The following is a 288,358-nucleotide window of genomic DNA, read 5'->3' as shown; positions in this document are numbered from 1 at the left end:
GAGGACTTCATGGCTGTGTCCGAGGCGGTTTGTCGCTCAATTCCAGACTCAGGTTGGAGATTATTTAGAAAAAGCTAGTTCTTGATAAATACTACCGCCAGTAATACCGTGATTAACTTAATTTAACAAACACAAAATTATATATTAAGACTTCATGATAGACATTTTTATAATATATAGTTTATCACAAACTTTCGTAGATTTTTCCTATGGGCCATCTATAATATTTAAATATAACAGCTTTATTTTCTATAACCTGATGTATGTAACTGCAAAACTAGAATTTATAGTTTAAATTTATGTTTTACTATATTGCAACATGTTATAAGTCATTTACTGTTTCAGCAATAAATAATTACAATTTATTATCTATTTTTATTAAATGTAAATTTTTATTCAATTTCTAATATACAAGGTTTTAATATAAATATTTAAAATACTTCTTGAGAAGAATACTTAATTTAAAACATTTTTTATTAAAATTATTTTTAATTTTATAACAATATACAATAATTTTTTCAATAATACATAAAGTAATACTTGCATCTCTGTTTATTGTATATCTTTATGTTTTCTATCTTGTTTTTCTTATTTGTCACATTTAAAAATTATTTTTATTACTTACTTTTTACTATTACTTAAGAAATTAATTGATATTATTTTTTTAAACAATATACGTATGATTCTTATGAAAAATAAAACTAAAAAAATTTGCTTAAAAAATGCTTAAAATTATAATAAATATCCTATTATTGTTATTGCTTTAACTGTATTATTTTAACTTAATTAAAAAATATTGAGTTTTACTTATTTAAAAGATACGTTGAAACCTTCTTCGTTCTCATTATTTAATTTTCAATATTTTGAATCTCTTTTTTTCATGACATCTCTATTTTAATGCTTCATTTAACTAATATAATGAGCAACTTATTATTTCAAAATGTATTTTATTAAGAATTCAATAATAGAAATGCTGAAATCAATTTAAACACTTGTTAAATAAAGTTATTCCTTTTCAAGAAACGAATCAAATATATTACTTTTTATTTTAAACATATAAATTTTTACTGTTTCATACGATGGATGATGGTCTTACTCTATATAACATAATAAATCATGTATTGATTTATTTTACACCCATGTATATAAATATAAATATAAATAAATAAATAAATATATATATATATATATATATATATATATACATTTTTTATTGTTGATTCCATTTTACAAAAAATATCAATAATTATATATGACAAAACAAAAATATTATTTGTTTGTTTGGTATTCTCTATGTAGTGTGAATTTATCGAAATCTTAACAATACAGATTAATTGCGACTTATCTCGGGTCTGAGCGAAACTTGATCCTAAAGATTGTCTTGAGGTGAAATCGTATCTTAATAACTCTCTGCTTTAAGGATTAAACGTTGAGCTTGGATAATCCCGATTCAATTAATTTAGGTATTATCACAGTAGGTTTATTATAACTAACTTTTCGCGCAGATGGTTTTCTCAATAAATCTTTCATCTTTTCGCTTTCATACTTTTCAAAAAGGTATTATTTATTCCCCCTCTCTCTTTCTCTCTTGTTTGTTTGCTTCTCCCGCGTCTCAATTTTACATATTCTGTAATAAAATATAGCAAAGTAATTGTAACATTAGATTTCGACTGAGATAGCTGACATAATTCTGTGCAGTTACTTTTTCTCTATTCATGACGTTCTGCGGAAACATCTGTTAGATGAAATCGCAAATTATAAATTATTATGATTATAATTTTCATTATTATTATTATCATCATCTTTCTTTTTCTTTTTCTACATAGCGGACGAAAACTTTAGAAGTCGATGTCTGCACTGATTAGCATCCGCGGTAGAAATTTATCGAGTTCAGAGAACTGGAACACGTGAAATGAGTTTTTCTCCACTTACTTTATTTTTTTTTACAGCCTCGAATTTGTACTTTTGTGTAGGTAGTCACGAAACACTGTTTACACAGGCATTTGAAAAGTTAATTATACCTTTTGTAACTAACATACGGAGTACGGTCCATGTTTCTACTTCAAAATGTAAACTGCTTTTGCATATGTACATTAAAAATTACATTACTCATTTCACAGACCGATCTAGGGCAAAGCGATATACATTTTCTTGCACTTAATGTACAATATATAAAATACTGATATTATATGCACCATTACACGTTAAAGTAATTAAATCTAATTAATTAATGCCTTGATAGTCAAACTGTTAGACGCCCGTACGGAATGTAGGGAAATCCAGGTTCAAACCTTGGCTGAATTAATATTTTTCTCAGCGAATTCTTTATAGTATTTCAAGGTAAGATAATCTTGTTAGCATTAAATTGATTTTAATTTAATAATAGTAATTGTTGTGATTTTAGTATTGTGGTTTTATTAAAGCTATGTCATAAGGAAATGATAGAATTCAAAAGTACAGAACTAGCACAAACTAGAAAAAGTTTTAAAGATTTAAAATTTATATATAAAATTACATAATAGAAAATATTATTTCACTAAGATCCGTTTTGACGATTTCTTGATTTAAATGTGTTGTACACTTCACGACTTTATAGATACATTAATTATTGTTAAATAATTAAATTAAAATAATTATATAATTATTTAAATTTTGAATTAAATTGAGCAAGAAGAAATTATTTTAATCTATCGAGTAAAAGTTTAAACAAAGTACATGTTGCATTGAGGAAAATTTTTCTCTTTCGCTAGTCTCTGTTTGTTACAAGATTGGCAACGTTGTTGAGATAAACCTCAATAAAGCGAGCTCATTGAAGGCAGGTATCTAAATCTCCGCCATGTATCGAGTATCGATCGTCGTACAAAGGTACTAAAATCCACGAGGAATTTTCTTCTTTGCGCTATGTCGTTTCCTGCACGTCTTAGACTTCGCACCCTTCTCATAGAATGGCAATGAAAATGACGGTAGCTACGCGGCCGAAAGCGCAAAGGCTTCTTGATACGAGGGCGTCGCAAAAGCCACTCGATAAAAGGTCGTTCCGGGGGTTCTGGAGTGGGTACGTCCATTTTTATGAAGGCCAAGGACGAATAACAGATAAGAGCCGGCCCGGCTCTGTCGAAGAGCTTTCCAAAGGGAAATTTTGAAAAGTACGGTTTTTCTTACGTTTTAACATAAGGGAAAAAGCGAGAAAAATGCGTGGCCGATTAATGACATAAAGGAGGACGCTTAATTAATAAATTCACTGTTGGAAAGTAGGATGGAAGGTGGTATAAGGGGTGGCCTCGTTTTTCGCGAAAATGCCGCGCACAAGGCAGTCTCCTCCAGATGAATAGCCATCTCTCCGTTACGTTAGGAAAGTGGGGTAACTGAAGTAGCATGATTAATTAACGTATAATTAATGAATGGCTGAATCTAATAAGAAGCTTGCGGTGTAATCACCTGGAAATTTATCATGCACGAAAATAAGCGGCCCCGTCTCGCCGCACGGAAGGAAAAATTCCGCCAATTCTTCGTACTTTGCACTTTGCTACATTGTTTAATTCGCGCGAAGAATAAAGACTCTAGCTCCTGGCATCATGACCGTATAATCAAGATACGATGCTTTGTTCTCGTATCTTGTTTCACGAAAAATGGTTTTAATATTATTTCACAATATTTGTACGTAGTATCTTAATAGAAATATATTATTTTATCCGAGACTCTAATAATATTATAAATAATATTAACTCTGAATAATCTTCAAAAAAATATTATATTTTAATATTTTAACTTTATTTAAAACGTTTATAAAGAGTAATATACGTTTAAAAGGGTATGTTTATGTCTGCACACTGACATGTTTGTACGGTTGAACTACAAAATCCCGGCACGTAAACATGAGTATCTTCATAAGCGAGCGTTATTTTGGACGACGCTTCTGCACCAAGTGCGTTTCTTTTGCAGAAAATACTAAAAGCTTTATAAGGAATTAACTTGGTAGCCTTCCACGAAAATTTTCGAAACTCTCAACAGAAACTGCACTGTCAAGACACCCATTCATTTAAGTAAATGTTACATACATCCCGAAGTTACTAGTAAATGTTCTTTAAGATTTACCATGCCACGAGGTTACATGTATATCCTCATCTAGTTGAATGAGTCTCATTGAAATATCTCGGATTCTCTTGTACAAATAGTAATTTTCATTCTATCAAATTGCGGCAACAGTTATTAGATAATTAAAGCTAAAATACAATAATTAGCAAAAATATAAACATTAACCAGTTTCAAAAGTGTGAATTAAATGCTACTCATATGTCTAAAAGACGTTTTTTAGACATGTGTTGCTCTATGGAAAACGTAATGAAAAATACAACAAATATCATGATGTACATGCCATACAAAAAAAAAAAAAAAAAATTAAAAAAATTAAAATGTTTATGACTTACAAATGTTCCGTATAGATAATAAAAATAAAAAGTCTTTTATATCATTTTTGGTTCTTTTTTATTCCTGGAAATGTATACTATACAGCAGCACATAACTGTCTACCATATAGCAGTACCAAAATGTGTTAAATTTAGCGCACATACCATAAACATTGCGGCATTGTTTACATGGAACTTGTGTGTTTGATTGCGAATAGTTGCGATGCATTCGAGATTCCAGGTACACTTGGTCAAGGGTGTCTCTACATTTTGCATTTGTACCTGCAGATTAGTTTCAAACTTGTTGACCCGTGCTATTGAAATTTACAATTTTTTTTATTAAATAAGTACTATTTACAATTGAAAATTGTTTTTATATTAAATGTGACATAAAAATAACGTTTCTTGTTATTATGTACTAACATATTATTTTTTTTTATATAAATATTAATGTACTTTATGTGCAGTTTATGTATTAAATAATTAATGCTGCAGCATTAATCGATAAGTTTATCGAATTTATGTTTTATTATTTGTAGGTATTCTTCCATATAGGTATTATATTTTTGTTTCTCTGTCAATCTGCATACAAAATAAAATTTGCTTACTAGTTCTTAAATATTTTTTGTCAATATCTGATAACTAATGTACATTGAGAAAAATAATTGAAATAAATTAAACTTTATCGACTTCAATAGCATTTGCAATAAAGCACTAAATTATAAGATATATCACATTTATACATAAAACAAAGTGCAAAGTGTTTATTGAGTATTTATTTGTTACAAAAAGTAATAAAATAATAATAATAAAATAGCAATAATTGTTTATTATTTGAATTTATTTTTGGCAAGTCCATTTTAAATGTCTAGCTACCTATATCGTTAAACACAAGACTTTTTGCTTATTTCCTACAGATATCGCGTATGATTAAGCGATTTATCTCTCGCCATTCCGAGTTAAGTGATCCCTTTGATCTAACAAGAGCATTTCTTTATCCGTTTGCTCTCAATCGCCATTCTTCTCTTTTCTGATAGAAACTATTTAATTTACTGTTCAGTGACAAACACCAAAATGTTCAGTACCGACTGCACTTTATGCGATTAAGGCACGACAAATGGTGACCGTTTGTAACTGCGATAGCGACACTCTGACGAAATATCAGACGAAATGGAAAGAACGGGACAGCCTATCTAAGAATTCATGTCGCGCATTTCTTTCTTGCCTAATTTTCTTTCGGCTAGTTGTAACGTACGGAGCGTTTCACATGGAAGTGAGTGCTCTCACCCTCCACCTGGACCTTGAGAGGTGGCAGGAAAGGGAGAGGAAGTGGAAGCAACATGAGAATGGGGAGAGGATCGAAGAGGAGGAGAGGAAGGGAATACAAGGAGATCCGCCATGGTTATCATGAAAGCTTCAACGAAACTCGAAACCCCTTCGCTTCTTATTTCCTCTCGCTCTCATGTACGTGGACTGCATTCTCACGCCGAGGATATCCTTACCTTGGAGAACCAGAACTCTGTCATATTTACCTCGTTAGGAATGTCCTATGTGCAAGTGCGAGAACGAGGGATGATGATGGATTTCTGCAGAAATCCCGAATATCGATTCGAGCTGATCACCGTAATTCTTGATTTCTATATATTACGACCAGCAAATTTATCTACTTATTTCAGTTTAAATTTATCTCAACAAATTATTATATGTTTTATATGTAATATGTTATTATATATAAATATAAAGCTGAAGGAACTGAAAGAACAGCTAAAACGTGTAGAAAAGACAAAGAGAGGCTGATCAGTTTATTGGAAATTGCATATATAAATCAGATATTACTGCGCAAAAATCTCAATTGTATTTATTTATATATTACTACTTTTTGAGCAAGTGAATAAAATAATCATACATTTATCGCAAAAAGAGCAATATCCTCGTAAGTTATTGGCATTTTATAAAAGTGTCGTGTACAAAAAGAGTATAAAAATTCTAAAAGTTTGGAAAACGTACCGAATCGCACACATTTACAGATATATATGTATATGTATAATTTCGTGTTACTTCACCGCGCAAAAATATTACTTTACCATGTCTTCAATTATGTACGTACTTTTAATAGGTTTCCGCAACAGCAACGTGATTAAATATCAAACTCAATCGCACGAAATAAAATATTGCGGCGCGAAAAAGCTGGTCAGAAGTCGGTCTTCACATCGAATTTGCTTGCTGTCGAACGACGAAATGCCGGATGCCGCGGAAATATGCAAATGCTCCCGCATAAACCCTGGACGAAAAATAAATGCCTCGTGGATATACGAGTACGTTGAAATATCCGTTCCCGCCAACGCTGCCGTTCGCCTTCCGTACGAAGGATAATGCCTTCCACAGATTTCCTTACGATGTCGTATCTTGCGGAACCCCGTCTCCCGATATAGACGTCGTCCTACGCCGTGGGTGGGTGCACGATAACAATGCAAGCGGAGAAACCGATATCGACTCCTCGGCCGAGGCAGGTTCGGATTGATGAGCTCGCGGTCTACGTTGTAAACGTAGTCATCGAGAAGCTCGCCGCGGTATTGGAGATTTGATTGATCCCGATGTATATGGGAATAGGGAGGACAGTATTGTGCCACTGGTGCTAATTCCCATTAGTGGGTGTACCTCGTATGCGACCGGTTCGGCATGGCAACGACGCCTATCTATGACCGTACATGGGCACGGGAACCTTGTCCATACATTCGTTATCACTAGGCTCGCCTTACATGGTAATGTAATATAATCAAGATATGTTCTCCCTGACATGAATCTTCCTTACGTTATGGCCGTAAACCTCGTTAAAGCTTCGAACCCACCGGTCATTCTCGCATCGCGCTCGTACGACATACGTGCAGCACCTGTGATATTATATGATTTTCAGAATTTATTATATAAATATGAGATACTAAAGCTGGATAAACACAGCTGTATCGTTAGATTATTATATCGCTAATAAATGCTTGTGCACCTTTAACGTTTCTCTGCTGTACAATACAAGAAATGTATTGATTATTAAAGATATTGATTCTTTTGTACAATGTGAGAATGGAAACAATTAATTAGGATGCTTGTGATAAGCAGAATGTTCATCATTATAAAGTAATTTTTTAATATAAGTTGTAATAATTACTTAGTTAACACATAATTATGTTGGAAGAACGTATAGATAGATATACAATTTAATTGTAGTATAAATTAAAATAATTAAAATTTCACACATAATTATTTAATTATTATAAGCATTATGTTGATTAATTTCGTTTCTGCGTTTCCTCGTTCATCAATCTGTGTTAAAATCTTTTTTTCTGAAGACGTCCGTTGTCGTTTCCATATCAACCGCGCGCTTTCACAGGACGTATCATGTGATTTTTTATCGCTGTTTGTTTGCTGTACAAATATGAAATGCGAGAACATACTGACGGATATACCGTCATATTATTCTTATGTCCACGTTCAATATTTGCTCTGTGCGATTTCAATATTTTTGTTTAGTTACCAATGGACGAGATGCATTCCTGCAGATTTGCACGTTTCTCGCATCACATAATGCGAAAAGTATGACGGAAACGGCTTTGCATAATTCGGCTTGGTTCTATTATGTATCTTAATAAAACAGAGCTAACCGAGAGATCGTTATTCAGCTATTTCCGAACGTGTTATTAAGGCCGTCGACAAACGGCTCGTCACCTCATATTGAAAATTGCAACTTAAATATTACATTCAACCTGTATTCTACGTTCGCATTATTTATGATGATCGATTATTTTTCTAACAGACGCAGCAACGATCGACGGGCCAACGAACTCGTGTTAACATGTCATCCCCGTCATCGCTCGAATTAAACGCCGTAGGGACATTGATTGCAGCATGTGCTCGGATGCACGCATGATTAGGACTGCATCGGTGTAATTGAGTGGGCGGATTTCCGATTTGCATTACCGTCGAAGATGTTGCTGCGCTGTGGGTTACTAATGGCACGGACACACATAAATGGCCGAGACTGCCTACCGATCCGTACGGCTAGGCCGGTATGTGTTCCGCGTCGAGTTAGTATCTACTACTCACGTGCAGGTATGTACCTGGATGGCGTTTCTCGGCAGAAATCTACGGTGAGGATCGAGGGGGAAACCGGTGGGTCGCAACCGCAGCCCGTGAGTGATATACCCTCAATATCCACACTTTACCCTAAGATCTCACTAAATCTCCTTCTAGCTTGCCTACCCATCTCTCCAGCGCATCCATAAGCCTGCATACACAGTGTTCCAGTTTATGAGCCGGTATATTTTCGGGCGCAGTAACGCGGGCGCGAAAGCCGTATGCGTCGGGTCCGACGCCGCCGCCGCCGCCTCGTATGACGACGCATGCCGCATATTATCGTTTTGCCGTACTACTGACTGTCCCGCGGTCTTTACCTAATTGTCGCGTTAATACGAAAGATATTTTAGTGGCAAATTGTTAAAATAGAAATAAAGAGCATTTTGTAATCGTCTGCGTTATGTATTTCAAAACGATATAAAGTGAGCGCAAAAAAATTAATTAATTAATAAATCTTGAAATAAGGTTGATTGCTCAAATTACTAAATTTTAATAATTTAATTTATTCTTGTGATATTAAAGAATTACAATATATTAAAAATAAGGATGTAAATAATTATTATTTTTAATTAGATTATAACAAGTTAATAATATTGTACAATCGCTTTTATGTAATATTAAATTTAATTTATTTAAAAAAATGTCCATTGCATAATAATAGTAGGAGTGAGTCGTTCCAATTATGACTTTCGCTCTAGACAATTTATTTCCTACTAGAAAAAAAGACAGGAGAAAAGAGATGGGACAGCGATAGCAGAAAATTGATATGCCTTGTTTTTCTCAGACGTGCAAAAAGAAAAATAAACTCTCGGAACGGTCTCGTATTTCGTTGGAGAACTATGTCTTCGTTTTTGGGCAGCTTTTCACAACAGCTGTTGCCAACTGTCGAAGGACGTGAAAAAAGGTGTCGGAAGCACCGGCGTAAACGTGAACAGAATTTCATATCGGAAGAATCTCCACACGCTGGGTGTGTGATTTCTTTACAATGGAATTAAAGAATTATAAGCGATACCAGGCTCACCGTGCAACAGGCTATTTAAATAGTCCCAAATCGATAAGAAACATGTTAAGAACTATTGGATGTACAGATGTAAAATTAGTAGCAGCTTTATCAAATTTACATTATAATTTTGGTATAAGATATAATTTACAGTTGTATTCATTGTTTATAAGTAAAATTAATTTAAGTTTATTAATTTAATTTGTGAACTTTTTTAGAGGCAATTTTCATGATTTTATTTAACATAAATACTAATTTTTATTGATTTTGAAAGATGTAAAATTTCAGTATTATAATTTTTTTGAGAATTTAGAATTATATATGTATTAAATTGTATATTTTAAGAATAAAAATATTTAATAAATAAAAACATTAGCAAGTATTTAAAATCACAGGTACGATTTATAAATAAATATATCAGATTAGAAATGAACGAAAATTTATAATATGTACGAAAATCTAACAATAAAATTTAATTATAAATGTTTAAATAATAAAAAATAAATTTTTACATCAATTTATTATTAAATTCAATGTGACAAAATTGCCTAATCCAAAATGTATTTATGAATAACATTTGATTAACGAAAATCTTCATATCTATGATTAATCAAACCGTTGTGAATTAATTAAATCGTTCGCGATGAAAACATTTGAAAATTAGAATTCTCTATAACTTATATGTCATAATGCCGATGGGTACACATGCGATCCTTAAAGCAACAGGCGTTTTAACTGCCTATCAAGCGAGTGGATTCATTTACGAGTCGACAGAGGTGAATCAAGAGTGCTCGAGCTGCGGCTGCAGACTAGCTTTTCATATGCCAGCGACGTAAATGGCCATGATACCTCGACACGTTAAACCAGGTTGCCGCATCCGCCAACCCCTTGCGATACGTACCATGATTTCGCATATAGTTCGATCCGTTCGCTGATTTTACATCATTGATGGCTAAAACGTACCAAAGCACAGTCGTTAATGGATGTACATTTTACACTTTCATTTGCATTAATTATTGAAGTTTCAATTATTTTAAAGCACGCGCGATTGCACGTAACCGTATTGCGTTAAGCTTTTCATTTGGTGGCTGCATGTTTTAGCATAAACATTTTACGTGTACGTTCCGATTCAACGGCTTATGCTGTTGGAAACTGTTTTGCAATTGTATTTTATATTGTTTTGGTTAACAACAGTAACGTTATACAATTTGTGGATGTCATACGTTAGTTAAGTGATAATGCATTGTTAATCGTATTGTAAAGAATTACCTTTCAGATTTTTGTTGCTTTATTAACGTCATCTGTATAATTTATATGCATGAAAGATGTGCACTGTATTTGTATACAATCTTTTCTACTCTCAACAGTAAGGTTTATGTAACATTAACTTTAACGTACTTTCAAAATAACATTAATTAAAGAGAAAAAAAGTAAAAGATAGAAAAATACGTAATTTGTTGTATAATACATTTCATCTCAATTATATAACGCTACAATTTTGTCTCATTTTTTTGTATATTTTTTACATGTTGTATTTACAAATAAGCAAATTTTGAATTTCATAATAATATAAAAATTAATAATGTTACTTATAATATCAAATAAATTTTAACAATAATTACAACGTGATATTTGTATTTGTACGTTTGTTCCTTTATTAAGCAATTAAAATTTTCTTTGAGAAGTTCTGACTCTTTTGGTGCGAGTATTTAAATGTAGTGGTAGATAATTAAATTGTTTGTGTGCACCTCAAAACCACTATTGCTATACCATGCCTTTTAATTATATTTAATTAATAGAACAAAAAATCCCTTTCTTTTATTTTTGTTCTTTTGGAAATTTCTATATTTGAGGTAAATAGATCACGTGAATTTTATCATGGATGTAATTAATGAAATTATTAGTATTGAAAAATTATCAGAAATGTTTTCTGCTTTTCTGCATGTCTATTTAAGTTCATTTTTTCCATAAATGTTCTTTATTACCACGTGTACATAATTTCAAAGACTAATACTTCAGACTTATTGTTAATAAAATTCTGATATCTTCGTATTTAATACATAAATACGTTTTCATTAACTAAAAGATATTTTGAATTATCTCAAACTGTGACTGTTGTTGAATCGATTTTAGATTGTTTGAATTTTTGAAAGGTTGACACGATTCCAATTTGAAAACGGAAATGATAACCATCTCCAATTGTTGGCAGCGCAACTCGATCTGATACCAGATGTTTTAACGTAGAGATTGTTTTGACCGATTGACTGTTAGATAGATACCGAGGACAAATATACTCACACAGAGATATACACTTTCCGATTTTTGCAGAGACATAAAAAAAGCATAGAAGAATTTTTTTATATCTGAAATCATAGACTATAGGATTTCCGGCTTTATTTTAAACATTAATAAATATTTGAATTGTAGATTATTAATATTTTTAATTATTTCTCTGTTTTAAAATATACATACAAGCTCTTATTATAGTCCACTTTGATTGTTCTTATCATTCTAGAGAGAAAGAAGATTTCATGAAAACAATAACGTTTTCAAACACAATATGAACTCGTGAAATTCATACACAGTGGTACGTCTAATAGGAAAGTAGCGTGAAAGCAGAACGAATTATTACGGCACGGCACGTTTTCAGCAACAGCCTCAGGCGATTTGCGGCGGCTTCCTCACCCGCGCCTGGCCAACGTCCGATCCCCGGCGGAACTTTCAGAAACATTTCAGAATGACTCGGCGTAATCGCTAGGAGAAGCAATACGACACAAGGCGTGGCGCAGTTGTAGAAAGTTTTAACGCGCTCGGCGTGATCTTGCAAATAGCCGTCGTAAATCAATAGCAAAGGACGTCTGGCTTCGGTGGAGGGGGACGTAAGCCGAAGAAGGGAGCACGACGCTGGCACGACGGGGGTGTAGGGTGCACGGGTGGGCCCGCGGGTTGGGGTAACGAGAAATTGAAGGAGCCCGTCGTAAATGGATGTTCGCGATTACGAGAAAAATCGTATATAAATGGCATGGTATGGGTGACGGTGTGAGAAACGGAGCGGAGGATGAAGTTTTATCTGTCGGGCGGCTGGGACGCTCGCGGAGGGTTGAAAGGGATGGAAGCGCGAACGAACGCGGGAGAGAAAGACGGACGGTGAAGAAACGGGTGAGGAAGGAACCGAACGGAGGATGAAGAACGGAAGAATTTGTCCGTATGACGGTGCACGTTTTGCAACGCGAGGAAAGATTTTGAATCAAAGATCGATTACTACGAAGTTATGTGATTGAGGGAGCACCGACATCGTGCATTTTTAACTTAGTCCAATACCTATTTTGGTATCATGAATGTTTTAACATGTGGAGTTACAGCAATTTTGAGTGTATTTAACGTACACAGATGTTAGTGTGTCATTATTGATTTTCTGAGAAAATGGTAATATTGATAAATCTATTGCTCTGATAATTTGATAAAATTAAAAAATAAATAGTCGAAAAAACTCAATTAAAAAATTATCTCTTTTAAGATTGATTTTAATTTAACGTTCATCTAGTTCACCGCTATTTTTAGATTTGAATTAAGTTTAATGCTTATATTACGGAAATGGCATAAATTATAAAATTATATTAAATTAAATATATTAGAATAAAAGAGAAGAGAGAAGTGTTTAAAGATTCTATTTAAAGACTAAATCAGTTTTTGCTGAATGGATTCCAAAAAATTATTTGCAACTGTGGTAATTACATAACATATAGTTATGTTTTTAAAAATTAAAGTCAAGTTACTTTATATATGTACAAAAAATTAATTAGATTTTTTATATTTTAAATAATAGCGGATGTTTCAAATTTAGAAAAAAAATGCTACAAAATATTAGGGATATAAAAAATTCCCATATAACTTTCTTATTAAATTTTTTATAAGAATAGGAAAACGTAATATCTATGTATAACATATTTGTCCATATTTTTTAACAGGATACATTAAAAGATATAATCTATTTTGATATAATACTCAGTTTAAGTTAAATAAACTTTAAATTTAAAATTACTTTTTGTTAATTGCATTATTTACCGTTTAACTTTATCGATATAATAAAATGAAGCTGTCAATTTGAAAGATAGATTTTTTTTGTTTTATCACATTGAACTATCAATGCTTTTTCATTTTGTAACACATATACATTTCTTTTTTATAAAAAAATATAATACCCTCTCTTTTTTTAAGTTCCATTTATCATGTGACTTGATTGTGCGATATGTATGTATGCTCTCTATCCATCGAATAAAAATTTCATTGTGTCGCTAAAATTTTTCCGAGTCGAATTATATTTAAATTATAATGCAATAAAGAGTATGGGTAGCAGAAAATTGATAAAAATTGATAAGTCACATACATACGTTATATAATACAATTATGATATAAAAAATATGTTGTGTATAATATTTACACTATTTATTTACATACAAAGATATGATATTGTTTACATTGTCTAATGTTGCTATATAATCGCATTACGTACGAAACATTTCCTGCAACATCTGCAACCATGGCTTACCTGATCTCATCGAATGACGCTATTCAAGCGGGATACACGCCGGTAATCGCTGCGTGCGAGGCAACACGGCACACGCTTGTTTAACAGGATCAGAGTCAATTAGGTTTCGGCGTACATAACGATTCATTGAATTGAACTTGTTAGCCTGTACAGCGCGCAAAATGGCACAGAAATGTCACTTTGTTCTAATATCTAATATTGTGTCTTTTTCTATTTTCTATTGATTATTATTGTTTTGTGTTTAAGGTTTTTATATTATAGCACATGCCCACAGTCAATGTTTAAAGTAATGATTAATTTTAACAATGATTAGGGTAAGACCGTAATTTATGTATGATAATACGATTAAAATAGAAAAAGGCCGACGACGGCCATAGCAGGTTCTTACTGTGTTCAAATAATATTTCTTACGTGATTTTATGTACATTTTTTAATCCTGCGAATATTTTGGCCTTGAAAACATAGTTCTTAAATTGAACCAGAAAAGTTGTGTCACGAATATTAAAATGATAATCAATTAATTTAGTAATACTGATGTTTACATACATTTATAAAATCTTCCTTTCTTTAAAAAAATTAAAATTAATTTTTTGCGAAAACTATTATCTCAGTTAGGATTTGTATCTAAACTTTTCTACGTTACAGACATTTTAGCCAGTTTAATTACTGTGGTATATAGCAACATTTGTTGCAACAACCAACGATGTCAAGAGAACACAATTAATAAGTTAACGTATTAAAACAATGATTGGAATAAGACGATTTGTGTAACATAATTAAAATCTAAAATCCCCTACCTTCGTAGGGAGATTCTTAAGTTTAAATCCGGATTAATGGCTAAGGTAATATTTCTTGCAACAAATTATTTATAGTTTTTCGAAGAGATGGAAATTTTATAAATGTTTGTAAATGTTAGTATTATTAATTTGATTATCAATTCAATATTTATGATATTACTTTCTTTAGTTCTTAATTTAAGATGTATTTTTTTAAGATCAAAAATAACGGCGTGCTGTTCAAAGTATAATAAAATGTATAAAAAATTACATAAAAAAATATTATTTGAGCATTAAGATTCTGTTATAATCGCCTTTCTCAAAGATTAATTTTACTCAATATATAGTTGTTTAAGGTAGAAAAGTACATGATAAAAAAAGCATACCTTATGTATTATGTTATATAATATGTAATTTATAACATTGCACTTTTATTCAAACTTTAAAAAAAATTTTATGTAATTAAAAATCAAAATAATGGTAATGTCTAACATTTATATATGTATATATTACATATGTATTAGTATTTTTATTTTACAGAATTTATGTCCTACAACAATGTGAAAAATGTAATTAAAATATATTGGAAATAAATATATTGGATTACACAATATTGGGAATCTCGCTTTAATCCTCTCATAGTGCTCATATGAAGAGCCATAGCCTTTTAGGCTTTCGGACTGTGTTCCCTTTTATACTTTGAGAAATTATCTTAACATAATAGAGCTCATTTTATCAGGTATCTATCTTAATTATTTTTTGCAATATTAAAATTTTACGCTAATAAAAATTTTATGTAAAAAGTAATGTCTTTACTTTTACATTAAAAAAAATGATATACGCATAAGGTTAAAAAGAATTGTTTACATTGTTTTCTAATGACTTGCTTGAGATTTAAAATACGTGCGCCAAAGAGTTAATTAACATCTCTTCGATAAAAGTATCGAAGAAATGCAAGAAATACGCGATCGGCAAAATCATAAATAATCCGAGAATTCCCGATAGATTTAGCCTACCTTCTTCCTTTCCTTTGGTAGGTCCCAAGAAATGTGTTATAAAAAAAACTAGTGGTGTATCTCACAACTTTGCTGTTTACCACCAAAGAGATGAGCTGATTGGTTATACGTACGCGCAGCTCGTATCTTTATCAGTACGACGGCAATTCGATCACGATAATCAGGGATTACCTCGCGAGCGTTGGCGCAAAGCAGGAAGGTTGTGCATATCCTCGTTCCATAGACACGGAAATGTAAAAACACCCGTCACCCGTCCGGCCTCATGACGGATCAGGCCGGCAAATAACCTTTTTGCGATCCCCTGTGGTGGCCAAGCTTGCCTGTCTCAGTCGCCAATCGTAGTGAGAAGAGAAAGAGAGTGATGCAACCGTTATGGCGTTGATGATAAAAACCGATATACCGCTGACGTCGTCCGCGAATGTAAGGATTCCGAAGTAAGCCGAGCAAAGAGTGGAAAAAGCGATTTCAAGACTGGCCCGGAAAAAGCGTCTTCCCGCTGCGGAATTAGTAGCTTCGACGATTAAATCAATTCTATAAAAGAGAACTACAAATCGATTTTTTTTTGCTTGACGATGAAACTCAATCTCGGTTCAAAAAATTCGTTTTTTTTATATTTTTGTTAATAAAACAAGTAACATTAACAAGTTGTGAGCTAAATTATCTTATGCTTATAAAATGATAAATTAAGTTTCGCGATAGTCCTAGTGTTATGTAAAAAGAATATTGCAAAATTTTTGATATATATAATCGTATTCTAGCTACCGCATGTACATAACTTACTCGTATTTCTTACTATCATCCATATTCTGGAAAAACTGGCACCATATGGTGTCATTCATAAAAAGCGATATAGCCATGCCACCGACACGAAGATGAGTGTCCCCCCCCCCCCCCAAAGTAAGCTCTGTCGTTTCAAAAAAGAGTATTTCATAACCCAACTAAAAAAAGAAAGCGTTTTTCAAGTATCTGAAATTTGGATAATCAAATCAGTTTTTATCAAATTTTTATAAAGAAACACTTTATTGGTAAATAAAATACTTTTACAAATATTAATTTGTCATGCAACTTTTATTTATTCCATTTTGTCTTTTTAATAGTTGCAAATTTATACAAATAAATGCAAAAGTAATAATTCCTATTTAATATATTTATTTATATACATTTATAAATTAAAAAAAATTATATGCGTAAATATTACATAAATGGTTTTAGATATACATAAATATTTATTTTAAAAGATAATTTAATGTGTTACAATATAATTTTTATAAAAAAAAATTTATATAATTTAGTATAATTAGATTCCTAAATACAATATTTATTTTATTATAGCGAGTACAATTCTTTTAAATATTGTATATAAAGATTTAAATAATAGATTAACTTTCTCTAGTGAATACTACATGAGTTAACTAATTTACAATTTGACGTTTGCAATTTTATTTATGTTTTAAATCGGCAGTTTTATATGCCTACCTTTCTTGTATTTTTTAGTTTTTATTGAAATTTTTATCTTTATCGCAGAGCTTACTCATCGGTAGACAGAAACGTTAGCATGCAATAATATTAAATAATAAATAATTTGCAAATCTGACACAAGACAATGCAAATAATCTTCTCGATAAATGGCGCGTGCGCCTGCGGCGCGCTAAGCCTGGTTGGGACGATGGACGGAAAAGGCTGCTTCGCTTAATAGAAATTTAATTGATCCTTCGGCTATGCGCGGTCGAGCGTAATGCAAATTGAAGTGCTCCAGTGAACGACCCCGCATATCAGAGAAAGAGAACCAGACTAAGAGCTGCTAGGCCAGTAGCAATGGGGAAGGAAGAGATGAAAACAGAGGGTGGGCCAGTGTCAGAGGAAAGTGGAATGCCACTAGAATAAGCGAGAAAGACAGAGACAAAGAGAGAGAGAGAGAGAGGAAGGGGAGGAAGGAGAAGAAGGAAAACGTGCGAGACAAGGAGGGATAATCCGGGGTGAGAAGAGGAGGAGATAGCATAGAGGATCCAATGTAGAGTCTATGATGGCTAGAGTTTCAGTGTGCGAGAGTGGACAGGAGACCAACAGCGAACAGCACTCTTGTCCCACGCGGCTCAATTCTCCGCTACAACTGCATTCTCCCTATGCGGATGCCTCCGCTGATCTGTTCCTTTCTGGCTCACCCCGTATTCTCTTTCGTTCTCGGACACGGGAGTCAGCCGTATCTTTCAGTTTCAACGCGGTCGCAGTAACGGCAGCTCCATCAAACCCGGTTGCGTTATGTTTCCCATCTCCCTATCGCGCGCGTTCACCATCCGCCCATGCAACCCTTCTTAACCCCTTTCCGCGCATAGTGGTACAGCAGTTAATCCTCTCCGTGCTCATGGAACTACACGCCGCACGCCGATGACCAGAGGATACATCGCGTTCCCACCGTGACCGTCACCCTCCGCCGCCATCCGCAACGTCAACGACGCGAACGGTGATGAGGGCGAGCGAAGCTTTATAGGTGCATAAACCGGGAACATCCACGTTGATCTGCTAACGGGAAAGTGGATGCTTTACGCTTATTTGCCAGCTCGATGTTCGCGTTTACAAGTCGACACGATAGTGGCTAGCGGTAGTGTCTTACGCGATTTCTCTGATCCTCTCTTATAAAAAATTTTCAAAAGTGTCATGAAATCAAAACCTTTCAAAAGAGTCCATCGTGTCACGTGTATTATATATGTAAATGATAAATTCCTTCGCTATTTTATCACTCGATATTGATTATCGAATAAGTTGATTTATATATAAGTATGCGTATGTATATATAGCGATTAAATATCGGAGAAATTTATCACTTTGCCTTGCTGTTTCGGTCGACGTGGCGAGAGATAATTTCTCGAATTCTACAGGTATGCGGTGCTGTAGTTATATGGAGAGTGAAAATTACACGATATCTCGATGTATATGAACGTAGTATAAATGCCAGGGATTTTACTTCAATTTAGTTTTACAGCGCAAGAACAATAGGTTAGCGTCCCCGTAATGAATTGTGGACCATTCCATATTTATTTTTTGTCAAATAATGTTGGTTCAGACTGTGCGATTAAATATTCGATGCATTACTACGTCTGTATACGGTGTAGCTGATTAAACATTACATTCAATATCAATTACGTAAGAAAGTGTAGATTTAGTTAAAACAAAGAAATTATACAATTATATAAAGATCTATTCAAATAATATTAATTAAAAATAAAAACTTTTCTCTTAAAACTTTACAATAAAAAAAAAATACAAAAAACATAAGACACAATTCAAGCTAGGTAGTAGTTGCTGTTATATATAACCAACAAAAGAGATTTAAAAATTTTATATCATAATTTAATAAATGACCATTTTGTTTCAAACGTTTCAGTCATATATTAGGCCATCTTCAGTAATACAAATTGTGGAGTACGGTGACGATAATCAAAGTTTCAAAATAAAAAGAAGTATAATTACGTCTGTTTGTTACAAATACTTGTAGAGTCCATGCAACAATGCTCGAAAGTATAACTTAATAAGACTATAAGAAATAAATTTTCTTGAAATAATTAGATGAGATCAAAATATAGAGAAGCGTCACTAGACAAAAGAATAAACTTTTACATGTATAGTAAAAATGACAATCTATGACTTTATAATACATTTTCTCTTGACTCGATCAGTTGTATTCGAACAATTTAGCCAACTAACTTATGTGATCAATTCTCTCTCTCTCTCTCTCTCTCTCTCTCTCTCTCTCTCTCTCTCTCTCTCTCTCTCTAAGCTCTCAGACCAATTTCTAGTATTGTAGAGAGTTTAGACATATTGGCAATAGTTTAAATATATATGTGTGTGTGTGTGTGTGTGTGTATTTTATATGTACACATATATAAACTATTGCTTTCAGTATTTTCTTAGTGCATTTGTGCAAGCTTTTTTATAATTTACACAGATATATGTGATTTATAGTTTAAATGCCGATTTTAAATGGTCTAATTTAAAGAGATTTTCAGGGCAAGATACTTTTGGGTGATTTGCCATTGCTTTTTGTGAGGTAGCGATCGAATAACATCAGATGTTTCTAATCATTCGGATTTGAATCCGAGTCTTTGGCACGAAAAACAAAGGCACAACTCTCTGCGCCAAAATCATTAAAAACTAAACGGCTTTATAATTCATTTTTTCTTAATTTCATAAATATCCGTACTATAAACAATTTTTTTTATGTAATAAAAATTACAGATGTTTTTGACATATACACATGCACTTTTTGTCCAGCTGTAATGTCATACTATACATGCGCAAATTATTTATTACACAAGATTATATAAAAAATTGGAAATTTTTATTGTTAACATATACAGCAAAGGAAATTTAAAGCACGAAAGCCATAAATTATTAATAAAAGTTAAATGATAAATTTTGTATGGTGTTTGCTGCTCAGTGGCGTGGTGTTTGCAAAGGTTTATTTTCTATGCAAGAATGTGAAAAGTGTTTGCTAATTCACGCCCACTCATTTACGTTGAGCTTAACCGGGTGTAGCAAGCCAACCTTTCTTTTATTGTCTCACATACATGCATGATGAAAAACATATTTCATTCGTGAACATAAATTATGCGACAATGAAAGCTCGTGGCAAACAAGAAAGCAAAACATTTCATGTTCTTTTGAAAAGAGCACCATTTTGAAAAATTAATGGTAACGTAGAAAAACAAGATATTTTATTCCAAAATATGAAAAATGCTGTATAAGAATACATAGAATGCATTAGCCAAAATCAAATTAAAGTTGTAACTTTAAAACACGCTTGTTAAATATATTTTTAATTACGATTCAACCTTTGTGAATGTATCTAGAACATATCTGAAACATTTTAAAGTCATGTTAAATATTTTATTTATTTGTTTGTTAAAATTGTTTTTCGTGAAATATAAAAGTACTGTTATATCTGTTGCATCAGCAGCCTTGATTTGTATAAAGTAGAATTTTCGATAAAATCCAAAATTTTATTTTCAACTTTTTAAAAATTTAAATAATTATTTTATTATATCGAATTGCTTTAATGGAACATATGTACAGCTATCTAGTAATACGAAGTAAGTAAATTTCGACTTTGTAAATCTAATCGTGCAGTAAATCGCACACGGTACTTCCCTGAAACGTGTATCTCTTCAACGCAGTTGCTTTGACGCAAGAGAACACCTTGAGAAACAGTGAACCATTCTAATAACGAAACTAATTTTCATACTCCATTTTCATGTATCATATCAAAGACATATGCACAACTCCCTTGTGTGTTAGTGTTCGAAATGGAGTTTGCAAATCTGATATAAAACAGATAACTCAGTAAAAATATATTTTAATAACACAAATGGGACGGGGTTTTCCATCAATAAGTTATGTGACTACGGAAGTAATGTATTACAAGTAACGTTACAAAAAACTGTCCTTCGTGAACATTTTTGTAAAATTAACCTTGTTACAAATAAAAAAAAGAATAATATATTATAATATAATCCTCCACCATCAAAATAATAATATTCATCTTTCACGAGAATTTATTTACTTAAATAATAAAAAAGGCAGACTGTTGCTGTATGTGAAAGAATGATTTCCCAGATGGTTTAGATAAGTCGTTCTTTTACTTATCAGTTTAAATGTGTGTTTCTGTTGCCACGTATTCCGGCAAATTACTTGGGTGAATAATACATATTGCATTGTTTACATGGAGATTCACGCGAAAATTCATTTGTTATAATAATAATGAAACAAACGAGCTTCCAAATTTATCACGCCTTTGCGAAATATATTTTATTTTTGTTTTGTCGGCCAATAGAACGGGTATGCATTCGTAGATAAACGATCCTTCTCCACGCTACTTCGCGTGAAGGATTAGTGAGAAGTACGTCATATATCTCATCCTGGATCCGCCCTCCACAGGTAATGAAAATCCAGATACCAGCTACAGAAACGCAGAAGAGATAAAACGGAAAACATGGATAAGAGTACAACAAAGGAAACTGAAATGTATCTGTGGAAAAAGCGCGGAAAATGCGTACAGTACGCACTTGTACGCATTTATGTACGTTGTGCTTCATATAGCCTTCGCAAGAGGTAATCTAAAAACGAAACAATGCACATCACTACTTTATACGCACTTACAATGTATATGTACATATATATACATATATTATTTATATAAGTCTAAAAAAAAAGAAATGCATGAAGAATAAATCAATGTCATTTATTTGACATACATAAGTCAGCAGTAGCAAAGAGAGATGTAAATTTATAATATGTACGGTTATGAAATGTTGGATAATATGTGTGTTAAAAACTTTTCTCATTGGACTTTTCAGTTTTTATTCAATCACTAAGTTTAATGAAAATGAACGACATAACGTAAAATGTATGCTTTATCTTTAATTATGATAGAATGGACAGATATACTTTCATATCGATAAATAACGGGCAACTAAATGAATGACTTTTGCGCAGAAATTTAAATGCTTAACCCAGAAAAGCAATTAACGAATTTCACTGATATTGTTTAAATATTTAATATATAGCTAAAATTGAAAGCTATGATCTAAATATTAAAAAAAATGTACAATCACCAGAATACTTGTTAAGTTAAACGCTAGACTTACAAATTTTTATTATTGAATTCAGTTGAATATTATCTATATTTTTATTACAATTAAAATTTTTGTGTCAATTATTATTTATTTTATTAAATTTCAAAAAATTTGGACTATATTAATAATGTTGATTTTTGTAATTTAAAATTGCGTAATTCTTTCTTTAAAGGTCAATGTGTACAATTATTACAGAGTAAATGTATTCTGGTTGATGTACAACACAGATGGTAACGGGTTATACATTGCATGATGAAGCAATGTAAATATTGTGTAACATAGCAACTGAGATAAATTTATTGCTATCGAAATAATTTGTAAACCATTTGTTATGTGAACAGAATCGCGGCGTGCAGCCGCATAATTCGTCAAAATCATTGGTTATCTTGATCCAAATGCACGTGCAGTCGTTTTGGCCCCGCACAGCCACACGTATGGAAGCGTATCGTGCCACCTAACTCGTAAAATAACTCTGAACAAGTTTTGATAAATTGTAGACGTCACAGCACGTGCGAAGCGTTCCCCATTAGTTACGGGCGTTTCCCATCCACAGAATGTGCCACTGTCTTTTCTTGAAACACGTGCTGGCGTTACTATCAGCTGTCAAAATTTCTGACGTATGTGTTAAAACTTATTGCCCAGAAAATACGTTCAATACGAATATGTTATCGTACGTGCGCTAATCCTGTACGTAACGAGTACGATTAAAGTAAAAATTAAATGCACAATTTATTGCTTTTGCTTCTAAAATATATTTTATACATACATCTGCAATATGTACGCGTATTTTTAATTAATCTATAAAAATTTCTATTAACTTTGTAATAATTTAATTGTCATTCATACGATATTATATTATATTAATGAAATTTTTGCAAATACGTTCCTCCAAATACGTTTCATCCAGTTTACTACTGATATCGCTTAATTTTTTTTTTAATAGTCAATTGCATTTTATATATGTATTGATGGATATTAAATATCATAGTGCCAGTCATTTACGACTGATAAATATAATATTGAATGCGATAATGAATAACTTTCGATACTGAAATAATTGTTATGTCATAGAATAATAAATTATCTCTATTGTTATATGTATATTGTTGATTCTATCTCTCGTACGCGGCGAGTTTGCCTTGATACAATTTATTGTGATTTCCGTTGCTTTTGCAATATATCGTAATTTTAGTCGCTTGGCCCGAAAAGTTGGATGCATCGTATTTTCATCAATATAATCTGCTTAAAAATGATAACCGCCTTTGTACAGATTATACATATCCATTCCAATGCCGGATTGGATCGTAAATTTCGTTGGTCTTTGCTTAAAAGCCGAAAACTGAATCATGCCTCGCTACGCAATTACAGAAAATTTAATTCAAGCTTCGATATTTCGACGAACATTTTATTTAGTATACTTTTTACATCGATATTTCGCGCGTACGTGCAAGCAAATGTAAAAATAGTTTACCCTGGTTCACAAAACATTCACCAATCAAAAAAAAAATATATATATATAGTTTAGTTTTTTCGAGTAATTTTTTTCGTAGACCAAACATTTTGTGGAACATCGTAAACATTGTCATTTACGTTTTTGCGAATTAAAAGCTGCGCAAAGTTTATATAATTCTAACAATTTATAATTAATTAAAAGATCAATTAATTAAACGCAATTATCAACGAATTACCATCGTTAAATTTCACTAATAATTAATCAATATACATGAATAATAATAATAAATCTTATTGTGACGACTTAGGAGAGAGAAGCAGATAAAACTAATATTCTGATAGCTGATATTCTAGACTATATAGCACAGCTGTAGAATGCAAATGCATCTTTTATCACATCGAGCACAATGCGGAGACGTCACTTTTATCGAATCCGTAAGAAGAAAGAAAAATTATGCAAGAGTCACTGTCGGCGTACGCTTGAGCTGAGCGCCGAACGGTTCTTACCCCGAACACGAATCCGAACTGCGGAAAAGTCTGGGAGACAGCATGGATAAAGTGCATAAAGGATAAAGAGAAGAAGACGAGGACACGCGCCGATTCGAGGCTGTTTAACCTCTCGGCGAACGTGCGCCGGTTGCGACGGCAAGACTTTCAGGACGACTTGTTGGTATCACCTGGCCCAACGTCTTGGGGCACAATGTAGCGGCAATTTAACTTTGTACCTGACTTACGTGCGTGGTGCATACAAATGGGGTCGAGGGCTCAAGCGAAATGCATCAGTCAAAGGAGTCGAGCTTGGGTAGGCGGCGGCAGCGGCGGCGGCGGCGGCGCGAGGGAAGACAAGGCGAGCACGACCTTAAAACCGTTCGCGGAACAATACCGCACGTCAGGTCCGGAAACGGTACAACCGCAATGTTGCGCCTGCAGTGTGTTTCCCCCGTATCGCCGTCACACCATCGCCTCTCTCTCTCTCTCTTCCCCTCTCTCCGCCGCCCTCATACGTATACGTACGCTCCGGCAACCCTCCGTATGGCCTTTCCGCGTAACGCGCAAGTTCTCGCTCCCTCGCGCAATGCAATTTCAAATTAATTATGCATCGAGCTGCCCCTGGCGCGCAGTCGGACGTCGAATAATACTCCGGCAGTTCACGCCTCCGCGGCCGAAAGAGGCAGCTAATAAACCGGCATCAATTAGTCGACACGCAATACCCCTGCCGGCACACGGCACCCACGGTGTCCGGAATTAGGCACGTATTCCGCACATAGAATCGATATCATATGAAATCACGTCTCGATACCGACATATTCCCGGGGTTTGGCGCCAATTAAATGACAAGCTTTCCGCTGGGCAGCGTTAATAATGATCGCTGTAACGATTCCTGAAGAGTAAACTGGCAGAATGGCGTGCAAGGAGTGCTTCTTTCGACGAGATTTATTATCGCTACGTTTGATTAAGCTATACTACTTCAGGAACGTGCTATTTGCATTTAGAATTCAGACTGTCGCGCTTCTTTTCGACAAATATTTGTAAAGGCTTATTTCTTAGGTAGCGACATGCACACGCGCTACGTGCCCATTCATAAGAAATTTGTTTTCGGAGATACGGTAACACAAACAGATTTGAAAAAAAATGCTAAACATGCAGATGGAAATCTGCACGGTTCGTCGGATCCAAATTTAAAGGAACGAATGGTCAGCAGATCAGGGCAAATCGATCTCTCGCGCTTTTCGTGCCGTGCGGGAGGCGGGAGAGTACAAGCGAGCAGAATCGAGCCTCCCTCTATTCCGGCGCTACAATGCACGTCGGTCACGGTAACTGCATTTCGTAGATCGATTTCGTCGCGCGCGTTTGGTGTCGATCGCGCTGAATCGGGTCGCGTTGGTACAAATGGAAACGGGAGCATCGAAAAAGAGGGAGGCGGACACGCGCGAGGAGCGTTCCATCGCCAAACGCGCGCGAAGGAGGGTGGAAGGAACGAGAAAGAGAGAGAAAGAATTAGGGATGAAGTGAGCGCGGACGCGGGGTACGCGCAAGTGGGAACACGGTCAAGCGGATTCCCGGTCGGTTCGGGGGAAAGCTTAAATCAACTTGATTTAAATCGCCGAATCGAACGAGTGCGTTCCCGCGTGCCACCGCGTTCTCCCGTACGTGTGTGCGGTCTGACGCTGCGCGAATAGGGGGTGACGATGATGACGATGGCAGTGATAGTCTGATGGTGGTGGTCCCACGCCGTAGCCGACGGCTATTTGAACTGCCGGGAATTTTCTCCGCGTGCGGCGTTTTAAAAAGTCAGCCTATCTCCCCCTCCCCTCCCCCGCCCTCCCTCTCGATTGTACACGCCATCGGGACAAGGGCGGGCTCGTACCTGTCGCGGCGGGGGCGCAGTTTTGTCGTGCAACGACACCAAAAGCGTCGACCGAGTTTACCGCAACAAAACCGAGCGCCGCTCGTTGCGCTCACGTCCTGTTTTTAAAACGGCGACACGGTGGAAGCGATTATTCGTCGTATTGCGGGATAAAGTGGAGGATAAAAACGTTTCGCGTCTCGTCGATTATACACGACGACACGGCGAAACCGATTACTCGCCGTACGCGGAAATATCGAGCGGACGAAAAACTTCCGATCGCTGCGCATGGTTCGAAGAGCCTTTAATACACGAAAGAAGAACGATATTTGTAAATTTTACATAACAGGGGTTGTGACCCATTCCTCTGTATATTCTACGTTGGTGAGATAAACGTGTTTCAGAATTGATTTACAAATTTCTGATGTAAAAAGTAAGCTTCTGTTATAGAAGAAAAACACAATGACAATTTTACCATGTGATTTTAAGCTCTTTAAACCTCGCGTTGAACTGTTATGAGGAATTGATTACTAAAAATTGAATTACTGATGTTTGTCTAGCGAGCCTTGGTTCGTTCTACCAAGACTCGGGGATATATCTACAATGTTGATTTCGCATACGTAAGGAAGAATTTCATATACGTATCACTACTAAAACGAAGGTAAACTACGCGGAGCACTTTACTAAAACTTTGCTGGGTACATAGATTCTGACAGACCGACAATTGCCCCAGTTCTATAACGAGCTTTCCTAGTCGCGATGAGATAATTTGGGTGCTATGCTACCGTAGACCAAAATCCTTTGTTGTGATGCCGCAACCATCTTCCACAAATAGCATACTGTATATTAGCTGTATGTTAAAAATAAAATTTGGGCTGTATTTACTTTGAGTTAAAAAATAATTGATAAAAGAAAAAAATACGTTGCTGCAAATTTTTAAGCTGGAAAGCATTAATTAGTGTACAAGTAATTTGGAAAAATAAGTAGTATTAACGAGAAAAGATTAAAAGGAAGCTAAAATTGTAATTTAATGAGCTGCTGTACCGTGTAGCATACTTGGTGTACGAGTATATAAATAAAGCATTTCTACAATTCATTAAATTGCAATTAGATATCGTGCTTATATCCGCCAAGAATCGCTGCTCTTCTCTGCCACCCGAGATATTTACCGATACTTTCTCATTAATGATGCGGCTAATTATGAAACGTTAGTTTTTGCACGGTCGCCCGTTGCGTTTCGCTAGGTACAGAACGCTAGTCAGTACGTCGAAGCGGCTCCAACTGTGCTAAGAAGAAACTTGGGTGAGAAACTTGGGTCGCCGCGGCCGGAACTTTCCTGTTTTTCCACTCGTTGCTATTCATGACCGGACGGAAAAATCGTAGAGCCAGGGGGTAGTCGAGACCGAGAAAGAGTGCGCCGGGGATCGGAAGGGGCCGGGAACTTCTGGGAAAGTATTATCCCGGGGGTTTTTCCGTTCGATGCCCGGTCGCACTTTTAAGTCAAAGCGAGCTGTTTCCAACGACGACGGCTATCGTCGCCGACGCCGTCGTCGACGTCGTCGAAGCCGTCAGAGACGCCGTCGTAGTTGTCTTCGTGTCATCGAGGATCTCATTAAAAGCATAGCGAGCCACTCGATTACTTACTCTTTGCCCCCATCCACCCCTCCTCCGCCATTTCTATCATTCGTTTTCAACGTTTCCACCCTTCTCCAAGCATAAGTATGCCGTGCTGAATTAATGAGATGACTCTTTTAAGGAACCTCTCGTCAATGAGGTATCGTTAAAAAAAAATTACAGATACGCAAGAAAAGTAATAAATGAACCACAAGAAACTGAACACGTTAATGTAAAAGTATCTTGTTGTTTTAAGTACTTTAATTTGTTAAAAAGCGTAAATTACTGAAAACTTGTGTTAAATGTGGTTGACATTAAATCGTGATTAATATAAATAATTTTAATTTGGATTACCGTAATTATTTTCGTTAAACCAAATAAATTAAAGAATTTAAAATCATGTAAACTTATATTACTATAAATATCATGTCTAAATATTTATAATGTATTGCGTACATACGATCAATATTAGTATCAAATGTAAGTGAAGCTTTTACGCGACACACACATCGTCGAAAATAAATATTTCCTCAAATGGACTCACCAGCGCATTATTTCCTGTACTTCTCTTCTGCAGTGTTTACGCCCGATACCCTCGCAGAAAACCTTCGCACTACGCTTATCCGATAGGGCATTGAAAATAAATTTAGCGGGAAATCGGCGTGTCATGGCGTGACTCGCCGGAGGTGAGACGCGCTCCGAACAGTTTCCTGCGGGGCTAAGTTTGACGTTGAATTGATTGGGCTGCGCTCGTCGGTTTCTATGAGATGGCCAAAGGTTGTGTGGTGGTTGGCGGTGGTATTGGTGGTAGTGACGACGGTGACTGCGACGATGGTGTACCTAGGTCACGCAATAGACCTCCATGTTGGTCTCGCCACCTAGGTCGTCGTTGCCCCCGGCGAAAAGTGAAACGAAGTGCCGTCGGAATCGTGTCGAAAAGTTTTTCCGAAATCCAGCGTATATACGCTATAGAATTCGATGTATACGAATAACGGCGCTTACGTGTTCGATCGGTACCTGAAGGTTCCCGCTAGTTCGCGAAAGGGGAAACGTGGGGAAACGATGAAACAAGATCCTTCGTTCTCACTCACACCTCCGCCTCCTCGATATCCTCATCTCAGATAAGGAACAAACTTTTACGCGGTGTCGTTGGTTTGCGCCGATTCTTTCTCTCGCCTCTCGGCGCGAGGGAGCTTTTACCATCGGAGGGTGGCCGTCTTCGGCTATCCCCTTGCCTCCCAAAAACTAAGCGAGAGGCGGTCGCGTATTCTACGAAGGGTGCCGCTCGCTTTTTCCGCCAGAAGATTATCGCTGACAATAAAAGTCAGACCGCCGTGATTCCACGTCGATCGGCGGAAACGCCACGCGGAGGGGAGGGGGGTGGGTGGGTGGATTGCGCCGTCGGAAAAGATACAGAAGGGAAAGGAGAGAAACAATGGGAGTGACGGAAATGTAAGGGACGCGAGAGGAGGGGGTGGAAAAGAGGAGGTTGAAGCGTAAGGGAGAAGAGAAGGATCGCCTGCCTGCCAGGGTTGTTCGGTGACGACTTTACTCCTTCCATTAATCAACCCTCCCCGCTTTTGTCGCTTCTACCGTTGCTAGCGCTGTGGCAGAGGATGGTATGGGGTGACTCGCCTTAAGCCACGCTCTGTAGCCACGTTGTTCTATTGCTCTTAACGCTAATGCTACCCACCACCCGTCTACGAAGAAAAAAGAGGAAAGACCCTACTCCGATGGCATCTATACCTATGGGACCTTACCGGCGTAGATCGATTGGTAATTCGCATTGAACTACCCCTTCCAACGGATATTGCGTACTCTCTTGCTTTTCCTTTTCCTTCTTTTTTTGAATGCTTCCGTTGGATTAGTAGGAAGTAACAGATTGAGTGAAAGATTGTGCTTAACAAAATGTATCTCGTGTTGCTAAGTAGCGTTTGTATAACGTGTACAAAAATTCGTAGATTTGTACAAATAATAAGTAAAACGATAATATTACATTAAATTGTAATCAATTTAAATATAACAAAATACGTTACAAATATATATGATAATTGAACATTCATAAATACAGTTCGGTAAATGTTTTGGATGCCAAAAATAATAAACTTAATATATTAAACAAATGTGTGTATAAAACAAAATGTGATTTTCCCGCATAACTAGTTATGCAATCAAAATTACTTATTTGTCAAATTAGCATAAAATGTGCTAAAATTATATAATACTTATTTTTCTTATATATAAACAATAATAAATTTTTATGACTCAAATAATTGCTCTTATGCTTAAAACATCCGATGAACTAATTTTAGGTTTGATAATGTTAAGAGTATATAGGAAAAGACAACTGTTATATTATTTAAAAAAAAATTACTAAGCAAGTACAATGTTTCAAATAAAATGTACAAAAATGTCATGTTAATTAGAACCTGACCGAGTTTTCTCTGATGATGAAATGCAAGCAGTTTAATTTCCAAGGGGAGGAATATTTTTCGTGAAAGAAACCTATTTATAACAGCGTGGTTTGCGCCGTAATTCACCGACCTAGCGTGGCAGAGAGGGAAAATCAATCATTCCGTACTGCCTTCTTTCAATGTTAAATCTTTAATTATCTGAAATCTTTTGGAAATGAAAATTAGCCGAAGACTAAATGGACGGCATTATAATCGATATACTTACATCTAAAGCTGTATTATTACTAGGAGGAGAATTAAAGGTGGAATAAATGAAAGTTTGAGCGGTGCGACAACTAAGTCAGGCGGAAAGTTGCTAATAGCGTTCTAGAAAAAGAAATAATTAAGGAGAGAACATAATGAGATTGGAAGAGAGGGAGAAGCTGGTTGAAGTAAGAAGGCGTAAAGAGTGCAAAAAGAGAGAGAGAGAGAGAGAGAGAAAGAGAGTGGGGGAAGGTGGGAATGAGTGGAAATAAAGAATAAGAGAGTCGAAAGACGGAAAATGTAGAGGTAAATTTTCTCTGCATTTGTCGCTGCCGAGGTGAGAGAAAAATATTATACCCGAGATATGAATGTCAGGTAACCATTAAAGGCTAATTGCTGGAGTAACGATTTCTTTATACAGAAGCACACTTATACGCGCTCGTGAATAAAGTCACAACAACGCTTCATATTTTCTAAACATGGAAAAAGATTTATATATTTAAACAATTTTAATTTGATAACATATATTTCTCTACTAAATTATTTTCTTAATATAGTACGAATAATTTTATTATTATAAAATGATTATTTTATATACTTCTCTAAGATATGCATAAGAATTACGTAGTACAATATTACGCATGCAAATAATAGAAAAAATATAAATAGCCTGCAAAATATTCTATTAACGTGTCGCACAAAATATACCAGCGTTTTCCCGTTAATTCTGGCGATATTGTCATAGTCGAATTATCCTCTTCTCATCTATCTCAATCTCCAACATCTCATTCATTCGCATTACCAAACTTTCGTGAATAATATTTCTTCGTGAATAATATTTCTAGTGGTATTCTCTGTTTCTGCATCTAACGTAAGTTGTGTTTCTCATCTCGGGTCTCCCAACTCTCATCTCTACGAACCTTTACCCACCCCCTTCCCATTACCACTCAAGCTTCTTAGCGCTTTAGAAAATTTTCTTGTGCTTCTTAAACTTTCTACCTGAGCCAATTTGGTACACGTCTGCCCTGTCTTTTGTACATCTCCGCAACTTGTACCGTCTCGTTAGTTGGACATCGCCTGTACCATCGTAATTCTATTCTCAGATGTTCAATATTCTTTCGATTTGATGTGTGAACTATAGTTTTAGTTTTATCTAAAAAGTTAACTTGTCTAGTATAATACACGCCTATTTTTTCACAAAGAAAAGAGACCCTTGTGTCTGAAAGTGTGTATATATATATATATATATATATATATATATATATATATATATATATATATATATCTATATATATATATATATATATTTTTTTTTTTTATTGCTATCTTTTGGCAATTATTATATTATCTTGTTTGCAATACAATGTTCTCATAAGTTTCTGTGAAAATTCTTTGTTCACGGACAAGTGCATCTAAAACAAGTAACACAAAGAGTATAAACCTAAGCGACATTTTCACTAAAAATAATGAGAATGCGAACAATACTCCTAAGAACCTTAACGTCATTCCTCGAGAGAGTGACGTAAATATTTCTAATGGTACTCTCGGCGATCTTAAAAGCGTCTCTTTCCGCCGTACACGGCGAATCGCATAAAATAACAACGCTGTGAATTTCATAACTTATATTTACTCCTTTTAACTTGCTTAAAAGCAATTTAAAGAAGGATATACTATAACAACAAAACAAAAACTTGAAAGTTCTGTATTACGTTTTGCACAGTTTTGCATTTATATGAAATTGTTCATTACGTATTTATCTTTTTTATAAATTAAGGACATATAAATTGTTTGGTGAAATCTTAAATTGACAAGTAATTAAACCGAGTTTATTTTATGTAAACTCTTGTTAAGACTAATTAGATAGACATAAGACTAATTCCAATTAAATAGTTTTACACAGATTGTCTTGTGTAATATCGAGCGTTCATCATAACTTTGCAACTTTGCAATTTTTTTACGTGAACATCAAAGCTTAGATGTGTCACATTGATGGCTAATGTTTTGATCGTTCGATCGCGGTCGACTGAATTTGTGGTCTTTACTACCAATACAGAGCATCTTCAGAATTTAGCGGCGCAGCCCTTCGTTGGTGAACGCCCGGCCGTTCTGCAATTCAGGCAAAAATAACGCTGATATCCGATCACAATAGGAGCACAATGGACACTGGGGACGATGACTACCCGGCTCCGAGCACTCAAAGAAATTGGCTGGTGGTTTCCTGACCCCGAACGCCCGGACCTTAACGGATAGTTGGAAACTCCGGGAGCAGGTGGCTTTGGTGTCGTGCCCCGAACCAAACCGAACCGCTTCGGAAACCCCTTCCCGTTTCCTCTCACCTCTACCCTCACCATCTTTGGTAGGGAAGACCCCGGCCCGGCCCGGTCATTCTTTTCGCATCGCATCCGACAACGGAGTTACCGGGTGCTGAGAGTTCTTTTAAATCCCGAATGCTTTTCTCGTCCCTCCTCTCTCACGAGTGCACCACCCCTTGATCGTCCGTCGCCGATCACCCTCCCTCGTAACTCTGATCTCCCACACGGTCGCTAAGTTTTCTCCTGGTATACGTGATCTCGTGAAATCATCCCGCTATCGGAAAGACGATCGCTCCAGCTCTTTCGGACAGCGTTTCTCCGAGCGTTTCGTAAGACCAGGGGTTTTGTCACCAACGGGAATAATCGGCGGGATCGCGTAATCGATGCGCAAGATGTCAATGGATGATTATTGCAGCTGGGCAGCTGCATTTTACATGCAAACGAATATGATTGTAATCCTATATCCCGCTGCTCGCTCACGCAATTAAATAACCATTAATATGGCCCGCGCGCAGCGTGATTATACATTAAATCACGGTCTGATATTCAGGGCAAATAAATAGTCGCGAATTATGCGACGCGGGAAATCGTAACTGCCCACGCTGAACAAGCTGAGAGAGCATGTACGGCCGCTTTCCTGATGCATTCGAGCGTGGCATTGGATTTCACAAAAAATAGTAGGCAGAGCTGTGACGAGCCCGTTGTGCCTCGTGGAGCGCGATTTCACGAGTTCTGGAAAAGAATTATGCCACGTCATAAATGGCGATTGTACGCAGAAGAGAATAATTGCTCGACTCTCATAGTAGTGAGCATATAATTGTTCGCTGTACATTATAGTTGATTGAATCTTCTTCATTTTTGATCGATGCAAAATGCAAGCTTTTAACGAATAAATGTAAGGCAATAAAGAGTTTGCGTTTATATATATTTACGCTAATATATATTTACGTAAATTATAAACGCTTTTAATTCTTATAAATATATAGATTTATTTACTTTATATTAAACTAGTAAATATTTTACATTTAACTGCTAATTTTATATGTAATAATATAAAGAAGTATCTATACAGTATTCTATTTTAATTTAGCATCCTTTTTATCTTTGTAGGATAAGATAAAAAAATGTTCAGACAAGAGTTGTTCAGTACGATCGAGGCTAACTGACCATCGTTTAATCTTGAATCAACATTAGAAAAAGATTTTAAGATCTTTATTTTTTCAAATCTCTATCTTTTAATGTACTTTTTAACTTTTTAAATAAAACACTTTTTGTTATTAGCACATTTTCTTTAAAATTTCTTTCCAAGATATAATATTTTATTTTAAACTTTAAAACTGTTGAACCATGTGTTCACTTAAAAATTTGAAAGCTGATAAAATTACTTGTTAAGCTGTTATTTGTTTACTTATATTTTAAATAATAAAAAATCAATTGTATTTAAAATCAAAAAAATAGATCAATCAAATATTACGAGTATTGAAACTGACGCTAACGTATCTTGTAAATATAAAATTATTTCCTTACTTTACATTTCTCTATTTGTATATTTTACTTTGAAAACATTTTGAAGCTTGTTCTTGTTGATATTTTGTAAATACTACAACTAACTAATTAAAATTTATATGTCAATTATTGTGTCAAATAAATACGGATTTTGTCAAATATATTCTCGTCCCGTTTATTTCGGCTTCCATTAACGGTACATGTAATTCGCTAATTACAGTCGATTGCATGTTACATATATGTCAATTAGGTATGTCTGCCGCTATGTATATATATCTAGTGTAGCAATGGCAATCGATCGTCAAAGCATTTAACGTATTAAAATTGATTAATCGATTAGCTTAGACATACAAAACTTGGGTTTTTAAATTAAATTTATATTACTTTCTAAACATATCTTAATCATTGTAACAATTTATTTATGCTAATGTAAAACTGAATTATTAAACTACATCAAATATTTGTGTGTGTATACATATATGTAATATATGTACGAATATCAAAATAACGTGCACATTTCTTGACAATTTATAAAAATATAAATTTTTTAAAAATATGAAAGCTAAATTACATATTTTATTACTTATGTAGTTTCAATTGCATTGCAGTTTGAATGTCAATTGTATAATATTCTATTTCTGTTAGAATATGTTTACCCAATAGTCATATGAGAAAAGACATTGGTATATACTAAAACTATATATATCTAAAACGTCATAGAAACTAAAGTTTAAATCAATCGGGGTCGTGTCAAGGAGAGTGCAATCATGAGTTTATAGCTTCTCGATGAAAGTAAATGGCGGAACAAGTCCTGTCCGGCAATGCTGAACGATCAAAGACACGAACTTGACGAACTATTGAGTACGCTTCGACCTGATTAATTCTCTCGGCACGTGCACGAGCTCCAATTACCATAAAATGTCCTTTGTTCGCTATTATTTATAATTTACTTTAAAAATTGTGTGAATTGAAATATATGATTTGGAAATATGATAAAAAAGAAGATTTTAACTGTAATGTTAGCCCAAAAATAATTCTACTAATAATTTTCACAGTGATTTGTATATTAAATACTAATTATATTTACAAAATAATAGATTTATCAAGATAGATTAAAAAAGAGCAACAAATTAATGGATATTAGATGAAAATATTTAATTTATAGCTATTATGTAACTAGTAGTTATAACGAAACAAGCTTCAACTTTATTTAGTCTTCTTCAGTCGCAATAACATAATAAAATTCAACTATTAACGGATAATAAAAATTAAACGCAAGAAACGTAAATCAATAAAAAGAAACAGATACATATTAATATCCATGAAATCTACGCTTGGTAATAGTTAGACGTTCTCGCATCGGAGATTTCTTCTCTTTTTTTATGAATGTGAATGATGCGTTGTCAATTACCTCAATTTAAGACCAAACAAGTTTCGTGATGCTAACCATTATCCAATAATCAAATATTGACAAATTCGAACTGTTGCAAATGTTCGTGACGGTAAGTTACTATGTACAGATGTAAATTGATCGGAGGTTTAACGACACGAAAGAGGTTTATAACGAATTGCTTGTTTTTGGCCTACCTTGACAAATCGATTAGGTTTTTTGTTTATTTAAAATAACGATGTAGGAGATTCAACTTGATTAATCATACTATTCTTTCCCAATTCTTGACTAGTATAATTATAAATGCCACTTTCTTTTATTATAGTTATCGCATTGAATAATTAAACATATTATCTAATTATTTTAATGAATAAATTAACTAATTATTTTCATCTAATTATTTTAATGAATAAATTAACTTGTATGTTGCCAGAGTATGTTGTAAAGTCACTTTGTTCTATTCTCGATGCTTTAAATGTTCATATTGTATATCATATTAAACAAAATTTATTTTAAAAAAATTTATTAAAAAATTTATGTAAAAAAATTTAAGTCAAGCATTTTGTTAAAATTAATTAAATTAAAATTGAATTAAAAATTATAATACACTTCCATAATTCCGTACCTATTCTAGTCGTACGTGTAATTAACAATGTACAGTACACATCATCCATTCATCCGTCATTTTAGATTCAATGCACACCCAAGTTTTTCGCATTAAACGATAAAGGTTTACATTAATCTTTGTTAAAATGCACGTTCGTATTCTGCAGAAGATAAATAAGTCGTTAAATAGTCGCGATGGAGCAAATTTTCTTACTTTGTCGCGCTAAATGTGGGAGCTAAAGCGGGCTTAAAAATTAAGACTTAGCCGTTGAGCTCATAGCACCATGTTATCCGCGTAATGAATATATATATATATATATATATATATATATATATGCAAAAAATATACAGCATAGATAACAAGGTAACCTTGCGTAACAAAGTAAACGTATAACTAAAAAAAAGCTCGAAGCTTCCGCTAATAATAAGTCATAACTGCCGGCGCGTGCACTCGCGCGGCGTATTCGCGTGTTTCATCGAGAGCTCGACTCGCGATGCACAAGCGGATACACGTTAGACTTCAACCAGATTTCGGTAGTAAATCTGAGTTTACAAGGGGGAGATTCAACGGTGCCCAGGGCCAGCGCAAAATTTATGTTTAGCTGTTCCCCCCGGTTATGCAGGTAGATGCACGGTAGTAACGCTTTTCTCCCTGGCATCTCGCGCGTCGGCCTTTGTAAATGCATCACTAGCGATAGACGCATCGTATCTCGATTATATGGTATGCACGGAGTGGGAGTGCTTTCGTCGGGTGTTGCAGCTGATCGACACTTCGGGACGTTTCACGCGTTCACCGTGCGTGACATCGTTAAAACGAATTTACAGCGCGCTAAGCGCGATTTATGGAACTGCCAAACTTGGCGATACATTCTCTTGCAAGTTAGATGTAGGGAGAACGCGCAGAAATGAGACGTCAAAGTGGGAATACTCGGAGAGCGTCGCGTTGCGCCGCAGCGCCGGCCGCTTCGGTGGTGATGACTGCGCGACTTGCCGTACATGCTATTATTATTACCTAGTAACACAGTAATAAAGTAAGCTAATTACTAAGAAGAAATCTTAGAAATGTAGAGTCGCGTTCTCACTTCTCTTGTAATAGCACGAAATCACGGTACCATTCTCATCTAAGATAACAGGGCGTCGAGACCGTTTTGTCAGGATCCTCTTGACGTCGGGAACGTGAGATCGTTATTTCATTATGGTTAATTTGAGACTGAGTGCGCTCATGGGGAGGCCAACGAGATAACAGAGGGATTCCCGTCATTAGAGGGACGCATCTAGTGAAGATTAACGAGCTCTTTGCTGCACAATATCATGTGTGCACCACGTGCCAAATATAATATTTATTTATGTTTATTCCTTCATATAAAATGACGGAGAATGCTTTTTAGTATTCAGTCTTTATCAAAGGAGCGGTCAACGCGCTACAAACATTACTGTCAACACCGATAACGTATCACTCGTGAATATCTTTTCATTGGCACAAGTAAATGAGCATTGAGCAACAAATGAGTTAACTGATTTGTGTCTTCTTCTAATTTTACTGTGCACCTTTTAAAAATATGAAAATGACTTATTTTACTTTCTGATTTAAATACATCTTCATTTGTGTCTTTTAATATAAAAATTAGTAAACTAAAAAAAAATGTGTTTTGTAAAATATGAAATAAAGAAGAAGAAGAAGAAGAAGACCTTTAATTTTTACATATTAATCTTGCAAAAAGAAAAATGAGAGTAAAGGTAGCTAGTTGTCGGATTATCGATCCAGTAGTCATTCCGCTACTCTGCGCGCCTGTGAATAAATAGGTAAGTGGAGCTGCAGTATAACATGATTACGTTTATATCAAAAATTGCAATGTATTGTAAAGTTAAGTACAACAATAACTTACGATTATTTTTAGTAACTTGCGTATCGCAAAATAGAGAGCGGTACACAGACAAATACGAGAAAGTTTCCGTGTGTTTACATAATGTCGCACGACGTACATAAATAAAGGATAAATAAGAATTCATACGTTAGCATCAATATCGAATTCCATGATTGGACGAATTTAGCTGGAAAGGGATAGGGTTATCGACGCAACGCCAATATTGGCTTGGAGGATTGGCTGATCAAGTCGTGTTCCTGTACGGAATCTTGTTTGCTTCACGTAGCTTTTATATTGAATCGCTTGTATTTCGCGAAAATCCCACGTATTGCTTGCTAAATTAGATTAGACAGCATTCGATGGGACAGAATGCGTTTTGTTTCGCAAGTTACAAGCTTTCAATCTATTGTCTCGTGTCTTCCACGATTGCGTATAAATTTGAATTTGTATAGCTATTTGTTTGTAACTTCAGAAGCGTCTCGTTATGAAGTATTAAAAATCCATTTTGCTACATTAATGCTCAATAAAAGCGCTATTATAGTACATAATAATATTTTTCTATCAAAAACACTTTGTTTTACAAAGTATTATTTGAATATATCGCAGTCATCGAAACATAAAAACAATTATTTTCATAAAGCCGAGTTTTGTAAAATAATAAATAGATCGTTGAATTTTGAAATATTAATTGCCTTCACCGAAATATATCTCATGACAATCGCACAGTAATTCGCACAGTAATCGATGTAGATAGTCCTTAGATAGAGATAGTACCGACATGTCCGCACCAATAGTTACGTAGGTTATATGCACTTTCCTTCAAATGTTACCTACAATTGCTCTGTAGTTTACAGACTAAATATCAGAATTTCAATTCCTATCGAGGTCATATATATATATAACAGAATATATCTCAATTTGTTAATAAATTTAGAGAAATATCTCAAAAGTTTAAATAAACTTCTGCAATATATCGCAGTATTCCTACTGATATTATTATGATTCTTTAATTACAATGACAAAGGTCGGAGCCATGCGTCCTGCGAATCTTATTATTCCTAAATCCCTTTGTAAATCCTCTCCCATACTTCTCGGAAACAATATTTAGAGCATTCGCGCGGCGAAAAGAGCGGGAACGTGTAAAAAAAAGAAAGAAAAAAGAAAACAGTAGAAGAAAGGGAAATCGCGGAGGGGCTCGGCCTCGTAAGATTTATGAGAACCGACGAGGTCTTTGCTGTGGACTCCGTGTGTACTTACGACCCTAAGATATTGCGGTCGTTTCCCTTTGGTCAGGCAAGCCAAGAAAGTCAGTGGGCGCACCGTCAGTCCGACTCCTTTTTGCCCCATGAACGATCGGGCCTCCTGTCCCCCATCGTTTCCCCACCCCTCCCATCAATTCATTGGATTTTTAGCAGCGAATGGTTATAACCGCCACTATCGCGTGAAATGTGCCCCCACCGAGTTAAAAATTGGCTTCTAATATGATATATGCCGGTCACCATATGGCCGAGAGAGTGCCGCAAAACGGACGATATTTTCAGTTTCTTCGAATAGCGCTTATTTCCACCACCTCTCGCTCGCGAACCTACCCTCTTTCTCCCACGTTCGTCTACGCTCATTCCTACTTTTCTCTCCTTCATCGCTCTTCTCTCGCAACAGTCTCTCCGTTCTCCCTTGTGCAATCCTCCCCTTCCCCCCTTTTTCCGTCGTTCTCTAACGTATTATTGGAAAGCGATAGTATTTTCGTGCCGGCGGTTCTCTTATGGCGCGGTCATATTTCATGACCCTATTCTAGAGAGGCGAGAACACGAGCAACGGAGGTGAGGGTAGCAGACAGGGATAACGGGCAGGAATACGGGTGCATTTAATATGCAATTGCCGAGCGCGCTACTCGAGGATAAACCTCTTGAAAGATCGACGCGAATCAGGGTCACGTGTACCTTCAAGTCGCGCTTAAGACTAGAGCTGGTCCTCGCACGTGAGCAATGTTCAACTTTTAAGGTCTCAAAATCTTACAATGGGACACGCTTACATGCTTAAGATAACGTACTTAGCTGAGTTTAACCACGAGCTAGTTATCAGTAAAAAAAAGGTGTAAAATTCTTCTTCAGTGCCCAAATTATAAATTATGCAAGCACACCTAACAGGGATTTTATTATTTTATAATATGTACATAAACTCTCATTCAGGATCTTTTCCCCACGGATAATTTGTCACTAGTCTTATTATAAAAGTGAGCGAAAAAAAATACGTCTAATCATAAGAATCGATCGATTATAACTTTCAGCAACAGTTCGTTCGTAAAATTACAGTATTGAAAGTACGCAACTTTCTGCGAGTTCTTAGCAAATTAAGTACAAAATTATACAAAGAAGAAAGAATCTCAGATCTAGTACATATCCACGAATTGAGAGAAAGGGAGGAACGAGGGGGGATGGAGATCCCTTCTTCGTAGTTGCCGACGATTCAGATTAAACGAGCCCGATTAATCGCATCTAATTGCACTACTCGGGACGACTATTAATTCTCGTTTGAGAGAGTGGGATTACCAATCACTAACAATAAGTAGATCCAGTCGTCATCTTCCTAGTCAGATCTTCCTTTCTATTATACTCTTACATTTAATACGTAAAAGATATTATACTCTAATGCGATTATGATGAACATCACAAATTTGCAGTAATACAAAAATCAAGTTTTAATTTTATTTTAAATAATTATGCAAAAGAAATAAATAATTTTCAGAATTTATTTTGCATATTTATAACAGATATTATAATGGTAAAGCAAAGATATTACCTGAAAGAGAAATATTATTTATATTCAAATTCCTGCATAGGTATATATAACCCATGTTACTGCTAATTATAAAGCTTATCAAAGTTCTATTCATGTTATTCTTATCGTAATTTATATTTTGAATGTTACATTTTACATTTGGCATTTACATAATTCTCTATACAAAATTGTAGTTATTTTTCGCTCTTTTTCAAAAATAATCATGTCGGTGTGTTTATGTTATCTTATTATAATTAATTACTTTTTTGTACAACGTCAATATAGTTCCAACTTTTAAATTTTATATATTAAAACATCATACACTTGTTATATAAATAATATGTAGCATTTGCGCATTTATATTACATAAGGAAAGCAATAAATACAAGTAATTATGATATAAATATTACCAAATATGTGTTATATAATATTATTTCCAAATTATGTTGCAGTTATGAAGTGCATTGATTGAACATATAGTGCAATATTGTTTAGTTTCGAGAAATAAGACGATGCCGCTTTAAAAGATCTATATTGGTGTTGACGGCTTTTCTCATTATAGAATTATATGAATAGCTTTGAAATTGTAAAAGTTAATACGCATAAATATATTTTAGATTAATTAAGTCTAGCTACTTTATTAACAAAGGATTTATTGAATAACTAAATAGTATTTAAATTGCTGACATTAAATTTAATAAAATAATTGATGGCAAAATGGTTGACGATAAATGTGAGATATAGTCTACAGCGAGCGAAATAGGATTGCAATAAAAATGAAGGAACGATGGAGTGGAATATGTAGAGACATCAGAAAAATATAATTTATTTATGATAGTCGGTGCTGGTGATAAAAGTCTTAGCAAACGAGACTGAAATTGAGCCAGACATTGTTCTTTACTACGGCGCAGACTCATCGGTGTTCGAGTGGTTTGCATAATGCATTGAGGTTTGGCGACGGAATAATTAGAACCTTTATTTTACTCTTTCTTTATTTTATGAAATTATCGATTGCTGAAAGTAATTTATCTTTTTAAGTAACGTATAGAGTTTGTGTACAAGAAACTTTAGAATATTACATACATCACAAATAAATTATTATAATTTGAATAGTACAATTATTAGACATTTTTATATTATAATAATTAAAGATTTTATATTAGTTTCTAAACTGTATACAAGATAAAAAAAAAATATAAATTTGTTTCTTCATAAAAAGAAAATATGCAAGAGTAGAAATCGAAATATATCCAGCCGTAACAAAATTATTATTGCTAGTAAATATCAGATCATAATTTACAAATTCTATTTTCTGTCGTATTAATTTTTACTTTGAAAGAATAATTAGCGTAATATGTTTACTATGATGATTAATTCACTTGAATCTGTTTGCGAATAAGTTCGTATGAGTTCATCAATTACGCCAACTTATAATAATTCAAACAATGATAACACGGTAGAGAGATGTCATACCTAACATTTGTTTTATACATATTTATATACATACATTCAAATCTGTCATTGTTATGTATACATAAACACACAAGTATATTTGATATAGTAAGTATTTATAACTTTAATTGGGAGATATATCGATTAAGTCGCATTAGACATTTAAAAACAATATTAAATATATTATGTGGAACGAAAGCCAATTAAAGCCATTACCTCAAATTAAAATATTATGCGTTGATATGTACTCAACATCTGGCATATGTTGCATGCGAAAAAATATGACAAAGATTTAACTTCTTCAAGTTAAAGCCAGATTATAGCGCGATCGAACCTTGCGTAACCTAATTCATACGATAACGTTCGCAGCTATCTAAAACTTAGCACGGATTCAGAATATCGCGCGCGGAAATGATCTCATCGTAAAGATTGCACAAGGACGGCACGCCGAGTCCTCCGTGTGAAGTGACCTCGTCAGATCGATTCAATTCCAGGCAATGAGCGACGTCGAGGAGAAGAGCGAACAAAACTAGACGAGCTCGCCTGCCGATCTCTTCCATCTCGACGAGAGAGGATCAATGCCGGATAATAGGATTTTTTGACATGCGAGAGACTATTCTACTGGATGGGCCTAGGAAAAAAATCGTGCTTATTGCTGACTCCGCGGAAACGACTTACGCATCGCTGCGTGCAAGAATAATGTGATATGAACTCTGGTAACGTCAGCTGCTTCGCTTCACTTCATATTTCTGATTACCATTGGCTCATGTTGTTTCATATATTTAAATGTTGTATTCGACTACTTTATTTTTATTTTTTCTATGCATTGTTGCTTTTTTCATTTTAATAAATATATTAATAAGAAAACGTTATTTTTGTTTTTATTTGGAAAATAATTATTGTAGTAACATGTAATAAAAATATAAAATGCAAGTTATATATATTTAGGGTTAAAATACTTTTATGATTCATAATTCATGAGAAATTCTTAATGTAGAAAATGTTTATCTTCATTAAATTAAAAAAAATCTGATTTGCATATTATAGAAATATAAAGTTTGAAATAAACAGCGGAAAATGCTTATTCAATCTTTATAACTGTATATGCACATTATATGAGTATAACGAAACGGACACATCGATCAAGTTTAATTAAATAATATTTATTATACTAAACATGCATGTGTGCATCTACATATGTGCTTAAAGCGTAATACATATTTCCATTTTAATTCTTGTACGTTCAAATAGAAATAAATTTTACCTTGTGTATTTTAGCAATATAAATAACGTGACGATATCTAATTATCGTGATATGAAACCTTCTTTCATTATCATTTGATTAAATTATATTATTTTTTATTATATATAAAGAGAAATTTGTTATAACTGCTTAATTTATTTAATTAACGACTGGATTGTTGAATAATGAGAAATAGTCAAATCGTTAATATGCTGATTATCGCCGTTATTTATCAATACATAAGTATATTAGCATGAAGAATTATCAAGCTTATATTAATAACATTTAATTTTAATGTAATCGTTTAATCACAAAGAATTAAACATTAAATAAAGATTATTCTGATTGTAACAGCCGGATCGAATTTTGACATGACTGAAAGAGAGAAAAGTAAGTGGAAGGTGAGAGATAGAATGAGATGCCCTCATACTCACGTATAAGATCCGAATCGAAGTCTTTCCCACAGGGCTACAGGAGACACTTTCGAGATTACTTTCCTACCTGTCCGAAGCGAATTGATCCAAAAACCATACGGCACTTCCTGTCTGTTGCATTATTTTCGCCGAATATCCAATCGTAGTGAGAGCCGATGAAAAATTGCTTTATGCAATTTTAGAAATTGATTCCGTTAGTCTGTACATATCAATCTTCGACATTTGAGTGAATACCAGTCACGTTATTTTTAACGTGATATGATCAATAACTGAAAAAGACATATTTTGTTCTTTCAGTGAGATATAGCAAAAGTATTCATTTGATAGAAATATTTATGCTATTATAATTACATATAGGTATATCTAGTTATTTAAAAAATGTAGGAAAAAAATATGTTTTTATCTTTAAAATAGTTTTTATCTTATAAAATGTGTTTCTCTTCCAGCAATCTTATTAATTATAATTGCAATATTATCAGTCCTTTATTTTTAATTTAGAAAAATAATCTCCGATGTTCCTTTTATAACATATTTTATAAAATTTAATGATAAATTACTTCACTCAGATATAAGAAATACTATCGCAAAGGATACAGTATTTATACTATAAATAAAAAGTGTCAAGATAGTATTTCTTATACGAGTATTTATGTTTCAGATGATATATTTCTTACAAGCGGTTTTCCATACCTAAGTCAGGCTTTACAAGAATATACAATGCGACTTGTAGAACACTCGATCCACTAATTCAATTAAAGTCAGATAGAACATCAATTTTGATATTCGGGCTGTCAAGGAGTGTTCCGAACACGTTCGTACGACCGGTAATGGCCGCTTAGGGGTGGAGAATAGGAGACTGTACTAACTTCCGCGAGTCGATAATGTCCCATAATTAGTAACTACCAAAATGTCGAGGTAAGGGAAGGATATATATAGAGTTGGACATGGCCATCGAGGGATCGCCGTACATTGAGAAGGCAATCATCGTCATGGTCGCCGTTGAATTATTTATTATTATTGCCGTCACCGTTCGTTACGAACAGAACAACTGCAATAAGCATCAAAGTCTCTTAATGTTTCGCCAGTTTAGTTGGCACAATGTAAATCTATCGTACTGTATAAATACGGTTATACGTCATAATTGTTCAACAATGGATTAAATAGCGTTGTGAATTGCCTCTTGACTATTCCGATCCGTCGCTACTGCGCTCATCTAATCCCAAGGAAAGAGAGAGAGAGAGAGAGAGAAAGAGAGAGAGAGAGAGAGAGAAAGAAAAAAATTGGTACAGGAGCTGATTGATCGTTCACCATGCGTCCGCGTCTCGATTCGCTGATCCCGCTCTTTTTCCAACTCTCTTTTTTAATCGCTAGTCATTTTCTCGCCGACTGCATCGATATGTACGCGTATGTAACCATGCTTGCCCGCAGCGGCAATCCTCAGTTGAAATACACAGCGGGCCAAATGCCGGATTTGCAAAATCGCATGGGCGTAAATAACCGCGAAATGAAACGCAGAGAACCTGTTTGCCGGGATCCTCCGCTGGGATCGATGCACTTTGTTTTTTGCGGCGTGTCACTCGGCAAGAGCAGAACTTTAAATCACAAAACATACTTTTCTCGCGCTGCGAATTTCAAACTTGCTAAAATTCTGTTTTAATTGAAGCATAATTCAATTTTTCAATTCACTTTCTCACGATACAAAAAAACAAAAAAAAAACATTCGAGGTGCAATCTACCAGTAGAAATTTTATTGAGAAACAAACGATTCTAAATTGGTCACTCTAAATCGATTACTACAAAAATAATACGGCTAACTTTAGAACGTTCTGGATATGATTCTTTCATATATCTTATATGATCATTAGTATATCCCATATACTGATACGTGTATAGCACTCTTAGTTTTACTTGTTAGCACCTATGCATTAATACAACCATAGCACGGTATGCAACAGCTCGTGACCACTTCACATTCATTCGGTTTGCCTATCACGTGTGCCGAGCAGTGGGCGTGCCTTTGTTCAAAGCAAGGGTATCATTGTCCTTATCAACTAAGCATAACAGAACCCGAGTTGAATTCAGCGTAATTTCGTTACAATGTTTCATTATGCATCTAAAATTTTTCGATGGAGATAAATTTCGTCTTCGATTACAAGCGAAAACTGCTTTTAAATTGTTGCGACGTTCAACTTTTTATATTACTCTAAGTCAAATTTAAAGATGTACAATACGTTTTATTTTCTTAAGATAGATTGCATTTGAGCTCTTTCTAAATTATCTTTAAATGAATTATTAATTATTGATTCAATACATATTTAAATATTAGCTTCAGATTTTATATCAGTGCAAAATTAATCAAATTTGATTTTTTAATGAGCAGTTCTCGTTTTCATCAAACTTAAAATTCGTTAATCCTCTTTGTTAGAAACAAACGTAATTATATAACAAAAAACTATTAACAAGAAGACAAGCACAAGTGCAAGAAAAGGTTTCGAAAGAAATATTGGCCAGGTATAGATGTTGTACCTCTTTTTCATGTCACTATGGAAAAAAGTTTCCGAACAAGGAACCGTGTAGCATTTGTCTCTTAAGTTTGGCAAGAAGATCGATCGCTACTACTGTTACAGAACGAAAAAGAGGGTCAGAGTAGAAACTGTTATTAAGATATTTTACTTTTAACTATTTGTCTCAAATTATTTCAAAGGTAAATATGATTACGTTTATAATTTCCAATAGATAAAGTTAAATATTAACAGATCAATAAGCTTTAATCAGACTGTAATGTTATATAAGATATTTGTAGTCGATCTTTGCAGTATAGCATCAATTCATTACAGACCGAATATTGCAGTACATTTGTACAAGTAAATGTAATTTTAATTATAATTCTAGTGAATACATTCATATTTAATAACACACCGATTAAAGTACCGATTCTAATTACTACGGTAATATTTTACTCTTCAGACTTAAAACTAGCAAATTAAAAGTTATTGCTATATATTTAGGAAATACATGACATTAAATACGTAATTTTCGTGCATACACATATGCACTGCATGTATATATAGTGTTTGTGTATGTGTGTGTACGATATAATAGATATGTGCAATAGACATTTAATATATCCATATTAATTATAAAATATAAAACTTAATATGTCACAGACGGTATATGACTTCAAAGAGAAATGCTGAAATTATTTCCTCTTCAGTTTCATGCAACATGACGCATATTATCTGGTATCAGTGCACAGCAAAGTCCCTTTATACTTAACAATGGATGCACAAATAATTTTTTAATTCAGTACATTGTTTACAGCCATAAATCAATGCAAAGCATGAGTTTACACGTTCAATGATAATTTAATGATAATTTAATTTGCATATGTCATATGTTATGTACAATATATTCATGCAGTTAATTAATTATATTCTTTTTAATAAAGAATATAAATAATAAAACAATTGACATGTAAAATACAAAATTATTTTTAATATGTAACATAATCGTTAATATATAAAATAAAATTTTAAGCATTTAAACGTATATAACTGTCTACTTATAAATATATGTAAAAATTATTTTAAAGCTCTTTGACCCGACGTAAACATTGTTTAATATTTTATATGTAAAGAGATATTGATTGCGTAGCTTTTGAACTTGTACATTTAATCAATCGATGAAAATTGCAACATGACAAAAAAAAATATACACTACGTAATTGAAGATTTATATATTACAAAAATTGTGAAACATTAACTTCCATGCGTACTCATAAATTTATCTTATAAAGAGTGCAATATTATAACATGCACAGTGGGGTTTACAAATATTCTTTCGAAGAAAGTATGAAACGTATTTCATTTAATTTCACAAAATATGCTTCATGTAATATTACTCGCAGCTAAAATAAACAGATATTATTTGCTGCCGTAATATGTGAAACATATTTATTATAATATGTCCTTATGCCACGCTAATTTGTGATACATACATCGATAGGTAAAAATTGTTAAAAATGGAAATTGATAACTGCAATATATTTTCCGCAGAAATTTATTGTGACATTACTCATTCCCATATTAATTATGACTTAATTAAAATTAAATATTTAATTTATTACAAATATTATCTTTCGGTAAATAAATAAAATGCACGGCATAAGAGAACTCATTAATTATTCGTATTGACTATAACTTTAAAATAGATTTTAATTTCAACAGATACTGTTTATTTAAAAAACACTTTAAATATTAATAGCACTTATATTATTTTTTATAACATATTCAAATTTATTTCCTTCAAAATTACAATAAAATTATTTATGAATTGAATTATATATTATGTGTATTAGTTCACATACATGTTTAAATAATTGATAACACTTACCTCTTTTTCCTTTCTTGCAAAATATTCCTTTCAATCTTGCCTTCTCAAGAACATATAAGAATATTTAGGGAAAAAATCAAATCTGCAAAATAAATAAAACGTTAATAAAAATGTAAGCAAAGTTATTATAAATAAAGATATATTGTTCACGGAATAAATAAATATCTGGTTTATTGCAAGGATAATTACTAATAAACAATGCGCGCATAATGGCAGTCATGTACTCGATTTATTAAGATATACAGGCCGACAGTTCCACTATCTATATCTAATCATCGGTTCGCGGCTCATCTGGGATGATGCACCGGTACATAAAAATGGTTTGACATAGTGAAATCGTCGGACATGATACATTAATAACATTATCATAACTTAATTTGAGATATAGCTACGATCGCTGCAGCCTCATTGGTATTCTACTGAACGACGTTATCGTTACGAATACCGCCGTATCATCTCAAACAGTATATAATATTCACAACACTCGCCTTCTACACTCGGTTTAACAAGCGCAGCCTCGAGTCATCCTTTCAAAGACGACGATCCAGACTGATCACAGCACAACGTATCTACAATATTTACAGAATTAACAGGGAAAGGCGCATAACATGTCACATCCGTTTCGCCTGAGATCGAACGGCATGGTGGCAATTCATGATATGATCAGGTACAACGTAAGAGGAGATTCAAAGTGGTTGAAGCGTCGCAGAGCATTTCCCTACGTATGTATGCCCGTAATAGCCGTACATTCGCGTCACGCGATGGACAAAATAAGAAGTGAAAAATAGGAATTTGCGCGAATATGAGAATCCGCTTTTGGAGATGCCAATCAATTTTCTGAGAACAGCGATTCGAAAACGAGAAAGAGATATTTATACATGAATGCCCTACATTCAACATTAATCGTAAGAGTACGCGTCGAACCTTTCTGGATTCTTACCGTTTCTGATAAACCTTATTTGGTCGCGCAATCGCGATGGAAATACCGTACTTTGCTCTATCGAAATGTCATAATCGCGCAAAAAGAAGCCACGAAGCTCTCTGCGTCACCGTCGTCGATGATTCGAGGCTACTTGATGTCTAGCGTTAATTCTTTCCCCAGGACACACATACTCGGGCGCGAACTTACAGACTTTCGAATTCCGTTAGCAGTCGCACCACGCGAAACGCATGTAGGATCATGCACGCATCGAATTATACTTGCACTCCTTATCAGTCGAACAGCTAATTACGAGATTATCGAGCGATGTGTCTCGACACAACTACGATCCGTACGTATGTGTATATATATCTATATATATATTTATATTTGTTTTTTACCGTTTATGTATACGTATATGTATATTTACTGAATACAGTTCCCTCGTCTTTCTCGTGATATGGCGAAAACGCGTAACATAAAAGTGTCGATGAGAAAGTGTGTCAATTTCGCTCGATTTTTTTTTTTTTAAAGGAAACTATTAATCAGCGCCTAATGGTTACTGAACGATTCAGCAAATTACAGCAAATGTACATGACGTTTCACTTCACGTATCCGATGAATATGAGTTGCAAATATAACGGGAGCAATAGTTGGCGAATGGTCGTGCGGGGTTCGGAGAACGTTACACTAATATATGCGGTCAATCGTGAGATATTTTTGGGTGTTGCACGTAGAGGGAGACATAACGGGGGTCATGTACCAGAATGAATTTGAATAAATTTAGATTGTGTCCGAATTATCAAGTTTTATTAATCTAATATTCCGCTTCGAAAGGTAGAAAAGAAGAGGCGGACACGAGCGCGCCGGATGGGGGAATCATCAAGATGTCCCGAATTTCCATCGGTTTCCTCGCGGACTAAGTGTATTCCCAATCTCCAAAGCTATTCAAAGCGGGATCACCCGGTAAAAGGACATCGCGGATGACGGTTCTCTCTCAATGTACGCGCCGCAGCGCGTTCCTCCTTGACGTTTTCGTTCAAGAGCGAGATGCGTCCAATCGGTCGCAAAACACGAGAAGCTTGTCCGTACATAGAGGAACCGAGACGCGCTATTTTCACACAAGCGCCGATCAGTCGAGAAAGCCTATACGTAACTTCGTACTCACCGCATATATACTTACACGACATATTTTATATATATATTCATATATTTATATATATATATATATTATATATATCTTCTCTGCGCTTTTTTCTCTCTGTATAAGTTTACTTTTAGTACGAAAATAATTTTAAGCGCGGCCCGTTTCGTCGCACTCGTCCGTCACTTGTCCGGAGACGGCACACTGAAAACCAGTAACCGCGCGCGCACCGGCTGTCTCCGGCCTGGTTGCCCACCAATAAACACTAGAACTGGAAGCCCCGTTCCTGCGACGTAAGAATCACCTTCGGATAACCGGTATCAGCAATGACAGGAGGCTCGAAGAGAGTAGAAGGACGAGCGGCACATGATGGGACACGCCCGGGCTATGAACGTCCGGCAGCTCACCCGGTGGCCTCATCGACGCCGGGCCGTAATCTGGAAACAGATCCCTACTGTGGTCTGGAAACAGACAAAAGTACGCTGCGGTTGTTCCTGCAGAATGGGACAATTATGCAGATCTAACAAAGAGACCATTCTTTTTCGAATATAATTTCTAATTAGTTCGCAAAAAGAAAAGCTATGTAGAAAAAAAGAAAGTAGAGAACACTGGAATATGAGATACGAGACATTATACTTTTTTTTATCAGTCCTGTAATATATTGGTTGGTCTCGGTCATCGGGAAACGGTGGAGTATATTCGGTCATAGATGTCATTGTAAATTTAGTATTTATCATAACAAATAATTTTACAAGAGATGTAAATGCAAACACTATAAATTTCATGTATTCTAAGTTTATATATAAATGCATATAGCCGCTATCAAAAAAATATCTTACATATCTGAACGTCTCAATTCCACTTTTATCTCGTATTCCTATGTTTTCTTAAATCAGATTATAATTGATTTGACATAATTGATATTGCTGATGAGGCTAATAATTCAATATAGATGAATGATGTTTAAAAACACCTAAAATTTTCTTAAGATTATGCATTATTCTCTGCAAAATGCATTGCCGTAAAAGTTGTAAAATTGAAGAACAGACAAAAGGTTTTTAACGAATGCATAATAAATTTAGTCGACATAACAGCTTCTATTCTAATATGTCATAAAACTCATTTGCGTGTTGATTATAATATTATTTTTGACATTATTTTGTTATATGAATATATATTATACAACATATTATTCAACTTGTTTTATGACAAAATAAACAAACGCTCGAACAAGAGAGAAACACGAGAAAAAGTTGTTCGCAAGCATCTAGTTAAGATAGCTCATACACGGAAAGCATAGTTTTGCTAAAGTATTTAAAAATTTAACTAAATATAAATGTGAAAATAATTGTGTTCAACTATTAAAATAACTGTTCGTTCAAGCATGATAAACAATGCTGTAAAAAATTTTGACATTCTAGCACTTCAACGTGTTACATAATTGAAGGGTTTCCTACAAAAATTAAACAAGTTCATTAAAAACAAATCAGAGTTGGAGCCATAAATCTTTGTTCTTTATCTATAACGCGTTTGAAGAAAAATTACCATATTTATACAAACAAATAAAATAATGTTTTTATATTAAGAGCAACTCGTAAAATTTTGAAAAAATGAAAAAGTTATTATTTTATATCTCAAATTAATAATGTGCAATTTTTTGTAAAATACTATTTTAAATGGGTATTTTCAGAAATAGGTAAAATCTTGCATCTCTATTCTGAAAATGCATATATAATACGATATTTATAAAAATAAAATGTTTAACCTACGATTTGCAGCCCACGCTCGTGCAGCCTGCGGGTCGCAGGTTGTGCATCATTGCTTTAAATAATATTTTTCTCTCCATTTTTTATCGTTACCAGGTTATAAAAAAGATTAATATAAAATGTTATGGGATAGGTAATAAATATAAAATCCTTGAAACCACACGGCAAAAAAAAATTTATTTGAATACTTGCAATGACATAATTTATTAAATGTAAAGAAATATTTATTCAATAAAAAATAATAGTTAATTTACATTCTGTGATTCTTATAAACAAATCTTTATTTACATTTAATAAATTAAGTCATTGCAAGTAATGAAACAAATATTTATAAAAATTTAATAATTTTTTCTTTTAGTACACACAAAAAGATGTTTTTTTATCTTTTTCTTTTAAATAGATCTTTATTAAAACTTGTACTTTTGTTCTTGTACCTATTATATGTCCAGATAAAAATTATCGTATTTGTACAATAAACGTTTATATATAAAAAAAAGTTTTTTTGTTTTCTGAAAAAAAAAAAAATTATTTTTGGAACTAGCTTGGATTTTGTAGATTACATTTCAATTGTGTTGATAGCTTTTAAAATAAAATTATGATTGAATATTGAGTTAAATTTTTAAAAACTTTAGCAACATTTTGTTCTTTCCATGTGTAATACAAGCTGTAGATTATTTTTGCAAAGTCGATTAATAAGTTTTCAAAAATTTGATCGATTAATTTATTGTGCAGTCAATTACAGATTATTTTAAAATATTCGACATGAGAATTTCTTCGATATAATGCGTTTTGCTGTAGACTAACGAAATGGAAATGGACATTTAATTAATATGCAATAGGTAGAATGACTTTAAACCTGTCCATCAACTCCCTTCAAGTATAACATATAGACGACGTGCCAATTTTGTATTTATAGAAAGAAAATAATTATTAATAAAATTCATGTTATTAATAAAATTGTCTTAATATAAATTACTTATAATAAATATAGAATTTTTATATTTGAAAAATAAACTTATAATTTCTTTTTTATAAATGTGAATTTTGTGAAAATAATTTGCGCAATATGTTCTATATAGTATTAGACTTACGATATTGCATGTAACATAAATATAATAATAGAAGGTCGAGCGCTGTTGATAGCATAGGAGACAGTTTATTCATCGGCCGAGAAGTAATATTCTTTCGCTCCGGTCAATAGGGTTAGCCGCAGGGCAGACGGCCGTCGGAATACCGCCGACACTTTGTATCACCGACCGCGAACACCACCACCGTCGACACCGCGTTTTGGACAAACTTCTTGGCTGTATTTTCACGTAACGTGGCCCGCGCCACCACCGTCGCCGCGCGTTTGCCAGCTGCGCGGCGCCCGGAACAAATAGTTGGTAGTGCTTGAGAATACGCGAAAATCGTCAAGCACGGCGGCTCATTTCCTCGGTGGCCTCATTCTCGGCGCGACCGAATGCATGCACGTACGGTAACAAGCGGATACGGAAGATAAATACGAGGAGTTGTTGCGGATAATGCGAAACGAAGGGAGGGGGGAGAGGGAGACAAGGAGAGCAGGGAGAATCAGGGGAGAGCCATGAGCCCCCCTGCTCGCGCGCGTCCGGGAATTAAATTCGAGCGAACTCTCGGTTCTACTGGAATTTCTGCGATGTTCAACTCGCGCAAATCCCTTTTTAACGAGATAAAACCCTCGGTGATGAGGAGCGGCCGGGCCCCCGAGAACGCAGGAAGGGTAAATTCATTTGAGATTAAATACATCCGACGTCTGTTAAATCGGCTCTTATCAGCCGTTACCATCAAAGAAACGCCGGATGAAATGTTACTGGATTAATTGCGGCGCCGCAGTAATTCGCAGATGTGTCTTGCGAGCTTTTTCATTTGTTATGTGGCGAGAAGAGCGATGAGACACTAGTGAGATACGCAGCCAGGAGCTGCTACGCGAAGCGCGTCATGATATATTGTGCTTCCGCTGCTGAGCTACACTTAAAGTCCTTAAACTTTAATAAGGTTGTTTAAACAAATTTTTACGCCCCAGTGCGCAAAAGAAAGTAACTTTCAACGTGACTTAGCAAACAAAATAATTATGTCTGCTTTCAAACAATATTGCTTAATAAATCACACTGGATAAAAATGAAGAAAAGTGAAAAGTTCTGATAGATAGAATTACACCATAATTGCGAATCAACTCTTAAACGGACTCGATTATAAATTTTTAATAAAAAAAATAAGTTTATGTATTGTATTAGTCTAAAGAGTAGTTATCGGTAAATTTTATAAATATACATTGTACTATATGAAGTAGATTGAATAGTATGCAGGCGTCAGAAACTTCAGAAAAAGCTCCATTTTATCCGATTAAACTCACATCTCACCGACGGTAACTTTTATTGATTGTCCGAACTTTGATAAATGAATTGAAGTCGAATCAACATCGCCACCTGTGGCACTAATGTATAGTCAGTAATGTTATAGAAACGAATATATCAATGACGGTAGGCCATACGTCAGAATGTACGATTACTGCGGTGATAAAACTTTATGACCTCGATTTACCTTAATGACTTTCACCCACGGCATTATCGAGTAATCTAGGATCTATCCCTGGTAACAAGTTGCATTTATTAACAACAGTACTATCTGGATAAAACAAAACTTTTACTCGTTCCATTATTTTCACTTTCGAATCGTTCCATCAAAATTTTCAAACTAGGTCACACATATTGACAGTTATTATTACATCATAATATCATACTCAACAAATATTGAAAAATATAACGTTTCTAAAAAAATATATATATATTTGGCATAAATCACAACACAGTTAGAACTTTTTATTTTAAATACTAATTATTAATTAAAAAATAAATAATTTCTGAAGTTATGATTATTGTCATTATCTATGTCAAGTATTCTGATAGAGCTTGAAATTGTAAGTAAATTGTTTTCTGAAGGATTTTTTTTATTCTCTTAGAGCAGACATTTAGGACGTTTAGAGCGGTTAGAACGTTATTATCAAAATTTGTTTTCTGCAAAAAGCCAGAATGTAACGACTTGAGAAAAATGGTCTTTTTTGCTTTTATCCTAGCACTGGCAGATAGTCGTCCCAAATGCAGGGCGTTTCTCGAGAGTAGTTCATCGCGCCCCTTGGCTTGCCCGCCAGAAACGGACGTCGAAACCGCACGTCCGTTCGGAAAAAGTTATTCCCACCTACCAGTAAAATCCACTGTACGTGACTTTCCGCATGGTCGGCGACAGACGAGCCATTTTCCAACACTTTAACAACATCTTTACTGACGTTTTAATCCGTACATTCTTTTACCATTGATTACATTTCAGTGGCTTGGAAATTGTTTCGAGGTATTCGTACTTCTGATTACAGTTGCAATAAACGCTATAATTGTTTGGTCACTTATTCGAGACATCACATTAATAAATTTTACCGATTGATTTATCTGATTGTATTAATAGCGTAACAAAATGATTTTTTTGGTTTCCATTTTTTTAAATACAAATGTTTTTGTTTTAAACGGTATTTAAAACTTTAAAATTAAAATCTTTAACAGTTGTAAATATTTTAGTATTTTAAATATAAACACCGTTTAAAACTAAAATATCTTTAAGTATTTAAAAACGGAAACAGAAATAAAACACTTTAATATATTAATATTAAACATTTCCTTTCTGACAAAACCGTTTTTTAGTATATTCATTTGTCGATTATTTTTTGTAAAAGATCGTGTTACAATCAAATTTGCTTAATTAGCTATAATCAAATATGTGTGCTCTCAAAACTGAAAATAAATGGTGTAATAATAAATAAATCTAACTAATTTAAACATATAAATTACAATTATACGCACGCGAGGCGAGATTCTTAAAGTCAATCGATTTTTAGAGAAGAGAAGGAAAAGACATGGAGCGAGAAAAAAAATAACGGAGGAGTTTGCCTCTCTCCATTTCCTCCTTTCCACTTCCTGATACCGGAGGCAGCAGACGGCCGCGGGTCAACGCAGCTCGTTTTTCATTAATTGAAAGTAAACTTCAGGAAGGCAGAGCTGGCCCGACGCTCGGGGGAATCTTTGAACAAAGTCATTCCAAGTGAGTTTTGAACTTGCATTCTGCCGCCAATCTCCGTCAGCTGGCTTGTATAATATAAGGATCTGTGAAGTGCCTGAAGTCGTTAACGCGCGAAGTCTACCTTTCGCAATAGAAATCGGAATCGATGAAAACAGTGTGCGAAACGATCCGTGTAAACAATTTTAGACACTAAAACTTATATATGCTTAACCGTGGCTATCATTGTCTCAAAAATATATCAAACTTTCGCGAAGTAAAGCAACAATCCTCTTCTGCGTTTATCGATGCATGAAACACGATTGAATGCCTCGTGAAACATATCAACTGTTATTGTGGTTGAAATTCTAAATCTGGGGATCGTAAACTTGTATGAAGGATTTACACGAAAATGTTTCGTGGGACATCTTATAATCCCTCACCGCTTAACCCTGATCAATACAAGAGCATTTGTAGTGAAGCCCAACACAGTATATACGATAATTTTGTATATACAGAGTTATAACAATACGAACGTAATTCTTTTGAAGAATATTTTGTCAGTGGGAAAATAATAATTCCTGAAAACTTTTCAATAAAAGGATTAGTTAAACTCAATAAATTTAGAATAGAAAAATATTAGTTACCTTTGTCATATTTTTTTTCTAATTAACGTTGTATAAAAGTTTCGTCGAAACTTTTCAGTTATCTTATTCACAGTGCGCGTAGATTCATAAAAAAATATTTCACGTGATTATCGACATTCGCTCATTGAGTTTAAGCAAACAGCCCGTTAACGTATATTCTCACGTTTGATTTTACGACAGCGAAGAAATGACCGCAGAATCCTTCCCAGTCAATAAAAGGGGCCGAGTAACGCGACGAAGTAATTCGCTTGCGGATAAAGTGGATCACCGGGCATTGCCAATTTAGTGGATTTTCTCTCTTAGGCTGTTTCTCCTCCCACCCCGATCGTACAGCGTTGACGAGGTTTTAATTACGCTAATTACTCGAACGACATAGTTCGGATAGAACGTGTATCGTCGTGGGAAATGCCTGGGTTCTACGCGGAGCGTTAAAATAGATATTTACTGACCTGGATTTCGCCATTCCTCGACCTCGTAGTCGTTAGGATGTAGTGATTTCTTGTTACTGTTTCTACCTAAAATGCATTACACAAAGGCGGTTTTACATTGGTGCTCTACGGTAGGCTGCTGCGAACGAGGAGTGGAAACGGATGGTTTTACTTAGGAATCGAGAAATAAATAAATGCCGGATTTCTCTCTCAGAGGCTTCGCTCGATCCTAAGTTAAAACGTTATTCTACCTAATTCGAGATCCACATTAGACACACTTCCAGCGGTACAAGGTAACACTGCATTACCTTACCGCTCAATTTAGATCACGACGTATCTTTTCTACAGCTGCCCTACGTACTTAGCATTTATATATATATATATATATATGTATATTTAACAGATACAGACAAACTGAGGAACAGTATCAATATAAAAGTTTTTAATTACCATTCTTGTGCGCTGATGTTACGTCATACGGCTGCTGTGTCGTCGTTGTTGTCGACGGAGCTGGGATTTCTGCGTTAAAGTAAATAAGTGATATATTTTAATATTAAGCTCGCGCGCGAGAGAATGCATAAGATTGCACTCAGGCTGATAGATGTAAACAGTATTGAAGATAGACATAAATATGTTAAGTATCATTACAGCGTGGAAGTTTGTGAAATTTCACGATTACTCTTCACAAGTCCGCTGAGACATGCTGAAGAGGTCTACAATTGTTTTCGCGTGGGTCGTCGGTTAAACTAAACAAAACTTCTCTTTCTACTCTACTATTAGCGTTGTCAAGAAAACAACACATTTCAGAGTTTCACTACAAAACCTCACGAACTTCCGCGTCCTCTTATGTTTATCTACTCTTGCTTTTGTGCATTATTCAAAAGTTGGATTTTTTTGCAATTCGCAAATTACTGTATTAATTTCGTGTTTAATAGTAATGTAAAAAAACATTCTCAATAGTAATAATATAAAATCCTTAATAGGACTGTGCTTTTGATGACTGCAATATATCTGATAATTATATTGATACAAATTTAATGAGCAATTATAATTTATGCTCGTAAGAGAAGTGCTCTCAATCTCGTCTATTGCTCGTTAACGGCGAGGGCTCAAATCGCATCTTTAAGTAACTGACTATTGGAAACCAATTATTTCACCATTAGCGCACAGACGTCAACTTCGAATAATCGATTTTAAATAGACCACAACGTGATGTCACTTTGCTCGATACTTTTCAATGCACGACGCTAAACATTTTTATTCTGCGGAGATATATTCTTATCAAATTTTATTTTATTTTTACTCGTACCGCATCAGATATATATCGGTAACCTTGTTATAACGACTTACCGTCTAACTTGATGACACCATCTGTCCCGCCAAGTGAATTTTGTGCGATGCATTTATACGAACCAAAATCTCTCGGTCCGACGTTCCTTATCTTTAGTATCATGTACCTGTTGTAACCACTGTCGGTGGCTACCGCCTCGTACTTGTCGCCTGAAACAGAATTGCCTGTGCAAATAAAACCAGGTTCTCTGGCTTCTATTTAAAAATAAAATTGTGAAATTAAAATGGTGATAAAGAGAGAGAGATCTGAATGACTATCGAGTTTACAGCGTTTCTTTTATTTATCTTGGATATTTAGAAATAAATTGTATAAAATTTTTATTTATTTACATTTATACGTTGAGAACTTACATTACATTAATTACCTCTCATAACGGTTTATTTAAATTTGGTTATTTGAAATCTAATAGAAATTTTATTTTTGTTTATAAAAGAGACTGTTATGGTTTATAAAATTTTATATGTTAACAAGGACTAAAATATTCAAGAGTGTATATAATTATTGTCAATTTTAATATTCTTTTTTCACTGATTATTTTTATAACAGATATGCAGTTAAATATACGTAATATTTATAAAGTTTGAAATGCTATTTCTCTTCACAAACATGCAAACTAAAAAAAACGTGCATCTGGATTTTTAAAATTATGGGAAACTATAATATCACCGCGTTCAATAATATTTAAAAAAAGCTAAACGCTGTTTCGTGTCACATATTCATTATTTTTAGATATAACCGTATCAGACATGCATAAATTAAAGGAAATATGTGCATTCGGATTCTTAAAATTACCAGAGACTATCATGTCGCCGCGTTCGGTTGTCCAATAATTTATCGAGTTCGGATAAGCTTCCGTGTGACACTCAAGAACAACGTCTTGCCCAATATACGCTCCTTCCAACTGATTTGGAATAGACAGCATGGGTGGAACTGTGAAATAGAAATTACATTCACCATAAATTATGTATATATACTTTCTAGCTAGGAACGACGGGATGCAATGAATAAATTTACATTAATATATAAAACAAAAATAATTATAAGAAATGTGAGAATATTTCAAAGTTTAAATTTTTTATAAAAACTGAATCAATAATATTTGTAAAGTTTTGTCACGTGTACATTTTCCATATTTATTAATTTTATTAATATATAATTTTATTAATTTTATATAATTATATAATATGTATATTCGTAAATGCAGCATGATGTTACATGTAACTAACGGAAAGAATTATATTCGCCCAAGATAATTTTTGAGATCGAGTCAATCTGACTTCAGCAGTCTGAAGTTTGTTAAATGCTAATCGACGAACTCACTAAAACAACGTAGAAAGCTTGTACAAATATGTTTTTAGAATTCTCTTTTTCTCTTTAAGTTACCAGAGTTTTTGACCGAAAATTCAGTAGAACCTTGCAAAAAAGCATGCAGTATTGCATGCGGCTATATATGTAGTCTTTCATCTTTATTTTAGAGGTTGTCATGCTTTAAAAGCATTGTCCAAAAATAAACGGTTGCATACCGTTACGTTCAATGTAAAGTACACGTTGGGCTTCATCAAGAAATTTTCTACTGGGAGAACGAAAAATTTGCATAAAGATTTTTCCCTTTTGTGTATTTACTCTAATTTTATTCATCCTTTTGATGAGGTTTGTTTCGGGAAAATCTCTCTCTATCGATTTGTTTTAAATTGCGACTGTATAAGTATTATTACTACTTTTTGATTTGTTACTTTTAAAAAGATGCAAATTACTTTCTACAAACTTTTAAAAAAGAAATCTTTTTTATACAATTTGATTAAATTTTCTTACACGTAAAATTTTCTTATCGTTACATCCTCCTTGCATGAAATTCATATTTACTTATTGAACTATCAGCTTATCAATTTGCTAATCAAATTTCACGGTTATTAAAAGTGAGTATACTTTATTTTGAACAAGATGCAGTATTTTTTTTACAAAAAAAAAATTGTTTTGATATTGGTACTTCATAAATGCATGAGTGTTCTTTTTCAATCGATATTGATATCTCTGTGTATGAATAAAACCGTGTCATAGTTTCGTCTTTTACGGACGGATGTATATCGCGATTTACTAGTACAGAATGCACTTTCAACAAAGTTATAGAGGACAGCTTTCCACCTATTTCCTTTCTCAATTCATTTTACTGAGCTGTCAATAAATCTGTCGACAATAAACAAGTTTACAATTTTACTCCATAATATTTAATGTACGATTTAAAAATATAATTTATGTTTATCTAACTTTTTACTGATGCTGACAGGTTTGAAAATTTGATTTGCAAGAGTATACCGTTTAATATTTATAACTATTTATACTAAACAAAGAGCACTAATCCAACAAAAGATAAAAATATATTGTCTTTGTATCTTTTTGTCTGAACCGTTACCGGCAATTTACATTAGCTTCAGATTTTAATTCTTCTAAAAATAAAATATAAAAAAATTATTTTCCTTTATAATTAACTATCGCTGGAGTGAGCTCAATCTTTATATAAATTGCACTATAATTGCACACAATATACGATAATAAGGGCGTCTATGACGTTAAAGATAAAGTCAGTGAAAAAGTTGTTAGGCTATATATTTCTGTGATACACGACCGGTATTAATTCACGCCATGAGTTAGTAATACTCGTGTGTTTATCATGCACCACGCACCGTCAGCAAGTCAACATCCGGGAGAATATAGTACAATATGCCATATAATATCCCCGAGAAATCCGAAGAAAAAAATATTATGCCGCGTGGGGTCGCGTATAAGTGGCCAAATAGTTGACGCGATTCGTGACCCTCATACGAAATCGTCATTTGAGCCTTGAATTCCTTGGACGATTATTAACATTTGTGCCGCGCTATGGGAAGAGAGAGGCGCAGAAAAGCGAGAAACTAATGTGCCAGAAAAGACGGGACGGAGACGCGTTTCGCACCCCCAAACTAAGTAGAATTCAGGAATTGTCGTTAGATGGGCGACGAGGTTGAAATGGCTGCGCGGGGAAGAATGGACGTATATCGACCATATCTGGGTCAAGTAGCCGCCCATAAATCGGTGGCTAAATGAGACGTTGAAAACCGACTTAATGCATGGGACTTCGCGCAAAAATGTTTCTATAGATGAAGAACAACTACTACTCTTCATCGAGTTGTAACAGCATTCGTTAAATATAATCAGTCCTCTCATCCAGCTTCTACATAAATAAATGTATTTATTTTTTATGATTATCGATATTTCTTCTCACATTTTCATAATGCCATGTAAAACACTACAATTTAAATTATATCACAGTATATTAATACGTGACTAAAATTTGCGTTACAAATTTTTTGTCTGCTATGTATAATTATTTTGGACAAACAAAAACTTGTAATCAATATTTAAAAAATGTGTGTCTTTAGTCTAAGAGAAAATTAAAAAATATAATCTCAAAAATATAATTTTTAGTTGATAAATGGTACTTCATGAACTGTAATGCTTTGTCAAATCTGTGCAGGATAGAACATAAAATATTTTAAGGTATTTATAATTTTACAAGGGTTGTTGCAAATTATATACAACATGCAGTTGGCGTAACGTCAAGAGATTAATAAAAACTAGTTCACGAGCAACAATATTAGCGTAGTTCATATATCAAAGAAAAGTAGTGGCTTTATTTCATTTCTAACGTTTATGAACCACGTCGAGTTCATTAAAAGTATAATATATCCGACATCGTGTTTTACTGCTTCCAGCATTTACCAAGTTACGCGCGCCTCGCAATCGGGGAGGCATGATAAAAACGGGTTTCTCTCCATCATCCTTTCTTATCATCTTTTCTTGTACAGAAAAATACGCCGGTATCCTTACGCGACAATAGTCGCTCCTTCCCAAGTTTTATCCTGCTCTTATCATAATACCAAAGTGCATAGTATTACGATGACGTCGTAGTTTTCGCTAATGGCATATAGATACACGGAGGAATCAATAATGTCAGCGCCAAATCCAGTATTCAATAGTGTAATATTGATGCAAAATCAATATAATCCTCACCGAATAAATCTCTAAAAATATGTGTATCTGATATTGATATTTACATTGTAAATATAGTGAAATAAATAAACAACGAGTAAATTATATATGTGTGTGTGTGTGTGTGTGTGTGTGTGTGTGTGTGTGTGTGTGTGTGTGTCAGCGTTAGATAGAATTGTTTTTCACAAATTAATTAATTAACTTTAAAAAGTTAATGAGTTAAGAGAAAGTATTGCTCTAATTTTAATTTCAAATATTATTGCGCGTATATATAAAATAAAATTTATCCGTTTAACAAGTTTAATACATTACCAGATATTATAAAAATATAAAACATTTAAAGTACTCATTCACATACAGACATTTTAATTTATGTTCGATCCAGCGCGATCCTGCGAAGTTTCGATTGGCTCAGTTTCGAGATACTAACGCTGGAAAATAATTCCCACAAACTTTTTCAATCAGAGAAATCAATATTAAAATCGCTGCCTTTGCGAACTATCGGTTTTATCTGAATTCGTTAGGTTAATGGGCATCGACAGGTTTGGATCCATCGCTTTACGAATATTTTGAAACATTTCTCCAAACGGTATTTATAAATAAATACTAAATTGTATGGAAAATCTTCCGATATTATATCCATGTTTTTTTTTTTTTTTTTAATTAAAAAACTATATCGCTCGTGATTCCTGCTTTTTATTAAGAACTGCATCCATTATTTATATTGCGTTTATGTGTACTAAATTTCAAGGAATGTTTATGCGCGTAATGGAAATTCTTTGATAACGTGGGAAAATTAGTAACTTACATTGCACACGTAGCGAGACGCGCTTGCTCACCGATGGCGGAACGCCGTTTGAAGCTATGCATAAATAAGCCCCCATGTGAAGACGGCTTATCTTCACGATATGCAGCACTTCGCCATCCACGACATTCACTGGAACATAAAATGTTCACATATATTAGTATGTAAACTGCAAAAGCTTTAGGAAAATGCATTTAATATACCCTTTCAACATTTTCAATTTTTATTGCAGCATAAAATGTTTGCAAATGCATTTCCTATATGAAAATACAGGTTGTAAAGTCTGCTACGAAATCTATAAGCAATTAATTAGTAATTGAATTTTGAATTAAATAATACTTTTTAATTAAAACGTGTTTTGCGTTGTAGATATGAGATCGCTGAAAAATCCTCATATCGTATTTCGTACAAAGTAATTATTGTGTAACGTGTAATATAATTTGGCAGGCGTAGCTCGTAACCGCAGTTGTAATTCTTCTCACGAATTAATAAGCGTAGCGTGTCATGATAATATCAACATTATTCCGAAACGTATAGATATCGTTAATCGACAAAGAAGGCAGCATTCATCGGGGCGCGCAGGCTGTTGAAAGCGCGCGATGCGCATATGCGTCGAAACTTTTATTGCATGTTGTGTGACAAAGAGCACTTTGCGCCTTGCCGAAGAGCTATTTGCATCTACGCTGCATTCATTTCTGGTATGTTGGTTTGATATGACTGGCGCAGATGGCATAAAGCAGATAGAAGGTAGATTAAACTTTGCAAAGGCGAATTATGCCAGTACTTCGTCACGAAAGCTGCTTAGACATTAAAGACCATTGTGTACCGATAATCGCATTATTACCACTGATTCTTTCCGATGCAGATCTTAATGGCAATAATACCTGACGCGTGGAAGCGAAATACGTATGTAAAAATTCGATATTGCATACCTATTTGATAATATTAATAAATCAAATTGTTACAAGTCATAATTGTTTTGATCAGAAAACTTGAACACAAAAATATTTATTACGATTGTTTGACTTTTTATTATTTTATAAAAAATCTAATAAATTTTATTTTACTTTAGCACTTGAGAAAATGGCAAAATTCTGATTATCCTCATTATGCACGTTATAAACGATAATTTCAGTCACATTTCAGCCTAATGTATTATTTATCTTCATTTCGAGAGCGATTACACAAATAACGTATTGCATGTGTGCATATCGAACCGGGGCGGTGTAAAGCACAGATCATATTAGCAGAGAAACTGCTGTATTTGATGGAATGATCTATCATGCTATCGCGCTGTCGCTGTCGTCTTAATAGATTGCACATGGCACACATGTTTTACCTCGATATTACGTATTCAAAGAATGTTCCGCATATTTTGATATTGCAATCGTTTGAATTATTTGTCACTGTTATACAAATAATATAGCATCATATGTTACACAACAATTTAAAATACAGATTATTCAAATAATATATATTTACAATTAGTCAAAAAAATTGGAACAAATATACTAAATTTAATTGTGAATAAAATTAAGTTAACGATTCCACGAAGAAGTGTTTCCGAGCTGCTATCGTTCGCATTATGCATTCTCATTAGTATATCGCTCTTATTTAGAACAATTCACGAAAGAATGTTAGCGTGCTTTTTCTCGCCATTCAGTTTAACCTGACATTTGAAAAAAAAAATGCAAAAGAAACAATATACAAAAACATATACCGCGATGGAAAACACATTTAAACTTTTTCTTGCAATAAAGTTGAAAGCATCGTGAGACGCGAGAAACTTTACGTCCATTTGACCGAACTGCATAGGAGCAATAAGGTGTTATAAAAATACACAAGGTGCTACAAGTTCCGCGTGACGCTCTTAAACATATCTTGAACTTTCAATTCCTCTAAAAATATAAATTTGTTTTATTTTTACATAACTGCATCATAATTATATTATTATTTGTTTGACGTTTTAAAGTTTTTTTTACTTTTCTCTCTTTCCCCCTTTTCCCCTCAATGGTTTAAAAATTTCCCGAAATGAAAAATTTTCCGTGAAAACACTCGTAATAGAAGAATCAACGATGCTAAATCGATAGATACGATACCACTTGCAATATCAAATATATAAAAGACGAGCACTCATATTATCGCGTATATTTATCATCTTTACATACTCGTATTTATGCGTTTTCACGCGTTTCAATTACAAAACTCGCGTCAAGCGAAATAAAAATTTGCGGTTATTAAATTTCGTAGCACAGCACAGCTGAAGATTTCGCTGCTGAAAGCGAGCGCAACATATACATATATACACGTGTACAGCGATGAAAGCAGTGAAAGGGATAAAGTTGTTACCCCGGCCAGCAGTGGGATGCGAGAAGGGTGCTGAATCCTTGGTAGCCAACCCCGTGCTACAAGCTGCGCGGCAAACCTATCTATTGTTCCATAAACAATGCAGAGTGCCGGGAGATTCTGCCCGGTGGGTCGCACTTTCAGAGGATTTTAATCAAGTAGTCCCGCAGGCCTTGTGTCGGAACTACTCGTTTACCGGTTTAGCGGAAACCTTTAAAACTTTCGGCTTAATGGGAAACCGCAATATGGCCCGGTCGGGCGGAATTTCACGGCGGACGCGCCGCGGCAGGCGCGAACAAAGGAGAACGCGGACAATTATTATTTTCGGACACGCCCAAATTTTATCGTTTCTCTCCCCGCGCGATCGAGGTGACTCAATTTAACCGCGGCGATCTGATTATTTCATGGTAGGGCGGCGATCAATGCCAGTTAAGATTAGACTATGCGGTATTATCATATCGCGTGAGCTCACGCGTTGTCATGTCATATTACATTATGAATAAAGCCGTTAATAGAGTTATCATCGGCTTCTGAGTTTCTTCTAATTGTTTTTACATTTTCTGTTTTATTCGTAGATTTTTACATTTTCCATGTTCTGTACGCGTTATGTATACTTGTGTAGGTTTTTAATTTGCAATTCTATTTTATCTATTTGTTTATTATACAAAGAAAATGAGACGTTTAAAATGCGTAGATTGCCAGAAAGAAAACAAAAGAATTTACAATGAGCTTTTCATCAATGTGTAAAACAATAAAACATTTGTCTAGTATTCGTATATGAATACAAAGAGAGAGAAATATCAGATACGGATACATACTACGTGATATTACGTTCATATATTAAAGTTATAGACATGTACTTGATGTACGTGTCTATAATACTACGTAATATTGCCTGCGTCGACCTAGAAAGATCAACGCTCTAGCTGTAACGTTATTAAACTTCGGCAAAATTGGCTCCCAATCGTCGGACTTGATAAAGTTTCGCGTTGGGCGCGTAACAGCGAAAATGTTTCGAAATTTTCACGGGACATTACGCGTTTGCGAATAACGTGGAATCTTTCGGAGGCTCATCCGCCGTCGTTTTAAACGGCGAGCGAATGTGCGTAGAGAGGCGACGCGACGCGCGCACGGAAGTACGCCAAAATAAATTAGCGTCCATTCACGTCGATGCCGGGGCGTGCTTTGCATAACGTTTCCCGCGGCGTATTCTCGGTGGTGTAAAAATAAGCGAACAGCTTACTCGAAGACGAAGTGGAGGGTTGGCCACCTATTTGGGAATTAGTACGTGATGTATTCCGGCCCATAAGCGAAAGATGGGTCGCAGATATTTCATCCCATCCCCCTTTCTACGTAGCCTTAAGCGCCCTTTTTCGCGTTATAACCATGAGATAACCCAGGTACATTCATTCCCAAGCGAAATCCTTGGCCAACGATTATTGCTGCTAATGTATCCGCGAATGTTGGATGAACGTAAGTGATTCCTACGGATTTATTGCACCGGCCGTGAAAATATTTTTACAGACGCGTTAATAGCGACGACTGTGACAAATAGCGCAATTACATAAATTGTATATAGAGTTCGGCAAACAATGCACATTTCTGCCGATTTTCATTTAATGCTATTGCTCTTACCTCATCAACTTACATACACGCAGTCCAAATGTCAATCAGCGGGAAGTAATAAAGGAAAAGTTTTAAGCTGAAACTCGGGCGACATGTGCATTTTTTGTGCCGAGTCCTGAATAAAATATTAAAAATAAATAAATTATATGAATTATAATATAAAATATTGAAAAAACAAACATGACGCTCGATATTTTTGTCCTTCGAACCTATTTCTCGTATTCTGTAAAGCAATTAAAGTAAAATATAATTTTTGTCGTATTTAACTCGCATTTTTTTCATGTAAAAAATAAAAAAGAAAACTCACTCCACTTAAATACCTGGAATTTCCAATATACGAGCGCGAACACTTGAATGGCTCACATGTTAACAATTTACATACGTACACACAGACACACGCACACACACACAAGTTACGTAGTATGTGCAAGAGTTACAAATATTTGGTTGCATTTTCCCGTAACTATTTATACAAGCTTTATGCGTAAAAAGACATAAATGTTCACAGGTTCCAGACAAATTGCGTGAATAGTTGCGACAAATGTGCACGATGAGAAATGAAATGAAATGAAATGAAATCGTTCGTTACTGCAGCACTGACTCAGGGAACATCAACGATCGATTGTCATGGACGCTCGACGTCACGAGGTTTGAAAGACAAATTACGTTTGCAGTGCAGCATTGCGTAAAGCGGATGAAAGACGGGGCTATTATATTCCAGTTTCCAGCGAGAAATTTCTCAGATAATATTGACTCCGTGCTGAACGCTGACTTTACCAGCGGTTTGGAAGGCACAAAGGAACCTCAAACGGTAACGAGAAAACGTAACGTGCCTCTTCACCGCAACCATTGGCGCACCACAGACATCGGGGGCGGTTCGATACCGGTTCGAGCCGTCGCGTCGTGTGTACGTGTGTTCTCCCTGACGTAGAACTAGGTGAGCGATGGGCATGTGTGAGCGCAAAATGAGTGCGAGAGTGTAGTCGACTTTGCGCCGCGCTTTATACCCGGTGCACATCGACTCCTATTCTCCGGTACGTTCGTCTCCCTGGCACACCGGCGCGGCGGGAAACTCGGCTCGTTGTCGGTTTCGATTTTCCAGTCGCGTCGCGTTATGTCGGCCTCGCGTCGACAAGCCGTGGTCGCATTAACGTGGGAGATCTTGCCAGGACTCGTGAGAGTATCGGTGACGGAAATACTCGTGGTGTATGTGTCTCTCGCTTCCTATCTACCTATCTACCTTCGCTTCTTGGTTAGATATAAACAGACGGGCGGAGAAGGAGGTGTACGCGCGCGTCTATGACTTCACATGTATATACATTTAACGGTCGGTGAACAGTACATATGTGCAAGGATTCGTGTGTACACACATAATCACGGGCGTGCAGCTACATTGATCCGCGATAATCGTGTAGGTGTGTACGATCGAATGGATGGTTTGCGGGATACATACACGTCTGTTACACATACTCGCGCCCGAACGAGTTAGAATCGTTCTCGTATCAAAAGAGAGATAGAGGAAGAAGGACCAGGTCTGTCCGTCCGAATAGCGCTGATGGGAATGGAGAAGCGCGCACGGACGCGATGGACAGGTAGCATCGCGACCAGGCGGACTCGTAGATCTCGGAAAAGGTGAACGAAACCAATCGCGTTTCCCAGACACGAAGCCGTGCGAAACGGCATCAACGAGTGTCGACGTATACGCGCGTTTCCATAACTATGGAAGCAAGGTGAATTTCACCCGTCCGCGCAGATGAACCTCCGGTATCGGAAATGCCGCACGTGGAACATCCCCTACTCTACCGGCTCGGCCGTTGCATTTCGAGTATCAATTCACCCCCAGCTCTAGCGTCGCGGTGGACGTCGCTAAATTGCAGCGCGTTATCGCTCTTATGAACGATCGTATTAAAGGCACGAGCGGCGGCGCGACGATTCGTTTCCGCCGCCTTCGTCGTTTATTTGCCCCTCATGGCCTTCCCCCGGTTTTCCCCCGCCGCGCCGCTCTAATTTCCCGCCCGCGCCTTCCTTTTATCTTTTCCCTCGTGTTCTCGCCATCGCCCTTCCGCACGATCAGTTCCGGTACCTGTCCGCCAGAAGTAAATCTCCCTTGTACCTGCAGGTGCCTCGCACCACCACCTACCACCACCGTCACGTCCATGGCGGCGGCGCCACCTCGACGCGCGATAGTTTTGCTAAATTCGATTTGCTTTCTCATCTCTCTCAGCCATTCTTTTTCGGTTACTCGCCCCAAGGTGGGTGAAAAGGGCAGACTGCGCGCGGATGGGGTATACCTTCGGCCCGAGAAGAAGCAAGAAAAGCCCCGACAACCATCTATACTTTCTTGGAGGGTTGGTGGGTGTCTGGAGGCTATCAGGCGGGAAGTAATGGCGTTAGCCCGTCCCTCGTGCCCCAGAGGCCAACACATCAGTTAGTAACGCGGTCGTATGCGGCTCGAACGCGGACCATATTCACCACGATATTTCGTCCAATTACGCGAATAATCTCGACGCGTCTCTCGAATGACGAATTACCGGCTCTCCAGAAAGTGCTTCTGTACATCGATTGATATCGATCACGTATCGATGTACGGCTAGCTTTACAGATCCTCAATTATACACGGATCATTTAAAACTGCTCTTTAGAGAATATTAACGGAACTGGAAAATAATTAAATTTTAAATATTATGAAAACTTTTGCTCTTAATCAAGCGATGCGGTAGCGTCAAGTATATTTAATACAATAATAATTTTAAATACAGCATGAAAATTGATTAAAATACATTTTAGGTTTTATTAGTAAAAGAGTGCTTGAGTTTGCGATCTCAAAAATTTAAAAAATCGCAACATTTTCAAAGGTTTAACAAAAATATTAGCAGTTTGTAAAGCTTTCAATGAAAGCTTGGGAACAACACGATAATTGACTTCCATCCTCTGTACAATTAAATACTGAATTTTTTAAAGAGAAAATTAAAAAATTAGAAAAAAGATATAAGATATTTTTGAAGAAGGAACAGTTTATATGTAAATGGATAAAGTATGTGTAATAGCTTGATATAAATAAAATATTCATAGCTTCTAAAAGGTGTTAAACCCCTCAACGCTCATGTGCTATGCGTGAACATAAAAGTTTATTTCCTCTTTACACAGTAATGTTACGAAATGTCATCTTATAACTTTTCAGCTATCATTTTAAGTTCTTGCCAACGTGTATTCTCAAAGCAATAAATATTTGTTACGAGTGTATTATGCTAATTAAAAATAATATGTATAATTATCGCGATACTTGCGTTGTCAACAATATTTTTTTTCTCTGTATTATCAAATTTTCCTAGTACGTTCACATTTAATGTCTATCTTCCATTCACGATGAAATTACGTTGCATTTCCGAATACATTACATAATAATGCTTGAACAACGCGAAAAGAGATGGAATTTTTTGCGACGGTGATGTACGTAATTTACATTTGCGTGTTAATAAACGAGCAAAAAAAATTCGATTCGAGCAAACTTAAATACAGAAGTTTTTATCAAAACTAGTAGAATAACAATCATTGCTACTCACGAAATAAATTTGCCTGTAAACAAATTAATTTAAAAAAGTCTTAAAAACTGAAAAAAAGAAAACAATTACAATAATAATATTGAGAAATATAATACTACGTTTATATTATTATATATTCTCTATAATTAAAAATTCTAATATGTAATTTAAAAAATTGTTCATATTTTTTTAGTCTGATTTTATTTAAGAGCTGCGTTTCAAGGTCGAAAATAACGACATACAGTTTGAAGAACTTTAAAAAATGTATATAAAACCACATATGACATATTATTTGAGCACTAAGATCCATTATAATGTTGATCTTCCTTCGATTTTAATTGTGTTATACTCTAATAAGCAAGAAATATTAAAGCAATCTTTAGAAATGTTGACTTCTTGTGTACTTCTAAACATTTTGAAATAATATTGTATAAAGATCTTAAAAAGATTATTTGATATGCACAACTTTTTCGCAACATATACATATTGCTGAAAATGTTTGAAATTTTAAAAACGTTATCTCTAAATTATGGTCCAAGTTTGTTTCTATGGCGTTGTAAAATGTTAAATATGACATATTAGACAACGTTACATGTTCTCAATGTTGTAATAACATAGTAATAATGGTTTTATGCTTACTGTGATCATATTTTATATTTCACAGTCATATGTACATGATGATATATAAATTATTTTATATGCATATAAATATTATAAAACAATGTAAAGTATATTTGACTTTGTTATTTGAAAGTTCCCTGGTTGCAAATATATTATTAACTCCATCAAAATACATTTTATTAAAATGCGTCTACAAAGTAACGCATAAAATATATGTATATAAAATAATTTATATGTATATAAAACCGTTATGTATGTTTCTATTTTCTTTAGTTTTACTGTCTGTAAATATTAGATTAATTTGTAATTTTAACGTTACTTTGTAGACGCATTTTAATGGAATATATTTTAATAGAGTTAATAATAATATATCTGCAACCAGGGAACTTTCAAATAACAAAGTCAAATTTGATTCAATTAGTGCAATCATAGTATGTTCAAATAAAAAAAAAAAAATATTTAAAGAAAAAAATATTTTGTGATTTTCCATTGCAAGAGTTCTTTAATATTATTATTTTAATTATTATTAGATAATTAAAATAATAATATTAAGGAACTCTTGCAATAGAAAATCACAGACTTATTTACAAATTAATTGTGAGAGTAATGAAAAATAAAATGATAAGTGCGTATAAATAATTAGTGTGAAAAGAATAATGATAGATAAGATAACATGCAAATAGAAATAAAATAAATTATATATATTTATTTATTATGACAATTCCACTCTAATTCGATCTTAATGTAAGAACTTCCTAATTTATTTATTTTATTGATTCACAATAAATCACGCGTTACTTTAGCAGCGGATAATCAGTAGATCACGCTACGTAATCGACTATTTTTCCATATCAGAATGCGCGACATCCATATTTATCAGTATCAGTTTATACGGCCGGCTTAGTATAGAGTAGTGGTTTACGATCTGACGATCCTCTGAGCGTCGGCACTCGGCGTATGCCTCGAAGGCAATGAAAATTTAAATTAGCGCGCAGAAATTAAATCCGACCTTTATCCTTTATTGAGGAAACCCTCTAGAATCTACAGACGGTTTGACGTCTAGCTTTCCCGTACATTTCTACTCCGACCGACAGACTGGTTTGTACTTTTTGGTCTCCTCATAATTAGTAATTAAAAGGGTAATTAGCATCGATCGAGATAGGTTCAAGGAAGTAAACGTGTTCTTACGAATAGTTATTTTCATGTTGATTTTGAAGTGACAAGTATGACACAGCTGCGCTATTATCGATCCATTATTTATATCCAAGTTTGATAATTGTCAATCTTCCGTCGTATGAAATACTAATATAATTTAATAAATGCTTTACTTATTTTCACTAAGTAATTTTAGACTAAATTAAGAATAATTTTTCGTGATACGTATATGAACATCATTGGATTATTGCCACAAGTGCTTACATACAGAAAAAATTTCTGAATCCAATGCTATTACTCTTTTACGTAAAGAAATTGTATTCTATATGATACATCCTAGCATCCAATACAGTTTTGCTGCTTCTAAGTAGTTATATAATAAAATAATGCTGTACGACATAACATATGTTATACAGACTATCAACGTAACTTGTTTGCAATAGTTGACCGCTCGATTTATGTATTCTGTTGTTGATAATGAGATCAAAGATAGAATTTTCTTATGTTTTCATGGTCTAATTTCATGAGAAAATTACTGCATTTTATGATTATCATTTGATGATTATTAATCTCCGCAGTTCATTCTGATGTGGCTCTATATACAGATATCTATACTTTATAATGCTGCATTTAATTTACATTTGATCATAACGTCCTACTTATAACCAAAGAAAGAAAACTCTTTGTAAGATAGAATCAATATCGCTTAGATCAATAATGAGTCACACACTTCAATAGTAATGTTTTTTCAATACTTTTATTATTTCAGATCATAAATTTTAATCAATCTACTGAACTGCAATTTATAAGCCATTTTACGAGGAAAACATTAAGATAAGTCAATTGTTTATTTAATGGATTGTTGACAAAAATATTTCTTTGTATACTAATTTATATACTATTTTGGTAGAGAAGAATAAGAATTATTGATCTTATCTCAATATTGTTTTACTTTTATTTGCATAAGGCTGAAATAAGATTAAAATGTTAAAAATATTTTTATTCTTGTTATTAGAAATCCTCTCTGAGAAGATACGTTCTATTTGAAAAAAAACTCAATAAAAAGTAAAATGAAAATAAAACAATGTTCTGAGAAATTCAACGTGAAATAAAAGACTTTTGCATGGTAACTTGTCATTGAAGAAATTGTGCCAGGCAGCGTATCAATATCTTTATGTATCGACCCTAACTTTGAACTAGCTGTGAACTGTAACTGCACTTTTGGACACATTACAGTACAGTTTGGTGATATGCAGTGGTTATATCGCGCACCTGAATAATTGCGTTCTGGCCACGGCTTACTCGACCGAATTTTGATGTTGGACTACGAGAGGAATAATTAATCGTTAAAGCACAGCATCCGTTAGTGGAATGGATGATACCGGCTTAGAAATGTAGTTATGTGTATCTGTATTTTCCCATGTAAAGAGTATTATATACAAAGTGAGAAGAAAAGCATAAAGAGTGATTAAAGATGGATTAATTAATGAATTTAATAGTGATGATAACTGAGATAAACATGTAATACAGTTGCATTCGGTATCGGATAATTTACAAAATATTTTACATTACACGCTGGTGATACATTTAAATATCATGATGTTATCTGTAAGTTAATAGTTAAGAAACTGATTTTTTTAAAGAACTTTTACTGTGTTTATATATGTAGTATATATTTCAATTACTAGATAACATTATTAAATTTGAAGTGAACATTACATTTAACAAGTAGCCTCGATATCTAATCGGAGCATTTTAAGAAAGATAAAATTTTAATACTTGCTAAATGTGATGTAATGAAATATTCACTTGAAGTCTAATAGTGTTATTTAGTAATTTTAATATGATTACAATATTAATTTTATAGGTATATTAGAAAGCTAAATTAAATTATTAAATTTGAAGTCAATATCACATTCAGAAAGTATTAAAATTTCATCTTCTTTAAAATGTTCCGATTAGATATCAAGACATTCAGATATGGAGATTGTGCCACTTTTGAGTAAAATTAAAGATGTATCATCTTAAAGTTTTAACAATGTAATTAACAATGAAATTCAATATTTTATTGATCATAAATGTAACCTTATGATTAATTCGTAGTATAATGTTTAAATGGAAATATCAATCCGGAAATAACTAATTTTAGGAACTTATCATCACGATCATTTACGATTAGCACGAGATGTGTGTTATTGACAGGCATTTTTCTCGGTTGTATTATTAAAGTTGTATTATTAAAGTTGTAACTATCCTATCCGGTGTTAAACTTCAAATATCATCGTTCCTACTTGGTTATATATTTGTGAAAATCATGTTGAATTAATTGTGACTCACCACTCTCGCCATTATAATTTATGTTCTGGCCATCCTCCCGTCGCCACATGACGTAAGGCTCCGGATATCCGGTCGCTTTGCACGTCAACGTCACATTAGAAGCTTCGCGGACCACCATGTCGGTGCTAGTTTCTTTGGTAATAATTGATGGTGGTACTGTAATACAAAAGTTGGAAAATTTTTACTTTCATGATGGTTACATTTATGTAAATTTGAATTGTTTGCACTTTAAAACATACACACACATGCACATTTATTCAAGTTAAATATTAAAAAATTGGAAAGACCACAGCTCGTTGGTACAAGAGGCAAGTTGGCATTGCGTTGCGTTTATGTATTCATGAAGAAAGAAACAATGGAAAAATTATCGCAAAATATTTCTTTTATAAGTATTTTTCCCAAAGGTTTAAAGCAAAAAGCATTACAATATAGAAACAGAACAATCTGATTTAAAAGGAGGTAAATAAATTTGCGAATATTTCAAAATTTTGTATTATTGTTCTTCTGCTTGAGAAAATAAATCTAAATAAATAAATCACATATTATAAATTCAAAAGAAAGTCTTCATTACTATATAATGTGTTATTTTAAAAATTAATAAATAATTTGTTTTAATAAAATGAGTGAAATCAAATATGTAGGAATGGGGTGTGTCGACTCATATTTAAGGTAAGCGTAGCTTACGCGCGAATGAGACGCGTGTGAACATTTGATTACAACTTAAAAACCTTTATATTTAATATTCCTATAGTGAATTAATCTACGTTTAAAATAGTTTACATTAATTTTTTTCTCGCAGTATTTTGCAATTCAATCATCACCCATAATTTTAAAACATATTTTTACAAGAAATACGTATCTGTTTTTTTTATTTCTATTCCGTTTACATAAATATTTAATATAAAGTACTTTGTCGTACACACACAGGCAACTTGGGCCGCGATATGTGCCTATTACCCTGTTGGGGCAAGTTTCTTATAATGCAGCACGTTTGTATTTTACTTATTACAAAGAAAATGTATTATACAGAATTATTTTTGGTATAAAAATGTAAAAGAAAGATTCTCTCTGTCACTTCAGTACGATTTAATTATAATAATTAATTGTTTAAAACGTCGAATGACGAAATTGTGAAAACTGCCAATGAGTCTCTCCTATGTTGACAGAAACATAATTTTTTGAAATAGTATGATCTATAAATGATTCTAAATATATATAAATAAAAGATATGCATTTGAAGAGATTTCGTACATAAAACATCACTTACCTACAACTTGTACGTAACCCTGACGACTCTTCATTGGATCCGTATTCACCTGGCACATGTACCATCCGCGATCAACTTCTTGAACTTCTTTTATATGAAGATACCACGAGCGATGATCATTGTACGATAATGTGATTCGGGGATTCTGAGTAATTACATTCTGATGAATCGACAATATAGTTTGCGTGTCGACGCGCACCCATGCCACCTAAAATAAACAATAAAACATATTTTTTTTAAACTTTACAACTTTTAAGCTTTATACTTTCGTTTTGTCTGCTGAATTAGCGAGGCAATCAATATATGTGTAGTATGTATCTTTAACTTTTTTTAAATCTCAATTCTATTTAATTATAACAATAAAACATAAGATTATTTGAGATATATAACGTTGAAGAGTAAATAGACAAACGTTTATTTAATTGCAAATTAAATTAAGATAATTGTCCCTTCAAAAAAATATTTTAAATTTAAAAATGTATTTATTTTTAAACAATTCTTTTTTTTCAAAAAACGATGTACTTCACAGATTTAATATTAGATTCAACTATAAAATGTCTTCAGTATAGGATCTCGAGGCGCACGATGTATTTTTCTTGTTCGTGAATTTCGAAAATCTAGCGAGTTAATATATTTTGCAATCTCATTCATGAATTCATGATGATATCGCTAGCCGCCACATTTCCGTTAACAAATTACCTATATAATACTGTTAAGAATAACTTAGAAGAAAGCAAATATGGACATATTATTGAAATTTTATTATATGTATCCGTTACTTATTTATTTGTACTACGGTAGTTAATTAAATCGTTGCACATAAACTTTCACGCTACTCATATAACCCTTCTATTTTTTTTTTGCTTTGTTTTCTAATATTGGTAAGGCTTTATTCAATTTAACATTCTTATATATTTTACTAAAAGAATATTGTATTTGTTTTCTTCTTTTATTTAAGCCAATAATCGAGTAAAGTTGTACTTTCCTTTACATACATCTAAAGAAACTTACGGAGGCTTAGAACTACTCACTCTTCTTCCTACTACCGCCTGTCTCTCACACACTTTCGTCGTTGAATTTTCGATACGGGCAAGAGGGTTTCTTGAGCATGCAAAACATGCCCGAAGTCTCGCGAATTCTACAGTAGTATAATTTCCACCGCAAGCGCAACTCAAGTATGTTTCGTGTTTCCAGTAGTACGACTGGAGAGTATCGCTCGCGTAGAAAAGATCAGCTCACTCGCGAATATTTTAGCTCCCATCTGTATATGTACTTGACTCTTATGTATTTATACATGTAGACACGAGACTATGTTACGCGTTAGAGGTATGCGTAGACATGTGAACACATATTCATACGTTCATACCGAACCATGTTTCATAGTATTTGTTACAATATTGCTTTAATAACTCATCTTGACACAATTCCTGACGCATTCTCATCGACGTAACGGATGAAGGTTTACCCCAATCTTGACATTGTTGCGAAACAAAAGAACAATAGATAAACAGGAAATTGAACTGTACAAAGAAGAAATATAAAAAATAATTTAAGTTTGAAACTAAATCTAACAAATTTAAATTTATAATATTTAAAAAATTTCTATGTTCTGAAATAAAAACGCCTTTGTAAGTAAAATTAAATTAATTTTCATTTTTAAAGCACTATAAAGAAAGATCAAACACATAAGATTTTACATGAAAAATTTATAAGTATATACATATATATATTTACAAAAAAGTTAATATTTTCATATCAAGATATTATAATTTTGAAACTAGCACCTACTTTATTATGTAAATTAAGATTTACATTATCATGTTGTAAACTATTTTTAAGATAAATGTAATCAATACATAGTCTCGATATAAAAACTTACAAATTTGAAATTTCTCAGATGTAATATAAAAAAGCATTTGACGCTTTTCACATAAAAATTAAAAAGATAAATGAATAGTAGAATCGAAATGTTGGAAGAAAATTTTTGAATGCGAAATATGCTTTCTCCTCGGAATGCGGAGCGAATACCGAGTGTACGAAAGCTCGTCGAACGACGAGAACATAAATCTTTCATCTCTCATTAAATTTTCAAAAGACGGGTGGCGGATACCTTGCAGATTATATTACATATACCGAGGCACATTCCTGAAATGCGCTTAAAGGAAACGTATGAATTTAATTTACTCACTTAATAAGATGTACTAAAATCCGTAACGAGTAGAGTTAGCTCACGATACAGAATAATTTATTAAATTCTGCTTGATTCTGATCGTTATCACAAAAAAGAAAAAAAAACGTATTATTAGCTTACGCCAAGCTACATTATTTCTGGTAAGTGTTGTCGCTACTCGGCAAAATGAATTGTATCCTATTGTTACGTCATCTCAATTAACTGAAGGAAAATGAAGCAATTATGCGAGGTCTTTGATAACGGTACGTAAACTAGGACCGTCCAATTCGCAGTCTACGGACCATAAACGCCGTAGGGATTTCAGTAGATACTATCTTCATTTAATTTGTGCGAGCGCTTCTTGCACGGAGAGGCAAGAAAAGTTCGAATCTTGCTTAATAGCAATTTGCCATGTTGAAAACGTTTCCTTAAGCTCACTTTAGACAATCTATAATTCGCGTCATTACAGAACAGTATTCCATTTATAATTTTGTGCCTTAACACGAGAAATCAGTGAGAAAGCAGAATATAAACAAATATAAAATATTATATATTAAAATATACATGAACGTATGCACCAAAATACATAAACAAAAAAAAACAAATAAAAACGAATCAAATTTCTGTACTGAAATTTAAAGAGAGCTCTAGGCAAGTATTGGATTGTCATGTATTGTAACATACACGTATTAATTCTATACTAACATACTTTTCACAAACAAGAATATTACAGTTGCATTTTCAAACAATGTAGTTAAAAAAAACCATATAACTTTCAATCCTTGAAATATTTGCGACTACTTTTTATAATTTTGTTTTTCTTGTCGATCAAGTAACAAACCCCGTCTCAAAAAAGAAATAGTTTTGATGCAATAGTCATGAACCAATGCTTTTTTGCACCTCTTTTAATGTTGAAAAATGTATATTGATGAAACAATGTTGACACCGGAACAAGTGATAATGCAATGAAGCTAGATATACTGAATAAGCTATATAAGAGAGAAACTATCCAGCCCAATGAATAGATGATATCCTTCGTCCATTTTACAACATGTAACCAAGCGTTGTTGTTTTGTAAAATGACTTGCCTCGTTCTGTGTGCAGTAAGCGATCTTTTTCCTTCAAGTTCGTCATTTAAATGGATGAGCTGCTGCTGCTGGCTTAAAGCTAACGTTCTGAATTGATAGTCTGATTCTAGCAACTCGTGGTATACTACTATCTTCATGTGCCACCAAATACACAATAAGTTTTTTGGCAGGAGTATTTTATTTCGTAGTTGACGTCTTCGTTTATTATACAATAGTTTTTTTATTATATTTTGTACGAAAAATTCTTCTATGCGAATTTTGTCAGCAAGGACATAACCCTCTGACATCGTCGTTTGTCTGGATTGAGCTCTTGTGGAATTCATCGGTCTAGCTTTTGGATCTTTCCTAGTTTATTCAAACGATAGAAAATCGTTTTCTGGGTCACTCCAAGTTGTAAAGCGAGTTTCTTTTGAGTTCAAGCAGAATTTTCACATAGCAACTGCTCAAGTCCTGCCTCTTCCATATTTTTTTCTTTTTAAGCAGAATGCTCGCATAGATCGAAATCTTTGGTACTACTTCTTACATGTCTTATGCGTCATTGCACCTTCGTCTGAAGTAGAACAAAATACTATCCGTGGCTTTGGCATTTTTTATTAATTGAAATATAAAAAGAATAAAATGTCGAATATAACAAACAAGTTAACATTTTAATAACGTCTTATTGACGTTAATTATTAAAACGTCATTTGACGTCATCTTGTTTGCTGGGATGCTAGTCGGAGGTCACCGTATTTTGTAAAATTAGGTATGTTTTGCCAAGTTATACAATATTTTATCAATATTAAAATAGAGATAGTTCAAAATCTCAAAATGGCGAGAAAATGTTTACATTTAAAATGAATTTGTAATTGATTCAAAGACACCGAATTAATTTTCACACGTAACATCTGATTTTGTTACCAGTTACTCCTTCTGTTCTATATCCACTCCAGATCTGCTTTTTTTGTACAATGTGAGTTAAGCAGAAAATAGTAATGCAGAAGAAAATGCTTATAGACTTCTGACATTTTCGACTATAGTAGATATGGATACGCGACCTCAATTTTTCTGTTTCAATCGATGATTCAAATTTGCCCCGGAAAGAATATGAATAATTATATACGGTAACGGTATTCCATATGAAATCCAACACATGTGGAACAGAAATGGAGAAGAAATTTTATTTCAAACACATCACCTTATAATATCAAAGGTTGTCCCATTAATCTTTCCAAACGGCCGTAATCGATAGATTTAACGCAAATACAATTCTAGTAGCTAACCACGTTTTCTCCCTTTTACTATCTATATATGACATTTGACATATATACAATAGTAATAAAGGTAGTTTAATTTAAAATACCTTATAATGTCGTAGGTTATCCACCACGCACGCCAACAGGGCATCACGTCCCACGCTTACTGTCACGTTTTGGATTTCCTCGGCGAATCGGGGCAATTCGGAGTCTGCAATAATAATGTAGATATTTAAAAACGACAAAATTAAAAATTAAAATAATATAACAATTAGAACATAATATGTACTTATTTTTTATCAATACTGCATGTTACTACATTTAACGGAACAAAATTATAAGCTCAAATGTTTATGTACTTGCAAGAAATATGAACATTTCCCCGTAGAGGAAATTCAATTTAAGATCCCTAAGTTGCAACGACCGTCTAAACTTGTAAGCCTGATTAGTAATTTGTTGTCCTTTTCGAAATTGCACTCCGTGGGGTAAACAGAGATAGAAAATATTACAAACTAAAGAACTAGCCTAGCCCTGATTGCATTAGTATGCAACCGGCATCTATTTATCATAATCTGTTACATTACTGTTGTCCGGGCCATTATGAGCATTAATTTTTCTCTAAAAACAGGCCACAGCGTAAATTAATTAAAAAATAAGCTCCTACTATTTATTTGCATTTTTTATGCGTTACTTTGCGGCGAAACGATTAATACTCATTGCTGAATAATTAAGTAACTGTGGGATGAAATAGTAGTTATAAAAAATTCAACATAATATTATTAAAATAAATAAATAACAATTTTACCCTTTTTAAACTGTGGATCGTTTTTCGTAAAGTTGAAATTATATTATAGAATTAGATTACTGTTATTTTATGAATCAGTTCTTGATACCTTTCCAAAGCATATATAATTTAAAATGCTACTAAAGATACTCACATAAAAAAGATTTATATTAATCATGACATACTGTTTTATTCGTGTCACGATGTAATTTCATTGAAAAAAAATCATATGGGATAGAAAAATGTTTAAGTTCTCAAATGTAAAGGCTGAAATATATAACATCGGACGATTATTCGCTTTGGCATCGCTCATGTTAATAAATGTTCCTTACTGCCGCGTGCTATGCATCAGATCAAGATAAACCTGTCGCGAGCTAAGTACTTGATTAATCACTTCGACTATTATTCACTTACAAACGTTTGATGCTGGCACGCCTGCACGCATGTCTAGACAATGCATCGTCCGACCTGATTGCAGAGTTATTATCGTTAAAGCAGTGTAACGAGTTCAGGATTCAGGCCGGTCTCCCTTAAAAGCTTTTATCTTCGTTAATGTCTTTACGACATTCCGAGCATCTGAATTATTTATGGGCACAAAGAACTCGCGGAAAACGGGAAACAGAAAGATGGAGGAAAGGAAGCAGAATGGAGTGGAAAATATCGTTGAGGGAAGAGAGCGAAAGACAGTACGGAGAGACAAGCTTCGAGATAAGTTTGAGTTACTTTTAGGTCTTTTAAGCGTGACAGCTCGGATACAGGACAGTGTTAATTATGCCCCCAAGTGCTTTATTATAAAACACTTCGCAGTGTTAATTGTCGCGCCTACGACGGTGTGAAATGAAAAAAAAGGGGAATAACGCGCTTGAAGCAACTTGAAATTCATTGCGATGGTAAAATGTCAGAGTAAATGGTTTTGTAGGTCCAACTTTCTCCAAAGTGTTGAGACAAGAGTTTTTATATTGTGCATCGAGAAGATGAGACTAGAAACTTTTAATATGGCCTAAAATTCTCGAGTCTTGTATAATCATTAATGAAAAATGCGCCATTCCGTGTGTTGATTTTATAAATGTTTAAGCTCCTGAAGTTTGGTTTAAATCTTTAAGATTGTTTTAAAGAGACTCCAGTCTGGATAAACACGCTCGTTGTCTCAATTTGATCGGCGATACAGCGTGTGTAGTACGTTAAATTTTATGCGCGCATCAAGGAGACATGCCATTGTCATAATGGCCGTCATAGTATTAATGTACGTCAACGTGTTAATGATAATGGGAGTGAGAATCGAGTGAAACTGTTGGAATTCGCAAGCACGTCCTCGGAAAGTCGTTATCAAACTGATTAACAAGCTTTGATTAAGGTAAGCCCATGTGTCGGTATGGCACGGAGTGCTTAATAACATGACTCGGCTCCGCTCGAAAGACACAATGCATTACATACTAGATATACCGTGAATTTCGTGCATAACAGTCCGCAGTTAATGAATATGAATTTCTGCTGTCGCGCGTACCTGCGAATAGTTTTGGAATAGGTATTTAACGCGAGCTCTCGTAGTCGCGTATTATCTAAACGGAGATAACAATAACCGTAAAACGTGCTGGAGCGATTTACTATATTGTTTGATCTTAAAATACTTGTCACTATAATCTATAAACCTGAAGCACGAAACGTTTAGTGAGGCAAGTTGTCAGACATATTTAGTTCGCTACGAGAATTACGTGAGATTAAATTTAAATATCTTAAGCCTGTGCTTTTAAGAGGAGCGAAACGCTGGATTATTGATTAAGTTATGTAGAATTCGGAATCGGTGACAACTGCGGGCAAAGAAAACGTCAGTTTTAATCTGTGACGTTTACATCTCATCTCGTTCGACATTACCGTACATACCGCCAGGGAAATCGCGCCTTTGTATTTCAAGAGTTTCGAGGCCTCAAAGACGGCCTTATTTTCTCGTTAAAGAGCGATTTAACGAGAAACGAAATTAAGGGTCACGCTTCTTGCCTCAGAGGCAACCGCCCTTGCGTCTGTCTATCCAGGTTTCCATGGCGCACTTCGGTGTTTTCTTAGCACACTTCATCACCTTTAACCACGTCGGAAACCGCAATAGCGTTTGGCGGCAGACTTCGATGCCAAAGGTGATTCAATGGTTTCTCATTAAGTTTCTGCCTCTCTTTGTCTACCTCTTTGCTTTTTGTTGCTATATCGCCGCTGCTTATGCAGCAATGATTACTTCTTCCGACGATTAGGAAGAAACCACGGACTGTAAAAACTCTTTCGTATCACCTACGTCCATAGAATAAATTATAAATATTAAACGGAGTTTTTTCTCGCATCGCACTAAATATAATTTTAATTTAACATAAATTAAAGTGCAAAGCATAATTGTTGCATTGTAACAGTTACAATAAACAACGTTTCCTTATCGCAATATCAAATAGCTGAGTGTGCAGTAAACTTTTTAAACTTCTGACATTTTGAAGCTTCAAATAAAATACTTTTAGAAAACGATCGCTGAAACGATAACAAAAATACTGCTTCTATTATACAAACATATTCTCAAAAAATACGTGTAATTTTAATAAATGCAGGTGGCATCTGTAGACTCAAAATTAAACATAGTTAGTACGCAGTTTACATTATATAATGCTGTGTCTTGATTTGCGTTTGTTATTCCAACTATATTTTTATCCCGTGGCATATCGTACAGACCGACGTGTAGAGTATAAAACGAATATTCCGTTATATATACGTTATACCGCGGTTCTATCATGGGATACGATTGCGCGGATAGCTACGGTAACTTTTATTGTGCAAACTATCATAAATTCCCGCGAAATTTCATTTCCAAACTGCGCCGCGCTTTTCGGCTGCCGGCTGTATCTGCATTTTGCAGCGAACTGCGGCGAAAGCGCCAAGCGAATCGGGCAAGACTATTTCGTCGAGACGCATGAGAAGAAGTTAACAGTTGGACTGGCCATTTCCGCTAGGTATTTCGATCAAGCAAGATCTTACGCGAGATAACATTGCCGATTGTTCTATGCGCTATTGCAGACGTTTGTCAGAGGGGAGATGAGAGAAAGAGGGGAGAAGTTTCCCCTCGTCCGTTGAAAATGCGCGACATTCGAGAAACGGTTAAAGCTGTATGACGTCCATACGAAACCTACCTGGTGAAGAGCTTTTCAATCGGGAATAATAAACTTTTACTGCAAACTATTTCAATGAAATTCACGTTGAATGTAGATTTTCAGTGACAAGGGACGCGGCGACAGAACGAAACTATAACCATCCTCAGTTTGATCGCAATCTCATCACGGTGTAGTAGTCATTAAAAAACAACTATTATTATTACAATATACATTGTTTTATAATAAAAACTACGTACACACCAGAAAAAAATAATCATAGTTGAATTAACAAATCATGTTTGATTAAGAAAATTTTGGAGAAAGTAAAAAATCTCGCAATGTGCATTTACTTGGCGCGAGACATCTCTTTCTAGTTATTATTAATAAAACATTTTGACAAGCAACCAGAATATTTAGGTATCCTATCTATAAGGAATTAGTTAACACTTTGGTTAGATCCAAGCTTTTAATATATACCAGTGCGCGTTAGCATCAGATTGTTATATCAGATGGACGTGACTCCATTGGTCGTAAGAAGAAAACGGAGTAGAATAAAAGGTATAATGTTACGAGATTTTTTATCGATATTCTAATAAAATAATTCTTTTTGCGAGTCCCCATAATTTAAAGAAAAAACAAATGAGAGACGTATTTTAGCGGTATAGTTTTTAATTATGTAAAAAAATTAATTCAGGAATCTCTGATAATTTCTACAAGAATTCTGGTACATTTTCAACAGACATATTGGTTGAATTTATCAAATTTCCAATTAATGCAACCAGTTTTTTTCCAATATGGTCCTAATCAAAATGCATGCAGCCAAATCTTGTCTGGTATATTTATAAAAATTACGAATCGTTAATATTTCACCAAATAGTCTGATTGTTAAAATACCAACGTTTTAAATTAATTTAATCAATTTTTTCTTTAGTGTATAATTGTATAATATATCCTTTACTTTATTTGGATTTTATAAATTATATAAATTAAACAGTATTAAAAAAAAATTATGTATAAAATATTATCCTTGTGTAGCCGCATGAGTAAAGTATGATTTCACGAGCCGCTCGAAACGTTTGAACGGCATAAATGATGACCTTTGCTGCAGAAATATTCTAATGACAACTATTACATAAAATAAAGTTAAAAGCAATAAATAACTGTTCAACTACAAAATGTCAGCCGTTGGTTGCTGAGATGATTCTGCGGCAAAAATCAAGTGATCATCTTTGTTGCTGAAACTGCCGATTCGGTAAGCGCCTCGTGTAATCGTACCTTGAGACTACATATAAATATTCCTACTAATCGATTCACACGCTTCAACAAGCTTTTCAGATAAGAAAATCTTCGCCGATCGAATAGTTGGAACATGAAACTCGTACGGATTTACCTGAAATGAAGTTAGAGTTTATTGGTTTACTGAAGTAAACGGGAAAGGACTTGTGCGAAACGTGCTCAATAATCTGTGCCACGAGATTATCCGAGTGCTGGCATCGTTTCTTTCGACGTGCTTCTACCTTCGCAGCTTCGCGCGGAAATCACGATGGAATTTTAACAAGTTGCAACCCGTGCTCGGGTAGCTCGCTCGGAAAACGCACAAAGACTTATGAAAGTCATGAGTTTCCTCTCAGAGCAAGCATTGTTGTTCTTCCGGCTCTTTCCATGACAAGTATTATGTACCAAGCGGTAAACACAACGTGAACATTCCTATATTAAATACAGAGATCGCTAAAGATCTTACACTCAGATTGTTTTAACAAACTCACGCTCGAAAAATTAACATAGAAAATAATTACTATTTAATCATCAATACAGAGTCATATCGCAGAATTTCAAAGTTCTTCAGATTTCTTCTCTCTCTCTCTCTCTCTCTCGCTCAGATAATAAACTCTCTTTACCTCTGACATTTATAAGCTAAAGTACCGACTGTAATTACAACATTTCAAAAGGGAGAAGAAAAATTGTGTAAACAAAGAAGAGATAAAGAGAGTGGTGTATGTCTAAAGAAAAACAACATCATTAAATTTTGCCATCATTTCTTTTAGCATGAAACCTAATGAAGAAGAGAGAGGCGGAGGAAAACTTGTTGAAGTATTAAAAAATTCTATAAATTAAGGGATTCTATATCTCTATTTATCAGGCAGGAAAGTTTCAGATATCTCTGTTTCAACGGCGTGCTATTAGTCATTTTCTCGCAAATTCTACATTCTTGCAGTAAGTAGTCTCGGTTTCGAAGTCGTCATATTTCAGGATTTAATCCCACGGAAAATATATTAACACTGCAACGTCAAGCGATAAATCAGGCAATAAAGGAAAGCTCGACGAAGCAGGGAGGTCGGATAAAAAGAAAATAACAGGGCAGAGAAAGTGATCTTCATTATTTTTAAAAGCACTCCAGAGGCACGGCTGGGAACCACTAAGGGTGCCGCGTGACACACATATATATATATATATATATATATATATATATATATATGTACGTATGTATGTATATATATACGTAGAACCACCCCTTGGAGGCATTGCGGAAGGGGTGACTCTGGCGAAAAATATACTCGGCCAATATTTCTAATATTCCCGCCCCGATTCTGCCATCTCTGGCGCGCGTGCAGATTCACTTTGCGCTTAAAGAGAACAAAAAAAAAAAATAGAGAAAAAAAGGAGAGAGAAAAGGGAAGAGATGGAACGACCATTCGCGATGTAGACGACGACCGAAGCTGGAAAGTTTTGCATGAAATTAACGTAGGAAAAATTACTGCTATTACCGGCGGTCCCGTACGTGCGCGGTAAGTCGGACGGAAGTAGTAAGAGCGAGACAGTGATAAGACCAGTGGTAAGACCGTGGTGGAGCGGCCGAGATGGGCGGCCAGGTTATAATTACAAGTGTGGCCCTGACTAATTCAATTTTCCCCATCTGGTAGCGATTTGTAGGCGGAATAACTGCGGGAAACGGGCGACACACTGGATAATAGCCGCAGGAAGTGTCTAGTACGGAAACACGTAGTAGGTAAGAGAAAAGACGAAGGGAATGGAAGCGCGTATCGCGGCGTACGAGTAACGCAGTCGGCTGAGTAAATAAAGTCCCGTTTAAATGTAATATCTCGTTGAATTGTACCTCGGGGCTGCCGCCACCACCACCGCCTTCGCCGCTGCCGTCGCTGAAATCCGATATGCACACACTTGGCAGGTCGATACAGCGTCGGTTACTTAACGTTTACTAACTATTCATCACTCGTAGTCGCGTCTCTCTCTCTCTCTCTCTCTCGCGTCTCGTTTCCGCGTATTTCCTTCGTTTTCCAGACCACCGTCAGAAATTTCGACAGACGGTACGTCGCACCGTAGAAACGCGTGAGAGAAACGTCGTTCGTGCTGCGGTGATAAAGAAACGGGCTCGCGGATCTCACGTGTCTCTCCTACGTTCGTCACTCGTCGTACTTTATTTCTGTGCTCTCTTCTCTTCAGCGCCTCCAGCGCGTCTCCCAATGACACTGTGCCCGCCTCGTGCATATTCCGTGGCAACACGAAGCCGCGAGTTACGACGAAGGAAATTATTTTATTTCGCACTTCAGAATATCACCCCGCGGACTCATTCATATTCATGCCCGCGCCTGAGCACTTCGTCTCCAAAATGTGCCAGTAGTCGTGCCGGTTAGTTTAAGATTCAAGCACGGTCTTCTTATACTCGGTCTAACTTCGTCCCTTATTCCCTTATCGCCTTTGATTTTGTCTCTTAACGAGGACAAATATTACTTGCAATACGCTATGTCTGGTTTTAGAGTTATTCAAGTTTCGAGTCGCGCGCATTTTATGTAACGACACAATGTATATGCCATAATTTAATATAATTGTGTGACGTAGTTTAAGATTTACACTGAGAAAGAGATACTTAAGAATTAATTTATTTGTAAAGTATAAATTTCTTCTATTGAAACAAATCTTCATTTATTGTGAATACGGTGAAATAAAATTTTATTCTTAGCAAATAAATTAATCGATAAAAAAAAATAAAACATATTTTACAAAAATGTAGACAGATAATAGACTGTATATTAATATAGAATACAGCTTATTTTTTAAAGAAAGCTCTGAATTCAGGTGGCACACACATAATATTTGTATTAAATAATGTTTATTTTACATAATAATTTAATAATTTAAGATTTAATTTACTTTTTGTATTGTTAATATTATTTTACCTTCTAGGTGCCATAGTAAAGATATGAACAGCATTTAACTGTATTTCGACTAGTTTATGCATACATAAATGAATTCGTACTTTATTTCTTGCGTTCATTACTGTTTCTGAAAAAGTTGACTCGTTATTTCCATATTATATCTCATTCTTTAGACCTCTTGATTTTTCCACTTTTACTTTTTTGCTAATAGCAAATTGTTTTTAAATTTTAGATACTTTTATTAATTAAACATTATAGATAATATATTTCTTAAGAGTTCTTAAGTTTTAATATATTTATATTCAGAATAATGTTAATTTAGAAACAAATAGTCTATTGGAACAGATTTTACACGTCTCTTTATCCTTTGTTACTACAATCAAATTTTCTTATACGCAATAAAATTATTGAGAAAAGTATTACGAATAATTTTTCTTACTAATATATTTTTTCTGTAAATTAGTAATATGATTATATGTACATACATTTATATGTAGTTTAATACATTAATAGTCATATTTGTATCGTTACAAATCGATTGCGATAATATATAATATTTCTCATTGATACAAAATAATTATAATTGTAATAATTTATATAATAATAATAAATTAATATTCACATAATATTTATTCAATACAATCGATTTGAAACGTACGTCTTTATAGCTCTCTTTTGATATCAAACTACGAAATATGTTCAAAAAAAGTTCCAATTGAAAATTGAGTACGTTATTAATTAATTTAATTTAATTTTATAAAAATATTAGTCTCAATTTCAATAATAAAATCATTTAGTCTGTATAAACATTTTCATTTAAAATTTATCAATATTGTTAATAATTACGTTGCTGATATATAGAAATTGTATCCGTTAGCTTTTGTTTGTTTTCCAGCTTACATCGTCATTCGTATGCACATCAGCGAGATGACAATCGGTTCATTTCCGCAAATTACAGCCGGATCTTATTCAGCTCTTATTCACAGTGCGAGGTCTGGTTACGAATCTGATTGTCTCACGACGAGTAAACTTCTCTCCAAATAATGCCATCTCCTTGGTTTATCTAAACAACCCCAACTTCCCACATTGCCCGCTTAACGCAGGCGACTCGGTTGATTAGGGTGCAAACGAACCGTAAACATTAAATTATTCATCATCCGTCCTACAGTAGAGACAGTTAATTAACAGTCTAACTGGTGCCTGATTAGTTCACGTTATTAATGTGATATGATTAAAACTTTTTTGGGTCATGCACTGTGTAAAGTGAATTCGCTTCACCTCGGTTAAAACCCGATAATGGCAGCTACATAAAATTATCTGAGACTGTATCATCGTTGCCATGTGTCATAACGGAATTTTAAAAAGTAATGTGATGAAATTCTAATAAGTCAATTATAATGCTATGTTAAAGAAAGCAAAGAATGTAACATGTGTTTAAAACATTTTTTATCGGTGTAAGTACAAAAATAATACCAATTTATATTGAAAAAAAAATAAAATAAAATATTAGTAAAAAATGTTACTTGTGATACTTTTTTCAATATTTATTGCTTCTAAAAAAATTTAATTGTGATTACAAAATATAGGATAACAGGTAATATGGAATATTCGTTTTTCAATTAACATTAGTCTGATATAAATGTACAGTACGACTTTTAATTTATACATAACTCTTAAGAAACATGTTACGTAACATCCAATTAATAAAAATCTTCAAAGTTTAAATCTAACTTCAGTATTAATAAAAAAAATAAAAAGTAGGAAAATGAAAGAGTTTAATAATACCTACTACCTCGAAATGCGTAGAGACTTTTCGTGTATTTATTGTAATTTATTTTTAACCGACGGCTGAAGAGGACCAAGTGGACTAAGAATTCGGTCTAGATATTAAAATATAATTTTAAAGTTTTAATAAATTGACATTCAGTATAAAAGTAGCTCGTTTATTTGGTCTGGGTCAGAAAATTTGTTTATAAGTTTAAGAAATGAAATGTGGAATACGAGTCGGAATATAATATACAGTCTCTCCATTTTATGTGTGCCACAGATTTAGTTCGTGCACAAGTGTATGCATCACTGTCATAGCACTGCCTCTATTGCAAATTGTAATAGCGATTGTGTAATACAAAGAACATCTATATTAAAAATCTCGCGAGAAATCTACGTAGACAAAGCATCGCAAATTAACGTTGCAAAGAAACGTCGGTTCTACCTGGAACTCCGTAAGAGTTGTCGTTCCTTTTCCCGGGGAATTGGTCAGATCGTAAGATTTCCCGAGTGCCCATGTTACCGATTAGTCTCGGTGCGCACGACGGCGAGATCGCGTTTCGGGCGAAAGGGGAATTCTCTTCGTCGAGAAAACAGGTGGAGCGGGAAATCGGACGGGAAGGACGGAGGGGAGAAAGGGTGGGAGAGAGGGATAGAGAAAGGGAGGGAAGGAAGGAAGGAAGGAAGGAAAGCAGGAAGGAAGGAAGGAAGGAAGGAAGGAAGGAAACGTCGAACGCGCCCGTACAGACATAGCGATAGACTTCTCTTCAGGAATTGCGGGGACAGCAAGAGGGTGGCAAGTCGAGCGGCAGCACGTCACCATTGTGACGAATGATTCGCGCGTGTTCCATGGAACACCAACGTTGCGTCTCGCAGCGCGCGCGTTTCTGCTACCTTCCGTCGCGCCACGAAAACCGGCACCCGGCTTCGAAATCATGGGTGTCGGTGATATCGATCGGCGCGGAACGGGCAAAATAGAAGAGGACGTAGGACGGCGACGGAGAAGCCGGGGGAGGGGCACTTAGAGAGCTACTGCATACCGAAACTTCTCTCCGCACGGAGGTTCCATCGCGGATTTTCGCGAACAAAAAAGCGGGCTAGAATCCTGACGAGGAAGACGGGAATTTGGAGAACCGAGGGGGGCGATAGCGGATGATAGCGGACGTACGAAACTGGTGGGCAAGAGATAGATGCAGGGGTGAGATGTGGTGGAACTGGGCGAGATTTCATCCGACTTTTGTGACGTAGCTGATATATTTTTATCTGACGTTGCGATTTGACGACTGCTTGTCGAACCACCCTAACCCGGACGCTTTCTATGATATCGACCGGTAAGACATATGCAAACGGTTATTAAGCTATGCTCAGCGAGAACGGAAAAAACTCATTTTGATTCGGGGAGTACTTTTAAAATGTATCATTGCTAATCACATAAAGATTGTCCATTGCAAATTCATGTATCGATATGGTAATTATGCATGTTCTGAATGTAGGACACTCAACACATAAAAAAAAGAGATAATTGTAACTGCGATTAAAAAGTTATAAATGGCAAAAGGACATAGGAATCTAAAATTCAATTTTATATATAATTTTACTATTCGTTCGATATTCAAATTATATTTGTAGAATAAAATCATGTTCTTCCATTTTGCAATTACTAATGAAAAATTCAATAATTGTAACAGGAGCCTGTATTTCCACTAAAGCGGATTATAGTTTCACGAATGTAAAATTATAAATGGCAGTTGACCTCTTTAAATTTGTTCATTTCATCTATTTTTGTTTAAAAAGCACAAACGAAACAACGTCTAACTAAATTCCAAAGTGCACAAAAATAGTCAAGTAAACGGATAGTATGACTACAATCTGTTGTATTATTAAACAAATTAACGTTTCAAAATTATTCGTGAATCATTACTGCGCGAGCGATAGTATTAGTAATGTCATGACAGGTGAGCGTATAAATGTATCTCTAATCGACTAGTTTTAAATCTGTATACATATTTTAAAAACTATTTCTTAAAATAAAAATCTAGAAATAACTTTTTTTTTGTAGTATTTTTATTCACGAATTTTGAAACACTATATGTAGGTATTACATTTAAGTTTTACGTGTTAAACTATAGTATAATCGGCTATAGTATAATCGGCTAAAATACCGTGTTCGGGCTTGCTTTGTATAATTCGATCACGTTTTACATACACGATAACAGGAAATTGCTTTACCCTAATATACATATGTTACTCTTTAATACGCAGTAACGAAACTGCTCGTAAAATTAAAACGACTGCACTACAGATATTGCTTTTTATTGCTTCAACAACGTGCGCTATCCATCGAGCAATATATGGCTTGTTGCTTGCATTATGCAGCCATGCGATTCAACAAAAAAATAACTTATTGGCGCTCATCGTTTCGTAATGACCGATATAGGACACAAAAAAACGGGCAATGTAAAAATTGATTGCTATAGGCGACAGAATTCGCGCGTGATCTGCTACTGGGAGGGGATTATTTTCAATAGAGATTATACACATGTGAAACAATCTGCGCGCTCGATACGGCGATAAGCCTACTGCGGTTTATCATCGTGGTGTAATATCGAAAAGAGCTCAAAGTTAGTGATGCGAGAAAGAATCGAATAGTGTGGCACAGAGAAAAGGGAAAGTTATTTTACAAGCAAGCGGATATGCTGAGGCGCGAAATGGTCCATTTCACGAGATGCCCGCGACCCCATGTACGACGTACACACACGTGCTTCTCGTACACGTGCAGCGACCGTTAACGTAACGCGAAAGCGCTGGTGTTTCGTAGTTTATTTTGGCCTTTAACGCAAACAACAAGGACGATAATGCTCGTTCCCGGTTGACACTCGCAACACGTAGCCACGCGAGTCCGATTTTCGACAGCGAGTGCATTCCCGCAACATCCCACGGGATCTAGCGGATTTCGCTAGTGATTTCCTGCTGGATTGCGCTCGTCAACGTATGGTCACTCACTATTATTGTAACTGTCCGATAATGATGCAACCTACATACCGTGATGATGACCCGATGTCTGTCCCAGTAATAGATTCCTCGCTTGTCGCCCTGTAACAGAAAAGTGCAAGAGACGTTAGAGAATCAAGAAATTGACAAAAATTTAAGAATAAAGTAGTAAACAAAGAATTTTATTTCTTTATGTATAAATTCCCGTTCGAATCTCTTCAATCTTGTAAAATTTTTACTGAAGTATCGGAAAATATTCGCGTATTCAATTTATTTTTCAAATATCAGCCAAAGTGAATTAATTTCTGTAAACCTCGAATGTTTGCATGAGGCTTGTCATAACAGCGACGTACAACAGCGAAACAGTATCAGAAATCGTACACCGTGCCAAAGTGAAACATATCGAAAATCCGATTAGATCAAAAACGTTCGAATCAGTTTAATCGAAATCCATTAAATCGAACCCGTGAGTTCGAGTACTCTGATATTACTCGTGAACTCGATTAACGGACGGATACTCGGGTACTAGAGAATACTTGCTCCACGCTAACAACACCCAACAGTTGAACCCATTTGTTTCGGTATATTTGTTTATAAAGTCGAGAAACACAATTTCCTTTTACAATCTACCAAATAATACAAACAAAATAATACAAAGTTACAAGATCCTCCGTTATACAAACATATATTCGGGTGTAAAGTTTAAAAAATAAGTTTAAATTCAAAAGTAAAATTAATTTCAATACCCGGAAATATAATTTAATTATTGTCAAGTCTCAGTATCTGATAAATATGTTGGAAAAAATTAGTACTCAATCTAGAGAAATTGCTAATATTCATGTCACTGCGAGTTGCCACGTTGGCGAGATAAAGCAATACATATTAGCGATATTTTGTCCACAATATGTCATTTTGAAACCGTTCCATAGATTTATATGCGAGATGGTTGCATCGAAGTGACAAGTGACATGCGATGAACACGGGCATACGTCGCCAGGAACATCGTTTACGCCGTTCACAAGTGACGCGCATCACTTTGAAACTATGAGACTTATGAGAAATTTATCTTCTCTTATCACATCAGACACGACGATCATGAGAATGTGTTAATTTATTGTTAAATAACAAAAGTTTTATTTAAATGAAGGAATTTTTGAGTGTAAAAAATTTAATAATTTTAAAAATTATACAGTATTGATAAAAAATTTATAGAAGTAAAGAATTTTTGCGATAAAAAACACCTAACGGTACGATTTGACTATTCTAGTTACGAAGTCTCGTAAAAAAATGTATAATGTGCGTAAAATTTGTCGACCAGGGGTAAACGTTACGAAATTCGATGCGATCTCGTCATTGGATCGTTTTTTCTACAATCGTCTGCTGCGCTATGTAAAGGTAGTAGGATGTCGAATGACTGTGGCAGCGACTCGAGCACAGTTCTGACGAGTGTAAAATTACAGTGAGTTGTTTTAAAATGCCTCGTAGTACTTTTTTTTGTACAATTGAAACATAAATCTGATGCTCCATAACGCACTAGAGTCTGTAATCGAATGTGCTCGAAGAGCAAAGTTTTTGAATTTGTTGATAAAATAAATACATTTAGCTGTCTTATAATTGATAATTATTCTATTAATTGATTCTTAAGCAATTTATAATTTTTAATCTAGCATGGCAATAAAATTTTTCATGATATTTTTTTTTATTTGAACAATCTCTCTGAGCAAAGATAAAGTTTTTTTCATTAAAAGTCTTGTTTTTACTACTTTTTGAAAACGTTTTATACTGCAACAGATAGCATATGTATGTTTTGTCAAAATGTTTCCTGTTTACAGTCTTTTGCATTTTACACTCGTAGAACGCGTTAGCATAACGAATAGTGATAACAATTCTCTCTTGTTACGTTTTTTTATCCCCATTCTTTAAAATGTGTCCAAATCTATTAGCATTATATATCCTAATTATTCCAATTATATATTCTACCTAGAATTAAATATAGTTTATCTTAACTAAAGAAACAGGATATATAAAATATACTACACCATACGTTATATATTTATATTTGAAATCTAGATTAGTGCATATGAATTGTCGGGAATTTTGTAGATGGTAACGCATGATAACGTTATGATATTTTCCAGCAAATTCGAGGTGACGAAACTATCTAAACTTGGAGATTATGACAACCGTTTGTCGCGAGTTTAACGATGTTCAGTGACGGTGCTTCCCCAATAGTTATATAACTTCGTGCGTCTCATAAATGCGAGCCACGGAGCAACTTGAGGATAATTACATTCGCAGATGACAGAGAGTAAAATTACTTGCATTATGAGCACGAGAGTAGTAGATTACACGAGGGAAATGTAAATTTGTAAAAGCCAATATATACGCATGTTTTGTGCCCTTCGCGCACAAGTGAAAATTTGAAATTACAATTACGAGCACTGCAAATAATTGCGCGGCATGTTGCGATAAATTAATGGCGATTAATGTAAATCTATCGAAATGCTACGTTTCGTTTAACTTTGGCTGTGGGCAAAAAAATTTATGATAATTTCTACAAGATAATTTCGCAATAAAGGCTTAATTGTGAAACAAATGTATTACGTGAGGATTTCATTAGTGGCGAAATATATATTGTATTCTGTCAACGTCTGGATTTGTACATGTTTTATTAAAATACCATTTACTTTTATAGTTTTAACACACGTACATATAAACACTGAAACACGTTAATAATATAACAAAATTTTTTCCGACTGTGTATTACCGTAAAATAAACAACGTATTCTCTTACACTTTATAATATTTTTGTTGCGACTCTTTTCTTTTGCCATTCTATTGGGTTTTCAACTTTTTTGTTACATTCAAACTTGGATAACTGAATTCCATCCATTGACCACGACTGCTGTTCCATTCGAGCTTCGCTAACGGTGTACTGCTAAGGAAGGTTTCATTGTTGGAGTTCGCATACGAGCCGTTCTGCTGCGTTGCTTTTTTCTCTCTCCCTCTCTCTCTCTCTCTCTCTCTCTCTCTCTTTCTCTCTGTTTCTTTTTCTCATTTGGCACTGGTGTAACCAACACTGTGCAATTGCGCAACTGCATTTTCTGCACTATGGCGCCGATGTTTCGAGAGGCGGCATTTATTTAGGACGTAGCCTCTTCATGAAACTGCGATATCGCGTGCGTCCGTGGTAAGATTAATGGACCAATCTTGGCGCCGGGCGCGGTTACGCGCAATCAGGAGACAGCTTTTCGGAGCTTCGGCCTTTCATCGTGATAGTGACGTAGATACATACGTGCTCGCCGGCATGCTACGCCCGGCTTACGCAGTTCAGACTATTCAAGTCTGCGATATTTACTTTACGTTCCGCCACGTAAGCTCTGTGAAACGTACCTGCGTTATATGTAGCAATGTAACGCAGTCATAGGATTGCATTATATTTAGAATGAGTGAAAAAAGTACTACTGTTGCGAGTAAGCTGAAAATTTTTATATACGCAGTGACATCGTCGTTCCATGTCACGCGAAATTCGAGCAACGATGAGCCTTTCGAAAATTAAAAAACATGGAATTCAAATAAGTATTGTAAGTTTCTTTATTTCATTAAAAAAGGAGGAAACTCAAAAACGCTGTAGACGGTTATCGAACGATGTAATATTTGTTACAGACGCTCGGGTCACTAGGGAACGAAATCGATTTGTCTTTTCTCGTGAATTCACATCGAAAGGTCAAACTCTGCCAGGAACTATTTATCAAGAAACCGGAATACCAGAAGGAACGCTAAAAAAAGGAGGAGGAAGTCGCAAGAAAGAATAATGAACCCGGTTGAAAAATCGAGGCACCTCACCAAATTATTGTTACTTTTTTCGTGTTGCGTTTTATTCGCCGTGCTCCGATAAAATATTATCGTTTCTCTACCTTCGTGAAATCATATCTGTCATATCGAATTTATTGTCAATAATCTTGTTACTTTTCCTATATTTCTATAATTCGATTTAATTGATATGTAAAAGAAAAGTCTGAATATGTATAAACGAATATAATATAATAATCAAGAATCTGCTATCCCGCAAGATTTACATTCATTGATTGTAACATGTTTACAAGTGTGCGTAGTATGAATATAAAGGAAAAATTATCAGACTCTCTCTCTCTCTCTCTTTCTCTCACTAAAAATATATTTTATCAGCGAAAGAGCTTGCGTGTTTAATAATTTTTCCATTTAAATGCAATTAAACAGTTCATTGTTTTGATTATTGAAATTTATAAATAAATTGAAACGTGAGACAATAAAAAGTAGATTATGTGCTTTTGAACAGCCACCGGTATTATTTTATGACAAGCATTAACTTGCTAGATCCAACTACGGAACACTTTTGGTTGAATTAACTTCATTGTTCAAAATGCGTATGACAGCATTATGTTCTACATCTACGTGGCAGTAATATTTCCATGTTTCTCATGCATTTTCTCGAACGTACCTCTACTATTCACTCTCGCAAAACGCTGAGTCTCCGCAAATAATGAAAGTCGTAATACGTAAGATAATTTTGTGCACATTGATTATTCACTTTGTTCCGCTCAATGGTTCTCGACCGCATGTAAATCCCCGAAGGATCGTGAGTCTCCAAGCGACACTAGGAAGTTGCACAAGGATGTAAGATACGATGCCTAATACAGCTTTATACACCCAAAGGAGTGTTTTACCCAAGTTGGTTCGTTCCGGTCTGTCGCCACTTTTCCGATAGGCTCTTTAACTAATTCAAGCGGCGGAGCCGTAACAACTGAGATAAAATTCAACAGAGGATTAAAAAGGCAAAGGCCGGAGAGGCAAAATGCTCAACTCGCGCCGTGTACCGCTCGCATATTAAATCGGTGAACATCTACTCCGTTAAAACTCCAATTAATTAATTAATTACTTTCAGAGAACAAAGCTTGAAAAATAAAACCGTATTCTTCCATAGTTAACGCTTCCAAACTAAAACAATAAAACAATTCCTCTTATTTTAATGATGTTTTATAATGCTGACGCTGATAATTATAAACTCAAAATAATCTTCGATAATTCTGGGCACCTTGAAGTACCGCTAATTGCACCTCGTATTCAGCTTTTAAAATTAATTAATATCTTCTTCAGTTATCGGAAAATACGTCAAAGTCGCGCCGCGCGCCGGTTCGCAATGGCTACAAAAGATGTACGAATCTCGAGAGGTTAAGGATATTACGGAAATCTGCAGAGGAATAAATTTAATTTTGCACTCAACCATGTTAATCCTTTTCTCTTTATACACTGCCTGGATCTTCCTTCTAGATTGGGGAGAAGAGGTGCGAGTTGCGAATAGAAGTAACGCAAGTGGAGGGTGGCTGGGAAGGTGAAGAGGTGCAACGAGGTCAAGAAAACGGTACCGTGGAAAGGGAAAGGATAAGAGATCTGCAGGAATAAAAGGCACTAACTCCGAGGTACCGACAGATTGAAAAACTAGGTAAAATTGGATCTTGGAGCTGTCTTCATTCGCGGAAGCGCAGAAGTGGCAATCGCGCGGCAAATTAAGCGAGGCCATCGTAAAGGAGCGAAAATGGTTATGCTCTGTCCTAAACTTACCGCCCTTTCTTCCCTCTCTTTTTTCCCAACTTTTTGCGTCCCCATTAAATAATAGATGAATCAAAGTAATGTGCCCTTCCTCCGCAGTGGAGCATAGTTCAAGTTAGGGGCAAGTTTCTAAAGCCTCTCACAATCTCTCTACAATCCTGCAGTTATAGCATTTACAAGGTATCGACTTAGTGCATTAAGGACTTCATCTTGTATCTGCGAATTTTGATCCAATAAAGGAATATTTTATTTAACGTAAAGGTATAATTTATGTATAAAAGAAGATAAATACTTTTTTAATAAGTCATCTGTTTATCGTAATTAATCATTTTTTTTAATTTACACATATAAATATAACATTAAAAAAAATCAAGTCAGTAAACAAATATGAATTCAAAGTGTAGTAGTAATAAACATAGAATGACATAGCAAAAGAATAATAGCGTTTTAAAAGTATAAAAAGAAGAAGAGTAGTCTATAATCTTTTAGATAAAATGTATATATAAATGTTTAAAAAATGGAATGACGTTTCATGTTAATTTATATGAAGTATAAAGAATTTTGTTTTTCTACAAATTAGTAGCAATTAAACACATTCATTAGAGATGCGGAAAATATTAAAACTAATACATCGTAATTATATTTGTGTTAGTTATTAATTAATAATTGTATGTTTGGAATGTGACAATCATTCCGCACAAATATTGGAAATATATGTAAAGAATGAATTATAAAAATTAAAATCTTTTTAGATATATCTATAATTACCGTTCTCGATCATTATTTTAATTTTTTGTTTCAGTCACGTTAAATTTTTAATCGATATCTTATTAACGGTATTAATAATGGAAAATTTATCGTAAAGAAAAAGAAAAAGAAAAAAATAAAATTTCTTCTGCTGCAAAAGAAGAAATTGGCTAATAGTGTAAATGACACGTTATTTACTGATGTTTCGGATTCAATGAAATGCTCATTACGAGCCCGTCTAGCCAATACTATTCCATACTTTTATTCGTAAACCATGTCTTGGTGCGATAAATAAAATATGTGTCAAAGTATCGTTCCTCTTGCCCTCTGCCCGGCACGACCGCTTGGCCCGAAGTCAGCATAAGTTTCCAACTTGGTGGTGAAGGAAGCCCCTTGCGGCAACTTGCGTACCCGCAGAATCTCGTGAACAGACTCAGCTCACGCCAACCTCGAGGAAGAGTAAGGCGGTGGAAGGTATTTCTTGGGTCGCGGCATACTCCTCTCTCATCCCGAACACGTACCAGCACGCGCGCATTCCCTTATCTAGACCAGCAGAGGCGTGTAGCCGGGCGCAAGCCCATTTCTTCGTCAGATGAAATGTTAATAGCGACGAAGATGCGTGCAAGTTGCAAACGCGAACTTTTCGCGTAGCACCCGGCATTGCCCGCCAGTCGCGCATTCTTTTTACACGGTTCGCCGAATATTCCGCGTTCTTCCGAGCGCATGAAACGGAGTGTCTCGAATTCTCTCTCGGCCGCGTTAACAGCGTGTGCTCTCTTCATTTTTTTGCTAACGAGAAGCTCGGGCGTCGGGTGATTCATGGAAACCCGTAAATCAACTTGACTACCTGCTCCTTAAGGGAATAATTTCGGTCTCTTTTTACCAAGTGATTTATGAATTAATATCTTTCTTAAACCGTTATATAGTGTATTCTGTGTACGTGTGAATGGTCAGTACAATGTATGCTAAACTTTCATTGATTAATTTATTTCTCACAAATTCGTCGTTCTATTTAAGAAAAATTTAAGAAAAATTAATGCATGACAATTATTAAATAGACGTACGTAGTTCTAGAAACTTGAAAATTATAAAAACTGCTCACTACATTTTAATTTTCGCAAGAATAATATTATAGGGTGTGTCCTGAGACTTAATAGTTTTCTATTCTCATTATAATTGTGCTATTCAGGCGAGTGTTGCAAGTAGTCAGAAAAACAAAGCGTAAGTTGGATGAACAATCATAGAACAAAGGAGTGTTGCGAGACCGCGCAAACGAAACAAACCACAATATTATAAAGTGACATGAAGTAGAAAGCAACTTAAATGTGCTAAATTTAACAATACAATAATGTCACGATGGTTGCTTTTTGATGCGTAATGAGCATTCCGATTATTTTACAGAGTGTCAACTATTAATAACATGTTTGTATTTTCTACATGAGATTTCATTAATACCATCAGAAATAATTAAAACCAGTATTTAACGTAGCTTTGTCCATTTGATCATATTTTGACGGATTACACGAAAAATGTGGTTTACCCATTGTCATATATTTTGATGGTAATATGTGTCGCATATTTTCCGATATCGGAGTCCAGGCTTTATTCATAATCATTATTTATGAAAAGCAGAACATTCATTATCCTCGATATGATTAAAGTTTCTGCAACCACATAAATGATATCCGTATAACATCTTTTTTTTTTTAATTTGTACGTAAAGCATTATCGCGAATATTATGTTTGATAATGCTGCGTGGTGTATAACTTTGTCATTAGTATGGCGTTAAATTATATCGCCTAATTGTGAGAAGACGATCTGTACGTAATGCATCTAATACCGGCATCAATTAACTTTGTTCCCACAAGGGTGAGGTACAAGTAGCTCGGGGCTTAGCAGTAGATTCGAAATATTCACATATCTCGTATCTCCGACCTAAGCATCGCGTTACATCTGAAGGCTATCAGTAAAATCGATACATTTAAATCGGATGCTATGCTCGATTTCGTGACGCGCGTGTATCAACCGACAAATACTACGCGCAAAAATCTGCAAAAAATCCCTGGTTTCAGAGCGAGGACCATTCGTCTGTGTTAAAAAGGGATTCACTGTCGATATCGGTGCATACATCACACACGTGATCGATGATGGCGATTCCAACGGATCGCAGCAACCGGTTATTTCATGCGCAGATTGAGAGAGGAACATTGTTTCGGCTTAAAGATAACGCTTTGTTTCCGGTGTTCCGTGGTGAACAATGCACGCACGAAAATCGAATAACGCTCATAAAGCTGTAGATAAGCGCCGGCTGGGTGGAAAAAAGCGCGGCTCAAGCAGCTTTCATATTTCACGACTGCCACTTGCGCCATATTTTTCATTTTACTCTATTCTCGCCCTTTTTAATTACTGATAACGCGAGAAAAGCCGCACAGCGTAACCCGGAGCGCGCGATCGCGGAGATTTGTAGCCGACATCGGGCCGCGAAATTAAGTTTTACAAATTTACAGTTTATTATTCCGCCGGATGCAATACGGATGAAATGGCTGAATAAATAATGTGCAATAATATTATTTATAGCTATACTTGCAAACCTCGCAATATTCCAATCCAATGTTTCATGTTCACCTCGCGGACTCAAAGACAAAATTCGCTCGAGAGACCGAATATAACGATAAACGTGCGTCGTTCGTGAAAAAAAAAAGAAAAGTATAAAACGTACGTTTCAACGTCAGTTGTGGGACATTGCGTCGTGGGAAGCTTTTAATTATCGTAATGCTCGTACGCGAGTGTGATTTTCTAGAAACGTAGGCTGGCCGGGCGTGGATGCGGCTAAATCGAGTTATCGACGCCGTCGCACCCGTCGAAAGGTCGCAGCGGAACGTGTCGACGTACTCTAATTCGCGATCTGCAAATCTCCCGCGCAGTAAAACGCCGCGCGAGGCGGCGCGGCGCGGCGCGGCGCGGCGCGGCGTGGCGGCAACGCGCGATTCGCATGGCGCGGATCAATTGGAGCGCACTCTTCGACGTTGCGAGAGAGCGTTCACTGCGGATCCCGCGTTCCCGATGGTCGTGAACGATCGATACGCGAAACAAAGTGCCGACCGTACACATTTCTATACGTTCCAATCCGAAGGGCAATTCAATTGCGGTGGACGTCCCATACGGGCATCTGCAATATTCTCCGCGAGCAATCGTCCTCCAGAGACCGTCAATGTATGCGCTCGCACGGCTCCCAATGACATTTACATTTATATTGACACGGCGCTCAATGGGATCTTGAACAACGGCGAATGCTTAAATGCATTTGCGACCGCGGCTTAACGACCGGACCCGAATTTTTCCGGTGCCGGATCGGCGCGCGGACGCGCGGGAAATGGTACGCGCGAGGACGCGCCGATAACGCCGACGCGTCCCGCAACGGATGCCGAAACGAGGATTCAATGCGATTAAGTTTTCACGTTGCGGACACGCGGACATCGCGCACGTAGCTCGCGGTACAAGTGCGTTAACTCCTGTACGCGCGACTTTTCGACAGAATTATATTCAACGGAAATTCACTTTTATCTCGTCGCATTTGTGTGTAAATTTGATTGAGAAAATAAATTCCTCCACTTGACGTATGAGTGCATTATGACGCGTATGGCTAATGTTACGAACTTCGGAGTTGAATAAAATACGTAATATTATTTTTTGGAAAATATTCGAATTTTCTATAGACAAATGCATGGAAGTAACGGTACACAAAAGTAGTTTTAGTAATTACATCAATACTAATGTAATTAATATAAACTAAACCCAGTAGTGAGTATTAATGACTAAATCTCAGCACTGAATTAACACATCATTGATATTCAATAATATTTGATATGAAATAATAGTCTAAATTTTAGTGATTAATGTTTAATGGTATTCTAAACTATCGATGTTCTGAATTATCTAGATATTATTTCCGTTAGAAAGAGACTTTGAATATATATCGAAATAATAAATTTATACATTGCCCTTATAGAAATGTATTACTGGTAGTAATAAATTTGCCAGTAATTTAAGTAATATATTACTTGTTTTAGTAATTTAAAAGTACTATTACAGGCAAATTTATTACTACCAGTAATACATTTCTATAAGGGTGTAAACAGTAATCCTTCTTATCGATTGAGAGGTATAGAATGTTATGCTTCCACAGGGAGTTATGGTTATTACGAAATTCTCTTTGTGAATGTGCCAATAGACACAATACTCATGTAATTTTCATTCTCGTTAGAACACATATCGATAGAACGCAAGGATACAGCTAATAATAGATAAGAATCTGTGTCACGTTTGTCTGGCTTTCGCGTAACTCTCTTGATAGCCCGGTTTATTAATATCGAAGAATTCCAGCCGAGAATAATCTACGATACTATATTCTATCTGTTGTCGGGATAATCTTTATCACGTTATCGGTAAAAATACAACAAAAATAGAAATATCCGTTCTGTTCTTAAAGTCTTGGTACAACGTAATAGCGCGCGGAAGAATCGATCACTTTCACGACGTTGTACACGTAGCAACGTAATCTTCCTTTGGACTCTTTAATTCGGATAAAGTACTCGTGTCGTTCGAAAACAGCCTACGGCCGCTTTTTTCGGAATCGGTTTCGAAAATTGGAAGGAAAAAGATTGCATCGTAATGGCTGGTTGCACGGCCGATATCTCGGCGATTCATACTCCACGCGTACCTTCAACCGCGGTAAGAGCTGTAACCAAATTCGCCTCACGTATTTCCATGGCCCTTTAAGCGCGACCTCGTAGACCACGGCGTCCTGCAATTTATCTAGAATGACGTTCTATTAAGATGGGATTCGGTCGCCTTCACTGATCCTTACCAACTTCCGAGGTACACAAGAGACGAGAGCCTTTCGCTTCACGGATAGCTGGACTGCGCGAGGGCTAATGAGTTTGTAACTTTTTAAACGGTCCTTCAGCGAGCGCGCGATTCTTAGTGTCAGTCTAAGATGTCGATAGTCGATACTCGACACGGTGATTTAAGACCTCCCTTCGAGAGCTACGGCAAGTTAATTGTAACCTGATAGCGTTTTAAATTCACCCGCCGGATATTGATTTACCGTGGTTGCAAACAAAATGAACCGCTGTCGCAAGGAATTCAATTATTTTTCAAACTAATCAGGTTTATCTATCGATTAATTTCAAAAGTGAGATATTGCTGTAATCTAATAAAATAATACAATAATCTAAACAATATTTTACGATAATAACTATCTTATACAGTACGTAAATGTAAAAACGTATAATTAAGTATAGAAGTAAAAATTAAGATAATTTTTTTAGAAAATTAATATATTATTTAATATTGTAAAAAACATTGAAAAGACACAAGAAAAAACATAGGAAAAAAAGAACAAATTAACTTGTTTGTGTTTGATTGTTTAAGCAAATATCATTAAAATGTGTAACATTGTTATATTCAATTTATTATTATATGATCCAGTTTATTTGATAAAAAAATAATTTTTAAGAAAAAAAATAACAAAATTGAGTTTTTTGTGTTTATCAAAAGAGCATTGAAAAAATATATATTACATATTTGTTTATACAAAATCTATACAGATGAACCTATGGTCTAGATAGAAACAAAATTAAGATTTTCATAAAACTTAAATCATTTTAATTAAAACAAGCTTCAATGAATGTTAGATTTTAAGAAACCTGAAAATTACGTTTTTACATATATGTATAAAGTAAAATCCAATGCGAGAAAATCAAAGTTTATTTATAAATAATTAAAAAGAGAAAAAATAGACTTTTTATTTATTAATAATCCTAAAACTTTACTGATAATATGCAAATATCATTTTCCCTGCAAAATTTCTCAATATATTGTTTTTAAGTTAATACAAATCACTTACAAAATTTACGATATTTACGATATTTACGATATTAAAATACATCTAAGCATAAGTAATCATATAATTATATTACTATTTTTTTCTGCACCAAAAAATTGTATAATTGTAAAGTTAGATAATATGCAAAGTAGTTCTTAAAAAGTAGAGTATCTTAGAGAGCGGCAGTTATCATAAGACGGCAGTTGAAGCTCCTAATAAAATAAATGCGCTAACGTACTCGTTTGTTCATATTCTCTCCCGTTTTGTAGATTATTATTTTCGAATTATGGGACACAAATGCATTCATTGTGTGCCGAATGAGTTCTCGCTGTACGAGGACATTTTGTTCGTTGGCGACTATTGGGAGACCGTTTCCCGTGTGTGTTGCTCACGCGTCACGTATTATAGCATGCCCGCTCGGCCGAGCTGGAGTTGCGCCACGTATAAGCGTTTTCTCCATCTCGCCTCTCAAGTTTTCACAAAGTACACGGCGCGCGGACTAAAATTCTCACAAAAAGAACGTCTCGTATGCGCCCGGGGATTCGTCGAAATATTTCCGCCAGCTGCCTTTCTTATTCCTTCCACTGTTTCTCTCTGTTTCGCCTTCTCCTGCCCCGCGGACAAACGAGGTGGAGCACACCGTCGTGTCGTGTCGCGTCCGATGAAACGGGCTGAAAGAAGAGGGACGACACGGATTGCACCAACGACATGTAGGCTCCTACTTTGTTATGCCAAAAGGCCGCATGAGCAGTGAGCATAGAGACTGACGCGACGCCGCGGGTCAGTTGCGGGTTTCACAAAGGATCCTTTTGTACCCTTCATCGAAATGTACCGCGTCGATTTCGATAGTTTCGCGAACGATAAGAAGGTATCAAACGGATTTCGTAATTGCAAATCCGGCTGCTGGAATGCGTGCCAAATATACGCATTTTGGCAAGAGATCGGGAAGTTCAATGGCATCGGGATCGATCTCTTTGGCGACGAATGCGCGATGCGCATTACAAACGCGAATCATATATACGTATTTTGAATTGAACTCGATATGATTAGAATTCTAGATAATCAGAAAGACGTCATTTGAAAATCGATACAAAGAAGTTAGATTAGAGATTAGATTAAATTTACATACAATTTCTAAACATTTCAAATGAAAATAACAGTTTTACATTGCATAATTATCTCCGTTACGTTTACATTACAAAAATCGTACACTTATAGATGTATAAGTATCTCATATCGTTTTTCTTATTAATTTATTAAAAGTAACAATAATCAAAAGCGACATGCCAGTGTAATCACATGATTGATAGCTAATCACAGTAGGATGTTCAGTGACGCCTCTCTGATTATCTATCTGACTCCAGGGACGATCGTGACCGGTCGACAAATGATATTCCAGTTCTTTTCAACGAAAGTTAGCTCACTCGGGAGTGCGGCAGAATCCTCTTTTCAATGGCAGAAACTTATTTCGTTTTACCAGCATTGTTTTATTATTTTCGTAGGGATAAAACTTCTCATGAAAGATAAGCGAAATTCGTCAGGCCTCGTCAGACGTGTTTTTTTTTCGCCGCGCAGTGATTTAATGCTCTCACAACGATACTGCGTGAGGAGGAGTGCAAAGGAAGATAAGATGCTCAATCAAAATCATTGCTCGCGGTCTAGCGCGGAGGGATGCGCGCAAGAGAGGGCAATTTCGCGAAGTGTGTCGAGATTAGTGGTAGTCCGTTGTCAGTTTAGAGGAAAATAAGTGGGATAAGATGAGGGTGAAATGACGGGGTGTACTTTATAGGACAACCGCGCGGAATAAGAATGAGCACTGAATGCCGGTACAGTGTATTGACGCGTAAATCACATTGAGAATTGATTTTCTCGCCGCTTAACTAATTCCCTTTCGCACAACGCAAATTTATCATCGATTGTCTATTGTTGGAGAAGAAAAGTTTCGGTTATTACGTCTATCTTATCAAGAGCAACAGTTTTCCTTATCTTTTTGCCATTTCCATTCAGACATGTAATACTTGCACATTGAATAAAAATAAATTATAAGTTTTTGTAACACAACATTATTATACAAAATACGTATTTTTAAAATGTATCTTTATTAAGTTTGCTTTTCATAACCCTGTAATTAATTAAACGGCCATTATTTCGTAACCCATTATGTATTGCTTCAATAATGCATCAATTGAATTACCGTCCAATTATAGCTTTATCCCAAATAGCAAACGTTTGAAAAGAATATTGCATTGTGAAATTTAATCGCATTTTTGCCAGTCGTAATTAATGTCGAAATGCTTCAATTCGAATTTTTTGCTTAAAAATTTTGGATATTGTACCGGTCATGGCCGAAATTGCACGTACGCCTCGATCGGCAAATGTTCGATGGTTTCATTATCAATCCATTGTAACGTAAAATCCGAATTCGCCAATCCATCCTCGTTCACAATTTCGTTTCGATATGACGAGCGTGATATCACCCGGATATTGATCCTGGCGTATGACATACACGCGTACGTGCAAAGGAGCGCGCGCGCGTGAGCAGCGCGTTCATCGAAAGCGCACGATTGCGCGGCTGAATCGGTTATTCTGAAGCTTGATTTCAATTTGCCATAATTTCATAGAATTGATAATCAGGATTTCGCGTGTTTCCTCGACCGCGCGTCGCTAGACGAATGATATAACTTTCACGAAGACGAGAAATGTGCGGCGGATTATTATGTTGATAATGTGCATTTGCAGCGTGAATAAGGTGCTTCAAGTTGCATATGAGATCGAGAATGGAGAGGAGAAAAGCACGAAGCTAGATAGTAACACTGCGAAGTCTTAATGCCTTAAAATATGCACAGAGTCTAAATATTTCGTATAAAGTGATTTTACTAAATCTTCTTATTATATACGTATAGTACATGATTACTGCATCACTTATGAGAAAAAAATAGACATATTTGTAAATTAATGTTTATTTAAAAGAGTTCACATTCTTAAAATCAATTTGTATTTCTATTAAAATAAATTCCTGTTACGTTAATAAATAGTCTAGAAAGTGAAAAATTAAGGAGAATAATATACGATTAATCAGACGCAATTATCAATCAGCGCCTTGTGTAAATTCTACTTGTTTGAATAGCAGGCAAATTGCAAATTAAAATATGCAAATTTTAGATTTAAAAATGTTACATATAAAGTAGCTAACAAGGTAAAAGAAAAATGAGAAAGAGAAAGAGAGGAATTTTACGACGTTACGCATCAGGACTTCGAGTTCCAAATGCGACCTCGTGAGAATCGTTCGCGTCGCAAAATCTAACGAATTTCGCCGCAGCGTACGCCGAGTTATACCCGCATGGGTGAAAGTGCAAAGAAACGATACGAATGTGCCTCTCTCTTTCTCTTTCTCTCTCAGCTTTACACTTGCTGCCAAGTATTTATCCGGTTATACGAACGCGAGAATTTGAGGAAGAAGTGGTATCCCGTGCAGAATAACGACGCGTTAATTCACGCCTTGTAAAGTTATATTTCCCTCGATGTTTCATTTAAACTTAAAAATAGAAGTACATAACGTAGGAAATTTGTGGTTAAATTAAAGAATCTTTTTGAAAAAAATAAAAGAAATTGATTCACCACTCAACACTGAAAATTAATTATATATAAACTATTTGACAGAATCTAAACAAGACAATGAAAAACCTGAACAGAAATATATATCGTAAAATTTCTTTTAAAATCGTTTATCATCTTTAATATAATACATGTTATAATACTAGGACAATTGTTCATATATGTAATATAATAATCTTATTATTACAAATTAATTTGTAACTCTTTAATTAGATCATTAGCATTATTTTTAACGATATGCTCCTTGGCTTTGTGCACGAAGAAACAATTCCAATAGTAATACAGAACTTCCCTTGCACAATAAACGACAATCACATTGTTTCGTCCCTCGAGTATGTCGGTCATTGAGAGGAAGGAATAACCTAGTACGGCGGTAGAATCAACGACGAATTGCCGTGAGATATATCGTTTTTATTATGGAGGACTCACAATAACTCCTACTCGATTTAGAGTCCAAGCAGTCCGCAGAGACCCAACGTTGGAAGGGAAGGAGTACGAGGAGGGTGAAGTAGAGATAGTTTGCGTGAGAGACAGAGAGGCAACGAATGTTCAACCGAAGGGTGAGATACGCGAGGTTTCTATGGGTTTGCGGTGGGAAGCCGTTAAAGGGAGAACGCACCCGCTGACGAGGCTTTCCCTAGGTGCGCCAGCACCTAGTTGCTGGACCAAGCTTTCGGGATGAACGGAAGGGGCGTAGAGGGAAAGACGAAGGGGTGACAAGAGGTACCCCGCGCCGGAACCGAAGAGGATGGTAAAAGCGGGACGAGGCGGGAGAGAAATGGGGGATGAAATCGAGGGAGGACGAGGGAATTGAGGATCGGTGGAAGCGGAGAGCCGAGCTCAGCGCGGAATCGCCCGGCCGGAAAACGCGACACCACCGGAAGATTGCATTATCGCGCACCCACTTGTTTTCTATCCCCTCGTCGTGGCCTTTCGCCCCTGCGCCCGGCGCCACCCTTCTCTCCGCTCTTCCCGGGTCGCACCTCGCGTTCTCGCTTTTCTCCTCTGCATGCATCAGCCGATTCTTCCATCCAACAGCGTACATACAAATCCGTTTCGTCGGTTTCCTTTGTTCCGCTTGGGTCACCGGACCCAATTCTCTAGTGGCTCGGGTACGCACGCTCGCTCGATTTTCTGTAAAATGCGCGATTCCTTGCCCGGCGGAACTACCACATTTCTTCCGTCAAACAGAGAAAGCACCCAGCGAGTGAATTTCGAGCAGTAAAGAGGTGTAGTTTAAAGAATGAAGATGCCGTCGCATCTAGGACTCTGCTTCGCAATACCAGACTCCGTTTTATGGGACCACCGTTGATTAAAACTCGCTGCTTTCCCCTTTAATTCTTTTATTCAAGATCGACATTGCCTCGTTTTTCCTCTGTGATACAAACGTGCTTCCACATACGCGGTTTATTAATTTCGCAATCTTGAGACACACCTGATTCTAACGAGCATTTTTAACTAATTAAATATTTAATCGTCTCTCTTTATTTATTTGAGAAGCGACATAACTAATTAAAGAAAAATACGTGTATATATGATATCTGTAAAGTCTGTTCGTATCACGTAACAATTCAAAAAAGGTTCAAAATTATGAAAAATTGTGAAATACATTTTTGATCGTTTTAGAGTGCCTTTTAATTCTAATCCTCTTAAAAGAGTAACTCCATAAAATAATTGTATTTTGCGGTTTTCATAATTTTGAATCATTCCCAAAATATTGGAGTGGAAATGACATTAGGGACCTCGTATATGTATATGTATATATATAGGATTGATATATTTAAATAAGATAATAAGATTTCAAATGCCTTCTATTAATTTTAATCATTTTATTTTGCTTTAATTTAAAAATAGAAAACTATTTTAAATTTCTTAGTATGTCCCATGAAACTACGATCTGCAAAGACGAGTTGTAGATATTACTGATAAGACCTAAATTTTACAAATTGCGAAACAGCAGGTCGTTGCTATCAACGTATAAAAATCACTTGACAAGGAATCGTCTCGTCCTTTACGCGCGGTAGTTTAACCTAAGTCCTACTCAGTTTAACTAAGACTTTGGAGTATACCAGCTTGGTTTTACGGGATCTACGCGACACCACCGGTTTCGTTGATTAAAACTCTTCACTTCTCTCAAATCGCCGGAACTCGTATGGGATGAAACGAAGATAGAGAGAGAGAGAGAGAGAGAGAGAGAGAGAGAGAGAGAGAGAGAAAGAAAGAAAGAAAGAGAAAGGAGTGGAAAAAGGAAAAAAAACCAGCGCACGGTGACTGTCGAGAGAATGAAAGAACGAGCGAGAGCCTCCTTATTCCGGAAATTGAAAAAAGGTAGGAATGGCCACAGCGGCAACAGTGAGATGGAAAGAGAAAAAGAGAGAAAGATGGAAAAATGTAACAAGGGAGTGGGGAGGTGAAGAAAAGAAAGGGAACGGAAGGATCTGGTTAGAAGACGGAAACTGCACGCAGAGCGCGTTTCGTGAGAATGTACTTATGCATTGGAATTCCCTTCTCGAGAACGCGACGACGGCGCTGGTAATAGGGACTTCGCTACTAGCATCTTAGACGAAGCTGCGATTTTCCTTGCGGTGAGGAAGAAGGAAACATAAACTGCGGACGAAGACGGGCGTTGCGAACGGGCGCTCGTATGCGGGTACGAGAGGCAAAAAGAATGCGACACGGCCGAGAGACGAGAGATATAGTTCGATAAGTATGAGCGAGTGTGTCGTACGGGCCGAAACGAAGTTTGCCAGACTCGAGGTTGCCAAACGCGACTTCGGAGAGCGAGCGGTAGAGCGAGGCAGGAAGAACAAATATGTACCCGAGCCTGGTTCCGACGGATAAAGGATTTTCCTTGAACATGACGTAAGACTTTCCTAGGATAACGCTCCCCTCTTACATTCTTGTTCCTTTTAACTCATAACCCAGTCATTTTTATCTGTAGCGTTTACGTACGAAAATCGTAATAACGATATATAATCAGCGTAAGGTTCGTCGCAAACCTCGGCGATGAAAATACATGTTTCGGCGTCTCACTGACGTTTCGTACTAGATCATTGTGTTAGAAACAGTTGATTTCGAGACATGCTACGCTTCTCACGCGCGCGACTGTCCTACGACCGCTGTATACGAGAGTAGCCCTAAGGCACGGAATAAACTCACTCCAAGATACTTGCGGGGCGAGTGTTTGGCGCTACGTGTGCAGCTCGGCGTGGCGAAGTTTGCATCGAGACTGCCAGCCGCAGGTCGTAAGGACAAATCCGTTTTCGAGTTTCGTTGGGTTACCGGCGAACAAGGAATTTCCTTGATCACCAATGCGAATTTCGAATTAAGGTAGCCTACGACACACGTATAGGCGCGTATACATAAGTAGATATATTTAACTGCATCGCCCACACGTATTTTCATGTATACACGCAACGCAGACACACGCACGCACGCACATTTTAAACATATATAGTTCTCAAGGGGAGAGTTGGTAATGCTACAAATCAATGGTGTCTAAAGTTTAACGTAGCCCAAGGCACGTTATACGCGGTAGCCGTGTAATTAACCCCTTAATCCGTGAGTCGACAACGACTTTATAACATCCTGAATGTACATCCGGTGGTGTCAAGTCACCGATTTCAGAGAGTAAATTAATCTATACGTACTACCACTCGGAGCGGTATTAGACAAATCAGACGCTTCTTGCGCCAATCGTGTCGCGCCTTCATGGTTCAGTTTGTGATGGTCCGATCAGAGTACAGATAAGTACAAATATCGATTCATCGTAAGGCGTAAGTAGCGAGCAATTTCCACCAATTGGCAATATTCCGCGCCGTTGGCGGTCGATCGAAGCGAACCTTATAGCAGTAATTTCGACCGATTCGCTGGAACCCTCGAACAATACGTTTCCCTATTGATACGCGTCATTTCGTGAATACACTCATTAATCGGGTCGTATCGGTGACTTTGAAATATTCGTGTTCCATTGTGTTCTCTCGGTTAATTCATTATCGTTCTAGTCGCAAGCGTAAGTCATCCACAGATTTACGTCACGGGCAAGGAGAGATAATTGGTGACGTCCGCGGCGTTCCAGCGAGAATCGCTAAGTACGATCGATCGGTTAAAACGCGATAGAAAGTTCGCTCCATGAAGTGTAAATTTTTAATCAAGTGGAAAAAGCGGGGACCCTCATGCTGCCGGTCCTGCTTTCATTCCCCGCATGAAAACGCAGAGTTACGGGGAAAGTTGGATCGCCGTTAGTTGGATGGAAAACTTGTGAGTTTTAACTTCCATCCACTTTTGAGTTCAAAATTATGTACAGAATTGTTCACAGAAATATACATCTTATTTTTTTTAACTATTAATATTAAATTTAACCGCAAGCTAATTCACAACATCCTAACTTTTCGGAATTAAATGATATTATATTGAACTTTTCAATGATTTTATATATAAGAATATCTGAATTTTTAAATGATTCCAAGGAGATATTATTTTAATAAAATTGTTTTTTGTTTGACTTATATTTACAAATATGTAATTTTCAGATTAAAACCGTAATAATACTTCTAAAAGACCACTTAACGTAATAAAATGGATTATACGTATTTGTCGTCGCTTAACGAGAACCTGATATATTAAATTTCAGAATTAATAAATGCGGATTAGCTATTTTTTTTTTGAAAGAATTAAATAATACTACATGTGGCAAATTGCATAGAAATCCTATTTGCGTTAATAGCAAATTCGGCAAAGTTTCTAGTCTCTCCGACTTCGCTCTACCTACTCAGATAAAGTTCCCGCGATTCTGCCAGGAATAACACGGTAAACGTATTCCTTAAACCGGAAGTTTATCAGGGAATCCTGGCTGTGGTCAAGCGGATTCCGCTACCCTCCACACATACATACACATGCATACCTATCCCTCTATTCTGCCGCACTTCAGGGGCGCAAAATATTCGAGCAATTTGGTGACACTGCCAAGCGTCCGTTGGGGTCTTTTTATCCCTGGTGTTAGCCGGCTTAGTTTTATCGTGGATGCATTATCCTTCCTTCCTTTTCCTTTCATCCCTTTCCCGTTCTTTCCTTCGTGCATGTTTCTGCCCTTTCTCTTCACCTTCTCTCTCAATATCACTGCATCTTTTTCTCTCTTACCCCCGTGATACCAACTACATTTCGGCTCTTACCTATTCTGGATTAATGCCAGTGGTCTTGCCATCCCCGAATCTCTCTCTTCTTCACCGTTTCGAACGAACATCACCTTCCAAACCCTCCCACTTCTTTCCGTTCTTGTCTATCGTATATATTCTCTCTTTCTTTTTTCCCTGTTTTCCAGTGTACGACGCTTCGCTGGAGTAGTATAGATGTAAACCTGGCAGTCGTAAACGAAGAATTACGAAGTCGAGCGTCGCTGCCGACGGAGGGCATCGTGTATACTCGTTGTCGCGCTCAGTTTACCCTTCTAAGTCGAACCTCGGAGTTCAGATCTCGCCGTCTTTACATCACCTGCAGCTGGTGTTAAAGGATGACGAGACATGCTTATCGCAGTGGAAAATGTCAGCCCTCCTTGCGGGTAATCGTTACATACTATTTTCATAGAACACGTACCATTTGAGTTTTCATTTATGATTATTTAAATATGTTTAGATTAATGGTTAAACATACTTTATTTATTCCAGCAAAAGATTAAATTGTAGATAAAATTGTAAAATAATGATAATATCATATATTAGATACACAAAATAATTTGCGTAAAACGTAAATCAATATTTGTATTTATGCTAATTTTGAATCAATACAATCTAAAATAATTTAGTTATTATGTTCATTGAACCATGCATACATGGTTCTTAAATCTTGAATCTAAATTATCTCACTGTGTTATTTATATATTGAGTGAATTTCACTCTTATTATTGATTACATTATCCATTTATATCACAAAGTGATATCAATAGTAAAACAAAAATTGTTAAGTCTTCCGAATGTATTTGGTTATGAAAACTATTATTCATCGTTTAATATTTAGACACGGTAATTTAATCAATTCATGTAACCATATATTCGATACAATAGAAAGCAATCACGCATGTAAAATATATTTGGTAAAACGTATTATGCACAGTATGTATTGCAGTAATACGCGTATTGTATTAAAATAGATTTGGTATCAAAGAGATGACCCGCTAATTCTATCATTAAATGGACCTCGTTCCATGTAACAATGAAACAATCACATATCGCATCATTAGCAACACGTATATTTAAAAAAAGAAAAATAGATAAAAGACAGACAGACAGAGAGAGAGAGAGAGAGAGAGTGAGTGAAAGAAAGAGAGAAGGAGGGAGAGCACCTCTAAGAGAGTTAATATCTAAATATTATACATTAAATAGTTATCTTATATCCATCGCAATCTATTTCAATTACGAACGCTAAAACAAACAGTTTCACGACACCCCGGGGAATCTGGTCTCGAATTTCGTGCTCCTCGGAACGATCGTCTTATCTTGACGTATCGTCGGTGCGCGTCCCCGTAGTTACGTCGAAGATGATTTAAGGAGATAGATTTGCGCGCCGTCCCAGGTCTCACCGGTTTGCCATAGACCCGGCGCCAGGACACCTTAATTGGTTTAGGTTTTCCTGATATCGGATTTTACGAGGCGACCGGCAAGGAATGCAGTATTCTGTACGCTTAGCGCCATAAAGATAACTATCACGTCTAAAAAAATACTACGTTGCCGTGTAACTTATCGGAAAAACAGCTGATTGCCACTTTTTTTGTTGGAGGGATCAATCCTATACGTACATGTACACATGTAACATATATACGTACATACATACGTACATGTATATATTTTTATATATGTGTATATAATATACACGTGTGATGTGTGAAACTATACAGACAAATGGTCGGGGCAATGAAAATTCCTGAGCGTAAATTGCGACAGTGGAATTCATTTTAAAGCCATGTATACATGGTTTCGCGGGGAAAATCCTAAGGGGACGGTACAGGTAACGCATATATCGCAAAAGTTTTTTTACTGCCGTGTACATGCATGAGCGTGCCGACAAGCACTTTATTCCCCTGATTTTCTGCACTTTTCACGCATGTGACAAAGTCGGCTGACACTAGCATTGTGACAGATATGCTGCAATGTGTTTCAACTGGGACGTTTCGATGCAATGAGAATAACGATCATTACCAATGTTGCTAACAGTAAATCGCTATAAAAAAAATTGGCAAACATTTTAACTTAATTTAAGTATATAATAAAATGAATATAATTTTGGAAACAATTCCTTTTAGCATCAAATTTTTAATTAGATATTATTTGTTTTTACAGTCTGCAATTAACTACTTTAGCAAATAAACTTTGAATCAACATTCCATTAAAATAAAATTTTTGTTATATTAATTGAAAGTTTCGTTATATATTTGCAATTCTGACGGTAAATTGTATTTATTAGAAAATTTCTGATCAAAGGATTACATTTACAAAGTTTAATCTAAGCATATGTTGCGACATAATCCATATAAATAATACCTTTAAAATTATAATTATTGTTTTAAATATACAAATTGAAAGTTAACGATTATTTATCACTTTAAGCTTTCTGTATTCAATTCTTGTATTTTCTTAGATAGTTATGTATAATGTCAAAAGATATTTCTTGACATGTAAACTAATGTTCAGTGTAATAATTTGACACTATTATCCAACAAGATATAAAATACAGTATAAGATATAGTTTTTTCTATTATCTTGGAATCCGCTGTATAAAAAAATTTAAAAGTTAATATAACCGACAGTATATCATCATAAAATAATTTCGCATTTTATCCAATACATTTACAGCTTCTTCTTCTTTTGTATTCAATTATATTTCAGTTTTAATTCTTTTCATACGTGATAATGAGCTAAAAAGATTATCGTTATGTCACATGCATAGCTTCAAGATTTCCATTATCATCTTCTCTACGAGACTTCTCTACGAGATCTACAGGAGTTTTTAGGTCTCTTTACAGTTTAACTTTTCGAGCAGATATAATTTTAGACCTGAGCTACTCGTAAAAATTCATAATTTCCCATTACTTGTACGCTATTAAATTTAATATTAACCCCTACAAAAGTTCTCGGCTGGACGTTGATATGGCATATAATTTCAAGAAATTGCCAGTAAAATTAATCCGATAAATATTACATCGCGGAACATTACGGCAATAATGCTGGCGACATTATCACAAAAGTTACACACGTCGTTATTACACACACGCATGCAATCGTGGCCCTTCTAATTACCACGCCATTGTTGAATGGCGCCAAGTCATTGCAAACTACTTCTACTTCTCCACGCTTTTAACCGCCCCGTAAATCCACGCTCGTGAAATATTCCAATTATAATTGGCTCTAACTTTTTTCATATGGACCAGGGACTTACAGCCGCGGACGAGAAAATTATTCTCCGTGGACCCGCGGGTTATGCAACTCGGTCAACCAACAGACCATACCGCGAGCGCGCTGGTCCACGTGCGGTCATTACATTAGAACATGTAGAATTGGAAAATTCGCTGCTAGCACTGTCTCTCACTGAACCTCGTACTCGGGTTACGCGATTTGCCATGCGATTTCAAATATTCCTTTAGAAACGACCAGGCATTACTTTATACTCGGATAAGTCCTTTCAAAAGCATCGCTTCAAAGGATGTGTTAAAAGCCTTGGAAGTAATAATAGGATTTTGCTTTGTTCGCGAACGTGCCAGTCCGGTTACGCCTAGCTGCAATAAGTATTACAATAATTGACGTGACTCGGCGGCGTACGGTGAATAAAGGGAGAAACCATACTTGCATTCATCGACCATACTGACGTTCATCACGGCACATAAAGCTACACCCATTCTATGATGTACGGCTAATGGACGTAATTACTGTGTTGGCAGTAATCGTTATTCGTGCAAATCATTATTATTAATGTGTGTACTATCTTCACTGTGTACATACATGCTTACATTGTATATATGCGGCGCGATACGTTTCCATAAATTTCATCTTAACAATCAATGCTTGTACATCAAATTTACGAATATGGCTAAAATCAGTAGACATGTACATACATACACACAAACGCGCGCGCACACGCACACACACACACACGCGCGCGCGCGCGCGCGCGCACACACACACACACACACAACGACATTTTAAATTAATTCTATAAAAAGGTAGAAAACTTAAATCAACCGGGTCAAATTCTAGAGAACCGTAATTAAAAATTTATTTAATGGACATATATTCCATCTCATTAAAAACACATTTCTATGTAGACTGACATTTCCGTCAGCGCATATATGATCGTTTAAAAATTTTATGCCCCAGAAATACCCACGCCTGTTACTAACAACGTATTACAGCAAGGAAAGCACTATTATCAACCTTCATACGCGGAATATTACGTTGTACGTGATGTCGGCACACTACAATGGGAACTTGCGTGCATGTATATTTGCGTGTACGTGTGCGTATGCAGCTCACGTTCTGCGCTTTTGTCATGAATTTTCATGCCAAATTTCATGCATATACATTCATAAATACAAATCTCATATTTTTTAAGTAAAATGTTGGGTAGCTTTATATGACTGTGCTGAAGGATTTATTATCCGTAGAGCCGAGGATCTCTGAGAACATTACTAACCACGTTATCTTTGTTGACGTATTTAAAATGTTCAACATTTAAATGCATTATCATAATGCTTTTTAGAGATACACAATATGTATACATAACACTGTAATAAAACATTATTTATATAATTCTATAATAAAATAAAAGTAAATATGTACGTTTTTTTTAATGTATTTTATGTCATTCGAGCTGACCTAGTTTTCTCCCGTGAAGATGTTATCTAAATAAATCTATTATCTCTTATGCATTAGTCATAAAAGATCAAGAATATTTGTGTAGACAATGATACATCAGACGAGAATAGTTTTGTCGAGAATAGTTGCTTTTTGTAGCTCGTTTATTGAATCTCGCTAAGATTAGAAGCAAAACTTTTTTCCGTTATTTCATAAAATATAAATTCTCAAACTCACGCAGATTGTGAATCCATCAATTTTATACTGTACGATGCGACATGTCAGTCACGTCGCGAAGATTCCAGATACTTTCTCCATTTTACATGAAGCACTGACTTTTCACGACAGGGAAGTAGAATCTCCAAGAAATGCCGATAATTTTACGATATACGATATACTATTTCAAATTTCTGTAACATCTTGTTTTACCCACAATAAAATATTATTACTTAGTACTATTAATAATAACATTTAATTTTTTAAGCAATCTCAAACTTTAGTAAAAACGTCTGGCACAAATATTATACTTCCTTCATATAATATAATATTTGATCTTTTAAATATCATTATTATACTATAAGTAAAGTTCAAATTTAAAAAGTTTTCTTTATTTATTTGCGTCTTCAAAACTTTTTTCATTTAAAACTATTAAAATATTAGCGTTTGTAAAAAAAGTTGTTATTTTTTATAAGTAAATTATTAAAAAAAACATAAAACAAAGTATGATAGCATTGCTATTATATATATATATATATATATATATATATATATATATATATACACACACACACACACACACATACACATACATACATCATATTTAATTAAAGCTTAGTTCGCCGATGGGTATTTTACAATTGAATCTTTGTAGAAATTAATCATAAATGTAACAGAAAAAGTGCTTTCAACTGTTGTTAATTTCATTATATTATACATAGAACCAACACGAGAGAAAGCGACAGAGAAACAGAGGAAAGAGAAGATAAAGAGAAAATACAATATCTGAACAAAAAATTGATCTATTATTTGGAGCGTCGCAACGTGATTGAAGAGCTTCAGATCTCCGAGTATAAAATATCGCGATGAAATAGAGATTAACAAAAGCATGCCTATTAACGCACGATAATATTCCACAATAACTCTGCGTGAAATACGCTTGTAATATTGGAAATATGAATATGAAAGAATATTTAAAGAGAGAGTTCTTTAATTTCTACAAGCGTGAAAAATAAAAAAATGTAGAAGCGCTTTCATGAAAACTATTTGAAACAGCGTAATAAATTAAATCCTATATTGAAATTCTTTAATGGCAAAGATTACAATATAAATAAATATGTATCAATACAGACTTTGATTAAATTTTAGAAAAGTATTATGAAAAAATCAATGTACATATTTATAATCATAAATATATTTAAAAAAATAACAAAAACTCTACTCTAAACAGAAGAATTACATCTCAAGTTTTTCATTTATTTTGTTCGCTGCTAACTTGGGAAAATTTCTGCCTTGCGGAGTTAATTGTCTGATTGTTAATAATTAAGCATTCCTCTTCTCTACTTAAAGAAATATCAAGAGCAAAACGCGATCTACAACATATGCATTTTGTCTATAATGCGGAACGTTCTCGTGAACATTGCTTGGAACGGTTCATGTCCGGAAGTAATTTAAACCTGGGAACGGGTTAAATTTTCTTCCAGTTCGACGGAAAAGGTCAGTCGGGCGCGATATAATGAAATATCGATTACGCGGTCTGTGGCATTACCGAAATCGCTTTCCTAGCACTCGCTCACGTTGGCCCAAATTATTCCGCTCACTGCATTTAGATACTTTTATATGTAGTATTTTCTTATACACGTGTCATACTTTTCTAAATATTCTGTCTCTAACGAGAACTTGCGCGTTTTATGCATGATATTCGCATATGTATCGAATTTAATTTAATTAATCGAAACATATTTTAATAACTAAATAATAAAAAGCGATCTTTAATAAAGCTACAATTGATTTTATTCATTGGCAAAAATAAAATTGAAGAAAATAAATTTGCATCCCAATAAAGAAGATACAGAGAATTTGAGATATGTTGTACAATATTGAGAGAGAGAAAGAGAGAAAGAGATGCTAACATTTATTGATATAAATATTTTCTATTGATATAAATATTTGTTAAGTGTTTCTAATTAAAAATTTAGTATTTTCAAAAATAAAAAAATTTCATAAGATTTTGGATTAACTTCTTAGTATTCCGAGATAACTTGCACTGAAAAGTTTATTCTGATTTGATCGGAGGATAAGAAAAAAGAGAGAAAGAGAGAGAAAGATGGGGGGGGGGAGATGTAGGCGATCCATTACATTGTGTACGAACAGGCTACTCCTTCCAATTTTTTTTTATATGTGAAACGAAATGTGTATTTCCGCGACGACCGAGAACAACGACCGCGCATCTCCCGGCGGAATTCGCGCGTAATAGTGCCCGCGCGCACGCTCACTTGTTCATACAGATAAATTTCCATGGTGGCGAGGGGCATACGAACGGCACGGCTTCGTTTTGCGGGGCGTAATTGCCGCTACCGAAATCGATGAATATTTCAGCGCGTACAGTGGCGCGCGGGTACGAATGCAGCCGCGTACTTGCGCCTGCACACCTCGCAACGTACCCGCCGCACACGTACTCCCTTACCCGCCATTCTCTCGCTTTCACTCACTCACCCTCTTATTCTCGCCCTCGTATCACAGTATCTGTCCTGTATCCTCCTCCCTTTGCCGCTCCCCAACGCTGGCAACGGCCGGCGAATATGTTTATTCATGCGGTTATTTATTAGTTCGGGCAATTAGCATTAATTAGCGCAATCTGGTACTCTGTTCTACCTCGCAGCGGCACGTTCGCAAGCCGCGAGCAGCGCGACATTGTGTGGTCGTAATGTTTTGGCGGTACACAACGAGGCCGGCAACGAGCTGCAAGTTACCGGTTACGATTAGATTTGGGAACTGTGATGGCATTCTTCCTGGTTCTATTATAAGTAAGGAAAGATAACCTCGAACGTCTTCGTTAATGTCTTCCCTTTTTTCCCCTTTTTTCGAAAAAAAGTAACAATTTTCTTACTGAGAATATAAACGTATTCTGGAAATTTAATCTCTGTAATCTTGTATAACTAACTTTTATAGATTTCTTAGTGATTTTCTTTTGTTAACGTTTACTATAATACTATATAATTTATTAAATCCAATTTGTTATATTTTTGTATAATTTATGCAAGATAAATGGAATAAATAAAAGAAACTTTAAAAATAATTTTTTTTAATTGGTATTATATAAATCTGTTAGTTATTAATTTATTTTATTTTAGTTATTTTCAGCTGAGTTTCTATTCAATATAATATTAATCATTATGCAAGATGTTGCAGTAAATAATATCAATAACTTCGCTCTTTACTTTTGGTTCGTTTTTAAAGTAAAACCAAGTTTCGCTTCCAATTATTATAGTTATTATACCGGTCAATATAAGTAGGTATAAAGAAATCGTGCGCAATAAATTTAATTGGTTGACACGGCATCACAGACTCCGAAGAAGGTAGAGAGAAAAGCAGTTAAGTGAATGTTTCAGAAATAATAGCCTACTCACTGGCGGGCGTAGAGATCACTTCGTTTTATGACCAAGTGCGATCAATTTGTCGCTTCATTCTGATACCTCTTTCATTGGTCAATCTCATATAGTTACGAAGGAAGTTGCGGTCGGAGTTTTCTCGCTTCTAGCGTCACGTCACATAAAGTTCAAAGAAAACGGAATCAAAAGTTAGATGACAAGCACAAAGATGAAGAATACGATGAGGTTGATTCAACATTGAACTGACATTAGGATACTAACATAATTTGTTCCTTAAATATCTACTTGCAGTTTTATTAATTTCTATTTTGAAGATTTTAATGAAATGCAAATTCTGAGATAACAAACTTTAATTTACAAAAAAGTCAAAGCAATAAGGAAGCTAAAATTATTTTCGATGGCACTACTATAAATGTAATAAATTATGCAAATAGAATGGAATAAGGATTGTACTAATATCTATTTTAAATTATCTCTCTGTTGTAACATTTTTCTACTTATTTAATTCCTCATTTTATTCTCAATAACTTAAGTGGAAAGTTCCACTGCGAAGAACTGAAATGTGAAATCAATTTGTATGATTTTAATTTAAATCAATTAACAAGCAAGGAAGTGAGGATCTACAGCAATTTATATTCCATAAATTCAATATTCGTTATTTTCATCCTAAAAGGAATAATAAGAGTATACTAATAAAAGTAGAACAAATGATAATCTGACTATTTGAGAATATTATATTATGATATCTATTTTCCGAATTCATCGCGCCCACCCATGTTATTCATGCGATAATAGAACAGAAAGGATTGGCACAAGATACTAGGCAGGCCAGAGCATTAGCATAAATCCGATAGAGATTCCCGGTATTATGAGGATCCAAATTCCTGGCCGTTAAGCCTGTCCTCTTTCCCCGCGTAACTATCCCTGCTATCGTGAATACGGCGCACTGGTTCGTGTAGCATGCAGCGTTCGCGTAAAGACAATGGACTCCGATGGTGAGAGATGGAGTAAGAGAGAGTTCATTAGTCGTTGCCGCGTCTCTTTGCATTAAGTATTGATAACGGAGAACTCTCGAAATAGTGTGCGAAAGGACCTAGACGGAACGCGGAAGTGGGACGTGGTCTTTGTCCGCAACTACTTCTTCGCCGCATTCTACGATTGCGCGAGAAAGTTAGGTGAGAGTAGGTATCGTCTTGGCGATGTCACGATGACTACTTGCCCGCGGAATTCGTCTTTGCTATCAAGCTGAGTACAAGTAGAGACACATTGCAGATGCATTGGTGGCAAAGGTACCACATCAAAGCCCACCCCAAGCCGACTTCGCGCACCAATCCCCAATTATCGTCGAGTGCCTGTAAAGTCGTTTCCTTGAGTCGCTGTCGTTGTCGCGCTCTAATCGGTTGTCAAGTAGCGGTTTCTACGTCTAATACGTTCAGTTAACGACTCTACCCTCCAGATCAACGAACATACACACACACACACACACACACAGAACGAAAGTTATATTCATGATGACGTAATAAGTGAATCCTTGGAAAATGCTGACGCAAATAGTGCATTTCAAGCCTCTTCTCAAATGCTTTTATTGTTCAAGAGTACATGATGTATTCCTCAACAATTTTACTTTGTAAAGGCAAAAAGCAAAATAATTGAAAAAAACAGAAGCATACGTTTCTATTTTTGCACATATGCAAATAACAAATGTAGAAAACAAAGGTCATTATTCGAAAATTGAGAGATGCTGAACAAGAATAGCAACGCACAAAAATAATTTCCGTATGAATACGCAATCATTATTATAACAATGTTTTATTTATGGAAATAGGATAATGCGCTGCGCTCGAAAGACGCGGTGACCCATATTATACCAAATAAGCATGATTAATTGACCATGATTCAGCTTAACTCTTCTGTTTCTCCGGGCATAAAGTAAGGGTAATTTCTGATAAATGATGCTTTGTCCAGCGTCCAATTAGTAAATGTAGCATGTAATAACGGTAGCACAAAAATAAATTTCAAATTGCAAAGTTGTGCAAACTTTATGTGAGTTTAAGGACACGGTACACCCTCAAAGTGAGAGCTATATTTTTTCTATTCTGTTAATTTTAGTAAGTGTAACGACGTGCATAATCCTTCGAACGCTACGTCGTTAGCAGCATATTGAAAACATGCATTTTATCACGTACGTCGTGCTCTCCAAGTTTGTTTAAAATCGCGGTAATGCTCACTGATGCAACTTTCCCCTCGAGTATTTGCTCTCTGCACCGCGCTTAATGCACAAACATATATTGTTTTCTACTGTTCTTTTATCTCGTTTGAAAACGGCAGTCCAAAGAGGTTCAGGCGTATGTATAGGTACGTAACCGGAAAGGTAATCGTTCGAACGTATCCTCCCAGTTCGGTCGGAGGTACGCAGGGACGTTCCCAAGTTTTATTACCCCTGTTTTTGTCAACCCCCGGAGGGGGTGACCGTTTCTTTCTCTTAGCAGTGATATTTCACTATGGCTGAGAGAAAGAGAGAAAGAGAAAGAGAGAGAAAGAGAGACGCTCGCCTCTTAAGCGTTTGAGCCCATTCGGGCGAGCTAGGTCGAGAAATAAGGAGGGGGCAAAAGGGGATAGTTACCCGCACTGCAGAATTGCCATTTTCCGGCCTCTCCCTCTCTATTTTACTCCCCTAATCCCAACGCCATAAATTAGCTGGGACGGAAGTTCGATACGTTAGTCGCATTTGTCCAGGGTATACCCGAAATAAAGAGGACCTCGTGAAATCATGAGTACGCGCGAGACGGTAGAGGGAATTGTTGCCTCGGCGCAACACTAGGGTCCTATCTCACGGTTAACGAAGGCCGGCCGTACGTCTGTCTGGACTACTTAAGGTATCGATACCCGTACCTCTCTAATGAACAAAAATAGTGACAAATATTTACACCGATCTATTCTCGCGTTATGTTCAATTCCTTCTATAAACTAAAATGCAACTGGTTGCTCGTTTACTTCATATCGATATTTTGTGCACATGTCCAAGCGTCACATTTCTTTCCTAAACATTTTGGAGCACGAGAACGATGTTACATAAATGGAAAATATTTAATTATCACAGAGAATATTTGATAAATTTAATCCAATAGGATTTAGTTCAAAAATATGAATTATTATTAAACGTCATTGCTTGTTTGCTATGATATATTTGGTTCAAATCTAATATCGTAATATGGTTTAGTTACGTAGCGGCACAAATATCTTTATTATGTAAGCGTCATAATAACTTTTAACTTGCACGATAATTGCTTTTTAATTATTATTAAAGAAACAATTATAAATGTATTATTATTATTATTAATTAATATACTATTCGCTTTTACAGTAATTAACGTGTTTTATTTAAAATCCAATGTTACCAAAGAGATTCTAAATGTTAATGATATTTATATGTATATGTATCTACAATATATTAATATATAATTTATTAATAGAACAGACATTTTCATTGTTTCCATAATGTAATCACTTTTTTATTAATTTTATTTATAATTTATATACCGTGTAATATGAAAAATCAAACTATATATACATAAATAAATATAAAATATATATTTTATATATAAATATAAAATATAAAACATATATCATATATATAAATAAAAAATATATATTAAATTACGTGCGCGTATCAAAATACATGGCAGATAAAATTTTAAATAAAATTTTACACTGAAATTTGACGTTAACTATATATCGTATTAGTATACTTGGAATCTGGAAACGTTAATTAATATTAATATTATTTGTTCTTGCATCTTTTCATTTTATAATAATTTGTTGAATTAATATCCCGGTATATCTCCCGCCTAATTTTCATCTTTGAATGGCACCTTGTAGCGTTGTATATTAATGACCGCTCTACACCATACAACGTGCATACAATGGCATGCGGCGAACAATGGTGCGCATCGATTCGAATGAGTCAATCATGGCCAATCTAATTAGGGTATGCGTAAGATCAGAGCACATGGAATGTGATTCATGGTCTGTGCTACATTATTAACGATAATTTCAACAATATTAGAGATAATTTCAATAAGATGTTACATTTCTAATACTTAAAGCCTCTAATTTAAATATAATTATTTCTAATTTATGTATTGTACTTTATGTAGCTGAAAATTATTGCAACATTGATTATTTTTTGTCAGACGAGAGTAAATGGCTTTTCCTCTAATATTTAAAATTTAATTAGAAGAAATGCTCCACACTAATTAATCTAAAATTACTATTTGCATAACTAAATTTTGCTTAACACTAACTAAAAAAATAATATTACATTACACATTAATATGTATATGCAAAATTTAATTTAGCAGTTTTCTTGTCAAATTAAGAATAGAAAGAAAGAGAGAGAGAGAGAAAGAGTTTGTAAGATTTAATTTTTTACATAAAACACCATGTCTTAAAATATATTTATACAGAAATATATTTCCAATTTATTTTAAATGTTTCATTATCATAAAATGTATTACAATATTTCAAACATATATATAAATTGGAAATTCTAATATATTTCGCAAATTTATTGTTTAAAAAATATTTTGATAATCTAAATTATTAATTTACTTTTAAATAATATAGCTAATTATTAAATGGTATAACAAAAATTAATAATCATCTATTATTTTATTATTTATTAAAACGTCCAGATCAAGTTAATTAAATCATGTAAAAGAGTAATTTTTAGTTTAGAAACAGGTCAAATATATACATAAATTTTACAATCCGAAGTACAATGTTGCCTGATTTTGTACAGAAATGTTTTGTTTATTCAGCATATATTATAAGAGATGTTGCATCGCGGTGAAAATATACGTATAGAGAAATGTGAAACACAGTGATCCTCTGACTGAAGTGTAAATAGGAACGCCGTAAAACTAATCCGAGGATTTGTCTCGGATAGCGCTTTGTTATCCTTAAATTAAATGAGTGTCGTGCCGTTGCCAAGGCTTTTTTGGCAGTCAATGTGGGAAGGCTTTCGGTAGGTGGAACGAGCTCGCCGAGAAAAGGGAGCGCAGTGAGTGAAGAGAAAAAGGACGGTGAGGAAGGTAGAAAAGCTTCACTCGCACTCGTCGTCTCGTCCGTTCGTTATTGTCGGCGGGTAAGGATCGTGCCAGGGATTGGAAAAAAATTCCCGGGTAGGAAAGGTTTCTCGCCTTCATGAAAACTCTGAGGTTATATAGATGGAGAGATAAATAATGTATCAGGATATTGGGGGATAATCGCGCCGCAGCGAGAAGAATCTAGGGTCAGGCCAATCGGAGGTAAGGTAACCACCACACCCCAATGTGTACATCGACTATAATCTTTAGTTTCGTCGAAAACGCGGTGGTAGATAAATCAAGCCAAGTTTTTGCGTGTTCTTTGTGCTGGCGCTGACTCTACCTAGAGAATTTTATCTTGATTCCGAAAGCTGGAATAAAAGTAGACCGCGAAGAAACATGAAAGAGAAATTAAATTTCTCATGATAACGTTATCGTAAGCGTGTGCGATACCTTACACGTTTTTATCTGCGTTAAACCGACATGCTGCTTGATAATGGAGCAATCTGCCTTTATAGGAAATTTAGCTTGATAGGCAATTTAGTGGAAACTTGCAAATTTAACTTAAAATATGTAAAATACATTGCAGCTGCTGCAGGTTTTAATCTAAAAAATTTATTGAACGCAACACCCAGACGTTTATCCCAAATTGAAAATATAGGTACTTTAATACCAATGTTTATAAATTATTGATAAATTTAATTGGAATTCATCTATAACTTTTGATAGTTGAAAAATTTACAATACACACGCTGTTAAGTTGCATCTTCTTAACAGAAGCAGATTGTACAAATAAAACGAAAGTGTCGTGTACCTATCATGTACAGTTTATCGTGCATGACGCGTCGTTACTTTACTTGCATCGCGGCGTGTTACGGCATGTCATTAAATTAATGCTGAAATCCTGTAGCACGCAAACTGCCAAAAGTTACTGGCCAACTCAAATCTCGGAATTATATTACAATCACGGCACCACAAAATGATGTGCCAATCCGTTCTCGAATCAATATTGGATCGTATTAAAAGTGTAGTATATTTTATTAAAATGTTCGTTATGCGATATTCTGTTAAAACCGATTTATCTCACAATCATAGTAAATTTATAAAATTAGATAAAAGCAGTTATGGACATAAAAGTTTAAAAAGTAGATAAAAATTTCTTTTTTTACGAATAAACTTTTAAATTAAAAAATAATTTTATTTAATTTAAATAAAAAATATTTGTATAATTTCTTATTATTTATATAAAGTGGCATAGTTTAATGAACACGCACCGAGAATGTGTTCCAGAATAAAGCAAACATCTTATACAAGAAGCTTTATTTATAGAGCAAACTAAATTCTGATAATAACTCACTCACCGCTTTTATTTGTTTAAGTCATCTTTGGCACAGGTTTGTAAATTTGCATTTGAAATTTTAGGTCATGTTCTAATATTCAATGCCAGCACTAAAAATTTATAGTTAACGATTTTCAGTGTTGGCAATGAATATTGGAGCAGGGCCATAATATAAACTTATGCTACTTGCATATAGAGAAATACCTAATGAGAGCACTACGAGTTGAAAATACGAAAAAAACGTATGTTACAGCAAACATCGCGACATATCATGTCGCAATTTTACGATGTAATTAACATTAACTTCGCGGAGTCGCCAAAACAAACTTTGAGAAATTAATTCACAAATACGCAGTATAAACTCGAATAAGCCACGTACAACCCTATTCACGCACAGAACGTGCCCCTTTTGAACATAAATAGACAGCGATATTCTCAATGTTAGCATACGACGAACTTCATCACTGACCTTCCACGAGGGTTGGACGGGCGAGGAACACCTGCGCGACGACGTAAATCGCTGACACAATAATGCGGATCAGCGACATCCATCTAGAACTTGGCGTGACGCCACGACGAGAGAGGACGATTCGCGCCGGAATCTCGGTGCGGACTGACACACGAGGGGTTTACCCGGCTCGGTGGCGGCTGGAGTAAAAGAGAGGGTAAGAAAGAGCGGTAGGGAGAGATGGAGAGATGGAGAGAGAGCGGGAGAGAGAGAGAAAGGGACGGAGGGAGGGAGAGAGAGAAATCAAGAGAGAGAGAGAGAGAGACGAGAAGGAGAGCGTGATCCTTTCTGGTCTGCCGTGAGCTTTAGGGTTGGTGGTTCGCATGCGCCCGTCGAGGTTCACGTGCCCTCCGCCATCACAAACCGTAAGACCCGCCTTCCTCGTACTAGAGACACGTTCTTAGGATAGCGAGAAACACACGTAGACACCAACGTCAGTTGCATGGTATCCGACCACCGGAGTCCCCTTAGGATAGATAAATGATCGAACGTCTCGCGTTAAACAAGTAGACGCCGGATTATGTTTCTGTTTATACAATCTGCGCTGCTTTCTCAGAATGTCAAAATTTATTACAACCTACAAAGCGACTATACTCTCGGCTTCTCATCGATCCGATGTAGTGCTTAATTAGTATGTGTAGATATTATCATGTTAAACACGTTATCGTGCGGAAGTTATTTTAGCAAGACCAGAGAAGTTATCTGACATTTAAACATCACAATGCATCTTCAGTTATATAATATTTCGAGTTAATTTTGGAAATAATTTTATTTTTGAATTTATATATTTGTATAAAATTTTGAAATATGTACATGTACATATTTATGCACGCATCCATTAAAAATATTTTAATATAATATACATTGCATTATATTGTGTATATATATATATATATATAATTATATAAATTGCGTTTCATAATTTTTTATTTTGTGCAGGGTTTTTATTTAAATTCTAATTGCATGATTATTACATGTGCAGTATCATACGTATGTATATACGTAATTACGCAAGCAGAGTTTAGTTTTTTAATTTTTTAAATATACCTTAAACAAAATTTGAAAAAAATATGAAGCTTAATTTATATTAATTTCTACCTTGTATACGGTATGAAAAAATTTGTAAGTGTGTCTGATATAAAATTATGATTATACTTTCATTATTGTAAGTAGTAAAACCTATCATATGGTCAGCTAGGAACGTTCGCGAAAGGCAAATAGCCAAGTTTTCCTTCGCTGAACTTGTACAGAATGAAATTACGTGTTCAATCGAAACGGCGCTTTTCAATCTGTGGCGAGTGAAAATAGCTTGAAATCGATCGTCGGTCCGACGGTGAAAAAGATTATCCACTTTTCCGTGTCAGATGATAAGATTTCGTGACCTGTGATTCACCGCATCAGGGCAACCTACACGTGAGGAGACTATTTTAACAGACTGTCGATCAATCAGTAGATATCCTCGTTTATCAACTCCTTTAGATGATGGCTAGACTCTAACGAGGTCGGACGTTCCTACGTAAAGCTCCTTTCTCGACCGCACATACTGTTTCGAGCTTAACGAAGTTGGACGCATCGTTGCAAAGCTCTTTCTTCGAACGTAGTGTATGGTTCACGTCTTTCAGCGCCGCGGTCGCGTCACGAGAACAGTCAAATAAAAAATTACGGAACAACGGGCGGTATATGCGCAAATGCTGAATTGGTTCCAAGTCACGAGTCGAGAAATCGTTAGCGCGCGATATACTGAAACTAGGATGGAAGTCGCCATCAAAAAGGTTGCAAGAGGAGTTTAAGCGTTTCACGTCTTTCGTTGGCATGCGAACGAGTAGTGCAAGTCATAAACCCAACCCACAGCTCTCGGGCCAGTATTCGTAACAGGCATTACAGTACCTATATCGCCCTATCCCCAGGGATGACTCTAAGTGCAAGTGTACCGAAACTTTCGTGGGTGCCCTCGTAAACCGGTAAGAGATGGCTTCAAGGTGACGGCAGGAAGCGAAACGTGTTTCTAACTCCCCTCCACTCCCTGCCTCTTTTCGTCGCACTTCCTTTTCCGTTCTCTGTCTCCCTTTCTTCTTTCTGTAACATTCTCTTCCTTTCACTCGTGGGTAAGGTAAAGCCGACAACATTTCTACTACACTTGCCTCGTCGCACATATTCCGGCACCGTTGTAGGCGCTTCTGTAGGTCTCTCAAGCGAAGTTTCACAATAGAAACGCGAGTCTCCAAGAAGGAAGCTGTAGATATTGTCCAAATTATATGTTCTAATTAAAGCACTCTACTACAAAAATTTTATTTGATTATTTCGTTAAAACGTCAGATAAAGCGTCAGATAAATGGTCACAATTCAACATCAAACAAACATTCGTGTATGTCACGCATCGTTTTCGATTAATCAAAAATATTTGTATTTACAATCGCGCTTCTATCGCATATATTATTCATATGAGAACATGTATATGAACTAATAGATTGACAATATGTGGTTAAAATTAGTGCAAACAGAATACAATATATGTTTAATTGTTTAAATAAGTAAATATTTAAAACGGGAATATATGCAAAAACGAAATGCGCACAACTGATTATATCTGGTCTTGTTGAGTTTAGAATTATTTACAACGCTAGGCGTATTTGCAATATTTATTGTTGAATAATATCAATGTAATATAAATAATGAAAAAAAGTAAATAAAAGAAATTTATTCTTGCAAGATGTTTATCAAAATAATGCGTGTCACTTGGAATATCTAGCATATACGATGAAAATATCTTAATGTAATATTCAACATTAGATGAATTTATTACTATTGTCGATATTATCGATGTATTGATTGCACTTATTTAGGGATTAAACCGTTTGTTTCAAAAAGATTGATATAAAAGATTGACTACTACAGCACAAAAATATTACCAATTACACTCAATCATTATATTATTTATTTATACATATCACTATCTAAGATTGATATAAAAAATTGATTACTAAAGTGTAAAAATAAAAGCAATTATCATATTCTTCATCACTATTTTACATACAATTATTAAAAAAATTAAAAACATAAGAAAAAATATATATACGATGCAGTGACTCGACCTGCAATAAAGTTAAATAAGTATACTTTAATATTTTTAATCATATGTGATCTCGTCAATAAATCAAACACGTTTTTAATGAGAAAATAATAAAAAAAAATATGTAAATGTATAAATGAACAATATAAGTTAGTAAATATATTAACCAGAAAGATTCAGTGAGCTTCCACATAAACGTTAATATGATATACTGAAATATACCTAGATCACTCGTAATTATAATTCGTAAATCGTTTTTAAATACTGTTTGCCCCGACAATGTTGGCGTCCAGTTCTAAAGCCGCGCAAGCGGCTGCTATCTACCTCACATATAACATCTAGCCTGCGGGCTGTCCAACGAAAAAGAAAAACGTTACGATCGTTTGTTTTTAGATTCGCATCCGCGATAAAATCAAATTGCACGGAGATCGGGCGAGACGTCGTCCTGGACGTCGAAGCGGCTCCGGAAAATGCCCATTCCCAGTGAAGGACTGGATGCTCATTTCCTGCCGTCGGCGGGCCGCAAACGCGAAACGAGTAATTCGATTTTCTGCGAAAGCGCTAAGAGGCGTCCAAAAGCCTCGACTGCGCTCACTCCGTGTACGAGGTACAGTTGCCGAGTCGAGAAAAGAATCGCATTGCCTCTCTTTATTCGTCTTGCTTTAAGTACCGGGCTTTTATGCGCTCTAACGCAAGCGTACGAATGCAGCGAGAAGAAACACACGAGAATAAACTGACAGACTTGAAAGCTCTCTTAACGACATACTTATACTTTAATCTTATACATATACGCACTGGAAATCGCAAACTATTATTTTCACTGTCATGTTAATATGCGCATCTGACTAATTAACTGCGTGAGTACCGTTTGATAATCACAATAGATTCTTTCATTTTAGGAGCACTTCAAATTATTTTGCGTTATGTTCCCTCTCTATCTAGATTTTACTTTTTAAATGTTATTTTTTTATTTGCTCTCAATCAATCATTTTACGGTATTTAATCGTTAAATGTCAAACTGTCAAATCAATAGAATCAACTCAAATTTACTCAGCCGAATCGTGATTGGCAACCAATTAGAACGGTGAATAAATAACAACAATACTTGCGTGATATCTAACTCTTGTATTTTATAAATTGGATTTTTTTAACGCGCACGGATTTATCCTATCTTGAAAAATGAGTTAATTACTTATAAAAATTTAAATAAAAAGCACATAAAACGTATTGTGCAAAAAACTTAAAGATACGTTTATTGGTATAAATCTCTCTAGAGGATAAATCTCTCTTGGATAAATCTCTTCTATTGTATAGGAATAGTGTCACTTGAAGGGACACCAAATATTTGCCAAATATATATTACAAGAAAGTTATAACTAATTTTCGGGATATTATATTCTAAATGTACATATTGTATCATTGTATCATTAATCAATGCTTCTCACTGTAAATGGCGTGCTTCTCTAGCAACAATTTACATACGAAAGCACATAGTTCTTATTAGTGTTTCTATTTAGTTTAAACCATATACTATTGTATTTCCTAATCTTTTTGCAATTGCACTATGTAAAGTCTGCAAATTCATGGAAATTTTCTCTGCATGTTTTCTCCACGTCTCTACGTTGGGCGAATGGTACCACGTTCACGAAAGAACCGCAGCACTCGACAATCATGTATCGCGTTTTGCGATCCAACGTGTAAGGGCGCAATGCTAAGAAGCAGACGAACGCAAACGAGAAAACTTTAGAAACTTCGTTAATAACCAGACTGTTGTTTGGCCCTTCACACGCATCCTCGCCCACTCGCGAGCCGCAGGCAAACCCCTGATCCAGGCACCAGGCGATCTTACTAGACCTTAACGGCCGTCACGGGCGCGTTACAACAGAGCGATAATATTATGTTGGTAATATAATGCGCACCATGGGGGGACCCCTGTTATATTCTGATAATATCGAAGCGCGGCGCGTTCTATTGCACGCGGCGCAATAGTTCCGAGTGCATCGTAAAATCTGCCTTGTAAGAAGATATCGATTCTGAATCGTAGAGACGGCGAAAAGATTCTTCGCAAAATGACGAAATCGAGGACGATATAAGAGATAGACGATTTGCACAGCTATATATGTATTTATGCGTGTGTATATGTGTGTGTGTGTATATCTCACTCATAAGTACATGGAAACCGCGCGTTCAATTTGCGTGCAGTTACCGCAATATGTATCTGCTGTCATTTCGATATGAGAAACGAACTCATTTTCGCAACATTTCTTTCCGCAAAATAGCAAATATACATTTTTTTAATGCTTAACGCTAAAATAATTAATCGAATGGTAATTCCAAATAAAAGAAATTATTTAAAAAAGCAATTGCATGTAATCAAGTATAATTGCGTTTTTAATAATTAATATTTACACAAAATATTATTTTTTACCAATGGATTATTAATATTATACAATTACACGTAACATTCCCAAAATGATTAATGTTATTAATCACTTTACGTTCGTAACGCAAGTTTACGAATGCGTAATATTTGTTGTACCAATAATCCAATGAGTTAATTATCTAGTTAATATGTAAATTAGTAAATTGTTTACGTCCCCTGTATAAATAATTATTGAAATAAATAATAAATAAAAATAAATATAAAATACGATTGCACAACTACGGTAATATTTGTACAGACATAAGAGAAAGTGGCATCATACACACACACATTTGTATGCTAAAGATAAATGCTTTATTTTTCAAAGTGAAAACTACTTCTTTTTACACTATTATATTTAAATCGTAATTGACATATTTAACAGATAATTTAATACAACTTGAAAGAATATGGTAACGTCGATTAAACCTGTGTTAAACTATGTAACAATGTTCTGGCGTGGATCACATTAAAGCATTACATTTGTCAAACTCGTGCAAAGTCAATTTGCATGTAGGAATAAAATCGATTACGCGTATATTACGGCGCATCAGTTTAAATACATAGCTAAACTAATAAACATGCTTATATACGTATTCTTTCAGTTATGTACACGTATTGTTTAATTGGGAAAATCCACATCGGCGAATATATTCGAATTTCAATGACACCCACTTAACCAGATTTGTATGCGGTTGCATAATAATTTATTCCCGATCAAGCGCGATGCCTGCCCTATTTATTTATACATCCACTGTAATATTCACGTATCTAATAATTAGACTCTCGGCTGACTGGAAGAGCCACGTCAATCGGACGAACGTGACAGTCCCGCATTGAGCCCTTCAATTAATTCTCACCGGGTGGGAACGGTACCTGAATCCTACAACGTGTGCGTGCACCTTTGATAAACGAGTCGCATAAGGACGACTAATTAGGCAAGCACAGCGTGAGGCTGCTTGCGTGTACATTTGGGCAAGCTATGTATAAGCGTGCACGCTCATAAGCGAGCGTGCCCATGCACGAAGCCGCGTTGTACGTTCGGCTGTTTTAGGGGTCGAAGGGGCTACGAGACGGAAAGCATTGGGACGTCATTGTCTAACCACAACCCGAACCACCGTACCATTATTCAGGCACAAGGCTTTGACGTTTGTCCGAGATAAATTGGCTTGTGCTATAAGCATTGAATAAACAGCAGCACGCAAGTACCTCCCCAATAATACGAGGTGTTCCTATAGTTAGAAGAGACGGAGCATTGTCGATATATAGCACGTGATATATTTAAGTAAAAAAAAAAAAAAAAAAAATCTCGTTTTTCCACCCCGTGGTATTCATGGAATTTCGAGCTCGTATGTCATGCGATAGTTAGGCACGGCTAGATACTTTAGACACCGACGCGTCCTATCAGTAACTTCTGCTCGAGTTGTGCGGCTTTGCTGTGCAGCAGTTTTTATCCATGTCTCGTCGTAATTCTGCTGAGTCGTTACAAATATCGATATTGATGACACTATCATTATTTTTGATGAAGTACATTTATAACACAAAACATTACGTAATTCACTGACAATGCTCGCTAAAAATCGAAACAGTTATTCAATTAACAGTAAGTCTCTTTTTTTAAGTCCACCCTTTCTTATCAATAAAAACATAGCAATATATGTAAATATACATATATATTTTAACTTTTTCACAAACAAATTAAATATTTATTTTAAAAAGCAAGTATACGATTTCTATTTGTCAAATTCAAAGTTTTCAAATTTCAGAATTTCTTAAAATTTCCTTAAACAATTATAACATAAAACTTTGTAAAAATTTCGTTTATCAAAGATCAAACTGAGCTATCGATAAACACGTTAAAAAGGTAAAATAATGTAAAAGATAATTAAACTATTTTGAAACATTTCAAATGCTTTCTTTAGCGTGCGCATGAAGGCATTTTATCTTTCTTACATTATCCATAAAGCAAAGCTGTCTCTATGAGATAGCTGATCACAGCTATATTAGCTGTGCACATAATTCTTCCATTATTTTTTAATCATAACTTGTACTTTTTCCTGAATTAAGGATAAAAATTGCGATCTGTGCGAAACGTTTCCTTCTCGTTCTTCCAGCGCGGTATTCGTGAACCACGCGAAGACCCTTTCATGCGTGTCGTTGCAGGAATGTAACACAATATATTCAGATACGTATTTCAGAAAACAGATTATTTCCCTCGCGCGTATATTTCACGTGCATCAAATGCATTTTCGCTTCAACCGCAAAACGTTAGTAATTTTAATATACGTGAGTTACAAGTGTGCAACAGTACGAAGGCGAAATTGCGGGCCGGAGAGCCCGTTGTTTTTCCTCGCGTACATCCCGTAATGCGATATGACGGAAAATTGCATACGTTTTAAAGTTCGCTCGACAAACTGCAACACCAGGCGTGCTCATGGTCGCAGCCATCACATATTCATAAACGCGCCCTACATATAGCCATAGCGGTACGTGCGGTCACTCGTTCGTACGCAATTGCGGCGACTCCGTAATCGTAGAGAACACATTGTCATCCTTCTTGCGAATTCCTATACTACGTTTCTTACTATTAAGCGATGCAGTTTTGCCAGCATATAAACATCGCTATTACAACGTAGATTTTACCTGGACTAATGCAAATCACTTTCCGTGGCCAATTACGTTAAACGCCAACTATTTGCACGGAGCCGCCGCATTTGTACGATAAGCCCGCGAAAGTTCTTAAGGTTATTTCAACGAGGGCACGAATCCCTTCCTGAAAAAAACTCGAGATTACCGTGATTTCCCGGGGCGAGGGTGAACGCCTCGGAATGTGAAGACTGACTGGGTGTGGCTAGGTTCATTTTCCTTTTATTCAGTTCGCCGTCGGTGTAGTACGGAAATCTCAAACATGAAAGGGTCTCGTAGTTCCGCGTGAAATAACCCGAAACAATACTGCTCAAAACAACGATGCTACTGTAACAATACCGATGTTTACATCTTTGTAGAATAACACAACATTATTTTTTAACACGCCATGCTTTATCATATATCGTATTACATAAATCAGCAAATATGAAATTTAATAATTAAGATTGAATTATGAGACTATAAGAATTTATATGTAAATAGATAAAAACAATGCAAAAAAGATTGTAAAAACACTCTGCAACTTAATAGATAAAGTAATCAGCTAAATAGAAAAAAAAATGCATATTTATTTAAAAGCTGTAAACTTATTGATTCAAATGCATTACAATACATTACATTTTGTGATTTATCACAAACTCAAGTAAAGATGTGTAAACTGTGTTAGAAACGGCTGTAGGTTTTCTTACACAAATTAATTTTTCAATGAATTTAGAATTAATTATATCTTAATGAAAATTTAGTTCTTAATAAAAATCATCTTGTTTCATAACTTCTTAATCTTCAGCGGTAAATATTTTAGTACCCAAGTAACTAATCGAGTTCGTAAATAATAAATCATAAAGTTTAGTAAATCTGACGCCACCCAAGTTCGAATAAATGTGTATTTTTAAAAGCTTAAGTAGTTGATAGAACTGTAATTTTATAAAGTTCGCGCATCATTCCAAATTTATCATAGTTTACACTAAAGATTTTGTTAAAATAAAGTTGATTTAAAATTAAAGATTTTATTAGACTTGTGCATAACGCATAGGTAAGTTTATATGATCGATTTGTATATAAATAATTTGGATAATTGTACACGTGCTCTTTCTTTTATAATATGTGTGCATGATTCATCGAGCATCTACTTAGCGTATGCAAAAAAATTTTGTGAGTCTTATTCGTTTAATTCTGTCTTTATTTGCAATATATTGTCTTCATTTTTAGATAAACTCTGATCAAGTTGATTTTTGCCACTATATTCTTTTTTTTACCGAAAAGAAGATAATATAGTAGAAATTAAAAGAATTTTATGTGATATATATAATAAAAAAAAATAGTGTTAGTAAGTATGTGAGAAAAATAGTACAAATACTTTTCTAGGCCGATGATTTCAATTTTAACGATTGAGATCAGATCACCTCAAGAAAACTAACGATGGAGAACGATACAGATACTGCATGACAAAAACTCAACTAATAATGCAAACTATTCTGCAACTTATTCTTACGAGTGTTTTAATTAAAGATCAAAAACTTTACGAACTGCACACATCTAATATAATTGATTTCATAAAGACCTATAGTAAGCTAGATTCGTAAAATTATTTACTTTTTATTACTTTAACTTTTCATTTTCTGTAGTTATAATTCGGAAGCTACTGGCAGCAAAAAGCTAATGCCATTTTTTAAATTTTATTTCTAATGACCTCAAAATAAATAGAAAGTATTTCCATCTATAATTTTTTACTTTTCATGTATGTTTATGCATTTAATTCTTATGTCATGGTCAAGGGCACATTTACTTGTAAGTTAATGCGTGAACGTAATGCTTATCTTGCCTTTGAACTTGGTAACGAGCAATAAGGTAACCTAAGGGTGCTTCTCCGAGTATTCAGAATAGTTCGCGTTAGAGGCTGATTTCATGGACGATGTTGCTAAGTTAACATAACTACTCGCTCGTAGTTGACGTAATTTCAAGAGATGACAAAGGTCTCGCTCATAACATGACGACATATATGACGTTTCTTGGATTAAAGTTGCAGCTTTATCTCTTTTTACTATAGGAGAAAGTCGACATCATGACATACCATCATGACATTCTACACGCAGACGGCTATAAACTTGAAACAAATAAATGCATCTAAGTGACTTTATAATATGTTATTCACAAGATTTTGGGTCACTTCAATTTTCAGTAAATGTTATAGATTTGAAAGATAAAAGATTGAAAATTTTCAAGTAAAAATTTTCACTTTTTAAACATTTTCATCTTTTTAAACATTTAAAAAAAAATATATTTCATCTTAAGGCAAAGATCGCAACTTGGAGAACATAACCGCGTTAATTGAATATCAATAATGCCGAGTGTGGAACTCGAACGCTTATACCTGGTTACTTGCATTCTTACGTTCGAAGGAATATATAAAATCCTGGTTGCGAGGGTGGCAGCTCGTCCGGACCATCGAACAGAGTTATCGAAGCGATAGGGAAGCTATCCGAGGCTCTGTCCCTCCGTAATCCCGCCTGCTCGAGCTATTATCCCGGAAAAGCCAGTCGAACATCCGATTAGGAAAACCGAACATACGTTATTTCCTTCGCACAGGAAACGTTCGCCGGCTCGTTCGCAGCAAAATGACATTTTATCGTTATTACGTTTATGATTTGAAACCGGCGCCCATCGATCCTCTTATAAGCGAATTTGTTGCTGCAGTCTTTATCAATCTGAGGATCCTGCCATTCAATCGAGCCAAACTATAAAGAGCGATCAAATCGTCTCTTAAAACGCGGAAGGTGATTTATACCATATAAAAACAAATATCTATTTAATATAAAATATTTTCATAGTTATTGTAAAAGTATAAATAAATTTGTACACTATGCATAAATTTCTTAAGAATTTTTTGATTATTAAAAGACTTTTATTTGTCAAGAAATGCGCTAGAAAATTGACAACTGCGCACGATAATAAGCACCGATTAAAGTTAACAAGATAACTGCATTACAAGGCGTCTGAAATCGCGTTAGACTTCGGAACGCGAGCATTCCTGTGCGTCCTTTGTCAGAGATTCTTGCTGCTTCTGCGCGTGAGGTAAAAGTCTTGTAAAAGCTTCGTGACGACTTAAGCGGCAGCGAAATAGATGCAAGCGAGCGAAAATCCGACATTGACAATGGAATTTTTCAACGTTTTATTCTCAGGTGCTCGCTGTTTGTAATTGATAAATGGCGTCTCGAAGAAAGAGAATGAGCGCTACGGTTACAGTATACCCACGTCGCGAGTGAAGAAGGCAGAGATAGCAATAGGGGGTGAGAGGGCAGCGAGAGAGAAAGAGAGAGAGAGAGAGAGAGAGAGAGAAAGAGAGAGGGGAAAGAGGAAGGGGTGGAAAGCGGATAGAAGAGAACAGAGAACTGCAGTTTCACCGCATACCGGAAGACGAAGGCACGGCCGGTCTTGAAGCGTTTCATGGCAAACCAAATATTCGCGGTATGCACCGGCGTTACACGCCGGAATTTCCAGCATGAAGTCGTTATACTGCGAGACCACTTATAATTAATTGCTCTAGTTTATAATCGCCTTGCGGCCATTGTGACGCGACCGCTCGAATAACGCGGATACCTGTACTGTATACTTGCGTATCCGGACACGCTTTTATTTTACTTCGCTAGAGATTCGCATATTTCGCGCGAGGTGCGCTCTCGCGCTGATTAATAATACCCCCACGCTTATCACTGCCCGAGCACGGTCCAAATCGCCTCTCATCGACGTGTATCTGCGGAGGACAAGCTTCGATAGATTAGATAATACGCCACGCGTGTTTCCGCTTACTTGCCGCGCCTGCAATTAATGAAGCAATAACAAGCAAATGGCGAATAGCGAGTTTATTTCGCGACAATTGACTGGCACGTGACAGAGTGCAATAATTCGCGGAGACTTCATTAATGCTTATACGCTTTGGTGAGTACATTTTGGTTTCCATGTCAATTACAACACATAGACCATTTCATGCTAATTTCATGCGTCTCCACAGCAGATTTAATCAGAAATTTCCTATGCCGTCATGCGCGCGATAATCGAGATTTATTGACGACAGTTTTAATTTGAGCAAAATTAATAAAAAGAAAACTGTTTGCAATAAATACGTTCGTAATAAATCGTTTGTAATAAATTTGTTTCGTATTACGTTATAATATAAAAATTCAATGTGATACATTCGATTCATAATCATGGTTTGTTTCCTTTATGTAATCAAAATTTTTTTTTCTAAGAAATTTTAAGATAAAAAGTTTTGATATAAAAACCAAAAATTTCGCATAAATCATTAATTTTAATAGTATAAATAAATTTGATAACACATTTTTTATAAAAATTTTGATATAACTTCTAATATAATCTAAATTGTTAATATTAGAACTGCAATTCTAGTTAGAAGTTAGAACTGTAACTTGACAGTTATAGAAAATTACAGTGCAGACATTTATTTCTGCTAATTTTAAGACAAATATGTATTATAAAAGACTTAGTGTATTGCATATGTTGTAAGCTTTTTGCGAAATTAGCCTTTTTGAGATAAGACAAAACCTTTATGCAAAACGGTGCCTTTTGCAAATATAATGATCATTTTTCAATTAGACTAATGCCTAAAGTCATACTTAAGACGTTTAGCCTTTTTACGTAAAGCCTAAAATTATTAGCCTGCGTGGCAAAATGTTTCTCTCTTTTAGTGGTATAAATAAATGTCCGAGCGGAAAAGGGGCGGAGCCTCTCTCCCGCACCCCTTCCCAATATTCCTAACCCAATCCCACCCCAAATTTTGCTCTGTGGCCACACGCACATGGTCATACATAAACATACAGATGACCGCGCATACTCACGTCGCTATATTTCGCCAATATGATAGATTTTCTAATCTGTACATTCATAAACCTCATTTCACCTTAAACAGAAGGAGAGATGTGATGGACCTCGCTTCGTGTGAAAAGTCTCAAATCTATGTAGAACAATACATTCATAGGCCTCGTTTCGCTTTTAAGCAAGGAAGAAAATGGGAAGGATCTCGTTTCGCGGTGGAAAGTAGCAACCTATGTGAGACAATGCATTCATAGATCTCCTTTCACTCCGTAAATAGCAGAGTCAGTACTTTCCAAAATATTTCATGAAAACAGTACTGAACATGTTGCCACTCAAGCTGATGACTTTGCTTTAGACTTTACCCAATAAAGCTAGATGTTTCGTTAGTCTATTTGCAGAATGTGTATTATTAATCAATGGGGCTAATAAACCTTTTTGCAAAAAGTTTCAGTGCATTAGCCTAATTGAAGAATAATCGTTATTTTTGCAAAAAAGCGCCGTTTTGCATAAGAGCTAGACTTATTTCAAAAAAGCTAATTTTACAAACAGGCTGCGACACATATACAACAACAAAAATAAATTTATTAAGCTGCTATGATCGCTTTTATCACCTTATTATCTATTCTAATAATTATATTAATAAATAATATAATTACTAAAATTTGTTTCTTATAAATATATAATATGTATTGATGTTGAAATTATTCTGTAAATTTAAAAAATAATAAACCAAAGAATATTTTACTAGATTTCTCTTATTCGTAAAAAATCAACGAATAAAAGATTAATATTGAGTATAATTTTGAGATATTTTTTGTACGTAACATCTATTAATTTTTAGTTAATTTACATTTGCGGATTGTAATCGTTCTAATATGCAAATAATGAAATAAGCTTATACGTGTATTTATTTGTGCGTAAATTTTTAAACTTATATTTATGTATTTGGGACATACGGTGGGTCTTCAAAGATGAAATTTAAGCTCTCTGTGAATTTAAACGCAAACCGTGTCTCTCTGTATGCCTTCCGTCGATTAGATACGACTGCGGCTGTTTGAGTTTACAGATTGCGCCTGTGGTGTGTTAAAGCTACCTTAGCAAATTACCATCATATGTATTGAGTTGCAACACAATTTGATTTATCAATCCATAATTTTTAAAACAATCTATGTACATGCCTAACAATCACATTGCTTTAATAATAAATTCTTTAAAATAGAGTAAAATATGTTGACATGAAAACGTCAAAGTTGGAAGATTTTGATAGCAGGCGATAAAATTCGTTAATTAAAAATTACGTATCGATTTTTTACCTATTATTGACTTTTACCTCTAATTAACTTTGAGATAATCATGTAAAGAGATATTTTATTTCGCGAGAAGATACTTATCAAACGTCATGCAATTTTAGGTTTATTTTAAGAAATATTTAATGAGATGTACATTATACCTACATTTATTTATAATACCGGATTTCAAACACTTAATTTAATATACATACACTTATATCTTAACTTACATACATTTATCTTTTCAGTCAATGTTTATAGATCTATTAACTAAAATTTAAAAAAAATTTAATTTATTACTCAGAGATACAATGCGCAGCACAGAGGAGTTCTAACAAAAGTACGTTAATTTGTAATATTCAAATATATTTATGTTACAGCAATGCTCTAAATAATTAGTTTTTCGTGAAATAATTGTTGCTTTCATAAAATAATTAATTTCGCAACGTTCATGTAATAAATAAATACATAATAAATTGCTCGCCTAAGATTGCCTCGCTGTCGCCCAACGATTCTCCAGGCCACTCACTCCTCCACCTCCTTCCCACAAGTTCTCCTTGTTTCTTCGTGGCACTCACACAACACTCGCGAAAATACAGTTAATTACGATTACGTGCGCAGTAATCACACCAGAATACGGTACTTTGCACGGCACTCCCGACGTTAATCGCATCTCGACGCGCTCTTTATTACATTGTGACGAAAGAATAACGAGAAAAAACATACCAGTCCCATGAGACTACAACCCGCTCGATACCGGCAATGCCTCGCAAATTAACGTAACAAAAGCAAACCGAGATCGGCAGAAGCAGGTTTTTAAACAAAACACCGAGATGTATTGTATCGTAAACTTCACGCTCATATTGCGCGATACGATATGATCAATATAGTTAACCTACGGTTAATTAAAACGCGTAACAAACCAACCAAAAATGTACAATCAAAATTCAGTGTATGTTTCGATATACACACATCCAACAACATACATGAATTATCATTGTTATTAAATTACTCGGTTAGTATATCACTTTGCGTTCTTATTTAAAAAATAGTAAAATCAATCAATAATTCAAATGACAAATGCGATATATTTTAATTTTTAAATATCTTTAAAGATATAAACGTGACCCATTAGTCACATTACAATCGCAGTAATTTAATATAACAAAAATTTTTTTAGAACGTTTTTTTAATTAAAATTCTAATAATTAATTATATAATAATTACTATAATTATTATGTAATGACATTATATAAGCTTACACACATAGACACAAATATAGTAATTGTTACTTAAATACGTTACTCAAATAATATGTTATTTAAATAGTTACTCAAGTAATACAATTTTCTAACACCTTTGATAATCATTTACACGTTGCTATTATTATCCAAAGATAAAAATGGAATTTTTGTGAAGTTTTATTTCATAGCGTCATCTGAGGAGGAAAGGGTTGAAAAACTAATTGCTGAAGTTTTCCTCCCCCCCTCAAGCAACAATTTACGGCGACTCGAGCAAGAACACGATGAAGCAATTCGTCCGAGCAAATCGAGGCAATTAATATTCAGCGGTATAGTAAATTTGTTTTTAAGCTCCTGACGTAGATTGATCGAGTGGACTTTTAATATAAATATTACGTCTCGCAAGAATTGTGTCACTGTCAAACGCGCGCCACGCGATAAGACAATTTGCTGAACGCCTCGCGTAATAATTCACGTCGGTGATACGGATGCTCGCTCGTGATATCGATTTTGCTGAAACGACCAAAGCAATGCCTCCACCCCCTCCCCTCAGATTTTCTCTGAACTCCCAAACGAGATTCGCCTACGAAAGAATTCCGACTATCGAGCGAATTTGCGTCTGCGTCTCGATCCTGAGCTGTCGCATCAAACATTTATCTGAACCATTAAATATTTAGTGTCGCACCAGCTGCGAAAATCTCGCATTGGAATAGGACGACGTGCGTCCCATGGCGAAAAAGAGTTTTAACGAGAATAAAACGGGCGATGAAAAGAGAGCAGAAAAGAAGTATGTGAAAATAGAAATTCCGTTATCACAAGAATTTTGCAACACTCATGGAATCAAGACTGAGAGAACGCGGTTAATATTGTGATTTCCTAACAAGTTCGAGCATGTCCTCCTTACATAATATCCATGAACATCGTCGTTTTTGAAAATTGATTCTAACTTATTCAGCTTTACCGATGGGAAAAAGTGCATTTTTTCTGGCAGCAAAGGATTCAACATTGATCATCCCGCATATAGCGTTTTATATTTAATATTTACAACGTGAAAAACGTCACCTTATCACGTACAAATCCGGTGACTCGCGTCTGACTATTTTTTAAATCTTAAAAGTGGTTTAGAAAATTTCTAAAAATTTATGAACATACTTTCCAATTTTTAGAATAAATGTCTTTATTTAAAAAAAATAAAATGTATCTATAATTTAATTATCGAGAACTAATTGTGTAGATAAAAGTGTTATTTAAAAATAAAATACTCGCAATGATTTTTACAAAATTTTCACTTTTTACAAAAAGCCAACGTTATGTACAATCGTGAATCACTAGTTCTCGACACAAATCAACTGAATGCTGTTGGCAAGAAAATCGATGATCTCGATCACATCACCGCACAGAAGACTTCTCTACCACAAACTTCTTTTATGAGGGAATAAGAAGTGGGGGACTCTTTGAGATTTCGAGAAACTTCCATGAATAGAAATCGATCAAACATAAGTTACACAAGCGAAAGGATTAATTTGTTCGTCGTCGCGTTTATTTCAATCAACGTCACCAAAATGATTTTTGGCTTTTTACCTAAACGAATGGAAATATTTAATGTGCTTCAAATTTGGACTTACAATTAGTAGTCAAATTATCTCTAACCCATTAATTTGTTCTATAAGTTATAATTTGAAGGTATATTTAACAGACATGTGCTAAAGTTGATCAGTAACATATTGAATTTTCAGCTTTAAATGTTATATTCTATTTTTGAAAATAATTAAATCAAGATTATTTGTTTAATAATTTAACAAGTAGTTGTTAAATTATGTCGTTACTTTCATAATAAGAAATCTTAGTACAAACCTTCAAATTTTATATTTATATTTAAAAATTAGAATTATAAAGAACCAATTGAGAAAATATATGTTAATAGAAAGCAATTTATAATAACGTTTCCATTGAGACAACTATCATATCATAATGGAAATTTGTAACTTAACATATGTTATTTTGTTGTGTTGAACTTTGCGATCTACACAAGTAGTCGTTTATGATAACTCTGCTAACTAAACCAACGGGCAACAACAAAGTTACAGACTTTGTCACTGACGTCATTTTCACTAAGCTGTACAAATTTCAAAGAGCATTTCAACACTGTAAATATTTGTGTAAGCAATACTCAACTCTCTACGTGAACAATTTGTAAATGAGAAGATACGTTTCACTTTTGTAAATGTACAAACAACTGCATAATTGCGTATAGATGTATTCCACATTTACGCGAACGAGAAAGAGGTTGATCGCTGCGCAGGCCGGCAATACAAGCGACATTTCGATTTAAGCTTCTTACCGGCATTGCAACTCGCTCGATGCTCGGCTCCGTAACTGACGGAATAATACTGACTGTCAAAAATGACAGTGTTATCGGTGATAACATGGGCTTTCCGGACGACGGATTAACGAGTCACTCAGGATTTCGCGAACAGGGCGCACGGTCGCGATAGAAAGACAGGGAATGGAACAATGATAACGGGCTGAGCCCTAATCTGGGTCCATTAGCTTGACAGATGTAACAGTAAACACGATGCCGTTGTGATATCGGCTTGCAAATTACAACACTCCCACCTGGAGGACTATGATAGACAGGTCTGCACCCGGCTGATTACGGGGTGGCGGCCTGGCGAATGGAGGTCTCGCAGAATGAAGATAATACGAGGGCAATTAGTTCTCGAGTAATACCGCGACGTCGTCAACATCTGGCCCGCTGGCGATGCGAGTGATTTTTCCCCGAGTCCCGCATCATCAACGGCACGAATATGTCTGTTCCACAGAACCATTTGCAACTGGTGCTTGCAAATGGTTAGAAAATTGGCACGATCATACCTTTTACGATATGATCACAAAATTAACGTGAACGGAAGGAACAAACGATAGACAATATGGACATTTTAATTAACGCGAGAATCATAAAGATTAACTAGTAAACTAATTTAATGTAATGTATTAATTTTCACATAAAATATTATGTGAAAATTAATACATTACATTAAATCTACTCTATAAATTATTTTCAGATAGTTTACACATAATCAATCTAATGATAAAAACTTAAAAATATTTAATAAATTAATGGAAAATATCTCAGAAATTATTTCATAATATAAAACAAAGTACTCTAAATTTATTATACTTTACATCATTCATTTACATATATTTTGTGATCAATAATTATATATTTTTTAAAGAACACATATCAGAAAGAATCTATACTAAAAATATTTTTTTAAAATTTGCTTGCATGAAAATACCTTATACACAATTATTATTTTATTGTCAAAATATTTTATATAAATTCAAATATAAAGTTTTCATAAAAACTATAATTTTACTGTGCTCGAAAAAGATTACAAATAGCGATGAACAATTAACGCTGTGCGTAAGCATCAAAGTACGATAAAAACAATGTTTCAGTGATGCTATAAGCAAATGGTGCGATGGTGCGCATGAATGTACTATGCATGAAAATATTAGCATTTATATGTAATACCGTACAATAAGCTTCTCATGCAATGCATTTAATAAATAAACCTTTTCATGCTTATATAAGTATTAAATTCGTGCTTTAATGGACTTTTTAAATGTTAAAAATATATCCTTTTTTATCCTTTAGATTGATCTCCTCAATGATACTAATATTTATAAAATCGAGTCTACATTAAAATATAATAATCCATAAAATCTATACAATGTTTTTAGATTAAAAAGCTTTTTATTTGAGCATATTCATAGCCTTCTAAAAATTTTAAAATATAACATAAACAACGGGAAAGCCCAAAAGGGATATTAAATCGAGTTAAAGTTTGTGGAAAAAGTTATATCTTTATGTCTTCTAGACTTTTGTATATCAAAAAGATGCGTAAAATACTTTCTATCTTAAGAATATAATTAAATGTTCTTATACTCTACCAAAGTTTTCATAATTTCACTATAAATTATTTCATAATTTATATATACATTTATTATATAAATACACAGAAACAAAAAATTTCCTATAAACATGATTAAAATAAAAAAATTGTTTATATCGCGTCTAAAATGATTTATGCGCGCGAGCATTTGGAATGATTACTTAATGTAAATTAAACTGCGAAGATATAAACCTAGATTCTTTTCATTGTTCTCTCAACGACTGATCGGTTTTACGAAAGTAATGTTTCTACGACTCATCTGATGTAACCGTAAAAAGTGAAATGTGTAAAATCGCCGTAAAATATAAAATCGTATCTAAAGCTCTTCAAAGCTTTATTACATATCTGATCTCGTCTCCGCACGCACAGTAGTGTTCGAGGGTAGTAAGATATGCATTATTCACGAAAGCAACCGGAATATCGTCTCCTCTCTTAATACCGCCCCATGTAATTCTGGCTCTTGTACGTGCTGTAGTCTGCCAGAAATGTATGAAACTTATCCCACTTCATCCGTTTAGTGATCTGTAAACTATAAAGCACGCTTCCCTCTTATATTTGGTAAACGATATATATTTTCCGATATAACTCAAACTCGTAAAAAACTCGTATCACGTATTGGGGGATTACAAATCTACAAATTTGATTTTATCGTTTGTCTCAAAAAATAAGAACTTTCATCCCACTTTATGGGCGCGTGATAATTTCACACGAGTTTGCGGGAACGTGTTAACCAGCCTGCGATTATCCGAGTCGCGGGGGCAGACGAAAATGGCGCAGCATTAAAACGCACGTCAGATAAGTGTGGGGTCGGTGGCTCTTATCGCTTTTCCACAGACGCGTGAGTCGTGATATTGCAGCGGAGCAGCGTGTCTATTTTCGGGCATTCTCAAATTTCGGTGAGGTTTCGACCGGAGGTAGCGCCGCGATTTCATGGCCTGGTCGATGAAATACAAGCTCGCGACTACATGGATAGCGAGGGAGCGCGAACAAATGTATCCCAGGCACAGCCACGAATCTCGCCGTGAAATTCCAACGCATTTCCCTCGGACACAGGAAAGCGGGAGGGATACATGGCAACGTGTGCGCGCAAACCCCGACTTTTTTACTGCTTGTTTAGCTCGCGCGAATGACCCTTTTGAAGTTAATGCCCCATGAGCGTGCGCGCCCATATACTAAAGCAGTACGATTGTTGCCGGCTGAAAAATTCATCGGGCGCGTGCACACGAAAATGGGGCCCTCGTCGACAGTGAAATCTAAATTCCGCTTGTACGTCGTTCGCCAAGTGCGCGGACGCGCGGCAACGACCGGTCACATGACGATTCACTCTCTTTTGCCAAAGTGTTGAATTATTAGCCAAACAACGATGGTTGGGAGAAAGAATTCGATTTCAAACGCACAACGCGTTATTTTATATTACGCAGCGGATGAATAACTTCCTCCATTTTTAATTTTTCGCGTACGGTGGAATATTTATCCTGCACTTTCCCACATCGCGTAAATGTCCGCGTACGTATCAAATGTCATTTCCAATGCTCATAAATACGTGAATATTATATTTATATGTAATTTATCATTTTAACGAAACGATTGCAGCTGCACTCTCGCATAAACACTCAAAGAGGCTAATGTGGCAGTAAAAACTGATTATCGTGCCGATATTCGTTAAACCGTCAACATCGAATGCCCTCTGGCAATTGGCAAAATGTAACGAGCGAATAAAAACCATCCTCGATTGACATTGGAGCGAGCCGCGGCGCGGCGGAATCTTCATACATCGCGGAACATATCCGTTCGATCATCGCCACAGGGGCGGTTCAATTATTACCTATTTCGATGGCGCTTCGCGCTGCCACGCTATGACATTATACGCGAGCCGCATGACACGTTTGTGCACCGCGGTCGCACCCCGGCGAACGTTAATCTTTAATCTCCGCTTCTTTCGCACCCCGCGGGAAAGAAAAACCAGTCGAACAGCCGCTGTATTCCCAAGGCCGAGAGCCGTTCAGGAAATTGCGCGCGGGCCCGAGCCGGCTCGGGTTTCCAAATTGCTTTACGATGAGATAATGGAGCCGGAACGTGTGTGCACGTACGTGTACGTGTGCACGCGTGCGTGAGCGTTCGCGACGAATTGACCAGAAGAGGATTGACTGCCGGACTTTTTTTTTTTATCGCTGGCAAATTCCGCGGGCGTAACGCGGATTCCGGGTCGAGCTCCATTCGATAACTGACCGCATTAACGGTACCGAAACTTCGTTCTGCCCCTTTTCATCCCTTTTCCAACTGGAAGAAGAACGGGTTAAGCGGCGCCCGTACGTTCTCATCATCCTGAAATTTACGCGACGGCACTAAAGCAAATTACGTTCCGCGCCGAGTTCGCGGGTTGTCGGGCTCGCATAAAGAGTTCCTTCCTATGCACCACCCTCGTGCTCCTCGCCGCGCCGCGGGCTACGTCGCCTGACCGTCGTCTCTCACCCCCGCGCTATTTGGCGAGTTTTTAAAACCGTCGGATTATGTGCGTCCGGAACGGTAATTTGGCCACTTATTAAAACGTTGTGCAGTTACGTAAAGCTCGCAACCCGTTGCGAGCTCTCTTTCCCGCCGCGCCACGACGGAGAATTATTGCGTGCCAGAGAATAGCGCGGCAAATGGAACGGGCGATTCACGCTTCCGACGTGGACGCGTCCAACGAGAAATCAGTAGAGAATTTTCATGGCGCAGAGAAAAAAAAAGAAGCACGTCTAGCTGCCTTCTGCTCTCTCGTTTATTTGTAACAAGCAATTGATTTGAGAATACGCCACGGCCTTGTCCCAAAAATAAAGTATTCGAGCAGTCGCCTCTCTCCATTCACAGACTCATTTATTGTATAAATAGATCTGTTCATCTCTAATTCGGAATCAGTGAAATTTTACTAATTTGCAATACTATACTTATAACTATGGTTACCAGTGATCTTCACTGTCTTTCAGTAATTTCGATTAAGAGAGAGTTACTCTCATTGATCGAAATTAGTGTTACTATCACTAAAAGACGGTATGTCTCTCTCTCTCTTTCTATATATATATATATATATATATATATATATATATATATATATATCACTGAATAACGTAGTTGTATGTATTAATACAACGTTTTAATAAATAATACACTGATTTCGTTTTAGAGAGTAGCTTGCGGTATAGAAACCGAATGTATATTAGTCAAACGTGGAATTATATTAAACTGGATTTTTTAAATATTCACTACTCACGTCCCCTTATATTTTCAATTGAGCTCTGATTCCAAAAATTGCATACGGCTACTATCTTCCATTATGGCATTATATATTGACACAGAAAGAGGCAAAAATGTGATAAAAGTTAAAAAAGTTATATTCGAGATGGCTTTTGCAGAGATAAAAACGTTATTCTTTATTTTCTTGGCTATTCTATATTCTCGGTGAATAATTAAATTATTTCTCACAATTAACCCAAAAGCGTTTCTGCGTTAATTAAGCATACGGTTATTCTTATCCCGTTAATATTTTAAATTTCTATTTTCAAATTTAATTATTAGTTTATATGAACATGAAAGTTATTAGAAAAATTTCAATATGGCATTTTTATGAAAAAAATTAATATTAACATTATTGGATTTTGCAAAAAAAAAAATTACATTATGTTTAATACATACGTAGGAATTTGATACATATCTTGAATAAAATGACATGTATGTAATTTTTACAACATTTTTTAAATTCATTGTTCACGTATTAAATTGGCGCTTTGTAATTAAAAAAATCAAACTTATCACTGCAAAATAAGTTTTATTATTACTATTATTGTAAATAATACATTTATATGTACGTTTTTTTAAATGCCATAACAAAAGATGTTTTTTATACAACAAAATGTGAAATAAAAACAAATAGTATTAAAATAATATTTAGTATTAAAATAATATTACATTTAAAAATAGATTTTTTTTAAAACTTATAAAATAATAAATTCACATAATTAATACATAATGATCTAATAAATCAATAAAAAGTTTAATTTGACAAATTATAAAATTAAGTATTTTAATCGAAATTCACAGCAATTAAGTTTGCTGATGATTCTGTAAATGCATAGAGGATTGATATATTCGATGCTAAAGATATTACAGTTCGAAAGGGATAACATAAATAACGTTTTAGAAAGGTGATATGTCATTTGCCATACATCTTCCATCTGTAGCGTACGTCGAACATTGAATTCGAAATGAAATGGTTGAATCTTTCAACTCAAAGTGGAGAATACAATCGTGTCGTGAATTGATAAAATTTGAAATATTTATCAATTTTGTCGATTCTGCTCTGAATTAAGATCCGCTCAAATATTACAGATAAAATTGATCTCGGCACGCAGTTAAAAGACGAATATACATCTGCTAAAATTAAGAAGTGACATTTTAAAATGAACCATTTAATCATGAGCAAATGGGATATTTAATTTGCGCTTATACCCACGCGATCTACAATTTCTGACGCGATCACCACCTACTCATTTAATTCCCGTTGTAGAGCAGGCGGAGCGTAGCCGGCGAAAGATAAGGAGTCTATCCCTAGTACATATCCCTACGTGCGCCACGTGCAGGACACAGACGGACGCGTGTGTTCGCACAGGACCTAAATCAAGAATTTGCGGAGGGTATATACGGCACGTGGATGAGCCGTAGCGATGCGCCTAACCACCCTCGAAATAGGAGAAATCCGCATTGCAGCTAAGTACCCCGATAGATCTCGTAGCCAACCTGAGAGCACGGGAGCCGGGCGCGGAATTAGCTATTGTTTCGGCCTATGACTTTCGGTAAGAGGCTGAAATTCAGTAGGAACTTGTCGATGAAGGGACTACAACAACGACGTTTGTGGAAGCTTAGCGTGAACCCTAGGAAGAACCCTTCCATCTCCCTTCCGCCCTCTCCTTTCCTCCCAGAGCGGAAAGACGCCACCGTCGATGGAGAGAAACGTCTTCAAATGTGATAACCTGACTTAAGTACAATCGGGGATATGTAAATGGCGCCGCCATTTAGAGAGGGAGTGAAGGAGGGACACGACCTAAACAGTCGCCGCAAACGGGTAGACATCGGTTTGTCGGCAAATAGATCTCGGCTAAATCCGAAGGAAGGTTACGGAAATCGCGGTGTGGTTGCCGGTAGAAGCTGAAGTTCCTCGTAAATGAAATCCTCGGGAACGAGCGGAAGAGTTGATATCGGGCTGGCAGTACGTTAAGGGAAGGAAAGGTTGCCACCAGTTTCACGGGTAGATTCGCCGCGAATTTGCATTATAAAAAAAAACGGCCGGTGCCTGAGCTTGAACAGCGAGTCAAAGAATGCGTATGTAAATCCGGTGAAAGCCGTAAATCGGAGTATGCATGCTTACATTCTGTCGTGAAAAAGACATACGTCTGGTCTTACTTACGAACACGCGGGCAGAAGTATACAAATAGTTCGAATTTGAATCGAACTGAATCATGGTGTATTGAATTCGTCTTCAAATCTGAAAGATTTGAATTCGAACAGTTTGAGAATCTTAAATCATCTATGGATAATTAAATTTCGAATTGATTGCCTATTTCGGTTGTTTCGTTTATATTTCTTGTGCGACTATTTTAAATCAGCGCATATCACGTATCGTCTATTTCCTGATTGTCTATTTCCAAAACTTTTCTACTATTTCTAAATTTTATAAATTATTTTTAAATTTTAGAAACTATTTCAAAATTTATATACGCGATGAACAATCATTTTTGTAAATTTGTTTCAACATTTTATAAATAATTTGTATCTTGATTTTATAAAATAAAATTTTTAAAATAAATGCTTCATAAAGTTTATTTCTTCTATTCTGAAGTGCACTAAAGTACTTTAGTAGTAACATTACAATTTGTACAATATGCATTTAATATTTATTTATAATACCGTTATTCTATATTTAATATAAAATTTTATTTAACATATTATTTTTTGCAATTATTTTCTAAAATTTTTACGTGAATAATTTTTTAATCTATTAAAAAGGATTTGAAATGTTAAAAAAATTTAATTACCTTTAAATTAATAAATAATGTAAACCCGAAAAAATTTGATTCAACTCGTTTTTGAATTTGAAAGGTTCAAATTCAAACAGTTTGAGAATTTTGAATTATAGAGGTATTGATTTAGAATCAATTGTCTACATTTTGATTGTTTCGTTTATGTGTAATACGACAATTTTGAATCAGCACGTGTATTAAAATACTATCACTTTGATAGTAACATTATTGTGCGATATGTATTCAACCTTTATTTATTTGGAGTCTAATACACTTATTGTACACAATACCTATTATAAATTTTTAGCATACATTTGTAATAACTTTCTAATATTTTAGCAATTAATTTTCTCTATTAAAAATCTATTAGAAAAAATTGACAATGTCATTGAAAATACCTTTAAATTAATATTTAACGCAAATCCGGAAAAATATGATCCGAATTCGATTCATATTTGACTCAAAGAGATTCCATTCGATTTGATTTGACGTGAAAATTTCAAATTTGATTTGATTCAATTTCGCATATGTGATCAAAATTTCGATTTGATGCTATTTGACTTCACAAATACGTGATTCGCACACCACTAGCGCGTGACTCCGGTTCGTGAGATAAATGATGCGGCGAGTGGTAAGAATCTCTTCAAGACAACCGTTCTGTTCGACCATATTTTTTTATCAGTTCGTACATTTGCAGAGAGAAATCGGATTTTGCAATTCGTTCTAAATTCTGAAATTTTAGATTCCCCATTTAGTAAACTTGTTCGCAGACCGCTGTCTTTCGGTCTTTCTATCTTGTTTCCGCCGCAGTTCGGCGGAAATACAAAAAAAAAATAAATAAATAAAATGCGCGTTTCATGTCTCGTCAGGGTCGTGCAAAACGTGAGCATATAAAATGCAATTCGTCGCAACAGCATTGAATTGCTTCCCCTGGCAAAAATATAGCGTAAAGCGAGCATAAAACATAAAAAGCGTATGGAAAGAGTGATGAAAGCGTAATCGAACTTTTTAAGAACGGTAAATTGCAACATCGAAACGCTTGTATGTCGCTTCAAGAAGCTTCTTATTTTCGCTAGGACCGTACAAAACGAATAGAGGAGAAGAAGGTAATACGGCACCTCGTACGGCACCCATTTTTATTTTATAATAACTTTGTTAATAATTAATATTTTATATTAAAATTTGAACAATTACATTCGTCAAAAAATTTTTTAACAAATTCTAAACTCAAAGTAATGAAATATTTAATTAAGACGTAGTATAAAAATGTGACGCATTGCAATAAGTGGAGGAAAAGTGATGGTATGGCTAATCCAAAAATAAATTTAATAAATTGATTTAATTAAAAACCACACAGCATTTTGTTACAGAATTATACATTTTTAATTCTATAACGCTGGAGCTAGGAGTTCAAGACCTAGCAGTCGGCCAATAATTTATTTATAACTTGACTTTCAAAAGGGCCTTTTTTTAAAATTTTACTGGTAACTCTCTAATGTTACCCCGAAGGTGTGTGTAAAATTTAAAAAAAGGGCCTTCTTAAAAACCAAGTTATAAATAAATTATTGTCAAAAAAAGCAATTTTCCGTCTGTCTTCGAAATTAATTTGTTTATAATTCGGTTTCTGAGAGGACAATTTTTTTTTTATTTTACTGGTAACTCTCTAATGTTACCCCAAAGGTGTGTGCAAAATTTAAAAAAAAGAGCCTCTTAGAAGCGAGTTATAAATAAATTATTAGCCGTCTGCTAGGTCCGTCTGCCAGCGTCATTTTAATTTTCTATCGTTTAGAATTTTTTTGATTTAGAATTTTCCAACATTCAAAAACATTTAGAGATAATATTTTATCTTTGTTTAATATTAAACAACAAGGTTAAAATATCTCTAATGTTTCTGAACACAACTCTCTAGAGTAATAATAGATTTAAATTTCTTAAAAAGCCGTATTAACAAAAGCCCATGTTATTGTTTAATTTTGTGTAAATCGAAATGTGTACAACCGAATAAAAGTTAAATAACAAAAGAACACTCGAGTTTGCATAAATTCGTATGATAATATGCTCCAGATTTTAAGAACAATAGAAAAGTATGTGTAATTAAATGTTAAATTGTACCTTGAAAAAGTTTCTCGAAAGTGCTCAAAAGTAAAAATGTTTTATGACAATTGCCAGCTATTGTCTATAGGCTCATTAGCGCCACTAGAAAAACGGCAGGCTTCTAAACGAATAATTCCAGAAACAATTTGTTGGACTTCGTCACCTAACAACGGAGATAATAGAAATAGCCGTAATATTTACAGTAGCTACATCCTTCTTCTCCTCTAATTAGTATACGAATGTAACGATAAATATTCACTCACCACTCGATCGACGTCGATACCAGCGTTCTTTCTGAACAAGTTGCTCTCCTCTCTCTCCATTCCGGTCATCTCTGTATGGATATGTCTCTGTCTACTGACGGATTCTACATCGTTTCGAGCACTCGTACGCAAGCACGCGACGGCACTGATTAATATCAACTCGACACTCGCTTTGGACAATACAACACCCGCGACACGACTCCGGACAGACGAGATAAACGCGAAACGTGGAAATCACCTCGCCGCACGGCGTTCGTTACGCGATCCGTTCGCGACGACTTGAAGTATGCGGCAATGCGGCGACAACTTCAAGCAAGACGCTGGACATTCGCGCCCGCCGCGCGCCGCGCCGCCCCGTCCACAGGTTGGTACGCGTGATGCGTCACTAGACGCGAGTAAGATCGAGGCTTCCGCGAGACGCGAGTGAACCCCAAACGGTTAACGAGACAAACTAGTCACGCAGGACACACAGCGCGGTGCTCCTGCCTCGAGTCTCATTCGTAGGTGACTGTCGGCCGTACGTAAACACGGCCGCCGCGACGCAATGCGCGAATCGCTCTGCCTAGCTCCGTCGCGCGACCTTAACCTTCAACGAGCCCGCGTGCGTCTCGAAAGTTTCGTCCATAAAGTTATCGTCATACATTTGTCTCTCGTGAACTACCGCAGCGTCCGCAGCGCGTGTACCAAACGTTGGCAATAATCGTGAGTATATGCGAGGCTACGTGCGTGGTCTCCGCGTTTCGCGTCGTTCCAAGTATGTCGCGAGTGTGGCGTAAGGAAATCGCATCGTACTACATTGACGAGAAGGTTTTAGACGGCGCTCGGAGGAGACTGTCCCCTCCGCCTCACCCTCTTTCCCTGCTACTGGGCGCAAGTTCTGAAGTGATGCGCAGTAACGAACGAGCGTCAGATTGCGATTGTCTACGTTAAGAAGAAAGTCTGGTAAGAGCTACTATATATCAAATGTATATATTTCGTTTAACTCTTTCAGTCACGCAATTCGGGAAGAGGATTTTCACATCGTGCATTATAGGTTTTTAGAGATCACTGCAGAATTCAAATCCGGTTAACAGAGAAACATTGAGAAAAAAAAAAATATATTAAAAACGTTATTCCTGGGATATAAATTTATTTCTCTGAAATCTTTATTTTAATACGCTAACGTTTCTCATGAATAATTTTTTAAATATCTTTTTCTCAATTTTTCTCTATTAATCGGACATTTGATTGAAATTATCTCGCAAGAGCTTTAATAACTGTCATCTAGGCTTGATTGTTATTGCTCAATTTTTTTTTCAGTATATCCAGTAATTAATTGGTCGCATCTTTTTCGACGCGTACGAGTATCCGAAAAAATGGAGAGAATAACGGCAAGACGAGAAGTAACGGACCGACCGCAAGCATCAGAGGTTGCAGGGTGGCTGGGTGATTATTGCGTCGCATTATTTCAACTCGTATCCGGGAGTGAATGAACGTCCGAAACAATGGAGCAGCCGGCGACGTGGCAATGACGGTGCGTCGAGCGGTGAGTGAATTCATTTGTTATATTCATGCGACTAATTGTACATTTATTTGGCGTTGCTATCCGTGCGAATTGGATAATAGCGCTAATTATATTAAGACTAACGAAAGTCGAAGAGATAATGAGACAGTGCACTGATAATAAAAAATTCGGTTTATATATCTTGATTGCGAGATATATGTATTAGTACATAAAAATTCTGCATATTCGATTGGATTAAAATTACAATATTTTGGTTAACATAATGTAACCAATTCGAAATTACTTTTCATTATAATAAAAAATTGAATGAATAGTGAATTATATAAATAATTCAAATACAAAAGTCTGATGTGTGTGTGACTAAATCTTGAGAGATACATAGAGATAATACATATAAGTCTTCTTTTTAAAGCTTAACTTAAAATCAGATTTTATTTAATATTTTCATGATTGACATTAAATGTATTGAATATTAAAGATCGGAGAATTTCGAAGAATTATATTTGCCTTAAAATTTTTGCTGGCATAATTATTAATTTATAATTTAATCCTTTTACTAACAAATATATTTTTAACATCAAAGAATATTTTAAAGAATTTCAAACAATTACTTTTATCTCAAATATTTCGGAGCAAATTTGAGGGAAATATGATTCTTCGAAATTTTTCCATCTTCAACATAAAGTATATTTAATTTAAGTGCAATTATTACTTACAAAATCCGAGTGGAGCGTAAATAGTTCTGCTCTGCTAAATCAAAGGGATAACTAGCGGTATCGCTACCTGCCAATAAATCGTATCGCGGATGAATAGCGTTAAGTTCCGTTCGCGTATCGTATGCTATCGTACCACCCCGCATCCACATGGAGACGTCGAGGACAGGTTGCGCTCTTGCAAGACGGTATCTAGAGGCGACCACATTTGCGAACGTTACCGCGGCTGTAAATCTCCTCGCCGCGCATCGGAGAGCTCGCAAGTAGATCATTATGCACGCTGCAGCCGTAATTTTGTCTTTCCCTTCCGTTCTACCCCCGGAGCGCATTTCGTGCTTCGGCGTACTGGAGAAACTCGCGGCATACATCGGCGGTTCCCTGGAGTGCCACTATATACATTCGACTGTGCTACCGAACTACCCAACGGAATATCGAGCCCGAAGTCGAACGTTATTCCCCAGTCTGTTGATTTATCGCCATTATTAATACTAGGATAATATTACGCGATACGGACCGTTAAAACCGGCGTTAAAATCCGCTTCCAATATTGCCGCTTAAGGCAGATACAGGTGCACGTGATGATCGATGGCCATAATCCCATTGCGAAATCCTTTAAATCCCGACGTCGGTGTTAAAAACGCCGGTGAGTTTTCGTATATGCTAACGACCGGATTGCTCGTAATAAAACTATTCCGTTCGTATACGACGTAATTCTCGAGTACTCGGCGAATTGGTACGCAGCGAGGAATGATTTTGTAACGCTCCGAAGATTCTGAAACTTCATTTGATTGTTGGTCTTATTCGTACCCAAAATGGAAATACATGAATCAAGTTACGCTCTCGAATGTCTTTTCGCCCGAATAACTTCTGAAATTGAAACGTTATCAGATGTTGAAATCGTCAAACTCTCGAATTATCTTATTCTATTCTAAGAATGCTCAGATAAATGAAATAAGGCGTTAAATACATTAGTTTAATGATTCAATACATGGCTGATTTTTTCCTCAAAGGGAGCAAACGAGAAAATTTTATTCTTTGTTAATATGACTTTACACATAATTTTACATTACGATTAAACAGAGTTGTATTTAAAAATAATATTTAATGTACATAATCGACTCGTGCTTTCATCGATTTAACCATAAATAAATATTGCTCTATGAAAGCTTAAAAAATATTTTAAGAAAGTAGTAATGTACGTGAAAAGATTAAAAAATACCATAAAGTTTGAATTATCTATTCATTTTTTGCTATAAAAAATATGTATTGTCATTTGAAATATGATAACAAAATGTTATTTGTGAAAAGTAAAACTTTGCTTAATTTATTAAATTTTATTAGAGCAGAAGGTAATATTATTTTGCTTTATTTTGTGTAATAATTGTAATAATCAGTATTTTAAATTAAAAACATTTAACAATTATGTTTATTATTGTGTTGATTAATCGAGTTTAGACTCAGCATTATAAAATATTTTGTTACTTAGGATTTTATTTATAAAAATATGATACTACATAATGAGTAAAAGAGAAACAGGTGTTATTTGGCTCTCCTCAAAAAGAGAATTACAAAATGGATTTTGTTTCAAAAGGCACAGTGTTTTGTCATAAAATTATTATATATATTTCTCCAAAATAAAAAAGGAAAATTTGCAGGATATACACATGCACATAATCTTTTCGCATGTAAACTGCAGTACTGAAAATCTCTATATTACACGTAATGTAAACTGTACATTGGTAGTAGAACTACAACTAAACTAAACACTAGAACTGTAACTACAAACTATCGAACTACTTCGATATAAAAACTTCAAAAAAGAGGCTGTATTAGATCTGTTGAGGCATCAGCTTGCTTAAACGGCTTTATTAACAAAATTCCTTGCCGCTGTTTAACTTTGCATAATTTCAAAAGTGTATAGTTGAATAAAATGTTAAATAACAAAAATACTACTCAAGTGTACATATATTCGTAAGATAATATCATGTTTAAAAAGAATGAAGATATGTACAATTAAATGCTAAAAAATATACCTTAGAAAAGTTTTGAAATACTCAAAAGTAAAAATACTTTGTAACAAATGTCAGCTAGTATATATTGGAATATTAACGTCACTGCATAACGGCAAATTATTAAACAAATCATCATTGAAATTTATGACTTAAGGGAGATATCACAAATGACTATAATGCCTATAAGGATTTTAATCTTCTCTATATATAAGATATCACCTTTACTTTTATGTATATGCAGGAAATTTTTCAAGTTGTTATAACACATAAATCGGAAGGATTTTTTATTTCACATGGAATGAGAAAAAATCGTTATAATGGACTGTCCAAATCTCTCAAAGCCCTTCTTTCTTATTCCTACGCAAGTAGGATTTTTTCGTTCGAGACGGTTGACGAGCATCTAGAGAAAGAAACTCGCGGAAACTTCTCGTTATGTTCTCCTGGGTTCACTCCTGTCCGTTGCGTAGAGAGAGCATCGATATCGACGACGGCGACAAGTCGACAAAGCGCACCGAATGCTCCGATTTCCCACACATAAAGCATTTTAAACGTGTACATACGAATCGTATGTATATACATATATATCAAAATACACGTATATCCATTCACCTTTCGACCTCTATCTGTCGAAGCATAGAAATACATCTACCGCGACTTTTCTGCCTTTCGACTGAAGGGGGATAAAATCAGTGATGTGAAACGCAAATGTTACGAAATCGTCCGAGGGATTTGAGAAAATGTGAAGTTTTAATGTGTTGCAGCGAAGACCGCAGTTATTTTAATATTTTTTTTTACGATATATTAACGAGCTTATTAGTATTAACATGTTTAATTAATAGATTGAGAAAGACTAAAAGCATCGATTAACTTGTCCAATTTAAGAACGATTTATATTCCATTTGTTTCCATATCTGTCGTTTGCAGATTTACTGGAATAAAGTATGGGTAAAAACTGCAACGGACTTTCAAATGAGTCAGTACATAAGTAGGAGAATGTAATTAATTTACTTAATAAAATATTGAGTTCTCTTATTTAGCTAAGGCTCGATCTAACCGCTAACGAGAAATAAAAACATCTTTCTTCTTAGTGATGATATTAAATAATATGGGAAAGGTGGCACATTTTATTCGCATTTTATGCAGATTGTGTCGGCTTATTTCAACGTTTATTCTGGCAGGAAGACGAAAGTGTGAATTTATATTACGGGCTGACTGCGTATGTACGGCCAGAAAGCTAGGAAGGATGATAAGCCACTGATATTGCCCATCGAAGCGTGATGCTTAGATTGGACTCGTTCCTTCCCATATCCATTCCACGTAATCACCGCGGGCATCGAGACCACTCTTCTCCCCGCCGGCAATTGCGATAATCTTCTGGCGAAGGGATAGCGATACGGCGCGGCAGGTAGGGGATGGCTGGCGCGAAAATCGGCGGGCGAATTTCCACGTCCTTACGATCGGATCAATTTGATTTGTTTTCGCTTTATTCGCTCTCGCTACTGCCGCCAAAGCGCTGCCGCCATAGCCAAAAAGCGATACTGTCGCGGCCGTTTCGTGAATCGATTTTCTAATAATACGCTACTCGGTGTTAGGCGTACACGTGGGTTGGGCGTTAATTAGTTTTTATTTCTGCGGAAATTGTATGCTAATTGCGGGTGTCGCTTGCAAATGCGTTCGCGTCTCATGGAAGCTTAATGGAGCCAATAACTTTCCCTTGAAATTTATGTTCTCCCCTATTTGCGTGCGATTTAATATGCAGATATGAGTTGCCCATTCTCTATGTAGTTTTGAAATTTATAGAAAGTAAAATGGCTAATATTTTACATTTATTATATGATAATTATAATTATTGTAGATTAATTAAATGAAAATTATCTCTATGATTGCGTTAATGTGATTTCCGTTTTAATTAGTATCGGCGATGTATGGTGATCTAATACGGCTTCAAAATTATGAATATGAAGTAATCGTGCGCGTTACATAATAATATAAATACATATTCATATTATTAAACATGATTCATGCTTGCACCGTACGTTTGCACTATAAACGTGACTATGAAATTAATCCTTCGATAAATCAAAAGCACAAAGCACATTGTGCGAAGAAAATTAAGGATCATAATCAAATTTAATACAGTATAAATGAAATATAATAATACTTATTTTTAATTAAATTACTTACAAATGCAATAAATATGTCTACAAATAAGATAAGAAATATTTTTCATCATTTTAACTGACACTACTATTTTTTTTTGCACTTTTTCAATTTAATTTAATAACCTTTTTTATTATCTTACAATGTAAAGTTATATTATGTCACTATTGTGAAAATTGTTTTAAAAATATTTATTAATTTACATGAAATTTTGCACAATTAACATATACCAATGAATAACAGTAATATGTAGTTAGATTCTCATAGATAGAACATGATAATTAATATTAATGTATTTAGAGATCTGGTCGTATCGTTCTGACGGGTTTCTTTAACGTACATGTTTTGCAAGATAAACAGTTATTTTATTTAGTAGTTTTATTGTAAAACTTATTATCTTTTATGTACTATAAGAAAATATTCTTTGTACAATATAAAAGATGTCATGACAGAGATAAAGTTTCGCTATGTAACCATTTATATCAATTACTTTTTATACGACAGTTTTGCATTATTTTAATAAATTTATATAAATATTGAGACAATTAATATCTCAAATATCTAAATTTGATATTTGACGAGTATAATGACGACAAATAATTTTTAATGCGTTCAAGAAGTAAATAATGCTTGCAATATAATACTCATAATAGTTATTGATTACTTAAATTTGTACGAGTATAAATATTCACGTATTTATTAGTGATTGTGTGTGTTAAAATAATATTTAAAAAAACATGAAATGTTTTTAATATTATTAATATATTACATGCCGCTCTGATTATCTATTTTTGTGAAAAATTTTAACAATCATCACGGAGGTAAATAATTGAACGATAATATTCGCTGGTGGAAATGCAATATTATCAAACATCGAGATTCAAAGCACATTAAAATATACATCTCTTTGAATCTCGATTGCAGATATTTGTAAAACATATGCAAATTATCTTCGATTAATTTTTTGGCTGTACGGAATAAAATAGCTATTACGACATAAATTTCCGATAAATGTACAAACTTGCAATAACGATAGCATATATCTACTCATTATTTTGCATTTGAATTCAAATAAATATATTTCGCAAGGATACGTATTAAGTATCATATATACGATTGAAATTTGAATTAATGACTATATTTCTCTTTTAATTTTTTTAAACATAATGTTTAACATATAAGCATATATATACGAACGATGATACTTTAAAAAACTTATTCTATCTTTAAAAATAAGATATTTTATTTCATACATTATGCAATATTAAATTTTACAATAATGACAGATATAAAAACTAATTGCTCTTAATTTAGAATAAATTAAAATTTTTTAGAACTATTTAATATAAAATATATAATACCGCATTTTTAAAATGATATGATTGTTCTCTTAAAAATCAATTTTATTTTTTTTTAAAGTTAACAAAAAATTATTAACAAAACTTATTTGTATTTTATTTTAATTAAACTTATTAATAAGGTCGTGTTAGAACTGTAATTGGATCGATATCGAGTTAGAAAAAATGGACAATAGAAGTTCGCGAATTATCTGAAAGTTGAAGACCCGTATGATCCGTAATTCGTAAAGCGCGACGTTTAAAGTCTGGAAGCCAATGAGAACTTCTCTACAAAGTACAATTTGATGGCCCGGTTAATTTCTTCGAGTTTATCGCCATTCAAGTCTCGCGAAGATCCGGTAAACGACGTGAATCGGTTCAAGAAGAACGAGACGCGAAACTTCGAACAAACTGGCGTTAAAATTAACGCGCATGCAATTTGAAAAATATTGCAGGAGAAAAAGATTTCTCATTCTCAATGTTGCTAAATATCTATTTACAAAAATTTTTGTGCACGGCTTAAGGCGGTACTAAAAAAAACTTTGGATAGTACATAAAATTAAAAATAACTATTTTTTTTTGTAAAAAAAATAATATGATTAACAAGAAAAAAATTATAATATAATGAAATAAACATTTAAAAAGGAAAATTTAATTTTATTAATCATACAATATTTTACTTTTTCATATAAATATTTTAAATCTAGATATAAAAAAATGATCAGTTTAAAAATTCCCCCAAAATTGCGTATATTTTAAAATCGTATAAAAATAACGTGCGTGAAAAGCACAATTTTCATTCCATTCAACAAATAATCATTTAATTCCGGGAGGGTTAAGCGGAACAACGAGTATTTTTGGAGGCTAATCGGGATTTGACCGTGCCGTCGTCCAACATTATTTGCGCATCGATTTGCGCCAACTGATTTTTCTATTGTCTCTCGCCGATGAAACGCCTGTTCGATCGGACACCGTGCCGAATGCTAATTCGCGTGGTTCAAATAGTTTTTCTACGTGACTTAAATTCCTCGAACGTGAGAGCCATTAACTGTCCGTGCCAGTGGCCGCTGCGCGTACCGATTGATCCCTCTTTGCATAGTAACAGAATGCAAGGTTCGCATTAACGAATTCGTCTGAATAGGCTCACATACGTCCGCATCAGTATCCTGTGGCATTCATGTTAAGGATCGTCCAATGCTGTTTCGTTAGAGCGAGTGAGCTTTCACGATACGCAATATATATCACTAAATCCAACCAACAGTTGTGGCATAGCTAACCGAACGTGCCAAAATGGCACGCATACTACATAGTTAAAAATAACGAGGTTGCAATGCTGAACTAGTATATTCTTTGCGAACATAAAAATCTAGAAGAATAGAGGTAAATCTTTTCGTTTTCACTCAGAGTACAAAGAGAACTAAAATTTTACATATTCTTTTTTAATGTACTGTCATGTACGTATGGAATTACATTTTAAGATCTTCATAAAACTGATGAATTAAAAAGAATTAAAGCAAAAAAATATATTTGTTAAAACAATAAATTTTTAAGTTTTGAAATTAATCGATTTTAAAAGAACTTTGTTTATATGCAAATACAACCTTTTATAAATATATACATATTAAATTTAATTCTTGCAAAAAGACAATGTAAATTAATTAAAAAATCAATTATATACTTTGTGTCAAGTTATAAATATTTTTTGTTATATATTTGCTATTTAGTTAAATAATGAAATAAAATGACTGACTCTACAAAAATGGTTTTAAAATATAAATTTAGAAATTTTAATATAACTATAACTTTTATTGATATTTATATCGATTAATTCCACACACAAATTGCCAATATTATATGATAGGTTACTTAATTTTAAAACAAAAGAAGTTTTCTCAAACTCTACTTATATAAAGCTTAATTTCCATACTTCATCTCCATAAAGATAAAATGTATTTTCATTAAAACTAAACGTGAAGCATGAAAATATTAACATTATTTTCGTTATAACATTCGCTAGTCCTAGTTATGCATAAAGTTATGACCGTGTTATGCACGGAAATAAGGTGTTCTTAAATTTAATAATTATTAGTTATAGCAATATTCGCTTCTACATACAGGCACACGTGCCACGTTTGTGTTTACTGTGCGCTTTACATTACTTACGCCGACAATAGGCGATCAGTCACGAAAGCTCCCCTTTTTACCTCAACGAGGTATCTCCATGCACGAGAGCGCGTACATAAGCACGCGCAATCTCGCGAACAGGTGGAAATGGCGCCTGTGGCGGTGTAACACAGCTCAAGGGGCACTCGAGCCACGACGACAACGATATTTACGTTAAGGCATAAATCACGGGCAACGTGAAGGTTGCCGAGGCAGCCTGCAAAAGCGAGAGAGAGAGAGAGAGAGAGAGAGAGAGAGAGAGAGAGAAGTGGCCGGGGAGAACGCGCGAACCGGATAGAGGAATTGGCATGCATGAGAATACCCTGGCATTCGATTTAATGCGGGTAAAGAGGTAAGATGCCGTGAGACGTATCTATCCTGTCTTATCGGATCTCGAAGATGTATATCGTCGGGCAACGAATACGAGCGCGGCTTCCACCCAACTTTTCCCCCCTCGCATTCCAAAGCGTTCCATCGTTCTTTCTTCCTCGATCCAGCTTTAGGCAGAGCGAATTCCCTTTCGATCGTAAAGCCTCACAACCTACAATCGGCCTTCTTCTCCCGGCCATCTGACGTATCGCCTTTTGCCTCCTCTCCTCCGACATTCTTTGCTATGAGTCCGAACATACGTTTTGACCGAACCGGACTTTCTTCGTTTTATCAGCCCTATCAACAGCATACATTCTACATCGTTACATTTGCCATATTTTATCCGTTATTTTCGAAATATCATCGGTTTCCGATAATCGGCACTGGACGGAACAACTGTGGCGAGTGCTCATCACGTATTCCATCTCCCAACAGCCTCGCTGGTGTGACGGATCAAGCCTAGATCGAACAGAGGAGGAGTAGGACGATAGGTAGTAAAAAAAAAAAACACTGGGAACCTGTCATTCGCCAGCGGCTTCCGCTCTACCGGCATTTGCCAGCTACGGACGGTGCCGGTCGTGTCGGCCGTGGGGTCGATCGCGAGAATGGAAACAGGCACTGGGTGCTCGGGGAAAACAACGGACATTTCGACTTCCAATTGTCGATGGAAATAGAAGGTCGCGTTAAGATTGAAATGTGTTTGAATATTTGAATACTCACATACCATTTACGAGAAGATATACCTCCATTTGCAATTGTATCTGAATAAAATAAATATTGATACGATTAAACGTTTATGACAGACTCTTTTACGTCTCTATTTTCGAATGTCTATTTTTATTTCTAAGAATAAACTTGAAATTAGACTTTTAAAACCGTAAAGACACGTTACTGTGAATTTGTATTTATGCATACCTGAACTGTACTTGAGTGTTCTAAAGCGAATAGCACTGTTTGGTACGACCAGGATTATCTCGGTCGCATGCACGCGAATTTGTTTGACAGTGTAAATACGATCCGACGTAATTTTTCATAACGCCCGGCAGAAGTGCATCGCTTTGTGCGAATATCGGGTAACGCTTGTTTCGCATATTCCATTCCACTGTGGCGGAGAAACATTTATTCACGGAGCGAATGAAAAATGAGACTACGCCATTATATGTATCGCGGCGAAACGCGTATGTCCGTGGCGTTTGTCACGATAACATTGCATTTTGCATGTTTTTACCAACCAAAATTGATCGTGCGCCTATTTCGACATGGTGATCAGAATTACATAACAATGACGCGCGCTGTGATCTCTATACGAACCGGAGAAACCGGATATATGCGAAGCAAATGAAATGCCCCGACGCATCGCGAAAATCCGGTGTGAAAAGCCGATTTTATCGCCGGAAGCAGCGAACGCTCTACAAGTGTTCCTGCTTAACTGAGAGGGTCGATGCCCTTCATTTCTAACACTTAATCTTTTCGTAACTGTAGGGGAACATACACGATAATCCGGAAAGTCGGAACAGACGTTCCATTGGATACGTGATTAATTGATTTCCCTCGTGCTCGAAGCCGGCGTCATACCAATAATTGCATTTTACGGCTTTTATCCCAGTATACCGTGACTTATCTTATACCGTGATGTTTCAGCTTTATCACTTAAACAATAAATCTGTACATCTCGAAGATTTAATAATATTAGAAACATTTTCATTAATAACCGTAAATTATATCTCCTTTTTCATTGATATAATTATATATTTTTTTATATTTAATTTATATATTTGTAATTTATATAAATAATTTATGTATTTTTTTAATTATGTTAGATCTCAAATATTATTAAATATAGTTCTTCGTATAGTGCTCGACTTTATTTTTTGCTTAATTTACAGTAGCTTTTCTATTTAATATAATACAATATTTATTGAACTACGATGCAAATAAGAAAACAAAATTTTTACTCTAGATTATTATTATTATTCTATCTTTACTTTTATCTTTACTGAAATTTTGCTCTGAAATTTGCTTTGAATTTTGTCACGCGCCGATATCGTGAAAATCGGATGTATCAATAACGGTTATTGCAAACAGCAGCGTGTAATGATAACTGGTCAATATGCACGAAGCCAAATTCAATAGCTTTCGGCTGAAATCGTGCACTATCCGTTATGAAAGTAGAAATGATGGTTGGCACATTGACAAGTGGAAGCTTGATTAATCGCCGCGAATGATTCAATATGAGCGACGTCTGTCTTGCTCGCAAACCGATCACCGATTATAGAAGTTCTCCTCTCATTAAGAGGATAGAGCGCCCGGGTACGCAAGTATCCAGCATCCATTGTCGTCTGCGAGTTGCGGAAGACGGCAGGTGGCGGGTACAAAGATGACGACGACGAACGAGACGGGGAAGGACGACAACGAAGACGGCGACGCCGACGCAAATCAAATATGTCATTTATATCTGATGAGCGCCGTAATGAAGTCGTTATTTGCCTGCGAGCAAAATGCTGAAAATGCAAATTGAGAGATGGGCGTTCGCGTCGTGACGCGCAATGCTCTTGCCTTCTCCTTTTCTTTGTCATTATATTTTCCTTGAAGAGCATGAGTACGTCGGGCCGGAGGGATGGCACCCTCTCCGTCGCGTTCTTGGTTAGCCATAATCTCACGTAACGGCACTGACGCAGCGTTTTCCGCGTTGCCCCGTTTCACAGCAAAGTTATTCTCGACTTTCTAAATCATTACTCGCGCAACACAACGGTCACCTGAAATTCGTCCGGCGATACGACGAGTGATAAATTGAAGGCGATTGTAACATTGTAAGCAGGTTACGGCATGGAGATATGAGTCGAGAGTTTTGCTATCTCTTCATGAATAATGGTACATATCTTAAGGAACAATTTTACCTTATCCCAAGGAATAAAAATGGACGTTGACAAATACCTGAATGATTAGATGATACTTTCAGTTTCTTTTGATATGTTTATTAAAATTTAGTCAGACTCTCATGTTTAAGAGCCGATTGTTTTTACATTTATCTTGGGATTACTTTCTGCAGTGATAGATGTAGCTTCAAAAGAAATGAGCGCGCGCGTGTGATGTAAATGTCTTGTCTCTATCTCCCGTAAATATTGTGCGGTGAATAAATGTCTATCTGTTACGTTCGCGATCGATATTTCAACAGGCAAGTCGTTTACATTCAACTTATAAGTGGCCACTCGTTCATCCTCTTGTCGTAGACGGTCGAGCAGCTGTTGAATATTGTAGCGATTATTAAAACCGTTGGATGCGCTTTTCAGTGCACCGTTCCCTTGCGAGGCAACGTTTTTTGCTCAATTATGAGTAACGTCATTGTCGTTTTAATTTTTCATAAATTCTGAATATTAGAAGACATGTAACTCGAACTTAACGATATGCTACGAGCTAGATTAAAATATCGCTTAATTATGCCATGACAAAGATATACAAATATCCTATTGTTAAATATTTAAATTCTTGAAATTATGTACGATTATTGAAAGGTGAAATTTTATGAGAATAGTATATTTCTAATTCATCTTTTATTCATTATTTTATTTACGAAACATAAATATTTTGAACTTATTCGTTCATATGTTACTTTAATAATGTGTAAGTTTGAAATCGATTATAATGGAGAATTGATAAAGTGCTTGTGCAAAAAGTTATACATTATATGTATGAATTATACGCTGATTATAAATATTAATCAGAAACGATATAATTATAAAGTCTAATGCGAATTTTCCTTGACAAGTTTTATCAAACCTTGTTTTATCATGTTTTAATATTCAGTTTGAAATGTTTAATTCATTATATTAGAAATTTACATAAACACTAAAATAATGTTTATTTAAAATTAAGTTAAAAACAACGTTTTATTACCTATTTCTACTTTTAGAATTAAATTTGTCCTTTCAGCATTTTTATTGTTTACAAAGGATCAAATGAATGAAATTCTCGTATTTTTTAAATACTTAAAAAAATGCGAGAATGTCACTACGAAATTATAACTATATTATGGTCATAAAAAGTGAGAAGCAGCTCAAGTGAATTAGATTCTAATGGAGAGAGAGAGAGAGAGAGAGAGAGAGAGAGAGAGAGAGAGAGAAAGAGAGAGCTATTCAGGAATATTAATTTACCAAAGTTATTGCGCTATAATTTGATCAGATATAATCGAGCAATCGATAAAGTAGTTATCCGAATGAAGACGATTTTGTATACGAAACACACAATATATTGAATTAGACACATTACGAGCCACATCTGTACAAGTGCCGTCGTTAGTAGCGGCAATTATTAGCACGACTAAACTGCCACCGCAGTTAACACCCATCTACCGCCATTCCGATCGTGATTCTGTTACTGCGCGACGTGTTCTAAAGTCATTCCCCGTGTTTCGACTCCCGACGCGTTCCTTGCCAATTATCGATGTTGGCCAACGGCGCCGCGGCCGCGACCGCGGCACGTAGCCGCGTGGCGTGGCGCGTCCCGCGTGAATTTCGAAAGTTGCTCGTACTTTAAGTTTTGACGAGAACGAAGCGCGCACGCATCACCTGAGCCTGCCCATCTGTAAACAAGATTTATCAGCGAAAACGTTTTAGCGAAACTTTCTCTCCCACGAGTAAAACCTGCTTCTGACCGAACGGCGTTGCCTCAAACCCCCGGCCCCGCTGGCGGCGCGGGGATGCTTCTCGATAGGAAATATTTCACTTCGACGAACACTGGGGGATATACGTAATTCCCAATGCATTTTATCCCCGCATTCGCTGTACCAGCGAGAGGTCACGTTCGCGTTCCGTGCTAGCTGGGCCGATGGGGGATTCAGATTTGTGGCGAAAGAATAGGTGGAAAGGGGGGTAGCGACGGTAATGAATGGAGGGCAGAACAGCGTAGAGATTTCGGGTTAAGAGCGCCCTGTATATCTTTGCCGTGGCAATAATCCTTTTTTTTCCTGCGGCGGTCATAAGAATTATTATCAGAGTGATATACGATCTGCGCGCGGTGGCTGATACAATACGATACAGCGGCGCAAAGATCGGAATACCATATGCGTGAAATGGGACTCGGTGCGAAATAATATACGGCCTCGTTTAATCACGGATGCTTCGGAACGGTTTTGTGCTGATCTCGGTTGAAATTAATTTCCGCGTTTTCGCGCGAAAAACTTACCTCTCGCCCTACAAACTTCAGTGGTTGCCGAGACCACACAGCAGAAATTTATTCGCGAATTAAAGTAGTAGCGGATATATTTTTCGCGTCTCGTAATGCAGTTCGTATTATTGTCGAGCACAATGGTCGCTTCTCTCACGATAAGCTTCTCCTTGCGCCGAGTATTCGTTTACGAAAAAAACTGCGATAGTCACTACAGTTCGTAGCGAAGAGATTGAAGCGGGAAAGCGACGATCGTTCTTGTGTACTCAGTCTTACTATCTCGCTTGGATCGGTTAACCGGTTTAAAGTCTTTATTTGTGTTCTTGACAAGCCGGAGGAAGGTAGAGCGCCGGAGGGAGCTCACGGCTCTTTGGAAGTTGAGGTATTTACGATCGTGTACCGGGCGTATACAGAGTCACGAGGAAGCGGGAACGGAAGGATTTGCGAGTAATTAGTAGAATGCAATTAGTTAATGGTCATGAGGGGGTTGGGCGGCGGGGCGATGGTTTTAGACCCTATAATCCTTCCGCTTTCCCATCTCTGTTTTGCACCCCTAGGGCAGGGAAGTCGGAAATTTGAAACGGGCGATGGTAATTATGATTTCGCGTATAAGCACGTTGAAGTTATTACGATATGCGTTATGAAAGATTGAAAGCATGACAAATAGTTACTCTATCCGAAAGAGCTTTAATGTAATTTACGTATTCCGCGATACATTCGCTTTTTTTTTCATTTCTCTTAAAGCGCTTTTAATTCTCATACGCCAATGATACGCGCATTAAGTTAAAACCGAGGTAATATTCTAAAGGGTCCATATATATATATATATATATATATATATATATATATATATTCCTAGCCTAGATTTCACAATCCCTTTTTTATGAAAAAGATATTAAATAAACGCTACGTTCATAAAATGTCGTTTTATCATTTACACTGGTATCCGCGCCAACGGCATAATCCAGGAATTCAGTTTAAAACACATTTGCCTTTATGCAAGATATCGTGCCGCGGCGCACGTCTATGCATAATCTTGGGCACGTAGTACAATCGTGCTTAAAATAAATTTTATAACAACAACGCTGAGAATGATCAAACAATTCAATAAATATGAGCGCGACATAAAGGCGCGCGTAATAAAGATCTAGAAACGATTTGGTGACTTCGTTTTAAGGCATTCTGAATTTCAACGACATTGCACCTTCGATCTTCGGGCCGTTTTATGTCCCGAGCATATATAACAGCCTATAAAAATTCTACGAAGGCGAAATTATACGATCAGTTTACTGATCGTCTATATATTCTTTCCTAGCAACAATCCGCGATGCCAAAGCAGGCTGTCGTTTACAGCTATCGCTAATGGATCGCGCAATTAAAATGCTGTCAGCCGAGACGCGCGTTAGACATTCTTGAACCAAAAATGGAGATTCACAATATCGGTCTTACGGCGTGGGCGACGGCAGTGATAAAGTTATAACAGCCCTCTTTCGACGGTGACGCCACAGAGATGCGAGCAACAACCTCCGTCCGCAATAAAGTTTAACGCGTCGCTCTCATTTTATTGCGCTTGCCGGATGTAGTATACACGTATACGTACGTATACACACACGTATACGGGTTGCAGAGATAGAAAATGGTCGCCTTTTGTCAGTTCGCGCGGGAAGGCGACTTCGAGCGTTAAAATACTCCGACGAAGAAGCTTCCAATATGGAACTATGGCTACGAAACAAACCGAGTCGCTAGATTATGACATAAACTGTGTATTATTGTCGTCATCGCGATGTTCGTTTCTAAAATAAAGCTCGTAGCGACAGCAACAATTAGAAACTCCATATTACTTTTAATTTAAATCTGCATAATGGAAATACTGGAGATGTAGATTTGAAGTAGGTCGACGATACTCGAATTAATTATAAGCGTAATAAGTATTTAAAAATAGATAGTATGTATTTATTATCGTTTTCTGTTCTTGAAGTAGAATCAAATAAGATAATTAAACGTATCGAATAGAGAAACGCAGTAAATTTGCATTGGCAAAACCGATATGCATTAATAATTTCTTATGTAATAATTATATAATATTATGGTCAAAATAATTAGTTTTTAATTATTTTGTTACAGTTATTAATTCTCTTCATAAAAACGTATCAGTAATTATTAGTTGTTTTTCTGTGATTTCGATTAACAGAGCAATATTCTCATTGATCGGATTCAGTGTATTGGTACTGAAAGACAATACATCATTGATTGTAGTTATAAATATAGCACTGTAAACAATAAAATTTCACTGATTCTGATTTTGATAATAGTTATTTAATACGTATTTATTTTATAATAATCTCAATTTAGAATATCTAGAGTACTGTTTACAATTTAGAATACACTTAAAAGATTTTATGGATTTCAATGTTATACTTATAACTATATCAATCTGTGAAATGTGCACTGTTTTTTAGTCGTAATTCACTAATTTCGATTTAGAGAGTAACGTTTTCCTGTACAATTGAAATTTATTATTGCTTTTTTTAATACACGTAAAATTCTAAAACTTTAAACAAAATCAATATAATCGTTTAATAGAGAAATTCTGCTTCAATCAAACTCCCTCCGTTCCATAGACGTTTTTTCGGAAAGTGTAACTACTATTGTGCAACGAGAGACCGTACGAAGAGGATAATAAGACTGACTTTGTCCGGGAATTGACGTAAGAGCCTGAGGAGTCGCAAAGAGATTTTGACACAATTGAGCTACCTGTATATACTGCAAACACTGCAACTACAGACGCGCACGAATGGCGACGTTGAACGGCCGATAATTGAATGGAGGACACGTGGACGAAGTCGCCACGCCAACAGCTCGGTAGCCGACGAAAATCGGACTGAGATTACTGCTTCAAATATGAGAGAGTTAACAGATACGTAATTCTGCTTATCTCTGATATACTTCTTTTCGCAAAGAAAAAAAAATGAAATTATCTGTCCAGAAAAGTACTCTTTTTGAAGTAAATCAAAAGTTAAAATTGAACTGATCAGTTAAAATAAATTGATTAAAATGGTTAAAGTATTTCATACAGTCAAATAACTATTACTGGAATAACTATTACTTTAAATATGGAAAAAATATGGATTATTAAAAAAAAATTAGAATTTTGTGTAATAAATGTACTAGTAAAGTATTAAAAAAAATATATTAACTTTGGTTTTGCATAATTTATTTGTCAAACATAATTTTTGCTAATGAGGCTCGATTTTTAAAAATAAATTGTGACACAATTCGCGGAATACCAGAGTGTCCTGGAAAGTTTCACCAATTCTCGAAACTCCATAAATTACATATAACTCGCAACTCGTCTGTGTGGAGCCGCAACGAAACGAGGCTGAAACCGATCTAACGGAGCACGACTAGATGAGAGACCCTCCTACCTGGTTAGGAAATTGGCGTTGACCCGTAACCTCGTTAAAGCTCATCTGGCGGGAGGATATCCGCGCTTAGAATTTCTTTCGGCCGTGAGAAGACCATCAAATCCACCTACCTTTGTTTTATTTTTGTTTCTCTTTTCATTCTACTCACTTTTCCCCTTCGGCTATCCTTCCCCTTTCCCCTTCTATCCCCCGACTATCCTGTGCTCTTCCTACGCGAGACTCCAAAGAAAGATCCGGTTATGCGGGCGAAACATCCTCGTTTTGCGAGGCTGAGAGCCCCGAGGAGGAAGCCATCGAGATAAGTAAACGGTCGCGACCGCGTGGTGCAATTCTTTAAACGCTGCAGCTGCGGTACCGGGCCAGGAGGATATTTCTCATGAATGTTTCAAACGAAATTGCGGATCTAACCCCACGGCGGGGCTAAATCATTTGAAGGCCTTCGCGCCACTTCTCTCCGACCATCCCGCCTTTTCTTACTCGCTTTACCGCGCGCGCGGCTTCCTCCGTTTCCGCCCCTCCCTCTCCTTCTTCTACCTATTTACCCTCGCGTTCGTTCTTGCTCCGTTTTTCTCACTTGCTCCGGTTTACCATATCGTTCCTCTTTCTTTGACCTAGCGCAGATTCACCGTTTCTCGATCTCGTTTTCTTCGGTTTGCTTCACGGCTCTTCTTGTCTTTCCCTCTTTCAGGACACATCAGAATCTAGATTCTCCCTGCAGGTGAGGGCCGCGTTATCACCGAACAACGTAGTTACGGTCTTCGCACCGCTGGTTTGGATGGATATCTATAATGCATGGCTCGCTTTATTCGAGATTTCTGATCTTCAACAAGGCTTAGCTTTCGCGTTGAGTAAATCGAGTAGACGAAGGAATAATGAATTCTTAAATATTCGTTCAGTCCGCACGTATAAGAGCGTCGGCTGCTAGTGTTCAATCTACTGCGAAAATTTATATGTTTCTATCTTTGTTTCTACCGCATGATACGACGATGTCGACTGTGTGGCACTTCTTATTACTATTGTGCGCTCACTCCCGGCGAACAGAGTTATTTTCACATGCAGCTACAGTGATTTTATTGTTAACGCAGTGAATTTTAATAAAGCCACGTTGATCATACGGTTAGCGTTACATAATACGCCGATAAATTAATAGGCAACCATGCACACTGCATTAACGAGCGATGATGCGTAATACATCGTCATTGTACCGGTATACTATGTTGCGTTGTGGGACTTTTGAATGGAGCATAACTGCTCATTAAATGGAAATGCTATCAACACAATATTCTGGAGTTAAGTCTGCACATTAAATTAGTGAGCTGTTAAAAAATATGGACATTTTCAACTTCCCTTCGAAAAACTTTCATTTGAAGAACTTTGGAATTGGACTTGAATCACTCACACATTTTAAATTTTAATAAAAAGTGAATAAGTCAGTCAGATTGAAAAAAAGTTATTTTAAGAAAATTAACTTTTTTAACTTGGAATGAGGATTATTATATTATTCTTATATAATTTTCATAACTGTTTATATTCGATGAATGATTCATAATATCACAAGTATATTTTGCATGCTCTCTATTAATATAAAGAATTATTAAATTAATCAATCACACTGTCGTGATAAACTGGCCGATCGACGGATTTCCAATTCCTGCTTTAGAGTAATGTTTGTTGTATTAATTTTATATTCATGTTTAATGGACATTATTTTAATGAGACAACACCGTTTACTCTAGAGATTATTGATTAAATTCAGTCATTAAAGGTAACACACATGCAATAGCCATAATTTATATACATGTGGTTTGTAAAATTAGAACGCAGATTAATTTGTTATATGTTGTTATACAAATAAATAAATATATATACATAAATATGTAATTAACTTTTTTATAGAAAAAAAATTAATTTACTATTCTGCGTATACACTATTATACATATGAGCGCACACATATTAAGTTGGTCTAACAAACTTGAATAATACAATTAAAACATTTGTTAGTTATAAGTAATACTTTATTTTTAAGTGCCAAACTTAATTTTGCTAGAAGCGATATTCAATCGCTTTTACTTCGATAGCGCGATATATCGAGCATTGCATCCATTACGCTATTCCCTTTATCAACTAATATCAAAACCAAAACGAAACGATGCACGTTTATGATGCTCTGGTGAAATTAAACAGGCGCGATGCGTTAATTAGAGACAAGTCGATTAAATAATGCAGACTGGCACGACTAAAATGACGGATTAAATTCAGGCCGCCGCTAACGAGGCGAACCGTCGTTCATCGTTGCGGCGCAGTCGGAAATATAAACGTATCTGGATATATACGAATTGCTGTTGCACAGAATGAAGCACTCGCGCGTCCGTGAGTAAAACGCGGACACGAGAGAAACGAAGTACCCGCTTTTCCTTCTTCCCCTGCTACCGTTTCTCCATCCTCCTGCCATCGAACATACGAAAAAGAGAAACCGGCGACATTTTCCAGCAGTTCAAGAGCGGCAGCTGCTCCCTTAACGAACGTTAAGCTAAGTAAGAGCGTTAACCCCCGCGTCGCGGTAAAAACCGCGTGCGAACCGTCCGCAGCTGCGGCAGGGTCGCGGTACTTTAGGTAACTTTTCCGCTAATGCTCATCCACGGGCAAAAGAAGCTGCCGCCCATGGCGTGCGCGCCAGCCCGTAAGAGAAATGACCGGCCGAAGAATTCCATTAAAATACATTAGATCCTGGGCACGCGTTCTGTACTTCGGCACGATCCCTAATGGAGTTTCTATCCAGATGACTCGTTGTTACCTCCTCGCTGAAAGTGTAATCGATATATAACGTTCGATCGCTTTCCAAACATTGAATAAAGAATGGCTAAAACGTTTCATATTTTATACATGAAATATATATTCGTATATCCTTTTTTTTCATACATCTTTTTTATTTTTCTTTATACGAGTATTATTAAATGTGAAATGTATTAACGGAAAACGTTAATATATTAAATGCTTACTTTATGAGCATTTTAAATTATTATGATATTATATTGAATAAAAAGGCCAAGAAAAATTTGATTATAATCTCGTTTAAAGATAAATTTGAGAAACGCGCTTTGATCTTAAAAATAAAATTATGTGAAACTATATTGAAGCTTCTTTGACAATTTTGATGTTAAAGGGAAGATAAAGATAACCCGTACAAGACTCAATTCGATCTTTGCCATTGTAGATGCGCGAGATTGTAACAAGAATCCACAAGATTAGATCGGCTCGACGATTGTATTTCCGCGAACGTGACTATTGTAGCAGTCTTACGAGAGGAGTTTGTGTACGTGCGACGAGGACTGGAGACTCACTGTACCGTTCCGACGAGGTCCTACGATCGTGTTAAACAACTTGCGCTCAATTTGCACATGCAACCCCAGGAGTTTACACTAGGTGAACCCTTGACGATAATGCGCTTCTACGGTGTTAGCTTCGAAGGGAACGGACAGTAGCCGACTACGGGATTTTTCTCACAATACTCGAGAGAAGGATGGGGAATCGATAATAGCTGTGTGTATGTGTTCGCTATACGTTATTCGATCGAAATAGGAGGTTTGCAAAGGCGTCGACATATTATCAAAATTTTAGCGATCTAAATTTGCCTCCGTAAAGTAGCTGCATGTAGCATTTATGACAATAATAAGTTAAATATTCAGCATGCTGCAGCGTTAAATGTAAAATTTGCAAAAAAAAAAGGAAACGTTGAAAAGACATAAAGAATTTAAACTATTTATCAGCAAGAATCTAAAATTGATTTTTGCTCATGTCGTTATGATAAAATTGTGATAAGTTAAATAAACGGAGAAAAATAAATAGAAATGATATAGAAAAATAAACCAATGCAAATAGAAATAATTATATTAGACGTACAAATAATCTAAACTTTTTGGTTTTTAAATTCAAGGTGTGTTTATTTTAAAAGAAAGCAATACAAATTGTTTCAATTAAAGTATTTGCCGTTACTTCCTATAATTTTAAACCATCTTTCGGGCAACTTATGGATTACATCTCGGTAAAATGCTGTCTATGTCTTTGGACGTGATAAAGTCATCAAGCTATTTTCGGATCTCATTCGCTGATTAAAATTGCGTATCAAATAAGGCGTGTCGATCAGAACAAGTAATTCGAAGGAGCTATATTTAGTGCATACGCCATGCCGCAAGACATCCCAGCCAAGATTCATTATGTCTTTTGTCTTGGAAGCAACGTGTGGCCTGGCGTTGTCATGCAGCAATTTCACAGGACGTTCTCCTTTGCCAGTATATGGGCGTTTTCGTTCCAATTCCTGACTCAAGCGGTTTAATTGACGTTGGTACAAGTCCGCAGTAACTGTTTCATTCGGTTCCAACCGCTCATAATAAATCACGCCCTTGATCAGACCTTTCGAGAGCCTCCAGGGCGTTGTTGGTCGGTCAGATAAAATTAAACCGCGTTTTTAAAGCGCTTAAACGAAAATGCGCAAACATCGTACGATACAACGCCTTCGCTAAGAAAATCGATTTTTAATATAGTTATACGTTAACGTTACATAACTATGAAAGAACAGGGCTATTAATTAATTTTAAATTAATTTTTTAATTACTTACAAGAATTTGGATTATTTATTTGTAAAAACAGACAAAAATAAGAGAAACAACAATTTTCGTTAATTTGCAATCAGTTTCTTTGATCTTGAAGTTTTGGTAAAGTATAATTTGGCTCTCAACGATTACGGCGCGGCGCGGCGTCCACGCAGGCCGTGTGACGCATTTTCCAAGTCACATTCGTTTAGCGTAGGCAATCTCGGAAGTTTACATTACGCAAAGTACCTTCAATGACACGAATTTTCGAAACTTTCCAATCTTTCTTTTAGCGAGAGCGACAAACTTTATTCCATTACCGGAGACGGGAAGTGCGCGTAAAGTTACTTCGAAGATCGCGCGTAATGAAACGCGTTTGAGGACAAACAAGCGCGAATTGGAAATAAACACGCTTTACGCGTACGATATCGCGTGGATCATCGCTTGAATGCCTCCAGGTGACAAGAAACACATTTATACGTTTGCATATGCGAATACGCGTTCACGCAATCTCGATAGAAGTAAAATTACAATAAAAAAGATATCAATCTTATGTAAAGCGGAAACGCAAGTTTTTACCGCGGTTCACATCGGCAGTATAATTATGATGAATTACGGGTTGTTAAACGCAGTGCAGAGTATTGAGCAATTAATCACGAGTGTCGTGACGTGTCTGGCGTGCCGAAAACGTCACGCATACTGGTTTTCATATGCAAGCATGATAGTTTAACGATCTATTATCCTCTGTACGCAATAGCGAAGCCGAGATTCATAAGACGGTATCATAAAACACGATTTCACGCGTAAATCTTTGTAATATCATTTGTAATATCACGCCGCGGAAATTCAACCATCGGGGAATAGCGCGCGGCAACGGCATGAAAGATTCCTTTCGAGGATCCCTCGCAGATTAAATCGGCGCACCAATCGTGTTTGCGCGGACGTGACTGCGGATCGTCAGTTAACCTTCCTTGCAGCCAAACTCCTGTCTGCTCGATCGATATCCCTCTAAATAAATAGGGAGGTTTGGGTCACGGCCATTAAACGAATTAGCTACGTTTGATTTTATTGACTTGACTCTTCTCCACCCGCGCCAATGTTGCTTTCCAACTCGTTCCTTTTTCTATAGTTGTATAGACGGATCTATAAGCGAGATATGAAACACGTTCGCCGATTGATATCATTTTTATGTGATATTTCAGTACGATCGTTAGCGGCTTGAAGGGTAACTTGAATGCAGAACATCGTTATATGAATGACAAATATTTTAACAGCGTGTGACGCATGCTTCTCTTATTATCTTTTTAATCTTTCTGAACACGAACGTTCGACCCAATTTCGGTTTTTCGTGTTTCGAGTGCGAGATTCCGTAAATGGCCATTCATAAATTAAGAGCTGTTTGCGAAGCGTCAAAAGCAGGCAACGGCGTATGATTGATTTAAGAGACGCGATAAATATAGATCTTGCTGACGACGCTTTTGTAGTACGCGCATAAACGGATTATGAAGGTTTTCAATCGACCGACGGTACCTCGTCGTTTGTTCGCGCGAACACAATTTCAGAAAATCACAGACCGGTGATATCTTTCTCTCGCCCCAAATCACACGGCGGTCGGCAGACTCGACATCCTTTTCGCTGCTTCACGCAGGACACGCCACGATCGCAGTAACGTCGAACTCGTGAGGCGTGAAAATTCGATTTATCGATAAACGGATTTACAAACAACCCGCACTTTGTCGAATTACCTAGTTTGATCCTGAGAAAAAGCGTCAGCTTTTTAAAGCTTTCAAGCTATAACGAGACTTTTTCAATTGTATAAAGACTCTTTCTACTTCGGTATTAAAAATAAATGAACGATCGTTATCGATCGTTTTATTAATACTTGTGTGTACTTTACAGAAAGAGAAAAAGAACAATGAGAAAGAGAGAGAGAGAATGTAATAAGCTTTAGTACAATTTTTGTTGGTTAACGATAAATATAGAAGATATAAGAATAGATAAAATTCTTTCAATTAATGCGAATTGTACATTGAAAGAACAATTTTGTTGAAGTACATACAAATTTAATTATAGACACAGATTTGAAAATAATTTTATTGAATCATTAAAATAATTTACGTAGAATGTTTAAATTTAGTAGTTATCTGCTAAAACTTGTTAAAACTTTTTACGCTATTGTTCATTTTGAGCATAAGTATTTTGATGGTCTAACGACAAAAAATCATTTTTAAATCTGTATCCTGCTAAATCTGTACATTCTTTAGCAAAACCATTCATGTAATTTTTGAAGAAATTTTGTTTATCGATCTGCATTTTTGTTTAATGAATTTTATTTTCTAATTTTTAACGTGATTTAATATATTAAAATTACTAATATTGAAGCAGACGATTAATAATACCAAATTGATTAGTATAATAAGAAACTTTTAATGTTGTATATAAATTATTCAATCCTTGTTTTAAAATATTTAAATGTTTAATTAATTACGATTTTCTCTTGAAGAGATTTATTAAATCAAATTAAATTTAAGTTTGAAAGTTAAAACTCTTCTTCATTATATGATTAAGAAAATTAAAGTAATATAATTTATTATTATCGTTTTCTTTCAAATTCATTCATTGAAATAGATTCGTTATTAAGAAATAAATTCATGTAATTTTAATAAATTACGAAAATAAATTGATTTTGCGGTGATTTAATTTTATTTACTTCATTTAAAATCACAATACACTATTTCTTGATTTATTAAAATAACTCGATTTTATTTTTAGCCAAACGTACAAATTTATCGAAAAATAATATAAAGCGCAATGAATTAATTAATAAATATTGATTTCGATTAAAATCATATATTTTATTCCTTATATAAATGTTAGATAAATAAAGATAACAGTCCATTTTTATCAGTATGAATATGAAATGTAATTAATAAAATATTTAACATACATTTAGCAGATTATCAAATATTTTATTAAATATTTCTTAGTGGCAACATATCGGCTTGCGCATAACATTGGCATTTTATTTTTATGGTAACGCTAAGAGTACACAAAATCGTCATATTATTTGGTCTCATAATTTGGCAGATAAGAGAATTACTTCGCAGTTTTATTCCTCGATAGGTGGCCGTGATATTTAAAAGAGAGCATAATTATTTCTTACGAACATTAAAAAATTATTTTGCATTTTAATTAAATATTCACAAATATGTCATGAATGTTTATCGAGCAGTCATTTCGCGATTTATTTATTATACTTGAAATAAAAGTCCAAAGTAAAAGTTATAATTTATCATTTTATAATATGAAAACGCAATCATTACTGCTTCAATGAGAATACGTTCAGATTTAAATATATCTTGCATTGTGCGTTCAGATTTAAAGCACAAAAATAATATATGAATTGTTGGATGAAATGATTCTGGTAACAATAAGCTACGAGTTAATTTAGAAGAGCACTATTGTGCTGTATGCGAGCGTGTATTTATTTTACACTATGTACAAATATTTCGTAGCACCTACGAAATATTTATTATTACATCGGTTTGCGCGCGGCCTTGGTATTTTGTTTTGTTTTTATAACGTATATCGCGACATGTTAACACGAAGTTGCTGCGCTGTCATTTCAGCGGTAAACTTCGAGCGTAGCAGGTAGCGACGCGGGTCCATTATATCTTTTGAAACGCGTTTGCAGCAAATAATAAAAAACTAGAAATTTCCTACAACCATGAAGCTGTTAGCAGTCTGTGCGATTAATTTTTACAATTAAAAGGCCGTAAACTTTCGATGATTTTTTATTGAAATGGACATTTTGCACAATTAAAAATTATTTAAAGCAGAAATCTTTTGTCATTTATTGCGCTGATTAATTTTTTAATTTGTGGGTAACGAGAGAATAGGTTATAACTGTATACGTTTGTACTTCACATTATTCTTTCGCCGCGACGTAATAAGGTGCGCATTGTATGTAGTTAATAATGGTTAACGGTTGGGAGTGCCGTGCAATGTATCGTATATTGGTGTGTGATTATTGCACACGTGATCGTAATTAACTGTATTTTCTCCAGTGTTGTGTGAGTGTCACGAAGGGGTCACGGAGGAGCTGAGAGGAGGAGGAGCGGCCCGGGGAGGCGTCGGGCAACGGCGGAGCAACCGTGAGGTATTTATTATTTATTATTTTATTTATTATACTTGTATGCGGAGTTAATTGTTTCTAATTATTTTATGAAAGCGACAATTATTTTGTGAAATTTTAACAATATTTTGGACGTTGCTGTAATTTAAATATATTTGTTACAGATCAACGTAGTTGTTTGTAACTCCGCTGCTGCGCATCGTATCTGTGAGTAATAAATCATATTTTATTTTAATTCGAGATAATGGATCTGTGAAAACTATATTAGATATACATAAGGTATACGTAAATGTATTTACGTATCAAATTAAAAGCATAAACATGTTATAAATAAATATATCATTTCACAGATCCATTAAAATGACTTAAAATGAATGGGCTGAAAAAGATTTGTTTCGATATTTAATTCTGAAACCATCCATCGATTTATTATGCATGAGAATACATAAATACGCGCATATACACATGAACAAAGCTCGCGGAAAATTATTGCAAAATTAATTTTGCTTGTCGTTTATACAACAGTGTGTGGAATATTTTATAACGTTCCATGCTGAAAAGAAAAAAAATATATAAGGTACCTAAGCTAAATAAGGTCCAACACTATATAAAGTCCATTTTTATAATTTACTATTTAAAAACGCACAAATAAATTGAAATCTTTAACAATTTTTTTGTAATCTAAAAAATATAAAACATAACTAACAATAAGATAATAATGCTGTAGAATCTACTGGCACTTATCTAAAAAAAAGATTAATATAAGATTGTTAATTTTTTATTAAACCGTAATATTTTATTAAAAGGAAGTTACCTGAATAATTCAAATAGCATTAATACAAAAACTTAAGCAACATTTAAATCTTTTTTTTTACATTTTTTTTCTCTTTTTTTCAATTTAAGAAAATTTTCCAGATTGAAAGTTAGAATAGACCGAAAGTTAAAATTGATTTTTTAATAGAATATAAAGAATTACCTCTTAGAAATAAAGAGAGATCAGACGTCTCACTTACGAAGAGCTACTCGATTGAGCTTAACAGTACCATCTTTTATTCATTGTGGTTGCTCTCTGTGTAGCTTGACGACTGCGTGAGCAGAGTTTATACACGCTCTAGTTAAAGTTCTAACAGCCTGCGGTCTGCGAATCGATCTGTTGAATCTTCTCCCTAGACTGGCCGCACGCGCGAAAAGAAGCTGACCTTTGTTAACGGCGACGTTACTCTTGTTGCGGCCGAAAGCCTCGAGTTAAGTTAGGACAGTTTTGGGCGAAACAAAATTATTAGACACTCGCGCTATGAAATTTTTCCACACGTATATTGCTATGTACAAAAAAACCTATCTTGTTTAAAATAGTTATACATTCTAGACTGCATATAAAAATAAAATCGATAGGAAGATTGAAAAGTAGAGAAAGCTATCAAATATAAGTAAAGAGTAAACATTGGAAAATGCTTAAAGTCTTCTTTGTGTAAAACATTCTTTTTAGCATGACTTTTGTTTGCGCAGATGCTACATTTATTTGTAGTATGATACAAATAATGCCCATGAACTGCGCACCGCATACTGAATACGCAATATCATAAATTAAGTAGACGGACAACTTAATATTGACGCTCACGAATACTGTAAATAATTTATTAAATAAGACCTCAGTCAGAATTCGAACTTGGATCTCTCTACATGCCGTGCAAGCATCTTCCTAATTTGATCAATGCATATTACGATATTTATCACAATAATTTGCACATCGATATTGATTCTCTTATCTTTGTATTTAACATTTATCCTATTTTCACTTATTATTGTTGTAATACGTCGCTTGAAAGAAAACGTATTCCTATCATTCATTGGTTATTGCTACAAATATCTTAGTTGTCAAATTAGTAAAATGTCCGTATGGAATGTACAGAGATTCAGATTCAACCCTTACTGAGAAGTTGTATTTTACAATAAATTTTTTTAAGGTATTCGTGAGCATCAGCATTACTAAATTGCTCGTTTAAATTAATTTTGTCTGTGATATCACGTATTCAAATTTTAGCATACGGCACGCAGTTTACCGAAAATTGTAAAAATTTACATCAAAATTATTATTAGGCACTAAAATCTGCTGTAGATTGATATTGACTCTCTTATCTTTATACGTAGAAATCATTAAAAATTTCTCTTATGAGATTGCGCAAAAAAGATGTGGCTTTAGCCACCATCGTTTTCCTCTTTTCCCAAGATATGAAAATCCATCTTATACTTACAACGATGTGTTTCACAGAAACGACTTTAAGTTAACTTGCGGGATCGAGTCTTCTTAATCTGAATATTGTATAGCGTCCACAGAGAAGGTCTTCGATTTTTTTTTAATTATTTCTTGAAATATTAAAAAGGAGTGTACGATATACTGCAGTATTGCGTCGGGTAAATTTAAATTTATTTGATGTAAATTTAAATTTACTCGTTTTATAGATTCAAAACGCAATCCTGATTGCATCGACTAATGCAATTACGTATGTCCGATTGTGATCTGTAATATTAAAACGGGCTTTTCATTTAAATATAGAATTATAGAGTAATACCATAGAAATTTAATAAGAATGAAATCAATGCACGTAATAGCATTTCATTAATAATTTTCTGATTATAACTGATTAATAATCTCAGCCGAGTTTACTGATCTACATTATTAATGACCGTTATTTTTGTGCGCATATCATCTTATACAAGTTTAATGAATGCAATTAAGATGTTGAGATAAAATAATATTATTTGAGGAAAATATCCGCGTCAAATGTGAAGACACGAATTCACGCCGCGGGTCGTCCGAGATTTACAAAAAAAGTATGCGCGCTTTACTGATTCGAATCCGCGACGTAGATGCAAATTGCGCTCTAATAAATGCAGATCGATGTTTCCGTTGGCAAGAAAAGAAAGGGTCCGGGTATAAGTGCACGCTTAAGTCGTGCCGCGCCTTAATCGTTTCTGATAGACCACGGTAACCGTAGGAGAACCTAATTGTGTAGGAGAGAAAAAAGAAACGTCGTTCGCTCGCCGCTTCTATCTGCGGAATAGAAATATCAAGAACATCTGTGCGCAAATGCGTGCATGTAATTACCCATGCGGATATTGTCCGGGTGTATACGAATGCTCCCCTGCTCATCATGAGACCGCGCATTCTTTAGCTTACCTCTTTCACAAAATTGCGTGCGTTGCCATAATAACTGCTTTAGTAGTCACTCCGACAACATAAATATTGGAGGATAAACGCGTCAGTTGACAAGTCACGGCTAGCGATTGCGGACTGAGGCAAAAGGAAAGTCTTCCCCTCGGGCTGTTGACTCGGGCTTTCTTCTTCGAGGGTCGCGACCTAGGTCTGATCTCTCCTTCGTCGTTGTGTCGCAAGAAGACGGCCGCCGGCATAGTCACGCGATTCACGTTATCGTACCGCTTTGAACCACCCTCCACTGAAACATTCCGCATTTGCCTTGGAAACAGGTACACGCCGCGTACAGGCAATCGCACCCTCATGAGAGTCTGGCGAACGGCAACGGGAAAGGAATCTGACCGGACGGATCGTTTGCGTGCGAGATAGATGAATAGACGTTTGATTACGTTGTTGCAATCTCTAACGTATTTCTTGGTACGATCGTGATCTAAAAATTTTCTTCTTGAATTTCCATCAAAATTAATTCGAGCTGGTGTACGTACAATCGGTAATCCGTGATCAACTCGCGACACAAAAGTAGAAATAAAGAAAGTATAAAACGACGCATCTTATCTTATTGCAAATTCACTGAAATACTTTAAGAGATGATATGTCACGCGACAAGTAGTAAGAACCTTTTATAATGTCAGACAAGTAGGTTGTTATCGCGCGCGCGCGCGCGTAGCACACATTTAAAGTATATTTATAATACGTAATGCACGAGAATAACTCTCTGCTTGGTAAATGTGCTTTCTGGGAAAATTTAATTACTTTTTGTACAATAAATTTAGTACGAGTAAAAGAGAATGGCCAATCTTTTATTTAGCAAATTGATTAAAAAATGGTATATCGTGAAATTACGATATGTTCAGTTCGAAATATAATTTATAACGCATATCTGCAAAACAAAATGTGCAATTTGAAAACATAGTAACTTGCAACTTGATTCGGCAAAAGGACAGTTATATACATGTAGCAGCGGTATTTTCAATTAATACATTTTAAGTCGACAAATAGTCCGAATCGATCAAATAACTTTGAATTATTAAATTACATTTTAAAGCGTATTCCGCTGCTTTCGTCATAGATTTATCTTGAAAATAGCAGGTTATGTTTTATTTTAAATCACGTGAGAGAAACGGAGGAAAACATAATCAAATTACAATGTTACACTGACAATAAGATATTTAATTATGATATTATATAAATGAAAAGATTGATCGAGGATGAAACGTGAACTTAACCTACATTTATTTTGTAGATACATGTGAAAGATATACAATACACATATATATTTTTTTCAATCGAATATATTTTGATTCCAACATGTATTGCTTTTATACAATCAGTTTACTGAGTAAAAGATAGCTCAGATGATTCGTTTCTTTTTCTATTGTATTTATTCTTCATTTTGTCAGTTCAATTTTTTTTACAAATGTATTTTTTACGAATAAATTCGAAAAAGCGCATTTACGAACCAATTTATTTAAAACTAAACTTGATCGGATTTACGTCATGTGATTTATATTTCTGACGCTTCTAGTTTTTATGGATTCTATTTTACTTCATTAACTTCAAGAGCAGATCGATTTGTGTCAGGTAAAATTTATCTCAATAGATTTGTTGAATACTGTGTAATTAATCTGATCTATGAATTGAATATTTCCATCGTTCCTTGTTTCTACTTTCATTCACCTCATCCGTTTCATCCATTACCAGCAAAGATAAAATAGGAAAGGAAATTTAATAACTGATCCGAATAATATGACGCGCGTGAAGGATTGTACGAAAGAAAATGTGCCCTAATATGAATCCATTACTTTCGTCGTGATGAAGCTGATAAATGTATCCCGAAGACAAAGCGATTCCCAACATGAATCGGAGTTATACGGCAATTGAGTTTCCTCATTTCGTGTAACAGTCGTTGGTAAATCCAAGCAACATTCAAATTTACTTGGCTGTTTAGTAATACAATGCAGGAGGGATAACGTGGCGGTACTTAAAATGGCGGGAGAAACGTTAAAGATTCTTATTCTTCCTATCCTTATCACGTGATGCATCAACAAATCGTATATTTGATATATTATTTTATCCGATAATGCTTACTGTTCTTTTTTTTCTCTCATTCCCTCTGGCTCATCATTTTATTCGCATTTTATTCAACGTCGATGCGTGGACTTTTACCAAAATTACGCTTTTCTCTCTGCCTGCCTGCCTGCCTGCCAGCCATTTAAATCAAATCTATGGCAAACTGAACGCTGTCCACTGAAAATTGAGTAATGTTCACGCCTGCAAACGAATGGCGCGCTGAATTTCGTATCTCTGCGACTCTCTCGCGCGAATTTCTGCTTTCGATTAGTTAAATGCTACTCCAGTTCGTGCATCTTGCATAGATATGCTTTTAACACTAAAATTCACTTCAATTGCCAAAATAAAATAAAATATTTTAGTCGTTCAGCCGACTAGCATGAAAAGGTCGATAATATCGATCCAGCGCAGAATGCTCTTTTTGCTGTAGATCAAGTTGAATAAATTTTATTAGAGAGATACTCCATTCACTCGTATCACTTTCTATAGTTCTCGAGCGTACAGCACTTTTCGCGTAGTGTGTATGTCTTTAGTCCTTGAAAAAAGGGAATATCCTCGCGCTCGACCACGTGCAGTGCTGGAATCAGCCGTTACATTTCGCACGATTCTTTGTTGCGGATAAACAGTGTATTTTTCACATATTCGACCCTCCTCTGCATGAATGGTGCTCTCAACAGCTCACTGCTTATATCGTGCCCCGATGTGCATCTCTCTGAATCGCTATGCAAATACACAACGTACGCTGTGTAAACGAGGCATGGATTCTCCAATTGCGAGAGCGAGATTCCTTTTGCATTGTCGCGTTGAGTGAGTTTTCGTGTCCTATCGTTCCTTTTAATTTAAATTCGCATATCTTGCTTCCATTTAACTGCTTTTTAAGCTTTGGAAGAGATTTGAGTAAAAAAATTAAACTTTTATATATATTATACTTCAGGCATATATGTACATTGCAAATGTAATAGAACAAACTGCTGTGATTTTACTTAGCAGTGAATGCGAAAGTGAGGCGCTATGAGAATAAGTAAAATAAAAAGAATGTATATACATACATAATAATATTAAATTATTAATTATAATTGCTGATAAAATTTATTACTGTGTTGAAGTAAAGCATAAAATAAAATTTTTCTTTTATAATTATTTTTCTGCAACGTAGATAATACAATTAAAATTTTATCATAATATCGGTACAATGTAGATTTATTATTTACTATTTACATTTAGGAAAAGCTTTGAACACATGTATTTCTGATATATTTGTCGCAAAACATGAACTATAAATGAAAGCCGAAGGTGTCATATTTTGTACTAGATCGAAACTCCATCCATCATCGTGTACTCGAAATTAAAAATTTTTTTATCTGGCGTTGTACATCTGTTCGACAGATTTTTGTCGACACGCGATTGTCAAAGAGGAGCTAATAAGCGTAAAAATTAATAAGATCAATAATTATTGACGTTCGTGTACGTCTGTCACCTGTGTCTGTTGCGCAGCTCATAGACGTTATTACGTAAAGTAATATTACTCAGCGCAATGTTACTGAAGCCATCGATCAGTCTATTTTATGTCGCAACGACATTAAGTTGACAAACACGATGAACTACTTTAATATTACCTGTCTTGCGTGCGCGTGATAGGCATCGCGAAGACGATCACTTTACCTAATGTGAACCAATCAAGAAACACTTGGAATAATAATAGATATTTCCCCGGAGATGTACCAAAAATGTTGCATCTCCAAGCACGTGAACATAATCGATGTGTATTGGTGAGTCCGAAAACCGTATTTTATCACGATAATCCAACATGAAATTGATTTATTAGTTTATTATAAAAGCTCGGAAGCCAATCAACTCAAATAACGTGTTGCTCATGTAACGGTTTTAGCATTAAATTACATATGAAGAAAACTGATATTTCTTCGGGCAGATTAAAAAGGATTTAAAATTTGTTGTATCCAATTTTTATATTATGAAGAGAACAAAATTATTAAATTTATATAGATTACTTATCATTATATCTACTTTAAAATAAAAAGAAATCAAGAAAAAGCTAACAAACAGTCGTAATAGGATCTTGGTGCTCAATATTTATTGTGATTTTATATACAATAGATACATTTTCCGTTCTTCAATCTACGCACTGCCTCTTACAGTCTCGAAACATAGTTTTCAAATTAAATCAGATTAGTAACGTCGCAGTGTTAAGAAATATTAAGATCCTATGTTGATTTTAATTGTGTTATACCAGAGTTGGGTAGTAACTAATTAAAAAGTCAAAGATGAAATAATAAAGTTAAAAGTTAATTATTTTCAAAAATAAATTTATTTCTAATTTTATTTAATTATTTTTAACATGAAACGTATAAATTTTAATTTATTAGTTTTCTAAATTAAAAATATTTTATATAGAAGAAAAAATTGTGAAAAAAATTAAATTTTTATGTCAAAAACAATAATTTCTTTGTTATTTTATATAAACTTGATTTATGAAAAAATATATTGAAAAATATATTTGTTTGATTGATTGTTATAATTGTTTTGTTATTTAGAATAATATAATTTTAAAAGATTACGAAATATAAATTTAATATAAATTAATACTTTTCAAAATTAACTTTAGTTAAACTTGTGTTAATTTTATCTTGACGTAGCTTTAAACTGAGTTAGTTTTTCTTTCACAAAATTTTTAACTTTACTAAATTAATTTCATAAGTCATTATTAACTAAATTAAAAAAAAAATGTTAACTTATCCAATCCTGTGTGATACACATGATGGTCTTGTCTTAATTATATTATAGAAAAAGATTTATTTTACTTTTTTCAACGTATTTTGTATTTTTTTTTATACACATTAATATGACCTAATTTGAATCAGATTAAATTAACTTGCTAATAGATATTGAAGCAAGATTTGTAATTAAGTACACTGAAAAAACTGTTTAATAATAGCTAACAAATGTTGAATGAAATAATGCCAATTAAATATTTTGTTAATATTTGGCCAAGAAGATAATTTTACTCTCCCAAATATGTATATTATTATCGAACGACTGGTTATATTATTATATTTTATAATGGTTATATTTTATATTTTATACTAAATATTTGTAAAATTAAAATTATTTTTGGTACGATTATACCGAATATATAATTGGCATCATTTCACTCAACATTTCATAAATATTACGAGACTCTTTTCATTAATGTGCTGTGACTAATGGAAGTGACAAAACCGTAATGCCACCTCTATCAAGAATCGCAACGACAGTCTTTATTATTAGAGCTATCCCAAAAGTGAACACGTCATCGCTTGTCCATACCGTATGTATTATTCATCATGGCACTCGTGTACGAGCGAGTGGCCCGGTCTCGTCACAAGCGTCTGCTCTCGTCGCGGTAACCGAATCTCACGCCACCGAGAGTGGATTATAATCGGACGTCGATATTTCCTTGTCTCATGCGGATGTTCCTGTGGTTTCGCATATGCATACATATTTATAACGAGACCCGGTCGCGTTTAAACAGCAGCACATTCGTAGCGCGCATTCTTTGATCCGCGCACGTATCCCGCGTTACAGGCCGCGCCATCCAATCAGCGACGACAGATATATAATATTTTGCACGCTTCGGGCATTTTACGGGAGAGAGAGAGAGAGAGAGAGAGAGAGAGAGAGAGAGAAACAGAGAGAGAATGAGAGAGTGAGTGTGTCTCTCTGTCTCTCGTCGCACCATACCACCTTTTTCCTCCGCGAAAAACGCCGACGCAACGAAGTCACGTACGTGGCTTAACGAACGCACCGTATTCCGGCGCATGGTGCGGTTATATATTCGCCCGCTCGCGCAGTTATTTCCCTTTCTCAAATCAGATTGTGTAACTCGCGACGTATCTTTCATCCCTTCGCTACGTACACGCATTACGTGCACAATCTGCGCGCGCGAGCCGACAACACGCCGATCGCGTCTGAAAATTATTGGTTTGATTCGTTTCGCGAAGCGGATTGTAGAACGATTTTCGTTTCCGGCGTATCTTACTGATAACCGTTTGCAATAAAGCGCGTACGCCGATCGTTATCGATCGCGGTTCGCGGGATTACTCGCGTGGGGCGTGAAAGCCGATTTGAACCACGGCAAAAAGATAAAAAAGGATTACAGGCGAAAAGGGATGGGGTCATGAGGAAGGAACGGGAGTCGTCCTCGAGTCCGATGTTGTAGTGAAAGGTGTCGTTATGGTTATAACGACTCCAGGAAAACCCCACGACGAATGTTTTGACCCTCTCGTATTCTTGTTACCACTGTCTTCCCTATCGGCGAGTGGTTCACTGTACGTCTCCTCTCCACGTCGTCGCTTCCACGAGAAAGGACCTGACCCGTGAGGGAAAGAAAAGATACGTGACCGAAGGAAGCGTGACCGGTCGGGTGTATGAAGGAAGGCGAAAAAGGAAAGGGACGAAAAGGAGTGGTCGAGGAAAACTCGGTAGAAAAGAGCCCCCAATAGACGACCTCGATGGGTCAGTGCCGGCGTGGAGAGCGAGGACAAACGACATCAGAGATAAGCTATCTCGTGCAGCGCTTTATCGTCGGGGAGACGGTTAATGAGGGTCCACTGATAGATGATCATTTTCGAACGCGTAGTTGCGATCAGGGAGTTGCGTTTAAACCGATTTTCCTAAGAATGGCTCTCTCGCTCGCGCGTAACAAGATCGTATAAAAGATTGAAATAGAAAAACTGTTCCAATTTAAAAGAGAATGAGTATCATTCCGAGATGAATATACACGCCTGAAATAGTCGTCCGTTGAGACGCTTGTGTGCACGTTGTAAAAAGAAAAAGTGCGTTTTGTGAAAGAAACATTTATCAATTATCGCGATAGTACGAAGTGAAAATTAAATTGCTTAGACCGCGCGATATGCTTCATTTCACTCGTAATTGTGAAATAAATGCGTGATTTGTAATAACCGCTGCCACATACATAGCTATGTTAAGTGCGAGATATTGCATGCATGTTGAATAAAGCTTTGCGGAGTTAGTATTTTGTGCGTGAGCGGGAGAGATGGATAAATTGTGGTGTTCCGTTGAGGCGTACTTACATCCAAGAGTGAAAAATCTTTTAAAGCTACCAGCAGGCCAGGCTAATTTTCCGCGTCGTGCTTGAAACATGGTGCAGCGGCGGTTACATTATTAATTCCTGCACGGCGTTACATGCAACACGCACCACGGTGCGCTGCTTCCAGTTGGATTCGGGTTGCAACCGCCGGGTTATATTCCAGCATAACGTAAAAGCCACGTTTGTGATTTAGGTCAGCGGTATCGAATGTGGTAATTATTAAAATAAAGCCACAGGCCCTTGGAAATTTTATCGCCGCGCAAAAGCGACATTATAATAGAGCTCGAAGTGACATAGCGTTCTATTTTGTTCCGCATTGAAGGGATCCAATTTTGCAGTACTACCTCTACGACGGTATTACTGTACAAAATGACTTTAAATTATTTTTAATAATTACGGTATGTGCGGCTACGTTTTTAATTCTAAATTTTTTTTAAAACGAGAACGGTTTCACCTAATGTAATTATATCAATGCTGAAAGAAAGACTAATGTAATTACATTATCCCTCTAATGTAATTATTATCAAACCCATGCTCTTTTTATCAAAGAAGGGAGAATTATTAAATAACACGTACGATGAAAAATAATTTAAATTCTTTAAATCTAAAAATTTTTTTTTAATTTTATATATCATGTAAAATTCACGAAATGTTTTTCAACTGTAACTCTCATATATTTCCGATATTAATTAAATCAATATAATCATACAATCCTTATACAATATCATAATTTTTTGGAAACTATTCAATTTCAATGTAAATTCTGAATTTCACATTTTATTTAAATTAAAAAATGTTAGAAAGCTTTCCAATTTTCTTGAAAATATTTAGCTGCATAAAGTTGCAGAAAGTTCGTATTAAGAAATGCACATTGCGATCGAATGCCTTCACGATACGCTTATGCCATAATCATGAACGTAACAATTTGAGGGTAATCCAAACTTTTGCTACAGTATAATCCCGCGGTCGCTACTTTCTTTTACTGAGAATTGAAAAGTTTACAAAGAAAAAAAAAACAACCAACTCGTCGTTTCGATATAAGAGTTCGACAGCAGAATAACTGCGCATTCAAGAGTTTCAGCAGCTTCGTGTATGCCTGTTATCAAATTCTAAAGTCGTTCGAACAGAATTGTCTTGCTCGTGCAGCAATATTGTGCGACCTCCTTTTGAACGTGTCAACGTAAACTTTATGTTTTACGTACTTATGACATTTACAATAATACTTGGTAATACTTATTAAAAATGATAATAATACTTGCTAATACTTATTTAAAAATTATATGACAAGAGACAATGTTATTGCATTTTTGAATTATGCATTTAATTTTTATCATTATTATATGAATTATTAATATTTGCTATATTGTATCGCTTTTTTGATAGCGAAACTTTCGAAAGTTTTACGAGAGCGACTTATCGAAACGCAATCACGCCCGAGAGAAAAACGCATGGTCGTAAACTCTTCCCTTGGCACTTTCGTAAGGTTGAGGATGATGGAGGAAAGAAGGGTGTAATATATCCTCATTATTGAACCTACGATTCACGCGAGTCACGGCGCCATTTGGGGGTTAGCCAGTGGTCTTACGCAAAATCTTCTTAAAGAGTTACAGTATTTTCGCTTAATTTTAAGATCATGATTAGAAGATTTGCATTTGCATACTCTGAAAATTTAATGTCAGCAAAATAAATTAAAATAAATTTGGCAAACCAAATTGTGATAAATGGGAGATGCCGGAATAGATTCTGAATAGGTATTTGTATCATTAATTGCAAGAGTTATTACATTTTGTATTTCAATGTATAATGAGTTATTTTACTTTTATTATAATCTTATTTTTTCTACTTATAAGGCTGATAATTTTTAAAAAATATTATACTTTTCTTTAACTACAGAAAATTTTTATGATTATATTAATTGAAATAAGATAAAAAATGTAAGTCACTTTTCTTGTTTATCATGCCCTATAATAATGTTACTGATTAGGAATCAAAAGACAAATCAAGCAAAAAAATAAAATTGAAACATTATCAGAATGATTTAAGAAAAAGAAATGTTTTGGCTTTATAATACTGAACCAGATAAATATTATAGAAGTTTAAAACCGTAGATTTTTTGTCCTTTCTTTAATTTTTTTTCTTAATAAAAATATTTTGATCCTAAAATCAGCTGTAACGAAGAAAACAAAAATAGTTTTGCTTACAATAGTTTATACAGCGGAAATGACCGTACTACTATTTGTGATAAATAACATTTAAACGTAAATGGATCCAAATAAACTTTTACACAAATATTTATTAAAATTGTCAGTATATTTTACAAGTTTTATTTAATTTGTAATATTACTTCCTTGTCACATGTACAAATAAGCATAACTACAAAACGCAATTTTACATGGAAATAAAAAGTAAATAAAAATCAAATAACTTGTATACCAGTAAAATTATTTTACATAGATACTAAATGTATAATAATTGAACACTATAAATTTTTAAAATTTTTTTATGATACTTTTTTTTTATGATACTTTAAAATGTGACACATACATCTTTAAAGATATTAATTGAAAATGACAGAATTTAGAAATGAAATTCGAATGCAAAGGATTATTTAAAGAAAATGTTGATATAAAATATTTATTTAATTAGTGTTATAAAAATACTTTGAGAGAGAGAAAGAATACCCTGAAGTTATAAATAGCAGCTGCATAGATTCCAAAAGAATCCAGGTTTAAACCCTGGTCAAGGTAATATTTTTCACAACAAATTCTGTACAGTTTTCGAGATAGGGGGGTTTGTAGAGATGCCAGTTGGTTTCAGTAATAGTATTTCAATTTAATTTAGATATTACAATTCTCTGGTTCAATTTAAGAACTGTATTTAAAACCGAAAGTAACAACACAAAATTTGAGATAATTAGACATTATATGTAAAATCACACTTTATTTCAGTACTAAGATCTAGTTATGATTGTTTAGACTTGTCAATCTATTTGTGTTTTCATATATTGGTCGAGATATTATTATTTATAAATGGCAGGATTAAAAAGCTAACCTGTGTTAATTGTATATATGTGTGATTATAGGACATATGATTTTATGTTTTACAAATACAATTTTATTACAAGTGCGCGTTCTGACTTTTAATATTGAACTGGTAACAAAACGCAATCAGGGAAAGCTTTGCCATAATCCTGATTAGTAAAGAAAAATCTCAGATGCGGGTCATTGATGAAGAAAGTTTTGCTACAACAAAAAAATTCCACTGTCGCAGAATTCGAGATTACTACAGGACGCGTTACACGCGGTCGCAAATTCCGCATAAATAATCCTGCACTTCCGGAATTCGGCGTGACATAAATCATGCAAATGAACCGTTCGTATGTGATAAATATTGCGCCCTTGTAATCCGCTCGTTCCTCCTGCCGCACGATTGATTACTGGCAGATAAATCCAGGCCGCACATTAAGCCGGGACCACACGGTGCGGCGGCGGCACCGCGGTACCGATGGCGGAGCTCGAGGCGGACTTTGCACGAGTAATAAAAGCGCTGGGGTCTTAGGTGGGCGAGAACGACGACGAGCGCTTTTTCAAACTTCCCCGCTCATCTATCTGAAGCTGGAAAGTTGCCGCGCAAACGACGGCGCTACGACGATTTTGCGGCTACCCCTTCCTTCCCGACGTCGCGCCATTCTGCGGTCCAACTCCTCTGCCTGTTACCTCTATCTATCTAACTCTGGAGCGCATATCAGACGTGATGACTTCAAAAGAAAACTCGACGTGAAAAAAAAATTTTCCCTTCCACCCGCGATATCTCGCGCAAAGCCAGTTAAACGAGACAGCGAGAAGTCTGCGGGTAAAACGCGGCTGACGTTCGTTCACCACGCGAGAGCTGGCGCTATTGAATTCATCATCTCGCTTCGATTAAGCGGAGATTGTGCGACCACGTCTAACTATGAATTGAGGTGATTGAATTATTCGTTCGATCATAATCTACTAAAAATTTGCGTAACTCATTCCATCTGAATGCTATGATACGTTTTTTTTTCCAAACTTTACTCTAAGAAATCCAACGAATTTTCGTTGAAAACTTGAAAAAAATATTTTAATCACAACGTTATAAACGAAGATCTAATGAAGATCTTTCATTAACGCGTTACAATTTATCAAGGGAAATCAAGCGCTATAAATAAATTAGACATCTAAAATAGCATTGGGAAACGTAGAGGGTATATAGCGAAATACATTTTGAATACAAAACGTTATATGAACGTATAATTTCGCTCAATCTCGTTTATTAATTGACATATAGGGTATTTTAGAAGCATGCCGCGAGCGACTAGAACTAAATTTACGATGATGTATTGCAAGTTATATTGATGACACAGTTTGCAACTTACAATTACATGCAATTGCGGTGTGTAGCATGATAATGTTGTTCAACAGTCTGCGCAACAACTTAGGGAAAATGCATTTGAATTAGAAGAGAGATAGAAATTGCAACTACTAGTTATAGCACAATGAAAGAGAAATTGTAATTTGTAATTGTTTACGAAGAACATTTAATTAAAATAATAGATTTAATGAAAAACTATATTGCGATTATTGAACGTAATGCCTTAACAAGAAAATCTTTTTGCGCATTTATTTCATGTTTCGATATATCGAACAATGGAACATTTACCTATATTGCGTTTGTTTTTTATTAATTATTATAGCAAAACTTTTTCACTTGTAAAATTTTCTCATAGCTCCTCGCATCCTTGAATTAGTCTATTAAACTTGTGTGAATTAAGTATTAAATTCTTTTCTGCATACATTATTGATTAAATATTCAGGATGTAATTGCAATTAAATAAAGGCATTACTTTTTACCTAGAACTCTAAAACTTTTCTTTAAGCTTCTTACAGTAATATCTGACTTTACTTAACTTTGCATCTTATCTTATAGTACATAATCCTACTTAGCATACCACCGCTAGACAATTCAATTTAGACACCTTGATTATCGGGATTATTGTATCAAAGGATTAATATCTATTTTCTGCCTACTTGCAAATTGTGGAAACATGCAACTATATTTTAATATTAATTTTCTCTTTCCTCAATACGTTTCTTTTTGCAATTAAATTCTAAATTATTTAAATTGCACAAATTATACTGTTATGTTAATTTTAATATTGTGTGAGTTGCTGTTTGTTTTAAATAGAATATATATTCGTTAAATGATATTTCTAAGATTCACATTTAGTATGCATGATAAAATCAGAGCATTTCCATTTGATGAAAACTTCTTGGCTTTCATAGCGCGATTTATTACGTCATGACTACACGCACATTACAATTGTTATTTCAGTGGATTTATTTCTCTCCGTTTTACATGTCACAGTCGTAAAACGTGGCTGTTAAACGTTACTCGTGTTTCGTATAGCAGGATCAAGGAACCGTCTTTCTCGAAATACAAATAAAACTTACAATTAGTTCTCTTAGAAAACAGCTTGCAGTTAAAATAAATAATTTTGATAGATTATAAATATGTATGTTAACAAATTGTACATTATATTTTAAACAAAAAATTATTTACGTAACAATAATAAAGATTTGAAAACGAGATTAACGCTCAACCATTTTGTAATTGTTTGAGCAAGGATTGTGCGGTCCGGATCATATTCTTATTACAATGAATCTCTATTGTGCGGAGTGGATGCCGCAAATTCCGTTTGAGGTAAAATTCATGGAGTGAGAAGATTATAATGGCCTTATGGGTATCCATACACACGGTGGCGTGTGCCATCAGGGAACATGATGAATCGCGTCTTTATCACCGTCGCGTTCCCTTTACAAGCCCCCAAGCGCGTGTCAATAATAGCCTTTATTCGCAATTTACCCAGTTACTCTTATAATTTCCTCATTTCCATTTCACGGAGATGGTCGCTCCTTTCGCTAAGAAGCTTCTGAGTACCTCGGCCCGCGGGCATTAATATTCAACGGTTTCAGTTATGAAAGTAAAGTGAAAAAGTAACGTCCCCTCGTCTTCTCTCGCGGATTCTCACCATGGTTTCTCTTCCTCGTCGTCCTTCTCACCTCTGACGGTCCATAGCGAAACGGCATATTTAAGTCAATTATACTATTTAGCATTGTAGTCAGATAATAGCATCAGTTGACTCAATTATTTCGTTGAAGAATTTAACGACGCGCCGCACGTTCCGATGGAAGGCGAAAAGATAGAAGATGAAAGACATGTACATGGAACAAAACTTTTTGCGAAATGAAAGTATACACTGTCGCAAAAGAGCGCGATCTCTTCCACTGAAAGTCTTATTGACTTCTTCAGGAGAATTACGAATCACTTCAGAAACATATCTACCTAGCATGTCGCGTTATAGCATTAGAAACACATATTTTCAATGAAATTAGTTTTTTAACCAAAAAAAGTTATTGAAATAATTTCATGTCACTTTTTTGATGAAGAATAGAACGCGTAAGTGTGCTCATAATTACTTTCTTTTATGAATATACTTATTATGTTATGTGCAGAATTTTTAAATCTTTTCTTATCTTTTTCCTTTTTTATATGTTAATTGATAGAAGAAAAAATTATTAGTTTCGTTTTGCTATCATATTTATCAAGTAAATATTATTTTTCTTAGTATGAAAAAACTGATAGATTTCTGAAATTAAGCAATCCGAAATAATAAATAAATTTAAAGAGAAGAAAAAGTAAGACAAGTAAAAGCTTATGTTAGATTATTATGATATTAATTTAACATTGTTGAATATATATTAGATCAAAATGAATGATACTGTGATTTCTGATATCTTTTAGTTTATTAAACTTGTAAATGCGTTGTCATATTTTTCTGAAAAATGTGCATTCTCTTATTCGTTACTTCAACGCAAATGGATTTTGTGTCTTCGAATTCTTTTTGCCCTCACCCCTTTCTCTCTCCAAGTTTTTTTTTTATTCTTGATCTCTTTTGTCCATGATAATTTTATTATGAAAAGTATACGAAACAAGCAAAGGTTTATTCTAGTGAACGCGGATATTCGGAATAATTCTGGTCATGAAAGCGGTATTTGGTTCGAGCTGGTACATACAGCGCTGTGTGCTGAAGTTAGCATTGGTTATGCGCTTTATGAACTCGTCGACAATCATAAAAATAAGCTCGACGAATTTGCTGCATCGGTATACAAATACATAAATTCTATTCGATTTTATTAGACTGAATTGCACCGACAAAAGAACATGTCATATACGTTTAACGAGTTTTGATCGATCCACTTGTTAATATTATTGTCATTGACGTTGCTCTTTTAGTTCATAATCTGTTGTCAAAATTAACATTTGCTGTTGATTTTTCCTATTATATTCTGATTTTCGTACGAGCTATCTCGAAGTTCGTTATCGTGGTGTTGCGATTAATATCGTGGCCGTATGTTATTTTAAGGTCGTCTATAAACCATTCCTGTGTTTTATGTTGACTATAAAATTTACGTGGCATGGCACGAGTATCATGAAATTTATGTTGAATCATTTATACGGTGCCGACTGCCGTCGCTATGGTCACGACGCAGTACTTTGCAATTATTAAATAAAAAAATGTTGCGCCATAATGGTTTCATGCCACGAAAATCGTGATGTGCGCAGTTCAATCGGCATACAAGTCGATCGATATATGTTTACCATTTTAAGTTATTTATGTTAATGAGTACCGATGCTTGCATGTGATTTTTACGTACTTTCTGGTATATAACTTATTTAACTGATTAGACAGAGTGAAAGAGTGCAATTTGTAAGTTTTTCAGTATTAATTTCTTCGATCATGCATGTAGAAATATATATGAACAATAATAAAAATAATAATTTGTTAATAATAAATACTGAAACAATCTCGTTTATTCGCGATAATTAATCTGCTATTTATAAATTAATGAATTTTTATAATAATTACCGTGTAGAGACACATTTTCTCCTTGCTTTTTTTCAGTGTCCCTCTTTTTTTTTTATCGGAAGATGCGATGATGCATAAAAAGCTTGAAAGGGAAATTGTTTTGATAGAGTTTGGATTTTTATTTTATCGGGGAATAAAAATCTGGAAAAAAAAGTGATACGCTATGTTGTTCAGAACAATCGAAAATGTTTACAAAAATCCTCAAGCCTCCGTATTTATCGGGTGCAGAACAGAATAGCTTTTACTGCATTCAAAAAATTGACTCGGGATTTGTTCAGCGCTGCTGTTTTGACCTATGTGTCCAGTGAGAACACGAGTAGTGCGATATTTAATAAATGGTATGATATTGAGCCAGAAAAATTTTGATATTTCCTAAGTGCAAGTGAAAAGAACTTTATTTATGAAAGATTTATTTAACAGTGTACCAGATTCTAATTGCGATAAATTGCTATACTACTTTAGAAACATATTGTGAATAAAGTGAAAAATTAAATTAAATCAACAATAAACGAACATCAATAATATTGCGTAGTTATTTGATTTCAAATAAAATATGTTATATAAAACAATAGGTAATTCAATTTGCACAGTCAATATACAAAGTTTGGACTGGCAAAAGTCATACCAACGTTTGTAAAATCTAAAATGTTTTATCAATAGTACCGATCTACGCGTAACGATACCATAAACATGTATCCACTGTGCGAAAGTACAAAGTGATGTAATATTTGAAGCATAATGATCGTCATCACGTGGCTTTCAACGCGAGCACAAATCGATGACGGGTGTGCGGTTACGAAACGGAATGGTAGAAACGTTCATGAAATCGGATAACGAATTGTTGCCACGTCGGGGGCTCCAATTGCAATCGACAAAACCGAATTATCCCGATCGCGTGTACCCAAATCGCGGGGCTAATTTTGTCCCCCCCATCGCTTCGAACTTGACGCCGACGCCTAACCTTTCCGCTTTTTCCCTTTTTCGGTGCGAAACACATTTTCTACGCGACTGCTTCCAGAAATGGCGCAATTGATAGCCGCGTTTTCATTACGTCGCTCGGCTTTATTTTCCGACGCTACTGATAAATTTGAAATTTAATTGTTTGGAAGACATGATCGTAACTCGCTATCTTTTCAGGAATTTTGCATTGCCTGTATTTACAAAGTCGGAAGTAATGCGAGGATTATTTTATAGAAGAAATTCTGAAAATTTATTTTATGTGTTATTATTTTAAAAGTAAAATAATCCATGTGAATTTGTGCATTAATTTATGCAAAAATCCGCAATATATTATTGATGTTAGAATCATATTTCTTTGATGCTGTTTAAAAATAACATCGTGTATATTATATCTTTGAAAATTATAAATTAATCTTTAAAAATTATAAATTAATCTAAAAAAAATATTTTAACAATTAATTTTGTCTGTAAAAAAATAAAGTTTCTCTGACACACTTTTTCGTATCTTCTATCAAATTAATGTGATAGGTTGTCTCTTGAAAGCGTAAGCACTCCAATTATAAATTAATTCGTTAACGCGTTTAAGAGGAGAGACAGCATGGTGACGTAGACATAATTTCGGATTTAGTATGCACGTGTAAAGTCTGTCGCGAAACCCGTTACGGCAGCGACAACGAGGAGGTAATAGATAAATTCGGTTTCAGACTGCGTGTCCTTCCGTGAATAACAATCAAGAGCACGTTACGCACGTAACGGCGAATGAGAGTAGTAAAGCCGACGGTAGGGTGAGATTAACACGCTCGTAAAGCGGCGAACAATGACGAAAGGGGTTGGTTTTGTTGCGGACGAGGTTCGTCGTTGCTCGAACTCTTTAATCTTCGCCTCGTAACTTCGCAAGACGATTTCCTTGCACATTAAATGTGAAAACGAAGGAAGTGTCAGAAAATTTTGAAACTTTAATGACGCTTACTAATACGGAAGACAAATTGTGTTAGTGAAATTCATCAAGAATTACGGCCTATTGTCATAGCTTTTCACGTTCTACAGTATATAAGCGCGAATATTCTTATTTTCTCTCGACAATTTATATATTTCGCACTTATCTTTCCTTCTTCTCGTTAATATTTGAATTATTATCGTATTTAAAGTTAAATTGTGAAAGTTATATTTTATAGTACCTTTATTTAGTAAATGAAGATGAAGAAGCACAAAGCAGAGTACATTCTTAAACATGAAATATATGCTGTGCTGCAGCTATGTTAGTTAATACTTTAAATATTTATAGCCTTGCGACGAAGGGAAAAAGCGGAATATTACCTATTAGACGACGGAGCATTTAGGAAAAAAAAAAATTGCTTCAGAGATTTCAAATAATAAATAATATATTGCGTGAATAAACTTGCGTTATTGACTCTTTACAATTGTATTGTAAAAACTGAAAAGAAAATAATTGTTAAAGTTACTTGCATAAAAAAATGGAACTCTAGTATTTTTTACCACGTTTATAAATACAATTTACCATTTTTCCGAAAAAAATAAACCTGAAGAAATTATATCAGAAAAAATTACATCAAATTGTCTCACAATCAGTAAAAATAATAAAGGTAAATTTTATTATATTTTAAATTATTAGCTTTGTGGCTGCTGCGGTATTGTTGCTTTTTGTTTGCAGTTATTTACAAATAAATATTAAATGAACAACGTAAACAATTTTTTTTTATGAAAGGCAAATGTTTGGACATTTATCCATGTAAGCTGTTCGTTTCTTTTTTTGCACAGAATACCAGCGTTGAGATTCGATAGAAAAAGAAAGAGATTTTATATATGTTTAAAAATAAAATAGATTATAATATTTGAACAATCTATATGAATTTAAGCGCATTTAAAGGCATTAAAACACAAAGTGATATTTTTTTATTTTTCTAATATTTATGTATATATGCGATAATATATTTATGAATGTCTATAGATATACGGAAAAAACAATCATGTTACTTTGTATTAACAAAGTATATTTGGTTGAGCAAAGTTTAGTGGAAGTGAACAGAATTTCTGGTTACTACTATGATTAAATATTTTAGTATGCAACCGGAACATTTAGGTTTGATAACAATAAGGTTTTGGTTTTAGTTGCTGTAAAATGATAAATTCTAATTAGAATTATGATAATTATTATATTATATGTATTGATTTTATTTCTCAGTGTTCAAGCAGCTTAAGATATATATAATTATGGAGAAAAACAGAGTAAAGATAAAGTAAAAAATAACGAGTCTATAAATATTTGTGTGATGTTTCATGTCGTAAAAAATAATTAATAATTTGTAAATTTTTGCTCAAAAATAATCAATGCTAAACTCGTCAAGAATACATATACATATAGCTTCGCGAAACTTGATACTAACACAAATAGGAGAGTAATATTACTTTACCCATTAAGAGACATCTGGTATTTCATTTGTGTATATTTAAACGGAGAATTATTGATTGCCTCTTTCCAAATAATACAAAGAATTGATATCATTATACACCTTTTGCTGCGCCATCTGTTACCAATTTAATTAAATATTTTGTTAATATTCATGCGCCACAAGTAGAGGAAGGGAAATTCAATATTCCGCGGAGTCAACATTAAAGCAGAATGAATAGTATTCGTTTGCGATTGACATTGTGAACAGGTTTGACAGAAACGGGTCGGCACAATTCACACAGCTTTCTATAAACCAAACATCGAGTCACGGTGTCACAGAAAGGTTTGCGTGTGACACCTCTTTGCTTCGTGGCCAGCGCTGAAAACTTGCGCTCGTCATCGTTTGGAAGTCTATTCCCTATTCCTCTCTTTCTTTTTCCTCCGAAGTATCTTTACGATGCAACATTCAGTCCGATTTTTACGTAGCGATTGCACAGATCTTTTCGCTCCTTACGTTCCGCATGGCGGCTCGTTGAACCGTATTAACCCTTTCGTTGACGGTGCATGCCAGCGACGCGACGGATCGAAACCGTATATATATAGAGCAAAATTTAATAAAAAGGTTATTTGCCGCAACGGGACCTAGATAATTGGAATCCATATACGCGCCGCGCCATAATGAGGTTATATATTGATAAGGGAGGGAGTGAGATCGACTTGGAGGGAGCGAAAGGCAATGCTAGGTGGAGACGAGACTGCACATACACACACGCACACACATATGGACCGGAAGGGGTTATCGAGCTCGACGCGGTGATCCAATCATCCCAAGACGCTGTCATGAAATTGCCTCCGAGCTCTATTCTATCCGTGTGGCACGGCCAATTGCCCGCCGCTTTAGAACTCTCGAAGAAACTTCGCTGCATTTCGGATTAAGTCGGCCGGGCTTAAAGCTCTTCCACCGCGATCGGCGGCAGAGCGTAACCGTCGCGCGGCGACGGTGACGGTGACGACCGGCAGGGAGAGGCGATGGGGCTGAAAGAATTGTTCTTTCCACCGAATTACGTCCATTAAGTCCGAGGAGCCATGCCGCGTCGCATGAATAGAGTAGCGACGAATAAAAAGCGGTTATAACGAGCGCTTTCTAATAGAGGCGAAATATCCCGGCGAGATGTCGATTAATAACTTCTCGGGCAAAAGTTAGCAGACGTTCCGCCGTTGAGGATAATCAGGCCAAGTGCCGGGGAGAGGCGGCGAGTCGGAAATATTGTTTCCTACATTGGATCGCGCGCTATTAACTTCAGAAATTGGAGCGTTCGCGTATGAGGCAGGGTGCGCAAAAGGAAGATGGGAGTAACACTGTGACGTTACACTTGTCGATCAAGGCGGATGGTTAATGAATAGGCCCGGCTGCGTCGTAAGCAAGGTACGAACAGTTTGAAAAGTGGTTAGCGTATTACCATTTGCATACATCGTTTATTTGCGATGGGACAATAAAGCACTAAAAATATATTATTACTATTTTTTTTACGCAAACTTTCTAATTAATTAAACAATAACGTGTTAAAATAAATTATTATTATATAGCATTTTGCAATGATCATAATTAACGTGCGATTTTTATATTTTTATATTTAAAACAAATTTACTTATAAACACTTTTATATAATTTCTATCCATGACGTGCATTTGCAAATGTTTTATGAAACAAGCAATGTAATATGCAAAATACTACAATCAATAAGGAATATTTTTAGATAATTTCAAATATGGGTTTATAGAAAAGTGATATTGAAGCACGAGGCTATCGTAAAATCAGCCAAAAGCCAATGTAAAATTTTCAGTCTAGCGATTTTAGTGCTTGAAATAGATGAAGCTGACGTTTCATCGTAAGAATCTCACCACTACTATCGAAAGGAAAGAATGGTGGGGTTATTCGAAAAAAATTGAGATTTTGATTTAAAAAGTTCTCTCTAATTCTACATTTTTTTTTTTATTTATCAACTCTTGCATTTCTCATTTTTGTTTATCTTCAATATTGATGCAAACAAAAATAAATTTTTATCTCGGTCGGCGATTTTTAAATCGATTATTATGGTTCGACATTTAATATATTATTTTTTATCCTGTTATTTTTCATTTTACTATTTTTTATAAAAATATTTTTTTAAAAATGTGAACAACTGTTACATAAAATTTTAATATTTAATTACCTTTTATTAATTGAATATAAAGCCAAAACGTTTATAGCATTAGAAATACCATATAATAATGTCATAATATCTTGACTTTAAAAGCTGATAGAAAATATATTTTGAAGAATGTTCTTGATACGATATTATCCACATACTTCGCTCTTGTCTCTTTGAGAAGAGATATGACCCAATTACGCCCACAAAAGGGGATAGCGCATATCGCGTATATAAAGTTTCATAAATAGCACATGGACGAGATTACTCTCTACCATGTTCTCTTCGAGTGCAGGAAGCTGCATACATTCTTAGCCTGTTTTATTTAGGTAGTCGAGCGAAATACTCCCGTCTTTTCCTGCCGCTTGTTGTTTCGTCCTTATTGCGTCGCATGCATTTTTAAACACGATTCCTTCGAGATAGCGTAGGGGTGATGTACGATGCAGTCGATATCGCGCAATGTCATAAGAGGTTGACGCTCTAATTCCATGGGAGTGTATGCCGACACACCCTAGAATGGCATGTCGATGCATCTTCTCGAGATGGATATGTTGAATTAATATACGCGAAATGAAATTTATCGACACGCGTTACTCACGTACTTCGCAAACTGAAAGAATACGCTGCTAAAAAAAAAAATTTATTTGCTTTTCGAACTGAAAAAGAATACGTTGCAAATACGTTATATATATAATTCAAAAATATCTCTCCGCGTAGAGAAACAAAATCTCTGACTTCGATCCGCGCGTTGTATCACGTGCAACGTGAGTCTCTATATAGTGTCATATAATACATTATTCACATCGCGCTTGTAAATCGCAGGTATTGTGATATGAGAAGGTATATGGTGATATGAGAAGGACAATTATGCAGCATGTTACATCTGGCGAATATTATATGTCAGAATTACTGAAGTGAGGATGCATTTGAATGCTCCAATTCCATTAATTCAATCCGCTAAGAGTTGCAAGAGGCATGCACATGACATTATAACGTGTTTCATAGTAATTCAATCGTTTCTTAATTACTTCGTGCACGGTATTGCGTGCTCTTTAAATGGTACTTGTCATAATCTTACCCTACTTTCATTACTTGTTCATATTTTATTGTATTTATATTTTCTATTAAATTTCTAATGGAATTATTTACATTTTCAGAAATATTCGACAATATTTTATTGAACTAAAAATACTTTAATTATTAGTATAGAAAATATATTGAAACATATATAACGATACATTATACAGTACAAATAAATAGGTTAATTAAAAAGTAAATTGTTTTTTATATTTTTTGGAACTATTTTTTTTCATATTTTTTGTATTAATATTAAATAAGGATTTAATAATAAAGTATTTAAATATTTCTTTTAAGAGAAAATAATATATAAATTTTTCAAATCGCGAACTTTCGACATATTTTTTGTATACTTTTTTCTCCTCCATTTCTCTTTCTCTTTTTCCAAATAATTCATTTAAAAAATATTTTTAAGAATGTGAATATATCTTCATTTTTATATGCTTAAAAATAAAAAATAAAAAAGTGTGTTTGAAAATAAAATAAGAAGTAAAGAAAAGAATATATGTAAGTTTTTATAAACAAAAGAAGAAAATTATAATTATTAAATTATCTTTATTTTACTGTATATTACGGTTTTTATTTGTAAATGTATTGAAAATATATTGACGAAATAGAAATGTTATATACGACTATCCCATAGAGACTCTTTTATACATCTATAAAACTGAGCGTTATAAAACATTTTAAAGAACAGTTTACGCGCCTCGTGCGTCAAGAGACTCTCTGTAAAGTACCGAGCCTAGGTCGTTACTTGAATGACGCGCATACTGCGCATCATTATGTTAGGATATGCCGCAGGAATGCAGGTGACTGGTGAAAAACAGTGCGCTGCATTATTCTAAAGCACGAACGTACCACTTCATATTCTGTTCTCAGAGAAGTTCTTGGAGCTACGTAGAAATCCGGGATGGAGGGCAGCCGTGGCGAAAGCGGCGCGAGAAAAAAAAGGGGCGGGTGGAAGACGATGACGGAAAGAAAATGGCCGGTGCCGGTTCCTTAACTACTCGCGCAAGAACGAGGGATTGCGCGTTGCCTTCTTTTCTCCCGAGCGCGTTTAATTTAGCTCCCGGAGCGAAAATCGAGCGAGTCACGGTAAACCGACGAACGAATAGATGGTGCACTTACAGGGAGATAAGTGGCAGCGGTGCCGGCTCCTTGTTTGCTAATCTAGAAGAGCACCCCGGGATCATCTGTTGCAAGCTGTTGCGGTGAAGAGCGATCGCTAATGGTGTTAGACCCACGCTTCTCACTCGCCACCCCCGCCCATCCCATCCGCGTGCGGATACGCGCGTGCACGCACACGAGCCCCTACCGTCTCTCTTTGCATACTCCGGAGGAGCCGGGACAGAAGGTAATCGATCACCGGCACTCAAACGGAATACCACGATAGCTTTCTACGCGCGTTGATCGGTCCGACCGATCCTTTAAGCCCGAATAATAAATGTGAGCAAAATCAACGGCCAACCATCACGGAAACGACGATGAAGGATATCTTAACAGCTTCATATGAAAAGATACTGTACTTCCCGAAGAGAATTTTATACCTATCAAAATATACATGCGGGTGTTGATAGGAAACATAATGTAAGAAGAAAAGCACTGAAAAATAAATTATAAAGTATAAATTTTATAATAGAGGTGAATAAAAATAGGGTAATTATGAAATATTACAATTGATGTAAATTACGTATATTGGTATATTTTAATTGAGATGCCATTGTTGAATAATCGCAATATTTGTTACATGAGTAATATAAATTTTTCAAGTCTCTATACATAACTGTATCATTTATATGCAAGATTATATATAACCTTATTTTAATAACAAGATTTATTAATAAGATTCTATTGAAGGTACACGGCTATAAAATGTAAGATATTTTTAATCTTAAGGCAACACACACGGTAGCTCGCCTCTTTCCGCTTTTAGTATCGCTCGTGATCAATAATTCTTACGTATACAAATTCGCAATCTTTCTCCAAACGTATTCGTGTGGAATACGAGTTCTCCGGTGCAATCGCAATTATCCTCTAATTTAATGTAAGTTCTTACACAGATGAAAGCAGAATTTCAATCTTAAAGTTTTCTCCGTGGTTCATTACTCCATACTCCGTGGCACAAAAGCTACGGAATTACATCGAATATTAACATTGGATTCAGTATGGCCACTTATATCCTCGGGATACATCGGAAACTACTGAGAGGTCAGTAACAAGGTAAAAAAGTTTATGTCGACGTAAAGAAATTATAAAGTTTAAAATCTCATTGCGTTTAATGAGAAAGTAGCCCGGCAGTAGCAGCTCCTCTCGTTCCTGTTCCTCCATTCGCGGAAGTTGCCCGGGATGGTTGTGCCTATGGAAAGAAGACGCGAAAGATACGGCGATGAATGCAATATGTTTCTTAACGGCATGGAAATTTATTTCCAATTCTCTCAATGGCGTATCCTTCTTATCTCGTTTTGATATCCATTTATCGGGAATCCATTCGTAGCAAACGCCGGATTCTGGATGCAGAATGGGCTCGCGAAATTTCTTTATCCTTCCCTAGAGAGCCATTTATTCCGTTACCGGACGGGCCACTCGTCAGGGCGTTTCGTGAGCTACTTTTGAATTCATAAATTTCAGTTTTCTGTGCGAAGTTACGAGTTTTACGGTCGGCTAAGAACAATGATGGGAATTAAATGGATGAATACGTAATATCGCTGGTTGCTGTTACGAAATAATACTCGGACAATAATTCGACGTTCTAAGATCGTGAATCCATATGATCGATATGCGGATTACAAGTTATAGATTGTGGTGGAAAGCAATTGAGGGCTTCTCTTCGGGATGATGATACTTGTTCTATTCTGCCCTAACTGCATCCATAGATGATTCGTGAGAATCAGTTTATAGATTATTAAAAATTTCTTTACATTTTTCTTTGAATCCATATATTATACATGTAATACATACTATATTAATTTAAATAATAATTTTATATAGTGTGTATTTATACTCGTGATGATGATCATGACATAAGAGTTGCGTCTGGGCCAAAAATTCAGGTTCGAATTTACCCAGAATAATATTAGATTTTTAAAATACAGTACTTATTCGACCGATTCGATATATCGTAAAAACACAATATAAACGAAATGCTTTAACGGTCACAGCTAGATTTCAATGCTGATATTTATTGTGTGATTTTATATACCTTTTCAGGTTTATTAAACTGCGCACCGAATATATTTTTTACTCATAGTACAGTTCTAAGTTGAACAAGAATTAATAATATCACATTTATTAAATTGAAAATTAATTAGATTTTTAATTAATCATTGTTTTTTGGAAAACAATGACCAATGACCAACATACTCCAAGAGTACGTTTATCAAGATAGTCACCAGGGAATATCTCAATGATGGTCACCACAATCTCCAATCATGAAAGATAGCGATTACAGAAAGATTATTTATATTAATATTTTAAAAATATCTAAAACTTAAATTTGACGTTAAAACGTATTTTAATTTATCTACAGAGTATCTATGTGCTGACAACAAAAAAAACCATACGGGAAGATCTTGCATTTCATTTTGTTTACATTTACATCGCGTATCGCGTATCTAGTTTGCACGCAAGATACATAAAAGCAGATCCGTGCTGTGCAGCGTCCTCTTGTCAAGATACGCGGCGAGCGCGGTTGCATTTTCATCTGTGCACGTGAAAAGGATTCCAGGCGAAAGCTCGTCCAGGAACGCCATACAGGTGCCTCGTGTACCGAAAAGAGGGAAGGCCCCAGAGTGGGAGGGACAGGCGCACGAAGCCCCGTAAATCGTGCTCTATGTAACGATCGGGCATAGTAATGAGGACAAATGAAGTGGCTGAATTATACGCGAATGTCCCTATGGGAAGCAGGTACCCGCTGCTCATGAGTTATTCATGGGAGTCTATCATAGCCACTCCATCCAGATTGCGAGATTAATCGAGCGCGCGCACTCCTTTGCTCGTCCACCGAGCGCTACCCCTTTACGTCTGAATGTCTCCCAGGCTTCTTCGCACCTCGCCGGAACGAGGCATCTCTGTTTCCTCAATCTTCCGTTCGACAAACGAGTTTCCGCATCGAATCACCGGACTTGTATTTCTGTGTAAACAGATTGCGTCGCATCTTGGATATAACGTAGATGTCTCGAATGGCACATGATACATTTTACGAATGTCCGCGAATATAAAGTCAAATTTTTCACGACAAGACGTTGAGAGAAACTGTTATTTATTATAAATTTTTATATATTATAAAATTAAATTTTGGCATTTAAATTTCTATCGTTTTAGAATACTCGTAAATGAGATGACGATGACGTGATAAATCGTGATAGACGTATACATGAAGATTGCGAAATAAAGAATAACATAAAAACATTTAATTATAAAATAAATGTATTTTAAGTTGTTAAAATCTAATGTTTAAAGACATTTTCTGAAACTCTTTTACTACAGAAAAATATTACAAAATTTATTTAAATATACTATGCTAACTTATTGAATATATAACTAAATGAACTAATTGTCATTCAATCACATACATATGAAAGCCATTTGCAAATTGCTAATGTGAAAAGTATGACTCAATGAGTAGTCGGTCATGCATAAGGGTCAATTGCATCGAATGCAAATGCAACTCGCCGCTTGCTGATATCATTCTAATCGACCTCTTTATAAACTCGCATTCCACGCTACTAGTTTATTCGCTATTAAATCACCTTGATTTAAGCACTAATTCGGTTTTCATTCTCATTATGATTCGACGATTATTCTCGTTTGTTATAGGCATGATTATTAACGTAGTCGTATTTTTGTAATGCAACTCGGATTTCAGATATTTTTTTCTTTTAATAACTTTTTCATTAAATATTTCTTACACGAGTATAGAAGACAAAAAATTTTAAGTTGAAACAATTGAAATAAGTTTTACTTAAACGTGTAATGAACTAAATTGAAATGTGACCTAATTTTTTGTTATTACTAATCGATAAACGAACAGATTTCAAATATCTTTGATTATCTCTTTTATTGCATTTTGTCACTTATGCATATTTGATATTAAAATCCCATAAATTACACATTGATGTCACTGATATTACTTGACACACATTTCGATAGCTCACCATTATAACGCATAATAATGGTCATTTCTGTCATAATATTGGTTAACTAATTTTCGACATTTATTTCAATTTTCAATCAAAAATAAAAAGGTGAGATGACGCTGAAATTCATTATTGATCGAAAATTCTGTGTTTTACGCAAATGATGGCAGTAATTGAATTACGTACTGATCTACATTCAATTTCTTTTGCAACGTTTCAGCTGAAATACCCGCTGTTGTGTTACGTTATTACTGCAGCCCAAACGCATGCAATCTTCATGCTATGATCACGGTGCATTAACTTTTAACTATTCTCGCGCATGACCGTCCGTTGTATTTATCGCAGGCGCTTTTACTTTTTGCGCTTGTAGTAAAAGTTTATCTGGGGTCCGCAATCTACCTTGTTTCTTAGAGATATACGGGACATCGTTACAATCGGAGCAAGAAACTTAGATTCAAGGAACAATTTTCGATTCAATTGTAAATTCCGCGGTGACATAAAAGCGTGCCCGTAATTGCTGGTATATCGCTTGAACCAATTAAAGCTTAAACTCATATAAAACCGTTAAAGCAAAGTTTCCCGCGCCCCGTCCGGCACAATACGGCACGCGCACGGTGCAATATCGCAGAAACGGATTTATGTTGCTTTCGATGTTACACATTATATTGTCACGATGGCAAATTAGAGATTAGAAACGGAGCTTAAACACGGCAAAAATAAGTCTCAATTTATTTCTTTAAAAGAGATCTTTTAAAAATGTATGCGTCAGAATTCAATCTTGTACGTTTAACACGTTTCTCTTTAAGTGCTGACAATTTGATGAATTTATCGAAGATAAGAATCTCTTAGTAAACTTTAGTACTGTAACGCGTTTTGATCTAACGTAATTCTTTCTCTTGGACCCTGTGAAACTACACTTGACTCTCGCTGGTGTACACGTAATTTGATCGACCTCGCACCGCAATACGTCATTTCTCCCAGCGCACGCCATTCTTACACCCTCCTGCTCGTGATCCTCTATACTCTTTCGGTCCTTCGGTGCAATATGATGTTTATCCGTTCGAAAAGCGAGATTTTATTGCCCGTGTAAATCCTGGCTTTCATCGCAATCGACGTACGACACCGGGCATTTAGATTTATTATCGGCAACGAAATTATAGCAAGAGCCCGACAACGCTAATACTGGCCGGTGTGCGAGAGCACGTTGCAGAAATCGAAATTACATCGCGATTGATACATCGAGATTAATGTCAGCGCTCCGCGACAACGGTTTGACGGCGAGACAAATAGTCTTGTGGAGGAAGTTCAAAATTCACGATGACGTACAACTTTTTAAACAGGAGGGTTGGGGCAGTAATCCGGCAACAAGTGAATATACGCTTGAAATTGAAGTCTGCTCTGCTTGGGAAATTCCCGAAGTCAGATCGATTTAGAGCTTGTTCAATCAGGAGGCAAAGCCTCTTTGCTGACGACCGAAAGTCCTCGCCAGGGCTGACGACGATATCGACAATGTCGACAGTAGCATCGACGATAATGGCGGCGGGGATAATGGCGGCGGGGTGAAATGATTTGTCCTTGGCCATTATTGCTGCAGAACCAGCGGTCGTCGGATAGGCAGTCGGCGGCAGGGGTTAAATCGAGTAAAAGCACCGTGAGAGAGCTCGGCAACGTGAAAGGGTTTCTCTCACGTACGTGGTACGTGTATGTCGATACTGCCTGTCGAACGGTAAAATAATAATGGAGAGAAGCAAAGACGTAGAACGCGAGAGCCGATTTCTACGGAAGCCTGCGTCCGTCCCGTTTTTAGATGTCGAATATTTTTCCAGGCGACATGGTTGGACTGGAACTGTATGTTTGAGGTATAGTAGTGCTCTAAGCGTCCGCGAATCGCGTTTTTATGATTGTCGAGAGAGATAACGAAACGTTGCCGCGGGAAATGCGCGCCTCTGAATTAGAATGTCGATCGTAGCATTTGCTCCGTATCCTCCGCACGTTTTTCTCCCACGGCGGAAATTAGCCCCACAAGACGGCCATCTACCGCGCATTGAGACTTTAACGGTTCTCGACAACGGCGAGAGTCATGCTGTAGATTGAGCGTAAATCCTATTGGTGGATAAATGGCATTCCTTGATATACGGTAAGAAGAGTGTCGTATATAATTTTCGAGAAACAAGGATGTGTATATGGGCTAAGTAGATTAACAGGATGAAAAAATAAGGAAATAGTCAGTATGAGAATAACGAGTCTGTTTGAATAAGTTCAAGACAATAAGGATTATACTACCTATTATATAAAGGGGATTGTTCTATATATCGCGAGATTGATGTACCTAGGTGGCCTAATAGGAACGACACGCATGGAACAAAAGGAAAAAAAGAGATGGGAAGATGTAATTTAACGTGTCTTGACGCTGGAACAGGACGGTAGTGGCAGTGTATGTTTCCCGAGACAAATTTCTCCGCGCTGCTTCTATCGATAATTCTTCCGCTAGAATGTGGATGTACCGAGCGAACCAGTCGCGCCGGAATAAAATATTACAAGACCGTGCAGTAAAGAAGATGTCGATTGCACGAAACTAGCGGCGTAAAATGTGGAACCGGGACAGCTTAAGAGCAACGTCGACGCATTAACGTCGTCCCACTAAGCATTGGTTTCTCGCAAGAGCCAATGACATTCGTTGCGTTATCCTCTGCATCAAGAACGGAAACGTTACGTTGTTGTCGAGACTGGATGGTGGCCAACGATTGAAAATATCTATACATATGTACGTACGACTTTTCTCTCCTTAACGTATATAGGGCACTTGTAATCGCGCTTATAGTACACTCTTGAAAGTAACGCTGAAAAAATACTACTAATATTTTATCAACTATTAAATATTACTCAACTTTTGATTAAGCTGCTAGAATTATGCTTACACTAATTTTAAGAAGATCAGAGTGAAGAACAAGATTTTAAATTCAGTTTTAGCAAGTTGTCGTTAAAAATTGAGAAACCGTAAAGTTGCAAGAGAAACAAATTGAAAGAATAAGGTTAAACTTTTTATTATAATAAATAATAAATAATAAATAACGTGAATTCAGACACAATGTCACAAAGTGTGTAATAAAATGCATGACTATGTCGTAACCTGTCTAATACACACAGTGCAACAATGTCTGAATGGTATTATGATTGAATCCGCGAAGTGATGGCGCGTTAAATGAGAGATCATGAATCTAACGAAGACGTGTCAGGGGACCGAAGGAGCGACGTGCGCAAAGAACAGAGGGAAGTGAGATCCTCCGATATGGAGACTCGTGCTACACCACGAAAACCATTCCCCTCAGGATCCTAACGTCGGAACGGCTCGGGGCATCAATTTTCCTCGGCTCCATCGTGCGACTACGTTCGACGACCGTGCACAGCGTTTCCGGCTGTAGCAACATCCGCCAGTTCCTGCAGGACGCCATGTACAACGGGCGAGGAAAGGGATTGGGGAAGTTCTGTGCTTGGGCACTTTGAATACACTTTGCCTGAAACGACATAGCCCTGTAGACAGATCGAATTCCTGTTCCCTCTCGTCTCTTTTTCTCTGTTACTCTTCCTTCGCGGATCCTAAAGTATGTGTCGTTTTATCGTTTTTTCGATGCATGTCTTTTATTGCCCGTTCATCGAATGTATCGGTATAGAGATACTTGTCTATGTTGGACAAAATGGGGAAATTTTAGAAAGTGCAGGAAACTTTCATTCCGCGATAAGAATATGTAAAATGAGAGGGATTCTTTTATAAGGACAAAGTTATTATTTACGAGCTTTTGTAAGGACATCGTTGAACGCTTTTATCAATCTCTCTCGTCGAAATTCAATTAAACGCTTTTATATCGAGTTCTAGAAACGTTACGGATTGTGTGTATAACAGGTTTGTGTAATATACGGCACAATATACTGAAATAACTGCGATACGTTCTACCTAGATGCAATATACACTCTGTGTTTAGCGGTTATAACAAAACGTTAAACCAAACGCTGCCTGCCCACACAGCTATTAACATGGCTCTATCGTTATGAATTTAACATTATTTGCCGCAGTACGCTTAATGCCACGCCGACATTATGCTTAGCGTATAGGTTCGCGTATAGACCTTTCCTTGTTAAACCTCCCGACTTTGTTAAAAATGCCGCTTGCATCATTGAGCTAAACATATTAGAAGATGGTTTATATGCGATGTGCTTTGAAAAAAATTTGTTATTATAATGTAGACGTACGCCGAGGTCTCCTCGTCTGTAGTTGAGCTCTCTGCATCCGCATTCGGTCTGACTAGCAGTGTTTTAAACAAATCTTCTTCGTTTTGCCTCAATGTGATTCTAGATATGGTGAAACGACATCCACGATAAGCGCGCTGGTCCGACTCGGTTATACGAATAATCCATATCAGTCGTCCCCTGTGCGATCGCGTCTTATATACGTCATATATAAGGCGATTTTTCGGACCGTGTCCACGCTCGGAAAACTCTGACTGTGTCCTTATCTACGAATCATTGTGGCGGTTCCGGGTGTCTCGTTGCCCGATCGATATCGTGTCGCCTTATCCAGCGATGCGAGAGTATCTTCGTGCGCGTCTTCAATCCGATCTGAAAGACCTTCGTGCTTCAGAGATACAAGGTGGTACGTCTGTAATACGGCGATGCACTCATTGTCGAGACTGCATGAGAACGCGTTGCATTCGTGACGAATACGGGATAGCTGTTTGAAGAGTCGCGACACTACGTTCGTAATGCGATGTAATTGCAACTGCTCGAAAGCTCAGGAACAATCGAAGATTCTCTTTAGGAGAAGTATCCGAGATCACTCTCTTGATTGTGCAGAAGGATGCAAAGACTACAGAGTAAATTGCGATAGATTTGAATTTTTTAATTAAATTGGACTGGAAAATGTTCGTAACAAAGTACGTTTGCCCAATATTGTCACTGACTCAAGTGCTATTTTTGTAAAAATAAAACTGACGTTCTGGGTATATAATGTAAAAATATCACGAGTCTATAATCTAATAACAGAATTTGATTAACTGACATGCGCATATTTAATAAGTAAACAAATATAACATAATCTTTGCCTATAAAATTTTTATCTACGGACATATGCAAGAGATCGCTCTACGCGCTGACAAGCGTGTGGCACGCGAAAAAGAAGATAAAATTTTTAGATTATTAGCCAATATAAAGAATTTTGATGTAATAACATGTAATTATGACAAATTTATTTCGTCCGGCTACATCAGAAAATAAAGGTTTCAATTCTCTTTCTAAAAATGCTCCATCTTCAGACATAACATGTTTCTTACTCCGGTTGATATATTTCACAGTCATATGCAACAGGCCGTTTTTCGATGTTACCTCAGTGTGGTTGCATTGTAAAGGAATTCTAGAGGTGAGCCCTGGTTTCTGCAGAATAGCTAAATCGCATGTTGCATACGTAACGTAAGACGTATCGCCTTCCGGAAGTACGTAACACATTTTCCGAGAAAACATAGGTGATAGTCATAGGAGAGAAAAATTATGATGATTGCGTCGGCGCGTATTTCACCAAGCATTTCCAGAGTCAAATGAACATGCAGTAGCACTTGTAATTACTGAGTTTAATATTCGAAATGGAGCGCTATTTATAAATTTGCTGATATTTGTCGATGACAGATATATATGGGGAAATATTTTTCTCGATCCTAAAATATAAAAACTTGTACATTAACGCGTGTCATAAACAATTTCTCAAAATTACATGTTGTCGAAAGAAAATCCGGTTATAAATTCGTCAAAGAATATAGTCAAAGCTGTAAAGTTAGTGCAAACTTTATGAAACATGCGATATATTGCATAAACAACCGTAGCAGCTGATACGTTCTCTAGTATATCTCAGCTATTCACGTATAACGACACTAGTGAATGCTGATGCTCAAAAGTTATAAGAGCAAGGGAAGCTTCTTCAGCGGCTTGGATGAGGCAGGATAAACGCCGTATACAAAACGTACGAGACGTTCTTAACTCGAAACTGCCTCCGACACCCCGAGGCATAAGACGAGCCCGCTTACAATTCAAGGCATATACCGGTACGGCACAGACGGTAAGGGGAAACCAGTCTACAATGAGGGGAAAGGGACCACAGTAAATTCCCACGCGCGGTAAACGAATTAGAGGTTGATTTCTCGGGTAGGTAGCCACCTACCCACTCTTCTCGAGCACAACGACCATCCTCTAGTATACCGTATCGTCCTTCCTTCCGGTTATCTATCGTACCTCTCGCCACGAATCGAGGTAAAGGGTTAGGTATACCGTCGGGCAGCGAGCCCGGCGTGAGTGCCATGGCACGAGAGATAAAACCAATCACATGGCACTATACACACAGAAATTTATTGCCGCAGATTATCTGGCGAGAGTCCAAACACAAACACATTTCTTCCTTCGACCACTCCTGAGATGGCTCGTTCGAAGGGGGATGGGATAGGGGAAGTATGAACGAAGGGAGTCGCCGAGTGTGAGAGAGTTTGGTATATAAGGAGAAACAAGACGGGAACGCGATTCGTAAGTGGGATGAGGAAGATACAGTGAGCGAGAGAGCGGAAAACTCCGACGATGGGCACGGGTCGTCGAGCTTTCTGCTTGTTCCTTACCCCTGTGCTCGCCCCCGCCCACGCGTTTGGCGTTCTCCCTGTTTGAACCTCGCGGAAGCGAGGGGATTTCCCCGGCAAAGACGTGCATCGCTTTTTATTGTCGGATAGACTATTTGAACAACAGCCAACGTGGCAATCCGAGCTCTACTATGCGTAGCCTTGTCTGCGCTTTCTCCTCTTGCTTCCCCGCCCCTTTTCCACTTTTCCTCCGTTTCCCTCTGTATTATAACGCCCGCGTCTTTAACTATGCAATCCGATCTGTCTTACTGCTTTTGCTACCCCGTACGCGCAATTTATATATGCGCTTGTACTAGAGAAAGTAGATTATAATACTTATCGTACTAAAATAACGCGAAAGCCAACTGGCTGGTTGATGGATATATACGAAGTAATCTCGTAAATAATGTGCATGCAGTCGCTAAAACACGTTTAGCTGTAATGTTTAATCCAAATTTATGTACATTACGTTATGTAGATACATTATAAACACACATGACTTATTAATGGATTTAGTTACACCAATAAATTCTTATTTGTTTAATTTTTACAAAGAACAATTGCCAAAAAATTATATTTGGGATATTAATGAGTTAATGAAAATAATGAAAAATTACTTATACGTCCATTTTATTTATTTAACAACTAACTTTTAAAAGGCTCATATAAAATTGAATATTATTCATTGGATAATCTGATAAATGGATATTATGATAGCGAATGATTTTATAATATGCTAAAGAAGTAGTCGTCCACAAACGAGAAAACGAAAGTCCGTAGGGAAGAATAAGAGATGGTTCGTATGCGCATTTGCCAAGAATATTCCGATATCCAAGAGCTGATATCTGCTTCTGTATCCTGGCCAATAATCTATCTTCAAAAGTAACTTAACGGGAAATCGACGTCCAACGCGGAGTAGAAGCCGAACACAAGCAGGCTACGCAATGGATCGGAGTATTTCCAACGGCAGGAACAACATTTTCCGCAGAGATGGGGGCAAAGTGAAGAAGTTTTCCTATCGTTCGCGTCCGATATTTGCATGGCGAGATCAATACCGCGTGTATTGCTAGATCGAGGGCATCGAAGAAATGGTTACTACTGTATATTTCGCGTGAAATAATACTCGTCTAATTTATCATCTTTGAGACTAATGCGATTTTTATATCTCATAAGCTAATTTGATGATAAAAATTTAATTAACAAAAATGTTATATTTGATATTAATTACATATTTTTCTGTATTACTTTCTCTCAAATAAAACTAATCTGCAGACAACTTTCAGCATAGTTAAAACATTTAAATGTTTCTTTTAATAAAGATACAAAAATTTGTTTCTCTTTTAGCTACATTTAATTTAAGATTATAATTCTGCGACGGCAGAATTTAATTAGATCACTATCATAAATTGAATTTAAATCGTTGCATTTTAATTATTTTATTTTAAAAAGAGATTATATAATAATAATAATAATTTTAACGTTCTACTGAAAATACGCCTGGCTGGTATTAACTCAGCGTTCCCGAATCATTCAGAGCAGATTTGAGAAAATGGCGACTTTTGTCTTCTTCTAGGTAACCCATTCATAGTCGCAGAAGTGTACGATGAAGCAATCGTTTCAAATCGGTCGTTAGTAAGAAAGTCGTTCAGAGGATCTTTTGGCTCGAAAAGAAGAGAAAGATATCTCGAGAAAGTTTCTACCTATATAATCACCGTGCGGTCTTTAATCTAAAATCGCGTGAAATCTGAATCTCTCCGTTCTATCTATTCATCCTTTTAATCCAAAACTACAGATTTCAGAAAAAAAATCAATTTGAAGGCAATGATATATTATTCATTATTACATCTTGTGCAATTGATTTTGTTGAAATTATTATTAATTAATTTGAGAACGCATAAAATATGTAAACACGAGTAAACTTAATTATTATTAATTCGTCAGTTCTAATCGCGGTTTAGTTTAAGTACGTAATTATTGGTAAAGTATTGGGCTTTGAAACAGCGTTAGGTAAAATAGTACAACAAACAATTATACGCTAATAATCAGTCGACCGTGTACACAATAATACAAGTTCCCATGGTAAAGTTTCTTGTGCGTAGCGCGCATGTCGTAAACGTACTTAATAACATAACCGCGTTAATTAACGGCAACGATTTGTCTTTCCGCTAATGTTTCCTAATATCTAATAATGAACCGATAAACACGGACCAATGTACGTTTGTTTGCCATTACTAAACAGTTCGCTCATTTTAGTTGATTCAGTATCCCGTTGCTTCTCGCAAATCAAGCTTATTCAGCGTTGGAACCGGCCTTTAATTCGCACAACAATTCGCTTTTCACGCATTATGCGCTGCGCGGTTAGGTTCGAACGCCATTTAACGTTTCGTTTGCGCGATAGGGTTCCATTAAATATTATCGTGACACTAGGATTGTCAGTAAACTTCGGGTATATCTGCCGTCGCGGAGGAAGTGGGAAAAGTTCACCGAGATGTCAAACAGTTTCTAGCCGCGAATACCGACAGACCGTGAAACTTCGGGACGATGTGCCCTTCGTTGCTGGATACGATACTTCTTGGCATTCCCACCGTGGCAGTCCCGCATGCTTTATTAAGGAGTTCGTCTGAACCCTCGAAAGGTTAACGTGGATTACAGCAACGGTGCTTTTTTCTAATACTCCTAATTTTCTGCACCCAGCTTTCCTTTACGCTTCGCGTTCTCAAGCACTCCGAGAGGTGCCAAGGATACCGAATCGATCACGATACCCTACTCGCAACGGCGGAACGGACCGTGTAAATTTCCACCTCCACATCGTCGACGTTTCTCATTAATCGCTGATCGATCTCCTTGCTGGGTGATTAACGTCTCGTACGGCGATAGGCGAAAGAGTAACGATACCGGTGTCAAGGGGAAATCGAGACCGGAAGAAGAGAACAATCAAGTGGAGAGAGAAGGGAAGAGAGACCGGTCAGCGGACAGTTGGACTGACGGATCCCCCAAAAGTGGGAAGGGCGCGACGAGCGTGAGAGCGAATGCTCTCCAAAAAGCATGGCGACACGCTCGAAATAGACACGCGATACTATAGACGATACAGTTGCGAGCGAGATTATAATGGCTGTTAATTTATCGTACACCGTGTGGTAACAGCTATTCGTCTTCTACACGTCACATAAGTATGCGTTTGCATTTGTTGAGGCATTGGAGCGTAAGGAGACACAAGGCATAATTTCCTCTCGCCCCACTCTCGTCACTATGAAGCACATAATGAATACGCGCACCATGGTTGCATAGCTGTGTCACGTGTCACGAGGGAAACTTTGAGCCGTTGTCATCATGAAACAGCAGTCGCACACGTTACACGGTATTGTAACATGGCGTTTGAACGGCGATGACGATAAGAGCGGATATCTCACGGCCAGGAAAAGAAACCGGGAAATTTATTACGTGATAATATACCATTTTCAACAACAGAAAGCGTAATCTGATGTACGGCGCATTATCATTCAAGATGCAAAATTCGATAACTCATTTAATACTGCAATCTCTTTGCGAAAGTTCTATTAAAAATCCTTCTATCCTAGTTTATGTTTTCCTCGCAAAAGTAGCTTATCATGCGCATGTAATCTAATATTTTCTTATTCTTCTAAAAGTTGGCATATAAATGATTTTTAACGAATATCAAAATATTTCTCATTCAAATATTTCTTATTTAACATATCTATATGCAGATTTGCATGTAGATATGTTCATATAAATTTTTAGACTATAAATAATAGTGTAACTTTGATAAGTTATATACAATTTGATTATATTTCGGAATAATTTAAAAATATGTTAGTCTAAAAAGAAAAATAATAATTAGAAAATGATATTAAATATTTTTTTTATTCAGGAAATTATGTTAAAACAGATATATTCACTTGAACGTAAGAATTTTTTTCAGTGTATTTGTTGAAATATATAAAGTTAGACGAACATCCAAATGAAACGGTAATCGTTATTCTTAGTTGCATCGTATTCTGCTGATAAAAGAGTAAAAAAGATCTACTCTTAAGAAGATAGATTTTCTTCCGAGAAAGCTCGAGTAATAGCTTAAATTTCGCGCCACGATCTCGCTGTTACTTATCGAGAAGCACGACATTTCCTTCTCGAGAAGTAGTACGTTCCTCCGTGAAATCTTTTCTTATTACACCACTATGCAAACGCAACTCAGCATCGATACGCGTAATCACACGTTCTTCGTTCGCCAAAATCTAGCAATTCTATACGTATTTCCGATAAGAATTCGCGTTGAGACGACGTGATTTTCTGATTTTATATTGTTAAAGATTAAAAGTATGACGCGGACGATATGTCTAAGGTCCGAGTTATGTCGCAACGCTTGATTAAAAAAAGATAAAAATCCGATGACAAGTTAATAACGTCCCCACGAAGATCCGATCAACTTTTTAAACTTTGGACGATGATCTCCAAGAAACTGAAAACTTGGAAGGACGGACGTGTTCCACATCAATACTTTATACGTTGGACAGTTCAATGCAGTCTCTGATTAAACGATAAATTTAATAAAAAATGTGTTTAACAGTTTTTCAAGAAAAATCGAGAGAAGAACTGAGAAGTTGAAAAATAATAAAAATTGTAACAATCTAATACACACGTAAGAAGTAATTGTGGATGGCTTAAGGAGTGAAGTGAATAAAAAAAAATAATCTCCTCTCTCGCATTATTTTTAGAATAAAAAATGGAATTGATAATAGAGAAATTCGAACTTTCTCAAACGGTTTAATAAGATAGCTCTTTATGGTTGCTCTTCTAAATTCTTTAAATGGTGATTGCAATCTCAATTGTATATAAGAGGTATAGAAGAAAATGCTATGAGCATCATAGTAATATTGCGGTTAGATAAGATAAGTCCTCGGTCGTTAAAATCTTACATTTCGTTTCAGCTGAATTTCCGAAATTCGTATTATGAGAAAAGCTCGCCACGTACAAATGTTTATGCGTTCCCGTTCATGCTAAGAACAATGGCTCCGAGAGCAACCCACCGAACTAGTTTCCGTTTCCGGAGTTACCGAAGGTCCATCCTTCTTCTAGCTAGTTGTGCATCTGTATGTATGCGTTGATGCGTGTTGATGTGTAATTCATAGGACGGAAGTAATTCTATTAATAGATAAAAGATTTGTCGAATTTGTTTGCTGTTTGAAGTTGCTGCGTGAGATTTTGATTAGTTAGGAATTTGATAATATAATATCTATAGTTTAAAGAATGAATTAATTTTTATATAAAAAGTTTTTTTTAATGTAAAATGGTGTAAATGATGTGATGATTTCGTACAAACTGGAATTTTTCGTAAAGTCAATGTGGAACTTTCATATGGAAAACCAGCTGCCTAATATAGTCTTTGCCTTTTTTAGTAATTTAAACTTGTATGTTTTTGCAAAAGATTAAGTTATCTCGAAGAGAATTATCAAATTCAACCTAATGTGAATCGGTTTATCGCATCTCTTTCAATTTTTTATATGCGCGAAGGAAATGTCTCTATCTTTTGTAGGCTTTTAAAAGCTGTACAAGTATCGGTGCATGAAAACGCACTAGAACTGCAGAGACAGAATCGGTGTCGGCGGTTGCGGCCGTGTCGGCAATCTGGACGCGCGCAAAACAGCGCTTGCAGCTGACGTTTTACACTTTGCGGTGGCTGATGGGTAGCCAGATAGGTTCCTCGAATTGTCCTCCTTTTCGTGCACAATCATCCTTGTCGCTTCAACCTGGCAAAGTTCGCACAACTCGTCCTGAGGACTGACCTCAGAATTTTCATAAAAATTTAGACCTATCGGAAAACAGCCGCCTTTCCCACTTTCCGACATCCGCTTAAAAGTATTTTACAATTGGAAACCGATACGTTCGCGTTTGATGCTTTACGTACTCATTTCTTTTTTTTAAATAAAAGACATTCCAATGTTGAGTAAAAAAAACGATAAAAAACATCTCTTGTTATCATAGTAATGCTTTTTTAATGGAACTAAATTGGCTTCAATTGACACAATTAAATATTTCTGTTCCAGATGATACTACTTATGTGTCATTTAAATTTTAACGTTTTAAATTTTATTGTTACCTTTCGAGAGACAAAATAGATACAAAGATGTTAAAAGATGCTATGCATAAAATATCTTTTCACACATTATTCTAGATTTGCTAGTTTTACATTTTCCCCACATTCAAATACATTTAGCACACATAATATGAAACCAAAATGGGACTAAAAATCAACAAAACATATGGTTTTTATTAATATAGAATGGATATTGCGTAACGTCGATTACCACGTAATTTTGAAAACAATGTCCAAGGTAGAAATGGAGGTTCTATGGTGTACGAGGAGCAGGAGCCGATTGGCGATTGGACGGGCAACCGCGTGGAAATTAATTAGCGAGCCAATTTAACTTTAACGACCGTTCGATTCCATAGAGTTTCCGGCGAGGTGTGTACATTGATAATAATTTCCCCGAATGCGCACCACTACCTTAACCATTGGAAAAGTTTTCCAAGTTAATTTTCTGATCGCGCCTGTTGATTTCACCGCGAAACAAGCTCATACAGAAAATATTTCTCATAATTCTCTCTGTAACATTTGTTTCCTGTTCTATTCAAAATATTGTATAAGCATGGAAGTAACGATCAGCGAACGTGACTATAAACGTGCGCTCGCAACAATAAAGAAACAGTATTTGTAGTACTTGATTATAATTAAAATTACTAAAAAAAAAAAATATTACTGTATGAACAATTACCGCACATTCGTACGTATGCATAGGTACACGTATCGAACGTACATAACTCCTTTAAAGCAAGTACGATCTTTTGCAACGAAATTTTATTTTCGTAAGAGGATCCGAAACTTTCGATTACAGCTCGGACGTATCTATGCGTCGTGACCCCTCGTTCAATCGATCGCCTTGAAATTTTTATGAAGTAACAAATCCGCTACTGCATGCGCAATCTAAAAGTTCCAAAATCGCACCATCATGAATTATTTCGAAATAATGAAACGCATTGATTATAGAAGAGCATTAAAAGTTTATTAGCGGTAAAAATATTTACAGAAATCTAATCATGCTTTAGCTAGATACAATAGCTTACATTTTTGTTTTTGTTATAATACGTATATAAATTCTTTTAAAAGATCTATTATAAACCAATTGGTTGATCTCTATTACATTATTTACAATAAATCTAGCAAAAAGTTCAACTATATGATATATTAATATATGTGTGATGTTTAATATACTGTATTATTTTTATTTAATTATGTAATATGGATGTATTATCTATAAACATATTCAAGCTCGTGGCAGAATTCAAGCTCAAGCAGAATATACGATTTTCATAATAATTTGCCGTCATACATTTGGATGGTTTATGAAAATTTATTAGATATGTTATTGGTGTTTATACAGATATTTACTTCATAAACAGTAATATGCATTTAGTAAAGCGCAATCTAATTAACTAATTTAAGTTTATAAATCCATAATTTTTATTAATATATAAAGATTAATGTATTATAAATATACAATTTTTTAATGCAATCAATTAAATAAGTTATAAAATAAATTATATCTTATTATAAAATTTAACAAAAAATACGTATAATCTGACTTAATACGGTATTAATAAATCGACCAAATATTTAATGTTGTATCACGCATCGCTCGTAAGCTGAGCTTTGTTCAGGAAAGAGCCGTCGTCCATCGGGATTTCATCAGACATGCAACGAGACGAACCGACAAGAAAAAAAAGACGCCGCACGTCGTGCGCGTCCTGATATGTTCGCGTCAACTCGCTAAGTTAAATTTTCAACGATGTTCAGAGGCGCCCAAGCACCGAACATCACATAAGAGATCGTCCGCTCAGACACGCGTCTCTATTTGCATAACAGAGGCGCGTTGCATAATGGAAATTGCCCCGTGTTGGATAACATTGCGTGCTTGCATCGTGTGCACACGCTGCCCGCCGAGAAAGAGAAAGGAATTTCTCTCATTCGCGTGCTGGCGAATAATTAGCAGGCCTGCCCGTGACATGAAGTTTGAAGCTGTTGCTGACTGGATATGCACAGCTGCCTTACATTTTCCGCATTCCTTAGGCAGATTGGGGTCACTAAATAAGAAATTACCTTGCACGAATGCAGTCCCTGAGTTTTCCGATTACATGAAAGTAAATCTCCCTTAACAATACAACGCGAATATTTCATTAATCTCTGCCTGGTTTTGTTATGATAAAGCGATAACTATGAGAAGACTTTAACTATTGCTCTTGTAATGCAGTACGTGCATTATTATGAATATAAACGTTTAAGTATTATACTTATATATTATTATCATTATATTCTTCATTTTAGCACTAATTGTTTTCCATTGTTAATTCATCTACAATTGTTTTATCAGCCATTTTTTCGTTTTCTTAATTAACTCGAATCTTTCGTGCCTGACTTTTTTCTAGAAATAATTAACATCTAATTCATGTCTTACTGAAGGTTTTTAGACTCACTGGTTATGAACCAGTAATCAAAATTTTAAAATTCAAAACGACAGATTTAAAATGGCGAACGAAAATACAACAAAATTTAGTATTATGATCCACCGTTCTTAATTTAAAAATTTTTATAGCAGATTTATCATAAGATCGTAAAGACTTATCAACTAACGTGTGAATACAACAAAATTTAACGTTTTGATTCACATAAAATTTACTATTTTTAAATTAAGTAGTGACTTTTTTAAACAGCCGTTACGTTGATCTTCAAAATGAGCACAGAAAGAACTCGCTGTTCTAATTTTGAAAGGTACACATATGCATTTTTCGCTTTTACTCCATTTTATAAATATTTGACGAGGTATATAGATCAAGAGATGAAATTTACAAGTATTGATTTTTTTTTGTAAATAGTTTTATTTTTCATTTTTTTAATGAAAAAAGTCACTATTTTTATTTTGTGGAAAATATACATTTTTGAAAGATTGGAACATATATGTCCTAGCAGGTACAGAAGGATTAATGGAATTTCTTTTCAGTTTTGTTTATAGTGTATGTAATGTAACTCTTAAAAAATGTTATATCTTGAAAAATTTTTAAACTGGCTTTTTTTGAAACATCTCTATAATTTAATATAAATATGATATTTCTCTTATTGCTTTCCTTATCGATAACACGTCAATTTCTTACTTTCTCATTTATTTCCATTTTTACTAGTAACTTCGGATAATTACACGTTCATGTCGCTTCGCGAAGCAGAAAATAGAAGATTGATAGCAAGTGCAATGTGGATGATAATGAAAACGCATAAGCTCCAATTGTCTATTAATGTTTCGAAATTATTGATACATGAACGTTCCAATCCTAAGCGTCGATTTATAGCATGCACAAGGAAACAGACACGATCGACAATGATACAGCATCTTGATAAGACGATTAGGGTTGCATGCGTTAGCAGTTCCGATTAATTATCGCTCATATGGTGTTTGGCATACCAAACACAGAAACGTTTAAATCGATAGCATTCGAACGCGATCCAATTTTAAAAGTATCTTACAGTCAGTTATTCTTTTATCTACCTAAATGCAAGCGTGCAGCATTTTAATAGATATCCTAATGGAAATTATGACATAAAATATCACACTGCCATTTATATTTCCTTCCGTCCGGACACGGTTATCGGGAAATAATTGCATATCACGTAATCACTCTACGGTGTAGACTGCAAAACATTAAATTCGCGATTTATTTCACGTCCAATTTTGCTTCCATTTATTATGGCATTGCAAAATCATATATCACGCAAATATTGCTTTAAAGCAAACTATATTTAGTACAATATACGCTCATCGCTTAAATAATAATGCACGGTAGTAATGCATTCCGTGTTCATACTGATATTATTCTAAAGAACTCAGTGATTAATAAATAGATGTATATATGTTTCTGTAAATTTAAATGTATCAGCATTTGCTACATTGAGATACTATACATAAATATTATATGTATAATAGATAGCTCTCATAGATATTACAGATATCTAAAATTAAATATATAAAACTAAAAAAAATATTATTAAGCAGTAAAGCGAGGAAATTTTTGTTAGAAACAATTATAGATAAATTAAAAAAAACTGTCTAGATTAATTTCCACATGTATGTACTGTTCAGACTACTCTATATGTAGCAGATTATCATATTTGGTTTATCGCTTACTATTTTATACATTGAATTGGTGTCGTTTTTCTGTTGCACGGCCTAATAGCTTTCCGGCATTACTATGTCTTGGCAATTCGTCGACCGCGTGTCACTGATTCTCCCAAGAGAAATCGAAGGCAATACTAAGAATCAGACCTTAATCTCTCTCTTCTTCTCCCCTCTTTCTCTCTCTCTCTCTCTCTCTCTCTCTCTCTCTCTCTCTCTCTCGCTCTCTCTCTCGCTCGCTTTCTTCAAGCCTTCATTTTTACTCTCCTATCGGATAATGAGATGAAATCACGATTGCTATACGTCTGATTGAAATTCTGGATTTACTACTGACATATCAGGCGTTCTACGCGATATCGCTAAAAATATTCGCTCAATTTTATTTTCCATGCAATTTATATTTCTCAATCTCCAATTATAAGTGTATTGTTTGCGTTCCCATAATTGCACATTTAAAGTATATTACGTATAACCTTATATCATTAGTATTATTGAAAACATTGAATTCCAATTATCGCAGGATGTTTGCACTCCGTTTCTTTTTTCATCTTATTTTTCCTTTCTTGAAATTCTTATTTGATCCTCTTAATAGGAATATCGATTTTTATATTCATACGTTGGTAGTGTATCCACACATTTAGATTATTGTCGAATCAGCCATTAATGCAATTTAATGATTTATCATGAAATAATTACTGTTATAAAATCCTATAATACGTTGTAACAATGATATTATAGTATAATTATTATTCACTCTAATGATCAATTAATAGTTCTCCAGGTTCTGTAATTTTGTGGAAAAATAAAAGAAATTTTATAAATTAGTTAGAACACAGTAATTAATTATCAATAGAATTTGTAATATTTTAATGTAATGGTATTATTAGAAACGCGATATTATTAGAAACGTATCATCTCCTGATGTTTAAGAGTAAAAAATTCTAGATTCTTATTTGTTTTCGCGAATGACAGTATTAATGTAAACCAACATATGGTTCGTGCATCTTAAATCCACTGCTTCGTACCGTCTGGTACCTGTGTACAGTATATACACAATATTGATCCAGGCTATTCACGATTTACTCGTTCTTTTCATCCGCGTTGTTCCTGTTTCCATCTTTAAAAATGTAAAACGGCCAATAGTCATACCCACCCAATCTTTCACTCGATAAATCATCGATTTAGCTTTATTCCTATCATCACCTTCCGTGTCATTTTATAGCGACTTCCATTATTGGCGCTTGGTTCCGCTAACAATACCAATTAGCACTTCCATAAATTTGAAGCTTTTTCCGTTTCCCTGCGGATAATACTTCTGTGTCACGCCACCATGTGCACTCCACAAATTCTCATTTAACCATACCCGTTTTATCGTTATTTAAGTCTTTGTTTTTGTGCTAAGCTTGAAAATTTTACTAAAGCGCTCGAGTTTTTGATACTTCTGCTTTTGTGACTCTTAACAACCATTAACATTTCATTTAGCTTTTGCATATTTTTACATTTATCTGAACATTTTTTTCTTCATACAAGTATATAGGTAGATTTGTCTTAAAGTATGTTACATCGTCGTTTTATGTATATTTCCAAATAAGTAAATCTTTCAAATCAATAAACCATAAACACGAAATTCTTTCAGTTAATACGAAACATCATTAATGCATCTCAAATGCAAATATATTCCGTTCTTTCATCAATTTTGTAATATACACGAAGCTAATGTAAAATTTAATCATGTTGGTTGAGGAAGAACAACGATTTCTACGAGAAAAACTGCACACACTCCAATATCTTCTACAATATTACGAAACTAGAACAACACAATAAAAAGCATAAAAAATACTGAAATGGTGGCATGACTTTATGAAGAAAGTTTCGCAAAATGGCATGTCGAGTTAAGTCAGATTTATGGTATAACCATAATGGATGGTATATACGAAGAGCTTGCATTCGGATGTCGCGGTTCTCTTGTGCATTTCACTGAGTGGACTCGCGGTTTTCTTTCACACATCGCAAAGCTTATCACTTTGGTTTTCGCCGATGCTATATCACAGTGTTTGTTGAAATGTAACGTAATTTGACACACACGTTTAGGGTACTTTTATATCAGATGAGAGAGATCCTAACAGTGTTTTACAATAAGAAGAATATACACTTAGATACAAAACATTTTTACGATGAATGTTAATCAGAGTTTCTCGGACGCGTAGCTGAGAAACCACCTTTTTATCCTTCGACAAAGAATATGATGAGCACTTACCTTCGGATGAGTGCACCAATGTAACGAAGATCCATACGGTCCACGGGACGAAAACAGCAGTGATTATTGTCATATTTATTAGTCTCATAAATTTTTCTTTAATTCCCGTTTAATTTTCGTCACGTACACGCACTGGTACAAAACCTACGCGAGCCGGAGTCTAGATGCAGACTGACTTGTCCTACGGAGTCCAGCAGGAGCAACACGACACGCATGCGTCCTGGCTTCCACGTGCCTGTCTCTTTCGTATCTTTACTAGTCACAGGAACAATTGTGATTTCCCGGACGCCCTCATTCTATCTCATTGCGTAGGAGGACTGGAGGTGCTTTCGAACGTGTTATGCGAATGTGTTATGTTATCTCGTTTATCGTCCCTCGTACGTCATCCTCTCGCGATGTCAAGTCTAGAGATTGTACATGGTCTTACACAATACACTTAACATATGCGATTCATTTATCCATCACTGTTTCAAGCCTTTTACAGTGCGAGAGAATTTGCGTCATGCGTGTTCACGTTATGAAATGCAGACTCTTCACATTCAAACCGATGATAAAAATTGAATATGGCGGAAGAAACATCTATGCCAAAGAAATATCTCCAACAATTGAAATTTTCATGCACAAGTCTTCCACATACTAGCCCTTTTCGCATTTCCACTAGTCACAGAGAGACAATTGTAATTTGCTAGATATCTCTGTTCTATCTCATTGAGCAGGAAATCCAAAGGTACTTTCGATCGAATCGTATATGAGATGTTATGTCTTTTATAGTTTCTCTTATGTTCGTCTTTTTTTTTATTTGAGATCGATGCTTTGAAGCAATTGAATTAAAAGCAATAACAAGTAAGCAAACGGACTGAAAAAGAATGTTATATACTCGTATGTTTTAAATACTTGCAAATGTATATATATTTTATAATTAATAAATTTACAAAGTATTAGGTTTTTAAAAGTAAAAGATATGAATATTTGTTTTTATATTATATTAACAATTGTCATAACAATTAACAATTATCATATTATATTTAACAATTGAACAAGACATTTTTGAAGGAAAAATCTATTTTGAAGAGAAATGAAAGATGTCGCAATTTTGTACATGATAAGAGACTGAAATTTATTGAATAAAATACAGAAATTGTTTTGTTTTAGAATAGATTTGTCTAAATTTGATTATATTTATACAAATATCCTTCTTTATAGCAAAACAAATTTGTACAATGTATGAAATGGTTTACTAAATAAAGACTAAAAGTAAAAATGTATTTTGACGTTAAGTATATTAAAATAAATAAATCCATACTTTTTTTTTTCAAAGGATCAAAGAGCTTCTTGGAAAGCCTAAGGAACCAAGAAAACTTTAATACACTTTTTTAATTTACCTTTTTGTTTCATGCTTTTGTTTTTATGTACTTTGTTTTATTTATCATCGTCCTATTCATAGTTTAAAAAGAAATATCTATGATACATAAAAATATCTTTTTTAATACATAACAAAAAATAATTTTACTGTTATTTCTTTATTATATATATTTGCTCTAATTGCATTATTTTGTAACTGTTTTGATCTAATATTTGTTTTTAATAAATAAAACATAATTGATAAATGTTAACGATTTACAAAATTGATTATTCATTTATATTTGATAGGAATAAAATTAATCAAGTTTTAATAATAGAATTTTCGATTGCATCATGTACGAGTATGCAATATCGTTAATATGTAGCGATCGAATTTGTGTTAAAAAGGACAAGATAAAAAATCAAATTTCTGCGAATCTTTCACAATCTCGTTGCTGTTGCTCCAGGGCTTAACCGGGAAAGAGTGTATTAGGCATCGCTCATTGTTCCTGAAATTAATGCCGTAAACCGCGACTCGGTCTTTACAAACGGCGCGGCGCGTACACGCTTTGGTAACGCTAGATGCAGAGGAATAGGGAAACGGAATGGAAATAATTCGCCAGGCTGTTGAGGCAGTCTGGGATTAGTGTAAGCCGTTAGAGGTACGTCCTCTCGTGCGTGCAGCAACGTTTCTTCTCTAAGAGTATTGAGGGTAAAGAAGAAAGGCAGAGGCAACAGAGGATGATCGAGAAGAAGAAAGAGTAGACGGGAAAAGGTAAAGGAGGGGGAGATAAAAAGAAGGATACGAGAACGACGCCAAAAGCGAGCAAACATATTCCATAGAACGGGCGTCGTTAGCGTGAGATTCGACATTCGACTTTCCGCGTTTGATATGAATTTTTTTTCTTTGCCGGGGTGGCATTATCGCGCGTTTTTCGTCGGATGTCCGACTGTGAGTCGCGCACGACGATAGCCAACGAGGTGGAGTCGCGTTCGAAACGGGTAAGTCAAACGAGAAAACTTCGCGGATTAAGCGCAATCAAGTACCGATAATTCCCTTGTGAATCGGATCTCCCGTCTCTTTTTCTTCTCTCTCTTTCTCTCTGTCTCTCTCTCTCTCTCTTTCCTTTTATCTCTTGCTTTCTCTGCTTTCCGAACGCAGGATAGAAAGGGGACGGATGGGTTAGAGAGGACCCTCGCGTGTCCCAGCACGAAAGGAAAACCGAATTGTTCGAATTGGATGCCGTCGTGTTCGTGGCAATGCTATCTCTTACCCCGACATCGACCCCTGCGAAAGCCCCCGCGGGCGTTATCTACCGAATTAATCGGGAAGTTTCTCGCCTTTAACTATATAACATTAATTTTAATATCAATTCGACGACTCGTGGTTTATTCTCATGATGGTATTCGCGGCTCTCCGAAGTGCTCGCCGATGCGAATTAAGGCGCGATGTCTCGCATAAGTCAGGAAATTACCTAAAAATCGTCGTTTGCTCAGTACTTGAAAATTCTTTATGATTTAAAAAGTAAAAAGTAAAAAGAGATTTCATTAAATTAAGAGATTTATTAAGTTAAAAAAATGATATCGACTTTTATATTTAATTATTAATGTAATTCTTTTTTCTTAGCGCGTCTTTTAGGAAAAATATCAATACTGTTAATTTTTAATTAAAAAAAAGAGTTTAAGATATAAGACAAATATGTGCCTCAAGATATCTTAAAGAAATTGTGTGACTCTAATTAAATTTTTAGTATAAAAAAGCAATTTTACACAGTTTCGTCCAGAAAATCTTATCAAATTTTTTATATTTAGTACAGTCATAATTTTTATATTAACTTAAATTGTAGCAAACAACCTAAGAAAAATACAACTAAAATATGTTAGTCTGGACATTGAAAATTTGTGTAAAAAGAAAGAGAGAGAGAGAGAAAGAACGCTAGGTATGCGACTAAACACTATATACCATCTAATGCAAGTGAACTCACCAAGTATTATAGTAACGTTAACTCAACGCGTCGCGCAACCACCATCAATCGTCATTATTTCCCAGATATGGCATTTATGGTTGAAAATCCTGAAAAATAACGTCCGCGTCATTCTAGGTACACGCCATGTATCCCGTATCTCGCTCTCAGTGTATTGATGTCAGTAAAATCGATCATAATGCAAATATTGGCCTTAGTAAATAAACGTATATCTTATAAACTTATAAATCATAAATTATATCTGCGTGTAAATGACTAATTATAATTTAGTATTATGAATATAATACGTAATGGTTCTTAAAGAATGTTTGCATCGGTAATTCTGATTAATTAAATTAAGTCACTATTATTGTGCAAATAAATGGGAATTTCACTGCGTCATACGAATGTATGTCTAACATATACGTACATATATATAGATATGTGAATATATATGGATCTCCTATAATTAACTTAATATCGATACAAAGTAATCCATGTTATTAAAAGCGCGAGAATTTAGATCATTTGAGTTATTAATACAAGAAAATGAAATATTTCTACCATTATAAAATGCATATGTTTAAAAAAAATGCAAATATGAGAGTAAATATAAAAGTTTATAGGATTATATATAATATATTCGGTAAAGTCGCACATCTTTACCAATGGGAGAATTTTATGACGAATGTCGAATATATGCAGTAAAAATCGTTGCGTTATTTTATCTCTATGTATGTAGGTCAAAAACTGATGTATAATATGACATATTGATCATTTTTAATACTCACGTAAATGCATTTGAATATCATAAACGTTGAAATTCATAGCATTCATATAATAACTCACTAATTTATTTCGGACCAGTTTTATGTTCATCATTTTTGTGTTTTTTTTTTTACAAAATTCTTTTTACTTTGTACCATTAAAGTATAATCTTACTTAGTCATGTGCAATATCAAATGATATATATTTAAATAAAATTATTATAATCTGAATTTGAAAATAAAAATGCTACATATTTTGCAGTATTAATCAATGAAACTAATAGATAACAAGAGATACGAATTTCTATCTGAGATGATGTGAACAATCGATAGAAAATAATGTATCTTTTCTATTTTTTAGAGCATCTCTTCTATTTTCAGTACTGCTGTAACAGCAGGGCAGATTTTGCCGTAACCTGTAAACTATACGATAATGAGACTAATAATTCGCGCGCGGAAGCTTCTCACGTTCTATGTAATTCACTACTCCGAGTACAAATGGCTCGTAACATTCGCGCCGTTAATGTTAATATACAACGTAGTCGCACATATGGAGCATCAGATTTCTAATTCTAATAAATCCTGTGCGGGGCGTGCCTACTTAGATTGCGCCCGTGAAATACCGGCAAATGGACCCTGTAATTCTTAAACGAACAACCTGTACGTGAACGCGGGCAAAAGTTAGCCGCGAACTTCTACTCGTTCGGTGTAACCACGAGTGGATGTTCTAAAATAGTGCAGTACTTAAAATATAGAATCGGATATCATGAAAGGATCGATTAAAACAACGTGAAACGAGAGCAATAATATTAAATAATTTGTTTTATTTAAAAGTAAGATTATTTTAATAAAATATATTATGAAATGAGATTACAAATCTGTCGCAAATGTTTTTAATTTTCTATTTTCATAATGTATAGTGAAATATTATATTTCAGAGAAATAAATTTTTCATTAAAATAATTTTATTTTTAATTTATATTATACTCAGTTTTAATATTTGAGAAACTTTAATATTATCGAATATGCAGTTTATTTTGACATAAATTCAATTTTATGTTTATTTTACTACTTCACAGAAAAAATGTAGACCTTAAATTATGTTAGAAACATTTCACCGTTTGTATTAGGCTTTACATAATCTTGCAAGCACGTGTCATTGTTTTCGCTCGAAACAGCGCACCATACTTGCGAGCAATATATCGAGAAGCTGTAGACGGCAGTCGCGTAGACGTAGATTTGAGACAGCAATAAAACTGTATCAAGGTAGAAGACACGAAGCTTCGGTACGATTCTGTTGCACGAACTGGCGGCTGACGGCTCCGAAAGGACGACGTTATCTCACGAATTCCTATGCTCCGTAATCTGGCATTTATGCACGTGTTCGCTGCGTGTAGTTCGCCAGGTCTTCAACCGCCAAGTACGAATTCTCGAATTTCCGTTGCTTACGCGCGCGAACATGGAAGTCTTCCACGTCAAGTCGACTCGCGTTTCCTCTAGCACTTTTAATCCTTCTCTAATTGAATTATTCAAGTTTAACAAAAAGAATCTATATCAAGTTTATTAAAAAAATTTTACGATGTAAGATATTATAAAAAACTTATCTGTGTATATCTTGACGTAATCGTATAAATTTAAAAAGTAATAAAGAGAATGCAATGTGCGTATAAATCTTTTTAATAAACTTTAGATCAGCGACGTTAACTTGATAAACAATTAATAAATTTAATTCAGTAATTTATGAGGTACGCGACCTCCGCGTCAACATTACTTATTGCTCTTAACTTGTGCTATTAACTGCGAGTTTCATTGCTCTATAATATAGAGTATATTATATTACTTTTTCATTGCTTTCAAGTATGGCGGATAGTGAATTTAAGATAATACGTTCCACATAATATTTTAAGAGCGTTGGATTAAAGGACCAAAAGTTTGAAATCGAAACGTCTGAGACATTTCATGGCAATTCCGCGCGCTGTCGTATTTCCATGAAGCGTGTCACTTAACGGTGAGAGCGCCTTAAAGTTTTAAGACGGTAACAAGTCGACGGAGGAAATTAAAGCACTTTTCAGAGAGTCTACCACACGGTCTGCGTAGAAGTAGTTAACGAAACAAGTGGTTAATGAATTATTGAAAGAGCTGTCTGCGTGAGCTTCTTAGTTCTTTTCACTAAAAACCTTTCTCTTTCTTTCCTCTCTCTCTTTCTCTCATTTTCTCTCTTTTTCTATGCAAGATCGTATAATTTTATAATATACGAACCATCCCAAAGAGAGCTCTCACTTTATATTTGCCATAAATTATAAGACATTTTCAGAGTATTATGTAGCATTTTTATCATATAATACAAATAGAAAATATAACAAATTGATTTTTTGAAATTTTTTTTATACATTTTAAAGTATGATCCTGAACCTATTTCTAATTGTATCTTAATTGTATATTTGTTACACAGCAAACCGAAGAATGATATAATATTCTTTATTTGCTCAACATAAGAAATTTTACACTCATGGTATTATAAAGGAAACCAGTATATAATTTCCCATTGTTATGAGATTTCTCGAAAAATATTAACAGCAGCCATATAATTGTCTACATTGATATATAAATAATTTTTACTTATAATGTCAAACTTGCATTCTTATTATCTGTCTCGACATTGTTCCTGCTGGTAAGAAAGACATTTAAATTATTTTATATATTTCTAAAAATATATTCTCTTAATTAGAAATGACAGATTTAATTAAAGTAGAAAGATTTAAAAAAATATAATTATTTCACTTTTAATCTTAATAAATTACAATTTTGTCTAACTGTCAAGTGGGATAATGTTACAATTACGGTTAGGTGAATGTGTGTCATTTAAAACTTAAATCACTATCGTAATAAATAGCGCTTTAGTTTTACTATTACATAATCTACATAATTTCTAATTTATCAAATTACGTGCATAAACGTAAATTTATCAGTTACCTTAAAAAAAAAATGCAATGCAAAAAATTTGTTTTAATAGATGGCATGGCTACACGAAGTCTTTAATCCGCAAATTTCAATTGCGCCTACACAAACAATACGTGTTCTTTCGTGCGTTGCACGCCTATCAGTCAGCCGAATCAATACTTCGAAAATATAAATTTAATATAACACGAAACTCTGTCAAAAAACACGAGTCTCTACTCCAAAAAAAAAAAATACTACTACGTGGCACGGCATGGCGCAAACGTGCGGAAGCGTGCTTTAGCGCTATGCCAGCCGCGCGAAATGCACGCCTTGCTCGCTGTTTGATTAAATCGGTTGCCATTGTAAACACGAGCGTCCGGAAACCGCCGTTAAACATTCACACGCAAAATTCAGATGCACAAAAATTACGATACGAGATGTACTCCCTTTCCCCGTCTGCATGCACGCGTGCGTCCCATTTCTATCAGGTTCTATCGGACATATCGATGCACTTCGCGACCGCGGCGAAAAAATATCGAAACGCTTCGTAAATAGATAGAGAGCTACGGATTCATTTGATCAGCCGGTTGACAATCCCGCGGAAAGCGCGTACGCATAAATATATAAACCATTTCTCTTCGGATATGCACGCGCGCACGCAATCAATCACCGCTGCATGCACTTGAATGACTCGTGCTACTTGTCAAACACAGGATTCGAGCGAATTAAACTTTGTGTAGATGAAATATGTCTCGTGCTCGGATGAGATACATTGTGCATCGCGCCGTTTCCGCGGAGTCATTCGTTACCTGTGTCAATTCCTATCTCTTTGCAATTGCTATTATTTGCGCATTTTATTTAACACATTCGACAAACTTGTAAGAGCTAATGGAGTCGTTAATCGTCATTAGAATATCGACACTATAAATGTCATTGCCTCTCTCGAACAATTTCGTCATTTTATGATCCAATTTGCCGCGTAAGTGACATCGCGTAAGACAAGACAAGAGTAGTCGGGGCAATTTACAGGGAAAGCACGTCACATCTCGTAACGCGGTCCAATGATAACATAAATATCAGTCTTTCGAAGAGGAAACAGCTCGTCGCGTAGCCACAACGTGCGGAGGCAAGTAACACAAAAGGGTGGTCGTGCAAATCCAGGAAGCTGCCGGAACAAATGCGGCATACACACATTCTTTCCCTCGTTCGCCATCCCTTTCCGAAGCATTACCGCCGCGCCGGTCTACACAGAGACCAAGCAGCCAGTGGATCCTCGACAGTATTTCAGTGAAGTATCTAAGAAGTGAAATGAAATGTAGAGGGCCGGAGGCGTGACTCGAACTCGTATGAGTCGCGCCAGATGTTACAATATTTACTGCGAGGAAAGCCCCCCTCCCCTCCACCCTAACCACCCTCCGCACACGTCCTCGATAGTCGCTTACATCCTTGCTCGGATATTCGCGACATATATATGCTGCTTAATAATATTAATGTCCCGGCATAATAACGAATGAGAAAGCATCGCTACGAAAAGCCCATTATCCTCTTGACCTTCTGTCGAGTTTCATCTCGATAAACTGCTTGGAATCGCGAGTTCGGTACCGCCAACGGTATCTCCGCCTTGGAAAGTTTTATTTCTTTTTAAAAGACCCAGCGTAATAGTCTGATCAGCTTCAACGAGATGATTTTCTTCATACCTCATTACATAATAAACCATGCATCTTATTTCTACAAAAGAGAAATATTAAAATTCAGATATGACTAAATGCGTTTTATCAGTTCCTGAATTATACAAAAATGAATATCAAAGGGATTTGATTTAGTTTCAAAGATGCCGATAAGTGTGATTTATTATTTGCTCAACTGAATTTGCTCAGCTTCCAAACAAAAATAATCGAATACAACTGAAAATTTAATTAAATATCTGGACATTTAATAATAAAAACACTAAGACACTAGAACAAAGGTTGTTTAGGAAAAGCCTTCAATTTCTCTAAAGGATTTACAGTCGAGGGAAAATGCACAACTTCTATTGCACTATTACAGAACAGTAAAGCCTGTGAGTGAACTTATTGCAAACAGTTGAAGCAAAAGACAAAAGTTTAGAACAGTTTTAACTGTGAAAAATTTATACACATCTAGAGATAATTATTATTATAATCATTAAAATTTATCATAAATTGCACAAACGCGATTATTTGTAAAATGTTTAAGATCAAGGCAATAATTTAAATGCTATCTATATATTATTCTTTGTTGCATGATTTGCATCAACCGATCGATGTACGATACAATGAAGGTTTTCTTATAGATTTCCTCGGCCAAGCTGAAACGTTGTCCGACAATAGATATCGCTTTGTTAGTTGCACGAAAAGCTTTATTACTTTTGTAATTCGTAATGCACCATTGCAAAAATCCCTTGATCATTTCGCGAGACATTGTATATTCGCACAGTTATACGTTAAATTTGAAACATATCCAATCGATGTCGAAAATATCTGAAATAACATTCATCCTTCAGAGCGCGTTGTGCTCTGTTCCGCGAACATTCAATCTGAAAATTGTATACAACGATCGGCGCGCAATCGACGAAAAAGCTGGCACAAAATAGTTTCCTATCTTCTCGGCGGGTAGCGTTGATCGAACCGTTGCGTCAAGTGAAACTGGGTTAATTGACTACACCGGAAGAGAGTATATTCCCGAAGGATACCGGCAGGCCTCTGACCGGCCTCTCATCCTGGTACCCTATCGCTTCCACTTCGTACATCGTCTCCGGATAACGCGACACCGCATTAATGTGTAATTGGTGGCGAGCCGGGAAGGTGACACGATACCACGCCGCCAAGAGGGACTAGAGTCGTGTGATGTAGTGGTGGCAAAGCCTGCCGGCGGCATAGACATTTTACTCGCGGAAGACGCATGGTCCCTGCTAATATGACGTTTGAAATATGGCGCAACTCACGGCCGAAGATACGGGCGGCGCAGAGATGACGGAAAGGGAAAGAACGGATAACGTATGCGAGAGAGGTGCAGTTAACGGAAGCTGTGAAACGATCAAACGGGAGGAAAATATTTCGGATATATCAAACATTGCGTCATATCGATTATAGCGACTTTTTGATTACTTCTCTGATCGAGAGGGAACAATAATCAGAGGCGATCAAATAGAATATATAGCGACTGATACGTGTATTTTTTTTACATTCGTAATTTATCGACACTTCTCTAATATTACAATAATTGAAGCAAACCGATAGTTATAAAGTCGCGGTCAAAGGTCACGAGAAGAAAATTAACAGTATGATATTTTTAACTCATTCGCAATATGAAAAAGAATATCTTATTGGCCCAATTATGAGTATCTCGTCTTTGATTTTTTAAATCTAATTAAACCAGTTGAAATCTTTAAAAATTCATGAATATATTTTTCAGTTTCTAAAACAAATTTCTGTACCTTTTTTGTAAAAAATAACAAACGTAGTATTGTATAATTTAAATATGTCTGAAATTTTAAACTTTCTTACATGAATAGGAATAGGAATAAGTTAAAATATTCATGATTGGACGTTAAGGATTAAAAATTTTAAATAAATGATTTTGTAGAACATTATTTAGAAAACAGATGCTTTAGCAATTACAAGTAAGAAATCGCAAATAAATTCTATTTAGAAAGCAAATAAGTGTTGCATAAACGCTTAAGTTGTATGCATGGCATATAAAATTATATTATAAACCTGAAATCAAGATTTTTTACAACGGAACGTCTTTATAAAATAATTGTGGTTATAAATTGCTATGGTATAATAATATGCGATGGATAATATTGCTTTATTTAAGAAAAAGAAAATCAAGTTTAACGACAAATTATGTACACCGACGGAAGCTTTTTAGATTGTAGATGCAACGGAATGAAGAAGTCAAGAAGTTGATGTTTACCTTTTACTTCGCGGTCCCAAGATTACGGTTAAAGTTATATAGACGTAACCTCTTCAAAGAAAGAGATTGTGTCAATTTCTCCTGTGAAGAAAATACAGTATGATGCGTAAACGTTGTAGTGATAAAAAAAGCAGAATTTGCCAGATTTGAATGGTAGTTACTCTCTAAATTAACATATTTTAGGATTGGTAATTTATTAGCTTTTAAAATATTGCAAATCACATTAAAAACATGTTAATTTAGCATTGTTATTTATTATCTTTTTCTTGTCAAATATAATGTCGCGATAACATTGCGTGACATCACTTTCTTTTCAGTTTGCCCTAATTAATGAATTCTAATTAATATCTCGTTTGTATAGAGATGGCGAATTATGTTTCTAAACTTGTGGCTAAAAAATTAATAATGCAAAATCATGGGAATTTACAATTTTATCGTCGGAATTTACGTATATGTCTTGAGTCATGGCAAAACTTCGTATTTATTTGTTTTCCTATGTAACGCAATACGTTCAACCGAATTTTCAAATAAATCCGGAAGCAAGTTTAAGTTTTAATCGTAGCAGAATTTATCATTTTCTTTGCTAGCAGACATTGGATATAGCCGGAGTTTCGTTCAGAGCTGATGCATTTCACAGATAAGTCCGAAGAAACTTTCGAAACAGTCGTATCTTTTGCAGTATCTGCATCGCCATCCGCCAACTGCTCTGCGTTGCGCAGTCGACATATTTATTAACATTTTATTTCATTATCGTACAATATAATCGTCGGTAATTCTCGCTGTCCTTTCCCTTCCTGCCTTGATAACAGCGTTGCGTTTCTGCCTAATTATCTCCACGACCACTAGCAAACTGAGTGTTTCCGCTCGTATTACTGCTAGCTGTTCGATCAATGCCCGATGTCATCACCGTCGTGTGTGTGACTATGTACGCACGAGTGCGGGACCGTGCGCGTAGAATGATAGCTAAATAATAGATCATTGCCCGTTACACGCTTGCTCAATGATCGAAATGTCGCGCGGATTGGCGATCCATTACCAAACCGCGGGCGACGAGCAACGATGTCACCGGAATACGTCGGTCACCGATGAAAATGTTAGCAAGATGGAACGTGCGTTAAACAGCTCTGTGTGAGCATCCGTTCAACGTACAAACATGTTTGAGATGTAAAAGTCACCTCGCAGAAAAAGCGTCTTAGATTTCTGTAAAATAAATATACTATATATTTATACATAGGATTTTTCGCAAAAAGACGAGCCATCGAGATGTTTGTTCAAAATAATTTTAATATATAGAAAAGTTTAATAATATTTTATATTTGTAGTTTACCATGATATTAAAAATTTTGGTTAGCTTTAAAGGAACTCGGATGTTGTGATGCTACGACAATCGCGAATGTTTGTCGGAGGACAAGATCATTCAGTAAAATGTAGAAGTTAATTGCGCGCGGCAAGTACAAATGCGGCGGATTAAATATTCGTGTCTTTTTAAGAAATATGAATTTTTCATTGGTACGCGATGCCAAATTTTTCCCTGCAACGTTTTCGGAAACGGAAGGATCAAGCCGATCCGGATTACGGAACGCGGATCTTCAGGGGTTAGAGAGGGTCTGAGTCAAAGTAGACTCCGTTATAGTCGAGCGGTGCGCACTCCGCGCCGTGCCGATTTATTCGAAAATCCAAGAAAGTGGCACGTTTCACCCGTTGTAAGGCGCCTCGCCACCCTTTACGCCCCGCGGCGATGTCTCTCTCCCTCACGCCACTCCCCCTTCCTCCCTTACGCCACGCCATCGCACTACCTCGCGCGATCTCTCCTCTTCCCTCGGGCGTCTAACGCGCCTCCCGACTTTCTTACCCTTCCCGTGAGGTTTAGGTATTCCCGTAGCAAGCTTTCCGTAGCCTCCCCCGGAGCCAGTTTAGCGTCCTCTCTCGCGCCCCTATCTGATTTCAATGTGGTTCGGTTACGTGCCTCAAATCAAAAACACGAACGTTATTTCTGCACGTGGTCTCCACTTTTCTCGTTCTTCCTCCTCCTCCTTCTCTTCCTCCACCCCGCCGCGTTTTTTCTTTCTTGTCGCCAACGTTTTCCGTTTCCCACCACCAATCTTTCTGCCGTTCTATCCGCTATCCTACCGACATTTCTGCTTTCCGCGTCCTCGTTGAGAGCGGTGTATCCACGCTCGCGTCCCACCTACACATGTACGCCGTGCGCGTTAGCTTATAAACTTTTATTTTCGGAAAACGAGGAGAGAGGGTAACAGGAAAGGAAGAAAGACGAGGGAGAGATTGAGGATGAGCGTACGAGAGTGAGAAGAGAATAGGTGCAGGGACGAAACGATTCGAGCGGGAAAGAGCGTATGTTCTGTCAAGCTGTCGCTGAGAGGGAGCTCGCCTGCCAACTTATGGGACACGTACAATGCGAGCCAAGAATATTGCAGCGTCTGTCGCCCTTCTACTCTTTCTCGTCACCCTTTCGCCGCTTCCCTCCTTGTTCCATCCACCACTGACGCTTTCGCGAATGTCGTAAGACATACGAAGAAGTTACCTTCTAACTGAATATTGAAATGATTTAAGAAAAGAAGGCACATACGTATGACGTTTGGCCGATTATTCTTATTGATACTAGGTGTATCAATATTGGGACTTGCCTTTTATTTTATTTATGAAACGTAAAAGGGCGACACCTCCAGTCGGCGAAGAAATAAAGAAACGAAAAAAACGAGTTCTGAGAGAATGAAATTTGAAAATAAAGTTTAATACGAGGAAGTAGGAATGTTATCTCGAAAACGAATACTTAAAATATATATTAATAGTATTGTGAATAATTTAAAGAATACACTATAATTCAACATATATATGCATATACAATGAGAAAAGAAAGTTGTCAACTTGACTAATTTATTCAATTTGATTACATTTCTTCAGTTCAAGTATTTATGTACTTAAATTAAATAATTGAAATGAAGAAATGTTATTTAGTTGAAAAATTTAGCCAAGTTAATAACTCTCTTCTTAGTATATATAAGCTAGGAAATTGATAATTGTTGATCATTTTATAGGTTTTGATAATGGTTTTATATTTTTAACTGACAATATTATAAAATAGGGAAAAGAATAAATGTGTGATAAAGAGACAAGCAGGAAAAAGAGAGAGAGAGAGTGAGCCAGGTCGCAACATCAGCGTAGTTTTTATAGCTGATACAGCTACTTGACACATTGTGGCTATGGTCTGCAAATGGCTCGCGCGATTTGTTTTTACTAGATTTATATTTTACATGCGGTATTTCCCCATATGTCATTTTTGTAATAAACTTTTCATACGATTGTTTTAGTAATATAATGCTTTTATTTAATATTTCCCCGAGTGCGCGGTTGCTGGTTATTGTTCGAAACCTGATAAAAAACAAGGAGTGATTTTAACAATCTCTAAAGTAAGATCCACTGTAAATATCTAAAAAATCCATAAGGCTAAATTTGTATCCCAAACATTTGATCACACCGACTATTCTACATCGGTTTTTCTCTCGTAATCTATTTCAGGATACATTCTAAAAAAAAAAAAAAAAAAAAAAAAATGAATGCAATTCTTTCCACGTTTTCACTCTTATTTTCTATATAAAACTTTGTATATAATGTATGTTGTTTATATCTTTATACAAATAAGATTATTACTGATTGTGACTGTATATAACATCATTTCTCGTTACTAAAATAATTATTAATATATATTATCTTTTTCTATTATACGTACAATGGAATTAAGCTCGATTTACAGACGATTATATTCTTTGGACATAATTATATTCTTTGTACTTCAATTGAGTAATGTCGCGTAATAACATTAAGGCCAATCAATTCATCGATTTTATCGTGGTTGTCATAGGAACGAGATTCCGCTGTACTTGATCGAATTATCTACCTGTCCTGAGACATCGCCATGTTGTGAATTACGGATTATAATTCCAATAAAACGTGCCTGGATAAAAGACAAATTTAATGTGGCTGATATGGCTTTCATGTATGACTTGATAAGAAATTTAAACTGAACAAATTTTTTAAGGAAGAAACATAAATAACCAGATTATGTGAATAATTGAAAATACATTTGTAAATTAAATTCAGAGCGACTAACTGATTACAAGATGTTATTCCTTAAATTATTTAAAATAGAAATTAATTTTAATTAGATATTTTAATTATAATAATATTTACAAAAATTTAATCACACACGGAGATTCGAATATTTCAACATAAGATGAAATTTCAAGTTAATTACAGATTATAGCAATAGTTTTAATTTGCATTAATGATAAATTTAAATATTAAAATATTTAATGATAAATAAGATGAAGAGCTGCCTGTTTATTAAAAGAAAAAGAGAGACGTACAGCATTCTTACAATGATTATCAGCATGCGAAATTGACGGCTTTATGTTCTAAATATCTTATTTTTTTACAAAGAAACTATCACAAACATTTTATTTTAAAAATATCCCAATCGGAAGTATTCGTCTGACTTTAGCCACATGCTGAGTCATGTCTCCTTTCAGGAACGTCTTACAAATGCAAAGCTCGAATGCAAAGGCCGACGTGCCGATGTGTCACTCTCAATCCATACCTCAAATCTAGGTATATCCTCGCATCCACGATGCTTAAGACGCTGTAACGGTTTGCAAGGGAGAGGAAACCGCTCGCCCGCGACTGTGCGATCGTTTGTCACGACGGCCGTCGTCGAGCCGCTTTTTACGTTTCAACGGCGACGACGACGACGACGACGACGACGACGCGACGCAAGACTCGCGGGGATTTGGCTTAACGGCGGAAACTCAGTCGCCGATTCCTCGTTTTCGCGGCAAGAAACTACCATAAGGTGTTTTCTGTGGTGTCGAGGAAGAAGATGGTGTGAGGGAAATAAGGATATGATGTAAAGATATGTGTGTGTATGTGGGTGATGTGTGTGTATGCGTGCGTGCGTGCGCGCGCGTGTGTGTGTGTGTGTGTGTGTGTGTGTGCAAGGTGGACGGATGATCTTTCCCCTCAGCCTTCATTCTCTTCTTATCTGCTCGTATCTCTATCTCTTCGACCATCATCCATTTTCGTACCCTATGAACACCGACACGTACGGACACGACGAGATATCTCGTATTTCCGCGGACGGGTGTGCGATACCGCTCGACACAGAATTTAATTATCGTTGGACGTTCTTAGCGGCGCTCGCGCGTGTCAAGATTCTCGCAGATTGGCAGATTTTAATAACCTTTTTAATGTTACTATAGAGAAGAGGTAGATTAACGACCAACTGCTTCCCGGCGATAATGAATGCTTTACCTTTTGCGCTGTATCTTGACACTGCTAACTTTACAGGATGTTGCAATTTTTTATTATAAGTAAAAATTGTGCAGCAAGATTTTTTGTGAATTTATTACATTTGTATATTGCGACAGGTTTCCGTATATTGCATATAATAAATATTTTTACGTACATTAAATAAAAATGGAACAAATATAATAATAAATTTAACCGATTTAGTAATACCAATAGAAATTAGAAATACTCTTTCTCCTCTCTCCCACTTCTCTGTAGGAAATGCTGTATTTAAATGACCACTATACATAACGTTTAAACTTAAATTATTCTTAATAAGCTTCATAGTCATATAAATGTTAATACAAATTGGATATGGATAAAATGACGTTAATAGATGCAAATTCGGTATCGAAGTCCTTAGACGTACCTCTTAAAGAACATACCTCGTTTTACCTCGCTTCTTAATCCGACGGTCCCGGTAACCGAGTAACAAATCCCGTTCTGGAATACTGCAAAAGTTGGAAGTTCATGGAATAAAGTTGAAATTATGGATACGGGAACTATAGGCATGAGAAAGTTAAAATTGTCCCTTGGGCAGACGCCTCTTTTCCGTCGATTGTTAGAGTAACCTTTCGTTGAGAGTTTACATATCGAACATTTAAAAATTAAAAAAAATATACTAAAGTATTATCATATTGCAATATAGATATATAATTTATATTTGAAATAGTCGAATCTTCCTCCCTCTTAAATTCAATTGTCGAATAATTTGAATCATGGAGATTTAAATACGAATTGAATTGAACCGAATTCAGTAAAATTCAATTCGAATTTGAAACTCTTTGTTTTAAATTATTTAAAAATTGAATCTCAGAGGTTTGATTGATTCGAATATATATCATATACCTATATTGACAGATAAAATCATATTTAAAATGACTCAATATCATTTACAATATTATTTTTTTTACAATGAAACTTATTATTATTATTATTTTAATATTTAACATTCTAATAATTATGTTGTTAATTGAAGTTATGTTAATGATTTGATTTAATTTAATTCGTTTCAGGTATAATTTGTTGATTTAATTCGAAGACACAGAACTTTGATTCACACATCTCTAATAATAATTGCGATTTCTTATACAGTATCATTAGTACATCCTTAATAATGACTGTTAATGATAACAGTAAAATTTAATTATAAAAATTATTAATGAAAATAAAAAGTATAATTTTAATGAAGTTTTGTTGTAACGAGACGTTTTCTTTTCTTCATAACTCGCGACTTATTGAAGAAGTACACGTACATATGCAAATTATTTAAACGACCTTCAAGAATACCTACTTTTTCTTATACCTCTTACCTGTAATATTTGATAATCATACTATAAATCGTAAATAGTAGCTCGTTACAATCGCATCGCTGAGCGATTAACTGTTTCGGAGAAACGATTAGACGGACTTAAGCATTATAGCCCACGGTCTAAGGCACGTATTCAGGCCACGATATTAGCGTTGTTAACCCTCTTATGGAGTTTACTTGGAATATATATTTAAGCCGTTCACATCCAAGAGACCTGGCGTTTCGTAGAGACACCATTTATCGTACATACGACGGTATAGTGTTGAATTTCCATTGTATTTATCTTCCGTAACGTTGTCGTTCTAGATACATTTTGAGGGATTGTTAGAACATCAATAACGTCACTTTAAAGTGAAATTAAACTGTCATACTTATATTAGCGGGAGGTAGAACATATCTGTAAATAAAATCCTCAAAATTCTGTATAATTATTAGCATTTATCACATACACCGACAAATATAATTTTACTGTTTTATCTCAAATATCTTCTTCATGTCGAATGACAATCCATGAATGTACTAAATATAAAATGATAACAAGCACAATGCTCAACTTGCCACAACATAGTTCGTTGGGTGCGATATATGTAATTGTCGTGGAATTTAAAGTGAGATATGAAAAGCAAATCGCCATTCGTGGCTGATAAAAATTTTAATTCCCGCTTGCACGACCCAGATACTCTTCCTGTTAATTTAATTTTAAACGTTGTCACTCGCGAATGTAATTCGGATCGCGGTATCCCTCCGAGCGAATATTGCGATGCCGCTCGTCCGCCGGATTTAAAAGTCGAAGTGGCGAAATTGCAATGACGAATTGCGGCGAATGAGGGAAAGGAAGTGGAAGTCGCGTAACGAGCGCGACCGACAAACTCGCTTCTCTACAAGCTATTACACCTACCTTGACCGTTCGTAGTTCGCAGGCTGCAGATTTATTTCCGCTCGAGGCGGAACGATGTATCCGCGCTCGATTTTATTCGTGGTCGGGCAAATCTCCCGCGCGAAACTTAGAGCTGGCGGAATAAAATTGAGATGATGAATACGGCAACGCGAGCACGAACGGGAAGGGATTGGAATTGCGGCACTGAGTCTTAATCGTCCTACTTCGTAATGGCACGTGGGGTATTTTCTCTCGCGCAAAGGGAAATCTGTTAGAAGTTAAAAAAGGCGGACGTGGTAAAATTAAAATCACCGAGAACAATACCGGAGCACGGAAATTAAATTACACGTCGTCGAAATGTTATGCTGCTATTGAATAAAAAAGGAAAGCTCTTTTTGAGATATACTTATTCCTCCTATTAACTTAATACGTTTGCTGGCTGAATTAAAAGTATAGTATAATTTTTTACGAGATGTACAAATGAGAAAAATGACATTTGTAGAACGTGATATTATATATCTAGATAATAAAGGGATTGCGTGTATTATTATAATTTTGACTAATTACATATGACGTATTACTTTTATAAAAGTATAATATTCGAGTCGTAACTATAAAAATGAAAAATTTTATATAAAACCGATCTCAGCCATTTTATCAGCCATTTTTGTCATTTAAATGGATGATTGATGATTTTGCATTTTAATTTTATTTACGTAACTTTACATTTTTCGAGGAAGGTAAAAATTATGAAGAAATAATATAATATAAGAGTTAAAATAACGTTACATGTATTTATCAAATTTGAATACGCTTAGGCCATTATGAAATATCATAAAAGAATTTGCGTGCTCCACTGCGTTATATGATGCGCCCGATATGAAATACCTGCATTTCTAAATTAAATTCTATCGCGAAAATAACTATTGTTCCGTGCTAAAGCTTCGTGATATCTCTTATCGCGATTCTTCTCTTATTTTAGCTATCAGCTATTCGCAAATGTCGAAATTATGAATGTGATTAATAATGGCGATAATATTGTAGAGCACACTAGTGAGAAGTTCAACCTTTCTATATTCCTTGGGTAGAATTTCAATACGAGGAAGTGGGAAGGAAGTGAAGGAAAACCCGATCATGACCTGTTTGCGCGCCTACTGAGGAATAAAGATGGAGAACTCGACGAGGCTATCGGGCCTCCATCCGATAGTAAAGAACGACAGTCATTCTTAAAATGAGGTTAATCGAAAACATCTCGCGACGTTTGTTACCCCGTGCACGTATCAAGTACGTAGAGTGGTAAGGTGAGAAGGAAGGGTGGGTCGCGCGAGATATCTCGAAACGATCGCGCCATGGCCAGCATTCGTAGCTCCAAATCATTCCTCGTCTCTCCATATTGTCAACCGCCGTATCAAATTGCAAATCGATGTCACATTGGGTCGTGAGATATTGCATGGGAATGAGCGGAAAACTCTCCTGGCCGAAGAATAACAAGGTGTGAGGGGTGAGAGTCATTCCATCAATTTTCTCGAATATCACGTTACGATCGATTAATAAATATTAATAGCAGTTCCATAAGTGTCCATGGATTCGCTTGGTTGCATTTATTGTCGATGATAGCTGCCATTTCACTTTACCTAGATGCGTAATGGCTTTTACAGACGCATATTTGGCATTCGAAGCTCTATATTTTTTTTTCTTTCTATCTATTTTTATATCTTCACTTGCAGTGATGAGACACAACTGTAATCAGGAAATACAATTCTTATTCTAATATTTAAAAATAGTTCTTACACTAGAGTATTTGAATACTGTAAATATAAGGTAATAGAAACTTTGTATTAAAATTATTTTTTTAATGTTTTATTTAATCTTTAGTTTAAGTACAAATAGAAAAAATCGATGAGGTAATCGCTATACCTGTAAAGTTGATGTCAAACAAAAAATGTTTGAACTAAGAAGTATTTTTTATTTACATGAAAAAACAAAAATCACTCTATGCATTTACTTATCTACATATAATTATCTTTTAACAACATAATCTGTAAAGGTACTTTTATATACATTTAAATTATTACATATTAAATTGAAAATTTATTGTAACAAAAATACAATGTTAAGCAAGTTATAAAGAAATGTAATTTCTATTAAATCTTATGATAAATTAAAGCGTATAAACAATAAATAAATGTATTATAAGCATCTCCAATTAAAAATAATTACATACGAAAAACTTAGCTTAATAATTACGACAATAAGTATAGATATAAATTAGGGCAAGATTCATTTCAGTTAATGCATTTATATGATAAGTCTAACAAGAGATGAATTCGACGTTATATTTAACATCACTTTTCATTATGACATACATTAAATTAAGTTTCTATATCTCTGAGCAAAAGTTAAAGCGTCGTATTAATTATCTAACTAATTTTTTTTTGTTTGAGTTTGTTTTTTAAAACCCGTCTTCAAATTACAAATTTGTGCCTAGGAAAGGCGCAAATTTCCATAACGCAAATGCAGCGAGTGCGTCAATCTACCTCTTTATACATATTACCGCATAACGTTATTTTCACGAAATGTAACTGCTTACATTGGATACACACAGTCAGGAAGGACGGTATTTATGCTTGCGTTATGGAAATTTTTACGCGTTTCACTTGAACAAATATTTTTGTCTGCGTCAGATAGAGTTGAGCCGGAACTCAGCGCTTTTCCTTTCCCCGAACACTTGTCTCAGGAAATAAAATTTACAGTCGCTACCGTCATCTATCGCGTATCAAATTGCTTACGTAGTAAGTTACACATCGCCAACAGTTGATTACATTTCTTCCTGTAGGGAAGACGTAGGACCGTCAAAATATCAAGTCTTTACAGTACGGTTTCAGTAACCGACGGTCGAATATCAGTACCCGACCGACGTTACAGGGACCTTGCTCGCCTTCTACGTAGCACCGATAATTTCCTGGCCACAATACCATGTTATCTTTACACTTCGTAGCGAACTTGATGTATTCCGCTTGGTCAGGGAAATACACGGTGTCAGAGTCGAAAATTTCTGTGATGCCGACCGCCGAGTGTGCGAGGGCGCACGTTATGGTAAGGCAAAGCAATGCCGATAGATGCATTTCGATGTACCGAGTGTTCTTTGCCGTCTCACACGAAAATGCAAATTGGAAAATCTGAAAATGATACATTTATTTATGTAGATTATTTGAAATAGTATAAACCCACAATATGTTTTGTATATTAGAAATGATAAAGTAAATATAACAATATTTATTGATTTTGATAAAATATAGTATAAGTATCGTTTACTTCGATTTTTTATGATTTAGTTTTTTTTCTATCAATTTTGAAAAATCAAATTTTATTAAACAATGTAACGTTTCTTGTGCGTAATTCGAGAAGATATTTCTAAATAATAAACTGAATATAAAATATTAATAAAAACTAAGGGATGTATTAATTTCAGTAAATATTATATGGCAATATGCATGCACGTATTGAGAAAAAATTTAAAAAATTTTAAAAATATTTTTTACATATTGTATTTCATTTTATATAATGCAATGGCTTATCACAAACAGAAATTAAACTAAAATGGCACTACCATTTATTGTTAAAATATAAAAAATCTATATTACGTTATCAGATTTCGAAATATGAAAAATAATAACTGATTAAGTAAATTTTTATGATAAATTTAATAGTTTAACTTTAGACGCATATTTGCAATCTGTAAAAAACTTAAATATGCAATATTTACGAATATTATTTCTTCTTTTATATTAAAATAAAAATACTTTATTTTGATATGTATCAATTTTAAATAAATTAACCTCGTTTTCCTATTATCTTTTGTTCTTTAAAAAAGTATAATGTAAAAGTACAATAATTGAAATCATATATAGAAGATACAAAAAATACTAATTTTTTCACTAGATAAATTACTCCAGTAGTCTGATATTATTAATTATTGAATTCGTAAATTTGAATTTAACATTTTCATAAATTTACATTTCTCTGGCAAAGTTATTTCACGTCTCGTATTTTCTAATGCAGCCAGTACAATCTAGATTGTTTCATAGCATTATTTCACGAGGAAACATCTGCAGAGCATTGAAATTCCGCATTACTTCAGTCGTCATTAACGTATTAAGATAATAATCTATTCTCTTTATGATAATCTTATTTCATTCAATTTGTGGTTTTGTCAGTTTATCGCTTAGTGTATCGCAGCGAGGTAAAGTGGAATGATATTTCGATTTGCTAAAGAATTCAAATACCGAAAGCATAGTATACAGTATATATGTATCATGATGCAATATAGATGAACACAAATAGTAAAAAAAGATAAATGTGGTTAGATTTAGATATTGTATCACAGAAAATATTTGTTTTTTTTTCTTTTTCTTTTTTTAAATTTCTTTTTTTATTTTGATAAGATTTATTGTTTTCTCTAAAATCTATATATACGCATGTAGAAATTGATGCATCGTAAGATGCGGAAAAAAGTTACAATAAAAAGTATCAGAGCTGTACGTTCGGAGTATGACTTATGACTAATTGTAAATATCTAGCGAGAAGTCTCGATTTTATGCGTACATAGCCTTTAGAGAAAACAAAGCAATTCCATGAATGCGGTGAACTTGCGCTTAGAAGGTGAGAAGAGAATACGAGGAAAGAAGATTATACAGACTTCCCGCAAAACGTCAGCCTGTGAACGGTGATAGTGCTCGCGCGAGCGTGTTTATTTCCACGCTATCGCGTTTCGCGAAATTTCCGCGCGCGGCCAACAAACTGTGGTCCGCGGTTTACCCGTCCGTGGAAAGTTTGAAACTAATTTTCCAGCTGGACAAACGGTGCATTAGTGATTGTGCGGAACAATTTTTGACACGATATCGCGTCTTTGAACAAAGATTTTCGAGCTTTGCTTTGTTACTCTATAATATTACATTTAAAGAATGTTATGTCAACACATTTTATTTTCAAACTTGATTCTGCAATATATAAAAATTTCAATAGAAGGGTATATGATATAACATTAACTCTTAAGATCAAATCATGGGTATTTTCAAGTCCGATCTATTTTTATCCATTTCTCGAAATTTTAAAGGTAAATTATACTACATTTTGTTCCTCTTTTAAAAAGAAAAGTATAGACACTTGTTCTAGAAAGTTGGAGATATGTTCATGAATTTTTTGAAATTTTTAAATTGATAAAAAGGTGGTCGGACACAAGATATTCATGGCTGACTCAATAAGATACTTTTTTTTACATTGTATCGTAAGGATTAAAAGCACTTAAAAAATTACAGGTTTTATATATATATATATATAGATTTAAATAATATAGATATAAATATTTTTACACAATATTTTGAGGTTAAATAATGATTTTTTGAAGAAAGATTTATATAAATGATACGGAATACATTTCAATGCGTTTTAGTGCAGGGTTACTCTCGTACGATGTCATCTCGGAATGCGGCTACTTTACGAAGGTCGTAGCATCGGACAATAAAAATTATGTCTGACACTGCTATCTGTGTGACAGCACAAGTTTAAAGAATGCTGTAAAATCCCGACCATAATAGGCAGGCAGTTCTTCCAAGCACATCAACGTAAACTTTTATGGATGATGCACGAAGGGCGGAGAAATATTTTCTTTCAAAAGACCTTGCGGTTGCAGTGAAAAATTGTGTTAAACGACGGCAAACGTCCCATTATGAGTCTGCATTAACAGATGAAAATTTTTCGTACATTACTTGAGTTGTTTTCAAGGAAGAAATGGAGATCTGATGTTTCCATTGAAGCGATCAAAATATTTTTTTTTAATTTTATGATCTTTATACTTTGTTTATTTTTATCGGAATTGTTATTGGCAGAAATTGAAAATATATGAAAAATATGATGCAACTTAAACATTAAACTTAAAAACTAAATGTTATTATTATTATTTTCTTTTTATTCAGAAAGAAAAAAGTTGCGCACACACGTGTAACTCCTAAATCGAGATGTAAACGTAATTGATGAATAATTCATAAAATGTGTGCGTCTCGTATCCAAGTTTTGTTGTACATAAATTTTAATGACATTTTAACAATCACTTCCACTTTCATACATGCTGATGTGTCTGAATATGTTATATTTGAATATGTAAATTTTGTTAAATGCAATTGATTATTCGTTATTATTTTAAATGTTTGTTGATTGTACAATTGATAATATTACAAAATATTATTATATATTTCATTAAAAACAATTTCAAAATATATCAAGTTACACGATAGAAAGATTCCAAAAATATTTTCCAAGATTACGTCAATGGCAATGCATTTTTTGACATGTAATTTCATGAATAAACACATTTGTAATAATACTCGTACATAAATTGTGGGGAAATACGCGATACTTGTTGCGTTATTTTCTTGATGCGTTGCATTAAATACGTTATCACTTAAATATTAATTAACGTCGCCAGAGGCTACTTGAATCGATACCAACAGAAATTAACTTCTCGTTTACGGGAAGTAGGTTAACAATAATTGTAAAGTATCTCTAAGCAACGCGCTTAGTAAAGACGGCACGCAACGTCGTCATCAAGATAAGCTACTATAGCCCCGGGCAATTAAAGCAGGTTGATACCACTTGTATCGGCTTTAGTCGTAATGTCTAACTTAAGCAATTTCAGATGCACGTGTAACTAACTACTAAGCGTTGTACGCAATCAAATGTAAATTAAATGACGCACACGGAATTCTTAACAAAACAATTCTTAATCAATTTCTGATTGATTCTTCTTCCCGTTAGACCTAAAGACTTGAATAACAAATTTTGAAAGAGCGCTCAAGGCTGTAATAAAAGTTATCAAGATAGCGACACGCGCCCCTCGACGTGATTAAAGACGAGTTAACTTTGGCCCGGAATAATAAATTGCGCTATCTCCATCTGAATGCTTAAATTCCAAGCATGGAACAGAACACAATGGGCGGGTATATCTGGCTCCTTCAGGTGAAATACTCGCGATAATTCCAGAGGAAAGTTTCAACATTACTCCACGATACGGTGACCGGTCCTTTAGACTAAGTTGTTGCTCCGACAGTCTAGCTTAAGTAACCCTTGGTTAGCGCTTCGCTGCTCCTTTCTGGATCGAAGTGATATAGATGGAGAAATGGAATTCGCTACAATCGACTGCTAAAAAGACGGACGTAGAGATGGCGAACTTGTCTCTTCAATTGCTCGCTTCTCTGCGGATCTACGATTTATATGCCGATAAGTGAGAATCGCGTTGTAAATCTTTTGGAAATATGAGCCAGCATTTATATTCGGGACTCCTCCTATCTTTTGTCTCCACTTTTTTTTTCCTATCTTTGTATCTCTCGCCGAGCGCAAGGATTATGGAGCGTTCGCGAGACCATACGCGGATATATCCATTATAAATGCGCGCAACGGGTTTTAAAACAATTTATCGCCTATATATATAGCCTTGCCCGGGTTGTCATGCGGCGGCCGATATATATGGTGCATCGTAATTTTTAAAAATAGGTCCATCGCACCGTAATCTGCAATCGTAGAAATGAAATACACAGCGTGGAGTACACCCGTGCGCCACCTCGTTCGCTGTCTTCTCTTCTAATTTTTATTTATTTGTTTTTTGTTTTCTCCGTAATTTCTCCCGACGCATTACTGCGGGAAAATACAAATCGCAAGGATTACACGCAAGGATTGCACCGGTTGACTCGCGAGCGGTTGACGAGAACGATTAATTTTTGCCTGTCTCTCCCGTCAACGTGAATGCTTCGGTAACCGAAGTTGGCTAATTTTATCTCTCGCACACGAAAAATTCGGAGATTAATTTCCGTTTGCAAACAAAGAATGCGTATTTGCCTCAGTACCATTTACATATCTCTACGCGCGTTTGCATAAAAAAAACAACGATCTGCAATGCAGAAAATTTAATCGTAAGTTTCAAGTCAAATAATGAAATTTGTTATTTCTACTTGAACTGTTATTTCTTTACTTCTTTTATTAATAAATATGTTAAATGTAACTGTTTCTAGTAAAATTAATATGCACTTATCAAGTAACTTTTACAATGGAGAAATAATAAAAAATAAAAATAAACATTACAAATATGTTATTGGACCGATAGTGTAACACAATGATAGTAAGAAAGCCTTCTTCGGTCATAGCTAGGTCTTAGTGCTTATATTTATTTATGTGATTTTATATACTTCTCCGAATTCAACCAGAATGTGCGCCGAATTAATAGGGTATATAGATGCAAATTAGCATCAATTATTATATTAAATTAATTAATTTAATATAAATAGTGATATTACTAATTCTTATTCGACATGCTGTGTTATGACCAAAAATTAATTCGGCGCACATTCTGGTTGAATTCAGAGAAGTATATAAAATCACACAAATAAATATAAGCACTAAGACCTAGCTACGACCGGAGAAGAATAAAAATAAATACATGAAAATTTCAATAGAATTCTATTCAATAACAAGTACCAAAGATGAAACACGTCATTACTGTACGTGTTAAGAAATTAAGATGCTAGAAAACTGTTTATTTGATAAAAAAAAATTTTGAACTTTTCTTTTATACATTTACTTGTTTTTTATAATAAATTTTAATAAAGAAACGTGTTGTTTTTTTTAACGAAACTTAAGCGATGTCTGAAAGAAACGTAGAAATAAAAGTCAACTGCGGAAAACAAGGGTAGATAGCTGTGAAGGAAATGGGCGATTTTCTAGAGGATATCATAGAGTGGTGAACATACTAGATTATCTTCAAAATTTTTGATGGGACACTTTTGCGCGATATATAAACGTTTCTCGAAAGCAAAGTGGTCGCGAGCTGTAAACGATTTCCCAAGTTACTACTGAAATCACGACCGTCGCGAGATCGAGCATAAAACCGCACTCGGTTTGCTTTGAGAACACAAAGGGAGGGTCCTAAAGCGACCACTGGTGCGAGATGCAAATCATTTTGCATAATTTACATTAAACTTACGCGGTACCCTCCGCGCTTTCGCGGCCAACAAGATTAACGATTACTTTACACTCACATTCGCTCGTTCTTCGTCTAACTTGGCGCGACTGACTCCGTTCCACTCTTTCTCCTCGTCTCCAGCTCCTGTTCGTTGCGCTTTATATATGCCGTGATGCCACCCGTAATACCTTCACCTTGGGTTACCAGTCAAATTACGCTTTACGAGCAATTCGCGGCGTTAATACAAATTTAATAATCAGCGGCAGCAAAACGTGTTACGTTGCACACGTACGAATCGGCGCTAGCACAGAGACTGAAGACGCGTATCAAAAGTTAATCTGTGAGAGACTCCATAAGTACTCGGCAGATTGGTGGTGGAAGGAGCATGGTAGGGGAGATGCTATCCACGCTGCCCCGAGACGTGTCATCGTTTTTAGCTGTTTCTGAGAAAAGAAAAGGGAAAAGGAAAAAAGAAGGCTGAGGGGGATAGATTAATCCGCGAGGCAAAAGGTGATCGTCTCTCCTAGAATGGGTCCGATCGTGAGAGGACTACTTCTCCGTTAGCGATATCTTCCGCTAAGCTCCTGGAAGTCTTTTTCCCCGGGGAAATGAAAGAATATATTTTATATTTCCAATGTAGCATCCGCCGAGGGATGGCCGGTTATTCAATGAATTATGTGCTCCACTGCGCGAATAAATAAAGAACTCTTGCTATATCGGAATACATCACCGACTAGATGATTTGATTTGTTTTACATCGTTTTGCGTATTTATTAAATGACATGAATAATTTATAGAAGACCGTTCCGGCACGTTAATCTGAATTATGATGTATGGTTCTTTCTAGTTGATTAGGACGATACCTGTTGGAAGAAAAAATTTCTGACGTTGTACATTTTTTCTTATTCTCAAATGAATATATTATTATGGATTTTCTGTTAAAAAGAGAAATTAAATTATTTTTAATAATATTAGATTTATATATGATAATGATAATTTAATAATATTAGATTTATATATGATAATGAATAGGGGAAAATTAAGCGGTATAATATGTAATGATATTTTATTATTTTTATAAGAATATAGTTGGCTCTATAGTCGGCTTCCTGTGTCATAAAAAATGTATGGGTATACGACTTGTTTTGAAGGACATAAAAAATGTAACCCACACACTTTTTTCTCTCTTTTATCGATGTAATTTGTTATTTGATATAATTATATCATATATAATTATATTATATATAAATTATTATTAGTAAATAATTCAAAATTTTAGTCAATTTTTTGGCAAAATGCGTTTGTTAATAAAATAGATCCGCTTTATTGTTGTATTAATTTGGATCTATTTTATTAATAAACCCATTTTATTAGAAAGTTGACTGAAATTTTAAATTATTAATTATTTTATTACTAGCGACTATAAGCAATATTTTATTTGGTATTAATTATTATAAATACAAATGATATATAAATTATAAAATAATATTGAATTTAAATTACTGTGTACTTGCACTGTGTTAATCTTTTCTCGTTATCTCTAATCTTTAGCGATATTTCTTATTATCAATTAATGTACATGTTATTTTTATATTCATAGGAGAAACTCAATTCACAATAATTAAAAACATTGTTACAAAACAAAAAATTTAATAAACGAAAAAAAATTATTTTAGAAAACTTTGTCTCAATAACATTTTGTCTCAATAAAAAATAATGTATGCATTGAAACTTAGTCATCGTGCTAACATCGTGACTCTATAACGCCTGGCCATAACCTTCACACTTGTAAAACAGTGTTGAATGCTTCTGAACAGGTTGAAACGTCATGAGTACGTCATAAGAAACAAGGTAGGGATTTCCAAGAATTTCGTAATGCGTTTCTTTATCAGGAAATCATCATCGAATAAATACCGAATTATGTGGCAAATCAAACTTGATATTTTGAAATAATGTACAATTATTTTCTGTATTTTCCAACATTTAATAAAAGATTTTCTCAAGACGTTGATTAATTTTAGAATACTTTAGTAATTTTAATTACCAATTAGAATATTTGATAGAAATAGATAACAATTGATACATTTTAATTCTGTTTTAGTAAAAACTGTCAGTTTTGATTAATTAATTATTAATATGATACCTCATTTAACGGCAACGTCAATTTAACTCTTTTACGTATTTTTTTATTTTCCTTCACATTCGAAAGTAGTAGAGAATGGGATTTTTTAAATAAATATTTTTGCTGCTAATAATAAATACACGATGATTCATCAACAATGAATCTTGACATAACGTAATGGGGAATCCTCTGTTCATTTACGACATGCATTTGTGGCAAACAGAAAATTGCTGTTCCGCTTATTTGAGTCAGCGATTAGGAAAAATTGCGATTTAAATATAAATCAGAGAGGTTCGCGATTAATCGCGCGTGCATTCAGAGAAAGAAGTGTCGTTATGATTGCATAATTTAATTCTCGAGAAAACTCTCTTTGCATTTAATTTCCTCGTACTGATATATGCGCGATGTATGTGACGAAAAAGATGATCATTTCAATGAATCTGGTGGCATTAAGTGGATGATGCTTTTTCCAGTCATTTCTCTTTTCGTTACGATAGAAACGTCAATTGAATTTAATGGCAATACGTGTATTGATGAGCACAATAGTACTTCTTAATATAGCGATAAACGGTCACGTGGATATGGTTTTATAGTAGTAGTAATAGGAGCGGCTGGGACTCTAGCAGTCCCTATATACAGTCATTTAGGTCTACAGAGTTTTTCTGCGACTCTCTTTAAAGATTACAAATTTAAAAATCCGTATATATGAGATATGTAGGTTTGAAACTTGTGACCTGTCATTTACGAGTTTGCCGCTCTCCCACGGAGGGCCACACGACATCTCTAGATAGGATTTTAATTGCAAATAAATTTCGTAACATTCAAGTAACTCGCCGAAATGTATGTATACGTATCTACGTAATAGCAACAAGTTCAATGATATATATTCAAAGAGGGAATTTCAGTCGATGAGAGACTTTCTACGACTGAAAGGAAAGTTAGAGCAAGCACAAAATTATATCAAATCTTATAATAAATATTCAATGTGAATGACAAATTTGCTTGCTCGGACATAAAGATTTTATACGTATACATATAGTTATATATCTGCATTACCTGTGATCGCAATATCATTGAGTTGAGAAACTATTTCCGGGAAATCAAAACCGGATAAATGTTTTCGCCAATTTTACTTAATTTCCGTTTCTGTTTTCTTTAAGCAGAGAGTAATTTATGTCAACATTTTCTTCATTTTAAAATCTTTTTAAAATTATTTATATTAATAATATGTAGAATTTTTTTTCTTTAAAAAAAGAACAACTCTGTAAGATAGATCTGCAAAACTACAAACGTAAATGTTACATAAATTTTCATCTAATGCAAATAATTCTCTTATACCTTCCAGTATAAATTAACTTTTACTTTGGTTTAATTTTTTAATCTTATTTAATTCTAAGAATTAGAAAAAGATAGAGCAAGCCGATTAATCTACATTAGTAGAAATATGCATGGCATTAGACTTAAAAAAATGACATAATGTAATCAGTTGTTTATAATTTGTCAGCAATATGTTATCACGCGAGGCAACAGTTTTAATAGTACTGCGTTTCCATCATAATTATGCGGTATGTGATAAAGTAAACGAACGGGTATTTTACTGAATGAATCATGATAATATTACGCAATGTATTACGATTATATCTCGCAACACTGAATTCTAAATTGAATACTACTGTACATGTGTGAATCTTCTTCTCTGCTATTAAAGGACATCAAAAAAGTACTTAATTATTGAACTAACAAGTCATACACGTGCGCATAAATATATGACGCAACTGCAAAATGTTTCAACAACGCTTATGCATCATATATATATAAGTAGCAGTCGCGAAATCTGATGCAACTATTAGTCATGCTGTCAACGAATTCTATTCTTCTCTCTCTCTCTCTCTTTCTTTTTATCTCTATCTATCTCTTTCTCTTTTCTCTCTTGCTGTATGTTAAAATAATACTTTGCGTAAAATACGTTACATCACAACGGTTAAATCTCTAGAGAATTTCATAAGCATTGTCCCCCGTGGGTATTAAATTTTCCATTCGCGTGGAGAATTTACTTCCTACATATAAATTATAATCCTACAATACATGTACGTTTACCTAGCAGGACTAATGGGCGTAATTAGTATGCACCAACAAATTTCTATGTGAATTTTTCTTAATTTTTTTTTTTTAACGATCATCAAACATTTCAAGAGTGATTTGTATAAATATAGAAATGTTTCTATCAATGTCATTTGTCTTAATAATCTCTCTTAAAGCCTCAATTAATCACCCATTGAAATCATGAATAATTTATTCAAGGAGAAAGAGATCGTACTTCCGAAAATGTCTTGCTTCAGCCGATCTTAATTCGTGCCGTCGAGACGAGCCATTTGCTTCAGCCACTTTCATCGTCAGGCGACCGTTTTTTCTTTTTAATTACGTTTCAGTCCATTTCATTTAGAATTAATAACGGACCAACTTATCGCGTTCAGCGCTCCGTAATAAGAGTATTAAATATTACTGCGGTTGAAATGGACATTATGCTGCACGGTACAGTTACAAATTTGAAAAGTGAAGCCTGGAAAGCGTATAAGATTATATGTAAAATTATGTTCTCTTGAGAAGAATTTTGTTCTTAGAAAAGTATGTTTCTATATATTATTCTCTTTTTCTTTTCTTTTAATTTTTTCTTTATGTGAAATGCAAATTTCTGATTACATAATAGATTATGCATTCCCATTAAGTAAGAGATAAACAAGCTCTTTATAAATGCATGCTACAAGAAGCTTTTATTTTTTACTAATTCATTGTAAATACTTTGTAGTAAAAATTGAATTTATTTGGCAATTTATTTATTTATATAAATTTAAATATTTATTACATAATATTACTTTATTTTAATAGATTTTTGTTTACTCTGAATTTTTTGACAACTAGAATGTTTTGTTAAAAATTGATAAATTTAACTATTATTTTGTAACATTTAATTAAATTAAATATATTTTTTTTAAAAATGTTAATAATATAAAGATAAAACCATATTACACGTAAAATGAAAAACAGAAGTTTAACGCATCGATAAACATCATGTGCAATAAAGTGATCGTTTGCACGTAAAAAGCATGCACATAAAAAATATATAAAACTTGCAAAAATGAGCTCTTTATAAGAGAAGTTGTTTTCGATTTATAATGCAATCGAATGAAACTAGGTTATGGCTTAGACAAAAGAATTTGCGGTGATATGTGGAAAAAAATTCTATTGTATAGTTATTACATAATGTTGCAAATTTTGTCTTAATATACATTTTTTCTTAAATTTAAATTAATTTTTTTTCTACATAAGATATAGAACAAATGTAAAAGTTATGTGAAAATAGTGTCTTTTTTTCTTATTTTTTTTTAAAGATTTAATGTTTGATATTTGCTTAATTAAATATGTGAATTAAAATTCTGCAAAAGATGTAAAGACATTACATATTTAATATATAAAAAGAAGAACACATTGAAAATATGAGCATGTATATCGAAGGTTGAATATCTACATTAGTATAATTAAAATAGCAACATACGAAATAAATGGAAAGGGAGTTGTTAGTTTAGATAATTTGCAGCGTTATTAGTAATGTTATTATCATTCATTTAATCATCATGTGAGAAACTGAGCCGCATATTCAAAGCAAGTGAATTTAAATCAAATGAAATTCTCGTCTGGCTTCTTTGATCAACCAAAAGAGATATTGTTAATTACAGAATATATCTATTAATTAAAATATTAATTTAAGAATATATAATAACCATTTATTTAGCTTAAAATTTTTTTAATCTGTGTACTTTATTATTTACATTAATATTTATATACAATATTATCTTAATTTAATTCAACTTAACGCGCAATAATTTAAGGGAAGAAAATGCTGTGAAAATTGCTATAATTGCTATAATTAATAGTACATGCATTACATTCGTTAACCACTAATTCTAATGATTAAATAACTTTCAAAATATAACCAGCGCTGTACTTTAGAATAACTTTATTTCAATAGTTACCACTTTAATAACGATTAAAGAAAAAATTAAACTATAATACACTGCAAAAACGTATTATGAAAGAAAGTTTGTCGCGAGAAATTTCACCGTTATCAAACTATAAAAATTTTTCTATGAAAAATTTGTTTCAAATAAATCAGAGGAAGATATAACATTTTTACTTTATAATTAAAATTCTTCAAATTGTTATCCTTGAATTCTGTAACGTATATCATAAAATAAATTGTTGCTTTTAATATTCATTAATCTGAATCAGTACGATAACATAATCATGATATTGCATTTCTTATTAACAAAATTCATATGTAGACACTACATTATCACAAACAATATTAAAGCAAACACAAGTATGCCTATAAACGATTTGAAAAGAAGTTTTTTGTTTAACAATTGAATTTATAATGTTGCAATTATTTATAATGTTATAGCATTATAAATACTTATAACGTTATATTTTTACATATTTCTGTATATAATATTAACTTTATTCCTTTAAAAAAAATGCAATTAAATTCAAAACCTATTTACATTTATGCCTGCACTTCTTTGCTTGAAAATCTACGCTAATGTAATGAAATGATTGAACGAAGAAAAGTAAAGAGCGCAGAAAACTGTGGTACCATTTAATTTTCCGGTACTTTCTGGACTAAATCTTACCGCTAATAGCGGACAAGGACGTTTATGCATTTGGCTATGAATTACAACTGACATCCATTACAGAATGTCGGCGCGGTATTGGTGCATGTGCTGTACGCGCGAGCGTGCATGTATGCACACTCACATTCGGTATATGCGAGTCTCCTTATTAGCGCCCACCACATATACCACACTGCTCGCATGGCATCGATTATTACTTATGGCTTGCGCTAAATTACCCACAAAGCGGCATCGCCATCGCCGCAGCCGCCGCCATGGTAACTTCGAAAGACAATCTCGATAATTTCGCTGACTTATCGTTGGCTCCCCGCAACCCTCCGACGTATATAGACGGCTCCTCCTGCACGATATCTCCGCGGTTTGCCGATTAACTTACAAGTTACGAGACATGCTGACTTACAGTTCGTCTGACGCGAGCTTCCTTCCGATTCGAAGCGCAATTCGCGATCAGCGAGAAAATTCGATTAATGTGATTGGCCAGGTTGTCTCAAACATTGGAAATGTTCTAGAACTAATCATAAGCTGAGGAGACAACTTTATTGGAGGAAATTGCGAATAGAAAATTTGAAAAGAAAAAAATTAATAATTCAAAATATTTGCAGTTAAAACTCTTTGATGTAACACGTTTAACGTTATCGTAAACCATGATAAATTTTTATTTTAGTTTAACTTTTGTTCTACTTTATTTGTTATTAATTAGCTGAGGCATCATAAGTATTAATAAATTAATAAATTACGTTGTAAAGGATGAGCTGGTAAACAATCAATAAGTGTATGTATAAAATTTAGTTTGCGATGCATTTTTTTTTATAAGAGTTTCAGACAGTTATACAGAGTAAAATATCCTACATTTAACGGGAGATTTAACAAAGTGCGCATTATGACATGCGGGTTCAGTAGAGTAACGACGCGTACCATTTTCACGCTATGCATTATGCAAAATTTTCGATGCATTATACTGTCCACAATTGCATCAGCCGTAGCGAACACTGCTCATCAATGCATCTCGCGAAACGGCTTTGATTTGTTCATTAAATTTATTAACAAATTGTATGATGTGATCAATATCGGAAAAATTGATAATGACGCTCGACCGTTTGATTTCAAAATTTTCCTATTATCCATGATCAGTGAAATATTTGTCATCGAACATCCCTCGGGCTAATGGGTTATCACTTAAAAGCTCTTTCATTTTTTATCATTTGTTTACTTTTCTGAATCGAGAATGCGTCTAACTTAAATGGTATGTACCCACCGCAAAGCCTAATGATGTTAGGAACGAGGCGCTCAGTAACGCCAGCAAATCGTTTTGTCTACAACAAAAGCTTGAGAGAGGAGTATGTTGAACTTGTCTAACCGCGAGCCGCCGCCTGGTCGCAGGAATGAATACCACCTCGCGCTTTTAATGACATGCTTTACTCGGTCTTCATTCGGTTAAGCGAAAACACTCGCAAGGATAAAGCGATGGACGGGCGACCACCACCGCGCGCCGGCATGAAAATTAGGATACCCGATATATAGATAGCAAAGCCGCGAAATGTGCGGCGACGGAGAACGAGGATGGTACACGCTGGGGAAAAGCGGGGTCGTTTAGATGAGACAGAGAGAGAGGAAGAGATAGAGGGAGGGAGAGTGAGAAGTCTGTCTGCGGAGGTCGGAGGGTGTCGAGTGGAGAAGCCGTTCTAGGGAGCGCGGATGGTAGCGGAGAGTCCCGAGCGAGCTGTTTGCAGTTCCTTCCACAAGCCTCCAGTTTGCATTAGTTTGCATACGTGAGTGAAAGTTTAAAGTTTAGTAATTTAAACAACCGCGCGAGCTGTCCCTTTTCCGAAACGCTGCTAGATATATACGCGTGTATATATGCACGTATATTATATACGCATACGGGTGGTGTGGTATGCGTATGAACTTGCGCGGAATGCATTTTCCGTCTACGAATATTCAAGAATGTCCGTTCCCGTTGGGATTCACGTTGGGACCCCATCCATGCACTCGCTTGTCCTTTTGCTCCCGCATCTTTTCTTCTCCATTCAACCAAATCCCCCCCCCCTCTCTCTCTCTCTCTCATTCTCTCTTTATCAACGCGTTTCAGGGAAATAACAAAAATGCGTCCGCCCTCTTCGTGACTGGGTTTTTCTCTGACCGATTGCTTGAGCCTTGGCTCAGGAATATATATAGTCACTTGAATAATGCTCCTTTTACCTGCAGCAACTGCGTTAAATCCGATTATTGATAACGATAATTTTGATGTAGTCTTTATGCTGATAGAATTGGGGTAATAGCACGCTAAGTTACCACGGCTATCTTGGAGAAAATTTTCGAGAAACTAGAGAAGCTTATTATTAATGAGATAAGTAATTTTCTCTATAGCGTTTAAACTTATTTCTTAATAAGTAGCCTTGTATTAAGAAACAGAGAGAAAGAGAGAGAGAGAGAGAGAGAGAGAAAGGAAAAGAAAGGGAGATAGTGAGCTTCTAATAGCTTTAAAAGGCATGCAAAAAGTTTTAATTACAACCATAATAAAATTTGTAAACATGAATGTATAAATTAAGTATCTTACATTTAATCCATATTCATTGAGGATCTGTTTGACGTCATTTAATATTTTATTAAAGAAGTATTCTTGTTTTTGGTATCATTTTATACCTTTTCTTTTTAGAAACTCTTTTTTGGAGAAAAGTATATAAGCTATAATAAATTTGAAACTTGGTACATTTATTCTTTGATATTTGAATATTCTTTAACATTTCTTCAAACATTAGAAATTATATTTTTGGCAATTAATTATCAAATTTGTATAAATGTAAAAAAAAAACTAACTCTTATTGTTGCCATGATTCAAGATGCGTAAATTATCTCAATTCAAAAACTAAAAGAAATTAATTTACATAGATATACTTTTCGTCTGGCCTATAACTAAGTTAAAAATTGAATTTTTGTAAAAACGACAAAGTTTTGAAAAAGAATTCAATTTTTTGTTTTGAGGCTTTTTTAAGATTTTTTCTTACCGAAAGAATTAAAAAGTTAGAATTTTTATTTGATTATTGGATGAGAGAGAAACGTGAATATCTTCCAAAAATTTTTGAATCAATCATATTAAAGCGGATTAAAATAGATGGAATTATTGTGGCAATAATTTAGAAAAATGTTATTTGAAAAAACGTGTTTAAAATTTTACATTTATAAAAAAAGTTCTTTAAAATTTTTCATCTTGTGGAAAATATATATGTTTACTAAAATCGCAAAATTTTCATAGTTTAAGCATACTTAAACAGATATTTCAATAAGACGTTAATACACATATCTATTTCTTTTTCAATTAGTAGCTAGAAGATGAATTATACGTATGTACATCTTTTCTTTGCGTGAGACAGTTTAATAAAAAAACAAAAAAAAAACGAATAACGTCATGTATAAGATTTTCGGCTAATAACACTCGCGTTTGTCTCTTCGCAGTTCGCGAACACAGTTTCCGTGGAAAACAGAAACTTGTGCTCCTTGCATAGACCGTCCCCCTGCTAGTACGACTTTTTCCCGGTTGTCTTTCTTTTTACCTCACGCACACGCTAGAAAATCGCACACGGATGTACAGAAGCGTACAAACGTCGTCCTTTTACTCGCGACTTCGCCACGATACCACTTTCAAGCTCGTAGTCGCTCATCCTACGACCATTCGTTCCCTCCGTCGCGCGCATCATCCCACCTCTCGTTTTCCCCTCGACGCATATCTACGGCGTGGTTATTTTTCGATGGAGGATTCGACATCGATACGTTATACCATCGCGAATACATTACCGGGTTGCCGAGCAATATACGCACACGAATGCATTACGCGCCACAATTCGCCGTGCGCGACGGCTATATACGCGATTGTGATTTACGATATCGCAAACTACTTTCGAAAGCGCGTCCGAAAACGCGCGGTGGTTGCATTAAATTACTAAACAGCGGCATGACCGCGACTCGTCGACGCTGTCTGCCGTAGTTGCTGCAAACGCGCGGCTGCATGAAGGGGATCCCTTCAAGCGACTTATCCGGCAAACAAGTTATTTCCGTAAAATGCGACAAAGTGGATTTTATATTTCCCAAACGCAGAGAAGAACGACATTTGCGCGCAATTTTCCATCGATAAATCGAAATCTGCGCGAGTTTTTTTATATATATAAAAGCGTAAGATATTTTATATATTTGAAACCATTAAACAGTTTATTTATACAGTTTTAAATCAAGCTTTTAATCTAGATAAAAATACTTGAATTTGTTTCTTTTATCTAATATATAAATTTTAAAAAAGTTTTTTTTGTTAAACGTTTTATAATAATAGGTTTCTATATTTTTGTCTCATAGATAAAAATAGTATAATATCCTCTGTTTCTAAAATTGTATTTGTTATAGCAGGTACAACGGCGTGCGCATTATACAATATAATCGGGAAACTGTTTGCTCAGCTTGCAAGTGATAGGGCGAAAATAGGGATGAGATACCCGTTGAAAATTATTTATGTGAAGAAAATCTTGAGAGCGAAAAGGAGTGCATTCCTCAGGGGAGGTATTTCACGAACACCGAGACCTTAGGTGCAAATTGAAGGTGGGGAAAGCACGCCTTGGCACGCTCGCTATTCGGAGAGGCTTGTTGCGATTAGATTTTCATCGTAGCGCATTTTTTTGCTACAAAAGAGCCAGATATGTACTAATTTTTTTAAATTTAGGATCAAACTTGCGTCACAATCAGTTTATATCTTAATTATCTATGAATGGCTCATGTATATTCATTATATACCAGTTAACAAAATTGATTTTATAATGTTTCAAGAAAGAATCATTAATTCTTTTCGAAGACAATATTAAGAGAAATAGGAAAATACATTAATTTACCAGATATTTTCATAGGTTCGGCTATACTGCTATTTTACAAGAGAATGTTAATACTGAACAAACAAAATTGCGCAAATTATTATATTAAAGCCAAAACTTTCTACACAAAATTTTATACTATATTTCTTTCCAGATTTTCATTATTCATACAATCCCTACTTTCTGAAGTATTTCATATTATAGATACTATCATCTTAGAAACCACTTACATAATACAAACATATTATCATGCAAAGTATGGTGCAAGAAACTCGCCATATGTGTGCTACTTTACAACATATACAACAGTCGCCCATCAAATGTGCATGAAAGTAGGGTAACGCTTAATTTATTTTACACAATAGTGTAAAGAAATCAGTATACCGTTAATAGAAGACGTTTTATATTAGAACTCGTAAATTACTTTAAATAATAGACAATTTATAATATCTTATAATTTTTAATTCTATCAAAAAAGTGTGATCAGTGCATGTTAAAGGCAAATTGATTACTTTCCAAAATAATTACCGAATTGATCAGTCACATGGCAAATGTTTTCATCGCGATCCTCTGTAAATTCTGTTTGCATTTAATTTTACGATTTTCTTAAGGATATATTGTTCACTCCGATTTCCAACGCCGATGGAAAAGCACACCGAGTGCACGGCTGTTACGGGTACGTGCGCATCAGCCGGTACCACGCCGTCCATTTCCGGTGTCTAGATAGCTTTGCGTTTGTAGCTTAGCTAGAGCCCGCCCTACTAACGACATCGTCTCGTTGTCGTCCTTTCGCCACTTCGAGGACTTCGACCCAGCATCCCGTTGCATTTACCGCTGATCCTGGATAGTGCCAGATTCCAAGGGACTTCGTCTCTGCCGGCAGACAATTCCACTCTAGCCAAAATTGCTCTCGGCCTCCCAATCTCCAGCTAATTTCATAGAGACGCGCATCAAAGTCTGACAAATTAACAGCCTGAGCTTATTACCTGTCACAGCGTAATTACATATATAAGGATTAGACGGACAGAATAGACATTTGTCGCAGTAGGTCAGCGTCGTCGTTATAGCGTCGCGTCGCATCTCATCGCGCGCGTCAAGATTCGCTCGGCGTACTCACGAGAATACGATAGTAATAACACTAAAAATAATAATAACTTTTATTACGTCGTGAAAAGATGCCCAGCGACAAAATTCCATTTTTCGCTATTTTCGCGAATAATGATAATAACGATAACGTCGGTAGCTGCTTTTAGTGCTCCATAAGAAATGTGTATTGACATATTAAGAGTCTGCTACCGTTATTTACGATAATTATGATAATGATTAAAAATAATTGATATCTATAGTAGCGAATATGAGAAAGAATTCTTTAAATATAAAGAAGAAGTACATGTGTTTAACTAACATTTTGCAATAACTGTCTCATATTGCTTATATGGCAGAAAAGTAGTGAATAATGATAATGCATGAACCTGTGTAATACTTATATCAATAACAATGTTTCGGTTTGTATCTATCGTTTTCCGATCACTTTTCATTTGGCAATCGTTAATCGTTGTAAGCGATTTGAGCTATTTTTTCGAATTGGTTTCAACGTCAAAAACATTCCTGATCGAGTTTGGTTGAATCGGTCGGCAGTGCCAAACCAACCACGACATTTCTGTGGCCGACGAGGATAACGAGTTAAAGTTCAGCAAGCTGTTTCTGGCCGTGTGAAGTAAGGTCTGATTAGAATGCGGATGAGGTCGATCGGTTCGTAGCGGTGAACATGTATATTCAACGCGGTTTCCACGAGAGGCATCGGAAAATCGATTTTGTACCTTAAAGCTTACTTCTCGAAGGGCAATGTGGAATAAAAGTACGCAAACTGATTTTAAAGCGTCGCTAAAGCGTTTTAAAGGAGCGTGGACAAAAGCGTAATTTATAAAACTTTAGTAAATGTTTTCCAGGAAACGTAATTTTCGATTTATTTTTAAACATCTATTATCCATTAGATTAAATTAATTTATTATTATTATATATATATATATATATATATATATATATATATATATATATATAAAGAATCAAATTATCGTCTAAATTTATTGTCAAATCTGTGATTATAATACTTTATTATCACATACGATCGGTAATCTGGACAATTTATAAAACAGTTTTATATGATACAAGAGGTAGAAATTCTTCTCAAAGGTTATCACATGTCGAGTCATGACGTTTTGGTACTTGGGTAACTCGAAGCTGAAGTACCTGCCAGACCGTCTTCGTGGACTGCTCGACTTTTATCGCTGTTATCGAACGTATATACTTTATAGATTGTATCCAGGCACAATGTCAAGATATATCTCGGCAGAATGTCGTTACCTTTCGCCATACGAGAGTGAGGTTTCCATTTGCGCCTTTCAACGAATTCTGTACCGAAGTATTTCACGCTTGCTGCGTTTTTCTTTAGACGTTCGTTCGACCTTTATTCTCTTCCCAGAGCACTAGAGTCAAAAGTCTTCCAGTATCAAGCGTGTGCATTCACGAAGTGCATAGGAATCGCTACAAATCTCCACTTCACAGAAGAACTTTTAGGCTATCATGATAGTTGATAATCGGGTTTCATCTATATCATCTACAATTATTTTCGCGAAGAATAAAAACAACGCAGTATTTGGATGTAATTTATAACAATGTGTGATATTATAAGTTATAAAAAGAAATTGTTTTAAAATATTAAATAATGTTACAGGTGATTATGTGTATAATGGAGCATGACGTTAATACGTATGTATTTGAAGTTTTCACTTGAAAAAGTTTCTAATAAAAATATCTGGAATGATATAAAATACAATTAAATTGACCGACTTAATGCTTGAATGCCGTTAATATTGCGAGAATCATAATCATAACATCTTTGCAATTTGCATCTAATAATGTTTATTAAACGCATTTTCATATTATATAGTTACTGTTTACATTTTCAGGGGAATATTAAATTCATATTAAAATATTTTCTTAAATATTATTCATCTGTTATTATCCAATATTTTAGAAATTATAATACAAAGTTTGTTCAGAAAAAAGAGAATAAGAATAAAAAGTGAGCAGAAAAGATTCTCTGCATGGTACAGGGGGATAGCACGTGAAAACAATGAGAAGAAAGACGGGCGGAGGATTAGAGGAAGAGATTATAACGTCGGAAAGCGCTTATTACGCGTTGCGACACGGTATTCTCTCAAGCGCTTAATATAAGTAAATCTAACAATTTTAATAACTTGACAAGATTATTAATAGCAATAATAACAGTTTTGACGATAATAATCGCAAGAGTTACTTTTTTAATTGGCGCACAAAACAAATTGGACTGAGAGTCAAGATTGGAATTACGTAATTACGTAGATAAAGTTGTATTGATACAAGACATGAGCCGACGGAGAAATGAAGGAAATTAAGAGAAAAAAGTCCAAGGATAAATATTGCTTGTCGATGGCGCGCATACACACACACACACACACACACACACACAGCATCTAAGAAATTATTGCGTGATTATCGTACGACCCGTTTGTTAAGCGATCGGGAACAAGTATAAACTATTCGACGGAGCTCCCGCGCTGCAGCTACATTCCCTTAATCGCTGTGCACGATAGCTACAAAATAATCTTCCCTTTAGTATTTCCCCCGCGAATTACCATTCCTGGCCCACATTCAACGATCTCATATCGGTAGTAATATCGGCGCGCCTCCGCGTTATTCGTACCCGCCCTTCTACATTTGGGTTTTGCACGATCACGCAAATCGCCGAATTATTCCCCGACTGGAGCTCCGTCAGACTTTACCGTTACGTATATACACTCACAGTGCGCTCCTTTAAATTTTCTCGTCTTCACGATTTTAAAACCCAAATCGAACTATCGTTCTCGGCGAAGCGTGACTCTCATTTGCCAACTCTCATCCCGTCGCCATTGCGTTTACGATATTTTATCGGCGGCCACAAATAGTTAGAACCTAACCGTAATACGGACGAGTATCTCGAGCTCAAAGGGCTTCTCAGGGCGCAGGTTAGCTGAAATTTGCACCTCGCTTTCGTGCCGATAAAACTGCTTTCTCGCCGTCGACCCGACCTCCTCCACCCACGGAACGTTAAGAGGAGTTTTAAAAGCTCGAGCGTCACTTCTGAAAGAAGCCGTGGATTCAGATTTTTCTTGCGCTGGCAGAAGATTGGTCTCCGATGCGCGTTCTAAAAAGCCCGCGAACAAGATGAACGCGCAAATTGCTTCAATCCAAATGCTATAATTTCCGTAAAATGATCTTGAAGTGTTCATTAAACTCGTTAATGAAGTCCGCTTTAAATAAATTAATTTCAACTTTGTAAGATGTATTTACAAATCGTATTATTAATGTATATTTAATGATGTAGGCAATAATCAATGAAATAATATTGATTTAATCTCTCTGTTTTTCTCTTTCTCTCCTAAATATTATTAGTGTGTTGGTAATTATACAGTTTAAAAATTATTAACGTATTATATCATTTATTTACTTACTTTTATATACCGTGGTAATATTTTAGTTATATAAGAGAAACAGTCGATACGTTCGAGAGAATTCCTCTGCTAAAGATTAATTCTGTATGCACAAGGTTGAGAATTAATAACAAAGCCAGAGAGAGTGCTTGGTGATTCGGCGACCCGCACCGTGTTTTACAGGCACCACGTCGTCAGTTAAGGGGTTAAGCGAATTACTGCGCTACACCAACTTCGTTTCATCTGTGTTAGCGCACTCGACCGAAAGCATCTACGAGAGGTATAAATCTGCATTGTATCTCCCGCAAGGTGAAGTACAATGAGTACGAACGAGTGAAAACGAGCGTCGTAAAGAGAATGATAGAATGGTAAAATGACTTTTTGATTGAAAGTGTAATCGGTAGTACGTGTGCAAATATTGTTTGCATATCGTTTTCTCCTCAAAATTATAATTTAATTTTATCGATATTTTATTTTTAGCAGACATTTAATTCGGATTTCTATTTATAATTAATTGATCGAATTAATATATTTATTTAAAAAAAAGTATTATTTCAAAATTCATCATTTTTAGAATAACGTTTTTTTTAAAAATCGTACTTGTATAAATAAGAAAATATGTCTTATATTTTTAGAAAGAAGAGAACCGAACATCTACTAACATATTACATAGTTTACTATAACATAATATTACACTCGAATTAGTAACTTTGGAATTTTTGCCTGAAGTACCATTACCTAATTTTTAAAATTAATTTAAAGCAAAGATATTGTTTTTACAATATAATGAAATTATATCCACTAAGTATATTTTTGTGCAATTTTTATTCCAAACATTTTTATCTGAAGTACGGTGCTACGGTAGTTCGTGCTTTATATTAGTTTATACGCTTTATATGCCGCACTCAAGGGAACAAACAAAATTCAGTCTATTACCGCCGATACTCCTGTCGTGTAATAACACCGACCAGGTAGATTGCATCACGTGCATGAGAGTCAAGAGTGAACACGGGTGGGTCCGTGCAAGCAATTAAATAAACGTGTTTACCTACTTGGCAAGGCGACATAGTGCGAGTGAATGTTAGTAATAATTGTGTCTCGTCGTAAACACACAGTAAAATATCGTGTAGCAAGACCGTCCGGTCTGGGGGTGTCATGGGAGCATTGTAGAGCAAGTGGAAGACGCGGGGTTGCCCCGGAGGTAATGGGGCTGGTAATAAAATGCCGAGAGGGGTCTAAAGAACGGTAGAGGCGCGAGAGTGAGGCGCTTGGGAGCGACTCCGGTTGCTCGAAGAGACGAGACACGGGGGATGAAGCATGTGTGTGGGAGAAGAAGAGTGACGAGGAGCTAGGACGAAAGAAAACGGTAGGAAGTCTCGGACCAGGAGGACGAAGGGACGACGCTCGGACTGGCCGAGACGACGCTGACGCTGTGAGAAAAAGAAAAGGTAGGCTCGCAACGGAACGGGATATGCTCGACGTCGGTAATACCGATGGGATGTAGGGGTTGGAAACACGAGGTGTAAGGGCGCTCGACAGCGGCGAACGGCAGCTACGATACAACAGCGAGTTGTAAGTGAACCGATATAAAGGACACTCACGATCTCCTCATAAAATATTATACGGCTACGTGTCGTTCGGCGACGGGAAACGTTTTTTCACGTGATAACTTCCCCCTGACCCGCCGGGATCGCATCCTCGCTCGGTGCCATCCACTCCGACGGTGTGTTCTATGTTCGGCGCGACGAACGATGTACGACACGACAGGGTATCGCGCCAATCTTGGGGATGGTTTCGACGTTGATACAGAACCGTTCTGTCTCGAACCACCATGGTCTCGCTTCCACCCTTTACACCGTGCCACGCCGATACGTATACGTGTGTGCGCTCGTGCAAAGGATCTGTTGCACAACAAGAAACGCTGTGACGAACTCAATCAGGCAAGAAAAAGGTCTTTTGCGAGATTCTTCCCTGAAACGGTCAGCGTGCACTATCACTTGTTCATCCTTCTTGTCGCTTTCATTTTATACTTCTTTCGTAACAAATGTGACGTCGCGCCGCAGATGAACTGTAACTCAGGACATATAATAAATAAATAAATATATATATATATATATATGTATATTTAATTATTTATTGATAATTTGTTCTAAAAAAATTGTATATTTTGACGAATCTATTTTGTATGTATTGTCGTGCTCACATTTAATTTAAAAAATTTTTCAGATTAAACAGCAAAATAATTAGAAATATAAATATGAACATTGAATTATATAAAAAAATGTGATAAAAACGTAATGCGTTTGACTGACGTGATTGCATCGGATCTTTTTTACGTATCACTAAATCATTGCAAAAGCCGCGACATAAACGTCGCAGTTTGGATAGAAGCAACGTTTATAGCGCTCGGAACTTCTGTAATTACACCCATCAAACGCAGAATGGGTCTACTACCTAGCTGTTAGCTTAGCGACAAAAAGCGGAGTCGCTAGGAAAACGCGTGCCGCAAAAAGAAAACCGCTTAGATTATAATTAAATGTCATAAAGCAGCTTTATCTTGACGAAAGAAATTGATCTGTTGATTTGCTCAAGACTTCATACCGCAATATACTATTTACTTAATATGCAATTAGTAAATAACGCGTGATTGCAATGCAACAAAATAACAATATAAATTCTATACTTTTTTTTTAAAGGAATCTTTTTAAGTATGCGTAAAACTCATGTTTTCTGAAATAGGTTTAAAGAAATATTTTCAATGTACAACGTGCAAATGGTTTCAAAGAAATTATTTTGGAATTTAACAACTCCATTTACCAACAAAAACTGAAGTGGAATTATGCCACCGTCCACTTTTTCTTTTATTCTGCGCACTCTGTTCGTTGAGCGCTACTGATAACGTGTTTATTTATCCCAGCTGCATTCGCAGAGATTGCCAAATGTTATGCAACTGCGATGCCCCGTTATTCACAATTTTTAGTTAATACTCACATATACTATATAGTAATACGTGTCTTGTCAAGCTAGTAATTGATCTCGGCATTGAACGGAACCGAGCGCTTTCACAAAAATATTGCAGTGAGAAACAAAATAACGTTGTAGATAATAACGTTGGCTTGTGGAAAATGATGTAATTTGAGTTACTACACAAATTGACCCATTGTCCTAAAAACCTAGAACATTTATTTAACCGTATTTTCTTAATGAATGTATGTTAATGAATCTGTGTTAATGAATATGTCTTTGCTGTCAATTTCAACTGTTTTTACAATAAAGAAAAGTTTCTAGCAAACCACTTAAGAAATATACGTAATGTACGCGTTGCGAAATGGTTATACAAACGAAGTATGCGTTCATGATCATAAAATGCGTGCGACAATATACAATGTAAAGAATTAAAAAATAAAAGAACAAATTAAAGAATTCTGTATACTTATCGGTAGTTTCACATTATTCGTGAAGCTTATAGTGAAAATATCAAGTCCCAGCAATAGAGATAATGCACGATATTGAATGATGGCGAATGAATAGTGATGAATGGATCACGATAAATTTTAATGGCTCTGTCGTGTTTTCAGAAATACGTAAAATCACAAATCGCAAACGAAGCATCAATAATTACGATTGTAATTTGTAGCATATGAAGCACGGAAAGCATATGTAATCATAATATGCGTCGAAAATGATGACTGCCTCGGTCATCAAAACGGGAAGTCGTCACTTTGTAAGGATTAAAATTTAAGTGGATAATTGGTCGGCAATAAAATGGAATTAAATTCTTAATTCGTCTTTTATGGTACTTTCAATGTATCAATATATCAATAGTTGTTAAAGTCATTTAATGAAACCTAGATATTATTCAATGAGACTCATTATTCAATGAAGATAATTTGTTTTCATGTAAAATGAATCCAGATGCAGAGTGAAATAGAAATAAATCATTTATATTTAGTAATAACATATAGCATGAGTAATGCAAAAATAAAGCAATTAAAAAATATATACATGTTTTTTGAAAATAATACGGTATTTTAATAAAATCTAATAATTTCATGCATGTCTCTCATAAAAGATAAATCTATGAACTACGGACATTAATAACCATCATTTAATAGTTATAAAAACCAGTGACTTTTTCGAAATATTAAATCATGAAAAACATAATCTACTTTAATTTTACTAAAGATTTCACAAAAAGATTCTACTTTAATTTTACTGTCATCAACAGAACACACAAATTGAGCAGTCAATTATTGCAAACAGGTTACGTTGACAACCTCCGCGACATATTACCGTTATTTGTTCAATTCACCATGTAATTACTTAGAAACAACAAGTAGGCCATATTAACTATGCCACATAAGGTTTACTTATCTTATTTTTTTAGAATAATATATTTGAATATAAAAAGAAAAAACTTGGTTTTTTTAATTTTTTAAGCCTCAGTTACCTCACGGAGGTAGCATTCTTCCGTGTGATAATGACGTAAACAAACTAAAAATTGAAATTACACAAATGTTGATAAAAATCATTATTTATTGAATGTTTTGAAATAAATAAGTAGTTATTGCAACAACAATACTAAAAATAAAAAAAATGTTTTGGTTGTTTTAGAATAATTTCACTGTACACGTGGCAGAATGAAATCGTTTTTCTCGCTTTTTCTGTTTTTCGTATATTTATGACTTTTGAAATCCGCGTAATTTAATCGCAGAAAATAAAATGGCTTCATAAAAGATATGCTTTCTGCCTGCATTCGTTGAATTTAAAGACTCAATATAAATACCTCAAATATGAAAAGAGAGAGTTGTGTGCAAGTGACATGTTGCAAAAGTGTATTACCATTATGTCACTGATGCGTAAGCTATAAAATAAAATATTAAAATATATACAAACTTAAACATTTTTATCAATAAATATCTTTATCACATTTTTACCCAATTTTTCATGTTAAAATATACTTTTTTTTAGCTTTACTAAGCCGCCATTTTTTAAATATTACAATTTAAAGTAAACATGTTTACACCTAAAAATATATTTTTACGCAAAAAGGCTTTTAATTGCATGTTTTTAGTGTAAAATTACGATTTTAAGATACAATGATACCCAGTATTTTTTCTAAAAGTCATGCAACTTAGCTTGTCGAAATAATTATACATATTCTTTAGTAAAAATGTGTGCAGTTTTCCTAGACATCCGCACAGCTACTATCTAGTATTATTGTACTCTCATTAGTTGTAACAATATTAGGCATAGAAAATGAACAAGAACTTGTTAGAGTTTTGTTTGTTAAACAATTGAATATTTCATTGTCCTGTTTTTGTTGAATGTTTTTAGGTTGAAAAAAATGTTTTTCATGATTTTTCGAAAAATTAACTTTTTTTAATGTTAAATGTCCTTTAAAAATTAAAATTTTTGGTAACTCCTCTCTCTCTCTCTCTCTCTCTCTCTCTCTCTCTCTCTTGCTCTCTCTTATTTGTTAGATTCCCCCCTAAGAATAAAAATTTTTCAACGTTTTAATCTTTGTATTTTACTGAAAGTTATGAACACTTCAAGGAGTATATCTCCGTGCGTTAACGACGGAAGCGAAAAAACGTACGGTAACTGAGAGTTAAATTGAAGTACATATCATTAAAATTTTTTAAATGAAAAGTTGATCATTAAAATGCTAAATATGTTAAGTCAAAAGGTAGTGTTTTAATTGAAGATTACACATGATTTACTAACTGTTCTAGTTTTCAAAATATAATTATAGACAAATAAATGGAAAAGTGTGTCTATCAACTATAGATTTATCCATATTCCCTGGTAGCTGGAGAATTGTGCTATTACATATGTATGTACATCCAATCGATTTTTTATCGTACTGAAAAGGATATATGTAGTTCAATACAATTTTATTTCTGACTACAATTTTATTTCTAACTATTGGAATAAAGAAGTTGATTCGTATTGTTCCGTTTTTTTACGATCAGTTATATAGCTACGTTACGATATGTATAGTAGCAATATAGTCACTCTAGATTCTCGTTGTTAGTCAAAAACGGATATACGAATAAGTCATAGGCGAATAAACGTTGCGCACAAGCGATTGAATTAATCGACTGGATTTACTTCGCTCAATTGCGTTATCTACATTGAATATCTAATAAAGCGTTACGATATTATTATTTGGCCACTTGGACAATAGACGAATGAATAATTTATAGTCGAGTAAAAGATTTATTTTTAATTTTTATATCTGTATAATAATTTTTAGATCTAAACAATGAAATTTTATCTATGAGAATATGTGTTGTGGAACATACAATATTATTTACTTTATTATAAAACTTTTACCTTGCAATAAAATTGATTATTATTTTTACAGTATAAATTTATTATAATATTCATTAAATGCTAGTCTACAGTCGCAAAATTGAAAAACAAATTTTATAATGTGAAAAGGTATGACATTAAATTTTGATTAAATTTACAGATTGAAAATTGAACTGATACACATGATACAGTTGAAATAAATAAACCCACAATTTTCAAAAATCTCTCAAAATTGGTAGCGTTAATAAATAATTGCAATTTTTCTTTTGAAAAACAATATCGATTTAGTGGAATTAGAAACATTAAGTAAAGTTACAATTTGTATTAACGAGTGGTTTTATTTCAAAATTATTTCAACTTATATTCACAAAAATTATTTCTTATTATTATTATTACTATTATTTATATTTATAAAACTTATCATTATATGTTATATATCTTTTTATATTTGTAAATTAAACACTACAAAAACAAGTTAATTTTAAAATAATTTTAGTAATACAATTTATTTGATAGTTCTATCTTTCGTAATCAAAAAATACAAAATTTTATATTCTTGAATTTTCTATGTCAAATTTGTTAAATATACTGTGCAGGAAATACTACGAGAGAGGCTCTCAACACACTAGGGTTTATTCATCGGGCAGAACTCCGCGCTTTTCTACTATTTGCCCTTTTCATTCCTTCAACTTTTTAGCAGTTTTGCACTTTTCTACCGGACAGCAAGTTTCCGGTCCAACCTATTCTATGAAATCGTTTAGGTCTGAGTACGTAATTGCCAGAGAAGCTTGCGCGGAAATGCCGGGCGATCTAAATTTAAGCTTTCGTGATCCCTCTAATAAACTTACTCTCACATTCGTCGCCGTACAACCGCCTCACCGATGCGGTTACGATATTACCATAAGGATGGAAGAGCGGGGTATTTGTCTACGATGTGTAAACTGTGGATCACGGTATGTGTTCAATGATCAACCGCCCTTCTGAAAGTCTAATAGCTCGTCGCTCACCTAGAAATGGTTGCCATAGGCAACCCAGGTGGGAGGAAGTGCTTTGCTAGAGTTACTCTCCACTGCTTACAACTCAGCTCTACCGACTAGCGGAGATTGTCAGGCTGCATCTGGTTTACTACGAGATTTCCGGCGGCTCTGATGGCGTCGCTTGAAACTATCAACTTTGAATTTCCTGCTAATTTCATATACAATCCCGCCTTTTTCACTTCCAACATTTACACGTTTGCCATCAATGCTGAATTTTATCCGATATATCGTACACACACGCGCACACACACACATACACACACATATACGTATATACATCTAAAATTCTACGAAGTTATGATTGTTTTATTGTGCTGTTACATATTCATTAAACCGTCCGTTACAAGAATTTCAAATTGAGTTATCATTGAAAATTCAAGAAATGGTATAGCTAGAAATACATGTACATACGTAACATTTCTGACAGATGTTTCACACATTTAATAAGATTTCACACTTAATAAATAAATAAAATTTAATACAAGAAATATAAAATTAAAACAATTCTGCCCACGTACAGCGCATCATGAAGTAGTTATTTCTGCAAATAGTTTTGCGGTAATATTAAGTATTGTATACGGATTTGTTCCATAAATCAATAAATCATGATGTGACATAAAAGTTAATTAAAATCATAATGTCAAGCGGTACAGATGTGCAAATATCATTAGGCTTAACGCTAAATCAACTTGCGGCATTGTTTATGCGCCATAGAGTGTTGCATATGGTGCTTCGAGCTGCGTATTGGTAAATGAAGTTCGTGAAACTTCCACGTACACGTAAACAAATATCATTAACGTGACTCGTGCGTCAACCGTTTCAACGGCAATATGTACAATTGTTCTTGTACACATAATATATGTAATTAAATCCGCCACATTGTCCTGGAAAATGAAAATTTAAAGCTGACATAAATCGAAACGCATTTGCATTTTTAATCGGCGAATTTTTGCAATTGCGTGCCGTTTTCAATATTTTCCTGCGTTGTGCCTCATAAGCACTGATCGCCGCCGTACTTATCCTCGCTCCTATTGTACGTCGAAATCAATCAAATGTTCGCCGAGACATAGTTCGGAATATTGGCGATCGAATTATAACGTTAATACGAATTGATTAGTAATAACCTAATTTCCTATAGATCGAGCGATATTTCACTGTCGGGCGAAACTAAAATATTAATTATCTGGATCGGACGTTGATTCTCTTCGTTAGCACTTTCGCTGACATCTGGAACTAAAATTTGAAACACATGACATAATACTGCATAACTGACATTATTCGAAACCAGTAAAATTCATCAAATCAGCCAGCTAGAAATTTTGATGATGATAACAATACTGATGATTTAGCAAACGTTTCAGAAACTATTACATATCTCAATATGAACATGCAATAATTATTGAAGTATAAAATTTTAGTTTTAAAAAATTTTACTTTTTATTCATATAAATATATGTAAATCTGTTGGTGTGAATTTATATATTATAAGATCAAATTATAATACATCTCGGTTTACTGTATTTAAGAAAATTATTAAAACTGTTAAAGATTACAAAAAATATTTGAAACATTAATAACAAACGATTTTATTAAATATTGTTTATAAAATTTTAGTATTATAATTTAAATATTTAAAAAAATAACGTTTTTTATTTTTGTATACTTAATTAAGCTCGATTTATTTTTGCTTCTTCTGATATTATCTAGGAACAGTTTATTTATTTTTTTTTTTTATGAGCGTCCTAAATATTTTCGCAGTTGTCTGTAACACGTATATAAAATCGCCGAAAGTTAATCACCAAAAAAAAAAATTTGAATCGATAGTGTCCATACCGAACACATAAATGCAGCCAAAGCGGAATCGATATTTTCCAATGCTCGTAAAGCAGGATATTCTGGTGATAAAATCGCGGTTATTGCGGATTCGTTTATAGTCGGTGGAAAGCCGCTCGGTTTGTACGTTAGGAAGGGAGGTTTTGCGCGAGTCAAGTTTTACAGCATTAATTAGAATTGTGTATTGGCTTTTTGAATCTCTTGAGTGAATCATCTAATTTAATTTCTCCACAAGCCCGTCCCGGCATTTCCGCGATGCTCGCTTGAAATTCAGATAAAGTATGAACATCAGCGTGTCTCATGGAGTGAAAGCAGCATGTTTATTTATGAATGATTTACTGTGAATGCATCAGCCGTTCCACGTAAAGCATAGAGAAAGAAATTGAATATCGAATCGAAAGACGAGTGATAATAACTGCTTGAATGCACTTGAATGCACTTGAATATCATTTGGATTACGATGAATTGAGGAAACGACACTTTTCCTCGATGTTCCAATAACAATTATATGCTGCTGATTGTTAAATGTACAAAAGTGAAATAATACATTTGAAATTAGCACTTACGAAATTAATATTACGAAAGAAACCTTGAGCCAAATTAATGAGATAAACAAATTAAAATTATCTGCGAAAAGAATTCAAGATTAGATATTATTATTTTTAAA

The 288,358-nt window shown here is 35.1% G+C and overlaps 1 protein-coding gene and 2 long non-coding RNA genes across 10 annotated transcripts; 1 reads left to right on the top strand and 2 right to left on the bottom strand.

Moving 5' to 3' along the window:
* Positions 1-48,759: 48,759 nt before the first annotated feature.
* On the bottom strand, positions 48,760-234,991 carry LOC105193894 (neurotrimin). Of its 8 annotated transcripts, none has more exons than XM_026130624.2 (11): positions 234,825-234,991; positions 93,975-94,025; positions 81,195-81,298; positions 76,595-76,802; positions 75,328-75,483; positions 63,704-63,832; positions 59,662-59,799; positions 58,869-59,033; positions 57,969-58,037; positions 57,540-57,605; positions 48,760-51,076 (listed from the first exon to the last, which is right to left on the bottom strand). In XM_026130624.2, the coding sequence occupies exons 1-11, from the start codon at positions 234,910-234,912 to the stop codon at positions 50,916-50,918; spliced, it is 1,335 nt and encodes a 444-aa protein (XP_025986409.1). In that variant the 5' UTR covers positions 234,913-234,991; the 3' UTR covers positions 48,760-50,915. The 8 variants fall into 8 exon arrangements, with proteins under 8 accessions (XP_025986409.1, XP_025986412.1, XP_025986411.1 ...); XM_026130627.2 differs by having other exon boundaries at positions 48,760-51,052; XM_026130626.2 differs by having other exon boundaries at positions 58,869-59,018.
* On the top strand, positions 158,364-186,274 carry LOC120358193. Its single transcript, XR_005575143.1, has 4 exons — positions 158,364-158,952; positions 159,310-159,535; positions 185,514-185,605; positions 185,746-186,274. It is a non-coding gene; the product is annotated as an uncharacterized LOC120358193 (long non-coding RNA).
* Positions 234,992-255,166: 20,175 nt separating the features above from the next.
* Positions 255,167-262,676, bottom strand: LOC113003018. Its single transcript, XR_003268227.2, has 2 exons — positions 262,409-262,676; positions 255,167-256,501 (listed from the first exon to the last, which is right to left on the bottom strand). It is a non-coding gene; the product is annotated as an uncharacterized LOC113003018 (long non-coding RNA).
* Positions 262,677-288,358: the final 25,682 nt, after the last annotated feature.

This window comes from Solenopsis invicta, chromosome 6 (assembly GCF_016802725.1).
Source record: "Solenopsis invicta isolate M01_SB chromosome 6, UNIL_Sinv_3.0, whole genome shotgun sequence".
In the NCBI taxonomy this organism is placed as follows: domain Eukaryota; kingdom Metazoa; phylum Arthropoda; class Insecta; order Hymenoptera; family Formicidae; genus Solenopsis; species Solenopsis invicta.
The sequence above is the reverse complement of the archived record's forward strand: the minus strand, read 5'-3'. Positions and strand labels throughout refer to the sequence as shown.

Excerpts from the sequence above, each read along its gene's own strand:
- LOC105193894 (XM_026130624.2), bottom strand. The coding sequence starts at position 234,912 with ATGAGACTAATAAATATGACAATAATCACTGCTGTTTTCGTCCCGTGG. Across the intron at positions 59,034-59,661 it reads CGGCGACATGATAGTCTCTG|GCAATTCTGTTTCAGGCGAC; the intron begins GTAATTTTAAGA and ends TTATTTGCACAG. Across the intron at positions 58,038-58,868 it reads TGGTGTCATCAAGTTAGACG|AAATCCCAGCTCCGTCGACA; the intron begins GTAAGTCGTTAT and ends ACTTTAACGCAG.